General features: G+C 36.4%; 13 protein-coding genes and 2 long non-coding RNA genes across 20 annotated transcripts in view; 7 read left to right on the top strand and 8 right to left on the bottom strand.

The window, feature by feature from the left end:
- LOC148821154 (H-2 class II histocompatibility antigen gamma chain-like) overlaps positions 1-6681 on the bottom strand; it is a 7355-nt gene extending 674 nt beyond the window's left edge. The window contains exons 1-9 of one of the 4 annotated variants that reach the window (XM_088932118.1): positions 6401-6681; positions 4010-4182; positions 3731-3822; positions 3173-3229; positions 2867-2950; positions 2080-2182; positions 1536-1745; positions 507-560; positions 1-10 (exon numbers count right to left, since the gene is read on the bottom strand). The exon at positions 1-10 is cut by the window's left edge and continues 674 nt beyond it. In XM_088932118.1, coding sequence (XP_088788244.1) covers positions 3-10; positions 507-560; positions 1536-1745; positions 2080-2182; positions 2867-2950; positions 3173-3229; positions 3731-3822; positions 4010-4182; positions 6401-6489 — 870 coding nt within the window. In that variant the 5' untranslated portion in view covers positions 6490-6681 and the 3' untranslated portion in view covers positions 1-2. The remainder of the gene's footprint in view (positions 11-506; positions 561-1535; positions 1746-2079; positions 2183-2866; positions 2951-3172; positions 3230-3730; positions 3823-4009; positions 4183-6400) is intronic. The other 3 variants (XM_088932119.1, XM_088932120.1, XM_088932121.1) reach the window with 3 other exon arrangements.
- Positions 6682-16583: 9902 nt separating this feature from the next.
- On the bottom strand, positions 16584-19451 carry rps14 (ribosomal protein S14). Its single transcript, XM_088932117.1, has 5 exons — positions 19384-19451; positions 18266-18416; positions 17549-17710; positions 16979-17055; positions 16584-16697 (listed from the first exon to the last, which is right to left on the bottom strand). Exons 2-5 carry the CDS (start codon positions 18412-18414, stop codon positions 16630-16632), a joined length of 456 nt encoding a protein of 151 aa, XP_088788243.1. The 5' UTR covers positions 18415-18416; positions 19384-19451; the 3' UTR covers positions 16584-16629.
- A 5471-nt stretch (positions 19452-24922) lies between these two features.
- On the bottom strand, positions 24923-106674 carry ndst1b (N-deacetylase/N-sulfotransferase (heparan glucosaminyl) 1b). The gene is made up of 16 exons (XM_088932115.1): positions 106451-106674; positions 81437-81603; positions 56676-57557; positions 49594-50076; positions 48186-48273; positions 47380-47534; positions 46377-46562; positions 44394-44522; positions 43645-43827; positions 39808-39904; positions 38600-38723; positions 35829-36003; positions 34917-35087; positions 34316-34425; positions 33453-33555; positions 24923-31616 (listed from the first exon to the last, which is right to left on the bottom strand). The coding sequence occupies exons 3-16, from the start codon at positions 57183-57185 to the stop codon at positions 31497-31499; spliced, it is 2634 nt and encodes an 877-aa protein (XP_088788241.1). The 5' UTR covers positions 57186-57557; positions 81437-81603; positions 106451-106674; the 3' UTR covers positions 24923-31496.
- An 8399-nt stretch (positions 106675-115073) lies between these two features.
- rbm22 (RNA binding motif protein 22) lies at positions 115074-129700 on the top strand. The gene is made up of 11 exons (XM_088931615.1): positions 115074-115206; positions 117166-117219; positions 119582-119611; positions 120212-120344; positions 120458-120558; positions 121277-121449; positions 123868-124068; positions 125090-125254; positions 127302-127390; positions 127887-128018; positions 128502-129700. The coding sequence occupies exons 1-11, from the start codon at positions 115153-115155 to the stop codon at positions 128648-128650; spliced, it is 1281 nt and encodes a 426-aa protein (XP_088787741.1). The 5' UTR covers positions 115074-115152; the 3' UTR covers positions 128651-129700.
- Positions 128763-137383, bottom strand: LOC148821150 (myozenin-2). 3 transcript variants are annotated; one of them, XM_088931616.1, is made up of 6 exons: positions 137249-137383; positions 136134-136216; positions 134554-134708; positions 133072-133231; positions 131991-132171; positions 128763-131209 (listed from the first exon to the last, which is right to left on the bottom strand). In XM_088931616.1, exons 1-6 carry the CDS (start codon positions 137251-137253, stop codon positions 131026-131028), a joined length of 768 nt encoding a protein of 255 aa, XP_088787742.1. In that variant the 5' UTR covers positions 137254-137383; the 3' UTR covers positions 128763-131025. The 3 variants fall into 3 exon arrangements, with proteins under 3 accessions (XP_088787742.1, XP_088787743.1, XP_088787744.1); XM_088931618.1 differs by having other exon boundaries at positions 131026-131204; XM_088931617.1 differs by lacking the exons at positions 136134-136216; positions 137249-137383 and adding an exon at positions 134826-136115.
- A 3926-nt stretch (positions 137384-141309) lies between these two features.
- LOC148821149 (soluble guanylate cyclase 88E-like) lies at positions 141310-152602 on the top strand. Its single transcript, XM_088933429.1, has 18 exons — positions 141310-141429; positions 142036-142176; positions 142683-142822; positions 143343-143477; positions 143657-143780; positions 144822-144941; positions 145767-145851; positions 146057-146143; positions 147253-147370; positions 147768-147897; positions 148195-148341; positions 148947-149093; positions 149521-149677; positions 150174-150283; positions 150653-150742; positions 151346-151492; positions 151664-151801; positions 152444-152602. Exons 1-18 carry the CDS (start codon positions 141310-141312, stop codon positions 152600-152602), a joined length of 2295 nt encoding a protein of 764 aa, XP_088789555.1.
- Positions 152603-156216: 3614 nt separating this feature from the next.
- On the bottom strand, positions 156217-158906 carry LOC148821148 (uncharacterized). Its single transcript, XR_016094123.1, has 2 exons — positions 158511-158906; positions 156217-157346 (listed from the first exon to the last, which is right to left on the bottom strand). It is a non-coding gene; the product is annotated as an uncharacterized LOC148821148 (long non-coding RNA).
- Positions 158907-161551: 2645 nt separating this feature from the next.
- Positions 161552-161965, top strand: LOC148821147 (profilin-3-like). Its single transcript, XM_088933383.1, has one exon. It carries the CDS (start codon positions 161552-161554, stop codon positions 161963-161965), a length of 414 nt encoding a protein of 137 aa, XP_088789509.1.
- A 1322-nt stretch (positions 161966-163287) lies between these two features.
- On the bottom strand, positions 163288-175239 carry arl3l1 (ADP ribosylation factor like GTPase 3, like 1). The gene is made up of 6 exons (XM_088932488.1): positions 175144-175239; positions 171278-171421; positions 168204-168320; positions 166840-166890; positions 166323-166508; positions 163288-163628 (listed from the first exon to the last, which is right to left on the bottom strand). Exons 1-6 carry the CDS (start codon positions 175159-175161, stop codon positions 163581-163583), a joined length of 564 nt encoding a protein of 187 aa, XP_088788614.1. The 5' UTR covers positions 175162-175239; the 3' UTR covers positions 163288-163580.
- Positions 175240-179160: 3921 nt separating this feature from the next.
- Positions 179161-186081, bottom strand: LOC148821145 (uncharacterized). Its single transcript, XM_088932787.1, has 9 exons — positions 186007-186081; positions 184184-184251; positions 183761-183886; positions 182538-182612; positions 182313-182429; positions 181957-181980; positions 181002-181256; positions 180791-180889; positions 179161-180228 (listed from the first exon to the last, which is right to left on the bottom strand). Exons 2-9 carry the CDS (start codon positions 184233-184235, stop codon positions 180179-180181), a joined length of 798 nt encoding a protein of 265 aa, XP_088788913.1. The 5' UTR covers positions 184236-184251; positions 186007-186081; the 3' UTR covers positions 179161-180178.
- A 655-nt stretch (positions 186082-186736) lies between these two features.
- On the bottom strand, positions 186737-203282 carry LOC148821144 (uncharacterized). Its single transcript, XM_088932785.1, has 17 exons — positions 203180-203282; positions 201351-201529; positions 198942-199147; positions 198027-198164; positions 196788-196968; positions 196112-196202; positions 195199-195297; positions 194399-194489; positions 193842-194024; positions 193375-193516; positions 192665-192761; positions 192482-192576; positions 191393-191547; positions 188824-189007; positions 187882-187994; positions 187135-187228; positions 186737-186802 (listed from the first exon to the last, which is right to left on the bottom strand). The coding sequence occupies exons 1-17, from the start codon at positions 203280-203282 to the stop codon at positions 186737-186739; spliced, it is 2217 nt and encodes a 738-aa protein (XP_088788911.1).
- Positions 203283-217384: 14102 nt separating this feature from the next.
- On the top strand, positions 217385-237656 carry rgs14b (regulator of G protein signaling 14b). Its single transcript, XM_088933312.1, has 15 exons — positions 217385-217501; positions 226263-226284; positions 228152-228321; positions 229351-229443; positions 229676-229819; positions 230235-230414; positions 231315-231456; positions 232009-232115; positions 232694-232897; positions 233549-233622; positions 234112-234238; positions 234487-234568; positions 235063-235121; positions 235211-235322; positions 236598-237656. The coding sequence occupies exons 1-15, from the start codon at positions 217457-217459 to the stop codon at positions 237023-237025; spliced, it is 1989 nt and encodes a 662-aa protein (XP_088789438.1). The 5' UTR covers positions 217385-217456; the 3' UTR covers positions 237026-237656.
- A 4960-nt stretch (positions 237657-242616) lies between these two features.
- On the top strand, positions 242617-259240 carry LOC148821142 (uncharacterized). Its single transcript, XR_016094124.1, has 5 exons — positions 242617-242836; positions 256940-257027; positions 257925-258002; positions 258474-258530; positions 258876-259240. It is a non-coding gene; the product is annotated as an uncharacterized LOC148821142 (long non-coding RNA).
- An 11811-nt stretch (positions 259241-271051) lies between these two features.
- slc34a1b (solute carrier family 34 member 1b) lies at positions 271052-278216 on the top strand. Its single transcript, XM_088932588.1, has 12 exons — positions 271052-271112; positions 271601-271771; positions 272120-272254; positions 272838-272981; positions 273648-273759; positions 274251-274446; positions 274695-274790; positions 274880-275000; positions 275418-275585; positions 275911-276027; positions 277115-277239; positions 277647-278216. The coding sequence occupies exons 1-12, from the start codon at positions 271052-271054 to the stop codon at positions 278214-278216; spliced, it is 2016 nt and encodes a 671-aa protein (XP_088788714.1).
- Positions 278217-285633: 7417 nt separating this feature from the next.
- The window catches only part of LOC148821140 (epithelial sodium channel subunit gamma-like), a 10741-nt gene continuing 8016 nt past the window's right edge, over positions 285634-288358 (top strand). The window contains exons 1-2 of the mRNA XM_088931530.1: positions 285634-286136; positions 287708-287838. Of these exons, the coding sequence (XP_088787656.1) occupies positions 285634-286136; positions 287708-287838 (634 nt within the window). The remainder of the gene's footprint in view (positions 286137-287707; positions 287839-288358) is intronic.

Genomic DNA, 288358 nt, shown 5'->3' with positions numbered 1-288358 from the left:
ATTTACTCATCTGGAAAACAAACATTAAAGAGTTAGATATCTTGACTCTTGTGTATATATCTGACAGCAGTGTGGCACACCATTGTTTGTATTAAAACTCAAAAAGTAAATACCTATGTATTCTGTGGTAAATACTCATCTGACAGACATAATATGACTATTTCTGTTATAAGATAAGAATTAACTATATTTAATTTTTTACACATTATCTGCGTGGGATTTCAATAAGAAAGGAAACTGTGCAAGGTTGACAGTCCTTGCTTTCTACTCTCAAACCATTTTGTAAAGAAAATACCTGAAAGAAATTACTCACATCTTTTCATGTAGAAGAATTAAACAGATCTACATGTGAGGGAAATCTAGCAAATTCTGGGTGAGTCAACAAAAATCAGCAAACCCCTGTTTGTTGATTAATGTTTCTTATTTCACATTAGTGCTGTTAGTTAACTACATGTTAATTCGTTTTAAAAGAGGTTTGTATCAGGGCTTCTCTTCTTAGAACTCACCTTTCAGCTCCATCATTTTGGGAAAGCTTGGCAAAGCCATCTTACGGCCTTTTCCTGTTAATCAAAAAGATATCTGTTGTGACGGACAGGCTCATAATCATTTTTATTCTTAATTGTATTTATTGTGCATCACACATAATATTCTGAACCAATATTTGGACTTTATTTAAATCATTTTATGTGCTTAATTGGCCATTGTTCTGAAAATTCACTATAAACCAGACTGAAGTAGTAAGGGGACAGAACTGGAGGCACACAGATCGTACAGTATATAAGGCCTGATCATCAAATGATCTCAGTGTACATGGTGGGAAAATTGTTTTTCTTTTCTGAGGTTAGCAAACCATATCATGCCATTATAAGGGAAATTCAAACACCACTGGTGCTTAAAACAAAAATCCCCAAAGAGTGTGTCAAACAGGCTTGACCTACTGCATTTCACAAAATATCTACAGTATGTCGCTGGCCCCTGTGACATCTGAGAGAAAGAGAAGACTACTGCCAGATAGACTGTAGACATTTATCCTCTTGACTTGGAGGACACAATGTAATGGGTGTAAGGTTACAGTGATGGTAACCTGGTATAGGGGTCTTGTCTTAGGCATCGGGAGTTGAATTCTAGGTCTGGTTTCACTGAGAACATTCAGTGTGATGCCTATCAGTCACTATAGACACTGCAGAGTTTGGAGTTGGGGTTTTGAGGAGAATAGAGTAACATGTCTCATAGTATAAGATAACACTAATGACAACGACAGCATTCAATGTCTCCCAAGAGCATTCATGATCCTCACAGTGAAGCCTACATAAATGCTTGGATAGTGAATGGAATCCGGGGTCTGACCATGCACACCATGTTAACATGCATCCTGTTAAACACACCATCTATTAAGCTGTTAGGTAAGGAGAGGGGGGTGGGTAAGGGGAAGGAGTTTTTTTTTGTTGTTGTAACCAGATCTGTTCAATCTAGCACTTCCATCTTTGGAAGGACATGCAAATCTCAATTTAGATTTAAGGAAATCTCTGGCCTACCTTCCCCACTATCACACTGAGGTCTTCCGAATCGGACTCTGGTGCCTGGGAGCTCATCCCCATTCTTGTCCACACACCAGCAGTAGCCTGTGCTGGACCAGCATTGCATGGGCAGATAGTTGCCCTGTTCATCACACTTGGGGCGGAAGACCCCAGGATGCACAGACTTGGCATTGGCCTCCAGCTGGCATTTTGTCTGGATACCAGACTCTGCAAATAGGAATAAGAATATCTGAGAATATATGTCTGTAAACAAGTATGGCAAATCTTTGGAATTTTTCTGTATTGCATGCTTCCAAATAATTATACATCCATTCCAACTACAAATGTGGACAATTCTCCTTCTACTCAATATTTCAGTAACAGAGAACCTCAGGACAAAAAGCATGCAGCTCATTTACTGGTCAGGAATGCAGCCAGGGTTGTCACCTTAGCATAACTACCTAGTTATGGGGAAGGTCATGACCATTTGGACCATTGTAATGATTTTATTTCTTTTTTTATAAAATCCCCGTCTGTCACTCTTACCAACCCTGTTTCTCACCTGCCATGGGGGTGTTTTTTTCCTCAGGAACAGGGGTGGGCTTTGGTGGTTGCTGCTGGGCCATCTGGAAGATGAGCCAGCTGCGCATCCAGGACTCAAAGCTCTGTAAGGCAAGCATGGGAAAAGCACGGTGACCCTACAGTCCTACAATCTTCAGCTCCTGTAAGATAGTGCAAATAATGGTCACGCGGTATCTAAAGAACATTCCTTGCTACCTTGATGCTCTACTTGTGTACTGTCTACACAAGCCCAGAAGCAGCAAATTCTTACAAAGCAATTCATTGCTGACTGCATTATTTGGTTTGTGATAGAAACACATACCAAAACTCTTCTGAGCTGTAAAACTTAAACTGTATGCTTAAAATGCATATGTGTTGCTTATGCAGCACATTCATTAACATTGCTGTTTCACAGCTCAGGGTCTCTGGATTTGATTCCCGACCTGAGGTGCTGTCTGTGTGGATGTTATATGTTTTCCTGTGTTCATGTGGGTTTCCTCTGAGTGTTCCAGTTTCCTCCCACAGTCCAAAGACTTACTGGTAGGTTATTTGGGCTACTGGGAAAAACTGGCCCTGGTGTGAGTATTCTGAGATTCTTTGGGTCAGCCCTGAGATGAACTAGTGTCCCATCCAGGGTGCCCCCTGCCCTTCACATTTAGCTTGCTGGGTTAGGCTCCTGCCCCCCATGACCCTGATTCTGAAGAATAGTTTAGATGCTCAGCTCATGTATGTGTAGTTCTGACTGGAAGGATTGTTATTAACTACTTCCATCAGCTACTGTGACTTACCTTCCACTCACTGTCCTCCATCTGACTCTTCATTCCCTGCAGGTTACCCAGGAAAGTCTCGTTGAACTGAGGAAGATTCTCATCCTACATAGAAATAATTAATACAGAATCAACAGAATCATCAAGAATCATCATTCTTGTGATAATCAGTCTGAGATAATAATGAATCACCTCTTTTAGATGGTTAAAATCATCTGTTGATGATAACAATGTTTCATTTTCTCCTCTGTCATTTTAATCTTGACAAAGCAATTTCATTTAAAAAAACAACAACCTGCAAAGGAACAGAACATCATTTGCTTTTACCTGCAGAAGGTCCTTCACTTGCTTCTCCAGGCTGACAGTGGCAGTGTCCTCAATTTTCTGTCATAAGCAGGAATAACAGCAATTAATCTAATCCTCACAGCATTAACTATGAATCACAGTCATTAGTCATTTTTATTTCTGAGTCATTGCAGAATGCTATAAATCATTAATACTGTGATAATGGGGCTTGATTAACACAAACACCACCTAATAACATTTAGAATACATTATGAAGACTTGTTCGTGCATAGTACTTATGAGCACTGCAGTAATCTTTGTAATTTTATTTATAGTTGTGATTTGTACTTTCACTGTGCAGCTGTATTACCAAAAGTAACTAGAATGAGTGCAGGAATAAAGCCAAGTTACAACATTTCTTAAACTGAGGAAATGGTTGTTCCCGCACTGTAAGGAGACTTACAGTGCCGTTGTGCAGGCAAGAAGACTTTTCCATAATAATCACAAATTGAATTGATGTCATCAATGCACAAGTTGCCTATGTCTTTCTGGGGTTAAAAGGGGTTAAAGTCTTTGAAGCAGCAGCGGAGGTGATCTTACTTTCATGGGGACCTTCTTGGAGTCCTCACTGTAATCCATCAGCAGAGGCATGTTAAACATGGGCATGTGCAGCATCTTGGGAGCAGATGGCGCTGAGGTGCAAAGGAAAGAGAGGGGCTGCCATAAGTTTCAATGAGACAAGACCCCTTCAACCCCCCCCACCCCCATTTCAAAAGGTGGGGACCCCTGGTTGTTTTTCAGGGTGTGACTCCAGGGATGAGTGTGTGCTTGTGGGTCAAGGCAGTGTCATGTGAAGGAACGCCGTTCCTGTGGACTTACGGGCTGGTTTGCGGGTGTTGAGCTGCTTCTTCAGGTTTTCGGTGTGCTGCTCCAAAGTGGTGATCTGGCCCTTCTGGGACATCACGAAATACACCGTGACCGCCTGGCCTGCGATCAGGAGGCATGCCAGCAGTGTAAAGCCGGCAATCTTATACCCCCGGTTGGATGAGCTGCTGTGGAAACAGGAGGGGAAGAAACTTATTGGAATGAAATGAGGGACAATGTGAAGCCCGAAAACAAATAAGAATGATCTCACTGTAGGGAAGAAGTTTATCTCGACACAGTGGATTTATTTTAACTATTTGCAGATCTGATAACAATTCAGTAGTTATGCTGCCTGTTTTGCCTTTAGAAAACTAAGGTTTATGCTAAAAACTGATCATTTTGTCATTATAAAAAATCTTTAGTATTTGTGATATGCCATAGCAATGAGACAATAAAATAAAATAATCTGTTTTAGCACCAAGTACACACATATTTAACCTCTGAAGAGTTGGTCGTCCCTGTTTTCATCTTAATTACTGAAATCATAGGGGCCGGAGGTTGTACACTCCAGAGCAATATTTGTTCCCCCATTTGCTGAAAATAAAAGACTTAAATCACTATGATTCCAATCTTAGTAAAGATACGTAAACATTTTCTGTTTCTTTTGTTTTTTAGGTTACAGTAGTTACCTTTACTGAGGTTTATTTTGATTTCTAAAAAATGTAGTACTAGACCATATGACTTTGAAAATCACCTTATTGTATAGTTTTGTTAGTAGTAAAATAGCACTTCAGCATAAATGCTGAACGACAGCAAAGGGAAGCTCGGTAGAGCTTGATTCAATTTTTGGGACTAAACATAAAATCTTAATTTTGAGTGTTCATCAGCAGCTCCGCATGTAAATTAGTAAGCAAGAGATTAATGAGTTTAAGAATGTGCTCAGCTCTAGTCTTAAAAAAAACATTTAGTTTTGCTCTCTTTGTTCTTTCTTTTCAGGATCTGTGCACTTTGTAGTCCAAACATTTGAACCCATATATGGCATCAATGATGTGGCACCCGTAGCATCAGTTGTTGCTAGGCAAGAGGTGCTCTTGAGTTTTCGAGAAAGTCTCAAGTTTGAAAGACACCAAGATATCCAACAAAAAAGAGAAGTGAAAAACCACAGAGCTGAGATGGAAAATAGCCATCTGTTTGTTATTTAACCCATTATTGGCCACCTAATGTTTTATTATATATTATTGATATCAAGAATTAACTGAGATGGGGAGGCATGTTCATGTTACTGAAACTGTGCTTTGAGAATTATTGTACATCCAACACAAAATATATTTCTTTGTAAAACAAAAGGCTATCCTTCCTGGAACCAAAACTTTTTACTGTTAAAAGGTGTTCAGGCATCGGCAGGAACATATTCAAGGTGATAAAATAATAAGACTATTTAAACTAAGGTTTGTAAGTTTTGCTTCTGCTTTTTATTATTTCACAAAAACAATCATATTTGGGCCTATTTTATTTTCCCATTTATGTGACTATGGAGTACAATTTACCCCTCCCAGCAGCAAAACAAAACCAATACTTTTAAAAGGAAAGGACCTTCAAAAGCTGTTAAGGGTGTGCTAAACTATGTTGTCTTTTACATTATATGTACACGTTGAGATATGCACAAATAATCATGTAAATCAAAAAGCATAAATAAAATAAGCCAACGAGTGTGGTGGCAGCTTATCATAGCTCAAAAGAGGGGATTTCTTAAAACCGCCTTCTGGAATCTTTTCTGGCCATTACAAACATAGGGGATGTACAAATGAATGGATTTTTTAATGAAATTATTTAAAAAGTTAATTGACTGCAGAATACTGCAATCGCAAAGCCAAGAAATATTTTTTCTTATCCTATCTAGTAGTCGAGTGGTTTCATTACAATTTAAATTTGTAAAACGTTTATTACAAACTCCTGTCCAAACCTAGTTAGCACTCCACATTTCTCCGGCAACAAGTGACGTAACACCAAAACACTTAACTTGATTTAAAGAGAAAATATTTTTTTAGAATGTTTTTTTCCACTTATAATAAAGTCACCTGTCAATAATTGTGCAAAAAAACATACACAGTTTATTATAATAGCCTATACATACTGTAACTAGCGGTTGATAAAACAAAGACCAAATATCTTTATGTAATATTCAACCGAATAGCAACAAAGCAATAAATTATATATAATGAAGATATACAATAAATTATTTGAAAAATATTTTTGTAATGCAATCACTTTTAGGGTGATTATTTTTTTCTTCTTTCACAGATGTGAAAAACAGAGCAAGAAACGACACTAACAAGAATATAGGTTCATTACAGTTTACACGAGCGTTTTATTTGCTTTTATGTTTCTTATTGACAGATTCCCTACCTTCTCTGCCCGTTCTGAACATTAACAACCGTCTCCTCGCTGGGAGGCACTTCGTTCCTCAAGAGCGCATCATGCTGTTCCTCCGCCATCCTGCCCTGCTTGCTTCGCACTTTGAAGTCCTCGCTAGGCGCTGTACCAGTGGTAATAAACGCGCTGGCCAGCCTGCGCACAGTTTTAAGACTCTTCAGAAAAAGGAAGAGCCTGTCCTTGCACTAACCGCTAAACAGGAGAGGGTGAGCAGAAGTGAAAGCACTCTTTCTATTGGAAACCCCCCAATTCTAGAGGTGAGGGGGGCTGAAATAGGCCGTCTAGTTTCAGTGCTACTTGAGTTTCCAATTGGCTGCTGAGGGAATCATCATCAGTTGATAGACAGACTTTACCTGAGAACAAACCTAAGGAGTAGCTGACTTATTGGAGCCATTTAGAATTTATATAAGACTGACAGTTTTAAATAAGTAAAAAGGGGATCGTGTTGCATTTCCCCTGTTTCTTGTTATATCTCTTGCACCTAAAAATCAAAATACTGTATTTTGCAATTAAAGTCTTAAACATTTTTAGCCAGGACCTGCTGTCTTTACACCCCATCGACGAGGAAACAAATGTTTTGCTTCCTGTCGTGGAAGTGAGATTCTCCAAAATATCATTAATTTAAACAAAACACACATTCAACGTGTTGAACACAGCAATACTGTTAAGTACAAATAAACTGCTGTGTTGCTTTGTTGTCCTGAAATATGAAATCCAACCATTGGGCCACACCAAATAATCTATTGTTTAGTTTAAATTAATGCATATTGAAAAGTGATGTTTTGAAATGATCATTTTTGAGTTTTGTCATTTAATGATTAGGTATCTTGAATAAGCATATTAAAATTAATATATGAACATCAGGGCGGCACAGTGATTAGTATTGCTGTATGCAGCACTAGGGCCCTGCGTTTAATTCTGGACCTTGGGTACTATCTGTGTGGAGATTGCATGTTCTCCCTTTATTCTTGTGGGTTTCCTCCCACAGTCAAAAAACAAGCTGGTAAGTTTTCATTTTCTTCTGGGGAAACTGGCCCTGGTGTGTAAGTGTTGATAATTGCCATGTGATGGACTGGTGCCCCGACTGAGGTGTACCCTACCTTGGGCCTGTTGCTTGCCAGGGTAGGCTCCAGCACACATGTGACCCTGAATTGAAATAAGCAGTCCGAAAATAAATGGGATGTTTGGGTATGAACATCAAGAAATTAACTTTTAGACTGAAGATTAGATTGACTTTTTAGTGTGATAGTGTTTTTTTTCATATATTTTAAAAGTAATAGAACTCTAATGTTTAAAATAACTTTGCTAAAAAGTGAAATTTGTGGTTATTTCCTATTTTTAATAGGAAAGACGGCATATGAAAATATATGTTTTACATAATGAAAGCTCTACAATTGTCGGATGCTACTGTGAAAGTGGCCTTCCCTAGCAACATATGTGTAAGTACTGTTAAAATTTTGGATTGGCTGATTTTCTTTTCAGCCTGCTCCAGCTGAGAGTACTCCTATAAAATGTAACTAATGGTAATCCCCTTTCCCAATAAAAAATAAGGATATGCATAATTATCCCAATGGTGGTGAACTTACATTATTCAGTGCTGAAATTATATTTCAGATGTACTCAATTAAGATGCTATTAATTCTGTAGTCTAAATCCAGTGCTATGCTGTATACAGTAGATGTTTGTGAAAAAAAATATTCCTTCATTTTGGGTATGTGATATGTTTAACAGATCTTTATTTAGTATATAGCACAGTTTAAAAATGATGATTAAAGATCTTTATATGAATTCTACTGTTGCTGCTCCTTATATTAAGTAAAATGTATTTGTTAACCAGGTTTAAATTTGAAGGAAAGGTAGGAGCTTTAATATGTCTAGAACAGACTAAGCAGTATTATTGTTAAGGTTTTGCAGTGCCTTGGTCATCAAACTCAATTAAAAAAAAAGAGTAAATGATGGACCTGATTTTGCTAACGTGAGCTTACTGTTATTATTTTAGCCCGTGCTCATATCATTATCATGTTGACATCTGCTGTTTTTGAAGGTTTCGGTGGACGATTAAAAAGTAGAACCATTTGATGTTATTTCTTTCAATACAACCATAATTATTTTCTTAAATACAACGAGAGTAAATTATATTTGAAGACCTTGTATAACATCAGTTGCGTAATTTAACGCAAATAACATCAATTTTGTGTAACTGAAAAGAGGCTTGGCCCTTTCCTTTCACAAAAATGTCTTTGGCGTGACATGGCGCTGGAACTCCTTAAAAAAAAGGAACAGAAAATTACACGATTCTGTCATGATATCACAGATTTACATTTTACCTGCTGAATTTCCCCTTTCTCACAAATAATGCTTTCTTAAAACAGTAGACAGTCAGCATTGTGGAAACTTTTTACCTCCCACTATGATTATTTTTCATTTTTCACTGTTCAAAAAGGTTTAAAAGTGCAAGATGTCAAGGGCAGAGAATAGGGACAGCTGAAATTAGAAAGGTTAGCCAAAGAGATTTTGACTTTGATTTTCTATCCACTAAATATCAAAACAGCAGAGCATGTCTGTTATTTTCAAAACTCACATCATAAATTGCAATCTGTATATGTGGCCCTGATAGCCGGTTAAATAAACAGTACCGCAGTATTGAAAGCTGTTCAGCTGTTATGCAAATAAATATTTAACCCTGATGATGTAACTGCTATTCTTTTATGTAGTCAGGTAGATCATTAGTCATGATGTGTATTTTTGTGAGGTTCCAAGGACAAACAGAACACAAAGGAGTATCATGGACTAAACAGCCACCTCTTATACTGTATATGTAAAATGATTAATACCCTCAAAATATTACTTAAGAAAATAATGAAATGGTCTCTGTAGAAAAGTTCTGCACTTCAAAAAGGACATCGGCAACACAGCAACCCCTAACCTGAAGTGATACCAAAACAGTAACACTTTATATTAGGGCTTGCAAATGTTATTTCTAAACATTTTATAAATGGAATATTGATGGGTGACAAATGTGATACCTGCTATGTATTCAACCATTTACTATATCTTAAATGGAGGATAGGCCAAACATCCACTCCAGGGTATCCATACGGGTCCATAGGCCTCTTCTCTCAATGGTAAACAATCAGTGGTGACACTTGTGAATTACTGTATGTACAAACCCCAGCACAGCACACTAGAACTGGAAGCATTTGTCTACCCAGAATCCTCTGAAAGTCAGGGAGGTGAATACGATGGATTAAAATAGAGAAAGCTACCCTTAGTACACCATTTTACAAATGATGTTCCAAAAATGAATAGATTTTGGTAAAGTGTACTGTACATACTAGTCTGTGTAATGTTTTATTTCAGATTACAGTTCACTATCTTTGATCAATCAAAAGGCAAGTGGTAAACAGAATAAACGTTCATGTGCTAATGCATTCCCAAGAGAAATGGTGCCCAAAGTACTATTGCACTGCATGTAAATATGGTGAGAAGGAGCAGACATTCCAGTCCTGCCAGTTTTACAAGTATTAATAATCCGCATAGCAAAATCTGTATAACAAAGAAACAGTCCTGATTGGCCTGTGTAATAAAACTGGAAATAAACTCCTGTCAATTTCAACCATTCAAAAACATATGAAATAATTGCTACACAGTTACTAGTTTGCCAGTTTTTTAGTGCATTTGTCTTATTCTGTTAGATCTAAAATTGAAAAGGTGACTCACTGATTTTTAAATCAAGGAGAAGACACCTCAGCAGAGGAAGGATGTGTTTCTGGAAAACCCCAGACAGACAGCCTGTCTGAGTTTAACAAACTGTTAATAATAATTAGGGAAGGTAAACTTTTCAGAAATTGATGGTTTATGTCCATTAAACAACAATTTCAGAACATTTTACACTTTGGGGTAACTCTGTCTAATCAGTCTCTGGAGTCCTCGTAGAAAACGTGGTGTGTATAGATCTTTTTTTTACAGCACACAGGCTAACATGCATAGGTTTATCACCATGTTAGGCCAGATATCGTCAATGCATATTCAATTGTATTTCACCCCCAGCAATATATTATATAACATTTCTATCTTCAACCCTCACTCCAGAAAAATACTTTCTTGGCTGGCCTTCACAATATCAATATCTACAATGGTAATGCTCTTTTATGAGTGCCAACACAAAAAAGAACAGAAATTAAAAGACCTCTCTTTAAATTTGGTTCACAGGAAGCAGAATGTACTTTTTATGAAAAGGCTCACTCCAACACATTGAATTGCATCATGTGCCCTTACCACACTGAACAATCACATGACAAGGGAGCTGATTATCAGTGCCTTGGGAATTAACACATACAGATTGAGGAGAGTAGAACTGAGGTCATGCTCTTGGAGATCCATTTCATAATAGTTTGAAAACGGTGTTTGGACACATTCCAGAACTTTTACTGTCAAAACTGTTCAGAGAGACACTATTTTCTTGCTTGCGTATCAACTGAAAAGCAAAAGAGCAAGGAGTTACGCTTCAGTGAAAGACAGATTGGTACTCACTCCCTCTTTCCAGTCACTTGCTCTCTGAATCAAGCCTCACATGTTCACGCTCTGTGGTGGAGTCCCCAAGCCCACAGAGTTTTGTATGTCTGTATAGAGTACATGAACAAAACTCAACATGTTGAGCCTTAGTGTGAGTGAGAATTCTCAATGCTCTTTCTTATAGCATTTTACTTTTAAATACATTTTGTAATTGAATTTTAAACCACAGTAAAACATTTGGGGACCTTTTTTTTCTTCAGATGATATTCCCATGGTGTCTTAATGTCTCCATGTGTTTTGACTTGTCAAGACTGCTGTCAGTCGGAAGGCAACAAATAATGTTGAAAATGTATCTGCGGGGATGCCCTGAAATTTTTTCACTTAATAGTAGAACACGACTTCAATTTGCTACAAATTAAGACTGAGAGTAACTGTACTCCAATATTTGTAAAATTGGTATTAATATGGGGCAGCAGGTTGGTGCAGTGGTTAACAATGCTGCCTCACAGCACTGGGGGATCTGGGTTCAATTCCTGGGGTGCTGTCTGTGTGGAGTTTGTATGGTTCTCCTCATGTTCACGTGGGTTTCCTGGCATAGTCCAAAGACGTGATTAATGATTAAATTAAATGGCTTTGATAAAATTGGCCCCGGTATAAGTGTGTGTTTGTGCCCCTTTGTACCCTGTGATGGACAAGCACCCTGTCCGGTGCGTTTACTGCCTTACAACCGTTGCTTCCCAGGTTAGTCACTGGCTCCCATGTCACCCTGTATTGGATACTGGGATTAGAAAGTGGATGGATCCTCAGATACATTCTGATCATGCTTCAATATTACCTGCTGGAGACAAAAGCTAACAGTCACAAGAATTTCTCTGGACACTCTTTGTAAATCATAACTGTGGCAAACTGTGTTCATGCATAACAATGTATCACTAGAAAGTCTTATCAAATTGTTATTTTATGATGAAAACCAATTATTTAAAAATGTTTCAAATGTACAGAGTTCTGTGCACCACCAAAGTCATATAAAGGTTTTGGCCTATTTACCTTGTTCAACACAAACCATGGTTTGAGGAAAAAATGCAGTTTTTGTGTAGAAAAAGAAATTATAATTTCTTAAGTTTCTGAAAACTTATTGTTCACCTTACTATGCTTCAGTGAAAACGTTTTCAAAGGTCTAACGTGAAATCAAAGTTTCAATTAGCACTTTTCCAGACTATTGAATTTATTTCCCTGTTTATTTTTTCTGTTCCCCAATTGCACTCTTATCTCAGATTATAAATTTTTTACTTAATTTCTAAAATGTGACATTTGAGTGAAATGCTGTTTCTCGTGTATTAGTTATCCAGATCAACCCAACAGCTGAAGCTTTCGTCTGAAGAAATACAGTATGTATTGTTTTTGCTTTGTTCTCAAAGAATGGTTTACATTTCTGAAAATGCTCACTAGCCCTTTTGTCTCTACTTGTATACAGGCAGTGCAGTCACCAATGAAACCAAGGGCTGTGTGTTGACATTATATTGTGTTGGGAATGCTACCTTGGTTATATAAGAAAATGATTAAAATGATTAAAGCTATATTTCAGAACTCCAGCTTCAAGAACAGTCAAAACATTACACTTAGTTGAATTTAGCATTACTCTTTTCTTGGCACCATCTCTCTTCTAAGTATTTACAAACATTTGTTCAGTCATTAATGATCAAGACGAATATGATTTATGATGAAAAGAAAAGAAAGGAAACACAAAGTTTTAGCTGTGGAGCCTTCTTCGGGTGTGAGTAGTGATAAAGGGAAGATGATGTGGAGCTGTTAGCCATAAAGATTCCTTAGCTTCTTTGATGTTGTTGTCAGGAAGGGTAATCTGTGGTTTGAGGGAGAAAATGGTAGAAAGCATTAGTTTCTGCAAACATTGTTGTAGAAGTCTCTGAGTGTTACTCTGGGTGGTGTCAGAGTAAAAGGAAAAAGTGTTAAATTTCAGGTCAAATCCTTTGGTAATGTTATTATAACGACGACATCTGTAAAGGAATAGGAGGTGGTTAGAAAGCCTGGTCTTGGAACAGATCGCTGGGAAGAGATGGAATGCTGGTTAAGTGAGAGAGGGGGGCAAGTAGCCCAGGAAGGAAGAGAAGGAACGACGAAGAGATCTAGAAAAAGATTTAGAGGAAGGCAGCAGCAGAAGTAGCTCAGGTGGGCGTAGAAGGGTTCACCCACCTGAAGAAGGCTCCACAGCTGAAACGTTGTTTCCTTTCTTCTCTTTTCAGCATGTAATAAACCTTTACTTGTTCCTTTGCAGCCTATGCATGCTGATGCACCTGACCTACTATGATTAATGATTACTTAATAACCAATTGGTTGCTGCTTCCTGCCCAAACCTCCACCTTTTTCACTGTCTTCCTGCTCACAGTACATCGCTCACTGCTGCTGAAAGGGCAGGGCAGCCTCAAAGGAAAGGGTTAATGGCCAATAATACACGATTGAAACCCTTTTCATGTGCAAGAAACATTTACTTTCATGAGTCTTCCAGACTGAAAGTACTTTGAGAAATGTGATCAAGTAACCAAAATGCAGAGGGGTCTTCACAAAATGCATAAAAGTCAATTTCTTAAAATAAGTTTTTCAATACAGGCAAGGAACATTAAAATGATTTTAAAATGAAGTAAATTGGGAAAAGGACAACCAGGAAAGTGAACCTGATTAAAATTCCCTGACTCATTTGGCTTCCATGTCATTGTAACAAAGAAAATGAGAGCAAAATAAATCTAAAATAGCTGTTGCCTTAACATGTTAGTTCAAGTTACGGGAAATCACACCAGGTTTGCACTTTTTCACAGAAATAATATACAGTCCGCTTGTTTGCTCATTAAAGTTAAAACATCAAAAGCTTTCTTTAGCACTGAATCACATACAGGATGTCTGCAACACTGCACAGTGTTTTTTTACTCAAGGGATATGTATTTATTTGAACAGTTGGCCACCAATACAAGTAGCACAAAATAATCACTGAAATGTAACCAATTTCCCCTTTAGGTGCAAGATTAAAAAAGATTAAAGAGAGTATGACATTTTGTTACCTGTGATTTACGATATATATGTGAATAAAGACATTTTAAATGCCCAAAAGGTGTTTTATGCTGTGGTGTCTGTTGCATGTTATAGTGTAGAAGTGAAAACAAGGAAAAAAAAGTTTGGAATTGCAGTAAATTTCCACCACTTTGAATCATTATAGACTCCCATATTCTCATAATGAAGCACACAGGGGGAATCTACAAAACCACTCCCCAGCAACATGTTATGTCACTACTGATAAAGCTATCGGATTTGTGAATAGAGGTGTAAGTCACACACTAGAACACACTTTTCTTGACTAAAATTCTTAACTATGAAGAGTTTTAATGTACATATGAAATATGGATTAGGAAGATTTTATATTTTTGTACATTACTCATTTTTGTGAATTATGTTGACAATAGATTTTGATGTAAGAACTAAGAAAAATGAATTATCCATCCCAATATATTTTACTATTTTTTGCTCCTTTTTTTAGAGGCAATTCAGTTCCGGACTGAGCCATGTCTTAAAGAATACATACGGGAGAGCTGCAAATGTATAGATGGCAACATTAATAAACATTTTATAGGATGTTTATACAGAGGATCATACAGCTGTGACTGAAACTGAAACCATGGCATTTTTCCATAAATTGTGATTCCTGTAAGTAGAGTCCTTTTATTCTGGAGAGGTACTTTCCCAAATATAACGTGTTTGTCATTATGAACAAGGAAAGTTTCTAAGGGAACTTAAGCTCTGCTGCTCATGCATATCTTAAAAGTGCAAAGAGAACTGAAAACTAGGAGATTAAAACCTTACATCTCTTTTTCAGTCTATTTTTTTATTAAGATTAAATAGCTGAGATTACCATTACAAACAATGGAAACTATAAAAGAGTGAGGATTTTTTTTGCACTATTAGCAGTTACAAAATTTAATGATTTAAAATGTTTATGACCAATTTGTCAGTAATAAGGAGACAAAAAAAGTACTAAAAATTAAAACTTCTTTTCGCAATGCCACTGTAGAAGAAAAACATTAGCTCCACCTAGTGACATTCAACCGGAAATATCTCTAATTGCAAAACCGTTGACCACTACCAAAGAATGTTCCATTCCTGTCTATTATAGATAAATGTTAAAGAACCGCTGGAAAAATAGCTTGCCAACGGCATATTTTGGCAAGTGTAGTGCTACAAAACCAGTCAGAGACTAATGCCCATCAAAGCATGAGAGTGCAGTTGGTGAGAAACGTAGAGGGCAAGAGGCTGATTCATGGCCAGATGCGCTAATATATTGTCCCTGCTGAAGCACTATGTAACTACATCATGACACAAGAACAACACAAGAGATGCAATTACTCCTGAATCATGGCAAGTAACAAATGACCTAAACCTTAAAATAAAAAAATAACACTTTTCAATCACAGGTCTAGGTTTATTTTTATGAGAAGGGGTTTGTGCAATTAAATAAATGAAAAAGTCTTCTGAAGAGTTTCACTTAACATTAACAACATTAACTATGAAAAATGAGATCTGTGGCATTAACAGTTTTAGCCACAAGGGATTCTGAACCTCTTTTTCATTTGGTCATGAAAACATGACACTATGGGAACAAATATTATTTGGGTAGAATCTCACGTATTTGAAAAACAGCATCACAATGAAGCTGAACTTCAAAATACCTGACACCTTAATAGCAGCAATACTGTACTTATTCAGGGCCTTTTAGTTTCAATGGTAAAAGTACAAATCATATCTTAATCAGGGGTTCCCAGTCCAGTAGATTTTATTTGGTAACTGTTAAATTATTTTTAAAGAACTTCGTATATAACAAAACTTACTGGACTGGGTTGAAGAGAACAGAACCAGTCCTGGAGACACCTGGGTTAAATCCATTATGCCAAGTTATTCCATTTGTGATTCCTGAATGGAATACAGATGTAAGAGTGCCACCTGCTGGACTACAAATGTCAAGGAAAAATATGCTTAAATACCTCCACTCCAAGTGATAGTGAGGCTTTGCCTTAAGTCATGTTGATGCCTTTACAAAGGTTTATATTTGGACTTTATAACTAATGATTTTAGCACAGCTTAAGGCAAAGTTATAAGGTTTATTCCATGCTGAAAAGAGTCAATGTTTCGGCTGTAGAGCTTTCTTCCCCACCTAAAGAAGGCTCCACAGCAAAACCGAGTTCTTTTCTTTACAGCATGGAATAAACTTTCACTTGTTCCTTTGCAGTCTATGCATGCTAACACAGCTACCTACCTGAACTTAAAGCCAAGTTAGACAACTGTACTTCACTTTGCAATATCTCCTTTCCTTGTTCTGTCATTCTATTACTTGAAATTAAATAATTTTCTTTTTATCTTTACTAATCATTATGACTATCAGAGTTCCAACTATGAACTTTAGCTCACTGCCTGGTTTCAGATACACAATTTGCTACAATTTTTCATTTTCAAAAACCCACATAGTGAAGGTAAGCTTCGAAAGAGAACACCACCTGATCCATAAATTAATATTTTCCTTGAAATGCAGCTGAAAATCTAGAGTAAACTGTGCAAAAACAAAGGCATGAAAAGCGGAGCAAAGTGGATTTGACGTTTTTATTGAGTGATACAGAAAAAAAATGAACAGTTTACAGACGTCGTCCACGGCGTCCACCCTTTCGGCGGGTGCTGTCTGATGGAATTGGGGTGACATCCTCTGAAAGGCACAAATACCAAAAATTACTTCAGTATTTCTTGCAATTAAATAATTCTGCATGCACAACTACTACAGTCTGCATGAAGCCTTATCACCTTGGATCATTTTAACTAAATCCTAACCTATTACCAGTAAAATGTAACTTCTTGTATTCTAATACCCCTTTAGGAACAAAACCTTCAAATCAGCCTCAGAAACCCTGAGAATAAAAATAGCCTTGCATGCATTGCGAAAAATGTAAGCATTTTTGCTAAGGTCATTTAAATAATTCAGCGTCTTACCGATACGGCCGATCTTCATGCCAGAACGAGCCAGAGCTCTGAGGGCAGACTGTGCACCAGGTCCTGGAGTCTTAGTTCTGCAACAGTAAGAACAATTTCACTCAGTTAACTCTGTTATGCACAAAGCTCCCTGGGATCACAGGGTAATTTCCGTTTTAAAAGTCTAAAGCTGTATCTTCATGTATAGATCTATGTATTCATACATCCACAAACCAAGAAATTGTCAGGGGAACTGGAAGCAGCTGGTGGACCCTGTGAATTCTGCTTCAGACAGTACACCAGACCTTAGTGACAGTGCATTCCAATAGTAAGACCAGGATGGCATCCTCACTAATGTTAGCACGTCTCATTGGCATAAGACAAGTCTCAGCTTATGTATGTCTGCAACCATATTTTTGGTGGACAAGGAGCACAGTTCCTGCCAACAAAAGTCAAACTACTAAATAAGATTAAAACTCTGGACTAATCAGTAAGAAAGTGCCTCTTCTGCTTAATAGGTATTTGATGAGGGAAAAACAATATGCAGATATACAAATGGAAAGGGCACACAGATCATGCACGCCAACTTGCCTGTTCCCTCCAGTGGCACGCAGCTTGATGTGCAGGGCAGTGATCCCCAGCTCCTTGCACCTCTGGGCCACATCCTGAGCTGCCAGCATAGCAGCATAGGGAGAAGACTCGTCTCTGTCGGCCTTCACCTTCATCCCACCGGTCACACGGCAGATCGTCTCCCTGGAAGAACAGTGCAGTGTCAGTGAACAGATCCAACACTGATGGGGGGGGATGAGGCCTGCTGAAGTTATTCCTGCACTGTTCTCAAAGAAAATCTTATTTTGCCTTTGTTTCAGCAGCTCGCTGGCAACATAAACTCTCAATACTAAGAATTAATAATTCCTTACACTTATGTAGCGCTTTTCAGGACACTCCACTCAATGCACTTTACAGGTAATGGGGACTCATCTCCACCACCATCAGTGTGCAGCCTCACCTGGATGATGCGACAGCAGCCATAGTGTGCCAGTACACTCCCCACACATCAGCTATCAGTGTGGAGGAGAATAGAGTGATAAACCCAGTTCATAGAAGGGATTAGGAGGCCATGATTGGTAAAGGCCAATAGGAAATTAGGCCAGGACACCGGAGTAACACCCCTACTTTTTTGAAGAAACACCCTGGGATTTTTAATGACCACAGAGAGTCAGGACGTCAGTTTCACGTCTCATCGGGAGGACGGCAACTTTTTGAGGTCTCGTCTCAGAAGAGGTAACATCCGTGCAAAACACTTACTTGCCCGACAGGTCGGTGACATGAACGAAGGTATCGTTGAAGGAAGCGAAAATGTGGCAGACTCCAAAGACATTTTCACCCTCGGCGACCTGAGGTCCCAGGCTGATCACCTGCTCTTCCTTCTTTTCCTTACCCTTACGAGGAGCCATTGCTGAGGAAAAGGTACAAAACCATGGCATCAGTCTAAGCTATTAACCAGTGAAAATGTTTAACGTCCTCAGCTCTAAGCGGTACTGAGCATTCGCAGCCAAGACTTGAACTTTGTAGGAGCATTTCTAAGACACACGACTAATGTCACTCGATTTCAGAAGAATCCCCCAAAAGACGAGTGGTGCGTGACTAGGATTTACTAGGATTTACCAAAGCAGATGCGAATTATTACTTATTATTTATTATAGGAGTAATCCTAGCAAATAAAAAGGCCAAACGCAGGCGATCTGTCAACTATCAGACATCACTGAGTGTAATTTTTGGAAGTTTCCCCTTGTTTGCCCAAGCATGTAGTTTAAAATGTTTTCGAATCATAAACAATCCACCAGCCTCTCTACAGACCACCCAGTCTGCTGAAAACGCACTTCCCTCATAAGCAACTAACCGGAATCAAGCTGTTTCACACAAAAAACTACTGCTGCAGACTAGTCAAAACTGACTCAAGTGCTCACACTTGCAATGACTGGGATTTAACCATTGCGATTTAATGTTATTAGCTACGTTTAATTCCGACACGCTGAAGCAAGCGACAGCTACAAAGATTTGAGTCAGGACTGGACACTAAGCAGCACCAAACCGAATGAGCGGGACAGCTTCAGAAGGAAAGTGCAGAAAATACTTATATATTGTAAACACATATATATTCAACCAACACTACAAAACTGATAACTGCATTTTCGTTTACCGCTGGAAGGTCTAACACTTTATAACGGATTCTCAAGTAGAAGGGAGGCCTACACCCAACTTTACATCAAGTACATAATATACCGTTTCTGGTGTAAAGCCCCAACACATATCGCGCTATGTTATTAGATAACCGTGCGTATATTCAAACTATGAAGATATTTTCTACATTTCAACAACAACAATGATGGATTTATTTGGATAAAATTAAGGAGATACCCTACCTATGTGTGCCTGTGTACAGAGCCGAAACAGGAAAGGAAGGGGAAAGAACAACCGGTGTGAAAGGTCAAGGATGTCTTCCGGAAGTGATTCTCTTCATTTGTGATACTTTTAACAAACATTTGTTTTAAGAAAGTGTATATTGAATATTTTATTTGTAGCATTTTAATATTTTTAAAAACAAAATCGAATTAAATTAACGATATAAAATTGTAGTAATATTAACCAAAATACAGTCCTTTTTAATGCCCCACACAAATATGGCGCGTTGTTCCTCTACCTTTTTTTAACGACCCTTGATAGTTACATTGCGCTTGTTTGGGAGGGAATGTGCTTAATCAATTGATATAGATTTGATTAGTTTTTATGTTTTTGTAGTACATTAAAATAGCGTATTCAATATTGCTAATATACCCAAGATGGGTAGAAAAAACGTAAGTTTGGGCAACATTAGTTGATATCGTGTTGTTTAAATATAGCGATATATAATAATAATAATAATAATAATAATAATAATAATAATAATAATGTCAGAACCTGCATCAAAATATTATTTTAAATTAATATATTTTATATGAAAAAATGGTCGTAATGTTTCACTTTACTATTGTTGATGCATTGAGACGTGTTACTAAGGAAGCCTTAAATGTATCTGCGTTGCGTTATTTATAAAGCGTTTTTATCATTTTGAATAAAGTTAATTAACATTTCTACTACTAGTGACCCATAACAGCTTTTAATAAAAGTGATCAAAATATGTAATAAACATTTTAAAACTGCCTCTTCTGCTGAACAAGTATTTGACGAGAAAACTATGTGCGTAATCAATGTTTCCATTGTGACGATTTTTTCATTTTTGTATTTTTTTTCAAGAAACAGTTCAATATAGCAACATGACAGAAACAATCCAATTTTCCGCCTCTGCAAGTGGTAGATTTAATATAGGAGTCTCTCAATAGTGTCATCTGCCATTTCCCAGTGCTGTACAGTCCAACCCCCCCACCTCCTGACAGTGGACCCCAGTAATAGATTCATAAGAACAGCATCTTGAAAGACATATTAGTGCCAAGAAACTGACTGTAGTAGCTGCCACGTTAATAATGATTTAAATTGTCAAAGCTGCACAGCACAGCAGTCCTTTTTTGAAAGGAAATAGCATTTACATCCCAGATGAGCAGTGATTGAAGTATTTGTATAATAAAGCACCATATCTTTAAAGAAATTATGCACACATCAGCACTTATTAAGCCAAATATGTCAAGAGAAGACATTTTACTCCTTTGAACTCTGCTATGTAAATTCTAAAATCCTAAAACTTGGAGACCGCTAAAGTAGTCTTTTATCTACCCTGCGTCTCCTGTAATTGAGCGTAAATTCAGATTCCGCGACTAAAGCACAGAGGATAGGCTGCACAGGGTCTTCAAAGGAGAAGGAATTAATGCCATGCTTTTCAAGTTAAATCATGTGCTTGGATTTTTTGATTAATGAACCATAAATTAGAATTTGTGATGTGTCACATGAACCATTTAAGTATATGTCAAACATAAATTACTCTGTTGATTACATAAAATAGTTACTGAGGATGCTTTAAAAATGTCATTTCAAAATTCAGAAATATAAGAGAAAAAGATATGCCTTGCTATGCCTGGGTCCTGGGTTCAATTCCTGGGGTGCTATCTGTGTGGAGTTTGCATTTTCTCCCTGTTTTCACATGGATTTCCTCTGGATGCTTTGATAGCCTCCCAAAGGCCATACAGCTAGGTTAACCGGCTTCTGGGAAAACTGGCCATCATATGAGTGTGTACTTGTCTGTTTAACCCCCACACACAATGTGGTACAATACAGAATGCATGTTGACTGTAATTATAAAGTGTTACTCATATAAATTATTTTGCTAATTAGCAAAATATTAAGTCCAAAATATGTTGACAATGACACCCATGATCTGGGACATTTTAAGTCTTTACTGTTCTTTTACTGCTATGATATTGAAAAAAATGTATTCATTTTTGCTTTCATTGAAATATGTTTTCTATCAATTACATTTCTGTAATATTCTATCTATCCCAGCTCTACTAAAATGCTTTTTAACTGGGCTTGCAGTTAATTAAACAACGTTTTATTAACTGTATCCTTGTATTTGTAGTCACTTTATTAAGTGCTTTCTTTCTCCTTATAAATTTCTAAAATTTGTTAGGATAGAAAAGTCAATTTAGAAAATCGTCTCTTCAGGTCTGCTTTCCAGAAATTGTACACCTTTGTTTGCACCAGTACGGTGTCATAAGTTAATTAAAAGCATGATTATGATATTGTGATATATTTGGTGATATCATGACCAAAGTTGCATTATGGTTTTCTGACTCTTTTTCTTACTGTACTGTACCAGAGGCCTTCCCCCCACCAGGTGCTCTCCCTGGTTAGACCTATTAGCCAAGTTTACCATTTTATTTTCAGCTGCTGACATATAGTACAGTACCTGATTGTTTTTCCCAGTCTATGGGAGGCAAGTCTACATATTTTGTGTTCAGCACTTTGTCCTATACACATCTGAGGGATTGGAGTTTATCTTTTATATATAATAATTGTAATTAGAACATTACTAACAGGCCTATGTCCTCTGTTAACTAGAAGCATGGGTGACCTTATACCTAAAAAAGTTGCTTACACTTAACTTTTTTGTGCTATCGTTAAAAAACATCTTTGTAATTCTGATATAACTAATATGTAGACTGCTGACAATTAGAAATTAGGAGTATCTGACAAGCGGAGAAAGGGGGGTGGAAGGCACTCCATCTTCTTTTCAATCGATGGATGAGGACATGCATCGAGATGAGGAAGCAGCCATGGTATTGTGGTTTGGACTAAGACTTGTTTATATCTGGCTATAAAAGGAACCTAGCTGGGGGACAGGGCAGAGAAAACTTTTTCTCACATGCTGCCACGTCACGCCCAAAGTTCAGCAGAAACAAAGGCCTGATGATCGCTTCACCTCTGTAGTCTGGTCTCCAATTCTTTTTCTGGTCTCCTGACGAAGGTCAAGCTTACCCCTCAGACTTCCTGATTTCATTATGTAAGACTCCTGAAATGAACAATTATACATGACACCATACTGCACAATTGTCTGAATCTGGTGGCCTGTAGTATACTCCTAACACTTTGCTGTTTCAATGCGTTTTATATCGAGTCAGCTCATTCCTTGAGATTAAATTCTTGTTCCAGAAAGCTCTTTTTTAGTGTAGAGCTACACCTACACCTCTTCCATCTTTCCCAACTCTCCTGAATGTTTCCTATCTACTAATGTTACAGTCTTCCCCAGCTAGTCATTTCATTACCATCTGTTAGCATTAAACAGACATGGCTAAATCTCAAAGGAGATGATTTTACTGTCAGTCATCCACAGCATGACATATGACACTGATCATTGCCTTTTCTGCCGGCGATGTAGATGCATGACACTGATTATTGCCTTTTCTGTCACTGCTGTAGATAGTGTTTAAAGCAATGGTATCATCTTCATGTTTTACAGTAATTTGTCATTTGTCTGCTTTCCGTGTTGCATGTGATTATTTGGTTTCGCATTATATTTCTGTTCCAGCAGCAAAGGGCTCCTGAACATGTCAGACAAGATGAAGTGTAAAAGGGAAAGTAGATTACTACTAGACAGGTACTTCACAGGTCTTTGTATCATAGAGCAACACCAATTTGTACACTTCCTCTCATCATTTTAAAAGAGCTTTCTGGAGCTATTGTTTCTTCTGCAGTTACCTAGAAGAACATCTGCCAGAAATGGTAAAGAATCACACTGAATTCACACAACAACATATTCAAGCTATAAATGACATGAGCAAGACTGACAGAAAATGCAGTACACACTGTCCTTTTAAAAATACAAACAAGAGGTGAACTATAATATATGATTTTTTCAGTTTTCTCTTGCATTCATAGTGTGGTGTTTGGGTCATAAGAAGCAAGTGGAAATAATTGATCCTGTTATTAAAAACCCTTCTGGCAAAAAGGGGATTGCTTTTTTCGCAAAAGCATACATGACCATTTCATTTAGAAAGGAAAAGAACAATTAAGCTTGCATGACATTAAAAGAGTAGGGACCAGGAAGTGTTACGGAGAGAAAAATGGTGCGTTTGTTCCACACGCAGCAGGAGCTGTTTCAAGTGTAGAAATGGTTTATTCATTTTGTGTGAAGGCATTAGGACATTTTGTTATCTATGCAAACAAGCCATCAATTCACCAAAGCATGAAAATGATGAAATGCACAAAGAAATTTAAAATGACATGCCGTATTATTTAATGGATAAAAAAGTATTTGCGTAAGCAATGAGGAAAAAATTGGCGATGGCCTTTCAAAACATAAGCCATGCATTTTGAAGATGAATTAAATATTGTCTGCATCAGTATTTCTTAGGCATTCTAATTTATCAATCTTTCACAACACATTCATCCACTGAGGACAATGTGCTTTTCCTTTCTGGATTGTACTGTTTTGGAAGCAATGCTTTCAGGGTGGAAGAAATTTCCATTTATCACCAATACAAAAATGTCTGAAAAAATATTTTTAATGCACCCTAAAGTAACAAATCTAAACCTGTGGCAACAGGAGTCCTGACCCCAAGTGGAGCAAAAACTGAAAATCAGATCAGATCACGCATGGAAAAACTAGCAGTTAAAAAGAACTGCATGCCCAAAACATGACAAATTAAGCTCTTCACACTTCATCTGGGATTTGCACAAACCAGACTAGTCTTCTATGTAAGCACTGCAGCCTTGCTTTTCGCATGATTATTTTAAATCTGGTTGGAATCCTAATGAATTCCCCTCACTCACTTGATTAATTAAGTCTGATTTGGGCAAGAAGTTGGTTTTATTTTGTTTGGAACTTGTGGCAGGACGTTGATGCTATCAATTTCAAGTACTTGGTATTCCAATCACAAAGGTAAACTGGTAAGCTCAGAGACAAACTTCCACAAGAAAAGCCCTGCACTCAATGCTCCAGCACAGATGAATGTATTGAAATGGGTAAGCAGACTGTATTTTAACATCTTGGAAAGATCACAGAGTAAATGATCACAAACGTGGACCTTTTCTTCTTTTGCAGGTAGTCGTCGTCTGTGTCATTTATGCACTTGATAAAGTCCGCCTTGTCCTGCTTTTTATTTTCTTAATCCAACAACCTCCACCAACATGGAATATCATTCCTTCATCTTCAGTTCTTCCCACTCAGCCAGCCCCCTTACACACACCTGCATGCATGTCAAAGGAAATATCACTAGATGTTTTGAACTACGAATGTGATATGTTGAGAAGCCTGTAACTGTCTGTTGTCACCATGCTGTTGCACTTGTTAAGTGAAAGCCCATCTTTGGGATCTTTGTTTGAAACTGTTGTATTTAGGTTAAAACAATTTAATCTCTAAAGAGATTGAATGGCATAGAATTTAAATAAGGGAAGAAAGAAAAAAAACGGCAGCCAGTTTTGCTCCATTGTCTCTTTAGTCGATTCTTAGTCTTTCAGAAAACAAGGAAAAAATAAAGACAGTGGTGTTTTTATTTGCAAATTAAAATCACAAAAATATTAGTTACACAATAAAAAATATTAACAACAATTACAGTCTTTGATTGTACAGTCCAGGTGATTATTACCACCATTATTTATTATAATTATTAATACTCAACATTAAAATACAGGACCTTTGAAACACAAAGTCGGCAGTGTGCAGATTAATGGGACTATCAGTGGGCATAGGGAATGTGAACTCAAAGATGGGGACAGAAAGCAGTCTGTTCCAGCAGCCAGAATGAATTCCATCTCGTTTTTCCTCCGAAACCCCCTCTGTCCCCTTATCCTTGAGAGTCTGGCACTCCCCTTGGACCTCTCATTGGTAGAGCTGCTGCATAAATGTACCTAATCTTTTGTGATGCATAATAAGAATCGTCTCACCACTGTCCTAAGGTGGAGGAGCCTATAACCTCTTGCATACTTCACTTTGTTTTGAAGTAACACAAAGTGCAAAAAGTAAAGCACACTCTAGTGCACTGATAAGGAGGACAGTTTTGAAGGCTTGTTCTAGTGATTTTGTACTAAACTTTCCCCCTTGATGAAAGAGAATAGGCATTTGTGTTTAGTGGGCTAACCCAGATGTATGTGGGTTTTAGAAGAATATAAACTCTTCATTAAGTTCATGGTTGCTCCAGTATCTATGATCTGGAAATTGTATTTACACCTGTCCTGATATTGTCGCTAAACTACGGCAAAACTGCCACTGCAGTACCAGTACGCATATCTTAGTCTCCCTTCCCTGCTTAACAGTACCATTTATTATAAGCAATGAACGATTTAAAAAAAAATCATAGGCATAAAAAAGGTTGCCCTGCTAGTTTCCTATGTGTCACTCTTTCATAACTTGACAGACTGCAGGAATTTGGCATAGCTTATTTTTCTTTAATCCAGTAACCCAGAGACAAAATGTTTTTAAGGGTCCTAGCACATAAAGCATCACTATGCCACATCTTGTTGCTTTTAATAAATTAAAGATTACACCAAAGACAGGAAGAAAGGTGTTTCTGACATGGTTTATAACATAAAAATAATAAAGTCCTACCAAAACAAGCAGCTTTTTACGAGGAGTGATGTTGAAATGTAGTGGTAACACCGTAATCTCAGGCTGGACTTTCCAACAGAGAAAGAATGCATCAAAGTCTATCACATCAATGAAATTAGTAACTTTATACATAGTGAAAATATTTTTATCTTTAGTAAGGACCCTGCTAAAACAAGTGAAATGTGATGGTGCCCAAAGTTTGACTCTGAAATAACCGTTTCCCCAACAAGAACTGGGGAATCAGCAAACCATCCTTGATGAAATGCTAAACCCCGCACAAGACCTGGCTGAAACATTTTATGTTAAACAATTAGCACAAGAAAAAGAAAGGAACATGAGTGTCTTTTAGAGATATTCAATTACCAACAGCCCTTGCTACTGCATTTGAAATTTGATGAGCGACAGCAATGTTGTATTTCAGGCTCCTAACAAATCTTTTTTTCAGAACTCTTGGATGTGTTATTTTCAACTCATGAAGAGCAGAGGAAAGAGGGGAATGCCTGTCAGACTCTGGGCAGCACAAGAACGCACGTACAGATTAGGCCGGTAATACAGCAAAGAGAGGTTTAACTTCCAGGCACTTTCAAACTGGTTATCAGGTGCCAAGTTGCCCGAGAAAGGCCTTGAAAACACTTCTTCTCATTTTCGGCCATTAACTAGAGAAAAAGGAAAAATTGCTCCTCTCAACTAAGCAGCCAAACACATGCTTAGAATCCTTTGTAGAAAGATTAACTTTTTTGAACTTCTTACAGCTTGAAATCCAATTAGACCTCCTTTCATTTTCAAACATCTTTGTAGAACAAGCAGGATTTTTCATAAATGTACTCTTTGAGCAAAGCTGGGCCACATGGTAAGATAATGAATTCTTCATTTTAAAAATGAGGGCATAGAGTAGAAGATTTAAGCTTACGGATGTAATTTTAAATTTCTGTAGGGGGTTCTATAATACATACATAGCCTTATATTATATAAACCATATATACCTATATGTATACTTGATCAAATTCTTCCATAAAAAAAACATTAAAAATAATGCACACAGTATTATTTTACTATAGTATAGTGGTTGTCAAAGGCAATGCTGTGCAATACCTTTTACTGGGTTCTGATAATAACAATAAGCTGTTATTTCTATTCCACTAAAATACATTACACCCAAAGTAAAAACACTTAAAAGCATTAATGTTGCAGAACTTTCAGATGATTACAAATAAGATTTGAGGGTTTATGTTTGGATTTCCTTTCATGCAGTTTAAATAAAGGAGGTATTGCATTCTACAATGGAAGCCATTAAGTGATGACAAAAGAAATAATCTACATTATCAAACTGGATGAATTTGTGAATGAAGGAAGAGTATAAACAAGCCCACACGTTTCGACAGCACACTAATGAACTTTCCACAAAAGAACTTGTGAGATGGTTGGTGAATTACAGGATGTAAAAATCAGCCATATTATCGAGCAGAATGAAACTTAAAGGGCAGTGAAGGTGGGATGGTATAAAAACTCAAAAGAAACCCTTAATTTAATTTACTACATGCTCTTTCAATTTTTAAAAAGCCAGAGGGTTTGTTTTAAAAATCAAGCCTTAAATTTCCCAGTTTTCTTGGCAAGGAAACAGCTGCCATATTTTATATCTGAAGGTGCAAAAACGTACACAAAGAGCTCAAAAAACGCAGGGCTATAATCTGGATAAACGTTCAAACATCCCATTAACATTCCCCGGGTTTCCATTTTTCTGAAGCAACTGTATTGTATAAAACTATTATCTCTCACCCATAAAGATCAGGCACTATTGCAGTAAAAAACCTCTATTGTTCTATTCATACACATTAATTACAATGACAAAAATCGTGTTTCAGTACAAACCGAACCTTTCCTAGTATATGAAGCAGCCAGTTGTGTCCAGTTTGTTCTGGTTGCAGACTTATATTGCAGTTAGTGGTTAAGTTAGCCAAAATATACAGGCTGAACAATCACATTTTGTCTGCATAATCTACTTTCTTCCTGGCAGAACTCTACTTAGTGGATTCAAAATGGAGCCAAACAGGGCAGTCTTTCAGCTAGAGATATTAACTCTGAAATGTATCATCATCACAAATGAAATGATAACAATAAAACAAATCTTTGCATGTTAAAATATTAAGTCTGTTTTCTGCAAAATGATATTACTTAAGATTTAAAAGAAAAGCAGTTCTCCATTGTGGATTATTTTAATAATTACCTTAAGTGCTCATTCAGTGACTTTCATTCACAAATCCTGGCCATTCAAGGCACTTCAGCTACATTTACATTCGTAAGTCACACTTAATGGAAGCAAGGCCGAATCAATGTGAACAGAACAATGGGATTATGGGGTGAGCAGAATGAATACCCTCCTTCAGTCAAAAAACTAACGTCTACTATAGACTGCCTAGTTTCTTTTTCCAGATCTGTCACTTCATAGTGCATCACAACTGTTACTCCAAGGAGTACATTACTGTGAGTGGCATAGCAATCTGCAATGCAATTTACTCTTAACTGCAGGAAACCAATTACCTAAATTAGCCCGGCTAAGTGCTGCCAAGTTTATTCTCACTGTGAGGCGACAGAAATGAGTGAAATTAAGAAAGGAAAACACTTGAGTGGTTCTGTGGAAGCACATTCTGCAAAACATCTCTCTGCTAATTGTCATGAAGGCAACTTGAGACAAGACGTACAGTAGCACTGCAGGCTTACATGCGAGCTAGAATTATCTTGGTGAATGAATGAGAAAACCATTCTGAAATGCACAAAACTGGGCTTGTAGAAGCTGGTCATTAGGCTAATGTGCTTTATTCAGCACAGTTTCCTTTTCTGCTATAATTTAAGGTATAACTGCCTTTGGTGGGCATATTACACATAACCCATCAGGCCTTTGTGTTCTCCATGTCTGACATCAGTGACATCAGCCCTCTAGAAATCGCAATCACGGCTAATTAACTGAACCTCAAAGAGAGTATACTGTACATTAGCAGTTCTGTTTAAAGAAAAACAACCACTGGATGGGTGAGAGGGTACTGAGTGGAGTGGGGGAAATATGTTCTTGATTGGGGAGATTGTGTTTGAAGCAAATAAGCAATTTGCACAAAAAGGAAAACTGCAACAGAATAAAAATTGATAATTATAGAAAGTAATAAATAAACTTGTAATACTGATCCGACTTTGGCAAGATGGGCCGATTTTAAATTCCAGTACTGAATACATAGGACCTCATTCTTAAAGACTGTATAGATAAATGTCTATGGTAAGAATCCCTGAAATCGTTCTTAAAGTTACACTTTATGCTGGTCTTGGCAGTGACTGTAGTGAACTGAGTGTCACAGCTAGCGCAGACAGAGTCTGTCAGAATCTATGGCACAAATCATATAAAATACTCAATTTTTTATAATGTCAGTTGTGTGATTCATGTATTCAAGGTCCCGCAGATAGGCCTGATGAGCTACTGTTTCTTTTTTGATTTTTGGATTATAACCAAATCCCTGAATAAACTTTTGGTTCGTATAGGAACAGTTTTAACGAATAGCTCTGAACTCAAGGATCATCTCGGAAATCTCTAGATGGCTCCCCCAAAAGAAAAGTTTTAAGCCCTCACTTTGTTGCTAAAAAGTAAAGATGTAAGAAACCCTTGCTGAGATAATTTTCTGTATTCTGATGTCAACTCTATTATGAGATGGCACAGAGCAATACTTTTTATTTTAAATTTTGGCCAATAAACTGCATGCATTTTCCTCATTGAATATAATTACAAGGCAAATCATTTATTTAAGCTTGAGAATACTGTGTGAGGTCTGTTTTATGAGGCTAAATGAAGATGCATGTTCATCTTGAAAGACCCCTGATTACATAGGTTAGACAATATATAACCTAAGACTATATATATATTCACACACAGAGCTAACAATTCTAGATAAGGGGTTGCAATTGGCATTCTGTCATTTTATAAATTATTAATAGAATGGCATGAGTGTGATGATAACCAGCCTGCATTGTAGGTTAGCAATATGTTACCTGACCTGAACCTGGGATTTAATAAAGGTTTATAAAATCATTAATAATTTTATTAGTTTACAGACAGTAATAAAAGATATCTGCAGCATGATCTACACATATGTATATGTAGCAGCTAAGAAAAACAGGCAGATGCTAAAGTGTGCAATGCCAGTACAGAGATGATTACACCTATCAAATGTAACTAGCCAGTTACTGGATATCCTTGACTTTTAATTTAAATTCACTGAGGTAGTAATTTATTTTTCAAAGATCTTAACTGGGACTCCTTTCCTATTATTATACCAACATTACAGAGAATGAAACTTGGGTAACTTTACTACTTTTGTTTTGTGGCCCAGTAGAACTGAAATCAGGAGGCTGACAAAGGAAGATATGGTTTTGTTTTTGGTCTCCAGCTACAAAAAAAAATTGGACTCCTATCATGGCACTTGTATCTTGAAGACAATCTATGAGTACTGCACCCGACTTTCACTGGAGGCATATTAATATCTCTATATATTTACAGTTCAGTGCCCACAATGACTCTATAGTCCATTTTGTGCCTTCAGACTGGGGCAGTCCCAAATATCAGTGGCTCAATAACAAAATCCAATAATCCATTACAAAAAATCACTGTCAAAAATTGATTATTTTGTTGTTTCATTATCCAGTCTGCCCAGTCTGTCTCTCCTTGCAGTATCACCGTTCTGGATTACTTTAAGACATGCAGCTTTGTTTTCCTTTTTTAATACTCTGTAATAAAAAATATTTTCATTTTTAAAAACCCAAATTTTTGAATATCCCATTTCACATTGTGCTGATCGTTGCTATACATTGTTTAAAAAAGCCAGTTTATTTTTTTTAAATAACCTAACCACCTTTGTTCTCCAGTTACCTGAATACTCTTAAGGTACTGTACCTGTAGCCTATTAAGGCTATACCAGTTTAAAAAACAATGGTTTAAAGTAAAAATAAAAGAAATTTAAAAAATAAGAACAACTCATGTAGTCAACATTAACAGGGAATGAATTTCCATCCTGGCACTTGTAGATCCTTAATGGCTAGTGTATTTGCTAGGCTGGCACTCCAGGGATGAAGACTCAGTCGCTCTGCTGACCGAAAAAGAGCAAAGTGGAGAATTCAGATTGGAAGATGTAACCTTGTCCGCCCACCTTTGTCTCGCCGGTTCCTGCGCTGTACAGTTTGTTAGTACGTGTGCCTTGTCCACCACTCCTACTTCACGAGCTGAGGAAGAGGAGGAGGAGGGTCGCAGCTCTACAATGGTAGAAGTACGACCGAGTTCTCAGGCTGTTCGCCGGTTGCTCTCTCTCCCCCTCGTTGCTCCTCCTGCGGCCCACAGTGTGGACACCAAGCTGGAGCCTCTGGCCAGTCCTCGGCGTTGCCTCGTCGTCTTGCTTCGTTCCCGTCTAGTCAGGCAGATCAGCACGCGAGTTCACTACCCACCCTTCTGAGCTTCTGTCACCATCCTTGCTACCTGGTGTTCACCAGCTCCTCCCGAAGCCAGCTGGGCAGAGACTGTCCCATCTTGTACAGCAGCTTTGATAGCTCAACATTGTGCTCCTGGTAGTAGCCTCGCAGGAAATCTCGAGACTGAGGGAAAGAAAAAATGGAGTAATGTAAAAATTAAGCAACTTACACTTGTGTAACAACTTCACATTCAAGCTGCAGCTGAAATATGCACTAAAGTGATGGCACTTTATCAGTGAAAAGTGGTGGTTTTAGTGACTAAATATACTGTAAATTCTGAGCTATTGCCTGAAGACTGTAACACTGGGTGCTTTAAGAGAGGAGGGCTTTATGCAACCTGTTTCAGATAAAGTGATAATATGGGACTTAAACCTGAGTTTTAGAAAACAATGTTTACCTGCGATACCTAAAACAACACAATAGCTTTCTTCTGGATGAGCTTATCTTTGTGCTCAAAGATTGTGCTAGAAGATTTGCATCAAGATAAAAATTCAATAATGGAAAAGCTTTACAAGATAGAAATTCATATCAAATCATATTGATAAAGACAATACTAACTGAATCCCCTTGAATAGTTGTTGACTGTTAAATATATTGTGTATTCTTTTGGCTTTTAGCTGGACTCTTTTTTGGATGTGCAATTTTTCAGTTATCTTTTTAGTCCTCAAGTTTACCTCCCTTTCTTTAAAAAAGTGAATTGAATTTCTGATGACGTCGCCAGTTTGAGCCTGGATCCGAGCTGACTTGACTGGAGTTCCTCAAGCAGCGGTAGTTAATTCGCAGACCACCACAGGGTAGCTCGGATGTTAGGTAGGAAATAAGTCCCATCTGCTTGTGGTGACACAGCAGCTGCTGTGTCTTCTGACAAATCAGGAGAGACATGCTTCTCCTCCAGTTCTCTGTCACAGGGTGCTGCCTCAGACGATCACTACTCCATGCAAGTCCTCATTCTTAAATATCATTTAATTAAAAAAACTGGTGTATATGACCAGAAAATAATTACCGACTTACAAACTGCGTTTGTATTTGACACAAAAAAATTGTTGAGTCCACATTTCATTTATAAAATAAGATCTCTCAGCTTCGCAGACTGACATCCACTGACTGACTGAGAAGTAGTACCATGAGCACTGTTTTCTAAAGAAGGCCTTCAGAACAAAAAGAGAAAACTTCTCTTTTTGTCAGACCTCCCTGTCAGAGCAATAGTTTTCAGGTCTGGTGAGGATGCAGTGCGGTCCCTGGCTTTGACTGAATGTATGGACCTCTGATCTCTTGAGCTGAGAGGCAAGAGTCCACATGGAAGCCCACATGAAAAGTCCAAACGTACAGACCTCCCCGATGGGGCTGGGGTGTAGGGTGGGGGGCTAAGTCAGTAGAGGATGACTTAAGGATAATACTGAGGCACTTTAGTCTCTGAAAAACCCAAATGACGAAAAGCAGCGTATCAGTTCACATCTTCCTTATCCATATGCTTTGTAGTCTTTGTACATGTTATTCATTGTGGGTTTTTTTTAGATTATGTCCCAAGACACTGAACTAATCCAATAACACCATCTTCTGAGAAAATTTCTGAAACCTTATTGCCAGAAAAAGAATACAAATCTAACACTGCACCATGAGTTTCTGCCCAAGGGTAAAAACAAATTGATGTACTACATGAAAGATTCAGGAAAAACTCTCAAGTTCCATATTTCTGTATTCTGCTTCTTATTTTGCTTTTATCAAAATATTTGCTAAAAAAGACTCAGGTGAAATATGCATTGAAGATAAATGATGGGTTGTTCACTTTTCAAAATGTTTTAATATAAACATGTTTCAATTTGTGTGTGCAGTATACTAGATACCATGTTTAAAATCCCTTAGATCACACCTGCTGGTTTAAAGAATCTCTGCACCAATATGGCTTGCTTTAAAAGAGCTCAGCTGTTACAGTGAATATAAACAGAAACACACACGTACATCAGTGTCCATCTCAGGGTACTTCCTTCCTTTGCTCTTTCCAAGACATTTTGTCTTTCCTCCTTCTAGAAGTTGACACCAAAATCCTTTCTTGGGATCAAACCTAAACACAAAAACTAAATAAATGTAAAAAGCAACCTGGAAATGCTGTCAGATATTATTTCCTTAAAAATTGGATTTAGCAGGGACTGAAGGTATGAAAGGCAGATTTTAATTGCATTTTAGCAGATGTTCTTGTATTGTAAAGGCATGGTTGAACTCTTCATGGAAGGTTGCTGCTCACAAAACAAGAAGGAAAACAACCAGACTACAAAAGAAATTAAGTGTTTTTACCCAGTTCAAATCCTCAGGGATGTCGATGAAACTAATGTTTCACTGTTAAATATTTAAGTAAAAATGTCTGTTATCATTTTGGCAAAAAGAAAAACTCCAGTTTTGCACTTTGTGGTGTTTAGTTCATCAAAAAAAATTCCTGCCAAAATGGGATTAAAAAATACAAATGCTACATTATTTTTTTACATTCTGTAGCCAGAATAAACGTCTGGTTAATGCCCCCAGGAACTGACTTTATGTGAAGGATTGCCAATGCATTTATCACAAAATATAACTAGGAAGACACTCCTAATAATACTAAGGAGCCTTCTTAAAACAGAAAGGCAGTAAGTCTTTATTGAAATTTTGTGCTGGAATGGTATGTGAAAATGCTGATTCCTACAGGATCTAAGGGAAATCATTTGTACTACACTAGGAATATTATTAAAATAATACATTTCTTAACCCTGCAGTGGCACTAATGGTAGTTATATCTTATTAGTTGTGCTTGCAAATAAACATGAAATCTCCTGAGACATATAGCTACTTACGCCAGAATTTTGTGGTAATTAATGATATTCACTAGCCCAAGAAATTTCTGTATTTTTTCCATAACTAGCGCTGGCTCAGTCCTCAACATCTGTCCATCAAGAACCAGGATCTAGAAGGACAAAAACACTTCCTTGTGAACTGAAATAACCCAATCATATTACTTCAACAACTAGCATGAAGCTGCCTACTGCCAAGGTAAAGGCTTCAGGATACAAATTTTATGTAGTCCATTTTTTCTGTTTTGTTTTTAGCTTCCATCATTTAAAAAAAATATATTTACATTATAAAGAAGATATATGGACCCAAATAACCAATGAGTCTGTAGATCAGTTTGGAGTATTCCATCAAAATACCAAATAGAAACTGCGACAGCTTTTATAGCGAGGACTTTTAGTCTTTTGTTATAATAAGCAAATTTCAGCTCTGGTCTCAAGACGCAAAATGTAATCTGTTAAAAAACAATGAAGCAGATAAGAAATGTTAAAATTTTACAAGGCACTAGTAACACTAGTAGATGTGTTATGGCAACAGTGAGTGGTGAAATTCCTTAAACTTTAGATTAAAACTATAACTCCTGCATCATAGAGCACTAACACGTACCTGGTTAGAGTGGTAATAGTTTAACCAGCGCTCAAGGTGGATGGCATACCAGCCTGGTACCAAGCAGCGATTCTGCAAGATGCGGAGTTTGAGGGGGGCATCGTCCCCAGCAGTGATCACCTCATGAAACGTGTACTTCAGCGCTACAGGATCATCATGGGCGCGCTGGTGCTGCAGACAGAAAGGAAACAGAACATTTAAGTGCGAGCTGGACAGCCCTAGCAAAGGGAAAGAGTGTGGTGGGCTACCAGGGATAGCCGAACCCCCATCCGTGCACAAAGCAAGGTCCAGCAGAGCAATGAATGAAAAAACCGCAGCGCATCCCTGCAGATGAAGTATTTTCCTGCATATTTACCAAGTTTCTTTTAGCTTGATCCTTACATCCATTTTCTAACTGCTTCCTCCAATTCAGGGCTGGAGCCACAGCAAGGAAGAGGCCCAAACACAGACATGCACACACAATTTCCCCCCAGAAGCCAATTAACCTGCCAGTATGTCTTTGGACTGTGGGAAGGAACCCATATGAACACACAAACTCCCTGCAGGTACAGTAGCACACCAGGTCTGGAATTGAACCCAGGGCCCCAGCACTACGGTAGCCACTGCACCACTGTGCCACCCCCATTGACTTGATCTGTCAGATTTTGCAGGTATGAAATTCACTCATGATGGTGGTTCTTACACTGGGATTAATATAGAACTGCAGTATGAAACACATACACACACTAGAACACACACACACATAACACACTAGAAACTGTCTGCCATTAACATTTCACTTATTCAACAACTTTTGCAATTTTACGTTTATCTCCAATTTAAGTTAAATAAGTAATTCCACCCCATAACAATAATGCATTCATTACATTCACAGTAACTGACCATGTCTTTATGGCTTCGAGAGGGTTTTACCTGGTACCAGGAATAGGCTCTGTCTGCAGGGTTGATGAGTATTGTGATTATCTTGGCCTTAGGGAGGAGAGCAGCTGCCCTCTTTGGTGCCATCTCCGAGTCAAAATAATTGGCACTTTTTTCAAAGTAGAAATCTGAACTGGTGTTTGAAGGAAGGGGGAAATATTCCATATACCTAGGAGCATAAAAATGGGAAAAGAAGAGATTACTTTCCGTTATGTAACTTGTTTGGTAATTGATTTTCTTCCTTCTAACTCCTGTTAAAAAAGACAGGTTTTGTGGGAATGGCCACGTTATAGAGCATGAAGAGTTCACATGTTTGAAATTATGAAAACGTTTAAGAAGTTGTACCACGTGCACAGCATATCAATACTACAAATAAATATCACAAAGACTGACTATGAAAGGCTAAGAGTGCAGGATCGGGTGTTTGGCACACAAAGTGGCCAAACAAGACCACTCTACTAGAAATATAAGTCACAAAAAAAACTTCAGACTCAGCCTGTAATTATTCATCATACAGGAAAAGCTTTATAAACATGTCTAAATCTAGCCCACACCTGCACTACACTAAAGCTCTTTCATCTGAAATTACATTTAATCAACTCAGACCTTCCTACCACAAGCTAATTTACATTTCTGGGGAAGCATTCCTCTCCCTTGGAGATAACTACATCCAAACAGATGCAACAGATGCATCCAGCACAGCATACAGAGGCACATTCTCTTCTGTTTTACATCTACACAAGATGCCGTGCTGTCAGTGAGGGACACACCCCTCCTCCAGTCCGAATTGGCCTGAATCTACAGTATGGGTCTGACTGTAATGCTTTAAAAGCCAAGTAACTTGAAGGTTGGAATTCTAGAGAAATCATTCTCTACTTCCTAAATCTGTCCTCTGTGAAGTGGTGTTGTTTGTAGCCATGAGTCATGACATAAAACACATAACTGTGGTAATTCCAAATAGTATTCAGGCTCCTTACAAAGGTAAATGAAGATCCAGTTGTTGATAATGTTCAGACATTAACAAGTGAATTATTTACTAGTTCATTCCCTGAGGCCATCAGCCTGGTCAATACACCCCACCACGGGACAATCAACTATCAAGACCTCATTTAGAGTACTGTGTACAATTCTGGTTGGCATGTTCCAAATAAATACTACTCTTGAAAACAGTCCAGTGAAGAATGACCAGATACAGTCCGGTACATAAGGCTAAAAGAACTGGTATTTTTTAGCCTTGAACAGAGGAGAATACAAGAGTACCAGATTCAAGTGTTTAAAACCCTCAAAGGCACTTACATAATCAACCAATGGGCTTTCTCAGAATCAACAGTGAAATATGAACCAGGGGATACAAGTGGAAACTATGGGGAAGCACATTTAGAAGTGAGAACAGGAGGTACTTTACAAAAATTGTTGTGAGAGTCTGGAACAAGCTACCCACTCATGTTGTCGCAGTCGATACCCATGTTCTTTAAAGAAACAGCTGAACGAATTAGACAGGCCACAGTGAATTAGCTACTAGTAACGAAATGAGCTAGACGGGCAGAATGTCCTCCTCTTATTTGTAACATAAGTTCACATTTTTAACAAATATTGTTAAACCTAAACACCTTACTAGAAATTTAATTACAAGAAGAAATGTGTGTTTTTAAAATTCATGAACCATTTGCTGCTGACACTGATACACATGGCATAACCTCTTGATGTTAGAAGAATAACCTTCCAATGATTGGATGTATAGTAGTTACTTTAAATATTTACTAAATGGAAGGTCCTGAACTGCACAGATAAAATTTGTCAGCACAGTAAAATTATTCTGCTCAGTGAAGCAAATCAAACATTTTAAATCATGAGGTTGTTTAATTATAATTTAGATTTTACAACACTGTTATAATGATTACAGTAAGCCTGTATAAATGTGATCATATTCTCATTTAATATTTTTAATAGAATCCATTACTGCATTGAGATGTACAGTATACATATATATAGTTAAACTTTTTTGGTGTGAAGCTGAAACAAGACATTTCTGTGTTACGTGATGTAATGTAAAATACAAACAATTAGGCATAATTCATATTATAATTAAATAGTTCAAACATACAACTGAACTGTTTTCAGTTTTTATTTTTTTAACACTCAATATTATTTAGCATCCATAATAAAAATGAATAAAAAAAGACTGATCCTCATTGTGCACTGTGAAGAACAAAAACCACAGGCACACCCTGGTTATGTTAAAGTGACATCAAATCTAACAGACCGGCTTTAGTAATGGTATTTATTTTAATGGTTTCATGACAATTTTATATCTTCACCTCTCTGAAGAGCTGGCAGAATAGTAATAAGAGATGCATGCTCTGTCAAACTGTCAAACTACAGTGTACTGTTTTTGGGAACATTTTAGTGTTTAGTGTTTAGTGGGGAGTTAAAACAATATTTTTCATGTACAGTTATTTCATATCAGTACAGTGTTTCACTTTTATGTTACGGTTATTCAAAGTGGGTGAAGGTTTTTGTTTTGGGATAAGTTTAAGATAAGATAACTTTATGTTATATATTTAGACATTTATTAAATTATGGGCATCTGTAATAAAACAGCTTTAAAAACAAAACACAGAGAGAAAACTGTAACATAACCTCAATAAGTAAATGGTGAAATACAACAAAAAAGGTTAATTGTGAGGTATGGAAAGTATGATTGATTTAATTAATTTGCTTCTTTACACCATAGTCATTAGTCATCGTCAGTATTGAGACATTACCAGTCTATTCCCTTGTGGTAGTTGTGCCCATTAAAGAACTGGATCTCTTCGAAAGTTTCTTTGCTTGGGTAGTTACTGGTGAGATCTGGATGCATACCCAAGAAGAGATAGAGTGCTGTGGTACCTTCATAAAAAAAATAAAAACTTTCTGAATACATCAGAAGTCTACACATAAGGAAGGAATGCAGAAAGTCAAAAACAGCAAATTATACCAAACAACAGTTTTCACTGAGCATGCAGAACTGTTTTCAGAACACACATAATTGCACATTTTTAAAGATTTGTTAAGAGATGAGTTTTGAGGGAACATTCCTCATAATCACACCCTGTATTGATGTGCCAGTTTGAATGTCTAGGTTCAAATATTAGCTGCCCTTGTTAAGGCACTGTAATTGAAGACTTAAAGCACTAAACTGAATGTTACAAAATTCCACAACGTTACACAAATACATACAAGCAGCCGCAGTAATAATAGCTCTAACAAAAACAGAAGAAAAGTAAGGAGATGATGGTAGCTACAAGAATTTGAAGAACTGAACACTATTTTTTAACAGATTCATGACCCTCATGTACAAAGCTTCTTTAATCAGTAACAAACTGTTTTTATTAAAATCATGCCTGAACAGCCTCTTTCAATTGAAAATAGTCCAGTAAGACTGCTATAATTAGTTTAATTAGTATTCAACTCGTCTTACATGTTTACTGTATCAAATCAAAACAGAAAAAGGCGCTCAATGTTTTCAGCACTTCTGTAACCAGTTGTTCATACTAGATACTTAATATTTTCCATCAACCTATTAATTCTGTAACAAGCTGTGGGATTGTGGGAATTTTGAAAAGTCACTGAATAATTACCAACCAAGGTAAGAAGTAATGCAGAAGTGTAGCAGACCAGTCCTCGGGAGTTGCTGTCCAGCTGGATTTACATGACTCTTCAAATTACCAAGAGCTTAGGAGTGCAGAAAAACCTTAAACTTGCCAAGCTAAGAAAATAATTAATTGCATTAGGCAATTAAGAGCTTGGATAGAATGATAACCAGAAGACCACTGCACTAATAAGGGTATGGATTGCCCCCGAGTGCTGTGAAGGCAGGAATGAGTGGCTGGTGTTTAATAAATTACTTAAGTAATAAATCTTTAATCTTCAAGATAGCCAGCTATTTATAAAAGTTGTGCTCAGCTTGCACAGGAGATGTTCTGCATCTTACCAGTCTTCTGTGGCCCAATGATAAGCAGTTTTGGAAACCTGTCACATGTTTTCTCTTTAGACCAGATATCTTTGTGCCTCTTGTCTTCACAAGGGTCCTGAAAGACAAAGTAAAAAAGCCCATGTAAAAGACAAGAGCAGTCACAGCTTTTGAGCAAAAGTACAACTTATGCCTCTCATAACCTAATGCAGAGGTTCAATATCGACACATAAAGCCTCACAAAGATACTAAAACTATAAAGATTACCATTGGTTCAGTGAACAGTTTGATAGCAGGCTGACCTGCCGAGCACATATTATCACTGAATTGCCCTGGGTAACTGTAGTTTTCAAGTTGCCAATTGTAAAAAACAAATGATTACTGGCAATGAACGCAAACAACAATTATATCCTAGTTGAAAAAAAGTTGTCAGGGCCAGTCTTGTTTTCAGAGGAAATGCCTTAAGAAATGAACAAAGAGATTTGACCCTTTTGTAAAAGGTCACTTTTTAATTCATACATTCACCTTTTTGATATAGTGCTGCTGTTAACATCACATGGCTCCAGTAAAATCTATATAGCATGTAATTTGTCTGCAAATTGGTTATAATAAATACAATTGTAGTTCTGTATTTGAGTTTTAAACACTTTATCAGAGACATACTTTTGCTAATGCAAAATGATGTCTAATACAAAGAACACTTGGAGCAAAATCCTGCCCCAGTAATAGTGCACTCTGTCAAGACTGGTTATTTTATCACGTAATCTCCCTGAACACCTTAATCAGACAAAATAATGTAATTTAATTAATGTACACTTTGTGAAAAGCCTTGTGTAATACAAGAGATGTAGTCTGCATAATACTGCAGTGATTTACTACAGAATGAAAGTGTCAACTTCAAAGTGCTAAAATTCTGTTTCTCATATATATCTAGTATACATCAGTGATTGTTTTTTAGTCCTAGTTCCAGGCTAAGTGCGTCACTCGTTACCATCATAGATTTTTAAAAATCAATCACCTGAATGCTAACTACTGAAACCTCTGAGTGAAAATTACCTGCACTATTCAGTCTTCCATGTAATTTTTATCTGGTGTTCTTCATTTCTACCAAGTACTTGGTATTTTGTATTTACTGGATAAGACACATGCTGAAAACAATTATAGGATTTCACTTCTAATTCTCTAATGAATTAGGCACAGTACCATCGATCTACTGTTAAACTGTACAGGGGTCAACAGATTATGAAACCAACTATACTGGGATAACAATTAGCCTATATTATATAATCCTTTAAAGTGATTCTTACCAAACCTGTGATAAGTGAACCTAACAAACTGATATTTCTACAATGTGAAATTCAGTGCTATCTAAACGTGATTGGTATAGTAAAAAATCTTCTTGTATGGTAAAAAGATTTAAAAAAATTAAATCTTATTCCAAACATTTCTACACAAAGTGGAAGACAAAAAAGAAAACTCCAGATGCTAAAACTACAAAAAATAAAAGCTATTTAGTTTCTAGTCAAACGAAGATGGAAAAAAGTAATGAGGCAGTTCCTTCTGTTTTTTCCCCCCCAGAAAGCTTGCAGCTTAGAAAACAATTACAGGCCTTGTCAGGTAATGATTATTACAGCACACTGGACAGATGGAGAAAAAAGAAACAGAGCAGTGGAAGGTCAGAGACAATAGAGCACTTGCACCAGTAGAGACAAGATTTGATCCTGTTTGCCAAAAGACAGGAATGCAACAGCCAAGGATGTAGTCATATAGCATACAGCATACAGTATACTCTAATCCAAGGCCAGTGGAAAACGAGGAAAATCACCCTATGTTTTGTGGAGAGTTATTCATTTATTAAATGGAATTCAGGCATTTAAAAAACAAAATAGTCTCAATAAAAGAGGTAAATAACACTCTTCTCTACTTTTTAGAAGTAGAGAAGTTTTAGAAACTTGTCTATGCAGCTTTTTAAATTGCTGAGTTGATGGATTTCAGTTCTTTAAAATATCAGTACATTTTTCTCCGACAATGGCTACCATCAAAGCCTGACTGAGTGGTATTCTGCTGGCCAGGTCACTGGCAATGTTGTTTGCAACCTCTGTGTCACAGACACCGAACAACATTTAAGAATGTTTAAAAAAAGAAAAGCCACTGAAGCACAGTTTATTGCTGCTACGCAATAGTTACTTGATGAGGTTTTCTGGCATGAAGGAAAGATATCCATAAATAACTTGCTATTGACTCAAAAACTTAAAAAACGATTCCCATTTGAACAGACCGATTAAAACAGACAAAACTCAAATAAATACATTACTTAACTGAAAGACTGGTATCATGAATTAACACTGATAAAAGGATAAGCCTGGGACTCAATTCGTGGCTCTAGGAACTTCTGGCGACTTGAACTTGTACTCACAAATGCACAAGACTCTCATGTCTTATATTTTACTTTCCAAAAACATTTGTGACACTGAAGGAAGATCCAAGAAAAACAAACAACAACTATATAGACATATATTAGAAAGTCTTCGGAGTTTTATACATTAAATATTATGTTAATTTATATTATGATTTTTCTTCTCTACACCCATTCCCTGTGCACACTATCAATTGTTAACAACACAAATAATTTCAAGAGGTCGATTTAGTTTTAAATCAAAACTATTTTCACACACGCAAACACATCACATTTATATTAATGTGCTGTCAGAAAAATACAGGCTACCTAAATAACTTATTTAAAATGTTAATATTTTATTATTTATAATGGAAGTATTATGCATAGAGAGACATTACAACCTGGCAATGAGGAAAAAATGTATGACTTCTAACACGCTTCTTTACATTGTAATTCAATTTTGAAATGTCTTACAATACACATGGTAGTGAAACAAAAAGGAAAAAAATATATTTATGTTTTTGATTGTAATACTCTGATTCAAACCTCTTTTAAAAAAGACAACTTCCCACATCTAGAAATAAAGAGGTGTCCAGCAATTTCATTACTTTCTGACCCAACAAACAAACAGACACCTACATTTTTTACTGTCATCACTGAGATTTCTGTTCATAAATAATTTCCCCCAATCTCTGACACTCAGATTTTTTATATCAAGGACTTGTGGCTCACACTCATACCATGTTGACTGTGCTGACTAGTGACCCAAGGCAGTACCTGTCAATTCAGACTCAAGATTTGAGGACTCAACTACCAACATGCCCTTAAGTAAAAATACCTTTTTCTTTTGAAGAAAGATATTCTTTCTGCTCAAATGAAACATGTAAATGATTTTTTATACTATAATAAGATTCAATAAGCAGAGAACAAACTCAAAAAAGAGTGTCACTAATTAGAGCTACAAGGCAACAGATCCTTTGAATTATTTGTAAAAATGTAGTCAGGGCAGCTCCATTTATGAACTAAAACAGACTGTGAAAAGCGTGAAACATATGCAGACCTCCTCCAGTTTGCTCCCACCTCATTACAAGGAAAACCCCTGTCAACCTTCACGTAACAGTGTAATAAAAAAAACCATGGAAAACTTTTTAATGGGAGAGTAACTATTCGAGCTGTTAAGTGCACAGTCATAACTATTCAAGTATCAATCTCAGCAGTTCCCCATTTCAAAATCTAAAGCTGCTGAACTGAAGGCAGCGTTAAAGCAGATTGCCTTATGTTTTATTGCAATTTAGACCGGGCTACACTCCTACTTGTATCAGGGGTTAAATGGTACATACTGCAGTAGATGCTCTCCAGTTAAAAGAGCTCATTCACTTCATATCAACAGTTTCAGCTTTTTATGTCTGTGTAATCTGTATTCACTGGAAGGATACTCATCATTCAGTGTGAACGCTTACCTGCCAGACAGGGTCTCTCTCCTCAGGGAAGATCTGGAAATAGCGCTGGGCCAGCTGAATGGGGGGCAGGGTCTGCAGCTTCAAGTTGGTCCAGGACTGGATAAACTTGATGAGGTTTTTGAAGGTGTAAAGTCCTAACCGGTCATTCCCATAGTTAGACAGGTGGGTCATGAAAATGCTAATCTGAAAGGAAAAATAGGTATTCACCATTGCGTTTTTATAAAGGCCAGATTTTTTCTTTATGGTTACATGTCTTTTATAATTCTACTAAATTGTTTATAAATTCAAAAATATATGGACACAATTGATTTAAATTATCTTGTTGGTTAAGTTTGTTTTTTCTGGACAAAAGTTCATGACAGTTCAGGCTTTGTGCATACAGAAGATTTTAAAACATATAAAAGTCCTCAATTAAAAAAAAGAAAACATTTAATAGATAAAATAGAGCATGAATGCAACAGTTTTTATATTTATGGATGTTATGACAGAATACTAGACTAAGCCATGAGAAGAGCTCAGAAATTAGAGTTCATTAGAAAAAATGTACTAACGTGAAAAACGATGATATACAAATTCGAGATGCACGTAATTATTTTCAAGTCAACTGGGATACCTTTAAAACAAGTCATTTTTGTTAAAAACCTGACAAGTATATTTTATTCTAGAAACAAAAAAACTGAAAACTAATTGGTGCTGTTTGATGCCTCAATGATATAAATGTCGATTTGTTTCCTGTCTGTGTCACTTACTGGGTTCAATAGGACAGTGAGGAAGAGTTCCCCCCCATTAATCATTTTATCTAGTTCCTTGGGACTCCCTGGGTATTCATTGTAGAAGATGGTATGTGTGAACAACCCACAGGTCTGCCTTGGTAGAACCTACAGACGGAAGACAAAACCAGTATAGTATTACCTTACGTCAGCACATGCAACACCCCCGCCTGTAGTACTTATTTAACTAAGTAATAGCATCTACTGTATAGGCCACAAACAAGGAATTTATATTTTAAATAACACATTGAATTCCACAGTAAAAGGATATTTATATAAAACAACTTTTGCGCAACAGTAGGTTTAAATCACAAACTCAGTTCAACATAAAAATTTTACTTAGTCCTTGGACTGTAGCAGTTCTTAAAAAAAAACAATCTTCTAAAAGTAACAGATTAATGCACCACAAGTACCAACTGTCTATTTACCTATATAGGTACATTTGAAAGCTGAGATAAAATATGAGCAACAAAGCCACTCAGCTTCAACTCCTTACTAAATCACCTCCAACAATAGTAACACATGGACTGCAGTATACCCTTTGACACAAAAAGTATACACAAAAGGTTTCAAAACAAATCAGGTCCAAAGTCTTAATTCCTAAATTCAATCTTTTTATCCTCAATATGGTCTAGTACATTGGTATGGAATGTGTTAAGTGAAACAGTTAACTGAAAGGAAAACATGGTATGCACATACTGTAAGCTTTTTGAAAGAGGTAAGAATATGTAAAACTTTACACGGCAAAGTGGAAAGGAGAGCACCGAAATGCTGAATAAGGGCAGAGAAATCGATCTAAAAACCTTGGAGACTTTAACACTAAGTTACAGATTCAGACTTTCAATGAGAATAATTCACTGTGAAGTGTCAAGGCTGCCGTAGGTTTTTCAGATGACGCTATCAGTCTTGTGCCAAGAACTTCAAATGTCAAAATAATAAATAATGATAAATAGTACTAAAGGCCATTTTTTCAAAACGCAAACAATTTTTTACTCCATTATTTTACTCAAAAGGTAAAAATATAAAAATATTAACATACGTTTAAAATCTCAACTAATGTACATGTAGGAACTCTTAAGTAACCCATTCATATGAAGTTTTTATTGTTAAAGTGAAATTTCAGAATAGAACTAGTGTTGTGGTAAGTGCATTCTAAATGTGGCTCTATGTGCACCCAATTACTAGTTCGCCAGGGAGACCAATATCCACAGTGCCTTTTCATCCAATTTGTACGCAGCACAATTTATTTAAGAGATATAAACAGAAGCATGAGTAATACAAGACCTGTAAGAAATAACTATGAAATACCAGAGCTTTGCAACAAACTGGGTTATTTGCTTTGTTACAAAGTGTGCTTTGTTCAATGGGTACAATAGAAACATATAGAGAAGTAGTATTATGTTAGAAATAAACCATTTAGCAGCAAGTACAATTTAAGAGTATAATTATAGCTTTAACTGTGTAATTTGCAGAAGAGAAAATATACTCTCCTTGAAAATCAATTTAAACAGTGAAAACTTTCTTTGCCTACTAAGCAGCCAAACGAACTGTACTTAAACAGTCAGCTCTTCAGAACACAATAAAAAGACATCCCATCTTTAGTAGATCCTTTATATATGCTGAAGGTTCCTTTTGGTAGTTTGTTGTGAGTTCAGAGACAGAAGTTGCATTTCTTTGAAATTTGAAAGCTACATTTATTAGAGAAGTGGAATCATCCCTTTTGAGATTTTAAATTCTACTGATAAAAAATTATAATTGCGAAATTATTCTGCACCAACGATCCAAATACTTAGCGGGGGAAAAAAAAAGTGGTGCTCGGCTCTACTAACAGCTCAATAGACCAAAAATGAAGGCATTTGGCCCAGTTTGCATAGTAACCTTCAGCCTGACTGCTCTGGGCCTAGCAAGCCCGCTTGTGTACACCGCAGCGATAGGGCATCAGAGTGGCAGGGTGGCACTTACACTGATGCCACTGTGAGTGAAGCCCCGGCGGTACCGAGCAGGCTTCAGATGGGGATACTCCTCTGTGCTGGTCACTTTGATTCCCCACACCTTCTTCCAAGCTTCGTAGAGCTGCACGTGTACGGGATACACTCCAGAATGATGGGGGGCTACTGCATAGCCCATATTGGTGGGGATGCCATGCTCCTGAAAGAAATAAAATGCTTACAGTTACAGTCTTCCATGGATAAAACTACACTGTTAAAACACATCATGTGGAGATGATGAAATGCATCAATGGAAGGGTGCATTATATTACACTGTACACTTTGGTGCCAAAGGAAATCATACGTTTTATTCACATTTTTAATTATTCAGATTCCTTTATTTTCCTTGTTTCACCCTTTACTGTCTTCATTATGATTAAGAAAAAAAGACTAACCTACTGTTTCTGAATGAACACCCTTAGGAAATGCACAAATTTATCTTGATATTTTTTAGACAATTTAAACCCTAATTTTAATTATAACTTACTTAAGATCTCCTGTCGTTTTAGAACGATAACAAGATCTCGCATAACTGTAGAACTCTTTAAAGGATAAAATGATCTAGGTTTCACCTTTGTTATTATATACTCAGTGGAGACAAGAAAAGGTATTTTAGTGTTCTGATTTGAAGATAGCAAAGTCTTTGCTTATTGAAAAGTATTACTTGATACGATTACTTGTTATACAGTGACTTTTTAGTACTTTGCCAGAGATATATAGCCTATCTACAGCCATGGTAAACTATACGCAAGAATTTTGTGGGTTTTAGTGTCAAGTATTTTTTTTAAATCAATATGTCATCTTTATTCCAGCTTTGATGTTGCAAGAGACAACTCGGTAAACTTCTGTTTAATATTCCACGTATCATGCAGGGATACACAGGTTTCCCACAGATCTGCGAGCAGGATTTTCATTTCAAAGCACATGGAGCAGAAGAGTTACAAGGCATTTCTGAAGCTCTCCGGTACCAGACTTACAGTGGCAAACTTCTTGTTGAGGATCATCTGTTCAGCCAATACTGTCTGGTTATGGAAGAGATGTGGCTGCATGTGACTCCACATGTGGGGAAACCACCAGAACTCCTTTACATATGACAGTAAGAGGTCGTCCCCCTTGTCCTCCTCGTCTGTACCTTTGAACACGTTAACGGGACAAAGCAGATGAATGAGACCTCGAGGCCACACTCAAGATAAGTCTTAGTTAGGCCTACTTCAGAAAATTGCAATTAAGCTTTGGATACAAGTTATCTCCCCCCACAACACCTCCCTTGCTGTAGTGTTACAATCCATCACGCCCCCATATGCATTCGATAAGCATAATACAATAAGCAGTACAGATCTGCCACACTGTCACAGTCCTAACTGCAGCTCACACAAAGTCTCAAATTTCAGGCACAATTGGATATGCCACACATTCTGCTTTTAGCATATTTATACTCTTTATTATTGCAATCCATCTAAGTGAGATGAATTATAAAATTCTGCTCAGAACTGTAAAATCTCCTTCAGAAGACAACCTTTTAAGTAAGTCACTTAAAGTAAGTCACACATATTGAAGCTGAACTTGTATCTGTGCAAGTGGGTTAAAATGCTATTCATACTGCTTTACACACTTATTTGGAAAAAGCCAAAATATAAGACCACAAAATGAGAGTTATTAAAAATTGTGCGACCCATATGCTTGACTTTTTAAACTTAGAGGGCATGGCTTCTCCTTACCACTGTTATCAACTAATTACATTTCATTCTAGCTTTTGTCACAAACTACCACCTCAGTGAATTACCTGTGTGAAAAAACTTCCCTGAGAAGCCTAGATTGAAAGTAAAATTAGGAACGTAGGTGCGAAGCTCATTCTGCGTCTCCAGCAGAGCCTATAAAGTACAAAACATAAGATTTGAAAGGTTACATTTAGTCCACTGTTACGAAGAGCTGCAACAAAATGTGCAATCTTTTTCTTTGTTTTCTTTAAAACAAGAAAAACATATTCCCCCATTGCAAATAATGACAGCAGACATTATTAAATAAGATCAATACATTACACAGGCTCTGAATTCAGCTTTTCTTGTTTGTTTTTTTATGTCAATGAGAATACTTGCGAAACCTGCCATCTAAAGCATATTTCATTTCTGTCTTGTCAAGATGTGACTTATATATAACAATGAGAACAATTAGCTGTCAAAAGCACCACTTTGATTTTTAAAACCCGTCTTCTTTCCTGTCCTGAATACTTGTATCTGGGTGTTAAATATAAAGATGAATGATTATGAAAACACTGCTGTGTTTTTTTCACACCACATCTAAGTTTATGAACATCTTTGTACAATGCAAAAGAACAAGTAATAGGTTTATTCCATGCTGAAAAGAGAAGAAAGGAACACATTTCCGCTGTGGAGCCTTCTTCATGTGCGTTTCCTATCTTCTCTTTTCAGCTCGGAATAAACCTTTACTTGTGCCTCTGCTGCCTACGCATGCTGACGCAGCGACCTACTTGAACTATCGTTGTACAATGTTATTATCCTCTCTGTCAGCTTCAGACATTACTGGAGAAGTTTCTAAAATAATAAAGCTGCCAGAAATTCAAGAAGGGCACAGGCTGATCAACAGTATCTCTGTACTATTAGTACACATTTGTATGAAGAGCACAAAAGGTAAAATGTTTTTCATATTTCTCTTACCTACCCGGCAACAATTTAAAAGTAAGTGATGGACTCGCACCAAACACTTACATACTTTGATAAGTAGTGCAATTTAGTGTGCTGGCAATGTGTTTCTACTTTGCTGGTGATTGGAACAAAAGATGCCAGGAATATGCTTTTTGGTTTCAGGAATCTTTTCATTATGTCACTTAATTTTCTACCATTTAGAAAAGAAGACCATCAAGGAGTATTGTGGAAGAACATTTATAATACTCAGATATTTAATACACAGGGTTTTATTTAAGAACCTCTGACTGTACTTTAATAGCCTAAAAAACAGCAAGTGAAATCAAAAGTCTGCACAAAATGCTGAACTTAAGAATGCGTAACAGCATAGCTGCCCACTCTGACGAATGTTTCTAAGGATTTAGCAGAGTGCTTGTGGATTATAGACGAAAGCGGCTCTGCATCTTTTCTCACGGTGCTAAAGCCTTTCAAAAAAGTAGCACAACTCCCACAGGGCACCAGAAAAAAGAAGGGAAAAAGTCAAGAGACCTTGACATCTGGGACTTTCATGCGTGTACCCTCCTTGCCCACAAAGATGTCATCAATGTCCACCAGAAGGTAGCGGTCCAGGGACAGAGAGAGCCGCTTGCCAGTCAGGAAGGACACGGCGTCGACAAAGACCAGCTTATGGAGCCAGAAGTTGAGGTTGTTGCCGAAGAGGACACGCTGGATGCCATCGTGCAGCCCCAGGTCCTGCACCACCGAGGTGTGGAGCGCAGCGCTCACCCCCAGCTGGGGAATGCTCTCTGCGGACTTGGTTTTAGCCAGCAGCACCGGCTCGTAGGTGGAATGGTTGGACTGGAAGACGGTCCAGTCGTCACCGGGCAGCAGGCCATGCTCCACCTCGTGGGCTTTAGTGATGAAAAGAAGGGGTGACTTGGGGTTCACACTGCAGTCCTTCAGGCCCAGGTTGGAGTGCAGGAAAAGCGGGAAGCCCTTCAGCTGGGCACTAAGCAAGCTGTTCTCATTGGCCTAAGTAAAAAAAGAATAAGTATTTTAAATGGCATTTACATTTGCCAAACTGGTATTTATGAAGTTCCTGCTACCATAATAATATTGATACAAAATACATATTTCACTTCAAGATAAAAGAAAACAGTTCACGCTTATCATAATTATATTAAACATTTCTTCACCAAAGGCATAAAACAACCAAACATGATCCAATTTCAATTTAACCACATTATGTCTGATAAGGACTGAAATCTAATGTAAATTACCATTTAGAATATATTTCAAAACTTGCCATGCAATACAATCACAAATTTACTGCATTTCTCCAGCTTTTTTTTATTTTTGCAAAAAAAAATCAAGATCCACTCCCACTTTGTCCTTGAAATGATACACACAATAACAAACCTTTCAGTTCTAAAGTCACGTTAAAGGCTGAGAAATTTATAAAATGCACATGCATACCATAACAGATTTTCTTTTAGCCTCCTAGTTGGCAAAAATATCAATGGGCTATATGAAAATAAGTCTAACTGGATGGTGGACTGGATGAAGAAAGGGAATATGGGTTAACTAATGATTCCTTTAGATTTTCATTTGTTGTCTGCTCTGTACTGCTGTTAGTTTAAATCCTCAAGATCAAGGTTACTAATTCTGTAGCCATTCTGGTCCACCCTATTGTAGGATATTGCTACAACCACCTCCTTAAAAATGTAGTTCATGATTAGCAAGATCAATACAACAAGAAATAAGCTGGTTATATCAAAAGGACTGCAAGGAATGGAGATTGTGAGGGCAACAAGTAGAGTATTACTGCTCTAGATTATTTCCTAATCCTGGTCCTCTTCAATTCTGGATTTCATTTCAACTCAGATGTTGATCAATTAAGTTTACTGAACTGACTTAATTGAACTAACTCATTAATTTCTAATTGTTTTCTAAACTAGGGATAAAGCCTCACAATATACATTATGCGTGTCACTTCCAAAACAGTAAGTGGAACTCTGTCTCTCACTTCTTCCTTCTTCTTCTGCTACCTTTCTAAAATGCTTTTTTTATTAATGTTTTGCAGATACAGGTGGGAATAACACTGTTTAATATTCTCATACTCTCAGCCCATTGGTTAATTTTAGTCACTGAAACAATACAGTGTGAGGACAGCAGACATAGTATCTCCCAGAGGTTTCACACTAATTTCTAACCTTGGTCTACTATTTAAAGAACTGAAACAGTTTTCAAAATACAAGCATGCAGATACATTTAAAGTAACAAAGTTCAGTTGGAATGAGAACAAGAGGACACCTGGGTATTCCAAGATTGGGAAACTGTTCTAGAGCACAACAGGGTATCAATAACACAGACTATTCTTTAATACTAAAGTAAACATACTAGACCTCTGCATGAAAGAATGGTGTGTGCATCAACACTGGCATACTGTTGGAAAAAAACTGCTTACAAAGGCACATATTATAGGCATTAATCTCAGTCAAAAAAATGTCAACTGTACATTTTTGCCCATGACTATGAATCTGTTATCCACAGGCATCGTTTTAGATCTATTTTGATATATTTGTATTAAAAAGCAAACAACACTGCTGCTTGTTTCCCAAGTTGTTTCCGAATTAAACGACTCGGATTTTAAAAATGAGACCTATTTCAATAATTCTTCATTTTCTATCCAGAAAATAAAAACTCCCAAATCATCCAAAAATTGGTTAAGCTCGCTTAAAATGCAATTTGTTTTTTAACACAAAAAAATTAGGAACCATTCAATTGGCTTTTAATTGTGCATTTTTGTTCTTAACAAGCATCTCTCCAGATTTCCAGCTAAATATTTCTTAAAGAGAATAAATAGAATGTACAGCAACCTTTAAAGACATTTTCATTGTTGATTTAATTAATACCAATATTGGTATTAACAATACCAATTCACACCATAAGAGGCAAGATGAAATTCTGAAAACACGCAAGTAAGTTTTTATGCTGCACAGAACGTTTGAATGATTACAAAATCATTTTTCCACAGTTCTGTAGACAAAAGTAATCTTTCTGCTAGAAAAATGCAATCACAGTGCACTTAAAGTAATAATAATTAATAATTGCTTACACTTTTGTAGCGCTTTTCTGGACACTCCACTCAAAGCGCTTTACAGGTAATGGGGACTCCCCTCCACCACCACCAATGTGCAGCCCCACTTGGAGGATGTGACGGCAGCCATAGTGTGCCAGTACACTCACCACACATCAGCTATTAGTGGGGAGGAGAACAGAGTAGTGAAGCCAATTCATAGATGGGGATTATTAGGAGGCCATGATTGGTAAGGGCCAATGGGAAATTTGGCCATGATGCCGGGGTTATACCCCTACTATTTTCAAAAAACACCCTGGGATTTGTAATGACCACAGAGTCAGGACCACGGTTTTAAGTCTTATCTGAAGGACGGCACCTTTTTACAATAAAGTGTCCCCTTCACTATACTATACTATAATTGCGTAAAGTGTTGCTTAAAACTTCTGAAGATAATTCTGCCACTGTACCAGAATACAAGGTTTATTCCAATAGATTTTAAAGTTGCCAGTTTAAACATTTCTCATTCCTTCTGTTTGTGGGTAGTATTTTATTCCATACTAACACACTCCACAGCTGGAAATGTCTTCTGATTATCGCTACTGAAATGACATGCAATGCTATTAATTGTGAAAGGTATACAAAGCTTTCAAAAGGGGTCTGCTTATCGTCTTTTAGTTTCCCAATGTATTGTTGGTTGCCTTTGTAATAGCAAATGCAGTAAACTATTCCCTTAGACATACTGTACATATACAGGTTGGCTTCTGAAATCTGTACAGGGATTGTTTTTGCAGGTGCATCTTGGTCTATTACATGAATAAGTAACTTTTAAAAAAAGTGTTGAGCATTTATAGGTTCATGTCCCTTATACGATCTATGACAGAGGCGAAAGTTTTAAAACACACTGCTGTAGAATTTGTGTGCTGTAGAATTTTCCTTTGCATTGTCTCCTAAGTGTTTCTGTTGGTGGGCTGGTAATCGAGGACCAGAGGAATTGTTATCTGTGAATTCCTCACTGCTGGCTAAAGTGTTATATCCATCTATGGAAGATTCACTGGGTTAAGCTGTAAAAACAATTTCCTTCAAAAAACCCATTTTCCTCCTCACTTTTGTTTAGAAACAGTTATCGCTGCATATTAGGCTCAAAAGCTAAGAATAAGGAAGTCTCTGTAAACTGTCTGTCGAGTCTCTCAAGGGTGTGAAGAGTTGTTTTGTGGAAGAGAATGAGAGTAAATAGGTTTGTATATACTGGCTGATATGTTAACTGTGGAACTTAAAGATGATTGAAATGTGGAAGAAAATTATATTTCCATACCCATTTCAAAAATGCTCTATGTCAAAGCTGGGTGGAAATTTGCTTGTGACTGAACAAAATAATTCAGGTCCTCACACGAGTTTGTAGAAATGTCACCAATGTATTTAAGGTACAGTTAAGGTGTTTTGCTGTAAAAGGTATGTCAACAGATCCTAAAAAAGGCAGGCATTCGCCAGTCCCTTTTAGTTCCCATGCCAACACCTCTTGAGTGTAAAAATGTTAATAAAAGAAAAGTAATTGAATGTGAGGACTACTTCAGCTTATCACAAAAGGAAGTGTGTTGGAAAGCTTTTAAGTCTCCTCATTGAGGAAAGGTTTTAGTGCATTTAAATCTTCATTGTAAAGAATGATAGTGCACAGGCCTTTAATGTCCATTGTAAAGAGTACAGTAGTGTTTGTCTTTGAAATGGGCTAATATTTGCTGAAAATATGTAGAGTCCCTAACTAAATGTACAAGTCCATATGAGAGAGACACTACATTACAAAATACTAATGGAATAGCAAGAAAAGAATTGAGTATTAAATTGCTGGTCTTGTGGAAAGTAGACAAAAGGCGTTGATTTATACTGTTCATTTAAAGCTTTTTGGCAAAAACATACCAGCTAACGGAAAAGGGCTGATAAAGCAGTCAGGACAACAAGTGTCTTGTATACTTCAACAAAAGTGCATTGTAGTGTTAAACTACATATGGATTGCAGCATTAACCATTTGTTTATAATCAAACTTAAATCTTTTTTCACAGAGAAGCAAATCAGAAGCAAAGAAGCTGAGAGCTACACTATGATTTGCACTGTGGTATAAGAAACAATATCATCAGGAAAACAGATCCCCATATTTCGTTGTGTGGAGAGAACTGTACTAAACGTATATCATTTTTTTTCGTACCCTTTTTACAAGGGAAATGTTGGGGACCATAAAAATGAAATAGTAGTCATCAAAACTATAACTTTACCTACAATACAAATCCAGTCTCTCAAAACTGAAGAAACCTATATATTGGGGACTGCAGCATTACCACCCTATAGACTAATCTTGTAAGATCTCAAGACCTAAGTAAGGTTGGATCTCAGCAATACAGTATTGGGATGGGAGACCTCTAAAGAAAAGGTTTACTGCTATATGTGGTGATGGTGAATCAGCTGGAGAAAATTTTCCAGTGGACAGGAATTTACAAGTCAATGCCCCAGCAAAGAGATAAAATTCTGGAGGAAATGCAGTCATTCTGATGAAATGTTAAACTTTGATCTTGACTGTGACTGCTCATTAAAGATCCCACATCCCTGTTGATAACAGTAGGGGCATTAACCTGGGAGCCCTGGTTAAATTCTAATTTGGCCTTGCAGAACCTGACCTATGTAAATTTACCCCCTTAATTCCATTTGTGAAGGAACTGCTCACTTCTAAACCAGATCTGCTGTGTAATGAGACAGCCTGCGCATAATGGCTGTCATGTGTCACCCAGGTGGATGCTGCACATCAGTGACATGTGAAGAGTGTTCCCTCCTATGTGGAAAGTATTTGAGGATTCCTCTGGATAAAAATGCCAGCAATTATTAGCTACTAAGATTTTCAGCTTGAAGAAAAAGGCTTCATTTTTATCTGAAAGGCTAAAGGAATCACCACATGTATTGGTTTTTTAAACAAAACGTGTTCGGATGAGCCAAAGCTGATTTCTTTGAGATGCATACTCCCTGTTAAATGCATCCACACCAAGTGGATTAAATGGCTATTTTTATATAGTCATAAAATGACACTGTTAACAGCAGTCCTTAAACTGTCATCTATACATTTACTGTCTTGGCAGGCAACCAATTTCAAAACACTTTCCTATAGTCTATCATCAACTCCTTTTATTTCGTTCATTGCTAAACAGTGTCAGGGCAATCATGGAAATGATATGTTTAGAGTCAGACTCTAAGTGTGAATAAAAATGGACACTAGTTGTTGTATAAGAATATAATTGGTCAAAGGCTCATATTCAAACAGCCACATAACATTAGTTTCTTTATAATGCCTGAAAGCAATTATGCAGCGAATGAAGTGGTGGGTTGAGGATTTTATTCCAGTTACACATGAGTATGAATACGGACTAACAAAGACAAAGACAAGTAGGCTTAAACATGTTTATGCTTGCATGTGTAATTGAAGTGAAAGGGTTAGCAATAGCTTTCAGGCTGCAATATCCCTTGTGCTTCTAACAGGAATGAGACCATCGAACGTATGGAGAATTCCAACTCGATCTGAAAGTCTGGGTATAATAGACCCGGAATTACCAAACATTCAAGTGTCGTTCTAATAAAGCCAGCAGGTTTGCTTTACTACACATTTCTAGGTCCATTATCACCTACTGACGGAGCTGGAATTGGCAAAGGGATCAATGGAGTGTGAAAGTAATTTAGGTGTTTAATAGGATCCAGACATCTTCATTGTGAAGCCATGATGCCGTTTCAATACTTTCTGAAGCAGGACGTTGCACTGATCCCGAGTTTTTCCTTACCCAGATTTCTCAAAATGACACTTGATTAAACTAACCCTGACCAGATAAAAAAAGAACACACAATAATTATAGATTAGGGGCATACTGTTAAAAAAAAAACACAAGAACCCTTGTCTGAAGAACCCTCACAAGTCTTGAACCCAATCTTGGGTTTCAAAAATTTTCTAATTTAAATCCCCAAAAGAGTCAGATGTTCGGAATGCAAGCAATTACACCCTTGCTCAATTTGCTCAGAGGTAAAGGCAATCCTCTTGCCTGCATTAGTTGTTTTTTCTCCTGACTAATTAAACTCCTGCCCCTTAGTAATTATAAATAATTGGGGTTTAGAAGTCAAAGTCTGATGCAAGACTGATCAAGTCTGACAGCCCTCTACAGTTTTTGAATTTTCATATTTTGTAGCTTTGAAAACAAAACATGACACGGAATACAACAAAATATCTAGCACTGCTTTATGTGGTTTTACCTAAAAATGGCTCGGAGATGGGTTCCAAGTCAGTTTAGTATGTCAGAACAATTTAAAAAAACATCTCGCATAAAATGCGCAATGATTTTTCTTTGTTGACAGTTAACCCCAGCGGCAAAGAGAATGCACTCCACTTGGAAACTCGCACAATTGATTGACAGGAACCTAACTGCCATGGTCTTATTTAAAGTTGTGAGGGACCCAGCAGCTTCTTCACTTGACACTTGCAGCGCTCGCAAAGAGCGACCACTGAAAGGGCTAGCGCATTGGACCTTACCTTGAAGAAACCAATTATCCCCACTCCGTACTCAACACAGTATTTGTCTAGCAGCTCTCGATTCCAGGCGTCAAGGTTGACATATTTGAGGATGTTCTCGTAAATGATCAGGGTGAAGCGGCCCCGGTCTTTGTCTGTAAGGGTAGGCATGTCCCCTTTCCCCGGGGAGATTTCGGTCCTGTATTTAAAGCGGCTGGATTCCAGGATGGCCACAATCTCCTGGCCGAGTTGAGAGTACAGGCTTTCCACGAAAACCAGCACGACGGGGTCTGTGCGCGAGGTGTCCGCGGGCTTCATGGTCTTCAGAGGGAGCAGGCGGGAAGGGGTGACCTTGGGATCATCGCAGTCCTGGGGCGGCCCGTCACCAGCCGGCTCTAGATCCCGCTTGACGCCGTACAGGAAGTAAGCGGAGACGAAGACGCTCACCATGCAGAATGCAAAGAGCAGCAGTAGGCTCGTTTGGAGCGTAAGCTGCCGGAACAGCCGCCGCACTCTTCCACACAAATTCATGCTCCTGCTCTCCTGCGCGGTCTTTAAAAAGGGGTAAACCACACCCAGCAGCAGCAGCAACTTAGAAAAACATGAAGATACAGCTCACCCCACCGCATGCTTTTCATGTCACCATTGCAGACGGAAGGTGGATTTTATATCGGAATGGTAAATCATCAGCTTGGTGCAAATGTTATGTGCCTCTGTTTTTGCCCCCAACCCCCACACTTCCTAAGTTCTTGATTTCCTTGCAGATTTTTTAGACAGGCTTGTTTGATGGTTATCTGCAGTTAGATCCAAGAGGTAACTGTAGAATCCAAGCAGCCACAGGATCTTGAGGCTATTTCTGCAGGTCATCGCCAAAGCATTACAGGGTTATCATGTCCTGGTGATCTGGAAATAAAATAAGAAGAATGATCAAGGTTTAGCAAATTTTCTTCCCTACATTGCCATCCTTTAGCATTCCTTACCTGTACAAGTCACATTATTGACTTTTAATAAGACTGTGAAAAAAATAGTCTCCATCACATACACTGAACATCAAAAGAAACTTATCACTTACAACTTAAGCAAATCCACAAACTCATCGCAAAAATGACTTTAATAGCAGGTGCACTTTGAATAGATGTGACATTGTTACATTTATTCTGATGATTAACATAAGTCATCAGCTGTGAAAGTCAGAAACTAGTAGAATGCATGTCTACTGTTGGATGCAATACGTTTGCATCACACACTTTTCATCACATTTGCCATGTGCCTGTCCACAGGTCTCTAACCCCTAATGAAATGCCTACATTATACCAGGTCATAACATAAATGATCATGCTGAGTAAGGTGCTCAGCATAACTGTTACATTCTCCTCTCGCCAGAAAACCTGCTAAAACAAAAATAATGTTCTACAGAACAATTAGTGGATTGTGCTGAATATGTAAGCCACATTAATGGACAACCGGCAGGGTGGTCTAAACAACTCATCTCCTGTCCCCAGTCTACTGTCTCATTAATGAGGAGATTTGGTGCTTATGCTACAAGGTGTGTAACAACAAGTCATGAATGATCAATCAATCAAAATGATGCTAAAATATTTAATCAATACCCAAAATGCACAGATTATGCACAGATAGGGCAATACCTTTCTTTTGATGTTCAGTATACTGTAAATGATCCTTACAAAAGCACACAGGCACAGATATTCACCAGGGTCAAAGTCTATAGGTCCCAGAGGAAAACTTGTTCACTGTAAATAGCAACAGTAGCATCTACTACAATGATATCAATGCTCTTGACATAACCAGAGACCTAGAATTACAAGCCATAATATGAGTATTTTAAGAGGCACTTCAAATCAGATTTCAACAAATTCTGAAAGATGGCAATTACCCCTTTGATTTTTACTACTTTTTAAAACCTACTAAAAGCAGCAAAGTGTAAAATAAAAAAAGGTATCCTCCACAATCTCCTGATATAGCATAAGGCTAAAATGTTGCAGAATATTAAGACAAACCGTGTCATGTTTCTAAAGGCAATGTTACATTTACCCCGTAATACTAACTACTCATATTGACCAGGAAAGGTTTTAAAAAATGATCTTCATACCTGCTTATTAACTTCAAAGGTACAAAATCTTTTAATGCTTCATCTCTAAAAGTACAGCTTCATGGTGATGCGCGAGAGCAATGTGTAAAATGAAAAGGAAAAGACAAAACTATCAGGGTAAGCATAAAGAAATTGTGCTGTAACCAAAATGCAGTAATTATTTCTGTATAAAAATGTATGTATTCATGCAAGAAGAATAAATGAAGAACTGGAAGTGTATTTGAAAGGCAGGATATACATGTATCTTTGGATCTATTGAGATCTCAAAGGACAAAAGCGTTAAATCTGTCAGTAGAGAATCCCTTCCCTGAGTTGTAATGAACCTCTTTATTCATAGTGGAATAAGTTCTCTTACACTTAAACTAGGATATTCTTCTTTCTCACAACAGAAGAAAAAAGATCTGGAAATGCTGAGTGAAAAAGAGAAGAGGCAATCTAACTGCAAATTATTTTTTTCAACAAAGAAAGCAAGGTGCTGGATGCTAATGTGATACTGTGAAGGAATGCTTTAACTTGGCTGGCTGAAACACCCATATTATTCTAAATTTATCCAGCATGCTGCATGTCTAGAACCATTATTTACTGAACCCATTGTAAACTCAGTTACACTTGAATAAGATCATTAGTATCACTCATCCGTACGTACAACTTTTAATGAGCTGGACACTGTTGGGCAAAACCAGCAAAAAGTATATCCTGGAAGAAACAGCAAAAATGAAGGAACAAGCTAAACTTGTAATTCCTTGTTAACTTCTATTTAGCATGCTTACTTTCTGGCAGTAAATTTTCTTCAACCTTGTTTCAGCAGAAGGAAACCTACAACCTAAGTCATTAAACAGCCGACTGCAATCGCATAAAAAAACCTACTGTAGACCTTCAGAAATTAGGAGAGACATAGAAAGATTTAGTTTGCTTTGAGGTGTGGGTGAATGGCAAGCTATAGCAAGTCTGAAATGTAATATGAGCAGTTCCTCATAGTAATTTGATACAGACTTAAGGACACAGAGGAAAAAAAAACCAAGAGCTCCAAAGGGAAAGGGAAAAGCAAAGTAGGAAAAAAACACTACAAAGTAAATATAAAAAAGAGATGGGGGGGAAGCATTTTATCACTTCAAAAGTTTATTGCTGTAGCACGTGAAATCGATACTTCTTGGGCTGTTGCCTTTAGTTAGCTACAGTCAATGCAAGGTATCCAATATCCCCACTGGAATTTGAGGAAAAAATGTTTTATGAAGTGAAACAAAGCTAGAAAGAATTCCACAGGGGGTTGCCAGGAAGTAATACTGGATGTTAGTTGTGCTGCCCAACCCCCCCCCATTCAATACCTGTCATTTCAGTCCCATTCTGTAAAGACAAAGAGAAGGACAAAGTCTGGTTCTCACGACGTGATTGTCATCTAAAAAAAGTGATTTTTGATTTTTGGGGCAGCCTACGTCTTAATGTAAAGACAAGACAAAATTTACAAATAAAATCAGAATACCCATTCAAGATAAATTCTTCAAAGGTGTCCTCTTAACCATCACAAAACTGTATCATTATTTCTTTTGACCTCAATAAATGTGAAATACCGTTTCTAAAACAGGTTAGGGTTTAAGAGGAAAAGTGCTATACAGGTGTTACTGGTAACAAATTTGTTTATGGAATGCCATCTCAGTGGAAGTTTATTACTTCAAATGCCATATGTATGTTGCTCCATACCGTTAAATGATGTTGCTTTTTGATAAAGAAACAGCCTGAAGAATAAGACGAAAAGGATCTCAACTGGAGCTGTACAAAGCAAGCATAAAATTCTCTATGTACTTAGAACACTGTATGCAGAGAACATACCGAATTTTAATGCACAACAAAAAATAATTTCACATCACTCGATGCGTTAACTGTTCAGGTGACAACTGAAAAGGAAAGACTAGATTAGGAAATGTATCCAGTGTAGCTGTAGTCCTACAAAGACACATGGAAATTCTTTAATCGTTCAGATGACTGACAGAAGTGCAAAGTTATCGTTAACATTCTGATAGATGCACCTGAATACAGAGTCCTCTGAGGTTATATAAAAAATATTGCTGATCCATTATAGATGTGTGTGATAGCTTTACTTACAGTGTATTGCATGTGCCTTGCACTGCATTTAAAAGCTAGGCTTTAAATGATGCTTTTAGGATACAGACAGAAAAAAATGAAGAATCACTGGAGGAAAAAAAAAAGAATAGGATTCTCACGTAACACCTTGGCATTACAGTGCCTTTCAAAGGATTCACACTTCAAATTAATTTCTATCTCATTCCTTGCAGGTGCAATTTTGAGTTGGGCTTTGTCACAACATGCTAAGTGTTAGTGATATAGTATGCCCATAGGATATTACAAATGTAAGTATCTTTTTAGATGTTCTTTAACATTTGCTATTTTTTTGTAGGCGTCTTTTAGTCATTTCTTTAAAAAGGTTAAATGTGTTTAATTAATGGAACACTCATCAATTAATCATTCATCATCATCACTACAACAAGTTAGAACAATTTTGAGCCTTGAGTACCATAGTCCTACTGATTTAATAGGAAATGTTTAAATCCTCAGTGGTAACTTCACCATATCAGTCCATAAATGATTCAGTTCAGTTTATTAAGACTTAAGGTGGAACAAAAACAAGAAGAATTTGCAGCTACTGAATTATGAATTTAGCTATGAATGTGTTAAGCTGTTTCCACAATAAAATATTTTATATAATATAAAACAATTTTATATCATGCTTTGTTGGGACTAGGAAAGTCATACAGGCATGCCAAGACTCATTTGTGTATTTGCATTCAAAAGCACTTTAAAGGATTTGAATGAAGTTGCTTTGAACAATTGAACAAGAGGCATGTTTCCCCTGAAAAAGAATATGATATCGATATGTCAAAGCACATTAATAAGAAGCAGAATTCGTTATTTTGTCCACTACCTCTCCCCCCTTATCTAAAGGTAAGGTCATCTTTTTTTGTTGAAATTTTGTTTAGAAACAAAAGGTACGCAATACGTGCAGCCTCCAATTATGTGGCATTCACCAAGAAATCAAAGATTACAATTTAAACACCACAGGTAACCAAAAACATGTCCTTTTCCTTAAAATTCAATTTTCGAAGCAGAAACCTGATTATCCCTGGAGAGAGAGAGAGACAGCAACACATTGCATGCGTTTCTACAGAGCACAGAGCACAAGCACCAGGGCTACACCGTGGAGACGAGGGCCACACAATTTCAAGGCTTCCATTAACCTAGCTGGCATACTTTTGGGAGATGGCAGGAATCCTGAGCTCCAAAAGGAAACCCATACGAATACAGGGAGAACATGGAATCTCCATTCAGCAGGCACCCTGGTTGGAGCTGAGACCAGTGCCTAAGAGGTATGGCACAGAAGCACCAACAGCCACACCAGCAGGTCACCTCGTTTTCCCTCAAAATCCTTAATACAATTATTTACACACAAGGTTTAGATATAGTTAGCACAGAACAGCGGCTTGCTTTCTGCTTTGTGCTTCTGTTGAAATGCATCCCATGCCACAGACATCACCTGAGTGAAATCTGTTTGGCCAGTTAATTGCACACCTAATAGCTATTATTGACGCAAGAGAGAAAATAAAGATCGAAATGGTGTTACTTCAAATGAAATGGCTTTCCGACATTTCAGTTTCCAACTTCTGCTGTCGTAGCAACTGCAACACCAAAGGACCTGAAACTGGCCAGGTAGAAGTACACTGCTTTCAGATAAGCACCTCGTATGCTACAGCAGTGATTCCTACACCTCATAAAAAAAAAACCAAATGGCCAGCTGACTGTCTTTACTGCGTTACTGATACATGGCCTGTCCTGGAAATGGCTAGCACTCAAAACTTGCGTCTACCACATTGCTTTACTATAACATTTTGATTTTTTAGAAGGCTTCAAAACCGCATACACTTTACAGAATGAATGCTTTTTCCATCAGATACTTGTTATCCCCAAAGGTGAAATGTAATTAGATATTTGATGAGATACTGTAGGCACATTCAATTAGTTTTTACAAAAATATAAATTAATAAAAGGCTTATGGTAAGACTTACTAAAATAACTATGCTATGGGATAATTCATATCCAAGATATTCACAGAGTATTAATTTTTACAGCTGCAATAACAGAAGAGTAGACGCCTAAACCTTCAGAATTTACAAAAACAAAAGTTCTAGACAGCTCAACTGCAAGCCTTAATTTCCTGAAGCAAACCAAACGACATGCAATATTGATGATGCAAAGTGTTGCAGAGAGAAATGTTATCTACTTTAGGACCCCCACACCCCCATAACCAATGCAGGCCACATGTCTGGGAGATTAATTGTTCAGTAGCATTTTTCTGTTAGGGAATATACATTTTCTAAAAAAATACACTATGGAAACAGTAAAATCCACATTGCAATAAGATTTCCGTTACTGCTAGCACGCTGACAGTAATAAATGATGTCCTTCCATATTCTAGGCAATACCATAGCAACAACACACTCTCCATGGAGACACCATAGTAACAGTCCTTTCCATGGAAACCGCATGACAACATTGCTCACCCAGGAGCAAGACCACAGTGTTTTATAGAAGGGAGTAATTTATTATTTTGCTTAGTAAAAAGACTTAAAATAAACATTTTTGTAAATGTTCAAATGTCAAGAACGCAGAGGTTCCTCTTTGTGCCTTTCAATTAACAGGTTGTTATTTTAAAAAGGATAAGGGTAGTCTGAATTATTAAAAGTACTTAAGTATTAAAAAGTTCATAGTTGTAGCATCTAGGAAACCACTTTAAGAAACCAGTAACCATAAATCTTTAGTAGAACAGAGTAAGAAAAACAAAAACCACTGAATAAATCAATCTATTCTGAAGTACTTTACATGCTTTGAATTTCTACCACTTTTAAAAACACTGGAGAGGTTCGAGTGGGGAGCTGCGTCAGTGTGCGGGCAGCAAAGGAACAAGTACAGGTCAATTTCATGCTGAACGGTAGAAAAAACAATGTTTTGGCTGTTGCGCCTTCTTCAGCCATCAGGCTAATTTCCAAGATCAAGGCTCAACAGCCAAAACTTTTTTCCCCTGTTTTTCTGCTTTTCAGCATAGAATCAACCTCATCTTGTTCCAGAATGTACCCCACTGAGTGGGCACTGTTTGCTATGAGATGAGAGGCCTAGGGGTAAACCGCATAAGTACATCACTTCTTAAATCTATAAAAAAAGTGTTCCAAACAAACTGCACAGAATCACAACACTGGACTTCATAATTAAATCATATTTTCTTTTAGCTGTATTACATCACGACTGTTCTTCCAGTTTTTTTTGGAAGTACGGAGGATCAAAGAGTTGTTGAAGAGTTTATCGCCCGCCTGCCTTGGGAACTGCTGCACCGACTGACTGAAAACGAGGCTGGTTTCAGCAAATCAGATTCAAAATTGCACCTCAGGGGTTCCAGTAGACAATTAATAGCAGATTTGGTAGGTATCATTTCAAGTGAAAATAAATTGAGTACACACCGAAAAGGTTTTACTCTTTAAACCAAGATGGTTACCCCACTACCATTTTATTCTGTAACTAAACGTCCGCTAACTTGGGAACCAGAAACTTCAAGCTGTACTTGAATAATATGTTGTCAACAGACCAATATTCTAGTATTCTGATGAACAACTGTTCCATACAGTCTATTTTTAAAATACACTAGTCAAATGCACTCCTGATGTACAAAAAATGGTTACAACTTCTTAACTTTAATATTATGATGAATATCATTAATAATAAAGATACCTGAACCTCCCTGCTCTTGATTTGAATATATTTTAAATAAAACTGTTATATAATACAATCAAACACACAGGCCACTACCTCCTTGGCTGGTGCGGTAACTGTTCTTAAAGAAGCAGAATGACAAACAGAATTAAACTCAGAGGGAATTGAGCTGCAACTCCTACAATCTGGGAAGGTTGTGGGATTGTAATCCTAAATCCCTAATCCTGTTTATTTGGACTCTTCCAAATGTGCAAACAGCCAAGACAAACACATGACCCATTCTGACTAACTGGTGCTACTGAAAAAAGGCGTAATTTCATATTTCCAGCATCAACGTGTAAATATCTTAACACTTGCCTTCTGATTACAAACACCACAAATGCAGAAATTTACACAAGTTAACTTCTATATATTAAAGCTGAAAATGCTAGTGCTCGTAGTTTCTTTCAATTCCTTTTCTTGACACCTACTGGACCATTTATCCAATAGGCTTTGGAATGTCCCTTTTTAATAGATTTTTTTTTGCACATAATTCTTCAAAAGATACATAATAACAAAGTTGATTTAAATTCCGTTAGAAAAAAAAGTTTGCTCAACCTTTGAACAAAAGAGGGGGGGCCCAGAGTGCTAAAAGACTAATTTTGTGTGAATCTGTCCTGCAGTTGGTCTCATGGCTGGCAGCCAATGAGAGCGGAGCATTTGCATTATCTAATATCAATTTCTGTAAGGCATAATCTCCACTGCACGGAGGCCCTGCAAAGTCTGTCTGCCCCCTGCTAGGAGAGTAAGTGGATTATCGATGTTTCAGATGCAGAGGCAACTGGCCGTCTTTGGCACAGTAGGGGTGGGGGGCAGTGGGGTAAGTGCCTGGCTTTCTTGAGATAAGAGCCCCGACAGGTTCCCTACGGACTTGTACCCTGAGAAGCTAAAAAAAGGCCTGTGTCCGAACACGGCAGGGGTCAAAGTGAAATCTGTACAATGTAAATATCGAAAAAAAACGAGCACATACAAAAGAGCTCTTACAAAAAAAAACCTGGGCTTTGTGTTCCATTTGCCTTCTAAAACCTCCTTATTTATATACAGTAGCTTTCAGTTCGTCTCTGGTGTTTGTATATGAAGGTTTTATTTTGACAAGAGCCAAATAATATAGGCTACATCACAATCATACTTGACCTGGTTATGTTTAATGTTGCGACTTTAATTAGTAACATCATTTTAAACATTATTTCAGGGGCAATTGCCATAGCAACTAGACATTTCTGGATTGATCCTAAAAGGGCATTCCGAATACATGTACATGTTTTTTTGCTGTACAATCTAATAGTCTTCTAAATAAATTACACTTTAATGCCTTTAATGGTCTATAGATTGTTTTTATTAGGTTTTTTATAGCATTCTCACTAGTGTTATTATCTTGTTCAGTTTAAACTGTTTTTTTTAGACAAGTGCCTTAGACATAAAATCAGTTTAGGAATAATAAAAGCCCCTACATTTCGATTATGAGGACTAGTATTCTCTTTAAGGAGACTTCTAAATGTCTCACTTGCTGAACAGAACTGTGAATATACAGTTTTACAAGCTCAAAATGACAAAACCTACACAACCTTTGCTATTAAGCTCCAGGGGTACAGACTGTTATCCAGTAGATCTTAATGTTTCATCCTCTGTCTCCAATGTACAAAACTTAATACGGCAGCGTGTTCTTGTTCAACTTTGCAACTCAAAACAAACCAGTAAAAGAGTGTCCCATAAACCGTGGTACAATACTGACAGCCAGACAGCTCACCTCATAGACCATTGCACCAATAATGCAAAAAGGTAGCCCTTGACAGCATCACCCAAACTCACCAATCTGCCCAGCTGGCATTGTGAATCATGGACAATGCACTGATTGAGGAGTTCTGCACTCTGCAGGAGGACTGAAAATGCCTGGATTTTTACACTCCGTACTTGTTCATTATAATCAGTAATCCTTGAATGCAGAGGATTTTGTATGAGCCTTTTAACAATAAACAGCACTGAATACAAGACGGTAAGGTTTATCACCCACTTCTAATAACGCGTGCAACAATGTAAGCATTTGCTTTACTATAATGTTTCCCTACCAACATTTCAGTAAGTTTATAAATGTCTCCCACAAAACAATGCATCACAAGGCGTTCACATTTGCAAAAATTAAATTGCTACTATATAGATGTCATTCTTCACGCCTCTGAGTGCGCATTTTGTAGAAGAGGAGAAAAAAAATGCCATTGAAATGCCTGGCTCTAAAAATGTGATGCAAATTAAACATTATCACCGCTCACTGCTCCTCCATGGACTCCGAGTTGCTAATCAACTATAAAGGTTTCCACGGATTGCTAGGCAAGATTTGAAGTAATTTGCTCAGTGGGTTATTGTCAACCTGGATTATAAAACAGCGGGGTGCCCACGGCGGCAGGTTTTATAAAAAAAAACACCCCCCCCCCCCCCTTACTGCAAAACCGCATCTCCCAGAAAATGGTAACTGGTGTGAGCTTCACTTAAAACAAACACGAACAAAAACCTGATGTATTTTCTTAAAGCTGTACTGTGACAGCATGAGTGTACTGTACCGGTCAACAAGAAATTAGAATTTTAAATTGTGTTTCATGCGCCTGTTGTATCTAGCATGATTAAAAGCTTACACCGTGAAAGAGTAGAGTTCAGTCTTTTCTTTTACCCCCCCCCCAACAGAAAAGAAGATATTTATATTCATTTTCTTTTCTTCAATTGATTAAATGACTGTGAAGGACAACAGAGTCAGACAGTATTTATTGGGAGCTGATCTCCATTATAAGTGACTTTCACACTTTCAGAGTGTGACTATAGTGTCATTTTTTATTTGCACATTTTTTTTATCCAGCCAAGACTGACATAACTTGTTTCAAGGAACACTGTAAACCATTTCATTTACAGGATCATTTTTACCCACTTTCTTCCCACCTAGTTTCAAACAACCAACTGGGTAGGAGGAGAGGGGGCACCGGGTGATCGAGGATGGGCATACATGCTTCTCTGGTGCCCACTCCCCGTATTGACCCACTCTGCTTTCAACAAGCTGCAGGATTCACAGTGGCCGAGAGGTGAGTTGATACTAACTGGAGTAACAGTGTGAGCTGCTGTCGTTCCTGCAAGCCTGCTGGCTCCCAGTGACTCGCAGAAGTCGTAGTTTCTGCAAGATATTTAAAAAATCCTGGCCAGCTAATCGCAAGCCTACCACCAGTGGTGCTCTGCCAGTTATGCTTTACTGTTTGGGGAATCTCAGTCGCAGTGACATGACACAGACTCAAACATTTGACTTCTCAACCCTGTGCTCAGAGCAAGTGCCCTTAATGTTTGAGCCACACGAAAGCCTCAAAAAATATTTGTTTTTTTCCCCAGAGATGTTTGCCTATTCCCCAGTTCTGGCCTAAACAACATTTCACCTTATCACTTGTAGAGCATACGGTAATCAGTATAACAATTTCAGTATTTACAGTACACTCACACAGATATTGGGCTACAGCACAATCCTATTGATTTCCCTCTGACATCATCAGATGTGAAATAATAAAATATATACTTTCATCTCATTAGGCTATAGATGAGGCATTACATTGTAAAATGTGTTTTGTGCATTATAAAATATAGAAAAAGATAGCAAGCCACATGCTTAAGGCATTACTAGCTTCTGTCCTGCTCAAGGAATCTTACAACAACTCCAGGGAGAATTCACTGAATTACAATGCAAATACAGTGAGATGCTATAGGAACTCTGTAAGGAATTGCTGGTAATACGAAAATTGTGAACAACTGCCACAGTGTAAGAAGTGCTCATTAAAATCCCCAAACTAAGGCAGCTGTTACACTGAAATACCTTCATCGTTTTCAAGTTAATTAGGCTTTTTACTGCAATTGCTGCATGTTTATTTTTAGACTTAAAAAGCATAAAATATTACATTAGTGTCTAAGGAATTTTATTGGAAGCGGGGTGCATGTCATTCAGACTTTTTATCACACCCTTATACACTAAGCCTTTAAATCACCAACAGCAAAATGGAGAAGGAATACAAGATCAGCCTTGCAGAAAAGTCTTTAAATGGCAGATTTTAAAAATACTCAAAGGACATCTCAAAATTAGATGCTTGTATTGTTAAGTGGCTGGATTCATCTCCAATGAAAATTGATGTAAATACTCAGTAATGCACACTATTTGTTATAAAATATAAACAGGATATCATTAAAAGGTAACATACGACAATGTAAATTTATCATTTCTAGAGATTTCAGAAAATCTTATTATATAAAAAACAGCAAAACATTTGTCTTTATTGTCTAGAATTAAGTTCTGAATCATTCTGGTGTTTCTAGTTTCTTGTAGAAAATACTATCATAAGCATAAAGGTGTTGGAAAAGTTTTTTTTTAATGAATTATAAATTTTCATTTGGAGTTTGTGTTCTTCTGACAAAAATGATGCCCAAGGCTTTTATACTTTTAAAACAAACCTATCCAGATCCTTTAGATTTGCCTCAAGTCTTTTTTTTATCATAGTTAATGAACAATTAAATGAACATACCACCTTTAACAATGTTAAATTTACTTAATGATGCTTTTATCCAAAGTGACTTACATTTGCACCCATTTACCCACCCATACTGCTGGGTAAAGTAAATCCTACAGCTCCTAAGACTCGCTTGAGACTTGAACTCACAACCTACCAGTCACAGGTCCAGAACCCTAAAACACTGCTACACACAACTGCACTACGATTAATTTAACAATAAATTAACTTAGAAAAATGAAAATTATTCCACAATTTCAGGATACAGTTTTACAATGGGTGCACACTGAAATAAAGCTGGAGGTTTCCAAGTGGATACACATTTTGTAATGGCTGTATGCACATCTTTAATTTTTCTCTCGGAGGCACGGAAAAATAATCTACTGTTGTGCAATGGTGAATGCTCACTCTCCACAGTGCCCTGAGAGGTAATCATTACAGAGGCTAGGTTTACACAGCTTGATAGGGCCTTGGGGCAATGGAGAATGGCATTTTAGAAATGTGAAGCCCTACAACATTGATGACTTCCATAAAGACCAAATCAAAAACATGTTAGGTCAGGGCTGGGGCAAGTGAACTTATTATATAAAGGTGTGGATTTTTTTGAGGTAAAAATGAACATTAAATAAGAAACCCTCCAAACTGTACTGGGTATTCATCCTGAATACAAATAAGAAAAAAAAACACTGCTGCAGCAGCAGTGCTAGGTTTAGATTTGATTATACGTAATATGAGTCACACAACACAGATTTCTCCTAGTGATTGTGTGCTTTTCCACAGCCTTCCAGCAGTACACGCTAATGGGCCTAAATTTTAGGAAAGGATCTGCTGGGGTCATATTATAAGCATATTAAAAGGAAATCCATTCCACTTTGAAAAGGTCAGTTCCTTTTCTACCTCAGAGTCTATTAGGAACGTCACTGCTTATTTTTGGACAGCAGGGAACCCTCTTACCACAACTGCTCAAAATTGATCGGAGGTAGAGAACTTTTATCTATAACCCAAGGCCTGCAAGTGTATATTCGTTAAGTCTTCATACAGTAATTGCAAAGAAAAGCAAGTAAATCAGCCTTGTTGTCCAGGGAAAATATACATACAAATATGCTTCCTTTACATTTTTTAATTTCCTGTATAATGACCTGTGAGCATGCTTATATCGACACCAACTCTATAGACCATATGCTACGAAGCATTGATTACGGTCTCTAAGTTGTTCATGCAGTATTCTACCTTTATGCGTGTATGACCTGTATGTTTAGCATGGCTGCCTCACCAGTGCTAGGGCCCTGGGTTCACTTCCAGACCTGGGGAGCTCCGTGTGGAGTTTGTATGTTCTCTCCGGGTTCACGTCAGTTTCCTGCGGGTGCTCAGGTTTCACCCCACAGTCCAAAAATATACTGCATACAGTATATCAGGTTAACTGATTTATGGGAAAACAGGCCCTAAGTGTGAGTAACCACTGCAACACTGTGCCGCCCACAAGACTCTGTGAATGTACCGTAACTGCCTTAATCTATTTCCTAACCCTGGAAGAAAAGTAATTTACCCTTTTCTAGCATTTGCATGCCTCAGTGATGCTAATGACATCTTTAATCTAGATATGAACAGCAAACATGAACCCTTCTCTACTGGCTTCATCTTGTGATAAAATGAAACCAGAAGGCTAACAACCTAGCAGTGCTATTGTTTACCTTGAGCTGTATCATTTTCTTTTCCGCATTTACTTTACTTACTAAGTGGAGCACTTTTTCCATAAAAAATAGTGTATGGCAAACTCATAAGCCACATTCTTATCTTCACACTCCCAATCCTTAGCCCGCCAAGACTAAAATATCCACTGGGAACAGCAATAAAGCTTCCATGCTGAACAAGTTAATAAAAGCCTTTATGCTAATGTTTGACTGCGATATGCAGATAAAACATCAGCCTCCCTACTACATGCAAATTTCAGTCTTAATATCATATTTGTTTTACCAATATAATTCTGTAAATAATTTACCATAAATGTTTTCCTTTGTATGGGTAAAGGTTCTGGATATTCTGATAAACTGCAACATTTTTGTGACCAACTTTATAGAAAAAATAAAATGCTATTGGCAATGTTACCCTGCTAGCTCATGTGAAAGCAAACGTTGACTTGCAACAAACATGAGGGTTAGGGACTTTGAGTAGCGCTTAAAACCAGATTCGCATATAGTCAAATTTTACCCTACAACCATTGTAAAAAAAAAACTACTAACCTCTTATTTTAGGTACAAAAAAAGTAAATAAAAGTAAATAAGTCAACTGTATAGACTCACTAACTAGCTCTTGTAAGCATGCTTGACAATGTTTTCAGATAATAAAGCACTCCCCCCCCCCCAATACTGATCATTTTCTGAAGTCAACCCTGTAAAGCTGTGACTGCTTAAATTGAGAGCATGTACGTTGTGGGTCAAAATGGTATGAGTAGCATCAAATCAGCCGGATTTTTAAGAAAATAGGTTAAGAAAAAATATTTATTGTACTGTCTTTTAAGGCAAGTCATTTGTAGCCATTGATCTATTGGGTAAAAGCCCATTTTCTCCATTACTCGATGTTTAAGATAAGACCGTAACTATGCTGGCAGAACTATATTGTTTGATTGGCCAGAATGCTACAAAACAATGGTAAAGACAAAATACCAGTGTTTGAAAGATCATGTAGTTCTCATCTATCTTAGTTGTCTTTTTGCAGACAAATCAGAGATCAACCATTGTGATCTTCTAGAGTGTGAAGAAGTAATTAAAAAGGCAAACAAAATGTTAGAATATACTGTCAGAAGTTCCAAATCTAAATCTTATCTAATTTAATTTCAAATTGTACAATGGTCTCAGAAGACCTCAGAGTATTGTGTACAATTTTGTCTATCATATTACAAAAAAAATGTCTCTGAAATGATTCCAGAGTACAGCAATAAGTTAGATTTTCTGTGAATGTCTTACTCTCACAAACCAAAAAAAACAGAGCTTTTTAGTCTTCAACAAACAACTACAAGGGAACTTGATTCAAGTATTCCACTTGAATCAAAGCCACTGGCAAACAACCCATTCAATATCTTCAGAGTCAAAAGGAAAACACAAACCACAAGTAGAAACTACAAGGAAAGGAACCCAGAACTCAGAACAGGGGCCATTTCTTTACATAAATGGTTGTGAGAAGCTGGACCAAGCTATTAAGTAAAGGAGCAGCTAGATGTGATCTTTGGATCACTCAGCTAAGAGTGATCCAGCCAAATGAACCAGATGGACCTTAGAACAAATCATAACCAAATAAACAAAAAAATGACTTGAACCATATAATCTTAATTTTGTAACATTCCCTTGTGACTTGTGACAAAACTGCAAAAATGTCAAGACATTCTCCTCTTAATTGGTTGCAAATGACTCGAAACTTATTCCCCATTACCTATTTTAAATATAGCTCTTTTCTCAAAAGAGCAAATTTTTTATTCCATTTTCATTTCGGCAACCATTGAAATTTGTTGGTTTTCTTTAAACCTTTCTTTGATTTCCTGAGAGGAAATACCATTATCGGCAGTAGCTGCTGGGGTTGATAAGAGTCACCTACAATAGACCCTGCTACTCAGAGTGGAGTGCTTTGAAGGGACTCATGAAGAGAATCATTATGGAACACAAAGGCCCCCTGACCTTCAGACTTTCAGAACCTCTTGGTCTATAATCTCACTTCTTATCTTGTTTTACGGCTTATCAAGAAGTTCCACTATTTGATGTTATGGTTTCAACCACAGTTTTCACAACTCGGCTACACACAGACAAAAGTAGAATACTGCTAGGTCCCCTTACTGCAAACTAATCTAAAAGCATACAGTGTACAAAAAGGCAAAGTATTTTAAGCACCATTTCATTAATGCAAACTAGTAAACAAACTCAGGTCTCAGAAATAACAGCCTTTAGTGCTTTAATTTAATTTCTTGAGCATTTACATTAAGAAAACACTACCCCATTACCAAATTTCTGAAGTATGTTTCTACTTCCATTTGTTAAAACATAAAAAGGCTAAATTTGTGCTGAGCTGGCTACAGAAAGTAAAATATTATCATCAAGCCTTATATCATTTCAAACAAGACAATAACAAATGGGTCTGATGACATCAATTCACAAGCCTTCAAAGGTCTGAAGTCAGGTCTGGGTCAAGTTTCACACCGTCTACTAAAGGACAAAAAGCTAGCCTTTGAAGCAATCATGTTCAACAAGATGGCAGCTTGTCCATTTCTAAGTAGATCTCCAAGGAAACTCCGAGACACTAGGTATAGCAATTTCAGAATATGCATCATTAATGTTGCTCAATCTACTCCAGATTTCAAAACCTATAAAGAACCTTAAATATATTTAAAGGACAATAAACTATTAAATCAACCATTAAAAAGAAAAAAGCCCCTCTTATCTAATAACATCTAAATGATCTAGCACCATAACTTTAATAAGAACACAGAATGGTTACAAACAAGACAAGGACATTCAGCCCAGCTAACTCATTTGATAGCTAATAATTGATCTCACCCAGTTGTTTCCTTAAGGAAGGGTATTGGCTTCACTTGACTACAATAAATAAGACAAGGCACACATCTCTGAGTTCACCTAGTCTTGGGTATTTTCTATATCTTATTAAATAGAACAATATTCTATGGTATTTGCTAATCCTTCTAATTTCTTATCTGTAAATTAAGAGCAATTTGGGCCTTGCAAAGATTCCTGTGATACACCATTACATCACCCCAATTTCAGTATTTCCCCCTTACCTGTAATCTCCATTTTCTATTAACCAATTTTCAATCCAATCTATCAGTTTCCTGAATGCCTACTCCCTGCAATTTTCAAGATTAATCTTTGTGCTCTGTGTGAATCCATCATGGATGTAGCTTGTTTACAGAACTCCAAGAAGTTAGTTAAGCAACACCTACTTTTTCTAAACCCATGCGGACTATTCCCTAGGAAAACATTTCCATTTCACTCTTATGGATGGATACTACATTAGCAATTCTAAAGCTAATTGGTACTGACCCATTTCCACTGTCATTTCCCTGAGCACAAGTGGTAAGACAACATCAGGTGACTTGTGCTTCTTGAGTGCTTCTAGCATCCAAAACATTTTGATCTCTCCTGTGCTTATAGTATTTAATACTGAATTCTGTCCTTTGGCTATTGTTGTTGACTTCTTCCTTAGTGACCACCTGAATTAAAAACTTCTGTAATACATCAGACACATCCCGTCCGTTGTCTCAAAGAAATTGACAGCCCAGGTAGAACATTTTCAAAGACCGTTTTTTTTTTGGTTAATTTCTTGACTAAGCAGGAATCTGAATCACTTCAGGTGGGTATATGTAGATTTGATGGTAAAACCACATTTCCAGATATAATGAGTGCTTATAGTTTTAAAGGCTAATCTCATATCATGCTGGTCAGCAAACATCTGCTCTTCAATTCATACAGTTTGTGGAAAAAAAACACTATAGAAAGTGGGCAGAGTACACAGAATTCAACAATTTTCCTGTTCAAGTTGCTTTAGAAATTGAGGAGCATCACAAAGATATTAAACTCAAAAAGTATTTTTTTTTATTTTGTACCAAGTTAACTTATTTGACTTAAACTGATTACTAGCACAGTTAGTAATAGCACAGTTATGCAACATCTGCTTGATGGATAGAATGAGGCTCTACAAACACTAGAATGAAAAATGCCTCCTCTACTAGTAGCAGCAATATCTACTACTAAGCCATTACATATAATACATGAACATAGAGGTCTTTTTGATTCTTCTGCTCTTTGTATAAAGGTGAAGTGAGAAACTACAGGTCGATTCCATTCTGATTAAAGCTTTTTAATAATGCAGTCCTCAAAGGATTACAAAGGAGGTCAAGCTGGGTTGTTCAGACAGGATTGTTATCACAAATAATATCAGTATTTGTGAAAGCAGAAATTCTTCAACAAGGATAGTAAATGCCACGAATGAGTAGACATTTGCCATTTCACAGGAGTTTACTTCCTTATTCTGGGTAATGTCATACTATTTCTAGCCATTGACCTTTATTTTTGAAATCTAATTCAGGTGTAGTGACAAAAAGTCTTGTTTTTACAATTAAAAGCAATCATAACACACTAACCATGGGCAGCCTAACAAAGTGGCTGTATGTTGCAACACTAAATTTTGTTTGCAGCAATAAAAAGAAATAGAAACTATTTCTGATTGTTTCTTAATTCTTTTTTTAAAACCAGAGATTCGAGTGAAAGCCTACACTTGGGCTTTTTATTCACTAAAGGTACATTTTTAAGCATACAAAGTAATAGTAATGATTAACAGCCTAACAGTGTCTTCCTCCTTAGACACTTCAGAATGCTGTCAGTATGCAGTATTTATACTCAAAATTTATAGCATTACACGTTTGTGCATTTTTTCCTGACCAGACTAGGCAGATGCATCTAAGGCAACAGATTTCCTGTACCAACTCAACTGCAGCCTAGAGAATACGGTCCCTGATGCACACAGCACTTAGTGGAATCCAAATGTGTGGTAGATAAAAAAGTCTACCTAATGCGAGAAAGGGGTGATAAATGCTGTTCCTTATCTTTCAGTGGTATGTGTTGTGCACAATGCACTGCCAATGTGGAAAGGAAAAAATAACGAATGCATCCTTTGGGCTTTCAATATAGATGTAACCCCAACAATACACATGCAGACAGCAACCAGGGACCTAGGCAGGATTAAATTTATTTAAAATGTACTGTACATGTAAGCAAAGTTTCCATTATACGAACAGCACCTCATCTGGAATTGTTAAACATGTGCCTGGAAATGTGTAATGTACATTTTCACTGGAAAAAATAAAACATAGGAAAGATTTATAATTCCAAGCTTTAAGCGAGATCTGACTACTTGATACACCTGTCGTTCTGCACCCCTGCCCCCATAAATACTAGCCCTAACAGACTAACTAGTCCCCTTCTCTGTCACTAGAGAAAGCACTCTCTGAACAGCAGTCTGGCTGAAATGTTTGGGCTCAAGCTGCGACACGTCTGTTTTAATATGATTTACATATTGGACACATAATATACTAAACTTAACCCGTTTGTCATACTCTCTCAGGATTGGAACCTTGTGTTCAAATCAGGAGCATCCAATATATCTCAAACCCAGGGGTAAAGCACACTGACAGTGGAAGTTTAAATTCAGGAATCTGGTATTCATTCCCTTACTATCATGACTTTTTTGATTATATGGAGTGAAAGAATGATGAATATACACATACAAACAAAGCCAGCTGTCCTGTCTTCAGAGCACTGTGAAAGAAATTACTCATATAGTATTTCCACACTATGAGCAAATTCAGGCTTTCATGAAAGGTAACATTTTGATACAGTACTTTTTTAGATTGACCGCTGAAAAAATAAAGTCTACACTGCAACTTTTCCAACAGAAACCTGTATTCTTCATTTTCAATAGTAACATTACTTTCAAACTTTTCATTGTTTTTTGCATTTCACCCTTGAATATTGTCTATACCTTGTTTATAAAAGTAGTGAAATGCTGTCTTAATACAGACAATTATGAATGTTTTGTAACACTGTTGAGAATTCCTTAATACAATAAACTATTGCAAACTGTTCAGACAGGTCAGTCGTAACTGTGGGCAATAGCATCTTTATAAGAAGAAACCTGCAGCAGAGCAGTTATGTGATTTCTGGACTACAAACTTACAGGTTTGTGTCCTGAGTGGGCACTGCTGTTGTACTCTTGAGAAGGGTATTTCAGTTAAGATTCCTCCACTGAAATATCCATGCTGTATAAATGGCTAAAGATGTGCTGTAAGTTGTTTTGGATAAATGCTTCGGTCTAATAATTAATGCATCAAAGACTTACAGTATTCACATTCGGTCTGCAGTACTTGCATACCAGCACAACTTTAATAAATATACACATTTATCAAATTCAAGGGGTCTTGGAATTTCTTTTATGGTACTTGAAATCGAAATGAAACATATGCTATCAATTTAAAGATGTGTGGTGGAACTTGAAGCAAATAAACAGAAACAGACATAACAGAATGTCTTTGACTCATGAAACTATTTAAACAAGGACCTGTTTCCATTCCATAGACTCCAGTCTTTACAGACATTAACCAGGGCAATAAATCACACAGGAAAATCCCAGGAGCAGCGATATTAAGCAGGGTGCTGGAATTTATAGCTGCGGCTAACTATGTAGTCTTATATCAAATCAAGGGCAATCGTAAAATACATGCACTACACAGCTTTGACAAAAAGGAGAAGGAATTAAAAAGCTTAACTGTGGCCTGAGTTTTAAGGGCTAGTTCTTAATCACTGAGAGCCTCATTCACAAAAAAATGTTGTGCACCTTATCTAATGGGTTAATTTGCTCCACCCCAGCCTTTGTCTTGAAGTCAGTCACCTTGTATAAGGTACACCTTATTACATAATAACTTTTTTGTGAATGAAGACTATAGTGTCTGTATGTAAAATGCAAGTGGTCCCAGACGTGTGAGAGAATGTCTTCCATATTGTTCCACTCCTTAAGGTTTATGTATAATATAATATACTGAAATACCACTACAAGGGAATAAAGTCCATTTGTCTAAGAAGTCTACATGTTTTATGCTGATATATGGCCCACATATAATGTCCACTTAATAATTGAAAACAAGACCAAGAAAATCAAGAAAACCAGCCATAACTAGCTAACTGGCTCATGACTAAGGTGTTTTCCTTGTTCCAGATGAGGGCATTTGTATTATATAAAAAGTACCTTTAAATAAACATTATGTTAATGCATTCATTCTGAACTTGACTGACAAGGAAAGGAAGCTAATTACACACATTGGAAAAAGGAATGTCAAAGCACTGCAGATACGCTGAATGTTCATATTGTTGTCTGTTGTGCATTATGATAAGTTAAGTCTGAATTATCCTGTCATCACAATTATTTTTTTTGTCAAAAACACATGTACAGACATACCAGTTCAGAAGGAGGCAGTGTGAGTTACGCCACAAAAATGTATTCAAACACAGTATAGCACTACTTGTACATTTTTCATATGTACTAAGCCCTTTGGAATCAAGGTCACGATTTAATAACCCAAGATGGCATTTTCTCCAGCTTCTCATAACATGATTAATTTAGGACCTTTTATGCAACTGTAATACCAGCTCTGCCGGCTGCAGTTTCTTTTCTCATTTTTTCTAAAACCATTCCTGCATTTAAATGCCACCAGTCAAATAGGATTGTCACTTACAACTATATGCTGAGAAACTCAGCCTTCTATTTATAACACAGGCCTGTTCCAAAATATGGGGGCAAATAAAGGCATTAGTCTTAAGAAGTGGAAAGGCAGGTTTTATTGTCTAGACGTTTTTTTAAAGGTCAAGAATTAAAAGCAGTGTAGTCACACCGTATATTCACATCCTTCAATAACATTTTTCAAAGATGTTATTATGCTGCTTGCGAAGTTGTCTTCCCAGTTTGGACCGTTAATGACTAACATTTGTATGTTGTCAGCACAACTCAATTTGTCTTGACCTGTTAATTAACAAATTAACAATTAACAACCTGCATGCTGGCATTAGGATTAGTTTTTGCTCAAGGTCCATCAGTACAGTACAGTGACGTAACACAGATCATATTGATAGAATAAAAAGCCAGAGCTGCTTGTTTTAGTGAACTTTTCTCATTTAAAAGGCTACAGCTGTAGCCCAGAATAATGTCACCAGTTGCTGCCCTCATTACCTAAAATGGATACAATAAATCAAGTTTAACAAACTCCTTTCTAGCTTGTCACGTTTGCATTTGTACACAGTGCTTAAGGCTTTTCACTTTCCTTTGATCTTGCATAACCATGAAAATAAACACTAGCAATTAAGGCAAAAAAGGAAGTCAACTAACATTTACGTCAATGTTGACTAACGGTCGCTACACAGGAAATTAATATAAATGAGTGTGCTATATAGTATTAACTGGAGGCAGCTGTAGTTCTTAGCAAAGTACACAGAGATTATGAGAAAAATTTACCTCCTCATTGTACTCCTTAAACACTTCTTTAATGTGTGGGATAGATGGATATAATATGTATTATTTCAAATGGACTAACAGGGTGACAAAAGACTCACATTGTTTAATTTTACAGACCTGCAAATAAAAAAAAAACAGACTAACTACAGCCTTTGTAGTCTTACAGACCACTCATAATGTGGATTTTTGGGATAATGTCTTTCACATCCTTACATTTCAAATTAAACCAAATATCCTCTCTCCAAGCAATTTTAAATTTAATGGCAGCTCAAGATGCTGCAGTGTTTCTCCAATGACTTTTTAATCCAATATAAACTAACAACAGTGAGTGCTGAAATCCTACCATTCCCATTCCTAAGGTCTCCGTGTGAATTGTTTTGCAGTAAATCTAGTACAAGAACGGATATTATAAACAAATTATTTTCATACATGTTTGAAAGTGATTAGTGACTGTATGCTAAATCACTCTCAAAAGTAAGGTATGATGACATACCCTCTCTTCTACTTTGTTCATCTACAAAGAGCAATAATTGTTTTTGATATGAGCCCTCACTGAAAGAAATAAAATTAAAGAACGGATGCTGGTGACATCCAGATATGAAAAACATGATCTGGAACATCTAAATTACTTGCACAACATGCAATTTACAGGCTATGCACTTCCCCCCTCCCAATTAATCACTGTAAACTACATCTCTGCTCTCTTCTGGAGAGTGTCAAGCTCCAGTTCCACAAGGCTAATCAAGTCTGTCAGCAGAGGACACTCAAACCGGCAACTGGAAACACTAACAAACAAAAATAGCAAAAAAGAAAAACAAAGAAGTGCCATACTCTTGCATTAATAATTCAATTCTGGCTTTTCAATGGTATCAATAATAAATGTAAGTGAGAAATTATCCCCATACCAGCATCCTCACCAGAAAAAAAAAAAAAAAAGAAAAAAAGCCACAACTGGCTTGCATTTTTAACCATCATTAAGATATGAAATATTAACTTTCAATCTAATCCAGGATGGCAGGTTAACTGCGCAGCATCCGATTGCCTTGCATTATTCTCCAGCCTTTTCCAAATGTTTTCCCGGATATTACTCAGTGGTAATCTGGGAAGGGCTCCTCAGCGGTCAGCTGGTTAGTGATAGAGCATGAACGATGAGCAGAGAAATCAAATCGTCTCACATTATTGGTCAGTTACACATTTTACATAGTAATACCTGAGTGTCAGTAGAGGCCATAGATTTCATATCCTTAAAAGCAGCAAAATGTAAGCCGTGCAAAGGGAATGACATTTTTAACAGATTTGTGCGATTTGATAGAACTTTACATCTTTAAAAACACTAAAATTATCCTAAAGACAGTTTCACAAAAAGAAAAACCTAAAATAGCGTGTCACATAATGAGTTTTTATGGTAGGGGGAAAAACAATATAATTTATTTCAGGTGGGTAGCTGCGTCCGCATGCGTAGGCTGCAAAGGAACAAGTAATAGGTTTATTCCATGCTGAAAAGCTTTTCATCATGGAATAAACCTATTATTTGTTCCTATGTAAATTAATGACAGGGCTAGGTTTCATGGGTGCTACACAACATACACCTTTTTTATTCTCTTTGTGATACACACCTTAAAAGTGCAAAACTGTTCAAGGCAGGCTTTTACTTTATCAGTTTTAATGACTTTTAAAAGTCTGGTGAGACAATTGTTCACCACAAAAAAAAAACACCTTTAATGGTAACGTACCAATGTCAGCCAGATCATGTAACTACATTTCTATAGTTTTTAAAAGAGGAAAGAGCTCTCACTATGACAATGATTGCACCTACTGTATGACCACTGGACAAGGGGAAAAGGCTGCACAATAAAATATCTGGATGTCATAACACCCAAAGGGACTATTACTGTGAAGATTCCCTTAATTTCTTAAAGCAAAAGATTCAGCTAGGAAGAGATGACATTCTTTGTCAAGTTCTGAAAATTACGAAAGAAAAAAGCCAGCTGCTCGATTTTCTACAAAGACAATTCTATTTAGGCGAACCCCGTTTTCCTAGCAAAGAATTCCTCCGAATATGTGTGAAACCAGAATTCAGTCTCTGACATGAAATGAAGCATCCTCATAGTATTTAGAGAGCTGATGCCAACAGTGTCTGGAGTAAGGTACACATAAAGTGACACTACTAACAAAATAATTAAGAATATGAGGTTAAAGCATTTAATACGAAAAGTCCATCTGCAAGTCTAAGTTGTAAAGAATCATAGGCAGTTATTTCAAGCAATTTTACAACTTACCATAAGCCAGTTTATTGAGAGCTGTTCTTGATACATCATCTTCAACCTTTATAGTCAAAACATTGTTCCAGTGGCATTCCTTCCTTATTTATATGAAAGGGCATTTCCTCTCTGCAGTTAACTGGAACTTTTCCTCTCCTTACAGATTCGCACAGAACAGCCAGGCCCTGAAAACACAGAGGCATTATTCTCCTTCAGTAAGTGTTGATACACATGCAAACATATGAACAGAGATATTCTTAATTCAAACTGAAGAGAGAACGCATGGATTTCTTTCTGCTCCCCAGCACTCCACTTCCGCACAAACAAGTATTAATGTGAACTTGCCAGTGGTTGTCTACCCTATAAAGTCAAATTAAGTTTGTCCATCATTTGCCTTCTTTTATCAAGTCCTTCCTAGCATTACACTACACTGAAAACTGCCTCTTAAACCTTTAAAATCCAAAAACGTACGTTCAAGAAAGCTTTGTACAGTCTGCAAATTCAAAATTTGGATACGGTCCTATTTGTCGATCACCCAATGATTTAATGGTTTTACACATTTACAACAAAAACCTCTCATACCTTTGAATGAGAGCTAAGAAAGCATAGTGTGAGAATACTTTAATTTAATTAATCTATAGTACTGTATGTAATTATTAATGAGCAGCAATTACACTATTGCATAAAGATTTTACAAATATTCAAAAGCCAAATTAAATATTGTTCAGTATCTTACATGTGGACATTCCTAATTCTGTTTCAGATACTAAGACAGTTCTGCAAGTGAACTTGTGTGAATATATAATTTCAATGTTAAATACAGAAAAGGCAACCATTGTATTTGGTATAGAAGCATTCATAAGACGTCTGCAGTGTGGAAAGCCAGCCCTGAAATATGAAATGTCAGCATTCCTTGCTTGTCCATGTGACTGGTTTCCGACTTGAAAGAGTGCAGTGTGTGGTCAGCTCCAGCCAAGCTCCCTTCTAAAGGTGGAAATGGTAGTTATTCCGTCTACACCAAGCTAATAGGCACATGCAGTCAGATGAGGTGGTGTCCTCTGTCTGTCCACACTTGCTATTAAATGGTTTGTTGCCGAGAAGTGTTACACTTAATTTTTTTTTTGGCATACCAGTATTGTCAATATTGTTTAAAGACTGTCTGTTTCCATTGTAGTGACTAAGAGAAATGCAGTGCTGTATCCCCAGATATGAACTCTGTAAAACTCTGTAAGTTGTTATCACCTAAAAAATATTTATCAGACAGCTGAAGTCGACCTTTGATTTCCTGTTCCTGGATGTCAGGCTGTGACCGATAACTCCACTAGAGCCATGTCACCATGGTATGGAAAATGCCTTTGGTTGACTGCATTCCTCACTTAATATGCTGTAATTGATAGATAACAATGCTGTAAAGAATATCGCAAGAGCCGAAAGGACAGGAACAGGGTACAGAATGTCTTCATTTTGGGTTATTGTACAGAACAACTGCTTCAGAGGAAGACTTTCCCTAACAGCTGTCACTTCAAGAGCATGGGAATAAGGACAGGAAGGCAGAAGAATAAAACCAATGATAATAAAGATCGACTAGTTTGATGAATGTCGACAGCATGTGTCAATAACGGAAAGGGTGATCTGTTTAGAGAGTGCTGGAACAGTTGACTTCTGCCCTTTGAAGGATTAACTTTCACATTTTGTCATCATGCAAGCCAATAAATTACTCACAGTCCGAAAGCACATTTATTGGGTGTGGTTGTGCATTCATATATGTATTGCCACTGTTGTTTTTGACAGCACAGTCATTACTACACTACTCTTTGAGACCCTTGAACTTATGATTTGTTTATACATAAGTTGTTTCAAATAAAGAACAAAAGGGTGTCTTTCAAAGGTTTTATCTGATGAATAAAACTGCATTACTGGACAATATGTAACTTATTATAGATGCACCTAATTTGTCTCTAAAACTTCTTTTAATGTTTAATTATATGGCAAACATGGAGTCATAGTGAATATAGTGCATTATGTGTTCATTAAGTTCATTATGTTGTCATTAAATATTTTGGGTTAAAATTGGTGATGAATGAAATCTCAAATTCTGTCTGTCAGGTTTGCAAAATTATCAATGTGGAGATCAACCTTTTAACTTGTACCATGCTGGAAACAATTACACTTATGTCACCAGGGAAGCAGGCAAGAGCCTGTAAAAAGGAATATGCCATCAGTTGCTAAGTACAAAAGTACAATTAAGCACTATAAAGTTGTACCAAGCCTCTGCTGGTTTAGCTACACACTTGATACAACAAATTATTTTTAACACCTACAAAGCTACAGCATGAACAGATGTGACTAACCCCAGTTCAACAAAGGATCACACAAGCTTAAAAGAATGATCAACAATTTGCAAAGAAAATTCTCTTCATACCTCTACCTCTCTAAACCTACAGCATTCCAATCAGGTTAATTTCTCAGGTAACATTAACCAGGCAAGAAAAGTCTATATCTCAAATATGATACAATACGGTGCCTTGCATGGCAGAAAAAATACATAAAGTATATTATGGCTCATGTATGACAATGTGTTCATTAAATATTTCTTGTGGGTCTAAAGGAGAAGGCAATTGTGCCTCCTAATTTAACTAGGAAAAAGGTTAATTAAAACGTATCCCCACCAACAATTCACCCATTGTGAATATTTAAGAATGGATACAATGTGGGGACGTCTTAATTACACAATTTATACACAGTCCCTTTCAAATCATTCCAATCTGCATCCACATGAGATGTGTGGCCTCAGCTTGTTTCGTGTTGGTATGCAACTCCCAGAGGTTTGTAACTTAGAATTGGAATGTCACTGGAAGCTAGAATCTGACTTCCAATTCAAAATGAACTACATTAGCAAAATACTGTATATCCGAAAGCTTCATCATAAGGGAATAACTCCTCCCCTCAATTTCAAACTTTTATTCACCCACACAAACAATCTCCCAGATGGCAGATTAATTGGAACGATGAGACTTTTTTGAAATAAAGTATGCAGTGGCAATAAAAAAAAAGCATAAAATAGACATCCAATTTACACCCCCTGTTGAGACGCAATCAGACGAAGTGTGGAATGGTCAGTTACATCGACACGCAATGTTCAAAAGCTACTCCAAGGTTAACAGGTGGTCGTTGTACTAATCAAGAGGCAAGATATCTGCTCATTCCAGTTCTAACATGTTTGAATTCCACTGTGTGCGTCTATATAACCCCGTCTAAGAACTCTATAGAGTGCACACACCTGGCAGCTGTTTCTTACAAAAAAACATTACGCTGCATGCAAACTTAATCACTCAAGATGTGTTGGTTAAAATGATTTCATTTTCATGGCTTTTAAACATTACAAGCAAAACAGAAGGTTGAGAATCATGCTCCAAGTGAGCCAGATTTTTGTTCTACTAAATATCTTCATGCATTTAACTGATATAAAGAAAATGTACAGAAACCTAGCTACAGTAGGGGACTGTATACTACCTGGATGTAATGATATAGTATTCAGTACACTGTGATGATGACAAAGACTTTCAGTATAATCAGTTACAAGGTAAAATTAAGTTCCCACCCTGGAATAATTGTGCACCGCAGTATTTCAAATCTAACGTGCCAACGGTTGCTCAACTTTAAACCTTGATGTAGATAAAGTATGAAAAGCACTTTGCAGTAACAAACAGCATCACAAATCCAGCACACCTTTAAATACCCCCCACATAATACAGTCTTCGTTTCCTGTTCATTTGGCAAATGCAATAAACAGATTTTATTTCAGTTTAAATTCACTGGCTGAAATAAGCTACTCCATTGCACAACTTTTATTTTATTACGAAAAAAAACTAAAAAATGTTTCAGAAGATAATTCTGTAATAAGTTTTTTTTTACTACCAGAAAAACAAAACAGCTTTAGCAAAAATGTCTACAGTCTCCAAGAAACACCGTCTAGACACTCAAAGTGAAGACATTGTCCACTTTTCAAATAACCTACTTTCTAAGCTCCACTTTTACCCTGTAGTAACAAACTTTCCTTTTTCTGATTAAAAGGTAAGATCAGACATTTTTAATTGGCATGCTTTGGACTGCATTGCAGCAGCTTGCTTTAGTCTTGTGGCAAATGTGAATTATTGGAATAAGATTTTTTGGGAGGAGGGAGAAGCTTTAGAATTCTAGTTGGCAAATCAGCACCACACATCATCATAAATGATTGGCAATTAACCGTCTTAAAGTAGCAGTCTCAGCATTAAAGCTGCTGCATTATTGGATCAATCAATTGCAATCAACTCTGGACCCTGTGAAAACAACTGTGACAGTGACAGTGGAATTAACAGAGTTACGAGTTATGAAGGGATGTTTCTGGGAAGGGGCAGTTAGAAGGTTCTCGATAATACAGAGAATCGAACTTGGACATTCCCAGAGAGGGTCAGCAAAGACAGGCTAGATGGGTTGAATGATCACTTCCGCCTTTCTACAAATTGCCTTTCGTACTTCCCTAAGATAGCTTTCCAGCCCAATGCAAGCTCTACTGGGATATGTTGAAGTCAATGAAAAAAAATCAAATTTACAATGACATCTCAAAGAGTACTCCTTTACACAGCAAGGCATTTCCCAATGCAACTTCTGTGATGTGCCTTGCTCAAGTCAAACGACCTGAACCCATGAACCTCTGGTGCAGAATCCAGAACCTTTACCACTACTCCACCCTGCTGTGTATTAGCTGACTAAATAATGGCAGTTCCCAAAATTGGAAATGAAGTACTGAATTTTCAATAATGTACAAGCAGGAGGTAGAGTTATTACTTCCCATGAATTGACAATTCATAACGTAGTGTCATGCAGATGGATGATATGAATAAAAAAAGCATATCATGAGAGCTCTATTGTAAACAGCAGTGGACAGCAAAATCTTTCATTATACTTTCTTACACATATTTGGCTTTAAAATAATAATAGGTATGAAAAACACAGCAGCTGCCAATAAGCAGTCATGAAAGATCTTTTAAGTATTTCAGATGCAGATATAAAAGTTCAACAAGAGGACCGTCCAGGCTTGCACTAAAGAAACTATTGTAGTAGTGTAACAGTGTAAATACATGGGCTTACCTTGAAAATTCAATGCTTTAATAAGCACCTTTTTTCAAACAACCAAATTTTCAACTTGTTCTAAATAATTGAACATTGCGTGTCCAGAATCAACTTAAAATTAATTTTAAGGTCAAAGTTTTTGACTAGGGCTTCAAAAGGCTAATGTGAAAGAATTTCCAGATCAAAGAAGCACACTAATTAATAAGACACCCCTGCATTTTTTATCAAAATGTCCAAGAATGATGAAATGATGCTACGCTGTTAGTTAATATATTCCATTACAAATTCAAGAAAGTTGAGTCCAAGGGGGTCCAGTCAGTTTTAAGAGGCCTAGAAAAAAAATTAAACAAAAAATAACATTTATGCAACATAATAACATAAAAGGGCATTTCTAAGAAATAGAAATATGTAAAACTGCCTTCTCTCTAAGGGATTTTCAAGGTCTCTGCGTATAACATCCAAATAATTCAAACACTGCACACCCCCTTAAGTTTCAAATGATGTTTCTGAAGTAAAAGGTTACTGAACAATTTATATTGAGGTTACCATAATATACTCCAAATCAGCCACTGCTAATCTGTCACATGATTAAGATCAACCTCAAATTAATTTTTTCATGCATTATTCTAATAAATTCCTGGAGCACTTCTCTTCTTTCATCTCTTGCCATTCCATTTTCTCCCACATCAGGATGTCCAGAAAGGCTTAGGGGTGAATATAAATGCATAACTAAGTTAAGTGGGTTTTTTTCAACTTTCTAAGTACCATATATGATCTCCAACAAATCTTGTGGGAGAATGTGAAGTGCAATGAGAATCTTTCACTCTACTCAACCCGCCAATTAAGGTCTACGGTGTACCTTGTGATCTGATCTTCTCAGATCTCAAAAACTGAATAAAGGCCTGTAAGGAAAACCAGACTGCTACTGTAAGTAGTGTTGGTGGACCAACAGAATGGTGAGCAGGAACAATGATGTAGGAGGTGTGGTCCTACAGGTGAAACATTAAATTGAGGGTCTTACTATTTGGTCATTAAGGATCCAATGACCTTCAAATAAGTAGATCCAGGATCTACTGTTTGTAAGAGTAGGAGTGTCAACCCCCCCCAGCCTCCTAGTTAAATACTACCCTGGATTTGCACTGATGCATTAGCCTACTAAGCAGTGGTACTCGCAGTACTGAGGCCCTGGGTTCAACTCCAGCCCTGGGGTGCGAACTGTATGGAGTTTGTGCATTTTCCCCATGTCTGCACAGGTTTCCTCCAGGTGCTCTGGTTTCCTCCCACATTTCAAACACTTTCAAACTGGTAGGTTATTTGGCTTCTGGGAAAATTGCCCCTGCTGACAGTATGTGTGTCTGTGTCTGCCTGCAATGGACTGGCATCCCCTCCAGGGTGTGTATCCCACCTTGCACACATTGACTGCTGGGATAGGCTCCATCTCCTCTGCATCCCTGAATTGGATTATGCGGTTAGAAAATGGATAGATGTTAGCCTACCAAACGTTCTTCTTAATTCAATTGGTAAAGCAATTTCTCTCTCTTCACTGATTTGTTGTGCAGTGGGGCTCCTAGCATATAATGGCATCTGAGCATCACCCAAGTAGATCTTACACTTCAACCTGTATTTTCCTCTTGTATGTAAAAGTGCTTTGCGATTCTTTAAAATGGGAAACAATGTACAAATTCCAAAAAGGAACCTTAATAAAATAAATGTCTAAATGCCTTTTCTTATCTCAGAAGTTTTTCAATCTGACAAGGTTCACATAAGCTTTGCACAAATGTAAATAGGCCTATATGCCTATAGGGACAAAAAGATGGTCTTTTTACACCACTAAAATTCAGAGCTAGGCTTCGAGAGAACTTTTCCACAGAACTTCCCATAATCCCAGCTGTACTCTTTTTCTAGTGATCCAAGCCCAAGCCTTCAAACATTTCAGATGTACTCAAACACTATCTCTGGTAATAGTTAAAGTATACTTTTGAGAGTACTTTCTTTAAATTCCCTTCAGGGTGGTCCAAATTCATGACAAAAAAAACATACTTTCATGTTGTTTTCCATTGTGCACAACATTCTCAAACATACTTCCTTAAAGAGGAACAGTTGACTTTTCTGAAACAACTAATAATTATTCTAGCAGTAATACTACTAAGATGTAAATCACAGTGGTGAAGATTTACATCAAACTTCACTAGGGGATTACAACAAACAGCTTTAAAGATGAAAAAAAACTGACTCAAAATTAGAGCACCTTGATTTATCTGTGCCAAATTGCGTTAGCAACAAAAGGAATCTTTTCAAAAGTAAGAATGACCATCAAAAACAAAATCATGGATTCTCCATAGTCTACAGATTTAATCTAAAATATTTCCTGGACAATACCAATAGTATTGAGTTTAAGTAAAAAGGCTCAAAGGACTTAACATTACAAATGTTAGATTTAATTATCAACATTTGTTCACAATCATCATTCTTGCCCATATTCCTATGATGAAATAAAACATGCATAATTCTACTCTTTATTCTACATTTATTTTGGCTTTGAGGTCAATAGCATAACAATTCTATATCATAAACAGTATATTGAACAAAGATGCATAATACAACTAGCAGGAAGAATGGTCTGAAAAGACAATACATACCTAGCAATGTAATAAAACATCATACTTTCATCAAGAAAAATATAAAGAACAGAATGCAATTTGAAAAACTATCTACACTGGGCAATTTCATAATTGTTAGCCTGACATCCGAGACAACCAGTATAATCGATCTTCTAAATTCCTAACCTTTAAATGCAAAAGATGACCAATACGCTGCCTCTGATGTCACTTGTGACCTCAGGGCACCATCCAAAGACGGAGCAGGGCAGTGGAATAAATACAGGCTACTTGCTTAATAAGAAAAGAAAATTGTTCACAATGGCTAACAGTAAAAAACAACTGTCCTTACGAGATTTTTACCTCAACAGACACTGCTGAGTCAGCAAGTAACGTGCAACTCTTTTCTTCTACTTCTTTGACTTGGCACTACAGTAGAAAAGTTTAAAAAATGTCAAAGTTCATTCAGGAAGCTTTGCTGAAGCTAAAAAAAAAAAGTTGGGCTGACCTTTAAATACTAAGTGTGAATACCTACAGTAAGCACTAAAAGAATTTGAATTATTCAGATCAGTAAAAATACCCATCTTTTTGTGAAAAAAATAATAAAATAAAACACAACCACGGGTAAAAGGTATAAAAACAAAGCAATCTAATGTCAGAAAAGGGACTTAAGAAGAAGCTAACTGACGACAGGAGTACCTTCTTTCAGTTTAAGGTCAATGTTTGTAAAAAACAATCTGAGGGTTTCACAAGAGAGCAACTGTGATTCCCTTTTTAAGTCAGGTTCATATGAAGGGCTTATTTTCCCCTGTACCTGGAGCATTTCATTTCATATCATATCAGGTTACATAACATACAAGCAGGCCACATACTCTGTTCTCCAATTCCTCAATTATATTTCATAAAAAGTTAGTTTATAAAAAAAATCACCACTGTTTTCAGTTCAGCTCAATAAAATAGCAAAGTTGCTGTATATTGAGCATTTTGGTTAATCAATTTCCTTAAGAGGACAAGCTCACCTTTAAATTTCTAGCTTCAGAACACATATTGAACAAAAACTGAAGCCTAATGTTTCCAAAGCCATACACATAGCATCCCATAATACTAAATATGTAAACACAACACCACCAGATTAAAACCTTTCATTAATATAGACTGTAATTAAAACCATTACTCACTTCCATTCACAACTAAAGCACTCACTTTTACCACATATTAATTTGTCATTCATCATATTGGCAATTACAGAGAATGTTGAAAATTAATAATTTTCTGATTACTCTTTGCTTTGAAGCTCTTTTGCAGCTCTACTATAGACAGTGTGTAAATGTCACAGATATGGTACCGACACCAAATTTACCATTTGTAAATAGGACAAATGCAAATTTTCTAAATTTAATTTTAAAATCATAATTTCCTTTTAATTTAATTGGTGTACAATGCTGAAATAATTACTACCTGTACTTAATTTTGTATTCCTGTATGTCAAGAGCAGCCACACACTGTATATTCCACAGAGATTTAAGATTTAATCAAATGCATCATACAGGAACTCTCATAAGTTTCTTAACTTGGCACACAGGCAAATATTTTAACACATTGCGATTTAAATTATGTTTCTGTTATTCAGTCATTCAGAAACACTACCGCACAAACCTTCAATTGGAAGAACAGAAGTATGAAAATATGAAACAAGAGTTGCCCTAACATACCATATAACCTCTGATCTCTAGAATGTGATTCCAGCATTTGCTGCTTTACATCTTTAGATCACAGTGGATTCAGTTACATATAAAGCCATTTTTTTTTTACTGAAACTTAAGACTTTGCAGGACTCTAAACATTGGTGCTGCCTTTCACTAGTGATCCTACCACAAAGCCCTTAACAAAAGCAGTAGGCCAATGCCAGGCTTTTTAAAGGGAAAATATCATAAATACCCAGGGGAGAAATAAAAAAAGAGCAGCAGCTTATATTCTAATGACCCTTATTCAAACTAGTATTTAAGTAGCTGTTTTGAGACGAGGGTATAGCCTGACTTATCGCTGTATATTCCTCTGAATATTTTTCTAGAAGGCTGAATATGATGAATGTGCTCTTTTCCGACCTTGACTCCCTGCCTCAGGCTCTTAATATTTCGTAAGATAAAAATACATCTCTCTCGCTATAGTACCCTTTGAAGTTATTATAAGTTATTTTATGAAGGAATTTGTGAAAGCTCTGCACGCTCTTCACAAAGACCCTCTGAGCCACCTTGGGAAACTGGTGCATCAAATCTCCCACCTGGGTGCCCTGCAGGGACAGAAATTAATACAGTGGAAATGGCTTTTTCTGCATCTCTTTCAGGACCGCTCAGACAACTGAAAATTCAAATACAGAAAAGGAAATAACAGTGGCAATTGTTCTGTAGCTCCATATTATAAAATGCCAGAGATCAAATAACTTCAGGTGAGTAATATGTTCTTCAACACAACTACTATAGAAAAAGCGGACAAAAATAAACAAACTTCCATCTTGCAGACAAATGAAATGGTAAACAAAACCAAAAATGTTATTTAAATTCTGAGATATGCATTTAAATGCTTAAAAGCCTTTGTACCTGCTTCAATTTCAGTTTCTACAATTAAGCATGTGGAGACCATCAGGCTTGAAACATCTTCTGAATTATCGAGCACTGCATGGACTTTTAGATGGTCTCTAGAGGAAGGATATAACAAAAATTAGCTCAAATGCTAATTAGCAAGAAAAAAACACAACTGGGAATTGCCAATCACTACAGCCAAGGTAAAACAGAAATCATATATATATAAAAAACGCACAGCACAACAAAAAAAATCCTGATTTTTCAGAATTTCAGCACCCTGCAGTTTTCAAAGAAGCAAGATTCCAGAGAAAAATACAAAAGGTTCTTCATCACATTCAGTCAAATAACTCCACAGCTGCAACATACAGAATTTTGGTACATTCAATCAAATGCTTTGGGTTGTTTGTTTTTTTTTGAGGGGGGGGGGGGGGGGTGTTCACAACAGCTGTAAAATGCATGACATCATTCCGATTTCTCAGTTGGGTGCTAAATTTCATGGTCAATGGCTTAGAGTCGAATACAAGGCAGTAACTCAATAGCAGGGTTGGGGATGACATCATAACTGACCTCCCAAAACTGAGTGATTGGTGGATTAATGCAAAAACCCGGAGTCAAATTACGTTTTTTTATCAAGACACACTCCAGAGGATTAAGCCACACTCCATTTTTGGAGATATGATTGCAGGTTTTAGTACCAACCTTTGAACCCAATTCCTCAGTGGTAACAAATGGAAAGAGCAAAATTCAGCCTTCTTTTGTGTCAAAAAAGGTACATGAATTCAGCAGCGTATACGCAGAACTAGATCATAGAAAACAAAAACTGCCTAACTGCAACAGCTGCTGTTTAGAATGCTAGAGTCAAATACATCCTGCAGTGAACTAATGAACTAAAACTAAAATCCAGTGCCAAAGTAGACCGCCTTCACAACTTAACTTTTTTAGAGCACACTGGGTAAACTGGACTTTTTAAAAGTCCCACTTCAAAACAATCTGTCTGCTGTTGATGGTGGTTAATTTCAAAATTATTTTGTTAATTAGTATTTGAAAAATAATTAACTGTTCTACCTCAGTGTAAGAAAGTACATATTCCAAACACTGCGGGGTATACATCATAGTGGGAGTCGAGAGGGTAATTACAACACTTGAGGTGCAAGTTTAAAGTATTTTAGCGTGCTGAAACCTACCAAGTTTCAGGTCAATCTGTCTTGTGGTTATGACCCACAGAGGAAGCCTAAATTGTTAGGGGAAAAAATGGTGGTCAGCCAGTTGCAATAGACTTCCTGTAATTGCCTGGAAGCCTATTAGGTCATAGCATAATTAACCACACCTTTAAATGCATTAGTGCACATATGTAGATCTTACATTACAGAAGTAAAAGTTTTCCCCAGATTAAATGAGTATTACCAGCAATGACCAAAATAACCTAAGCACTGGAGCTCACAAATAACTGTTTTTATCAGCATTTCCCACTGCTGATCCACTAGTCTGCATAGTTAAAGCGAAGCATTCTCAGTGCACCTCGTTTTATGAAGAAGGTGACATTGCAGCCATTTCTTCCATTGTTGTTCAACAAGATAGACTGAAATACAATTCAATAAACCGAGTCAATAGCTTTTATTCGTCCTTAACAAATGCTTCGTGGGCCTACCAGTGACAGTGGGAGTGCTCAGCAGAAGCAGTGAGACTGGGCAGCAACAGAAGGTTCTGCATTGTTTCCAGCTCTGGGACCAAGCTCTGCATGCCTCTGCCAGAGACAGGCCATCCATCTTGGCACTCCGCTTAAACAGTGACAAGAGGGATGCTGATGGCACCAGGAGCAGGCTGTAATGGACCGCTCTGCCTTGGCACTAGATCAGCGCACTGACAGCGTTGTTTTTGTTGATTCAAGGGCAACAGTTGTGGAGAGTGCTTTCTGTACTGGCAAAGAAGCGCAAGATGTTAACAGAGATTTCTTTTTTCTGCTGTTTCCCCTTCAGGATTGCTCTGAAACATTTCCAGGGATAAAAAAAAATGAAATCTGAAAATACAAAACATAAAGAAGGGGGTCACAAGTCTGAGGCGGTAAGGTCTTATAATAGAGAAATCAGCAGACTGAAGAATACTGTGCTGGCTTTAACTGGAACATGTGCCTCATGTAGGCTTTAACAATAAAGCATGTGCCACTGATAGTGGACTCATGTCTGTAGTGTGAAAGAACAAACAGTGCTAAAGCAGTTGTTTTCCAAATATTGCCCATCTGTTAGGAAATATTTTGGATTCCTTTGTTGAATTATTCAACATAATTAAATACTGCCAAGTCGCTCAAGTGAAAGTCAAACCATGACATCAATAAAAAACTGTCAATTTGAGCCCTGCTTTCTGTGGCTTGCATATTTTTTTTATTAAATTCCTGCAGGAAGAAAGGGCCATTATGGAGAAGTAAGATTCAGAAACCATTTGGACCATATAAGAAGTGTACATGCTTTACGTGTTTCATAATTATTCAAGCATTGAAAGCCAAAGATACAGTCTTAAGTAAAACTGGTTTCACATAGCTTAGAAAGGCATGTTATTTCCAGATACATTAAGCTATGGCATTGAGATCATTTTAACCTAAATTATGTGAAAGCAAATATTACTCTAGCATGAAAAAATATATTTTATCTTTTATAACATGACCCGCTTCAAATCACCAAAAGTTACAGTGTCCTCAGTTTACAGCTGTCATGATTATGTCGCCAGAAACGAGCAAGGACCAGACATCTGAACAAACAAGCCTAAGTTACACCTGCCCTCAACTGGTAAATCTAAACTGCTTTCATCCCATTACTGCTTTGATAATGGATCTGCAAAACCTGTGTAATACTAATGGTACAGAACCTAAAATTACAAAGCGATGGTTAAGAAAATGAAAGCTAATCATAAAGGATCTCTGATAGCTACCCTGATAGTTCACTGATGGTACCAGATCTTGTTGTGCATAGCATTTCAGCAGATCTTAAGCTTCAAAAACAGCACAATTGATAGCCCTGGGAGAGGACGTTTGTGGCACTTGCACATCAAATATAGTGGTTTTCATTTATAACCACAAAACAAAAAATAAGGACCCAATACATCAACATCTGTTACACTTTAAAAGTACACAAGGAAATCAGAGATGACCTTAAAGGCAGTTAGACAGAACTGTTGTATCTCATTGCTCCAACATAGATTATATAAAATAGCATTTTGGTGGTTTAAAACCATCCTTGATGATGTACTGCAGCTAAATGATAAGAAAATTAGATTGAGATAAAGTTACAATTTAAAAGAAATAATGAGATGAACTCAAAGTTTCCTTGCATCTGAAAAATAAAGGGACAGCTTGTTCCGTACTGGCTCCATGAAGCAGGCAGCGAGAGGCCAAACAGACTTGGCACTGCTCACAAAGAAGACAAATTATAAAGCAATACTTTAAACTAAACCATTAAAAACAGATTAATCTGTCTTCCATGTGTGACAGACCAAAGCTAATAAAAGCCACCAGAAGTATCCTGAACTAACTTAAGGAAAACTGCCCTTAACCAAGAATATCACAAGTCTCTTTCTGCATGTGATAATAAGAAATGAGCAAAGTGACAGAACTGTATGCTGGCACAAAGATTTCCCAGTGACAGGATGTTCAGCTTTCACAGCTGGACTTCCAGTATACAGGGCACTTGCAGCTGATGACTATATTACTTCAAAGAGCTGCTTTTGCTGAAAGTGAAAGACAATAACAAATGTATTAAACGACAATGCCACTTAAATACTTGTTTACAAATAATTTAAGAGCTCTGTGCTGTAAGAAGTTGCAATTTATTTTCATCTTCCAAAGCAACATTCCTGTAATTACGTCTAACTCCAGGTTCTTGAAGCACCTAATCATTCTGCGTTTGTTGTGTATGCCTACTATTATAATACCAACATGGGTGTTAGGTGTTTATACATAACGGTAAAAGAGACCAAAGGCACAGCTGAAATATGAATACCAACTAAAACACATGATTTTACTTCTTCATACAGAATTTCAGATTTCAGATTCAGACTTCAAATGTCTATGGGTAGGCATTTCTACAGTACCAAAAGACCATAATGATCTAAAGCTTACTCAAATGAACCAGCTGTTCAAAAATCTGACTTATGTAGTGGAATGACCAAGATACATTCCTCAGGATAAAAAAGGCATGTTGAGTTGTGCACCCAGAAATCCATGTTCCACAAAATACTGAGACTATCATTTACTAAAACTACATTTTGGGAGGGGGACACAATCAGATGTGCAAATTCTTCAGGGATACACAAAGGTCAGAGAGATTACATTTTTCATTGTATTATGTCCCTTTAATGCTATTTAAGAGCTGCCCCTTACTGTAACTATAGCCAGATTACTTTGAACACTGCACCTGAAAATCACACTGCTGAAACAATGTGCAAGACTGCAGAATCTGCATTAATAGCAAGCATGTGTACAGTACTTAATCTCTGACCAAAAGCACATATGCAAATACTTAAGTCGGATAAATAATTTGATATGATTAATTTTAAGAAGTCTCTTTTCAGAATTCCTATAGAGCCAAAGGTACTGCTATCATACTATGACAATTTTATTAATGTAGCCCTAATGTATGGCCCTTTTCAAAAGATATTATAAACTAAATCGGGAACATAAAATGCATTAAAAGATTAAACTTTCAAAACATCTGTTTTTCTTTTTTTAGCGTTACATACATCAAAGAGATAATGGGTGAATAAGCAGATATTTCAGATGGTGAAACTTCACCAATCATTTCTAAAATGCTGGATTAAATGATTGGGACAGATACTTCACATTAAGAGTGATTATAAATGCATCCAAGGTGGAAACTGGAAAAGACTGAAAAGTTCAGATAATTTAGGATTCTCCCATTACAATTGTTTCTTGCCTTTTGCTTTAAATTTTACATGTTGAGATGTACAATATCACAACGAACCATTATCCTTGAAAACAGTTAATAATTCCATGCATTTAAATAAGACCTTTCATTACTGAGGATCCCAAGCCACAGATTTGGCATTTAACAGAGCCCTGCAGATTTACTCAAACTAATGAAACAGGAACAAAAAAAAAAATTTACAGATTGGATAATGTCTGCATAAAAAAAATCTACATTATTTGAATAAAGTCATATTTGTCATAAACAATTTAAATTGAAGAGAACACAAGGGCAACATTTATTCATTCTGCTGCAGTTGTTTTTTACATCCTCTTCTGGAATGGATTACACTGACAAGATGCTGCCTGTATCACGCTATGACATTCTGGCACTTCTGAAGGGGGATTTCCTGACTATTCCTCCATGCAGAATTGTCCTTCAGACTCTTTGGTTTCCATTTATGAACTGCCTTCTTGACTTCGAACCACAATCTGATCGAACGTTTGTGGTTCGGAGATGACCAGCCAAGAACATTTCGTTTTCCTGCAGCTGATTACTTTCTCGATTTAGATGAATGCTCTGGATCACTGTGATGCTGGAATGTCCATTTCAGCCAAGACTGAGCTTCCCAGGAGAGGGAACCAGGTGTTTGGCCAAATTATCCTGCCATACAAATTGAGTTAAGCAAATTCAAGTCACCTGCCTTCTGAAGCTTTTTCATTGCAACCCATCCATAATTGCCATGTTCGTGCAGATGGAACGTTCATGGAATGGTACATTCCTACCCACCGAAGAAGGCTTCACAGCCGAAACGTTGCGTTTCCTTTCTTCTCTTTTCAGCATGGAATAAACCTTTACTTGTTCCTTTGCAGCCTACGCATGCTGACGCAGCGACCTACTAATTTCTACCCACCCCATCCTGCAGATTCCCATTTCTGTTGGAGACCTCCAACAATCGCCTCCTCAACCACTTGTCTCACAGCCCTTTGTGGAAAGATACACTTACATCGTTTTTTTTTTCCTAGCAGGGTTGTCTCTATAGTAGCAGCTTTACATTTCTTACAATGGCAAGTGGTAAATTCAGCTCTTTGTGGATTATTTCATAGCCATTTTCCAGCAATTGGAGGTCAATGATTATTCACCTACTGTCTTCAGAGGGTCAATATAGGAGTACAGAGGGCGACCCATTTCATCCACTACTTAAGTGCCGCACTCTTTTGGGCGATGCATAAAAGGCCCGATACACAGCAGATGAAGCAGAAAAGTAAAGAATTACTTCACCAGCTGAATTAAGGGGGAGCTTCAGGTAGGTCATATTATGACTCAATGGCACAGAATGGAATTAAGATGGGACATTAGGTTAAAGTCTCTACTCTTAAGAACTGTGCCATCTGTTTAATATGTGGGATATTTAAACAACCAAGTCAATTAAGTATCTCAGCCAAAAGATGGCACCTTAAAGTATCCCTGGTCACCACAGTGGGGTTAATAAATTTTGGTTAAAAGAGAACAGTTCCACCTACTCATTCACAGACACCAGTTACAGTAATAATACAATTTTTCATAGGTCTTCCATCCCAGTATTGACCCAACATGATCTCAGAACAGAAGGTGGTCGTGCTGCTGCCAAGGTTAATCCAAACAATCTAAGAATCAATTTCTTTAATGATTCAGCTGCTTGACGTTATGAAATGCACAATGTACTGTAACAAAGCTCCCATGTCCCAATACAATTAATCATTCTGCAGCTATAGGATTCAAGGCATAAGAATCATCCAAAAAGCACCACCAAACAAGAGATCTAGGTTTAATCTAGATGCCTCTCCAGAAAGCCTGTAAGCCTCCATCTACTTTTGTTAACTTACCACAACAACACAGGGATATTCCACACTGTAGTACCAGCCCTAAATGCACCCATAGGAGAAATTTCTCCCTAGTGGGTGATTGTTCACAAGTTATAAATTCTACAGGTAAAAGCATATTAAAATTCAAACTGGATTACAATGGACCAGTCTTCCTCGGTCAATGCACATATGCATCCTGCAATTTCATACTGTAATACTGTAAACTGAGGTCCTGTCACAGCTCTCTGGATCTTTTCATTGTGACATCCCAGCACTGTAATAATATGATTTAAGGTCCAGACAGAAAATGTATCAAACTCTGAAGCACACACAGTAGCAGAAAGAAGGGTACTGTTTTCGATGTGCTCACTGCACATTATGCCTATGCGTGCCTTAATTTGATCAATTTTGTTAGAAATAATTACAACCATTGAAACAATTTCAACAAAAACAAAGCAGTTTTTCATACAAGTATCTACAGCCGATCTGCTTAGCTAATACTTTTATACAAGGTCATATACTCTCCAGTTGACAGATCTTTAGGACCCATAAATCATAATGTAACACTAGAGAGTAGCCAACAGCATTGCCTTTAAGATATCAACTAAAGCCAAATACATTCAAATTCCTTTAGGGGAAAATCTTGGACATATGCCAATCACCAATTAGGCCTCCATTTAAGATTTGCAATAATCTGTGCTCTACAGATATCATTACACAAACAACTACCTGAATTCGTCAATACAAGCAACAGACTATTCTTCCTCTCTTGCTTTTAAAAGCACATTTAAAACTTAAAAGTCTGCCTACTCCTGACCAGGACAATGACTGGTTGACCTGGGCCAAAGTTATCCCTAACATTAAGCAACCATTTACAAATGCTGGACGTCACCTACAGCCTACATGTGATGCATCAGAAAAAGCAATTCTAAGCTCGCCTATGTGTTGGTCAGACTAGTAAACTACAATGCACACTTCAATTCAACTACTGGGTACATACACCACTTCTCTGTAAAGAAAGGATGCACAAGTCCTTGGCACTGATTCAAAAATTCCTCAAACACATGTAACTGGGTGATTAATAATTAAAACCTTTTTTTAATTTTGCAGACTTTACATTGCCGATTACCTAAACCCACTAAAATAAGTTGGAAAAATACTCTTGAGAACCAGACATAAACCACTCGTTTAACCAGTGACCTATAAACCACACTCAAGAGGTATCAGCTATTAAAGACGGCTTTTGATCACTCACTTATTTGAAAAAGCACAGTTTAGTGGATTGTGTTGCAATTTCCAAATAAAGAGCACTGTAGATTGTTATTTTCAGACAGCGCTGGCTTTAAGTCCTCCTTGTGATTTGCATTCCACTGCGAACGCCATACAATCAGCCAGAAGAGAGTAAATGACACAGTTCAGGTTCCTAATATGTCAGCATTTATCTTTGGTATCGAGAAACCCAAATACCATTTTCTTTTTTAAAAAGCAATTTTCATATATTTCCTCACTCCAAGGGAAAAAAATCCCAATGATGGGATTTCAAACTCAGAAAAATGTTGCTCCTGCACTGTGGCTTCTCGACAGGAGGAGGTAAACTGAGACAATCCCAGGGGTGCTCGTCACACTGGAGAAGTCTACATTTCTAGAGCTGCTTTTCCAAGTCTGACTGAGCCTGTTAATCACACTACTGTGGCTCCGCAGCCAAGAACAGAATTTGAAGAACTGCGCAACAGCCTTTAATTACGTTTTCCTCAAAAACCTACAAACTACAGTGCGTTTGGTCTGAACAACGAGAGAAGAAAAAAAAATCTGTATTTTCACACATAAAAGCATTTAAGGTCCTAACATTTCATGAGAGGCATCTGTGCAGAATTAAACAGTTGAAAATACCAGAAGAGGTATTAAAACGTAGATATTACATCTTCAGCAGTGGTTTTTAAGTATTTTTTAAAGGGCTGTTCATCACAAAGAATGTTTGTAATGAATAATGTTTTCCTGTAATTTAATTATTTTAACACACTGCAGTTCTTACATACTGTAGAGTGAAGTCTGGTGGTTGGTAAAATATTGCCATTGCCATGATACAGCAGCAACCAGAGAGATAATATTTTAGAACGACTGGTGAAATGCCTAATTTCCATTCCTATAAAAATAAATAAAAGCCATTAATCCCTGTCTGGATATGTCCAATGTAAACTTAAACTGCTGAGCCTCAGGGTGTGTTTGAAACCCAGGGCAGTCGATTAAAACTGAGCAAGCAATCCTTAACCCATAAATAATAAAAAAAAAACATGATTTCACAATATCTTAATTTTAGTAGCCCAGAAAAAACGTGAAACCCTTTACATAATATGCAGACAACATTTTAATAGTATGCACATGGCTACTGGTACATCGTGACAGCTACCTGATAATATTTTCAGAATGAAATGCCCAGTCCTGTGGGATTCCTTTATTTTTAATTAAAACTAACAGAAAAATAAATGAAACTGTCAAATAAGGAAGGCACATCAAGTTTGAAGACAGCTAACAAATTCCAGTTGCGTAGTTTTTTTTTCCTGGTAGCTTTGCTGCTCAGCCACCTGAAGGAGGTGCAGGGTTGCTCTTATCCATGTTGCTATAAGCACAGACAGGCTCTTCTGCAAGTCCTTGCCTGTCTTCTTGTAAAAAGAAGAACTTTTTTTTACTGAAACTTCAACCAAGTAAAATCTGAAAACAAAACAGGCAGATACACCTAAAGTTATTTCACATCTCATGCATGACAGATAGTGCTGTAAGGGAGAAAAAAAAATACTTATGGCCATTTAGTCAGCCAAATCTGAGGTGGGAACAATTACCTAAGCACCCAACTGAAGAAACTAACCGTTTCAACAGTGGAACGGCACTTATTTCTCCATCAAAAACACCCATTTTGGTAGAGCAATCACAATTCCATTAAGGGAAAGACTTTGGCATAAAGATGTGCTGATGCCGGTTTTTAAAACACTCACACAGATCATACACACTGAAAATATGAAGTTCTCCCCTAACAGCAGTATCAATACTGAAAGTTTCATAGTATTGTTTTTATACATGACCTACGTCCCACTAAGAACATGTACTACAAATATAAATAGTCAAAAATATTAGTAGAAGTCTAGAAATAATGGTCAGTTTCAGATTATACAGTAAGTATACCAACCTGAAGAGCTTGTGCTGTTGAACCAATTTAAAACCATGGACAGATTTTAAAATAAAAATGAAACAACCATAATGGGGAAAAAAAACAAACGTTCTACAATCCAGAAGAAGAAAAACAAAACGCTGAATAAAACGTATTTAGCAATGTAACAATGATCAGTGCAGTTAGATAAAAATCAGAAGGCTAACTCATTATTAGTGACTTAATTTTAAATGATTTCAAATCTTATTTTCTGATCTCAAGTGAAAAACAAAGCCCAGACAATTCAAATAATTCTTTAAATTTGAGCTAATGTTATATACAGCAGTTCCCTAAAGTCAGCACATTATGCCAAAGCCACTCGCTTAGTCCAGTCCACGCAGCAGATGACTGAACCATAAGTCTCCTAATTACCAAATGGAAATGCCAAGTTCCAAGTTTAAAAATCAACTACAGAACCTTAATTATTCATTTCACAATAATTGGGACAAGTATAGCAAAGCAGTATTCGGTTTTGCCACTCCACTTGTCAGCAGAATAATGAAGCTTTCTGCTGGTCTTGTTAAATCTTACAGTATCTATTTCTCTCAAAACTGAGTCAATGGTATTGATTGAAGATCTGCTGAGGAGGGAGTGTTGTATAATAAGGAATTTAACAAAAATAAAATGGGATTTTAAATCACAGGGAACTGTAATATTTAGTGCATACATTTTAATTTATTTAATGCATATACTGACATAACTAAGCTTGGCTTTTGTATTCATGGACACCTGTTTTTTTCTTTACAATGACCAAATCAGCTTTGCTCTTGTGTGTACACATCACTACGGAGTACTGCATGTTTGTGCAATTTTTCCATTAAAGGTCTACAAAGGTTTCCAAAATTATGTAAAATTTGATACTTCAGAATTTCCTTACATCTCAAGTAGAGTTACCACGTTCAAGGTTAAAAGGCCTGCTCTTCTTGGGATTAGTTCTACGCATCTCCTGCTTACTAATTTTCCCCATTTTTTTTTTTCAGGACAGAGAATGACAGAGAATGTGTACTTTTTTCAAAAACGTCTGACAAACCACCTGAATATAAATGCAGTTACATTATTTAATGCCTGCATAGACACTGTTTTCCCCCCCAAGATTAAAAACAGTTAAAGATCACAGTATGTACTGTATATCCGAGTCTGACTTCTCCCTGCTCTGACCATGCTGAAAACTAAGACTGCCAGATTCCATCCTCTTTGTGGAAAAAAAAATCAGCCAGCCATATGTTTCTGCACCTTCAACAATTAAAATTTTCTAATTACTTAATTTCTGTGACAGCACATTTCCCCGCTGGCTTGCTTTAACCTAAAAATTCTGCATCTCAGCTACGTGACATCTGCTTAGATATCAGAACATTCTGGCTTTGTATAAAAAAAATTAATTTGCAAAAGACAGCAGGAATGACATTGTTATGGAGGTGCTGTAACATATTCATAACTTAATTTGCTCTGCATGGCTCTCATGTCTTATACACCCACAACTCATGAAAAAAGAAGACTTCAGTTCAGCACAGAATATTGACTATTATGGTACACAGTAGATATACTGGCACAGACTCCTCTGACATCCAAGCCATTATAAAATGAATTTGCACTCTAGCACCTTTAAATTTAGAAAATAAAATCCTTATGCTTATACATGCATCACAAAAGTAACTGTAATTAAAATAACACCCTACCATGACCTCCTGGCTAAAAACAAAGTCAAAATCCCCAGAACCTCTAGGGTCTTTAGATCAGATTTAAACCTAAGCACATTCAATTTACTTGAGTGCATCCAACAGAATTCACCCCAATATGACTAACCATTGCAGTGCAGCAGAGCCTAAGCAGGGTTAGTAAGCATCTGGATTGGAAGGTTGCCTGAGTCCAATCTCAATCTAAAGAAAGGCTTACCCTCAACAGAAAAGTGAACATCTCTTCTTGGCACCGCAATGGAAAAAAATACACAAGACTTGGCGTAAACTTCCATCACACTCCCTAAGCGTATTATCCCAATAAGGAACCCTTGACAAAAAACAAAACAAATTTCACATTTTTTTCAGGTGCACAGATTTTTTTTTTTAATGTTGATCTATGCCATAGCACCATATGAATTAGTAAGAAGAGAAATCGTATCAAGCTTTTGAATCAAGCTTTTAGACAGGAAATACTGAAGAGTCTAATCTATAGACGACTGTTACTGCATGTTCGACAAAAATACCTGAGCCTTCTGAGGGAGTCAAAAAGAAATTACAAAAAATAATGCTATTATCATTAATGAAGAGATAAACAAGAATCAAATTAGCTGTTACATCCATAAAAACAACCTATAGAAATAGCTGAGTCAGACTGGGAATTTTTGTTTATCTACTTAGCTCAATTCCTGTTGCTTACTGTGTATTTCTTTTATACCCTCAAACAAAACAAAAAACGGCAAAACAAAACTGAGTATGTTGCCTTCACAAAGCAAGACAATATAATCAGCTTTCCCCCCCCCCCCCAAAATGTAATGTGTCTATATGCCAGAATTGCACCAGGGCTCTACACAGGTAACAGTGAGAGTAGCACACCTTAGCCAGTTACATCAGCATCTACAGGGGTGTGGGAAATGTTCCAAAATCCACTCCCTCTATTCATCGTTTTCTGATAGCAGAAAACATATTGCAATACCAAGATACTGACAAAGATCTGCAAATCTGAAACATCAGTCACATCCCTACTGTCTATTTGAGAGATGTTTTAATAAATAATGTATACTATTTCTGGAAAAAAGTAAAGCCTCCTGGGCATCTGCTACTGAAAAAGACTTGCTCTGAAAATGGAATCACTGACCTTCTGTATAGGAGCTATATGATGATAATAAAAACAAGCAAAAGGTATTTCCAAACTCATACTTAGCACACAGGTAGGCTAAAGATGAAAAACTGTGAATGCTAGGCTTGTAATTAAAACGGTATTATTAATACAGTATAAGACAAAAATACATTTTGGTATACTACTTCAAGGAATCTGATGTAATGGGAGTTGTTCATTACTCATATATGACCAAGTGTCTGAGAACTTTCAAACAATCTCAGGAGATGTGCCCTGCAGAACAGTGTTAATACGGCTGTAAATCTCACCTGACCTTTTAAATATTTTAGAAGCTGTCTTTGTGGACAAGGTCCTCCAGCTACAAAAACTTTGTAACCACATCACCACCAATGAATTCATGACAGCCTCATTCTGTTTTTATGGCTGCGACTATGCCTCTGAAAAGGTTAGAGTAACATGCACCATAAAAAAAACATGGAGACATCTGTTAACTTCACATAATCTAAAACAACATCCATACTGCAAAAAACATAACATTTTGGACAGGACTCAATGAGGTGAAACACCGTTCTTATAAGTATTATACTGCTTCTATTATATGCAGATGCAGTAGTCTTCAAATGTATCTTAGTCATCACAACACATCAATCTGTATGCAAAACCAAAAATAAGAACGACCTTTTAGAAAACGCGAAAATTGCAAACTTACCGTCATCCAGTCTAAAGATCGATCCTCAGCCAACAAACACACCATCAGTAACCCACTCAATGAGCAAAGCATCGAGTGTCCCCTGCACAACAATGTGAGAGCAGACCCAGTTCAAACCGTGCAGATACCCGCTTGATTTACGGCATGAAGATCTCCTAATCTCTTGCTTGTACCCTGCATGTCAAGCAACCCTTATCTGAGAGTTTGTAATGAGTTACTGTCATGTATCACATTTTGAACTGATAGGCACAAATCCTGCCCCTGCCTCTAACGCCTTTTAATTGATCATAATCACATTACTTTCAACACGGATAAGATGAAAAGCAACACGGTGCACTGCACATGTAACTTGTAAGTTTCAAAATGTCCGGAAATACTTATTAACTGTTAAATACTTACAGTTACACACTTCTTGTAATGTAATGTACGCGGTTGTTTGTATGTAGGATGCCCATTACTATGTAGGAAAGAAACCAGAATCTGCGTTCACTACAGGCTACTTTGCAGTTCCTCAACACGAAAGTGCAACTAGCAAGAGTGAAAGCTAGTTTTATCGACCTACATTCGACTGCAAACAAAACACGTTGCACCCCACTACGCAAAACTATAGTCATGTTAAAGACGCGATTATGCTACTGTAAAATACTCAATGTTTTCAAAGAAAGAGGCGTTCCCTCTCTTTTAGTGAGGGGGAGGGGAAAATGTTGAATGTGTCTTGAAAAACATGGTGAACTTCTGTTAGCTTACCCATCTTTTATATAACAATCCCAAACTAATCGTGTCCCAGTCTACGACAGCGTGTATCCATTTTTTTTTAGCTGTGCCCCTCAGATGAGTCACTTGAAAACCGACAGAAGTCCAAAGACCCGCCTGTGCTTCGCATTTCTTCTCAGTTCTACAAAGTAAGCATGCCATTTAAAATTCTCACACCGCACATTCAAACCACAGCAGGCAGTTACAGTTGTATGCCAAGAATCCGTATGGTGCAAAGCTCTGGTTGTCCCTGACCCGTTTTCTCCATCGACTTCTGCGGGAACAGCCCTTAATGTACCCCATATGTGGGGCAACCCAAATCAGCGGAGAACCTCCACTCTAATTCCAGGCTTCCGTTTCTCTCCAGGAGTCTGTCAGGCCGAGCGGTTTCTTCTCCTCGTTCACACACTGGCCGAGTCCGGGGTGACTCGTCACACCAGCACCGAGTCACGCATACATACCGAGAGACAAGAGTGGCTTAAGAACAAAAACATTCGTACTTATTACAAGATAAGTGTAGTACTTACCCCTTAGCACCAGCTATGTCTAAAGCGGTAAAAAAAAAGAAGAAGAAACGCTTCGTTCTAGCTACGCTCGACCCGCAAGCTCCGCCGTCTGGGGGTTGGGGTGCCTGCAGATTTTTCACAGAGGCGGACGGGGCTCGCCGCTAGGTCCCGGTTTTGTGTTGCTGGCTGGTCTGGTGGGAGAAATGTGAGAAGGTCTCTTTTTATTTCTGCAGCACACAGGGAGAAAGAAACGCTCAACGGTCGCTAGAGGGCATCGGCGCAGCCAAGTTAACCATCTGTGTGCTGCGAATGAGAAAGGGAGGAGTGTTTTTTTTTTATTATTTCTGATGTTTCTTCGGATTGCCCCCTGCACGATGTGTGCGTTATCGAAGCTCTTAAATCAGCTTTGCATCAAGCATGTCATACAGCAGAAACCGGTAAAGAGTGTGTAGATTTACTGTCGTCCCAGAGAGGGTGTTTTTTTTTTCCATTTGCCCTGCACCTATTACCCACATCTGTTATAAATATTATATTTTAGCACTAGTGTTATAGCAAAATGTATATGGTGCCCTCGACGACAAAGAATAAAAACGCGTAAGCCTTTCTTTCTTTCTTATAAGTTTACACAGATCCATGTGTTTTAAATTAGATTGACTGAATGTATGCTGTGCTCCACTTCCAAATCCATACATCATCGTACTTTTCCGAGGGTTTGGCTGCTGGAGTTTCCACTCGGAATGTCTGGAAAAGGACCACATTTTTCAAAGCAAATGGGAGCAAAGCATGAAATGACATAGTTTATGGGAAAAAAAAACGGTTAAGATTACTTCTAGGTTTACAACAGTTTTATTAGGATGCACTCAAGGACTGAACTGATACAGCTATTGTAAGAGGGCAGGGTCTTTACCTGTATAGAACATTTCATTTTACAACATAATCTCAGGTTTTTGTTTTTGCTATTTCAGGACTGCTTAACAGATGGCAGGGAGTAGAGTTTAGGATGCTGGACTCATATCCAGAAGACTGGATGTTGATCCCCAGTGTTGGGGAGTTCTTGTCCTCTCAAATAAGGTATAGTACATGCTGAGGTAGATCACTTTAAGATAAAAGCCTCAGCCAAATAAAATAATAATTCTGCAGTTATGTTCAATACCTGGTAAATGTATTTCTTAGACGTTTATTCAGGATTCTACATTTGTATGCCTAATTGTTTTGAGCATACCTAAACCACTGAGCACATCTGAATTGAAAATCACTGTATGCAAAATTATTACAATAGCTTTAACAAACATCACATGAAAAAGCTGGGTAAAGGGACGCTCACAAGAGTTCTGTGTAAACATTGCTTATAATGAAAGAGAAACAGATCATGTCAGTGCACTCACACAGATGTGAGTTGAAGCACTGGAACTCATTTTCACTCTCAAGAGTTGAGCCCGCAGATTAAAAGTCAATTTTGTAGGCTTAGGTCTCTGATTTGTGACCCGTTTAAGAATGCATTCTGACACTACTGGGTCAGGACACTGACATCATACGCCAAGCCTCAAGGATTTTACCCCTCACATAATTTGCAAACCCTGTATGCATTAATTTTGCATGCAACCAATCTGGTACCCAGCCTGTTCTCCTATGGTTGTGAGCTACACTTTGCCCTACTTCGCAATAATGGCACCTATTACTGATTTGCTTTTGTCAGATCACGTAAGTGTTAAACTAGCAGTGGAGAAGTCAAACAATGTATGCCCCCCAAGACTAATGAGAGCTTCTTGTTTCTGTTACAAATTGTGTGAAGGAACAGAGCCTGACCTAGATAGCACTGTAACCCCGTGGTCCAATTAATCATCTAGTTCACCAGTCCAAGAGAAAAATCCATTTGTAGACAGCATTACAAAGAACTGCCAAAGGTCTATAGTTTCCTTATCTACACAGCCTTCTGGGTTCTGGTAAAACTTTTTCATATTGGAACGGACCATTAGTCTTTAATTGGACTTTACCACCAGAAAGTCAATGTTATTACCCTTCAGCGTAGATCCAGAAATATTAAAAGCAACTTTTTAATTAGGAGACATATTTATTTGAGCACCTGCTGTTGCATCTCTGCTTTTTTTGTTCCCCATGTTCAATGGCTGATATGTTTTTGTAGTTCTATTTTTTAATCCATTATGATACCGTTGCTTTTAGGATTTTGGTACTTATTTTTTTCTGAAGACAATGACTTTGTTTTATTTCAGACCATACGTTTGTAGCGAAAGCAAAAAGCAAAGAAATTGACTTGGTTAATATGCAGGTTGACATTTGACTTAAAAATGCTAGATAATTATCAGGAAAGAATATTGTAATATTCTTTGCAGGGAGCAAAGAACTGCAGTTTCTTTGCAGCTTTAAAATATAAAATCAAAATGTTTTGTGCCCCTTTTTTGAAAATGAATCCTATTAAATTCAATTTTATTTTCTCCTACTGTAGGTGCTGTTCATGGAAAAAAAGGCACAAAAGCAAAATATAAATATCATCCTCTCCTCACATTTTCTAAATGCCTTATAAATCAATAGTTGTAAACCACATATGTGTTTAAGGACAATACCAAAGAGAGGTTCAAGAATTGTTTTTTGCTTATCAGCTAGAAAAGTGTGTGGTAAATGCTATATTCTGTCCTGCTTTTGAATGTCAAGGAAGTTGTTTAGTACCACATGCATCACATAACCTCAAATAACATTTTTCTGAGCTGGTAGATAGGATGAGTCATTTTTATTGGCAAGCGTCTTTTATGAAAAGCTTTTACTGAGCTCAAAAAAAAACTTTTACAATTATCTAATAAGATATGCCTCATGAGAACATGGTTCACAGCACAATAGGTTTTAACTGTATTATTGGCATTATAGCTATTCTGTAACAGCTCCTTTTATATGGACTGACTGATTAACATTATGTATGGATTTCTTGGATTGATCACCAGACCTTTACAGCCATTAAGGATCCTGAAATAATTTCAAAATAGAAGCCTGCAAACGAAGAATAATATTTCTCACTCTTTGAAGAGGTGATCTTGAGGAGGTTATGATTTCAAATTATGGGTTTATAGTCATGGATTTACTGAAGGGAAGTGAATAAGAACATTATTAGACAATAGAATGTACATCAGCCAGTATATTCAACCCATTTTTTTCACATTCCAGACCTGTCTTAGGGAAAAAGCCCCCTGATTCTCTTCTTCTTCTTCTGAAGCATGCTAAGCCCTCATCACCAGATTTGGTCAAAAAATCTTTGCTCCATCGTTACAGGTACCATTTCATTTTCACCTGAACTTTTTAAACTTTTTTTTTAAATTTTGAATTTGCAGTTTAACACCCTTCCCCCCCAAAAACCCCGGACAGTGACTCACGTTGCCCACTCATAAGCCTGCACCTCTTCATGTGACAATGTCACTATTCGTGTTCTTGGTTCATTTAAAAGAAGCAATGTTTTTGAAGTAAGGCAATGAAACCTTCACTAAAGGTGCAGACATAATCATTTATGATTCTGTTACCAATGTAATTCAGTGTCGGGGTATTGCAGCAGAATAGTCAGGAGAATAGGCAACCACTATGGGCATAGACACAAAGACGTTCTTCTCCAGTTTATTATGGGGCCTAATGATATTTATAAATCATTTCTCAAAACAAGATATCTACAGATGAAGGCTTTTTTATTCAACATCCAATCTTGTACAGAAAATCAAAAAGGTTTATTAGTTCAATGATAGCACTAGAGGAAGACAATGAAGGCATTACTGAAGTATACCTGTGGACATTCCATTGTTTTACACTCTTTAAATTATAATATATAAATATGCAATGGAAACACTTGAGGGAAATGACTCTTGGAGTCAAGGGATAGACTTGATCATTACGAGTATGACAAATCATCATTTCAGCCTCAAAGGGATATTAGTAATGTGATTTAGGTGTTTGATGTTCCAAAGGGATTTGAATAAGCCATTCATTCAGCCATTTCCTGAAAATCACTGTCGAAAAAGAGATCCTGCATTATTTGAAAACTAAAAAAATGTACAACTGGGAAAAGGGTGTCCTTTTTCTGTTATGTAGTAATTGTTACAATGATATCTTGGAAGCATCACGGCCTTACTCTGATTAAGGCTATGCATTTGCATATTATGTTCCTTACCGCCTAGCCTTTTAAGTTGAAGTAAGTTGTGAATTTATATTTTTGCATGGTGACTTTTGGTGAACAAAAGTAGGAGGATCACAAGTTTATCATTTATACATGTTAAAGTTTTGAGAAAAACACTATTTTGATTGCAACTTTGGTGTTTTAAAGCGTAGACACTTTTTAATCAGTTCCAATGCTTTCACTTACAGACGCTTCATCTTTCATTGCAATAGAAGAAAGTTTCTTTCACACCGTATATAAAGATGGTCAGTCTGAATCACTGAGAAAGACGGGTTTGTACTGCTACAAAATGGGTTACCACTGTATAAAGGATTACCACTAAGTAGGCAAAGAGTGGTATGGTCATATACTTTCCTCTGACATTGATTGTCATAGGGCCTAACTGGAGTGAAGTGGCTATCATAAATGAAAACATCTGCCACAGAGCAAACTTGTGTCAGCCAAATGCTGGTGATAGACTGAGAAAGAACCTAATTGGACAAGCATGTAAACCACAACAGATGGTGGAGATTGTCCCACATGATCTTGCCTTGTGGCAGGCATGGCAAACAAAGTACAATTCACTTTAATAACTAAGTGTAGTCCAACGCTGTGTTAGGTAGGGCTCTTGATAAACTGTCTAATCACTGTAGTGGATGTTTGTCTTCAGCATCCAGTACAGTGATTAAAAAAATGATTAGTGTGACCTGTGATTCAATATAAATAATATAATATATATATAATAATCCTTATACTTACAGTATATAGCACTTTTTCTGGACACTCCAGTCAAAGCTCTTAACAGGTAATGGGGACTTCCCTCCTGTACCACCAATGTGTAGCTCCCACCTGAATAATGCAACAGCAGCCAAAGTGTACCAGTATGCTCACCACACATCAGCTTTCATTGGGGAGGAGAACAGAGTATTGAAACCAATTCATAGATTGGGATTATTAGGAAGCCGTGATTGGTAAAACCCCTACTCTTTTTTCCGAGAAATGCCCTTGGATGAGTGTGGAGAGTCAGGACCTCTGTTTTACATGAGTGCTCTCCCTACTGGTCCCACTAACACCTCTTCCAGCACCAACCTTAGCTTTCTCAAGAGGTCTCCCATGCAGGTACTAGCCAGGTTTAGTTTCAGTGGGTTGCTAGTTGTGAGTAGCGGGAAGATATAGCTGCTGACTCAGGAGAATAAAGCAAAAGATAACTTGTAGCCCTTGTCTAACACAAAAGACAAGATTACCGCAATATGTGTAAAGTTGCTAATTAGCTAAATACATTGTGTTTCCAATTAGTACCCATTTCCATAAGCGGTTTATTAGGTACACATCCACTTATTCATATGTTGTGTTTTCTTTGTTACCAAATAGCTGTCTCAAGTGGCAAAAGATGATACAATCCTGGTTTACTACGCATGAAAAAATCTTCGTGCTTCAGCAAGTTTAGAGATATGAGACTTTTCAAATGTAAAACATTTATGTAGCATAAAAGCATTTTATCTTCAAATCTTAATTCATTTCTTTCCAGGTTATGTGGTTGTGCAATGTAAAGCTTTTTTACCATTATTTTAGGCAAAATGTTTTATAAAGTATTTTGTCGAAATTTCACATTCAAGGAAGTCACCCTAGCTTTCAATTGAACTGTATTAAATAAAATAATTTCTCAGCGTTTTTGTCAGTAAATGTATTTCTTTTTAATACATGAAAGATGATTGGAATGATAAAAAGAGCAGCACATTCTTTTACTAAATGTTACTTTAAAAAAGAAGACTTGTAATTACTTTTCAAAGATATTAGACCCATTTCCAAATTCTGAACATTCACATTAATGACACTATGACACTAAAAAGAATTTTTAATTGAAATATGAAAGCAAGCCACTGTGTATAGTATTTTAATATTTTGTCCCCTAAAAGAATCTTGTTTTTGGGACCTGGATACAGTATCTGTGAGATAAATATTAATTCTTGGCAAAATAATTTCTGTAGACAATTAATAGACGTGCATTTTATAGGGTACTTTCTTCCATGTAAACAAAGCACATATTAGCTATGGCTCTGAAATAATGTTTAAAAGTGAATTGCAAATTCAGTATCTTTTTGTTGACATTTCTAGTATTATTTAGATTCATTGTGGAAATATTGTTTTTTATGCTTCTCAGTGTTTCCCAGTGGAAAGCAAACAATTTCTCTAATATGTCTAGTAATACAACATCCTGCTTGAAATCTGTATAATGCAAACAAAAACCAGATAAATCTTTCTACCAGTGTACTCTGATATATACATAATAAAAAAATTAATATAAAGAGAATTTAAAACAATTATTTAAAGGTATCTAACAAATTCTGTGACTAGATACAAAGTGTTTCTACTTTAAAATCTGAAATGTATATTTAAAATAATAATACATTATGTTTTTCTGGTGCTATGCTATACTTTTAAAAGCTAAAAACACACCTACTAAAAGTTATAATTCAAAGACGTGTGCAATCCCAAGAGCTCTCAAAAACCACTTTTACAAAACAAATTGTTACAAGTAATAATGTTATAATTAAGATGCTTGTTGATGTTATAACAGCTTTGAAAGGCATTTATTTTAATGAAATGACACTGTAATACTGTAAATATAACAATGCCTTGTACTAAACATCTTTGTAAATTCAACCTTAATGTTCAATCACAATTCATAGCACTGGCAATATATTTCTCTGTGGAATAACTGCCAAAGTTTAATTTCTGAATATCTCTGTTTAGGAGCCTGGCAGGGTCACAGGTTTATGAGTCTTGCTATTCAAGCTTTCTCCAGACATTATTTCCTATTTCTAAGTTACCAAACCCTGGAGTAATGAGACATCACATAGCAGTAACCTTCTGTAGTTTTATGAGATCATAGTATGCAGTATATTACAGACACTTCAGGGTCTGTAGTGGGAAATGATATGAAAGAAATACATAAGTAAAAAGGGTACTGTTCTTTGTGTCTCTCTACTGGGAAAAGATTATTTTTCATTGCACAGAACTGGCTGTATTTCACAGTCATTCCATTTTCAAGTACTTCACCCTTTATGTCATATGCAGTACATCTGTTTGATAAACGGATGTCTCTTGACTGCTGCAGTGATAATACCTTTCTACTGCCATTGGCCATGTCTGTGCTTTTAAATAAACAGGGGAGGCTTATGTCTCCGTTAGTGTTGATCTCTAATCTTTAACATCATCAACTTGCTAATTGTTTTTTTCTGACCAGTGCGGTTAGGAGCACCAATGCTGCTAATCACATACAATGTAAACCAAGGCAGATCCACTTAAAAGCAGAACTCTAGCGCCAACATGGACGCCGAAGGGCTATGCTAATCCTGAGCTTTTCTCTGAATGCTTCACTCTCTACGTCCACACCCCTCTCTTTTCCTCTGGGTACACAAACTTGATGCCTTCAATGGACACTTTGAGAACAACATTGTCATTGTTTGTCTCCCATTATGTACTGATTATTATTACCCAGTGGATAAACACAAGGCCCCATTCTCCAGTGGAGCTAATCCCTTGCCTCTGTGGAGTTTACAATTCAACTCAAATTTCCTACTGAACTGTAAACCAGTTCTGTGGTGCTGCCAGGTGAATTTAAAAGCAAACATAAATTTGAATGTTTTTCTGTCACTTAAATACGAAGTATCACATGGGAATGAATTATATTCTTTTAACCCTTACAGATGGGATTGATACAGAATTTAGATGCTGTACACACACATATACTGTATATAGATTATTAGAATATCTTCAAGTATAATACACATTTCTGTTAGATTTATGAGTCATTCACCAGCTCTTGTTCTCCAAATGCTTACGAGTGGGTTATCGGATCCTTTTGACTCTTGTCCTCCCTCCCCTATCCAAAATTCTCCCAAAGTTGCAGGACTTTCTGAGAAACTTGCAAATAGGTGACACTAAATTTTAAGTAAACAAAGCTTTTATGTGCTTTGTATTTAGTGATCATTCAAAATAGTGGTTTTGAGAAAACATGAGATTGAACAGGTTTAATCTTTAAAATTAAATAGAGTAATGAACAATTAAGTAAATAAGTGGTTAAATATGCCTTTGGTATGAATGTAATGTATCTTTAAAAAAGCAGTTTTGAATACTATTGCAAGTCATTTTATTAAAAAAAATACATACTGACTGGGAAAATCAGACCTTATGTGCATAATGACAATATTTTGAAATACCCCCCTTTAAATGTAGTTATGTACCATATTTTTACAGTTTTCTCCTTTTAAAATGTTTTATATATATTCCATCAGGTATAACAATAATTATTTATTTTGTCTTTCAATTCTTCTACGTTTTCATAGACATATAACGACGATTTTATTTTAGAAGTGGATCAGTATTCAAGTCACAGTTTACCACGTCATTATAGTAAATTTGTGCATCATCACTTCCGAAAAGCACTAACTCCTAATACCACTAGGGTGATTACCATAACGTTTTAATGACGTCATACACTGAGAGAACTCCGAGGCTTGTGGGATAGAGGCGGGTGGTTGGTCTTTCAGAGAATTGTGGGATATCTCCAAGAATGGCGACGTCTTTGGGAGCCAACACTTACAACAGACAAAACTGGGAAGACGCGGTATGTTTAAAATCAAACTGTGTTTTTTTTTGTAGGGTTGTATAAGAGCTTTTTGCTGGTGAAATTAATAATACGTGTTTTTAAGCGGCACGCTTTCTATGTGGACTATTGCAACAATAGTATGGAACATTTTGTGGTAACATGCAGTGGTTAGTAGTGAGCATAGCATTTTCGTGTTCAGACAAAAAAAATATTTACCAAATCTTCTGATTTCTGAACTTCGTACACAATTGACGGGCGAATAGATGTATATTGACATGGATAATGTCCCTCAGTAACGTTTTTTTATAATCATTATGTACAGAGAAAGGAAATTTACGAAAGAAGCTAGGCCTACACGATTTGGCCCCCATAGAAATATTGTAAAAAGCCTTGAACGGATGAATCGCAGGCGAAAGTTACAGACGCTAAAGGCGTTTTGTGTTGCCGTAGTAGCAGCCGGTATGTGTAGAGAGCCTGCTTTAATCGCTGATAAAGGACAAGTAGCTAGTCCGGTGGTTTGTCATTTGGTATTAAGCTGAATTCAATATAGTTTTGTATAGATAAGCAACCCGCATGCTACACATCGGTGCGGGATGTGCTGGAAAAATCCTTTTAGAAGTGTTTGTGAAGTGATGCTGTCCTGTTCGTATTTGCAGTGCGGCGATGTTCGCAAATACCTATTTAACAGCTTTCATAAAGCTGTTCTTTAGCAGTCGCAGTAAATGGGATTGCTTAATAATAACAACGACATCTGAAAATAACTGAAATATCACATAATATCAGAGAAAAAAAATAGATATTTTTTAAATACTGATGGTCAAGCAATAGCAAATTTAAGCTGTAAAATAAACTGGAATTCAATGTGAAGTGCATTACTTTACACCGTTCGGAATAGTAGGTGGTTTGTGTGTGCCTTCTAGTCACAAACATTGGTTTTCATTGGTTATACTGGAATGAATGGTGCCCCTGTGTTAACACAAGTATGTTCATATTGCTTTGTGATGCATTGCAAAGCCTTTCTTTGGGTTTATAACCGATCATTATTGTGAAGTGTGCAACAGTATATAACCTGACTAAAAAGGTGAATTGGGACAGATATGGGAAAAAAACTAATTTGGAAACATGCAGAGACATCTTAAAAAATCTTTTCTATCTTGAAGTGGCACACTTATAGTTATGTTTTATCTCCCATGTCCTGTGAAATAGCAGCATAAATGTTTCTTGACTCTTGGAAAATGCATGACTCTAATTCTGAGACTAGGCTAATGGACACCATTCAGACGGCTTTATGTGTTATGATCCACAGAGAGAAATGTCTCAATTTTTTTTTAATCATGTAATGGTATACATGTTTTACCGATTAGAATCCGCCTGTACAGGGGTTTTGATACCCTATGGAAATTTAACTAGCAGACTAGAGTATCCAGTTCCCTTGTTGCAACTGCTGTAGAGGTTAAGCATGAAAAGTCGATTCACTTCTTCCCTTTATGGGCTTTTATTTCTTTTGTCTTCTGGCTTGAAGGTTGGGATTCAATATCATAATGCATAATATCCAGTTCACTCTTGTCCCTTATATACACGTATTAATGTTTTGCTATTAAAAGAGTAGAAACGAAGGACACAATTAGATCAACTTTAACGAGAATCTTTTCTTTCCTCATTAATACCATACTATACTGTTCATTGTGCTTATGTAATAGTTTTTCTTGTGAAACAGTATTATTACTATCAGCCTTAACATTTGCTGGCTGAAAAACTGGTATTCTGTACATATTTCTAAAGGTAAAAACTAAAGTGATCTAGAATTCAAATGAATATGTGTGAGTTGATGCTTTATTTTAATTCTTGAGCTTTAAATCTTTTAAAATTTTCTTACTTTATTCATAATTTTAATATATATATACTATTTATTATAAGGTGAGCGTTTAGGGGCAGCAGAGCTTAATATAACTAATTATCTGAAACTTCTTTTTGTAGGATTTTCCCATTCTCTGCCAGACATGCCTTGGAGAAAATCCGTACATTCGCATGGTATGTGTAAAAAGGTTTGTTTTTCCCCAGATGTACAGTGCTGTGAAAAAGTGAGTACACCCCATGAAAAGGTGTGTTTTTCAACATATTTGCATGTATGGATATTTGATCTTCATTTCAAAAGTATTGATACAGTTGATCTAATTTAACAAATAACAATGAAAATTATTCTTTGCAATCATTTATTCAACAAAAAAGTCAGAAATGCATTTGTGTGCTGTGAAAAAAATAAGTTCATCACCTAGTTTCATTAGCTGGTGTTGCCCCTTTTAGCAGAAATCACTTCTTGTAGGCGTTTCTTGTAATTGTCTATCAGTCGCCTATATCGACTTGGAGAAATTTTTGCCCACTCCTCCTTGCAGAACTCCTTCAGCTGTGTGATGTTTGAGGGCTTTCTTGCATGTACTGCCTGCTTCAAGTCCCCCCACAGCATTTCTATGGGGTTAAGATCTGGGCTTTGACTTGACCATTCCATAACTCTCCATTTCTTCTTTTTGAGCCATTCTTTTGTGGATTTGCTTGAGTGTTTTGGTCATCGTCTTGTTGCAAGGTCCACTTACGGTTCAGCTTCAGCTTTTTGACAGATGGCCTCTCATTCTCCTCTCTGGTACAATGTGGAATTCATGGTTGACTATGATGGCAAGCTGGCCAGGCCCTGAGGCAGAAAAGCAGCCCCAAACCATAATACTTCCACCACCATGCTTTACAGTTGGTATGAGGTTCTTTTGGTCAAAGGCAGTTTTTGGTTTTTGCCAAACATGACATCTGGTATTGTGGCCAAACAGCTCTACCTTTGTCTCATCCATCCAGAGCACATTGTTTCAATAGTCCTGATCTTCACCTAGGTTTTCTTCACCTGGCAAACTTCAGTCGTGCATCTGTATTCTTTTTTTGAGAGCACAGGCTTCTTCCTTCTTTACCTCGCATGTAGGGCAAAGTTATGCAGTCTCTTTCAGATGGTTGACTCATGCACTTTGACATTGACTGAGGCAAGACTTGCCTGTAAATCCCTTGATGTTATCCTGGGGTTCTTGGGGGCTTACTGCAGCATCTTTCGGTCAGCTCTTGGGCTGAATTTGGTGGGACGACCTGGCCTGGATAGAATGCCAGTGGTTTGAAACTTTGTCCATTTGTAGATGATCTTTCGGACAGTTTAGTGATTGACTACAAATTGCTTGGAAATGGCTTTAAAACCCTTGCCAGACTCATAGGCATCAACAATCTTTCTTTTGAGCTCTTTTGATCTTGGAATGATGTAGCCACACACCTCAATTGCTAAGACCAAGCCAGACCACAGATTTATAATGTTTATAGAAGGCAGTGTCCTCCAAGTTACTCTCTAGTGATGTTCTAATCATTTGCACCTGTTTTGGTGCACCTGATTCTAATTTTAGGCATTTGATGCAATGATAAAGGTAGGGGTATACTAACTTTTTCCACACAAGGAAATTGCATTTCTGTTTATTGAAATAGTACAAATGAGTGCAAAATGTAATTTTTCAATGTTATTTTAAAAAAATCAATCACCTTTATCAGTATTGTTGAAATGACAATCATATATCCTTTTGTCCGAAAATGTAAAAAAAGACAAACCTTTTCATGGGGTGTACTTTTTCACACCACTGTATATGATCTGTATAAAATATTTATCACCTATGTTTTTCTCAACTTTTTTTGTATAATTGCATGTTTTTAACCTTGTATTAGAATGTGGTTATGCAGTATGCTTGTACTGTTTTGACATTCCAACAGACTGCGGAACAGCTTCTACCTCCAGGCAATAAGACTGCTAAATAGCCAACCTGCAGCTCCTTCAGCAAATCACCTGTAATGGCTACATGGACACACAGTTTTCACTGTATTCAGCATACTGCACTACTAGGACATAATACATTGCATACACCATGGACACATAGCAGCTCTATTCATATTGAGTTTTTTTCCATTTCTGTAACCTTAATTTTGTGATTCTTGTGATTTTTGTGAGCTCGCAAGAAAGACATTTCATTGCCAGCAACTACTGCTGCACGCTGTATTGTTGTGCATTTGATAAATAAACTTTGATCTGATTTATATAGTATTCTTATAACCCTGTGTCTGCACTAGACTCAGTGGTTGGAATGCTTCTGCAAACTTTATCAGAAATCTTATTCTTTTGAGTATATTTTCACTATTTGTTTTTATTAGGACTTGAAAAAGCTGTATACTCTAAAAGCTAACAAGTGTAAATGTGGATACACTGTCATTATTTATGATGCATGAAAGTCTTTTTACATTTCTTTTTGAAACAAAAACTGAAAATAATGCTAATACCTTGTATTATCCAACTATTTAAATGTGTATGCATGTTTTTGTTTTATAGACCAAAGAGAAGTATGGCAAGGAATGCAAGGTACGGTTGTGCAAATACGTTTTGTTCTGGCTACTGTAGTCTTTTGTCTAGAGACCTTTTACATTTTTTTTGCTCTGAACTTGGTGTGTCTTTACTTGTTCTCAAAGATGAAATTTTAATGACGCCTTTCAGGGTTTTTCAGCAGCTCTGAAATGACCTTTTTCGGAGTGTTTATGCACAGCTGTTATTTTTAGGTTAATAAAGATTTAGCACTTCCATAAAATCCAATGAAGCATGCTTCTTTTAAAGTGAATTATCTTTAATGTCCACTTTTCCCGTACTGTTACACAATATGCAAAGTATTGTTTGAAAAAAGGTTTAGTAGAAGATTGTACTGCTGTGGTGTCTTGAGTCTACAGGAATTGTTATACTAAACCACTTAGTGCATCTTATTAATGCCTTAGAGGCTGTACGTCTGGCTTGTCTAAATATCATTTTGCTTGACTTTAGTAATAGGGTAAGGTGGTGAAATCCTCTCAAGGGTAGTTTCTGTCCTTGTCAGGAATTAGTTTGTTCAGATCCGCTCATGAATTCAGCTTTAACTACCTGAAGCAGGCTAATCAGAATTATTTGCTTTTGTCTTTTTCTCCGCTGACCTAGATCTGTGCCAGACCCTTCACTGTGTTTCGCTGGTGCCCTGGTGTGAGAATGCGCTTCAAGAAAACAGAAGTGTGTCAGACTTGTAGCAAGCTGAAGAATGTATGCCAGACGTGTCTCTTAGACCTTGAATATGGTATATTGTAGACCTTTTTGTTCTTTGCTAGTAAACAGATTTTTTCATAGTTTCAGTTTTAAGACGGCAAGTCAGAAACTGTTAATCTGACTAATTTCTTTTAAATGTTTTAGGTTTGCCAATTCAAGTTCGTGACACTGGTTTATCAATCAAAGATGAAATGCCAAAATCGGATGTGAACAAAGAATATTATACTCAGAACATGGAACGAGAGGTAATTACTTTTTCTTCAAAGAAAAACGGTTTACTGAATGCCATCATCTTTTAACGTGCTTTTCTTCTATCAATACACATTAAAATTGTGGATACTTCCTGAATGTATATGAATGGAAAAACATTGTTAGATTGTACTTAGTTACATGAGAATTATCTGTAGAAACAAAATGTAATGCATTGTAATTTCAGGATTTGAGATTTCTACGGGTCATCAGTAAATTCATCCTAAAATTCAGAAAAGCAACATGGAATAATCTCTTTCCAAAAATCTAGGAATTTCTTGCACTTTAGTTATTTGTGTTACCTGAGTATATCTGTAAACTAACCATTTAAACTTGGAGATAACTGAATTATATTGAATGTGAGACAAGTAATTAACACAGACTGCATGGTTACAGCTATTTCTATTTATCAAAATAAGTTGTCATATGTACTTGTGTGTTGGCTCCAGGTGTACTGCTTTATGAAAAAGGATACATACAATTGTACTGTTTAAAATAAGCCTGAATATATTTTGTTTTTGAGGTTACTTTCCACTTAGTCCATAACAATATTTTTGTCTCCTATGGAAAAAACTGAATCATTCTATTTTCTACATGGTCCTAGACATAGAAATCAGTAGATTATATTGCTGACCATTTTTAGGGTAAGGTTAAAACATTCTGCTTTGCTTAGTTTTTGTTCTGATTACTTCTGCTTTTCTTTGTGTGGTACAGATTCAGAACTCGGATGGGACCAGGCCAGTAGGGATGTTAGGGAAAGCTCCAAGTTCCAGTGACATGTTGCTGAAACTGGCCAGGACCACTCCTTACTATAAGCGTAACCGTCCACACATCTGCTCTTTCTGGGTCAAGGGAGAGTGTAAGAGAGGAGAGGAGTGTCCATACAGGTAGCTATATGCTGTTTGCTTTAAATTTCTTTAGCAAGAAACAAATGGCTAGTTCAGGCCTTGGAACTTTAGATCTACAGTTATATACATTTCTTTAGTGTAGTACTAAACAATTAAGGATTATACTTTTAGTTCTGCTTTGATTATTAAGGTGTGATATACCAGTGCTTCTTAGTGAATTATTTTCAAAATACCTGGTGCTCCACCCCCTGATTTGAGAGGTGTGACTAGTTAACACTGCAAGACGAGAGGGACAAGTGGGACAAGAGATAACTCTTCTTATTGGGGTCATCTGTGTTGTTGCGGTACAGGGCTAGAATCAAATAACTGTAGGGTATTGGAGTGCAGAAAGTCAGTGTGGATATTAATTGATCTATCCACAGGTCAGTACAGCTATATGCAGTCATGCACTGGACTTTTTTTAAAAGTGGTTGTGACCAATAATATATCAATCTGCCCTTTTCGTTTGATCTTATCTGTATTATGAGTATAGATGAAAAACTTTGGGTCCACTTTTTCACATTTAATAAATCCATAATTCCCAGCTTGCAGTGATGCTGTTTGCTGTGTCTGTAAAATGGACGTGTGCAGACTTCAAAATTTTTCGTTTTGCTTTTTATTTTGTTAACTGGGGACAGCAAACATGAACATGACGTGTTTGGATGAAGGGATTCAGTTGTGACTTGAAGCAGGCGAGTGTGTACAATAGTAGTACTGAGATGACCCTGTGTGTTTATTTATCCAATGTAAGGGATTGTTTTGCAGTACCCTTGAAATTAACCCAGGTGGTGCTTTTTCACTGGTAATCATAAATTGCTGGTTATTTTGGCAGTTAACAGTAATCTTCAGATTTTTGCAGGAAGCCTTTTCATTCTTACCAAACAAGCAAGCCTGCTCCTCTGTTAATCTGCATTTTGTTTTAATGTGAATCTTTTTTTACTCGGTATAATGCTGTAGATTAACATGTAGCATTAGGTGTTGCAGTCTCGAAACAAAACCATTTTATTGTGTATAACCAGAGGCGGATTTTGTGAGATCAGGACCCCCATTTTATTTTTCTGTAAAAAGCCGACCTACAATGAAACTAAATGGTCACGGAATCATTTCCTGACAGTTGGCTACTAACAGCGCATGCATGCATAATTTGGTGTTTAATACTGACAATGTACATGGGTATAGGTGTCATACACTTGTACTAAAAATACCAAATTTATTGAGAAACCTGTTTGCAATGCAAGTCAAAATGAAGCATGGTGGAATGATGCCAACTTCACTTTTTCAAGAAATTTCTGAGAAATGTTTGTCCTGTTTGTTTTTTGTAATCTGTTTACAGAAACATATTGTAGCACAAAATATCATGGATGGAGCTTTTATGGTTAGTGCTATATATGGTTACAGCAGTGCAGAAAGTGCATATCCCCACAGAAAGGAAACCTCTGTGAGCAAAGCAGCACAATGGTGTTTCAGATGAAACCTGAAATTATGGTTCAAAATCCATGAAACACAATATATAGAAATAACTTACAATGGTAATAAAACAAACTGCATAATTATTCTTTCTAAACTACTTTCAGGTACGAAAATGTTGCGCTCTTCAAAAAAAAAAGTTAGTTTTTCACATTGTAGCTACAGGGTATCAACTTAAGATATTTTCTGGTTTCTTGGTTGGGAACAGTTTTTTTTCTTTTTCTTTGCTCTGTCTGCGTTAGAAAATGTTATCACTACATTTGCAGTTTATGGGTCTCTTATGATTCTGTAGGTAAAAGGTTTGTTTCCAGATTTTTAAAATCAAATGTGCAGATGTGTAAAACAAGCCACTGAAACAAAAAACTGAACTTTACTTTTTAAAAATAGTAATCGCATATAGCCTAAAAACAAATTTGATCTTAAACTAAAAATGTGCTGGAACAACCTGTAAGTCTTCCTTCACCCAGAACCGTGTTTATTCCTGTAGAGGAAATTCCTATTTCACCTGACCTAACCATGTTTCATTGTTTCTAAGCAGAACTTGGTCTGTAACCACAGACTTTACACTTTTGACTAAATATTGGCTTAATCTTTTAGATTTTATATTTGGGATTAGTGGTTAATGGAACTGATCTGGTAATAGAATTATCATTTTGACTGTTTTCTATCCATTAATGTATCGTAACTCATTGGGCTTTCCTCAAACAATAGCTTCTTTTACTGCCAACTGTTGAAATTGTACTGGAAGTCACTGAACTGCAGCAATTAAGTAAAAACATTTTTGGAGAGGTATGCTCCTAGATCCTCCTAGGGTCTATGTAAATATCTCAATCTTTACCCCTTATTGCTTCATGTAAGCCCCCTCTTTGCAAGAGAAGTCCACCCTTGCATACTTGATTTTAGTGTAGCATTGTGCAAGAGCAACTTGTAATATTGTCTCCAAAAATACAGACATGAGAAACCTACAGACCCAGACGATCCCCTGGCAGACCAGAACATCAAGGACCGCTACTATGGGATAAATGATCCCGTTGCAGATAAACTTTTGAAACGGGCCTCCACCATGCCACGTCTTGACCCGCCAGAGGACAAAACCATCACCACACTCTATGTGGGTGGATTGGGAGATACCATCACAGAGACTGATCTCAGGTGAGAGTCTAAAGTATTAAAAGGAGTCACAATTGCGGAGACAAAAGCAGTGTGAAAAGAAAAATTATACCAACAGACACTAGCAGTCATGGCATTGAGAAAACTGTGGTGCTGAAGTACTAGAACTAGAAAAGTATGAACTGTTGATAGTGATGTATGACTTAACATTCACACAAGAAAATATAGTGCAGGATGTTATATTTTACAGCAGACTTTCTAATCTAGCTATGTTATCTAAAAAAAACTTAAACTTGAGTGAAAGAGAACTTTTATGAGAACCTCATAATTCAGTTGATTTTTCTTAGTGCACAATAAGATCTAGAGCTGAACAAATTGTGCTTAACTTTGGTGGGAACACTTGAAGCTGTTTTTTGGAGTAGTGAATGTTTTCATCAAATAGTACATTGGATGTCACTGCTCTGGAAGTATCTGAGGGTGGAAAGAGACATGTTACAAGCTATGTATTAAAAATCAGTTGAAGTAAACAATTAAAACATGAAAATGTAATTTCCAACAGCAACGAGAAACCTTTGAGCCCACTGACCATCACTTGCATAGCATGGACTGGCTGACATGAAAATGAGCAACATCTCTCCAATTTCATTGAATTATTCTGATACTTTTTGCACTTATGAAGTCTTAAAATTCACTTGGTTAGTTTAGTTCTTCACACCCAGTTTGACAAAAACCCATTTTGTGGCACATGTGCACACATTTCATTGCTGTAGAATGTTTACTCGAAATGTGTTTAAACTTTTTGATGAAAATTTAGCCACCATAGTTACTTTTTCAGATAACATCACACACATGTATGTAGGTATTATAAATCTTAGTTATACATTATATTAAATACATTTTACATTAAACCTCAATCTTCCCTCAGAACATTTTTTTTGTTTGCAATTAACTTTCTCTCCTACATCAAACTTGTTTTAAATCATTTGTTGAGCTGAAATATGCATATATTTAGCTTTTTAGGGGGAGTTGATTCTAGTATAAATTCCCTTTTTTTTCCCCACAGGAATCACTTTTACCAGTTTGGTGAGATTCGCACCACAACAATAGTGCAGAGGCAGCAGTGTGCATTCATTCAGTTTGCTGCACGACAGGCTGCGGAACTGGCTGCTGAGAAATCTTTTAACAAGCTGATCATTAATGGCCGAAGACTTACTGTCAAGTGGGGCAGGTGAGTGACTGCCATAGTTCAGCGCTTGTTTATTGATTTATTAAAAGTGCACTAGTATGTCAAGTGTGGATTCCCTAAGGCAGAAAGAGATACACCGCCTAATTGGCTGTAGTTGCTTTTCATAGCAGAACACCCCCCCCCCCCCCCACCATTATAAAGCATTTGCTCTCTAAAGTGTTACAGCAATGGTATCAGCATTGATGAGAGACAAAAGGACCAATCCATTCACTGGAATGTACCTAATGTACCTCCTTATTTCAGCTTTTTTACCTGCTCCTTTGCTAATGTTCCTCAATTTCTGTTGCTTACTTACAGCCTTCTAATCTTCTTGACATTTTTAATATAAACGGAATTTCATTCAGTAAGGTTTTAATAAAGCTCTTGCTGTGCCTGGAAGTTTTCACACATAATGAACTGCTCGTGTTTAACAAAATAAAGGGTAAATTTTACGTGCTGTAGACATTTGTGAGAAATTTTAAAGTGTGTTGTAAAGTAGAGCACATGCATTGCATCTGCTTTTTATTAAGACTTAAAACATTATTGATGTGTGGCAGGTTGTCTTGTCAATTGAAGCTGCTCTGGAAGCTAGGCAGGATGTTTAATGGGGAGCTTTTTATGGTTTGATCCTATTTTATTCTCATGGCTGTGCAGTGATTGCTTTTCAGGATTTCAGATGATTGGCTTTGAGCTAATGGGCTAAGGGATTACTGCCTATTGACTGTAAACAGCCGTAATACTGTAAACCCAAGCATAAAATGTATGATTGTATCCAGATACCACAAGGCTTTATTGTCTTTTGAGGCTGTGTACAGAAATTCCTGTTTTTAAAGTCTGATTCTAAAATGTCATGACAAGATATGATTTTTCTTCTCTTAAAACAAAGAAATCTTGGTATGATGTTTTTTATTCACACCAACACTCCAAATACAAATACAGAGGTTGTGGGACAGCAAAGTTAACGTAAAGAAGCTTTATGGATAAGCAGTTTGTATTTGTCGTTTTGAGATTAATATGTAAAGTACAGTATACATTTTATTTTAGTTCAATCCCATGCATACATTTGATCATATTAGTGCAAGATTATACTTGTGTGTTAAACACATGGTTTTTAATTGATAAGCTAGGGGCACAGTATAAATGAATTTCAAAATTACATATCATTATAAGGCAATAACTGTCTGTTGTCTATAAACCGACTGTCATTGGTTTTGCCTTTTCTTGAGGGTGCTCAATTTTTTCTTCAGTGTGAAAAATACTTGTTCAGTTGAATTTATATCTGGACATTTGATTAAGGTTTTTCCACTTTTTTCCCCTGATAAATTCCTTGGTTGCATTGGATTATTGTCATGTTGCACATTGAAGTACCACCCAAGAAGTATGAGGGGAAACATTTTCTTCTACATAAGTTAACAGAATATTTTATGGAAACTTAAGAATTCATTTTAAAGCTGCCATCATTAGTTATGAATAAAAATAAGTGTGCCAGGTCCAGTGGCGGTTTTCTGTTTTGCTTCCTCAGGTCTTCTGTAAGCCCGTATAGTTTTTTCACAAATGCCTGAAGAAAAGTTGTGCTTGCATTTTTTTCTGGGAGCTATTCTCCAAATTACTAGTACCTTTTATGAATGGTTATGGGCATCTTGACATTAACACATTGTGTAGTTTTCATGCTCATCTAATTACATAATGACAATTTCTTTCTGCTTGAGGGCAAAATGATCCTGATTGTACAGCTTGTTTTACCGTATTTGCATAATTACAGTATTCTGGATTACCTATTAAAGTTAAATGCTGGAATTTATTCATATCTTTACAATGGTTTTTCATTCCTTATGCTTAAAGATCAATAGAAAAAGGTTGTGATACAATACCGTAGCCTTGCACACTGATTGTCATTAACTTAAATCTGTGTAAATGACTGACTCTAAAGTTCTACAGAACTGAAGGTGTCTTCAATTTAGCTCTGCCTTCCCCTTCGCTTCACACAAACACACCAGCAAGCTTTGCTACTCCAGCACAGGATGTGATGTGTTGTGTGGTGGTGTTTCAGGTCCCAGGCAGCCAGAGGGAAGGAGAAGGACAAGGATGGTGTGAGCGAGACTGGGATGAAACTGGAGCCAGTGCCTGGCCTTCCGGGAGGTAAAGAATTTGAATTGTGGCCAACATGTTTGAACTTATTAGAAAATCAAATTTTGTTAATGAAAACGATATCAATGAATGAAAATTATAAAATGAATTTATATATTACACTTTCTAGAAGCCTGTTTTGTAAAATTCATAGACATGTCATAATAAGTTGAGTTGCTTGAAATTATAAAATCTGAAAAGTTGTATTTTGGCTGCAGTAAGAATCTTTTCACACAAGCATTCAGAATTCTTTAATCAAATTACTTGAACATTTCATGAGTAGTACAAAGGGTTTTTGTGTCTCAGTTTTGTAATGAATAAATAATGTGAATAGGAATACAGCCTAGGAGGTGGTTAGCATGCTAGAATTCCTGACCTTTCATTGGAGATATCTGGGAAAAGTTTGGGGAGATCAATTTATCTAAAATATTGAGGATGGCTTTAGGGTGTAGTGCCCTTCTCCATTGGTTGTGTTGGTGACGGTTGTCCTGCTTCATATGTCTGACAGCTCTGCCCCCTCCTCCTGCATCTGAGGAAGAAGCTCCTGCAAATTATTTCAATCTGGGCCCCAGTGCGTCTCCTGCTGTCATGAACATTGCTCTGCCTCCTCCCCCGGGCATCGCACCCCCTCCTCCTCCAGGTACCCACTGCACTGCATTTACAATTCATCACTGAGGGCTGCAGACAAATTCTTGTTTATTTCTAGGAGATGTCTAATGTGTTTCAACTGAAGTGGTTCACGCTTCTCACCTCATCTTTTCTGGAGTGACAGTACAAATTAGGTTAATATGTTGTATTAAAAGCTTTTCCATTTTGTAAATGAACGTCTTGCTTTGTACTATGCCACGTTTGAAATCCTCATTGTAAAATATGTCTGACTAATAAAAGCAGGTGCTCTATAAATGTCAGTCGTAGAATAGGAGCTAGGCAAAAGCTAACTATAGTTGGACGAAGGAGTAAGACATTTATTTAATTGATTAGATCTAGAGTCTAGATGGTGTTATTTCAACTAAATAACTAAGAATGGTTGATAAATGAATGATCTTGAACAGATTTGTTTCCCCTTTTATCATTTGTTGAGCATTATTTGAGCTTGCTAAAACTATTTCTTTTTTCCTGGCAGGCTTCGGACCTCCTATGTTCCACTCCATGGGCTCCATGGGTCCTCCACCCCCTCCTCCAATGTCAATGAGAGCTCCTGGTCACATCCATTACCCTTCCCAGGATCCTCAGCGCATGGGTGCTCACGCCAGCCGCCATGGTGGCTCCTAATCTCAGTTCTTTTCAAAACATTGAGTATCAGGTTAAGAGGCAACCTTTAACAGCTGCAGTTCCTTTTCTCAAAGGTTAAAACCAAGTCCTAGTTTTAACTTTTTGAAATAAAGGGGTCCGGCCTTATTGAATAAATAAATGAATAATAAGAGAAAATACCTACATTTTTGGATTGTAATTTCAAAGAAATGTCTGAATATTGTGATAAATAGCTTCCAACATGAAAAGCCTTTTCCAGTCAGCTTCCATTTGGACATATTCTTTATGAAACTTAAGTTTTCATAAAAGATTAAGTTGCATATAAAAGTTGCAGTAACTCATTACTCAATATTTTTTGGGTGTTATTTACTGATTTGATGACCTCCTTGCCACTGGAAAAACAATATAATGATGTTGGTAAATGCTGAACTAAGATTTTCTTATTTAGTTCATAAAATATCAAAAACAGCCATTTTCCTCTGGTTCAGCTGAAACAGGAATTCTTTTGTTGTTTTAGATGAATCCATGTTATCAGTTGTAAACTATTATTGAAAATATATATATAGTTTTATACCATACAACAAGCACAGATAAGACTAATGTATCACTTTAAGGGCCAAATACAAGTGCCCTGAGCCTCAGATGTGTATGGCATGTCACTGTTAAGTATGACATGTTAATTTGCAATGTCTTACTTTCTGCCTCAAAGGTTAGATGAAATTTGGGTAGTCACTAAGTAATTGTCCATAGACTTTTAATCTAGGCAGTCTTTTTAATATCTTATTTCTTTTTACTTTTTGTTTTGTGGAGACTCATTTTCTCTTTTCATGGATGGAATAAAATCTCAAGGACTGAAAGAATTCACAAATGAAGTCTTTGTCAGTGAGATCTAGATGGTAACTTTTTTCCAGGTCTGAAACATTGTATAAATTTAATCTTTGGGGGCCTCTTTTAAACCCGTCAGATATAGATGGCTTCAGATGTATTTGTACCCTTATGTTGGTTTGAGCTAGAATAAATGTAAGTGTACATTCAGTATTTGATGCATAAATAAAATATGAAAAATCTTAACACTGAGTCATTCTTATACACTGCAAAAACAAATCTCTCATTTTAGTTAATAAAAATACAAGTACACAGTTTAAAATTATTTCAATCTTTAACAATTTCTTTTTCATTGGGTTTTGATAACGGAGTATCTGTTCCTTTTAATATGTTCTTCTGTTTCCTTTAAATATGTTCATCTACATCTTAGCATAGTTTCTGACCTTTCTTCCATGTATATTGTGGTTGTGAACTATTTTAGTTCATACCACAAATGTTCTATTGGATTTAGGTTTGAATGTTGTGGTAGCCAATCATGAATGCTGATTCTGTGCACATTTAACCATATACCCACAGAAAGACTATCTGTGACTAAGCTTCAGCTTCTAAGTGCAAGGAACTAGGATTTGGGATAAAATATCCTCACATGCATTGGAATGTCTCCATCACTCAGTTCTTGCAAGGGCAAAAGGAGTAGATACAAAGCAGCCCTGAAACAGAACAGTTCCATTTCTGTTCTTTCTAGAAATTGTTTTTAAATGTAAGCCCCACTTTTCTGTGTTAATTGTACTCTTGGGGAGATTTGCTGTCTATTTTTTATAGTACATCTTTTCCCAAGGTGACACCCTGGAGCTTTATTGCGATACGTAATCGATTAACTGTTACAGGGCGTGAGAGAACCTAAGCATTATGTATTTTGAAAGATGTACTCATTTTAACATACTAAACGTATACTAACATTTTTTTGCTCAAACCAACTTTATTTCAATGGTGTGAATGGATTTGGAGCCAACTACATATATGTAAGCTCATGTGAACTGAAGATAATTTTTTAAATTTGTTACATTGTGCAGTTGATAAGTGTTTTGTAATGTGAATGCTTCATTTAGATTCTTCACTTTGAACATTAAAAATAGTACCATATATCCGTTTCATTGTTCCTGATTTTTTAAAATCATTTAATCTCCAGAATCATGCAGTTGCTAGGAAGCACAATTCTTTTGCGTACAGTTAATGTCAGAGGCAACATTTTTCTAATCTGAGCATTTAAAAATGTGAAGCTGGCTTATGTTTAAGCAGTATACTTAAGCAGTGATTCTAAAGGAAGACTCGAGCCAGTTTTCAGAACACTGTGATCTGAAAACATTCTGAATTTTCTTTGCCATCAGTGATTAAGGACTTTGGTAAAATAAAGGTATATGTTTAAGAATAAGTATAATAACGTAGCACAAAAAATGAACTGCCAAAGGATACTTTGACACTGCAGAGTTCTGGGTTCAAATAGTGCTTTCCCTGTAATGTTTTTGATTGACTGTTTCCACTAGCTCTTGAGAGGCTCTGGTTGTGCTTTCTCACAGCTCACTAGACTCAGGGGAGTAGTTTACCCCCCAGCCTCGAGGGGCGCGGTTGAAGTTGGGGCGGTTGTTGATCCGTTCCCAGTTAAGGTTGGGTTCTGTCTGCGCCTGGGAGAGCTCAAATCCAGGTAAAGGGAATATCCTTTCACTGCCAGCTGTTCCTCCAAAAGGCATGGCTACTCTGCAAAATATGAGTGACAAGGACTGTTGTAAACGTTGAAGCAAAATTTTGAAGCTACATGTAACAGGACCATCGATTAAGTGCATTATACGTTATATTCCTCGTGCTACCCTATTTAGGTCTTCAAGTTTATTGTGTTGACAGAAAAGACATCTTTACATATGTGCAAATAAAACTTAAGTTTGTGTAAATGCAGTAAAAGACTAAAGGATTTAAAGGGAGTCTTCATTTTTATTTTGACACTTGAGGGAATGCATGTTTGTCTTGCTGGGTTATTCTACGTCCCGCAAACTGTCTGCTCTGAAAGGCAAGCGATGTTGGAAGTGTCAGATTTCTGTTCTGAGGTTTAAATAGAAGCTGGTCTCAAAGGCAGAAAATTTTGTCAATGCTGAGATGAGTTTTCGAAAGGGCTCTGGGATAGTTTAGTGCTTGCAACAAAGTTCCTTTTATTTTTTTCTAAATTTCTGGACTCATTTAGTTCAAACACAAAATGATAATACTCGCACTCTCAGTAAATGGAGGCAGTGAGACGATACTCGCACTCTCAGTAAATGGAGGTAGTGAGACATGCTGCAACAGGTTGGCTTTGTCTGGTTTCATCCGTGAGAGATTTTCTGTTCTGACCTTTTAAATGTTTGCTTTTGGCCCCGTTTTGCATGTATAGATTTTATTGCATATCACATTTCTGATTTTGTAGGTCCTTATATTGTTTTCAAATCAATCCTGAATTTACCAGAACGAGGCAGTTGGCACCCAGGCCAGAACCTTTACAGTAGCTTACCTGTTGAAACATCTAAAGGTGCTTGGGCCTGGCATTTGTGGGACCTCAGGGAGTTGAACATTTAAATTAACAAGGAGTTCATGTTCCCCCCGTCCTTTCTGCCATGGTGAATGATATGATTTTGGGATGACAGTGATGTTGAACTTCTCATGGGGGATTTCTTTCAGGGGACCAGCATAACCTGAAGAAATACATACATCTTGACAGCAGGTTTTCGCATACAAATGACTAAAACAAGCACAGAAACATTGTTCTTGAAGGGTGGCACGTTGATATGTGTCAGAGCTATAGGGTCCTGGGTTTGTCTTTGTAGCACTTGCATGTTCTTCCTCTGTGTGGGTATCTCTAGATGCTTGGGTTTTCTTCCAGCTTTTAAATGCACGCTGACTACGGTTGTTATGAAATGGACTGGTCACTTGCACTCAGTCCCTCCTTGTGCTCTGTGCGTCTGGGATAGGCTACAGCTTGACACAAACTTCACCAGGGTAAGCAGTTTTCTGACAATGGTGGGACATGAATTTTGGGAACAGAATCTGTTCCATTGATTATTGCAAAATCAATTTAGACATATTGACACATTCAAGGCTAGTCAGATTTGCTCTGATTGGGATGTTCTGGCTATATAGTTAGGATTACAACATTCTTTTAATTGAAAGGCAACAGTTTCATTTCTTGTTTTCTTGTGTGGCAGATGGTCAGAAAAGGCTGGCACTGAAGAGGTGAAAACAATCACCACTGTTAGCAAGTCTGAACTTCAATATATCGGTTAGTTTGAGAAGTACTTTTTGTTTCTTCCTTTTAATAAAACTGGGCAATCTGCCTGGACCTTTAATGTACGTCACTGTCACAGTGATTGATATGTGACAATTCCCAAAACAGCAGTCTAAGATGGCATATTTCACAGTTGTCATGTCATACATGAGGCCTCAATGTTAGTTTTAAACTTGTTCCTGCGTGAAACTACTTAGTTTAATACACAATCATGTAATATTTTTTTCTATTTCCAAAGTTATGGCCATTCTCTGTTCAGGCAGCAACAAAAAAACAATACATACAAAACAATACAAACCAAGGACGTTACCTGGTGCAATTACACTAGGACTCCCAGGTTTTGTGGCTGCTGCATTTTTCAAAGCTGACAGAAAGTGGCCTTTCCCAGGCTGCTGAATGAAAATCTCAGAGCGGAAGTTTTCCTTTCCTCCTTCGGGGACCATCTTCTGTGTTTTGCTCCCGTTCTGCACCTTGAGAAAATTTGGAATGGTGATGGATATGTACATATTAGTCCTTTTAGCTATGTTACTAATAAGTGAAAAAATTAGATTGAGGTGTCTCGGTGTATCTTTCTATTCAGAATCATAATGTACAAGTACAAGTACTAGCATCATAAGAAGGGACCAGCTCTTCTTTAGTCTTCATAAATCACAAATGGTAAAAGCCCCTATAAATTTAATAGATATATGTGCACTTGCTTTCTAACAAGTGGCAAATGGCAGCAAGAAGAATAATGCTTCTGGTGTGCTTTGTTCTAATAAATTGCTTTAATTTAATATTACTTACATTCATACATCATAAATCCAGTTCAAGAGACTATCAACGACATAGCCCTGTGAAATGATAACTTCCTTTTTCTGACTAAATGTGCTCCCCCCAAAAAAAACTAAACATTTAAATTACTTGACAGTACTTTATTGGATATCACTCTAAGCAGAAGAATTGCAGAGTGAAATGTTTACCAAGCTCTGAAGTTTTTGAACAGTTTGAAACTTTTGTGTGCGCTATCATTGCTCATTTGACATTTTCCAAACACAATCAAGAGTAACTAGCCAAAAGAGTTTCTCATTTGTCAAATAGTTTCATCACCATTTCTCCTGTGAAACTCTTCTATCAGTTAGACAAAAGGTTTCAGGTCTTACATAGTGGGATATGCTGATAGATAGCAGTGTGCTTAATATTGGTAAAAGGCTATTAACATCTATTCTAAACTTATTCTAAAAAATTAATGTAATTTATATATGATATTTCTTTTCTTTATCACATTCTGAAGCTCAGTTTTTAATGATAAAAGTATCTGAGGCCAAGAGTCAGCAGATTTTGGCTTGCCTATTTCAGATGTCTGAGTGGCAATCTCTGGATGCTTCACATGCAACACAAAGACATATCTGCAAAAATACCTCCCATGAGATGTCCACCCAGATGATTTGAGATTATTCTCCCAGCCCTTCCCATTTCTTCTCATTTCTTACCTGCAAACCTCTCCCATGACTGACCCTTTCATATGGGTAAACCAAAAATTGCTTTCAAAATTACTAACAAAAGACGGATCTCAATAATGCAAAAATCCCAGCACATGGTATAGGATATTAGATGTGATAAGGAAAATGATTTAGTGTTAGTTTTAAGCTATGGTGCTCAGTAGTATTTTAATTATTTAAACTGGTTAAATGTTTTTGAGAGTATTATTGGCTATCTAGATCATATGTTATTTGAATATTTTTCTAGTTATTATTTTGTCTTATGTGCATGCAGAGAGGTTCTTCTTTTCATGCTGGTCTGAAGGACTTACAGTGATTCGACTCTCTCCTGTGTTCTCTAGAGTGAATCTCTGTACTCTTTTCTGTCTCTCATGAAACATCCTGGAGCCTTTATTAGAAAGCAAAGCCAGCTCTTCCATCTGGACATCCTGAGGAACACTGATCTTCTTTCCCAAGTTCAAGTGCTCTGAAAGGCCATAGATGGAAGTTACCATTTATGTTGTGTAAGAAACTCTCACGTTGATTAAATAAAGACTAAAAACCAGACCCATTAATGTGCTTCCCTGAAATGATAAAGATATACCTTAAAAGAATCCAGTGAAAACTCCAGCACCATTTGGCATGGTATCTGAAATGAGTATTTTGCCTCCTCCTCAATGTTATCAAGTCATCTTCCAAAAGACAGCAGGTTATGCAGAGGAGAACAACAATTGTGTGGCACTGAAATGGCAAAATACAGCTACAAGGCAGGTAACAATCTAAAATATTTTAAAAGGTGTGTTCACTTTAATAAATATGCAAAATCTGAAAGCACCACCTACAAAATGTGACTTCCTGCTATCTCCAACCAGCAAATAACACATGTGCAGGTAAAAATGGTGCTTTCAGTTAAGTGAACGTAGATGAGTGTGCTCCGATCACTGCTGCTGTAAACCTAAATGGGCTGACAGCCTCTGAAATGTAACAGGAAGTTGTAATAGTGGATTTATCACAAGGTGGATTTGCACATCAGTAGATTATTATACGCTTTGAAACAGTTTGGGAGTTTCCACAGGTTCTAATTATACCTTTGAAGTACTTAACATGTGTAATGGAAACCGAGATCTACCATTTCCATTAGAAACAACAGAAAATAGGATAAAAGTTGGTACAGACAAATGTTGATCTCTGTTACTAATTGTTTCCCCAGTATTTCTACAGATTGGACCTTTACTACTGCTACTCGAAAAATAGACTCAAAGATATGGCCAAGAATTTTTTTGTGTTTGTGACTGGTTGTTTAGGCAACCAGTATATAAATAGAAATTTGTAAACACACTTAGTCCACTTTAAGTATGGTAAGGATGGGTCAGTGATGATAATTTTTCTACTATGTTGCACATCTCAGGAATCGCCTGTGCAGTTGGATATAAAATTGATGTCGGGGTCACATTTTGCTGAGTGAAGTGAGCTGTCATCCAAAGGAGCATCTGACTCTTGTCAAATGAGACCTGTGTTCTTCAATCTCAAAACTGTGTGTTCAATATCTGTTTAAGAGAGCTGTAGCTCAAAAACAATGGTTAATAACAATAGTTGTCTTTTTATGCAAAGTTTTCTTTATGGGGAAACTTCTTGTATTTTAGGTTATTAAATTAAAGTTTTGTCCTGTGATATATTTTTTAGTTCCAGACTGTAAATAGAGAAAAAGGCAAACCTCAGCAATGTTTTTAATCTAAAGCTAGTATTCCTAATATAATTGTAACCAAATAACATGATCAACATTAGACCCTGAATGTCTAAAATTGCATTCTCTGTAGAATGGAAAAAAGTGTGGTTTTGCTAGAGAGTGTGCGATTGAACAAGACCACATTTTGAATTTGCTTTGTTACATGTTATCATTGGTGACTCTTACCTCCCTCAACCTCCTTGGACAGTGCTATTGCCATGTCTCGCTTCTCTTTGGCTAAACTGGAGTAAGACACTGGAATCATCTTCCTTTGAGGGAAACAATAAAATCTTACTAGAATGTAAAGTAAGTCATAACACCATTTCTGCATCTGTACTACAGTATTTCTATTTAAAATAACAGTTCTTGCTCAGGTAAAGGGTGCTGGGATGGTACGCTGTGTTTTCCCTTACTGCATGTATTAAGCCAAGAACTAAGATAGCTTTCTGGCAACTGTACCTATTTATCATAAAAGATCCCCCTTTTCCCAAAAAACACTAAACTATTCCAAAAAAATCAAAATTGAAAATAAATGTCTCTTTGTATATCATTTAGTACGTATTAAACCAAGCAATGCAAAATCTCTTCTTGTGTTTCTTCCAGCCTTGTTAATCAACTGTCCAGAGCCAGTTTATAAATGGAAAAATTTATTCACAATTTTGAAAACCACCGCCTGTGTTGTTCATGTATATTGTGTGATATTGCACTGATTGCACTAGAAATGTTATCCTATAATGCAATTGTTGACAGCTTATGAGCAAAAATCAGAAACCTGTCTTTTATTTACTTTAGTATTGAGGTTTATGGCTCACACTTTGTCCTGATCACAGTATCACTAATTCTTTATCAATTCATTGTACAACAGTATTCTGTCATTCTCTAAACAGGATGGTACAACAGGTTGTCATATCATCATTTTAAGTAATGCACATTTTTTTTGCTAGTAAATCTTTTGTCATTTATTTTGTAATGTGTGTTCAATAGCTGTACACTGTAACTGAAATATATACAGAAATGCACAGTAATAAAAACTGGAACAAGCATTAGATGGCCTGCATATGTAGCAAGAAAAAAAATCCAATACAACTTTATCAATTTCCCAGCAAAAGTAAACAAGTGACTTTTCTTTAGCATGAACCAACAAAGAGTTTCAATAACATAAGCATCAGCGAACCAAAACAACTAAAATTACAGCTCCATGGAACCCCATAAATATACTGATTTTTGTTTTCTTTTTCTAACAATAGTTTTGAGACAAGACATTAAATGCATCCGAAAATCATTTCTTTTTTCACATTTACCTCATTTTGGGAATATTTGTGTGAAAAGCCTTTTTTGTCAGAAGTTGGTCCTCAGGTCTTTTTCAAGTCCCAAGTCTTGCTGCTGTTCCTTTCTGAGCAGACTCTCTTTCGGTAAGAGAACAGCTGGGTTATGCCTACAGTCTTGGGCATCTCCGTATTACATCACTGACTTAATTTAGTTAGGCTGGGGGTTTGCCTGGAAATGTGCAGAGTGCTATAACTGGCTGTATAACCTTTATAATAAAAATATGATCTGGACACAACAGTGTGGGTCTGGTACAAGCAGCTGACAGTTGGTTAGTCACTGACATGTCAGTCAGAGAGTCACTCACAAAATATACATTAACACTCAAGCTGATGTTAACTGCTCAATTTTACTTGCTATTTATAGATCTTATCTCTCACCAATGCAAAGTCTAACCTGTACTGTATGTCCTCATTTAGTGAATGGCCTATGTAAGTCATCAAACCACAGCCTATCATGTTCAAGGTTGTCATTGATTTTTCATATGAAATCAACCTTCAGAGTTTGTGTACTCCTGTATTGACAATATTGCTGTTGTTTTTTTCAACCCACTAGGAAACATTGCAATCAATCTCTCACTCACCGCTATAAGGATCATTCCATAGTAACTGTAATTGCTAGAGCTCCTTTATCTGGACTGCGGAAAAGCAATATATTAAAAGCATTGATGGCCTCATCTTTGCATATTTACCTACAGCACTCCCATGTTTTATCATGGAATCACCACACTTCTAATAATATCTACCTGTATGTGAAAAAGCCTTTGTAAGGTGTTTGTAAAGCATTTGTAAAAATCTTACAATTTGGGCACCTAATTTTCCATGTCCAGATTTTTAACCTGTATTTTTTTCTCCATCCTAAACATGCAAAAATGAACTTCTCATTTAGTCACTAAGTGCACATTCATGTACATTGATTTTACCCAAAGGGTTGAGGGACTGGAACAAGCTTCCCAGCTACTGTATGTTGTTGAAGCTGGTACCCTGTCTTCTTTCAGGAAATGGCTAGATGAGATCAGGTAAATACTAACTACCAACTGGTCTAAATTGATTGAATGGCCTCCTCTGGTTTTAAAATTCCTTATATCCTTATGTTTTAATCTCAAGTACTCGTGGTATTTCTGTGTAAACTATTTGCGTTACCAAGCTGATTGGTATACATGTATGTATGGTGGGTCATGCATCCCTGTGTTAAGAATCATACTTTTGTTTGTGACAAATTTATCAACAGAATAAGCATTCCAACAATTTCCATTCACCATTGCTCTTCGATTACATCTTTCAGATGGAGATTTTAACATAGTTTTCTGCTTGGGCAATGTTTACAAAAGCTATGTTTTTCATATTTTGTAGATTTGATTTAAAAATGACTGCTTATCAAGTACCTCTTAACTGAATGTTCTATTAGCAGATACATTATTGGTACTCTGTGTAATACTCATTAGCTGCACAAGGCGTTGTGAAATGTTTGAATACAAACAGGATTTTAGTGTGGCTCTTTGTCAGATAATGCAGTTATACGATTAAAGCTTGCAATGATATGCTTTGAGGCTTTTTGACACAAACAGTACTTTTGATGTGTAATGCCCACTCATTGCCCTTTGCCAGTAACATCTGGGCAGATAATTTCCTGAAAGTAGGCATACTGATTGAAATCATAAAAAAACTGTTTTCCATCTGCAATCTCACCTGTCACTGTGAAACCACAGGAGGCTGGAAAACCTATAATCCAGATATTTAGAGAGGAAGTTGACTTTTAAAGGCAAAATTGTTACTTTTTTTTGGATTGAACAGACAAAAATATGGCTTTATTCCAACATTTGAATACATTTTTAAATATGCTTGCTATTTGACTTGATAGACGTTTTCAGGTAATTTTGCAGAAAGTAGATATTCTTTACACTCTCTTTGTGAATCCATAGTGAATGAATAAGAGAAGTCAGGCAAACATAGACTATTGTACTGAAGGTTACCTAATTAATACAGGATGTGAGATGAGCAATTACCTTGTTAATATATCATCAATATACAATCCCCTTACAGCATTAATGCTTACACTATTGAACTTGTACCTTAATTAACTGAGTTACTCTAGACAGGTAGCTTGAATTGAATGCAGAAATAACCTTAATGAAAAAAGCAGGCCTTAAAGGTATACTACTGTATTCCCTCAGTATTATTTGAAACTAAACTTTCAAATGTTTAGTTTGACAAGAACAGTATGCAATCTGTATGCAAACTTCTTAACTACTTCAGAATACAATGTGGAATGTGAATATGTCTCAGAGAAATCGCAGGAATCCCTTCTAGTCAGACATACTGTAGATATCGTCAATGCTTGAGAGGGACGACATCTGTATTTGAAAGCTGACTGGGAGTCTGTTTGTGGCGTACAGTGCTGTAATTGAGCAATATTCTGAGATGAAGGGGCACCAGGCAGTGACAGGTGACAATACCATCTTATCAGCTCTTAGGTGTTTATAAGTGAAATGCCTCTAAAAAGCTTCATTCTGCTTCAGTTGCGATGCACTGTCCAAACTGGTGACAAGAATTCAGCAGCTTGTCTTCCAAAGGTATTTTCTGTTTTTTTTTTAATTAGACCAAGAGATATATTTTGTGGTGGTGATTTACAGCATCAGTTTAAAATCATTTGTGGATTCAATTCTCTGAAAGATGCTGAGTATTGCTCATGGGTATTGGGCTTTAATAGTTTTTTTCTGGGAGTTTCTACATTTGTTTTCATTTTTAAAGAGTGTTCAGATGCTTAATTAATTTCAGACTACCTGACACAGCATGGTTAACAGTAAAAGTTAATTTAGCAGATTTTGACATTTTTAAAACTGTGTCAGGCTGATAGGCCCTGTTAAATAACAGCTGGACTAGAGTCACAGTTTGCAACTGGTCTCTTCTACAGCAGTCTCTGGAAGTGACACTAAGAATTGCGGATTCATTAAAAAGATGAGTATTCTCTTCCCAGGGTGGGATTGAGCAAATTGCTGGAACATATTCAGGAGTTTCATGTTGTAGCTGACTGTAGTTCATTCTATAAATACTGGTTTAAATGCAAGTATAAATAAATACAGTATACTATACTATTAATAGTCCTTGGGATGCTACCCTACCAGTTCCTTTCCATTCCTTTTTAATTTATCAAGGGGACCTATCAGTCTATGAGCCTTATTCATTGAACCTTATTTTCTCTCATATTAATTTTACCACCTGTTTTTCTAAACTTAATTTTATTAACTCCCAATGTTGTAAAATAAAAGAAAAAAGGTTTAAAATGATTGACTCTGAATTTACAGTAGAATCTTGAAAGATTTGTGCCACTTTTGTGTTTTCTTGCAAGGAAACAATATGTCTTAATTTAGCAAGATTGGCCAGGATATAGGCCCTGTAAGTTTTAGGAATAGAAGTTGATAATATAATGTCAGTTTTGTTACATTGATAAATCAGGATTATTTTAAATAAGGGGACAAAATATTTAAACTTATTCAAAGCCAACATATTGGGGATTGAGTGTAAGCTTTAAATTAATATTTCTGTTATCCATCCATTCATTATCGGAAAGCTGCTTGTTCCAGGCTGAGGTCATGACAACCTAGAGCCAATCCTGGAAGCACAGATTTCTGTTATCGAATGCTTTTTTTCACTGCCTTTTCTGTTCTTAAGAAAACATATATTCTAAAATTACAAATCTCCCTACAAGATAAAACAAATCTCAAAATCTAGACAATTTATGCTTAGTTGATATTATTTGTGAGGCTTTGCTGTGGGTTGTGGAATCTGCACACCTCAATTAAAAACTAATATTCAACTGTTACGACCTTTGAGTTATATTTTCCAAATAGTATTTATACCGCACTATCATCACCTATCATAGTACAAAACATTTTATGTACCATGAATAAAACTGGGCTAGACATGGGTATGATTCACTTTCTTTTTTTCAATCTGACCAATGCAATTTATATGTTTCTCTTGCAATAGCCTCTTTGGTCACTCTGCTCTGACATCAACACCAGCAAGCCTCAATGATGTACGGGTTGCTATGTGAGAGTCTGCACGACTTCATTAAAGAATCCTATGGGGATGATGTCTGGAAACTCGTCCGCGAGAGGGCAGATGTCAGACTGCATTCCTTCGTTACACATCAGGTGTCATTTAGGATCAATGCTTTGAGAAGTTAGATAAGAAACGTGGCAGGACCTACTCTACCATATGTGTGAAAGACCACAATAGAGGAATAAAATAGAGCAAATTAAATCCTGTTTTTGCATTCTGACTGATAAAATCACACAGTTTTCCTGGTTATTAAAAGGCAATTACCTTATCTCGCTAAATCACTGATGTTTGATGACTCCATTATATGATAGGTGCAGATTAGGAGCTAAATATGACTTTCCTTGGTTTGACTGCATTTATAGTCAGTCATTATACTATTTGTGTATTTCTGGGACTAATTGAATCTTTGTCAGAAGGAAAAAAACAACTTACAGTTGTATGTTATCAAAAGATCAAAATTTCTAAGGCTCAAATGGTAGATTATTTGGTTGATTGGTTGCAACAAGGCTAATGATTAGTCTTACCAGCATTGCTAAAGGCATCTACTGTATACCTTGCTTACCTGTAACTGATTATGGAAAAATAATATTGGCTTCCAAGGCCGGAACAAACATAACAGGTTATTTGTTTCCTGAGATATCTGGTCAGATTCCCTCAAGTGAACATCCTATTGAGAGACTGTGATCATCCTCTTTCAGGTTTACAGCGAGAGTGTCATTCCTCGCATTGCCAAAGCTGCCAGTGGAGTAACAGGAACCCCCTACAATGAGCTGATGAACTCTTGGGGCGTTTACTTTCTGGGATTTGTAGGGAAGTATGGCTATGACAGAATATTAAAGGTGGGTAGAGGACGTCCAAAGGTAAAATTAAACATAATTCATGATTTAAAAGGGGGACAAATATGCAATTCTTGGAGAATCTCCAGTAATCTTTAAAGACAGACCCCTGTTCTTTCTAATGTTTTTTCAATTTCCCTTTCACACTGACATATTTCCCTTCATGTTCATGTTCAGGAACAATGTAAGCCTGTCATTCTGAAAAAAGTTAGAATATATATTTATATAGATATACTATTTATTATATAATGTATTATATAATGATAGGCCCCACTAATAAGCTGGTGAGAAGTCACCATCAAGGGAGAAACAGCTGTCTATAGCTGCTTGTTGTGATTTTAAATATGGAATTTGAAGTTGAAAGATGGTTCCCTCTTCCTGGTGTTGTAATATGAGTTAATCAATAGTCATACCCATAAATCATAACATCAATAAGAGTCCTCCCTCAGAAATGTTTGTCAGTGTGGCATGCTGACATGGATTTGAGGTGGAACATCTTTGTGTTACAGGTTCTGGGGCGACACGTCAGAGACTTTGTCAACGGGCTGGACAACCTACACGAATACCTCCGATTCAGCTACCCGAAAGTCCAACCCCCCACCTTTTTCTGTCAGGAAGAATCAGCCACCGGAGTTACTCTGCACTACAGGTCACTGAAAAGAGGGAGAGAAGCTCTGCTTTATCACATTTTACTGTGATTTACTGTAATAAAGTTATAGATTTTACAGTAATATGACTGTGTTAAGCAAATACATTTCAAAACACTGTTTTTCTTATGAATGCTTTACATCACTGTAACACCTACGTATATGTATTATGAGTTACATGCTTAGAATTTGTCGTATTGTTTATTATGATATTGCTCTTTTAACAGTTATGAAACATTTTAATTTGCTGATTAAACGCACGGATACAAAAACTGTTTAGTTGTGAGTAGGAGGTTTCCTCTTCACAATGTTCCTACTCACCCAACAAAGATGAGCTTTCACGGGCAAAATATGCAAACTATTTGCAAATGAAAGGGTGAGGGAATATGTCCAAAATGTCATGCTCCTCAAGTAAAGAACTATGCTAGATGTTCTAGTATCACAAAATGATGTGAAATAGAGTGTCAAGCCAAGCAGGAATCTAAGAGCCTGTGCTTCTGTGTTTTACTGTGCTGACTGCAGGAGTAAGAGGAAAGGCTACCTGCATTATGCCATGGGCCAGCTGAGGCAGATGGGAAAGCAGTTCTATGACACCGACATCCATGTGGAGGTTCTGAGTGAGCAGCTTGTGGGAGATTACTCCCATGTCACCATGAGGTTCCGTGAGATTTATTTTCAGACAAGAGTGCTTGTAATTTTATAAAGCCCATTACAAGATTGCAGATGCGTCCTGGAGTGCAAATGCAGCTTTTCGTTAGTTTTGTCAACAGTTTTTAACCACATACAGAGCTCCTGTCCAATGTCCATCCTTTTTTGCTTTGCCACTTTGTCCTCAGGTTGAACTTTGATAACTCAGCCTACCGGTACATCCAGAAGGAAGATGAAGAGGAACAGGAGATACTGCCCATCACCAGTGACTTCTTCTTTGAGGTTTTCCCCTTTAACATTGTCTTCCGACAGGTTAGTGCAAGCCTTAATATAGCCAACTGATCCTTGGGTTTCATTATGAACTTCAGAGGCTGCAATTCCAATGTAATTGAAAATACAATAGAGAGTGTATTGTGTATTTCATTGTTTTGAAATGTGCAGTCCAACAACACTATGTGTATTCTATATGTAGTACATCACAGTATTTCTGCAGGTGTACATTAATGGCTTGGATTGAGATTTTGTGATTTAACAGCCTGCCTAAATGTCTTCTTTAAATGTCTATGAATACACTCAAAACACTGAACTGTTAATAATATCCAGATTGATTTGTATGGCTGGAAAAGCTTCATTTGGATTCTGCAACAAATAACGTAAAGGAAACATCAGATTATTTCTCCAAATTCATGAAGTTCATTTTCTGCACAGACCTCTAATGTATCCTCTCACTATTTTTCCTCAAACTCTCTTTCATGATTAAGATTATTCGAAAGAGCACGTCTTCATACACATCTTCTAATTTTATTGCAGTGTGTTTCATTTTCTTTCTAACCTGGTAATGTAACCAGCTATATCTGTATATAGAAGTTTGCTTTTATATTAAGTTATCTATGCTTACTTAAGAAATAAAAGCAAATAAAGCAATGTCAGTTACATCTTTAAAGGCAGGAAAAGATGACATAAATGAAAACTAAAAGCACATCTGTTCTGTGAATAGTTATAGCTTTCACCTGCTTATTAGCAACATTTTCTAATTTAGTGGGAATGTAATGTGACAGTAACACATTGATTTGTTCCAAGAAGTTAATCAATGCATTTTGTGTGATGTGCAAACTTCTAATATCTCGGTTCTGGCAACCTCATCAGTTAAGACAGATGCAGCTATATCTGTGACTTTTTATAATTAACCTGCTGCTAATGTTTACCAGCTTCTGGAAAAAAAATATCAATGATGTTTAAATCTGTAAGGGCCACTAAAATGTTAACTGAAAAATCCTCTAAAGCAGATAGGTACATAATGTATGGATTTCAGAAGCTGTTTAACCAAATTTTATCTTTTTTTTGTTTCTCTAGGATATGGTTGTTCATAATGTAGGCTCAGGCCTGGCCACTGTTTTCCCAGATTTGGATGGAAAAAAGATTAATGATGCCTTTCTGCTGGCACGGCCCTTGGTGGAGTTCACCTGGAACATGGTTTGTCAATGTCCTGAGTCTATACCTTTGAAATCTTACATCTGTTCCACATAGGCCTGATTCAAATTTGTAATGCACTATTTGAAGTTTGCATTACAATTAAATTAAATAATTCCATTTCATGTACATTATGTATATGATTCTAATAAGTCTGGTAAGGTATGAGCACAAAACAGGACATAGGATATCTGCTACTCATGGAAGCCTTTTCTCTCCATATTACAAATGAACATCAGGATGATAACAATGTAATTGTGCTGTGTTCTGCATTCAATTTTATCATATGAGTCAGAAAGTAGTTTATTTTTCAATTCAGTTTATTTTTATGTATGTAATTAAGTATTTAGGATTAAGTACAGTAGGGTAGCAAAATCACTTTATCCACATCAACTGTTAAAACTGCTTTGTATTATGACTCTTCATCACAAAAAAAGTATCAAAGTATTGTGAGCTATGACTTTGTATTATTTTTATGATTACAATGACAGAACAAAAATGCTTATCATCCTACTTTAAGCCATCTACCTTGAAACCTCTTGTAACCAGATAACCACTAGAGGGAGCTGGACTTCACAAAAATGAAAGCTAAACTAGTGAACTAGGACATCAAAATGTGAATATTTTTCTTGTATGCATATTGTTCCTTATACGTTCCCACTTTAAATATATATATTTTGTGTAAATATAGATGTTCTGTGATCATTGATGTGTAAACAATTGTCCATTTTTAGTAAACACAAGTAGCGACAAAATGTTCACTGTATGGGGACTTCTCTAAATGCTTCATACTTTCAATGAACAAATCTTCAATTCTGTGTGTTGCAGATTATTTCACACCCAAACAACCTGTTCGAGATCATGTCAAAGGAACCAGTAAAGAGAGAGAGGAACCTGCACAATCGAGTTCAGAGTAATGCCCATTTCTTCTGACAGCAGATTCCCTTCTTTCTGATTTACATTCCTTTCTCTCTGTCCTTTTCATTTCTTTCATTTGCTTTGTTATGCAACAATTTCAGATTCTCAAAGCATGTTTTATTGATTTTATAACAGAAAGGATTAGACATTCATAATGCGGTGCTGACCTGTGAGATGACATTTTTGTCTTCTTTCCACAGACTCTGATTACGAGAATGCTAATCGATCTGCTGATGTTGATGTGGAGCTTATGGCATTTCAGTCAATTATTGGAGATGATTACAAAGGTATATTGGCTTCCTCACCTAACATACTTGCAGAAGCCATTATAAAACTAAGTAGGTCTTATACAGGTCTGATCAAATGAATTTCGAAGTCATATGCCTCAGAGGTCAATGAATGATAAGTAGAGAATGTAATGTTGAAAAGTGTTAACAGTGTTTAATCCAGGTTTTAACCTTTTATGACTAAACAAGAATCTTTTCTATCAACCTCAAACTCCCAAAATGCAGTTGAGCATAGCTGACACATAAGAAAGAGTGAGCATAGAAAAAAAAATAAAGCTTGCATCTATCATAGAACAAAGAGTGTATACTTGTGGTAACTGCAATCCCAGATAAATGATGTACTCTGGACCAAGCAGATGGATAATATAAAGTTGAACCACTGATTGGCTCTGAAATGAAACTGCTCTTCTCAGTTTAGCCTATAAGTTATAGGGCTAGGGCAGCAGCAATTCATATCGCTGTCTTGCAGGTCTGGAGCCCTGGGTTCAATTTCTAGGATGCTATGTGCATGGTGTTTGTATGTTCTCCTCATGTTTGCGTGGGTTGTCTCTGGATGTTCCGGTTTCCACCCACAGCCCATAAACATGCTGGCAGGTTAATTGGCTTCTGGGAGTGTGTGTTTGTGTCTGTGTGTGCCCTGTGATGGACTGGTGTCCCCTCTCCGGTGTATCCTGCCTTGTGACTGTTGCTTGCTGGGATAGGCTCCGGCTCCCCCTTGACCCTGAATTGGATAAAGTGGTTAGAATATGGGTGGATAATAGGGCTAATATATTTTGAAGAACACCAGAAGAGTATAATTTAATTCATGGAAAGCAGAAGTGCGTTCATATTTAGTTATTCCAAAATATTGTATTGTGTATAATATATTATATGTATATAATTTCTCAGTTATATGCATAATTGAGAAGAAGAGGGGAGAGCTGCCTTCTGCAAAGACACAAACTGTTAGGCTTTAAAAAAGGGAATTGAGAAAAGAAATACCATGAGCTATCCTAGCTTTCTAGTCTGATTTGCAGCTGATGAAATAGTTCATTGATGCAGGACATGAAAGGGGCAGAGAGAAATGCTGCAGCAGTTTGATTCAGGTCTTTGTGATAATCTTCCCCCAGACGGAAACAGCTCGAACGCCATGGAGAGCTGGGGAGATGGGAGCCGCTGCTTGAAGCTGAAGGGGCAGATGAGATACATGCCTGAGTGGGAGTCCATTATCTTTCTGGGCACACCTGTGTAAGAACTAGACACTTAAGAGTCCTTTCCCGTCCCCTCTGAGAAGCCTCTGCACACCATCCAAGCCGATCAATATTGCATTGCCTTCCGGTCTTAACCTTTCCCCTAGGGACTTCCCCTGTCAACATCAGACTTGACTCTTTGCGGACGTACGGAGAAAAGAAGCTTTCGCGAATGTTTTACCTTCTGTAAATGCTGCACATTTCGGATGTAAAAATATTCAGTGGGAATGCATTTCACATAGCTTTTCTTTTCTGAACACAGACAGGAATAAGAGCACTGACATGTTGCCCCTGTCTTTATTTGTTTAGAATGTACAGTATAATTTCTTATCAGCACCCGTCGTTAGTGTAAATGTGTACCCATTTATTACCGCACGTATTTCCCACTGTTCTAGGATGGAGAGCTTGAGTGCCATGTTTAAGACCGGATTGTACATAAATGACCTGAGCATGCATGACTCCAGCCGGGATCTTGTTCTAGCAGGAACGCAACAGTCCGAAGAGCTAAAAAGAGCCCTTATACAGGTAAATTGGCCATAGACGGCAAAAGGTGTTTCAAGGTCTGACATTCCTTGAAAGCTGCTCTTTAAATTTACTAAAGAGTCAAAAGTTTTCAAATTAGTTTTAGATGCATGTGCTGATTTTAATTCCCCCAAACCATAAGTAGACAACTGCCAGACATGTGCATTGTCACATTACATTGTCCAAAGCCCAGATGTGACTTCAATGCACAGCTTTGAGCATGCTGGACGAATGCTGTTGTCTATGCTACACAAACCGTACTGTCTGGAAGTGCAACAAATGCTGTGCATTCGGCTTTAGGAGCAAAAAAAGTCCAGTAAATTGGAGGAGAGCATGAAGATGCTGGACTATGAGATGAAGAAGACGGATGATTTGCTCTACAGAATGATCCCCAAGCCAGTTGCCAAGCGGCTACGCAAAGGAGAGCCAGCTGTCAACACTTGTGAGGTCAGGCAACGCAGGGGCACCAGGTTCTGGGGTTACCCATGCAAATATTAAATTGACCAAGTTAAGAACAGGCCTGGGCCTAAGAAATGCAGCTATTTAGATCTCAGATTCAGAGAGAAAGTAAACATGCTATGGTTGCTGAGTGGAGGTGAGCACATCTTCCCTCTACATTAATCAAGGAGGAATTTGCATATATTCTGTATTATATACGCTCTTTTATTTGGGTGGAATCCATTTTTGAACACCAAAACATTATGTCTGCAAAAACATAATACAGCGTTTGTAAAAGGCAATTGGATGCAGGATGGAAAAGTGAACAAGAATAATTAGAATTTATGTAATTATAGCTGTTTGAATGAATCCTGAGTAAATCAAGTCAGTCATATGGCCCCCATTTAAGAAAAGAGTAAAATCAAAGTTGCTTTATACAACAACAATCTTGATCATTCACAATCATATTTTTTTTGAGTCACAGAATAAAAGCTTTCGATCTTCTTTCACTGTGGTTTCGACACACAAAGTCCCTTGCTACTACAACGGTGATATGAGAAAGGGAGTGAGGGACTGCTGAAAGGGTAGACACCCCTCTCTGCTGTGGCCCCCAGGTGTTTCCAGATGTGACCATCCTCTTCAGCGATGTCGTGGGCTTCACTCGCATCTGCAGCCACATTACTCCCATGCAGGTTGTGTCAATGCTGAACACCATGTACACACTCTTCGACACCCTCAGCGAGAAGCACAGGGTCTTCAAGGTGAGCGGCTGGTTTGCTCCTATTCAGGGCTACACTGTGATACAGAGAATGGAGGCTCAGCTCTCCATTCACAAAGAAACTTGAGCCTTGTAATAAACCAGCATCTGTAGACAGGGCAATTAAGCTATTTACTAATACTTAAAAAAACTGTGGGAAATAGAAGCCTGTTTAGTATTACGAAATAAATATATAGTATTGTATTTGTTTTTGGAATGTATTGTCAATCTGGATGATGGATGCCTAGAAACAATCAAAAATACCTATTAACATAATACATATTTATGCATTTGATTATAATACTAATGCATTTTTTGATACTTTTATTGAAAAATAAGAAAATTCTCAATTAAAGGAAAATGCCAACAGTATCCTCAATGCATAAAAATCTGTAAAGGCTTGAAGACTGTGCTATTGTCTCCTTCCTCAGGTAGAGACCATAGGAGATGCATACATGGTGGTGGCTGGTGCGCCTGAGAAGACCAAGTATCATGCCCATAATATCTGTGACATGGCCCTGGATATGGTGCGCTCCATTGACCACCTGAAGGACCCCTCCACTGGGAACAACATCCAGATCCGCGTTGGTGAGGGCAGAGATGCAGATTCTACACTTTACTGCAGACAATACCTCTTCCACGGTGAAAAAAACTAATATGTGCTTATGAAGCTAGGTTGCTAGATAAGAACCTAGATATATAATACAATGTTTTAGGTGTGTATTATTATCACTATATATACAGTATATATGAAGTACATTAATTTAGCATGCCACATTCCTTTTAATTTGGTGCTGACTAATTCCCATAATCAATAAATATAGTAGAGTTTACCAGGTGCACAGTCTCTCTGCTCCTTATGTTTTGGTTTCTTAATAAATAAATAATTTTGGACTAGAGAGACAGTGCGCATGATTGATTCTACTATTTTCATTGGTTTTGTTTTTACTGCACAGCACCGCTGTAAATCTTTGGGTACTGTATGTGTTGTTTTTCTCTCCTTCTATTTGCCTTTACAACCTCATGAGTAAATACTCATCAGGATTTTCATCAGGAAAATCCCAATGTTTGTTTTTCATTTTAGGAATCCATTCTGGGATGGTGGTGGCCGGAGTGGTGGGACACAAGATGCCACGCTACGGTCTCTATGGAGACACGGTCCACACAGCCTCTGCCATGGAGAGTAACGGGAAGGTATGTACAATAGCTGAAGAGTTACAGTTCTCCAAAGATACTTTACAAGAGAGGTAGAGTCTCACATTGCGTTATGTACAGTGCCATAAAGCAGAGGCAACTGTTGTAACTGCAAACATAAAATACTTATCTTAGATACATCTAAGAAAAAGGACCTTTCGCAATAAAATATTGAACTTTTTCTGATAACTGTGAATTATTGTTGTGAACCTAGCTTCTTTCATCTATTCCGCTGAGAGTCTGTGACCTCTTGTCATTAATTGATTTATTTGATGAGTATTAATATATATTCTTAGAAAAAATGTTTTTCTTAAACAATTCAACAATTGAATTGATTGTTTTGTCTTCAACCTTTTGCTCTTGGTGTAGGAAATGCATATCCAGTTAAGCAGTGCCACCTATGAACACCTCAAGGGAAGCCATTTTATTTTTGAGAGGAGAGGCACTATCACTATTAAGGTACCTTTTCATTACCATGTAGTGCCTGAGATAATAAGGTATTCTTGACTTTGATAATGAAATGTTTTTCTTTATTACAGACAATTTCCCTTTATTTAGTTTTTCTTAAGACATCAGAGTAGAACATAACAGAATATAACATTACCTACTTTGCTACTCTGGGTTTCTAGGCTCAGTTCTTGACTGAGACACCTCATCTGTAGATGATCTCTGTGTATGTTTTATACAGCTACTTTATCTTTCTTGAACCTTCTAGAGATATTCCTTCAAGGTTAATAGGTGGCTCAGACCTTATATTTGAATTGCTTTTGCAAATAAGGGATGAGTACTGTACACTATCAGTGAGAACAAATAAAGATACCATTAAATAAAAGGTTGTTTGTCATTCTATTAAAAAGTGAGAGTGGTTACAGTCTGATGGAGTCAAAGAAAGTTACAGGGAGCATTGTACTTAAGAGAAATTGTCTTAATTCTTAATGTAAATACTGTACGTGCCAAAGCCTAAAAATTCAGAATTTGAATGCAGCTTATATTGAATCGATTTGGAGGAGTTAAAAATTATTTCACTATTAACAAAGTGAATCATTCTTTCCTTCTGTTCAGGGCAATGTTGAAATTGAGACCTACTGGCTAAAGGGGAAGAGAGACAAAGATGGTAATGCCCAGGCCGCTTGCCCACAGTTTGAAACTCAGACCATCAGCAAGGCCACCATCTCCCCCCCAGACTCCCCCATCGATGAGGATGAATTGGTATGACCCTTCATGAAGTCTTTAATCAGTTACCCCCTTTTATCTTTACTACATTCTACTGTAATGACAGTGTGTAGAATCTAAAAATCTGTAATTACTGTATGTTCTATTGATCAAGTAATACTGCAACTGCACTGCAATAATAATTAAACCTTGTTATCATCACTGCAGGTCTTTCCTTCAGTGGCAGGAGATGACGAGGATGATGTGAAGTCCCTTCGATCCCATCGGATTAAAATGGAGGTCTCAGGGAACTCACTAGAAGAGTCTATAGAGGAGTGTGGTGTGGAGGAAACATCTGTGAGTAAGGTAAGGTGTGTGCCAATGGAAGACTAGAGATCTCTCAACACTCAGGGCTGGATATATTCCCATTAAGTGATAATTTGAAAATTTTTCAACAAATGTTGAATGTAATATTTTATAGGTTGTGCAATCAAAACTTCCTACATAATCACTCACTTCGGTTTTCAGATTTTATGTACCGCTGCTGTTCCTCTAGGAAAAAAAAATCACCTTGGAAAAGTTACTTGCAAGAGGTCAAGTACGAATTTGAAAATGCTGATGATAAAACCTAAATGCCATCCTACGTGTGATATTCAGTTACATTTCACAATATTTAAGACAACATCCTAGTGCTATGGGAATACTTTGTGTGGAACACAGTATATGAAATAATTGATCCTTTTATTAGTGTTATGTTGTTTCAACCATCATAGCAGCACATTTTAAAGGGTTCAGAAAAGGCATCATCTTAATTTGAAGTATTTTGTAACTTGCTTTATTACTTCTTAGTGAACATCAATTAACAAATGTTTGTGCTTCACACAAATAAAGAAAAAAAGCATAACAATCATTAACCTTTATCTTTTAATTATAATATTCATCACTAGTCCCATAAAGAAGATCAAATGATGGCCATTGCTTTTTTATGCAAATCCTTCTTTCCCACAGTCTCACTATAAGGACTCACTTCTGGATAATGGTCTTCAGGATGTACATCATGAACTGGACTCCCCAGAGTTCAACGGGAAAGATTCTATCATCGAATCTCCTGACTGCTCCTCAGACTCCCACAGGTCACAGAAGAGTGTCCTGTGCTCTGTGTGTTGATAAAAGAAACTCTGCACTGTGTCTTTCCTGTTCTATGGAGTTCAGGTCAATAAGACCTTCCCCAAAAGATGAGCTATTAATATAGGTGGTATGTAAAACCTTGTAGAAGAGTGGGTTATTTTTTAAGTACTTATCTATATATTTTCCTCCAGAAAAGAATACATTTTATATATATTCAGCTTTTGTTGTTTTCTAACATAATCTTTCATTACGTTTTTAGTCGGAGACTAGCTGCTATTTGAACCAATATAATTGTATGTTGACTTGTTCAATACTTGTTGCACGTTCTTTGAAATTAAAGATGAATTTTGGTCTGAATACTTTAGAAAATAAAAGAAATACCCAAGATAACATTCCACTGATTGGTCACAACAGTAGGTGAAAGTTGTTATTCGTGTTTTTTGTTTATTGTTCCAAGAGCCACATATTGGTGAAAAAAAATGAAGGGGTTTATTGAAAGACTTTAAAGCTTTTAACATAGATAGAGCCCATAAATCTTTGAAGATTGAATTTCCCCCCACATGTCTTGGTAATATCTCTGACTCTTGACTGAGTTTTGCAATGTGAAAAGGTTTCTGATAATATTGATGGCGTGGTAAGGGAAAAAGCTTATAGTTAGGAACATAATCACAATAAATGATTATTGATTTGTTCTTCTCAATTTTGTTTTAATTTCATCCATACTAAAATTCTCTTCAGGGTGGGTGGTCAATTTCCTAATGTGCAGTGAATAACAAGACAAAAGAATAGAGTGACCCACCAGGTTCCCAGAATAAACATAAATCTTAAGGCCAGCTCCAATCAATGTCCACACCAAATATGAAAGAATGACTCTGTAGGCTTTTCTATAGAAACAAATCCACCTCATTGGTGCTGGTAATGTAATATATTGTTACAAATAGGGAGCTAGGAAAATAGAGAAAAGCAGAAATAGACAGAGCAAGTTAATAATAATTAAAATGATGATAGCCTCAAAATGGTAAAATATATGCCAAGATTATACCTGAGCAGTTGATATAATTAGATATGTCTGAGATCTTTGTTCTCTGGCACAACGTTGGCGACGGAGTAATAAATCAAGCACACTGAGTTAAACAAATGTTTATTAACAGTGACAATAACATACACTAAGAACACACAAAACTAAATACAAGTTACCTTACTAACAGATAAGGTGTCCTAGTGGCCTCCATCCTGACCAACCCCTGACCCCTGACTGCTACTATTTAAAATCCTACTGTATGTAACACCTATACAGGCTTACAAGAGAGATAAACTTGTCTTCTAAATACAACAGAACTCAACCTACATTTAAATCTCTCTCTATAAACCTGGATGCTACAACGTGAATGGGAATCCTACTTCTCTATTTTAAAAATGTATTTATCTGAAGAAAAGCATTCTGTTTTGTTTTTGGAAGAGTCCATAGATCAAAGGCGTAATAAGGGAGTGTAGCTCAGACATGTATGAAGGAGGACAGTGTCAGGGCCAAAGTGAATTAACACTTTCCACCCTGTAATCTACTAGAATAATCACAGACAAAGGCTACTGGACTACAGAGCAAATAATTGCAGCAACCTCCCTTTAGTTGTTGTACTAAAAGTACTGATTTTTTCACTATATAGCCCATAAGGCCTCCTCTTGGTAAAATTCTGTATTGAAGTTTACTTTGCGATGTCCTCTTCTACCTCAGTCTCCCTCATTCCCTCAACTTGCTAATCACCTGGTCTTGCACGTTAAAATTTTCTTTGCTTCATTGCTTTATTTGATATGGTTATCCACTTATTTTATTGACTGCATGCAACTATATCTTGCTCTAGATCTGATAATTAAATAAGAATTAATAATAAAGCACTACTGTAATTAATTCAGGCTCTCCCAAAGAGAAGTAAGTAAAAAGTCAATAATTCTGATAAATGGTCAGAAACATTTATCAGATTATAGGGATTGTTACAGGAATTTAGATGCTTTAAGTATCTTGAATATGCAATCTTAGTCCTATCACAGTCCTAACTGGTGCTTCTTTACAGAATTATAACTACTGTCTGATATTTCAAATCCCTAAGGGACCTTTGACTACACATAGGACACTTCTACTAAAATAGCATTCATGTTGTGTAAGATAGAACTCCAATTCTACTAAATAGGAATGGACTAAAATTTCAAAGGACTTCTCTTCATCTATATAAATAGCTTTTAATAAGGCTAAGGACAATATCACAAAGTATCAGTGTAGCCGGTTTGGTATACGGTTTCAGAGTCCTAAGACATTCTTCCTAAATTTGGGAATTTATGTATGTATGCTTCCTCTGTATTTTTAATGAACATTTTTAAGTCATTTTCTGTACATTTCTTCACTGATTGAAGAAGTAGAATCTGCCAATGGATATGCATCAGAAAGTGAAGTCGATTTATGCTTTGTGTTGATTGCAACAGACATTTCAGGACACATTGTTTACACACTTTAATCCAAGACAGCAGTATCAAATGAAGAGCTAAGATGGTATCAACAGACCCCTTCCATCCTGCAAACACCTTTTTAAACTTCTCCCTTTAGGGACAAGCTTTCAAAGCACCAAATGTAGTTCTGAAATAGTACCTATCTAGAGGCCATTAGGCAGCTCAATATGCTGCATGTGAAAGTGTAATATGTGTTTTCGTGTGTTTTAATCTAGACCTACACTACAGCAAATTCCAATCATCTTTGTTGACATAGCAACAAACTATAGAATTTAACTAATGTTTCTGAGCAGTTTCAATGTAGTTTCCAAATTAGTCAAACTCATAAAAGGCACAGTGTTATGTAAAGGCATGTATTTTCATGAAATCATTGTATGGTCATGTCCCAATCCATTTATATCACCACATTTTAAGTAAATATTTTTATTAACAGGAGTTAATTGACTAAATTAATTAGTTCAAACTTTTTAGTTAATTATTCTTTGGACTTATAATGTAATTAATTAAAAAATACAGTTTTGCTTAAATCATATATTCTGGTCATATTTACAATAGCAATTCATTCAGTTTCTTGTGGCATTGAATCTGGTATTATTTGAACATATTGGGCACTGTTCATAATTTGTAATTTAGGTACGCTAACCTGAATAGACTGTGCTACATATTCCTCTTAGACTGGTGTTTTATCCATGGACATACATGGTCCTATTTCTTGAGAGTCACACTGTCTTCTGAATTTAGTTCAACCTGAGCTTTGACTTGAACATTCAGTTATGGATTTAACACTAATGCAGTAGACTGGAAGGGTAAGTTTGCCTATCAGAGCTGTATAAGATATGTAAGTGTGGGTTCCAGAATATGAGTGAAATAGAAACGTTCTGCCACATTTGTCCTGTTCACTAGCTGAATTGATTCACTTTCCAACAGAGTCTGTAGCTCCTGTCAGTGTATTCAAGAGGCATGCATCTCCCCTGAGTGAGGTCGATAGATGGCCAAGAAGGAGGGCGGACTGCTGTTGAAAACACAGTCAATATCCCTCTATCATGGCAAAGATCTGTGACCAATGCTTACCAATTGCCTAGACGGAGCACTGGAGGTGATAAATCAGGAGGTCTATGTACTATGCCATTTAATAAACACCAAGAAACACAACAGAAAAAAAAACAGATTTATTTTTTAGATGCCTTACATACTGCACATACAGTGTTGAGAAGATTTCCACTAAGTGCAGATTCAAGGTGTATTATCTTCGCTTCAGTGCAAAAACAAAGCAGAGGTTGATGGTGAATAATTCACTCCTGTATTAAAGTAAATGTTCCGGAAGCACTGCACATTCAATCTCGAACATGCCAAACTCTCCCGCAGGCATAAATCAATATATCATCAGTGTAACCAGTACAAGTCCAAAAAATAAACAGAGCCCTCTAGCGGACTATTCCATGTATTTCTGAGTATTTACAGATCCCATTAACAATCTACCACACAAGGGAAAACAATAGAGAAGATTACTAGTAAAACAAGGTACAATAATGGCGAGAACAAATATTCTATTGTAGTGAGTGTAATCCAAGTGCTACTATCAAGTGTTTCTATTAATTGATAAACAATACATAGCTCTGCTTTTGATTTGTGACAGCAATTTACAAAACACAATCCCTTTGGTCACATGTGAGCTAACCTTGAGTAATGCTTGTGAATCTCATACAAATTATGTGACAGTAAAAGATATTTATATTCCTTATAAATACAGAGCAATACAATTATTTGACAGCAAAGGAACAACTAGGTGACAGCTGCTTTGACTTCTGGTTTTCCTGTAATCTACAGTGCTTTTTTTACTACTAGGTCCTCTAATTTGAGCTTTTTTCTTATCCGTAGATGCATTATTTCAGATAGAGTTGACCACAGACGGAGAGGAGCTCCTACGATAAGTAGCATCTTCACGTTCCAAGTTGCACTTGGCCTGAGACTGACCCTCTTTTGGGACGGGAGCAATGGTGCAGTGGAAACAGAAGGCGTAGAAAAAGGCCACCAAGAGGAGAAAGCAGACGACACAGAAAATGATGACGATGATTATGGTGTGTACTCTCATGTGGGTCTCCTCCACAGGCGGGTCTAAGGAATCGATGTGAGTGGTGGTGTCAGGAGACCCTAAAGTTGCTGTGTTAAAAATGGGGAAATCAGTCATGATGAGGACTCTTTCGGAATTCCAACACACTTTTCTTGATCCAAACAGTGAGAGTGTACCATGTGACCACATACACAAGATGTACTCCTCGTTTGCCTGCAAAGGAAAAAAAAGCAATCATTAGTGTTCAGCTTTGCAAGTAGTGAAGGAGTCAAACATAATTTACTTCCTTTTTAATCACTCTTCATAATTTAATTCTGTAAATTATTGTAAACTTGCTACTTTTTTACATTGCCAATTCATTTCTAACTAATTGTAATTCAGGGTCGCAGGCAACAGGCACAAGGCGGAGTACACCCTGGATAAGACACCAGTCTATAACAGGGTAGACACACAGTTGCATCTGGGGACAATTTTCCTGGATTAATCTACCAGTGTGTTTTTGGACTGTGGGAGGAAACCCAGACAAACATGGGGAGACCATTCAGACTCCATGAAGGTAACACTCCAGGTCCAGAATTGAACCAACAGCCCCAGCACTGTGAGACAACAATGCTAACCACTGCACTACTACGTTGCCATGAATACATTGCCTTTTGTAATTTATTGACCACAGGCGATGGACATTGAAGTACATTAACACAAAAGAGTCAGTAAAATTACAAGGAAAAACGGGACAAAGTGGACTGCATTCAAAGTCTAAGATAATCCTACCCTTTCCACATTATTTCATAAACTAGGACAATTAACTAAACAACACTTACTACACTAATATTGGTAAATCACATTGAACGTATTAATCCTGTGAACAAATTGAGCAAAGTGTAGTAGGAAACATACAGTAAGTAAAGCCTCTAAGAAATAGGCCATTCAAGCAATTTAGTAACACAAACAGTTCAAATAATGAAATAAAATCGTTCTACTGTTGTTTACTTCCAATAAAATGAACTCTCAACTGTCAATCCAATGTGGTGACTTCATAAATATTTTTAAATAAGCAATTCATTTTTACATATTAACAGATATTTCTATTGTAGTCCTGTATTTGTTTTGTGAAGAATAAAATAGAAAAAGCTGTATCATCTGTTACAGCTCTTTCATTTATTTAATTTGTTATTAAAGCCCAGCCCTCGAACTAGCAGAACTTTGACTAATCTCAAACGCTGAGCTGAAATTACATTTTTCTGAAAGCCTCATTGCAAATTTTTGACAGAATCCCACAGGTCAATGTAGAATTGCAGATAATAAATTATTTCTTAATACGGCATGAAATCAATGGTTTGATGTTGATTTCTTTGAACAGGGGTTTGGTTTACTTACCTGTACTTCTCACATGTGAGTTATTTTCCTTTTGCAGCTTCAGGAAATGCTGTATCAGTTGTATTGAGAGACACACATCACTGGCTCACTTGTCTTCAGGTTGAGAGCATTCTCTCCTTCACACTAGCTTCCAGGTTTCCGAATGACAGACCCTCTTTATCGCAGCAAGTAGCCAGTATCACCGTCAGTTTCTCATCTCCAGTAGGAGTGGTAGAGAAAAAAGAAAAAAAAATGAAAAGAACTTAACCTAAAAAGGCAATGTTTCCATGACAACCACAGCAGAGAGACAGTGAAGAGAAGCACTGATTCTATGACATCAAGTCTGAGTAACATCACAGGTCAACGGGATGGGAAAAAAGAGGACATTACAAGGTCTGTTTTTCCTTTCATCTACCCAAATAAAATGTCTGAAAGGCTGTCTGTCAAAACAGGTACAACATCAAATGCTACTCAGTCTGACACTTTCCCTACACAAAGGAGATTTTTAGTGCTGACAATGCCATCTTTAATAAATGCCCTTTAACAACAAAGATTTAATCTGAAAGCGCTCTACATATTAACTTGCAGTATAATTTTTATATTGTTTTTTCATATGATCCTGGAGGAGAGATGCCCTTATAGAAATCCATAAAGAACTGATTCTACCCTGTGGTGTTCTGTGTATGTATTATGTTAACATTCTACAATGCTAAACTGAAGGTTTAGCTTCATCGTAATTTTCTGACAGAATTGCAAAGGTCAGAGAGGAGTTATTTATTTTAATGTATTTCTTGATAAGGAATGAAAACCTTTAATAATTAAAGTGTCTTAGGTTAATTCTTTTGTGTTGCCCACTATATTCATACACGGCTCTTGGGTAAAGTCTCTTACCATCTCTGGTAAAGTAAGGAACTCACTTTTTTCAGTTATTAGTGTGAAAGTTAAATAAAAATGAAGAGAAATCAATCATGCATTTTTTAACATTTTCCCTTGATTTCAAGGTACTTTCTCACATAGATGAAATTGCTGGTTTCTAAAACAGTATATATAGTAGTTTCTAATAATATCCCACTATTGTTTCTGAGTCAAACAAAACATACTTTATTTGCTTATAATTGGTCAGGTTTTTCTTTCCACTGGGTTAGTACAATCAGTATTATCAATCTAAACAAAAATATAAGCAACAATTTCTGATATATATAAAGTACATTGACAAAAAAGCCTGCAAAGTGGAAGGATATGAATGAAAGCAAGAATACCTTTATCTGTACAAAACAATATCTTCTTTGTGCATGGTGGAATTAGTTATCCAATTATCCAAAAGTATAAATAATGCAAGAGACATAATGTACTTTTCAGGATATCAATTTAACTGCAGTATGAATGTATTAATTAGAGTGTTGAATTATGCAATCCACAATGTAATTCAAATGCAATTATCCTACAATCCTACAATTAAAAAACTGTAGTACCGCAATCAAAACTCCAGCCACTGCTAGTTTAATGTAGCTGGAGCAATTAATAAACTGCAGTTTGAAAGCTGTTGGCTCCACCTACTGACGGCACTGCAAAACACACACACACACAAGACTGGAATGCCATGGACTACTAGCAAGGATTCAGAAGGAAAATGATTTCCTTAAAAAAGTGAAATTCTGGTAACTGGCCTCAAAACCCAGTTGTTAATTCTCGTGTTTTTGTGTAAGTAGTAACACTCCGCTTTATCACTAATATATTTCTTCTAGACAACCTGCGCCCACGATTCCCTCTCATTGTAGTTAGAAAATCAGGGGACATAATAACACCCTTTAAGATATTACTTTATTCATTAATGGATTGAGTATGTCTTATCAAAGCGATGTCCTAAGTCAATTACACACTCCATTGCTTTCCAAATAGAATGTATAGATATAGCCCTAATTTCTAACAACATTAATATACTGTAGGTCTACAGGATTTTAGAGATTGATGTAGCTCTGCTTTTTAGTGTTTCCACACAAAGGCTAAAAATGTGTAAACAATAAACATGAATCTTTTAAGACTGAATTGTCTTCTTAGTAAATTAACATCTATACGACTCTAGAAGTGTTTGCCTCCTTATTTAAGAACGTCCAAAAATAAGAAAATCAGTTTCGGAAAGTGGCCTAATATGGCCTAAATAGAAAAAAAACAACACTTTTTAATCAATTTAGTTGCCTTAATATTTTAAAAATTAATTCGTAGTTTGCTTTATTATGATGTTTCTAGTTGTTGTGTGATAGCGAGTAGGTCTAGCACATTTGTTTCACCAATTCGTGCAGCAGCATGTTCTTTGCAGCATCCATTTACAATAGCTACCAATTAAAAAAAAAGCCTTTAATTTGTTACTGCCAGAACACAAAACGGTGCGCTCTAGCTCCAGCGTCTTCTCACAGAAAGCTAGACACGTTCTGTTTCCACGGTGAGCTGAAATTAAAACAGTTACAGCTGTCGTGCCGGAAACGCGGAAAGGATAATGATGTTTACGCTTGAAAGCTTGCTGGAGGGCCACCACAGCGTGGTGAGAATTGATCTCGGTGTGAAAACGTTGTTTGCCTGACTTCTGATTTGAGGTTCATTCTGCGCTTTTCTCCATTCCAACAATTAATAACACAAAGGGTAAAACAAACCAGGAAGAAATGTTTGCTGTTATTAATGATTATTATTTTCTGTTCCGGTAACATTTCAATACATGGACTGTAGACTTAGTATGTACAATTGTAAGACATGAGAAACTTGTACCGAAAGCTTGGTCGTACGCGATCGTTGCTAATGATGAATTAGTTAGTAACAGTAGTTAGATATGTGTCATTTATAAACAGTCCAGTGTTTAGAACTGTAATAACTATGCACTTACAGCAGAAAAGTGTGATTCAGTAATACTGCAATTCCTACAATTAATTCACTTAATTTGTTTTCAGAGATTAGAGAAAATGTGATGGACCAGTTACAACAGTAGGATAAATGATTAGACTATTTTTCTGACTCCTCTACATCATCTTTCGACAGGAGCTCTATATTAAAAACTGAAAATAGAAAAAAAAATGGGAGAGTGGAAAGACTACGTTGCGGCTCTTCTCAAAGAGGAAACCGTGGAAGATGCCGCTGTTGTCGGCTGTTCAGAGAGCAAGGCTGTCTGGGCTTCCAGACCTGGTGGTGTTCTGGCAGCTGTCAGCCCACAAGAAGTGGAGATACTGATGGGAAATGATCGGACATCCTTCCTGAGGACTGGTATTACCATTGGAGGTAAAAAAGCCTCAGTTATCAGAGACTATCTGATGATCGATGAAGATTCAGCCATGGACATCAGGACCAAGGGCGACGAAGGGAAGTCGATAGCCGTGGGAAGGACAGCGAAGGCACTGGTGTTTCTGATGGGGAAGAGAGGGGTCCATGGGGGCTTACTGAACAAGAAAGTCCACGACATTGTGAAGTATCTCAAAGAGAGAGGGATTTAAATCTCCTGCACAGCAGTGCAAACAGGTTACAGAAACAATAATAAATCACATTCATTTTACCATTCTTATTAGTCTTTTTATTTTTATTACAAATCTGTGAACAATCATAAACAGTGGTTGATACAGAGCATATGATATGGTATGTTTAGATATTCAGATGGCTTTTAATACGTTTTCTCATAAAAGGTTGTGTGTTTAAGTCCCCACTGCAGACAGTCCTATTGTATCATGAGCAATGTACTTTACTTTTACCCCAGTTCCCCAGTCCACACGGCTATAGAAATGGGGACTAGCATTGCTTGTGAGCAATCCCTGCGATGGACCAGTGTTCTATATTGTGTGTCTTGTGCTCTCTCATCTGCTTAATGTCACAGAAACCAGGATAAGTTCTTGCCCGATGAGCCAATGTGACATGGATTTGGAAATGACCTGCCTATGGATTGGTACCAGAGTGGAGTGTTGGTACCAGAGTGCTTTTTCTAGTGTATGTCAATCATCTGAATTCTGGTATAATTAGTACACTAGTAAAATGAGCAGATCACATGAAATTAAGAGAGTTAGCAAACACTGTAGATGCTGCAAGGAAAAGTCAAAAAGATTAAGACAGTATTAAAAACAGGGTAAAAACCTGGGGGATGACAATGTAGACAAAAGCAGTGTATTGTGTACAGGTCATAAAATAATAAACAATACATGTAAGATGGGAAACCCACAGACTGAAAAAATTCTACTAGGCATTTAGAACACCAGGCATTTCACTGCTGAGAGTGAGGCAGGAAATCGCTATCCAGCTGTGTTGTTGAAGCTCATACCCTGACATCTTTCAAGGAATGGCTGGATTAGATCTTTTAGTATTATATTCTGTTAGTAGACATGGTAGGAAAGTCATCAGAGGTGAAAGCTCAAGTGCTGTATTTCATTACATTTTATTGTGGTTCTACCTTCATACTGTAACTGTAACAGTACCTTTTAGTACTTTGAAAAGATGGTTGTTATAAAAATTAGTCATGAAGTGTTCCCATTGTTATAAAGTTTTCCGAAAATTAGAAAACAGCACTTTCCTTCCTAAGGAAAATGAATTAAACTAATGTAATAGTAAAAACAATACCTACACAGAACTGATTTTTAAGCAGTGTGATCTAAGAGTACAAACAAATACATAACCCACAGTTCTTGTGCCATAAGTAGCAATCAGTCATTTGCTTTCTGAAAGTACAATACATGTAATGACTGAAATTGTCAACCTCTTTCTAGTTACAATAATTACAGGGGAATGAATGAACACAGGAAACAATAATGATCTAGTGTTTTATTTTTAAAATTGTACATTACAGCTTATCAACCAAAGAAACCATGCAGTTTTGATAGATCAATCTGCACTAGTAAACCAATCTTGACTGATAGATTTCCTTTTCTGTATATGAATATTAGCAGAAAAGGCCATTAATATCAGTCACAGATCTTGGTAATTTTATTTTCCAGCAGTTAATTTCAAATGAGATAGCTTAAAGCTGCAAACATGATTAACATAATTACTGTTAACAGCAATAACTCACTTAAAGTATAAGTGAACATTAAGGATTATTTGCTTAACAATGTACTGTAGATAATGATGTTACTTTTTCTTATTAACAATGTTGTTGCAGATCCAGTTCATCCCATCCTAAAAAATAATAAAGCAGGAATTAGTATTTTCAGAACTGAATTTGAACATCCTTGGATAGCTTGGGTTAATGAATACACTCTTTAATTTCTAAGAAACCTACTTTTTGGGTATTTCATAATTTATCTTCAGGATATCTTTTTGTGCACATGTTTATTGTTATGCCATAAAAAGCTTCTTGAACTATAGGATTTATATCATGGTTAATCATATTTTTATAAATTTCCAAAAACTGAGAAGGTGTTAAGTTGAATAAGCCACAAGCATAAAACATATAAACTAACAAAGAAATATACTTTAACAGCATATTATTATTATTTGATTATTATATGCAGACTCTGAGCTGGGTCTAGTCTTGTATTTAGACCATTTAACCACGTCTGTGTAAAGGCAAAACTGTAACTGACAACTGCATCTATATTGGAAAAAGTATCATGTTGTTGCTTTAAGGAAAATTCAATAAAACTCAATGTAGTGTATCATGTACACTTCAAGGCAATTACTGTTTCTCATCTGGTAGTGAAGAATGAAACACACCAATAGGGAAATTAATCATAAATAAACCTTCAGACAGTGAATGCAACAGAAAAATTCATAATAATGTAACGCTTACGGCCGACAGGCACTGTGTAAGAGCCGGCGTACCAGAGCAGGTGACGTCACCGCCCTTCCCTGTGATAGCACGACTACAACTACTGGGCTGTAGGGAGATCTCTCTTTGGCTCACTGGGCTGGGTCCTTGCAGAGTGACGCGGGAGTCCTGGGTTCGAGCCCCGGACGGTGCGGGGCCGACCTGATGTGGCAAGGGCGCCCGCCTGAGCCCCCGTTGCGTTACATTGGTGTCAGAAGCGGGGTGGGATAGCCCTTCGCCGGGGATGGCGATTTAAGCGGGGGAGAGTGTAACGCTTACGGCCGACAGGCACTGTGTAAGAGCCGGCGTACCAGAGCAGGTGACGTCACCGCCCTTCCCTGTGATAGCAGGACTACAGCTACTGGGCTGTAGGGAGATCTCTCTTTGGCTCACCGGGCTGGGTCCCTGCAGAGTGACGTTCGAGCCCCGGACGGTGCGGGGCCGACCTGATGCGGCAAGGGCGCCCGCCTGAGCCCCCGTTGCATTACAATAATGATAGGTTTTTATTTTGCACTGAACAGACAGTAATGTTTAATGAAGGCTTTAAATGGGGTTTATGGCTGGATTTAATTCAAAAGCTGATTTGAAATATTTTCCGTAAGATAAGACATTCATTTATGCAAACATTCATCTCCTACAGAATAGCTCTATAGGACTAATATTTTAGAAATCATTGCAGCATTTTACTTGAAAACAAAAGTATTGTTCATGATAAAAAATATGGCTGTGTGCAATTACAGTAGTTCTGTTCCATTTTGATGATTCTAAGTGCAGACTAGAGTTTTAAATATTTGTAAATCCCTCAAAAATAGATGGGATCATACGGATTTAAAATCTACCAATACAAGTACTGATAAAATACATCAATTCTATCTAGCATTTTTTTATATTTCAGTATATAAGCTTATATTTAAGTAAAGTTTGTAATAACAATACCAGACATGTATGTATAAGTAGCACAGAAATTATTCAGAAAGCTAATTGCCTTGGTGAGGAATAGATACAAATGAAAATTTACAGATACAGATACAAAATCTATGAACCACAGAATGTAAGATGTGTACTGTGTACTGATGTTTACAAAAGGTAAATGTTAGAATTTTGATATGCGGTTTGTGTTATGAATTTCCAAATTTCTTAAATTAAAATTTAAAATTCTTAAATTAACAAATTAAAAAATCTAGACTAAAAAAGCCTTCTGTTTGAACCTATTGCAGTAACTGATTGTTTGTCTTGACCTGACAAAAGTCACATCTGATACAAATTGCCACTGTTCAGAGCAACAGCCAATCACATTTTGAGGACTACAACATGGGGACATATAAAGCACTAAGCTGCCAGAGGAATAATAATTGCTTTTGTTCTTTTATTTCCCTTTATCTTAGCAAGTCATAGCAATTAATAAAAGACTGAGTCATGTAATATTGTACATACTGTACCAGTGTGTTGATTGGACATTCCCTGAAACTCGTCACCTGGAATAATTGCTGTGCACTCAGAGAAATTGCAATGCTAGGATTTTGATATTAACTTCTGGTTGCTAGAGGTATTACAAAGAACAATCTATGCAGGATATGACCAAAAGAGACAAAAGGTACCTACGGTTTTCCTCATGTAACCTGGGACATAGATGTTATGGTGATATGTTATGAAAGTGAACAGGCATCATTCACTTGACACACAGGGCCTCAATTACAGCATTTCCTTTTTAAAAACCCACGATTCACTTTCCAGTCCCTACCATTAATTTCAAGATTGAGAAGTATTACATAAAACATCACTAATTCTTTTGGAAATGTTTTCTGGGTTGGTAAGTGCTAAACGTTTGGATTGCGCTCATGTGTGATTGAAGAGATTCAGTCATTTAAACTTCAATTATTTCAACCCATTTAAAAAATGCCGACTGGAATATATAGATTTCTCTTCTGCCAGAGGGCAGTCAGTGTTGGACTCGCCATGTTTGTCTGAATCCCAAGCAAGAACATGTTACAGCATGGTGTATTCTCTTCTGGACATCATCTTTGTCAGGCCACTGCTTCAAGGCTACCAGATGATGCTTTTACCTGCACGCCTTCCCCTGACAGTGCTGAGCAGGCCTGAATTTGCCACTCCCTGTCCCGGTATGTGTGAAGGTTGAGCCCCTCTGCAATTTCACTTGCTGGAGCTGATGACACCAGGTCCTGCTTGTTAGCGAAGATGAGCACAGGGACACCTTTCAGGTTCTCCTCCTCTATGAGTTCAGAAAGTTCCTGAAACAGGTGAGATACAGTACGAACACAACAAATAAAACCATGAGGACATATAGAATATCTCCAAGATGTGGTGAGGAGAATCGGGTTTTTAAAGTCGATTGCCTTCTCATTAATTTGTTTCTGCATATTTTAAAAAGGTATGGGATTTTAACATTTGTATTTTAACTTGCTTATAGTGCTACTTAATACCAAGGCAAAGTGATAACTGTAGAAGCATTGTGCAACAGTCTGGAAATTGTCCCAGAATTCTCATGGTAAGAATATAAAGTTCTCAGTAGTAAAAAATGATGCAGGGTTTTGGCATGACCTACAGTAAAAAATACATTACCTGGCCTGTTTCTTCAAACCGTTTCTTGTCTGCACTGTCTATGACATAGATCTGTAAAAAAGAAAGCTGACTTATTTACAAGGCTTACATGAAAGTATGTGCTCTACATCAAAGTCATAGTCAGACAGAAAGAAGCATTGTTAGAATGTAAAATGACCCTGTACTGGCAGACTGCCACATTGCCACACTGCGCCTTTATCATCTATTAACTGTTGACCAATCATCCAGAAATCTATCAGTGCAAGAACAACTGATAAAGTCATGAAATATGTAGGGGGAAAATCATTTCTTCTTTTTGAAGAAAGAAGCATAAAACTATCTTAAATTCTAAACAAGACAAAAAACACAACACTAATTATTCCTCTGTGGCAATTTATAAAGGAGTTATAAATAGGTTTTTATTATTTTGACACATTTTCTTTTATACTCACCCAATCTCTATTTTCCAGTTTCTTTAAGACTCCTGCACCCACACAGACAGAGACCACAAATGTGCTCCTCAGACGTTCCCACCTGCTAAACCATCTGACATGCTGCAGGCTCCATGGCCCCTAACTTGCTCTGTCTCTCATTGACATGTGTGCAAGCCTGCAAGTGCCAGGCAGGCTGCAGGAGTCTCTGTTTGGTAGGCAGCTGAGAAAGCCCCAACAGGTTCATCCCAGCACTATCCTGGCAACTCAACCAACTATGTGACACTTCTTGGGGAAACCCAGTCACAGTTGGCAAGCAACCTGACCCAGGCTCGAATTAGCAAAAGAACCTGTGCCTCAGCCAAAGGCTTTACTTGTTGAGTCAATTGATAGCCCCCATTTTTTACATATATTTCTTATTGACATACCTTCAGTCTTTTTGAACATTGTTAACAAAGAAGAAAATGCAATAATAAGGTGAATAAGTAATAAAGGTATGAAAATAAAGTAATAAGTAGAACTTTCTTGTAAATTGTATTTGGCAAGTACTCCTAAATTTAAAAAACCTCCAATATGTCCAATCTGTTATACTGTATGTTATCTTTACATCTTCTAAATATTCATAGAATGTTAAAATAACATTTATAAGCAGCACCATAGTATAAAGTGTTACTAAGTAAAACAAGTTATAGTAAAGTTGAAACTCATATTAATATTAGAAAGACATATGGAGGTTTAGTATTTATTTGTTTCTGAGGAAAGAGTGTGATTGAATTATACAAAAACATAATTAACAAAGACAGAGAAACTTTGGAGATTTTTTCCTTATGTTTTTTTTTCTTAAAAAAGGAGACAAGATTCAGATTTACTACCTAGTCCTTCAGCGCTGAGTATCATACCCTGATGGAAGGCTGAGTTTTAAAAAGTGGGAGAAAATAATTTCAGATTGCTCACCAACAAGTCTGTGTTCTCTAAATACTTCTTCCAGAAAGGGCGAATTTTCCGTTGGCCTCCAATATCCCAGACATTCAGTTTCATACCATTGGAAGCCACACTTTTAATATTGAAACCCTGCAGTAGAGGAAATTAAAATGATAAAAGAACGTAGGCTCGGTGCATTTAAAAGCATAATTTTACATTTCTGAACACTGAAAATATACTGTGTATCTGATTGCATAAAAAGTTGCTGAATACTTGAACGTTTGTTAAAACTTTCTTTAAAAGTGCACTATGGACTTTTTATTTTGACAGAGACTAGTTACCACGTAAATCAGTAAATTTGCTCAGTTTCAATTTGCTGAACATTTGCTGAACAATTCTTAATATTTCCTACTAGTGATAGCATACTATTGTTTTTTTTATTTGCAAATTTAATTTGACCACTTTGGTCAATTTATGTGAGTGGACTTGACACAATCAGACGTATTAGCAATATAACCTTTTCTTATCTCATAAAACAACCATATCGCATATTTTGTAACAAATTATTTGTAACTTGTCAACCTAGTGTTTGTCACTCTTTTCCTTTTTTGTAGAAACGGGGAGCCTCTTTAAAGCATTCTGCAATGTTTGCTGCCAGCCTGCAACTTTTTTTTTCTACATAACTTAGGATAACAATGAATAATATGCTATGGAGTGTTTTGCATTAGATAAACAACCTTTGCAATACTTTAAAATCTTTAGTCCCATGGGAAAGTCTAACAGTCTGTTAGATTAGAAGGATTCATTTGCACCAATTACAGTAGGGCCTGCACAAGTTACAGTAGATGATCCAGAAGAGATCAAATCCAAGGGAGTGACAGGGATTAAGTGCTACTATAATAGACAGAGCACTGTGGCAGAGTGTCCAGTTTATATTGGTGCCAATGAGGATGAGTGAAGCTGTATGAAGTGAGAGCAGAGAAAGTTTACTCAGCAATTGTTTGTGGCAAAACTGAAACACCATAATAGTATGAAAGTGCAATTTCTAACAACCTTGGATGTTTTAGGTCACTATTTAGTATTAAATAGAGGAATTGCAATGTTGCAGCCATTGTTTCCAAATTGTTTTAGACTGCGGGACTAGTCAACTGAACAGCAATTAATAAGGTATAACAACTGTCAAAGAGATGATGATGGTCCATCCAAATGTCCTTGTAGTGCAGGAACTTACTTTGAAGGATGTCGCTGGCATAGTATTGACTCCATTAATCCAAAACCTTTTTACTGTATCGAAAAGAACAATTAAATCTATGTAAAAGGTCAGGTGTTCTGGAATACACAGTTGTCTGGCTATCTTATATGAAAAAGAAATGGTGATAAAAAAGAGACATATCATTGATAATATAGCTAATTATGTAGGCTAAATTTCTTAATCAGCAAAGGTTATTATGCTTGTGAAAACATCTTAATTGCAGCTTAATATTAGAAAATAATCCATGTATCATGTCTGGCACATTTTTTAGGCTATTCACCATTGGCACCCACAACATATAATACTTGTGCCTTTAAAAAATACAGAACTACTGACCAACAGCAATCCTTCATGTGAAGCAAGCATACCATGGACTCATTGCTCCAGGAAACAAAAAATTATCTAGGAGAACTCCTGCCCCCCAGAATGAGAAAAGTAATAAAGTGAGTCCTCCAAAGACAGTAAAAAGTGATAAGCTTTAATATAAGCTTACAAGAGCCTCAGGCTCTTCAAACACAGATTGCTTTTTAATCTCATTTAAAAACAATACTGCAGAACTAATTATTCTTTGGTGAATAAAGAAATTGCCAATTCCAAGCACCATGTGCAGACATTTCTACTAGCACCTGGAACTATTGAACATTGAAACTCTAGTGTTTATCTTATTATCTTATTTTATCATAACTATAGAGAATTAGTGTTTCTCTGCATTATCCATGTATTATATGTGATTGTATATTTCAGTCTGATTTTTAGAAATCATGTTTAATTCTTTAAATAAATAAAGGTTGTATTTATTTCCACGCTAGATTAGTGATGCAACTTCTCAGGCTATTTTCTTCTTTAGTTGACCAGTATTCACACCCCAGCAACATTATCCAATTCAGAGGCAGATTAACTTGATTTTCTCTGCCAATCTGTTACACAATTTACTTTGGTGGATCAATCTCATTTGAGGACTTGGCTCAATTTAAGGAATTTCACCTTCAGGGAAAACTAATCTGGTCCTGTATCAGGGTTCAAAACAGTTTAGGAGCAGAAAAGAGCAACACAAGGTGCCTATATGTTGAGTACAAGAGGAGCTCTAGCGCACTTATCAAGATTTACTGCTTTAGTAGGGAGTCACTACTGCTGGTTTTGTCTGACCTCTGCCTTACACACAAGATCTATTGCATCCATTTGAGTCTGCTTGTAAGGAGTAATTTAGCTGGTTGTATTGAATTACAGCCAATTACAACTGGAGTACAAGAGGAGTACAATACTTTTTCATGATTTTAGACAGGATGTATCAGTAACATAAAATAAAATGGTGAATGAAGTTTGAGAATGTACCTATCTACAAGACATTACCCCCACTAGCTCAAGTTGTTCAACTTAGCTGTTAGTATTAGAGTTTTGCCTTGCTGTGATGGCAAGGCTTAAATTCAGAACAAGAAAACAATAAGGAAAGGCATCTGTCCTAATTCCAACCATAATAATTCTGCTCTTCATGTTTTATCAATAAGAAACCCTTACAGCTTTTCCACATTTACTCCATGGGTTCAGCCACACGAGTGGAGTGACCTGGGAGCCCAACTAACGTCAAATGCTCAAAATTGCTGAAACTAATCGTACAGTAATCTGAAAATAATCAAGAGAAAGGATCAGCATTACAATGCAGAAATATAACAGGAATGCGTTTTCATAAATATTGTCAACAATGCATATTATCTTACAGTACACCTGTATCCACAAATTTCACATTTTTATTTTTTCATGATAGTACTTTAATTACAAGTAGGAAGAATTATATAATGTTGCATAGCCTCATTATCCATTGTCCCCATTACGGTCAAATTCCATTCCTGTTTCTTACCTGTGTTGGAGTGATTGTGTTCACATCTTCTGAAGCAAGCTTCTTCAGTAATGTCGTTTTCCCAGCATTGTCCAATCCCAGAAGAACTATCCTCAACTCCTGCTCAGTGGAACCTTTCAGTTTCTGAATGACAGAAAATAAACCCTAAAATAGAGTCAAAAGAGGTTACAATATTATTTTTTTAAACTGATGTGAGCAGGTTGTGTAGCAGTGACCAGAATGCGACAGGAGTCTGTCAAAGAAGTATGGTGTTCGTAACCTGCTTCTAAGCCGAAAAGGATTTGGCACAAGAAAACAACGCTACCCTAATGACTGACCTTGTCTGCCTGATATAACAAAATTAGATCCGTCCGAAGTAGAGGACAGATTTGTTTAGAAATTTGAGAGTCCTCCATGCAAACAATCTTTAACAAATGCAAAATCCATGAAGAACTTCACCTAACAGTTTTTGAAAAAGTAAATTCTCTCTTTATGTGATGTATGAAATATAATATATTCTGCAGTATATTCTAATGAAATATAAATATACTTTAATGATGAACATAAAAGAAAGCAACGCTATGTTCTGGTTATAAAAGGCTTGTGATAAAACATTTTGTAACATTCATTTAAAAAAATAGAAGGTAAAAATGGAACACATATGAAGCAAAGCTGTTTTTGTGTGTCCATTTGTTTATTTATAATGATGGAAATATTTGTTTTAAAAGGACTGGTGCAAACTGTACAGCATTACGTTTATTATTTCATCAAATAGCCTTTCCTTTCATCACTACTCCTTTCTGTTGCTTCCATAGTTATTCCTATTGCCAGAAAAGAAACCTTCACTATGGGCAGAATCAGACATGAAGCAGCCAGACAATTGAATTTAAAGACTTGAGTAAAAGTTAGTTTGTAACACAAGTTTAAGGACATTTTAGTACATATTTTAAGGACATTTCATAGATCCTTTATTACATATTAAAGAAACCTATGTAAAAATCATGTTCTGTAGGTTTACTGGATCACTGTTCATTTGAGATCAAAATACAAGGACTACAGCTGCCCCCCCAGGTAAGTCCTTATGGATTCAAGAGCTAAGGTTCCACAGTCCAGGGTGAATTTTCAGATCACTGCACCTCGGGTGCAAGACAAGCTGACACAAAGCAAGCATGAGGTAAAACTGTCCGCAGAAGTCAAGGTCCAGAAGCAAGTGATTTGGACACATCAGGTTCAGTCCAGAATCCTGCAGCTGGGCTGGAGAAAGGGCTGTGCGGGGTGCGGGCAGGTGGACTGAGTGACTGAAACGTAGGAGAAGAAGAGGGAAGTCCAGGGAAGGCTGGTGTAGAACAGGGACGAGCCACCAAGGTCCAGAGCTGTGTTTCATTCCAGGACGCCGTGGAGGGCTGAGGGGTTTGCCACTGAAACCAGGCAGGAGACTCCCAGTCAGGGCGGTCATCCACTAGACAAGTCTGTCTCCGGGCTGGAATGGGCATGTGTTCATCAGGGGGTCATCTCCGGAGACCAGGCCGGTGTGTGCCATCAGGGTGGAATAAGGAGATGGACTTGTGGCCCGGCTGAGGCAGTCGACAGCTGGGGTTCGGGTCTGAACCTGGTCCCACCTGGACAGCACAGCCATGGGTAGAGATCCCAGATGGAGCCCAAGAGGACTGGAAATCAGGAACAGGAAGGGCTCTGCTGAGATGCTGGAAGGTGGCTCAGGAGTGAAGTGGTGAAAATGTCAATGCTGGATCACCAAGGAGAGACTGAGCAGGGTTAAAATACTCTCAGAGCACTGCTCTTCTCCAGCTCGTTAGATTCCACTCAGAGCAGTGATTTCAACGTCTTTTCTCTATAGTTCCCAGGCCACAAATGTCATTGTCTGGATGTTTGAAGTGCCAAATTGTGTTTTTTTTAAGTGTAGAATGGTAACAATTCTGGACATGGCTATCCAGTTAACAGTGTTGAGGCAGACTATGTTTAGGTCATCTTTTTTCCCTTCCCAAATGTTGCTGCTGAGCAAATGTTACAGCTGCCTTTGTGCTTGATCATTACATTGAGCTTCCAGGCATCAGTATCTTACTCCTGTCACTATCAATTTGTTTGCAAAGGATTTGGAGAACATCTTTTACTGTGGAGACACCCTTGTACACCAGTGTACACATATGTCTAGACAGAATATGACCTTGATCCAACAGAATGGAGACCAAGACAGTTGAAAGTGTAATTTGTGGTACAATTGTGTTAACCTCCATAATCCTGTTTGCCGAACACATAGGACACAGGAAACTAACAAGCCTTCGAGGTTACTAAAAGTGAATCCAGCATGAAAGGAGTCCTTATATATTTAAGCCTGTCGATGCTGCCCCTATTTTGCTTATTGAACAGATTAAGTAGAAAAGGCAAGAGGCTGGACTTTAGAAACCCTCATATTGCATACACTCCACGTACAGTACTGACCAAAATTATTCATACAACTGATGAAATAGGGGTGTTTCATATATTAATATATGACATAAACACCAAATAACAGAAACACGTACAGATTGGATAGTGCGTCTTGCTAAAGCCCTCGTTTTTCTGGAATTTGACAAACATGACTTTGCTCTGTGCTTCCTCTGTACTTTATGATCTGTAGACTACTGTTATGATTATAATAGAACATTGTTGTACTTTATTAAGTGAGACACATTATCCAATCCATAAATCATTCTGCTATATGATGTTGATCTATTTCATCAGGGGTATAAATCTAGAGGGCACTGTATTATCCAGAATAATTTGTACTTGTCTATTTCAATAAAAAAATACTTCTGTGTATGGGAAAGACTACTGTTTTATGTGGTGAAAAAATCAGTCAAATAAATAAAAAATACAACAACAACAACCAGAATAATAATAATAATCATCAACATCATCATCATCATCATCATCATCTCCCTAATTTCCTTATAACAATACAATGGATCTTACAGTATATGATGTCAGGGAAAATAGTGAAAAAGTATTTTAAGCATCAACTACAAGGAATGGATTAACTATGTATGACTGACACACTAGTACTTAACATATCATAGATATATTGTGGCCTTGTACAAAGTCCTTTGTCAGTAATAAAGGAGTAATACTGGTCTTTATATAATAATAAGACATGCATGACACATTAACTCAGCATTCTGTGATTCAGTAATAAAATACAAAATAAATGCTTATAGATCATAAATATTCTTGAGTGCTGTCTAAGTGCATATGTTAACAGCAATCTGAAATTGTAGCTACAAGTGTGTGGGTTTGCATTTGGATCTTGCTGTTGTGCCCTTTCTCCTTATACCTCAAATTGCTTCCACAAACTATACAGCAAGTTGCTTTAGATAAAAGTGTCAGCCAAGTAATATATAGTATCTTTTGTTTGGATATGAGATACTCCTTGGAAATTACAGAAAATTATACTGAAATTTTATTTAATGAATTACTTTGATTAATCATTGAAATCCCATTAAGAATCAGTGAAAACTGTTGCTCAGTTCAATGTTTTTTTTTTGTGTAAATATAGAGCATGCAAAATAGAAAGGATAAATAGTCCCTAATATGGACAATCATAATCAGTAGTAAGGAGTAGTAGTATTAAATTAGAATTTCAAATAATTCAGATTATTTGAAAGTTCGAAAGATCAAAACTATTGCTGGGCCCACGAGGCAGCCTTTTAGATTAGATTTCAGTTTTATGAAGTTGAGAATCTGTTAAGCTGTCAAGCTTTTTAACCATTTCATCAAATCCCAACCCATATCCCTTCTAAAAGAGTATTACTCACAGGTACCCACCTACCTTGAAAATACCAGGATCATACTAAATCACATAGAAAGAGACAAAACAATATTCCAAACCGCACCTTTTGCACTTCTCCCATTGTAGGTTGTTTTTGTTTTCAGCAACAGAAATGAAACGTAGCTACATTCTATTGAGGTGCCCTGGTCATCTGAATGGATTCTCTATTCCTCTGGTTACACTTGTGCAATATGCTAAGTCTGCTGGGATTGTCTTCTCTCTTCTTGGCTCTGTGGGGGCAGGGAAGGATTAGAACTCCAGAATTAGCTGCAGTCTTCCACGTATACCTCCCTCTCTTCGGCACTAAATAATTACCTGGATTATCCCTGTGCCACCTGCTGCTCTGGAAGTCATGTGGACTACCTGACATTCATGGATTTGAAAACATGTATCTCTTCTTCTTCCTTACCTTTTATCATCCCAACAGGATTGAATTTTAGTGTTATTTTCAAAAATGAGAAATGTTTATGTTTTGATGTAATCGTGCACCGGACTGGTCTTTTAGTGCTAATACGGCAAATATTTTGGAGCTGTGGTAGCCCAGACAGCAAGGGCATCCCAGGTAGGGGCAAGTGATGTAGCTTACTCTAATTTCTACCAGACTGCTCCCAGGTCCACTCAGCCTGCTTTCCAAATGAGGACCAGGGGCTAATCCTTCCAGGGGTAATAGGCCAGCCAGAGTGTGATGCTGACCACATCACCTCCAGTGTTGGATGGTTGAGAAAAATGGTGGCCCTTGCCCTGCATTCCCCATGGGCCTATATGGCCTGAAAAGGGGACCTCACCTATGGTAAATATTTCACTGTTATAAACAGAGAAATTTTATTGATATTTTCCCCCCTTTGTAATGTCTACCTGTAGCAGTCAAAACAAACCTCTGTATAGGTGGCCTGAGTTTGATTGTAAAATAATCTGTAGAATGACTTGTAGGTGTCACCTTAATGTGAAGAGAGATTTAATACTGATGACCTGTCACTGATGCTTGTGGATAAGTGTTATTCGCAGAAGAGAAACAACTATATTTAGCAGGATAAATATCCAAATCACGCAGATTTATTAAAAAAAAAGTTGTGTCCCTCTACTATTAAATAAACAGATTTTTTTTTCCGAAATCACAAATCCTTCCTAAATAAATACTAAAATTGTAATAGCATAATTAAAATTAAAATTAAGATAAATTAAAATTAGTATAATATTGCTTTGTCTTTGTTAAGAAACTAAGAAATAAACCCTAATACGAGAGCTGGAAAATGATCCTGTAAAAGATCTTTTCTGCAATTCAAAAAAACGTCAAAAGGGGAAGCCAGTAATCCTAAATCGAGAGAGCGTGATTGCCGAGTCAAAGCCGTAACTCAAGAGCCGTAGTTAAGAGGAGAAAGCCAGAAATCCAAAACCGGGAGGGGTACTTGCCAAACCCAAGTCATAATCCAGAAGCCATAGTTCAAAGGAGAAAGCCAGGAGTCCAAAAACAAGGAAAATACTTTCCAGAGCCAAGCCGTAAGCCAAAAGCCATAGGTCCAACAAACAAAAAGCAGTTCCAAGCCGAAAAGGTGTAAACGAGAAAAAAGCGTAAAGCAGTAATGAAGCTCACATGGAAAACCAATACTAAACGAGGAGGTTAGGGAAGACTGCTTAAGTATATAATGAGATGGAGGTGTGGTGGTGAATAAGTGATCCGATAGGTTGCCTAATTCATCGTGGTCTACGTCTTCTTCTGCTGACCGAACTCCGTTGCTGGGAAGCGGGGATCATAACATTACCCCCCCTTGAGGGGCAGCTCCTGACGCCATAGCGGGACAATTAGGGACGTTGTGATGGAAGTCCCAGATCAGGGTTGGATCCAGTATATCCTTCTCCGGTACCCACGATCGTTTCTCTGGACCGTAGCCTTCCCAATCAACGAGATACTGCAGGGACCCACGAGACTAACGGGAGTCCAGAATCTTATTTACAGTAAAGGCAGGAAGTCCGTCAATTACCCGAGGCAGTTGGGGTTTTGGGTTGGGGTTTCGACAAAGTGGATCTGTAAAAGGGCTTAAGGAGGGAAATATGGCATGTAGGGTGAATCCTAAGGGTAGGAGGCAAGGCCAGTCGATAAGTTACTGGAGTGATGTGCGCGAGGATGCGAAAAGGGCCGATGTACCTGGGGGCAAGCTTGTGAGATGGTTGCTTTAGTGGAAGGTTGCAGGTAGACAACCAGACAAATCGTCCACATCGAAGTCTGGGTAGAGTTCGATGGTGCCGGTCCGCCATGTTCTTTTGCCGAGCTGAGGTGCGAAGCAGGGTGGCTTTTGCATTTTTCCAGTAGTTTGGCAGATTTGTGACATATTCCTGAACAGATGGAATCTCCATGTCTGGAGGGGAATCTGGGAAAAGAGAAGGCTGGTAACCCAAGGCACATTTGAAGGGTGACATGCCTGTAGAGGAAGTTGACAAAGAATTATGGGCATATTCTGCCCAAGGATGCAATGACACCCAGTTCTCATGAGTAGAGGAAATATATGCCCGTAAGAAGGTTTACAGCTCTTGATTTATGCGCTGACCGTTAGCTTTGGGGTGGGTGGCTAACATTAGTGAGACTGAAGCCCCCAGTGACATACAGAAAGCCTTCCAAAATTGGGATACAAACTGGGGGCCCCTATCCGAAACAATGTCTTTAGGGATGCCATGAAGATGGAAGATATGCACCACAAATAAGTCTGCCAGTTCCTGTGCTGTAGGCAAGGAAGGCAGGGGAATAAAATGAGCAGATTTTGAAAAGCGATCCACTACTACCATGACTGTGGAGTATCCTTTGCTGGGTGAAAGGTCAGTAATAAAATCGACAGAGAGCTGGGTCCAAGGATGGTCGGGGATGTGTAGGGGTTGAAGAGGACATGCCGTCCTCATCCGAGACGACTTATATTGGGAACCGATAGAACAGGCCTGGACATACTCCCTGACATCTTTAGCAATTGTTGGCCACCAGAAGTCTCTGGAGATAAAATCCAATGTACGTTGGATTCCAGGGTGTCCGGCGAAATTGGACTCATGTCCTCATTGAAGAACCTAAGATCTAACTAGGGTTGAGACGAATAATTTATCCAGGGAGCACTGAGGAGGTACAGTCTGACCAGCCAAGGCGCGTCTAACTATTACTTCGATGTCCCATCTTACGGCTGCCAGGAACTTACCAGTTGGAATGAAGAGCTCAGTATTCTGTTACGAGTCTGGCTAATAAAACCAAAACTAAGAAATAAACCCTAATGCGGGAGCAGGAAAATAATCCTGTAAAAGATCTTATCCGCAATTCGAAAAAACTAAGTCAAAAGGGGAAGCCAGTTATCCTAAATCGAGAGAGCGTGATTGCCGAGTCAAAGCCATAATCCGAGAGCCGTAGTCAAGAGGAGAAAGCCAGAAATCCAAAACCGGGAGGGGTACTTGCCAAAACCGAGTCTTAATCCGGAAGCCGTAGTTCAAAGAAGAAAGCCAGGAGTCCGAAACCAAGGAGAGTACTTTCCTAAGCCAAGCCATAAGCCAAAAGCCATTGGTCCAACAGAGAAAAGCAGTTCCAAGCCGAAAAGGTGTAAACGAGAAAAAAGCGTAAAGCAGTAATGAAGCTCACACGGAAAACCAATACTGAGCGAGGAGGTTAGGGAAGACTGTGCTTAAGTATATAATGAGATGGAGGTGTGGTGGTGAAAAAGTGATCTGATAGGTTGCCTAATTCAGCGTGATCTATGTCTTCTTCTGAAGCAGGGATCGTAACAGTCTTCTCTTGAGTTAGGAACCTCATTTTAAAATGCGTGAAGACCAAAGCCAATATTAAAACATATTACAATTGTTTGTAACTCATGAACAATGACCACTACCTGTCCAGATCTGCTCAAAACTTCAAAGCGTTACAAGTACGTTTATGTGTAAGTTTAAGATAAACGTGTACTATATTAAAAATACTGTACATTCTATACAGTATGTAAATGTAATTTAGTTCAAACTATATTCAGTCCATATAAAATGACCACCCATGTTTCACTTACCCCTTCACTCCTTATAAAATAATATATTTAATTTCAAAATAAAAAAACAGAGATACACATTCTACATGTTATATAATTATTTATTATAGTATACAGTATAAGTGTACAATGTCTTCTATATACAACAAAATTTAATCATCCAGATACAAGCTGTCTTAGGTAAACAGTATTAATTAGTGCATATGTTCTACTGAAGTATAATTTAGAGGTAGGAACGTAAAAACACTTACAAATGAGATGTGAAATTATTCACTGATCTGGTCCGTTCATGAAAGAACATGACTTGAGTGGCTTGTGTAATGTTACTGGTTAGATTGTTCCACACACCCATAACTCTTTGCATACATAAGTGCTTCCTGTTCTCAGTTTTAAAGTTGCACCCAGTTTGGTACACTTTTGGAATTAGCAGGAAACAAATGCTGTCATCATTCCATTTTGCAAAAACAAATTTCTAAATAAGGAGTCTTAAGTACAAAATAGAGGGGGAACAAAATATATAATTTTAATTTGTCAACAAATCAAAAATAATGAAAACAATAAGCAACACTAGATTTTACATGATTTCATTACATTTCCAGAGTCCATGTTTGAATTTCCAAGCAGTCTCCTGGTTTTCCTTTTGCTATATAATATACGTTTATCTTGAAGATAAGATTATAATCAGGCCCCATATCAAGCAAATTCAAATATGTGATAAAAAGTAGCATTTAACTTCTAAACGAAAAATCAGGTAATATTTTAATGGAAGCTGTTTGTAAAGTCTTCCTTTTCTATATTGAATAGCCTGGTATACCATACTGTGTAGCATGCGTAATGACTTTGGTTCAACAAATGTACAGGCAATTCTTTTACAATAGAAATAGTGTTTTGGAAACACTTTCTTGACTTTACCCAGTAAATGAAAAAAATAACATTGCCTTTTATAACAGTAGTAGACTGTCCATTTTTTTAAAGAGGCCCTCCACAAACATTGCTGAACATTTCCTCCACAGTAGATCTAAAGATTGAGCTGCACCCAGAATTTTGCAAAAGGCCATTATAGGTCATACACTGTATAGAATGTTATAGAATTATAGAAATTTAAGTAGCGTTGGAGTAGATATGCATCTCATTTCTTTTTGTGTTTTGGGCTGTGAAGAAATACAACAGAAAATTAAAAGGTGAAGATGAAAATAAAAAAAAAGCTGTTAAGTATAATGTTACAGGCAGATACACAAATGTGTACTTGTTAATGCGAAAGCAAAGGTATTTGGCAAATGATCATGGATAGGTGATATTGTTTTTAAACATGGACGTGAAAATTTTAAAATATGTTTTAAATGTCCATCCGATTGATCAATTGTCAGCTTGTGGCTGCATGGAGAAAAATAAGAGTGAGGGCACATGTTGAGACCTCTCATAGTCTTTTGGCATGCTGCAAGTGCCCAACAGCACAGTTGGCACCAGCTGGAGGAGTGCTGTGTGTCTCTCATTGGCATCACTGTAAGCCTGCAGGCACCTGGCAAGTCATGGTTTTGGCAAACTACAGACAACGGTTTCTTGCTTTTCTAAAAGTCTGTAAATATTTAGTTCTGATATTACTAGTATACAGTAGGTCAAATTTATCTGTGCACTGCTACAGTATACCTTATTAATGGTGCTACATTTAGAGGGAGAGCTACTTCAAAGTAGAGCAGGAACACAAAACCTTACCTCTTGATTTTTTAAGTATGCATCTCATCATGACAGCCAAGCCAAAGACAAATATCCCAGCAGCCATGCCACACAGAAGAATTAGTATAAAACCATCACCTGGTTGTATAATCACAGACAAAACCATAAACCATTATATTCTGTTTCTCTGTAAATACTATAGAACATGTTGAAAAATGTTTTTAAAAAATATAAGTGAAGATGTACTTACTATTAACAGTAATATGAAGTTTATTTGAAGTCAGATTTAGACATGGTGTTTTCCAAGTACAGTGGTACATTCCAGTGTAGTTTTGCAACACATTTCTTAATGTCAGATCACTTGAATTAGTAAGTTTCAAGAACTGGTCATCTTTGAACCAATAAAACAATTGAGTCACTTTAGGAACATAATTGGCACAGGACAATGTTAGGTCATTGCCTTCAGGAACTTCTTTGCAATTTGCTTTTATGGGAACAGTGTAAGCTGCAATCAGAGGTACAAAAAACACATAATAATTAGATCGATTACTTCTGTGATATGTGTACATTAAATAAAAAATTAAAGACAAATGGATTAAAATCAAGTTAAAGCATGCCTTCTGAGGGTGAAAATGTTCAAGAAATGTCTAGCTAAAAATACAGAAAATGTGTGCTTAAACTAATTGATGAATTGTGAAAGGGATGAGTAAAAGGATTTAGTTTTAACTTTATAAAGTTCAAAATAGTGTGAGTCTGTGGAAAGCCATTTGTAATCAATCATTCTATTGATGAATACAGTATGCATTCAGGACAGAGGTTGAATGTATTTCCTGCCAATCACTACTCACTAGATATAGATACATTTCCAGCTTTTATTGCAAAAATACACCACCACCAACCCTATTATCACGGCCATTGCTGCAACCCAGTGGAACATTTCATAGAGGTTCTGACTGTATGTCCTTCAATACTTATTTTATAAACTCTCTCCTCTTACATACTAAAATATTTCATATTCTACAGTTATCTGTTATTTGACTTACAACTTAAATCTTTTACAATCATTTTCAGATAATTGCAGGCTGATTATATACTGCAGAGAAGTAATCTTTAGAAATATCCCTGTAATATCTTAATTAGTATTATTTGGGTCCATATACAATAGAAAGCATGTGTCTTAGGAATGAACACTGAGAAAAAAATACCTTTCAGGCAGTCCTTGACTATTACTGAAAAATGGAAGGAGAATATAGTTATAATACTGAAATATATTGACATTAAAAATGATCTTGTTATAAAAGGCCTGATGTTAATAATAAATCTAACTTTAGAAGGATAAAAAATCTGAAAACCCAGCTGCTCAAACTGGGTCATTAATAAGCCAGGAAACAACTGAGTAATACTGTACATACTGTAGATTGAGAACTAGATAGGTAAAACATAAGTTAAATTAATAGATCAAAGTACTTTTCCTGGTGTTTTAGAAGTATGGACTACAAAAATAAAGAAAATAATAAAACAACTTTTTAATAAGGCATGCATTATCTGCTGAAGTGCTTACCACAAAACATGTGATCTGTAAAATTCTGGCTGGGTTGTGAAACTGCAGCATCACACGTACTGTTATCTGCTTTACACAATACATTAGTAATGTTTTCCGCCAGGGATTTGCAGGCAGCTGGAGAAACCAAATATTAAATAAATATAACACAATACAATTAAGGAACTTGAAAACATTCCATAATCTATGAAAATTTTATAAAGTGTAAAAAACAACAGCACTTACAGGAAGTTATGCCTTCAGAAATGTTTAAAGACACGTTGACGCAGCACTGATTTGTTGCCTTCGAATCAGTTTCAGCTGTCAGGTATAGGAGAAAATAAAAGAAAATATTCAAAACACACAATTTGCCGTCATATTTTTCTTTAACAGCTTTACGACGAACTCTTTAGATGAGATATACAGTATGATCATTGGTTCCTTGCATACTGTCACGCAGTGTTAATCAGGACCCTATGCGGATGATAGAATCTGGAAGGGAGTGTAACAAACATGGGGGAAAGAAGACTAGGAGTGGGGCTGGTAGAAGAACAAGGGGGCATGTCGACGGTGCACTGGTGCTCGGGGGGGGCGTAGTCCATGCGACAGCCCAGAGGGAGCAAAAGTCCAGAGCCGGGTAATCCATCCAAGACAGACAAGACAAAAGTTAAAAGCCGGAGCGGGATCCGGCGAAGGGTCGGGGGAATAAAAAGGTGTAACAGGGCCAGGCGCTCCAAGCCCCAGACCCAGATGGTCAGGACGCTGTTGCAAAGCCTATGCCGTTGAGCCTCTCCTGGACTCACTGGTAGGTGGGTTTCCAGGCATCCATCTTCCAATGTTGAGCCCAGAGTGGTAGGAGCATCTGGCTTTTGTAGGGAGGGGCTGGATAGGAGTCAGGTGCAGGACAATCAAGCAAACAAGAAAGAGCCGGTGCCCTTAAGAGGAGGGACTTATGATCGTAGCACATACTTTAAGTACTTAAAAATGAGTGGTCAGATATCAGACTACACTGATGAAAATCCATCATTACTCCATTATAAAACTCATAGATTAATTATCCAGATTCAATTCTGGTTGTAACACTATGAAATATAGTTTATTGGTGGTAATGAGTAGGGCAGGTTGTTGTAAGGTATGAACTGAACTAGAGTGGCAAAGGGACCAGATAGATAATTGCACGGACAAAATTCATCTAAGCATAACCTGATATAGGTAATAATAAATTCAAATTTGTTCCAAGGCCTTCCTAGTAGTAAAGGAGAAAATGAGGTGTTTACTAGAACAGAACTGAGAGTTAACTGCTCAGATTAAAAAGGAGTTACACACCACTGTCAATATTTTAGAGATGCAGAATAATAGTCTCCTTGCTTTTAATTTTAAACAGAATCAGTAATTTCCTTCAGAGAGAATGAAGAATCTTTCATCGTTTCAGATTCCAGGAACTATCATCTAAAAATAGGCAAGCTTACCAACATGGAAAGACCATCCAATACTCTGTTGGTAAAAATTGTTAATAGTAGATGGTATGCAGCAGTTGCTGTTTACATTGCACTGTTTGCAGAGATTTAACATATCAATGATGTCCATTTGGATACCTAAGGCAAAAAAATCACAAACATAAAATATTTCACACAGGCTAAGTTGATATTTTAAAATACAGCCTTCAAATGTGATATTGTATAAACAGAAACTTTTGAAAATCAGCCCTCATGAATTCTCAAGGAAAATGTACTGTATATTATGTACATATACTGTATGTCCACCATATGTGGTGCCTTATTGGTAAATGGCTTGATTTATGTGGGGTTTGGACCTCTACACTGCAAACACAGTAATAATACCATTTAAAAATAAAAATATATAAAAGAGAAAAACAGTGACAAACCACTTACTAGAAATAAAAATCAAAACCAGCATACAAGGAAGAAGTCCACAGGGTTTCATTTTCAAAGTACAGAAGCTGCAATTAAAAAAAAACAGCATTTATACGGTACTCTTTTAAAAAGCAATCAGTGGAAGCAGGATTAAATTTTTAGATATTACTGTATATTTCATTGTGTTGTTAACCATGTACTGTGCCTTCATTAGCTTTTGAACCAAATAAAAAATAAACTGTATGCCATGTATGATCCATCCTTTATCAAAAAGCTGCTTAGTTCTCATAAGAATCTGAGGTCTGTCCTAGAAGGACAGGGGTGCAAAGTGAAATTATATAGCCATATCACCCTGTAACTCACAACTGACAGCCCACTGAAGCTAAGCAGGTGTGAGCCTGGTCAGTACCTGGATGGGAACCTCCTGGGAAAAACCACTGGAAGAGGTGTTAGTGGGGCTGGCTTTTGCCCTTTCAATACTGAAACCTTATTGCAGATACAGTCCTTTAACTTGAATTTTATTTTGCATACAGGCTTCATTTTTTGCTTACTTTTGTTAATCTCCTGACAGAAATACATACTGGAGAAGGTATGTATTAGTAGGATACTATAACCCTAAAATGCAAATCTGAATAGATGATCATCAGGTCTAAAACTTGTTGTCTCTAAAGCCCAAAATGAAAAGAAAATAATTCTAAAAATGAATTATTTTACAATAGGGCAACAGTACCAATTTAGCTAAGGTGCAATGTTAAATTTAAAAACTTAAAGTAAGTCTCTTAAAAGATATATTTAAAACTTAATCTGGTCTCAAAGTGTCTCAGTGGGGGGGTATACAGTGATGTGGAAAAGAAAGTAACCCCCCCCTATGATTTTATGGTTTTGCATATTAAAACAAATCAGACCTTCATCTAGTCATCACCAAGTCCTTACAGTACTAATTACTTGAAGTAAACTGAGTTATCAGTTTCTTACATCACCTGGGAGGAATTCTGGCCCGTTCCTACGTACAAAACTGCTTCAGCTCAGTGATATTTAAGGGGCATTCATTCATAAACTGCTTTCTTGATTTCCCACCACAGCATTTCAATGGTGTTGAGGTGTGGACTTTGACCCGGGCATTCCATAATCCTGATTCTTTTCTGTTTCATCTATTCAGTTGTAGATTTACTGGTGTGTGTTTTTGATCATTGTCTCGTTAGCTGATCCATTTTTGGCTAAGCTTTAGCTGTTGGACAGATGGTCTCAAAATACCTCTAGAATGCGCTGGTATAGAGCAGACTCAATGATAGTAAAGCTTTCAGGTCCTATACAAAGATTTATATAAATACAACCATATTAATATTTATTCAGATCTTTACCTCAAATGGGAAAAGTGTAAACTGTAGTAAAGTCGGGAAAGAAATTCATTGTAAACAAGAACATACATTACCCAATTTCAGATTTAATTATACATTTACAGGGGGTATAATCCATTAAGCATTAAGTAAATTTGCATTTTGTTTCACTTGAAAAAATAAATTAAGTTTCCACAAGTTGTAAACATGAAATACAGTAAGCATTAACCAACATCATTTATACATTGTCAGAAAGGCCATTTTATATTTACAGTAGTAATAGATAAATAATACCAGTACATACAATGGTTATCAAATCAAAACAAAGGAAAAACATCTAAAAGATGAAGTGAGACAGTTACTGTACATATCTTGAAGACAGAATTCATTATATGCTTCAAATAGATTTCCTACTGAAAAATTCTATTAAAAATATTTCTAAAGGCAGAAAAAAATGTTTCAAAATGTAGTTATAATCATTTTAAAAGGAAATGTTGTTCTTACCTAATTTCTTTAACCTTCTCTGCTTAACATTTGGCTTCTGTGAAAGAGCAATGACTATTGAGTGCAGTGAATTATTGCTCTCAAAGAGCAGATCATGACTTGTGCAATGACTTTTGCATGATTTTCTCTCTAAAAATGTAGAGAGATAATAATGCAAATACTTAATATTATGCGCAGTGCATAATAACATTCATACACTCCATGATGCAAATCAGTTTTTTTCCTTCAGGTATAGTCTAACTAAGATCACTTTGTTTAGTTTTTTTTTATGTTATGTCACAAAATCCACTTTGAAACTCACTGCCATGTGTGGTTTTTTGGGAGGGTGAAGGGGATATACACTATTAAGCTTTAAGATTTGAAAAACCAGTGAGTTCAAGCAATTCCAGTTCAGTGAATGGAATGACCTGTGACATTTAAGAAAATGTCTTCCAAAGGAAATTTGGAATTGCAAATGCTTAATTAGGACACATTTGGTTCTTTTATGGGTTTATTTTTACTTTTCTTTTTTGATGAGTGCCTTCTATCTCAAGTCTGGGGAAGCTAGATCACCGCTATCCTTGTGTTTGATATCTGAAATTAACATCACAAATATGGCTGTAAGGGTAAAATAAAGCTCACAAAATCAAAAGGGTTAAAATGCCATTTAACGTGTAAAATTCTGAATAATTCAAGTAATTGAAGAAGGTGCAAGGAATTCACACTGCTTGCTGCTTTGTTTAGTTGCACTTCAAGGAGGAGACTTGCTGTAGGTGTTCCACATCTGTATTGTTTTGTCTGAAGAGCCTGTGATGTACTAAAGAACAGAAGATAAAATATAATAAGTGTATTGTCTGACTCTTCCTAGATATAAGCAAGAAGATAATTTGTAAGAAACTGTTTAAATTCACTTTGTGAATTAAGCACAATCATAAGCAAATGTATTTGATCTTTAAGGCACTTAAAGCATACCTTTAATAAGTGTCATCTCTGCATCACATTAATAAGGATTTGACTGAACTACTGAAATAGAAATCACAATATGTAGAAAGGTTATGAGTTCTAAAGTTTAACCAGTATTTGAAAACCACATTGAAGTGTTTATCCTAATAGGTATTCTAATGTTGGCATCTTTAGTTGTTAATTCACCTGATTCCTTTCTGGGATATGTAAAACAGCACGAATGGTATCTGTGTGCCCATGACGAGACTGCACTTGTAAACATGAATCCAGGTCATACACCCTGAAAAGAAAAAAAGTAAAATTACTACATTAAAAAATAATACGAGCTGAACAAAGATTAAAATTAATATTACAACTGCGTAAGGCTTATTCCTTTTATTTAGTTCTAGTCTCACTTGGGGAGGAGAAATTATCTCAGAACGGCTGTTTGTACTGAATGAGAATTTTCACTACTGAAAGTCTTTGTACTGAGTCTTTGCTTAGGATCTGAAAGATCCTAAAAGATTCTTACATCCCTGATGAAGACTCCACAGCCGAAATGTTGTCTTTTCTTTTCCTTTCCGTTTTTTCAATAAACCTTTACCTCTTCCTTTGCAGCTTATGCATACTGATGCAGCTATCTGCTTCAACTTCCATATATATATTTATTCTTTCATTTTACCAGGTAAATTATTTGCAAACAATTTATGATTTACAATAATGATGACCTGTAGACACATTTTAAGTGTAATACCCCGTTTAAGGCTACAACAGCATCATCCCAATTCGATGTCTCTATCTCAGAGATTTGTGAGTTAAAATGATTGTGCTCCATATTCAGCTGTTCAACATCTTAAAGAAGGTTTAGAGAAGATCCTCTAGCAACAGTGAAAACTCCGGCTCCAGTCACTACAGTGCACCTTTTTTATATATCAGGTGTAGCCTATAAGTTACCTTAACACGTTTAGAACTCCAGCCAAGATACAGCCATTGAAATGGTCAAAGGCAAGGCAGCCTACAGCTCCATTTGTGAATAAGATGTTTTCACATTGCATGCCATTTTCACTCTGAAAGAAAAAAACACTCTGAAAGATCCCAATAACTATGGGTAAATATTTTTAAAGTGTCTTTAAGTTCTGTTATACACATAATTTTCATCTTACATGTTGCAGATGCAACACAAATAGGAAGTCTAGTTCTTGATTATGATTTTTTTTTCCTATCTGCGGAATATGTTGTTAATAACAGATCATGAAACTCCTTAAACTTAGCTAGGATGCATTAATACTGTCTGTATATTTGCCCTTGTGCTGAAATGGAAACTTTGTTGAACTAAAGAGAGTGAGAATCAAATTCAAACAAATTAGCTCGGAGAACAGTTGCTCTGCATGTTTTTGTAATGCTATGTGTTGAACTGTGGTATAACAGATGACTTTCCACACAGAACAATGGCAGTTCTGTGTAAAGAAAGTTCTGTGATAGGTGAATGGATACATTCAGTCATATTTTGAAATAATCATACCATAACTTTGGAGAATCAAGTCCTTTAACTGTTTGATTTCAGAAGGGAGTGTTAGTGCCAAAATATTATTGATATTACTGGCACAGCATAAAATGCTTTCAATGTCATCTGGGTTTTCAGAAATTGAATAAGACTTATACTGTAAATCTGCCATGTAGTTTAAAATGAAATTAGAGTGAAAATATATGTTCATCTTTTAACTGAAGGAAAAGCTATTGGAGTAAAATGATCTAAAAGGGAAAAAACACTTCACTCATCAACTTGTATACCTATTGTGAGACTGACATACTGTATGCACTCAGTAATTCTGACCAGTTCTCAAACACATTTGCTTTTCTTCAGTATCTATAGAGTAGCAACATCCCATCTCGTACCCATATACGTATGGTGCTGTCCTCTGAGCCGCTGATCCACTGACTTCGACGGTGGTGCCATATGACAGCAGTGACATCACTCTCGTGCCCCCGCATCACATTGATTAGCTTCATCTCTCTGCCCACAGGGCTGAACTGGCGCAAGTAGATAACCCCATCGCTGGAGGAGTAAGCAAACTCATTCCTGAAAAATACAAGGAACAATGAAGAGGCAGTACAGGTATTTGCTTTTACATCTTAATGAGTTTCATGATTTAAGACTTTTTCGACAAGCTTATTATCTTATTAGCATTTCTTTTCCCGCAGTATGGAAAAATAATGACTTATTCACTCTTACTCATTTTGCATGCTCTTTGTCATCCTGCATGATCATGGTGCCCACAATGATACATTTCAGTATTTTTAATTAGAAATTTGCATTCCATGGTTTATTTAAAATGTATTTTTTAAATCTGATTATTTTTCTGAATTATAATCATATATTTAATTAAAGTAGGTAGCTGTGTCAGCAGGAAGGCTGAAGAAGGCTCCACAGCTGAAACGGTGTGTTTCTTTTCTTCTTTTCAGATTGGAATAAACCATTACATTTTCCTTATTAAATTAAATTCTTCAAACTGTGTAATATATCCACTAAAAAATTGTCTAAGCTAAAATGCTCTTTGTTGCCTATATACAGTATACTGAATCTATTCGTCTGCTGAAGAATGAATCACAGTTGAAATGTTCCATGGGTAATGAGAGTTGTGCCTATTATCATGGAATTTAGTATTTTGAAGTTGGCAAGCTGAAAGAGGACCTTTTACGTGGAAAGCTTTCCAGAATTATTTTTGTTAAAAATGAACAACACAGTGCAATTACAAAAATCATTAATAGTGATATTAAAACAGGTGAGCATCCAGGCAACTTTGTAAATATATATGGTATGTTAATACTGTATACAGTAAATTAAGAAATGTTTCATATCAGCTTTAGATGAGGTCTATAATACATTATTGTGATAACCACAGAAATTCATAAATTCCTCCATGTCTTTTCTGTGAAGATGTGGGGGCATGTGATTTCAGTATTTAACAACCGTGTTAGTCAAATATTTCAGGCTAGCGCACATTTCCTGCATTTTTATAAAGTAATTAGCTGAGGGGAATTTCCAGCTCCCCATCACAAGGAGATTGCTGAGAGGTCCATTGCTATCCTTTCTGTTTGTGGAAGCACTGAGCATACACTAAACCCCCTAGGACTTTCAGAGAAAAAAACAAAACAAAACAATACAGTCTTTTTTAAAACCTTACTTTATTGTGTTGTCATAAAGGGTGCTAATATACATATTCAAAGGCATTATGTAAATAGGGACCAGGGACTAAACATATTTTTCCTGATATGTCTTTACTTGTTACCAGAAAACGGTGAAAGTTATCAATTTTATGATAAACAAAAAGGAAGACAAAACTAATGCAAGCACAGCACATTCTTAAAAGACACCCTCTTAATATATCTCTTGAAGTTAAAAAAATCAAGTGACTTACTGTACTTTATAAGTGAACGTTAAAGACAAAAGGAGGCTATACACCCATTTTAGATCATTAAATAAGGATTCATTTTAAGACATGCATTTTCTTTCAAGACATGTTTCATTAAACTTTTTCTTGAATAATCCTGGTGAAATTCCACCTGTTGCAATCTGCAACATACATGTAATTTATTATGTTTATTTCATCTCCTTGGAAATTTCATTTCCATTTATGCACCCTGATCCCTATTAGCAACAGCTCAGCATGTTATTGTCATTTTGAACAGGGTCCAGATCAAGTCTTTTCAGCTTTTCTCTAAGCTAATCATGGCAGACTACAGTAAAAACAAAACATTTCTATAAAAAAGTGCAGCTGTTTTCCATTTTTTAGCAGTACACGTGATCCTTATTTCTTTTGTTATTTAATTTTTTCACTGCTCAGCACTGCTTTAAAATTATTTGGTGAGTGGTCTCTTGGATCCTAACATTCTAGAATTTCTGCAACACTGACATGAGGTTTGTCAAAGAACTAACATATTAAACAATGTAAAACACAGGTGTGCACTGATCCATTTGTTTTACTCTTTTTTACGCCAGAGAGACTAAATGTGATACTATTGTCCTAACAAAATTCCTAACATTTGGCTTTCCATTTCTCCATTTTCTTTACATTCAGTCATACTAGAAAAACTGATATTTAATAATAATAATAATAACAATAATAATAATAATAATAATAATAATAATAACGTCAATTTATTAACCCTTTACAATTTCTTGCATTAGGAATTTGTTTTTTCGCATACCCCAGCTTGCTCTCCATGAGACACACAGATACACAGATTTAACACTTGTACAAAGATTCTTGGTGAATTTTAATCTATCTAGAAATTATCTTCCCAATGAAAGAGAGAAGGAAACCAGGGGGCAAAACCATATTTAATTTCATTAACTTGTTATGTAAACTTCATTAATGAAAAGAAAATAAATGACAATGCAACAGTTAAGGCCTAATCTTGGTGTTTGCTGTTTTCAATACAAAACAAAAGTGATATACTGTACCTCTTTGGGGAATAGGCCAGGTCTAAAATGGCTCCATCACATGCCACCTCCTTAAACTCATGCCAGTTCTCTAAGTCAGCATTGCTGAAGGTGTCCTGTAGAACACCTTTCTTTAAATCCCAGACACAGAGTCTTCTGTCCCAGCCTCCGCTGATCTGCCAGGAGATTAACTTTAGTGTGAAAGGCAGGGAAATCAGAGTTACACCAATAGTGTTCCTGTTATGTTGCAGCTCCTGAAATAACAGATCCTTGGTGTGTGACAGGCCGACTCTAAGTGCAGGATTTCAGAGAAGAAAAAACGTGGGTGTTAGTTGCAGTGGAGAGGCTGGAGATCAGGCCCTTAGTGAGTGTGAAAAAATCAGGTAGTGGAAAATGCTGGGGGGCAGAAGCTTTGGAGATGATAATGATTCAAAAGAAGCGAGAAAAACAATTCCGCCAGAAGAGAATACAGAAAGGATGGCGTGACCCTGGTCATCCAGGGCCTAAAGATTTAGAAAGTGGAAAGAGCAATGTCAGAGCACTGAATAAGTGGTGGAAAAAAAACTTTAATATCCTGCTGAATTGCCTGATTGATTGTAAGATAACCATCTGATTGAAAGACAGGAAGTCTTTGAGAACTGCATCCCGACCACATTCGCAGGGGTCAGAAGGAGGCTGAGAGCACATGCAAATGTTCTGGTTTCCCAGGGTTATGTTGGGAAGCGAGCCACCCCAGCCCCAGTTCCTACTACTACAATTGCATTCCTAGAATTGCTCTACTATAAATGCTACCACTATCGTAATAATGAAAATCAACCCAATTCAAATGTCAGACAGAAATCATACCCAACTGTAGTTTAAAAATATATTAGGTTATTGGATCATATGATCCAAATCATTTTTGTAGTGCCAATCTGTAAACCAATTCTTTCAGTGCAGCTTTCTGAACCAGCATAGGATAAAGAGTACATATACTATGACTATTTAATGATTATTAACTTTGCAAATGTAGTTTTATGTGCTTAATTTTATTTGGACCAAATATCCCCTTTTGCGCTTTCTTTGGGAAACAGAATTCATCATGTAATACTTATTCAAAATCAGTCTTACCAAGAATACAGTGTTATAAGGACTTCCTTTGCCAACCACTGCAAGTGCAGAGACAGACTGAGAGTGTCCAAGCAAAACCTTCTTACAGCTAAATCCTGCAACAATCATAGGGAAAAAAAACTGTCTTACTATCACATACTGCATGCAGATGCCCACCAGACCACCCACAATGGTAATTCTTGCCTGAGACTCGGTTAGTTGCAGCATCAGGATTATCCTCCTCCCCTGAAGAGTCTTTGCTCTGTGACTCACTGGCTTGGTCCAGCAGGAAATGGAACTTCTGTGAAGAGAGCAGGCACAGTAAGAAAGGAAAGAGACAGCAGCACACTTCCCACAAAACCTAGGGTAGTTATGAACTCCAAGTATAATTTCTGCAATTTTCCTTTTTATTACATTGAACAGTTGAGACATTGTTTTTGTGTCAGTATTTTAAACTGCGAGTTTCTGAAGCTAACTGTCTTTAAAACCCATACTTAAATATGTTTTGCATCTCACATTGAAAGCAAAGCAGTTATCAATTTTTAAGCAAATTCATAATTTAAAAGCACATAAACTGCACCTCCCATCCTTCTCTAACCACTTCTTCCAATTCAGGTTGCAGGGGAGCAGCAAGTAATGAGCGCAACCCAGGGTACACTTTCAACATCATAATGTAGTTATTGAATTTCACTTCCTTGCATCATCATTATTCACTATGTTTCTTTCTCATTACTGACAAGTGGTGGCACAATGCAAATGTAATATTATATAAAAAAGCCAGTTGGGGACTTTCAAGTAAAAATAAACATTGTTGGCATGATGATAAGTTTCATAATGGTGTGCTCATCCACTGTTGCTGAATCAAAATCTTATCATAAGATCTTATCACAAGGAGAAGAAAAGCAAAGTCATGCCTTTCTTGTTTCTGGGCAGACACTGGACTGATTTGGCATCAGCTTGACAATGCTGGAGAGGGAGTCATCAAAGCCCCAGAGATAAACTCTACCATTCTCAGAGGACAGAGCCAGCAGATCCAACTCTTCAACAAATACACTCCTTTAATAAAGCAAAAACAAATGAGTGACTGACAGACAACTTCATTTGTGGAATACTGCAACAAAACAGCAAAATACAAATTGTTGGAATGGTTTTTATCTCAATCATTTGTGATAAGTAATTGCAAAATGAAAGAACAAACAAAAAATATATAAAGTACCAATATATTAAATTAATTGAAAAAGAATAAATTTAGGTATGACACAACAGTTGATCTGTTTGAACTGTATTTCAAACTGTATCAACAGTAGAGTTATATTTTATACTATACATATTAGGTTCTAATTATCAGTACTTCTGTTTTAAAGAAGAGTTACCAAAGAACCTTGTAAAACTTGATGGCTCATTCTGCTCGTCTTGAACCATGGTGCCATCTGATGATTTGCTTCTCCTCAACAATTTTGCTCCAGGACTTTTTTCACCAGCATTTGTATTCTTCTTTGGTTTTAAACTGTGTGACTGGCTTCTAGATTTCTGGACGTGTTCACATATCTTGAAGGACTCTTTACTGAAATAAAATGGAGAAGCAGCTTGATTTAGAAATGATGGGAACTTGTAAACTGAAGCATAACAGCAGGTTCTGTGTCAAAAGGTCCGATAGTAGCAATGACATGATGCATTAAGAAGTTTATTTACAGAATGATGTTTCTTTTGAAAATTATAATATTTCTTGATAGTATCGTATAGTTTATACACAGGGTTCACCCATAAAACCCAAAGTAAAGAAACATAACATTAACATTTAGCATTAGCATTAAACTCCACAATAAGCCATAAAAACTTTAACTATACTTTGATAGTAGTTTCTAAAATTGTGTTTAGCACTGATGCAAATGAGTGGAATAATTGTCTCACAGCATTCAATACGTATTCATTAATAACCTGTAAATATAATGAGAGGAATTCATCCTTTCCCATTTTGTCACACTCCCATCACTGTGGCCACTGAAGAGCAGAATGGGCTTTTTCATTGCTGTATAAATGAATTAAAAAAGAGTGTTTATGTAAAATAATTAGAAATAGAAACTGAAAAAAGTATTATTAATGTCTAGTATCTGCAGGCTTTACATCTCCACAGATTTAAAATGTTTGCATATATTGAGGTCAAGATAATCAACTACATCAGATTTCAGAAGATATTTAGAAACCTCTTCTGGTTAAAGGCATATTCAAATACAAGCATGTGAATAAAGTTTTTTTTATCATTTGAAGATCTTCTCAAATGAATGTGCCCTCTAATGAAATGACCAAGCCTTTCTTCTGAGGGTTAATTTAACTTATGAACAATAATTCGATTTTTTTTACTCCGATGATGTTTTCGTGATTAAAACACTGGTTGTGAAGCTTTCCTTTTTATTTGTGAATATAATAACATCATAAAAATTAAAAAAGAAAGTAAACTGATATCCACTCAGGTTATTAAAATGTTTGTTATAGAATGTCATCATTGTATTGGCCCCATTGCATAAAAGAAAGTATTACTGCAAGAAAGACATTTTTTTTCTTCTATCCATGTTCATTCATGACTTTCAGAGTATTTTGATTTCTTTTGAGACCTCTGGAGTGTTAAGAACAATTTTTAACTTAATCGAGATGTAGCACTGCTGTTCAACTGTGGATTTCTTTAGTTTTTTGTTTCATAATCAGCAGGCATGACACATTTAGACTTGGCAAATACTTACTGTAAGCCAGACAATCCACAGACTGTCTGTTCTGAAGGACAGTGGTGCTCCTGGCTTTTTTCCATTTCCATACTATCACATGGTTGTGGCCTGCAGTGCCTAAGAAACACAGGGTACTGTAAGAGCTTAGAATGTCCACTATCCAGCTAACCAAGCACAGGATTGTAGAACTGGTGGACCAGTGGACTCACAACTGCCCATGTACCTAATGTGGACTCATATTTAATCATGAAATGCAGTGATTGCTGTTAGTACTACATAATACACAACATACTAACTCTAAAACTAGTATATACAATTTAGGATATTATAACACAGTGATAAATAACTTTGATATTAGTTAATCACCTACTCTCGTGGCTTGACAGACAAGATGATGATAGCTCAACTGCCATGTACTGTGTACCCATACCTATACTTATACCCTGGTCTGCATTTTATGCAGGGTCCACATAATGTTTTATTCAATAAGGTCTCTCGACTGACGAACTATATTGGGAGAAAATGACACTGCTGCTGTGTCTTAAATCTCTGCCTCTTCAAAAGTGTTTCTTCCTCTTCTATCTCTGTCTCTGTAAGTTCACTGTCTACTTTTTGAAATGGCTGCTTTCATCAAGAAAGTGAAACCTGCTTGTCATATGAATCATCTATCCCCACCCCTTCCATCTTCTTGTGTGCCTTTAACAATTTGTTTAGTTCAAAAACATTTTGATTTCAATATAAAAATAGCATTAAAATATCCTCTATTTGTTCAGCACAGCAGCTCAAGTTTTTATTTGATATAGTATACTCTACACATTGACTCTCCACACTGGTTAGATCAGTTTGTGGAGATGATTTCATTTGCTTTCCTAGCAAGACACCAAATATTAAAAGTTTCTCCTTATGCGATGGCATACAGTAATTCCCTTACCAACAACAGAGTTATTGTCTGCTAAGTATAAAAGTCGTTCAAGCCTGGGCCCAGTTTCTATCTTTTGGAAGGTATCAATAAAATCAGATGCCTTAAGCACAAGAGAAAAAGAGAACAGGTTTAATTATTAGCTGAACTTTAAAAGGCATACTGTAGACACTTATAAATAATAGATTTTAAATGGTAAGTGCAAGTTATGAATTGAGTTTTGTTCCATAAGCTTTTTTAAAACGAGCTAATAAATTAGAAAAATAACTACCAGAAGCTGTAGAAACATTTTCTACCTGGAAACTGGCAGAAGATAATTGTATTTACTGTAGATTTATATTACCACATTAACTCTCTCAATCATTAACATTATCAATCATTCAAACATTCTCAATATCTTAATCAAACATTTTGTAAATAATGACAATACATGCCTTAAAGCTGACTTTGCTCTTTATATGTATGTAATTCATAAATGCAATTGGAACCCAATTGATGTTTTTGCCTGTTTTACTTGGGTTACATAGAAGCATGATGTGGGGAAGGTAATAGGTAAGACTCTATGCAGCTTTATGAATGCAGACCAGAAAATCATAATGCTTGTGTTTTGTTACGTGAAACTAGACAAAAATGACTGACAACTTTATCATCGTCTTGCAATGGCTGTTTCTTTTTTTTTCCCACTTACAATCTCTCCAGATTTGGGTTCCAGCAGGGTGGCGAATGGTGACCTACAGGCTATCCACACAAGGTCAACGCAGGATGCGTAACACAGCCCTGTGATCACTCCAGAGAAGCTCAGCTTCTGAATGAGCTGCCCGTCCTGGGACCATATACACACGGCATTGTCAAAGGAACCTGTCAGCAGGCTGAAGTGCACAGTGGAGCACAGCATTTAGGAGAGGCCTTTCTAGAGGGAGCAAACTTTCATTTGACATATTAAAATTTGTAAGAATATTTCCAGAAGGTAAGGCAGTTTATATAGGTAGATGTGCAGTTTAGGAGACTTTAACAGGGCAGTGGTAGAGGTGAAGAGAGCTTGCATGGTTGAGGCTAATGAGCAATATGAAAGGGTTAATAGGTTAATAAAGTAATTAGTGAGATTGGTGCAAATGTGTGCACATATAGTTGGTTAAGTGCATACATTTGCACATGCAGCTACATTGTTCTGTTCCTCAGCGCACATTTTTACCTACTGTATATCTCTCGTTACTTTATTATTACTATCAGCATTGTTTATACTACTACTTATATTATTATTAATATTACTAATATAATATTTTATCATATAAAAATGAGTTATATTTGCATTATTACTACTACTACAGCCCAGCAGCTACTGTATATCACCCTGCAGCTCTCAACTGGCTACTCACTGAAGGTAAACAGGGTTGAGCCTGGTCAGATGGATGGGAGACCTCCTGGGAAGCTATGGTCGTCTTTTGGATGAGACATTAAACCGAGGTCCTGTCTCAGTGGTCATTAAAGATGCCTGGGCAGTTCTCGATGAAAGTAGGGAGTTATCCTGGTGTCTGGGCCACATTTTTTACTGTGGCCTCCAAATTGTCCCCATGTGTGATTGGCTTGCACTTGCCCTGCGATGGACTGGTGCCCTGTCCAGGGTATACCCTGCCTTGCGCTCGCTGCTTGTTGGGTAGGCTCCGGCTTCCCATGACACCGTATGGTATAAAGCAGTTTGGCAAATGACATGACTATTACTATAACTAAGCTCCCCTTGCCACTACTTCTGCTATGTTACAGAGACATACTATCATGTCAAGTACATCAAAGTATAGCAAATGTATTTCTACATTTGTGCTTATGTGAAATGCATAAAAAATGGGGGTAACATGCACGCAGTTTAATTAAAACTCTGGCCTTCTGAAATCAACCTGTGTGTTTCACCTCTGTGTTGAGTATCTCTCACCGCGTGTTCTCGCTCTCCTTTACCAGCAGCAAAGCTGTGATGCCAGCCTCATGGGCGCTGGAGTTACACTGCACTGCTGTCAGCCCGTTCGCTTTGGGGTAGGAGCTGGTGTCAAAGACGATAAACCTTCTGTCATAGCTGTCGAAACAGAATGGGGGGTTGGTGGTTTCAATCAGCGGCTTCCCGATAGAAATGTTCTTGGATCATTATGCAAGTCTGTGTTCTGCCTAGACAAAGCCACTTCACACAGAGGAATGTGAAAATATTTTCAATGCTAATTGTGTTCACTGAAAGCACTAGGCAGATGGTAGGGTTTGTTGGTGTCATGGAGTCACAACAAACAAGTGATCTCCTGCACACCAAAACCTGCATAACCCTTTCAAATGAACTTTTTACAGTATACTATACTATGGTTTCAGCACTTATCTGTTTGAATTCTCATTTTTGTTAATGAAAAAAGTGATACTTGTGTCTCAGAGGTATGTACAGTATATACAGTACAGTATGTATTTTAATCCATTCATTCTGGGATCAGTACCTTTACAAAAAAGTCAAAGTCAAGTACTCTCCAGAAGCCAGTGGCATAGCACTTTGTGCTGCTTTTTCATGTTAACATTAAAGCCCAAAGCAACATTAGTATCCAGATTCCAGATTCCATCAAAGCTAATGAAGTCCTTATAGTGGAAATACCATTGTTTTTTCATATTTAAGTCCTGTACTTTGAGACAATAATATAAATGACATTTTTAATGCAAAGTAAATATTTCTTGCTCATCTTTTTCTCATCCATTTTGTTCTCTCCTTTCTTTTTTTCAAAATAACAGTTTTTTATTAACATATACCAATGATAAAGAAGTGCAGCATCAGTCTATAGGGTTATATACCTCAACTGGACATCCATATCCTTGTACGTACCCGCCCGTGTAAATCTGAGCATCATGGCACACTATGCAGGACACGATATCCTTGTGTCTGCGGTCAGTGGAGCTCTCTGACATCCTAATGATATGGCCAGAAGTCCTGTTCTCATCCAAAGGGTAGACGACGATCCTGCTCTTAAAACCGCACACCAGCTGATGTCGACGGAGATTAATAGCCATGGAGAAAACAGGCCTGCCCATCTAAAGGAAGTGTCAGATTGAAGTGCAAAAGATACACATGGGCGAACAGGAATAGTTAACAACAGTATCTCAGACACTGCAGGACTCTGCAGCTTCATTGGGAAAAAACAATGTTTCTAAATACTTTCATGATTACGTTGATGAAACTAAGACAAAATCAGGGTTTAAAACTGTTTAAAGCTTAACGGTCATTGTGCAATAAGTATACCTGCTCATCTGCTGTATAGTTTCCTGAGACATTCTCAACAGCTCAGCAGTGAAATATCCCTGTATTATCCTCTTCCTCCTCATCTTAAAAAAATAATAATGAACACACTGGAGCACTACGTGGAATTGTAGAACAATAACGCATTCCCTGCTCAAAACAAAGACATGTGCTCTCATCTTACCTTCAGCTCAGGTGGGTAAAGTTTAAATTAAAAAAAAAATCTAATGTTTTTAAAAAACCTATAAATTGATTTTGATTCTAAATTATTACAAGTTTACATTCTCTGTGGTATATTTATAATCAGATTTCTACTGTACTCATCAAATGGGTAATTTATTTACATAAAACCAGGACGAGAAACAGCAACAAGAGTGACTAAAAGATCTCAATTGTTTTAGCCTGGAACAAAGTTCTTGTCTTGTTTGTAACACATATTGTCACTTTCTAAGTAGTGTACAGTGAAAACAGTGAATAGCGGGCAAGACATTTTCTGTGAATCCTGATTTTCTTGCAATTCTGAAGAAATTATTTTACATACATTAGCCACTTGATGGCAGCATCTGCTTTTGTGCTTTGGTAAGCAGACGAATGAAAAAAAGTTATGCCTAAGTGATAAATAAATAGACATCTAATTACTGCTGATGTCTGATCAATGTTTGGAGTTGTACACATTGTTCCTGGATTTAGATAGTAAAATAGACCAATTCCAGACTTAACTATGTCTGCTATGAGCAGACTTTACAGTAATATCATCTCTATCTGAAGGAAACTGTGTGAGAGAATAGTGAGGCTTAACATTAAAATTAGTATTAGATTAATCATAGGTCCTGAAATATTGATCTAATTTTTCTCTGGGACTCACTAAAAGCAAAGGTACAAGATCAAATACTTATAGATTTTTCTGTCCTGTTACAATAACAAGTAACTATTTAAAATGCATGCCATTTTAAAGCTTTCAGGCACCTTTTCTTCAGTGCCCATGTTAAATCTAATCTGTTCAGGAAATCTAATTTTTTTTAATAGCTGCTATAAAAGACTGATAGTGTTTAATTCCTTCCACCAAGCTCGGAAATAAAATAACAAATCTAACATATAAACTCTTGCCCTTTGTACAATAAACAGACAAAAGAGCCAGATTTTCAACAGGAAACAGAGATCTTGCAGAATTTTACACATAGGGCACATGTGTATTTCCTGTCAATTTGATTATGTCTAAAGCCTTTGATTAAAATTATGTCTTGAATGTCAGAATGACAACTGACAAAATAACTTAAGATGTCAAGAAATAATTGTGCCATCAGTGGAAAACACACACATAGATTAACTTTAATATATTTAAATATTTTTCAGTTCTATTTTGTGTGGTATCTAATGCTTAAATATCGGCTCTTCTGATTGAAATTATTCATTTATGTATTTTTTATCTAGCATTGTAGTCCTATAAGCTACAATTCCGATAATATTAATCCTCCCAAGCTGTTGCTATACCGTTTTTTCCAAGACAGAGGAGTTGGTCCTGCTTTGCCACTCCTCTGAGCTTTGGCTGTATATTAGCCCTCCCCAGTGAGCTCTCCACTGCACTGAGGAAGAGCTCCAACAAAACAAACAGTGATTTAGAAAGATGGTAGTACAGTAATCATTTATAGGCAATGTAAGAGAGACTTAAATGATTATCTTATTTGATTTTGTCAATCTTGGAAATTAAAAGTTTTGGAAATAAAAAAAAGAAATATATTGCAGATAAATAAAACTGACAGCTTTTGTAGCACAGGTTCTTTTATCTTTTTTTTAGAAAATTATTTTTTTTATTTTTTACTGCTAGAGATACATGTTCATTCCAGGCTCAAAAAGCAATATACTGTAACGCACTGAAAGAAGAAAGAAAAGGATTGTATTTGGTATCACATTGTGTTTGACAACCAATTTCTTTAAACAAATCAGCACTGGTACTTTTTGTGTCATAAAGTGAGTTGGAAAGTGATAACATGTTCCTACCTCTATCTTGTCATATATGGTGGCACCTGTGGTCCATGCAAGTACAGTTCCATCATTTGATGCAGAAAGGAGGAGCTTTGCATCTTCCCAGTATAGGAAACTGGTGACCATTCCAGAATGCTTGGAAGCTTTGATGGATAGTTTTCCACTTTCTATATCCCACCATTTAATAACTCCATCTCAACAGAAGGACACAAAACCCAATATCAGATGAGATATGACTCTTAATTCATTGCCAGCAAATATGTTATGGTATCAGTATATAGGTCTAAAGAATGGAAAAGTGTTCTTGCTCTGCATGTTCACACTGCAAACCAGCCCAGCACAAGGTGAAACTCTTGATGGACCAGACCATTCCGAGCTTTTAGAGCTGAGCAAGTACATTTTCTTATTTTTGCCTTTGTCTTCCTCTGCAATTATTATCCAACTATTCTTTAACACCTCATGAAAGGGGAACTGCAACACTATTTTTATTTTTATGGGTGCATTTCAAACCACAATAAAAAATAAAAATATAAAATGCTCTCGACTTGGAGTTTGTTTGTTTTTTTCTTCTTTTTCTAACCCACCTCCACCCTTCCAACTTTGGAGGACTTCTTTATTGTTATTTTTCTTCTTCTTTCTCTTTTTCTAACTCTCTATTTTTTTCTTTTCTTTTTTTCTTATTTGACAAAAATATAAAAACTTACTTTCACAAATAATAATAATACATAATTAAGAAAAAAAAGATAAATTAAAAAACTTCCTACTGATATTCTTAACATCCAATGCCATTCATGTATCTCTCTTAACGGCCCCCAAACATTCTTATACTCATTAAGTTACCCCTGTAAATTATACGAAATCTTCTCGAATTTAACTTGTGATACAGCCTCTTTAATCCATTCTTTGTACGACAGTCCTGTACTGTCCACCCATTTTAGCAATATTAATTTTTTAGCAATAATACAGAGAGTCAAGAAAGTATTTTTATATTGAATTGCTGCTTTAACCTTTGGTAAATCACCAAGGATACAAATAATGGGACTAAGTGGAATTGAGGTATTTAGGTATCTGAGTGCTTTCCCTGCTGTGGAGGTCTAGAATGACTGTATGTGCTGACAATACCATAATAAGTGCAATAGTGATCCTTTATGTGTGTTACATTTTGAACACATTTCTGTATTATACCACTTCATCTTTTTTAATTTTTCTGGGGTATAATAAAGTCTTTTTAAAATTTTGTACGGAAGCAGTTTGTATTATTAAACAGCTTTCTGGTATTATCTGAATATCTATTTTTCATAAGTCCTGTTTGATCCTGATGCATGATTTTTGGTAGCAGTTTACCTAACTGATTAGCAAGTATTTTAGCTAGAATTTTATTGTCCAAATTCATTACGCTAATGGGGCGGTAACTACTGCACAATGATGGATCTTTACCCTTCTTATATACAAGGGTTATTAGAGACTCCCTAAATGATAGTGAAGTCATAGCTGTTAACCAAATATTATTAAATGCTTGCAGTAAGATTGGATTAAGTATGGGCTGAAATATCTGGTAGAACTCAGCTGTATACCCATTGGGTCCAGGTGATTTATTGTGTGAAAAGGAGGCAATAGCTTCTTTAACTTCTTTAAGTTACTGATATGGAGCTAGCAGCTTTGCTTTATAAATATAAAAATATGTTTTCTTCCTCGAACTGTAAGGCTAAGAGTTAACGTCTAAATCTTTTGCGTGCATTCATGGAAAATACAAATGTACCATCATGAGCCGTAATATTTAGACAACAGGGAACATCACTGATAAACTGCCATGGTGCTTTGACACTGTGGACCACATCGCTTACCAGCACAGCCGGTGATGACCTCTCTCCTTGAGGGGTGGTACCCCAGAGCTGTGATGGGGCGACAGGCACCATCCCTGATCGACAGTTGTTTCTGCATGGACATCACTGATGAGATGTTATGAGGTGTTCACACTAGGATCTATCCTCAGGTACTAGAATTCAAATAGGAATAACAATGACAGTGACACTACTGATCTATCTCTACTGCCACTACCAAACAAATAATAAAATTGTAAAATTGGTATTTTCACATTATAAACCACATACAGATAAAGAAGCCTATCCTGCATGCAGTAAGAAAATACAAATTTAAAATGCAAGTGTGTAGTCTTATAGTTTTATATAGTTATTATTTGGCATATTTCAAAATAGAAATGCAATACATTGTCTTTCTGATGTTCCCCAAATTAATTGAAGTCTGCCAATTTGTTTCTACTGTAATTGTTGTCAACGTCTCCTTCCTCTTAAGTAAGAAACAAACAACAGTAAGAAAGTTCCTGACACCTGTAATTATTCTCCTTAATATCTTGTTTGGTTATGCTTTCCAGGAAAACCTAAATGGTGTCTGAATTAGATACTGTACATTCAAATGCCATCTGTCTGGATTATTTGTACAAGACAGGTAGATAGCTATGAAACCTGTAAGAGGTTAAACATTATGGACTTCACAGTGATGCAATCTCTTGTTTTTGTTTAAACTAGTCATCCATTCAAGCTACTTTTTAAGTTTCCTAATCTGAAAATATTGTCCCCCCTAAGATAGACACAGAGTGGAAACAAGGCAGGTAATTTAATATTATATTATTACTGCAGTGGCTATATTCAGTAAACATTACACTTGCCATGTTGCCCCTAACAACCACAACACCATTTATTTTGATTACTTCTTTAACAGCTTGAACAGAAGGAGTGTAAATGAAGTTTTTGGTGGGTGGAATGACTGCTAGAAGAAAAATGCTGTACTCCACTACTAACACAGTTCGTTTCTCAGCAATGCAAAGTATAACAAAGCATTCAGCAACTTACAAGAGTCTTTTGTTATTCTCTTTAGTAATTATAAACTGCTCAAAAAATAACACCAATTATAAACATCAAAGTTCATCTCAACCAGTCATCTTTAAAGCAGAGTGGACATTGCTGAACACCGAAGCAACTGTTGCTTTTTTTCCTCTCTTAAAGAGTTCGTGCAAAAAAAAAATCAAAACAATTTCACGCTGATCTGCAGTACTGTCAAAAATATTGTTTAATGATGAAAAAATGTTTTTGTACAAAACAAATTGAAACCTTGTCATCCCGTAAGTAACCACAGCTGCATGAGGCTCCACTTAGCAATCAAATACCACAAAGTGGATCAATGGACAGCGACCCCCCCAGGGCACACAGGCTGAGAATGGATGGCTGAATGGGTCGATGAATGGCGGAATCTAAGGATTCAAATGATAGGCCCGTGTCCACATCGTGGGCTTGTACATAGGTCCTTGTTGCTATAAGTATGATCTGAGATATTTGTCAGGCCAACTTGACAGCCCATGACTCACTGGTGCTGTGTGTTGTAACACAGCTAACTATAAAAACACAAGGATGTGGGTTTCTGGCCACAAGAAAAACACAAGCATGACTAATGAAGCTTTTTAAACTTTGTAAGGGTTATGTGTAATGCAAATAATAATAATTATGCTATTCATTTGTAAATGGTTTCTTTTTTAATATGATATGATTTTAGATTATCTTTTTCATATGTAATTGAATATTCTTTTAATTTATAAGAGGAAATAAAACTTTCCTTTATAATATTTTCATACAAATTATTTTTGCTTCATAAACAGGTTTCAGAGAACCAATGTATTTCAATATTAATAATGCTTTAATGCTTAAATGCTTTAGCCAGGGCATTATAATTATGTTATACATTATATACATTATTCATGTGAGAGTCAATTGTTAGCACGCAAACTCAAGAACATACTATATGTTCTATGAATCATTTCCTGAGACTGGCATTTTTTAGATGACTTTTTAGCAGTATGTTTCTACTATTCAATTTATACCTTTAATGTGGCTGATTACTGAAGCATTTCATGCTGGTGTTGATGATGACAGTATTTTGTGATCTGTAGGCGTTGTGTTGAAACTCTTCTAAAAAGGAACATTTGCAAGACCAACTTCACAACAATCAAGTGACACTTAAATTCTCAAAGCTGTTTGTGTGAATCTATAACCATGTCACTAGGGCAAGATCCTTGATCTAATTCTAGAGCAGCAAAGTTTAAAAATAATTGTTTTTTGTTAACTAAGGCCCCTTTAATATGCTGATGATACAGCAAACACTCTTTACCAAGTGCTCCTATTTATTGTGGATTGCAGAATTTAGCACCGTGCATGAAAAGCAAGATATTAACTCAAGTTCAGGAGGAATAATGACAAGTCAATCTCACACAGCTATACCAGCTACACCAAACTAGCTACTGTACATAAACTGAATGATCGGATGGCTCCCTTTGCATTTGTCTCAAGCATCCTCCTCCAACCCATTTCCATCTTGCTACTACCACTTGGTTCTTTTAGTTTGAATGGGGATCGAGCCTCCTCACCCTAAGGCCTGGAGGCTACCCAGTAACCAAGCAGGTTAAGCCAAACTTATCTCACCAGTATTCTAAGCATTCAGAAGCATTCAATTCTTAGATGCTGTTGTCCATAATGAAACCCTGTTAAGGTCAGTTTATCATATTACATGTACTGTAGGCTCATTGTACCCATGTAAGCTGCAATGCTGGAGACACAAGTTGTTACCCTGCACGTGCTGTCTGTTTGTTTCCCTGGTGCTCTCGATTACAGTAGTATTTCTGGGCTGACCAGAACTATAATTGAACTCTGTTGCGAAAGTCTGTCAATGGTATTTGCTCCTGGTCTTCAGCATTCACTCTCTCTTTTTTCATTCTTCTTAGCACACACATTGTTCAACTTAAACAAATCAAAATGTCATGTTTCCTTACTTGATTACCTTCATAACCTGGTATAATGCAAAACAGTCAGCATGCTTATGTACACGGCTAAGCATTCTACCATCCAATTAAAACACAGTTTCAATATAACATATTATTTTCTAATTGTCTCTTATTGTTACTCAATTAACAGATTCCTCATTTTGTTTGGTTATGTCCATTACATTAAATGTTTATAATTTATTACATAAATGTATTTTAGAAATCTTTAACCTTCGAGTCTTTGCCCTTCACCAATTCATTAATATGAGGCAAAAGGGCAGACAAGACTTCATAATAAATCTCTATCTTAATTGGATCTTATCTAAAGTTAAATGTGTACTTGGTATAATAATAATAATTCCTTGCATTTACTGCGAAGAGCACTTTTCATTCCAAAAGATCCCAGATAGATTAATGCAGTATATAGGAGGGAACTCACATCATCACTAGTGAAGAGCAACACCCATCAGGATGCAACCACAACTGCACATTATTTTACACATGAAACATTACAGCTTTACAGGAAATACAGGAATAATGAACAAATATGTTTATTGAACAATTTTTAAATAAAAAAAAACATACATAAACTGGCAAAGGCTTAGAGGCAAGGAGCACCATTGATAGACTGAACTGAACCTTATTGCTTTATAGATCACACCAGGCAGATTGCTACAGTAATTGTCTTAAAATAACTTTGCCAGTCCTTTACCTCTCTTTTAATACAGCAGACACTACTGGTGAGGTAAGACAGCAGTAACAGCTCTTTTTTTTTTAAATGCTGTGTAATATTAACAGAGGAGCAAATATTGTAGCACAGCTTCAGCCTCACCCAGCCAATAAGCAGAGCAATCAAGCCTGAGTCCGGGTCTCCATCTGTCAGTGTCATCCCATTCCGTTCCTGATGATTAACTCACAAGACGATGAAATGCACACAGTCAACTTTTCCCGTCTCTCCTTTTAGTCACTGCACTGCTTCTCTCCATTCATTTGTTGTCTTTGTTAACAGCTTTCCCTGGAAGGTAGCCATAGCAACATGAGTACACCAAGTCACTCAAAAGTATTAGACAATATATAGACTGGCTGACAGACAGACTCTGGGTCCTAAAGCCTCTTCATTGTATGTTAAGGAAGCACCTTTTATATTGACATCTCTCATAACATCTTATGGTGATTCAAATATAAATATATATAACACAAATGCAAAACCGACTCCGAAGAAACAGTCTAAAACACTAATACAGTATTCAGCAGGCAATTATTACATGGTACTAAAACTAGGTTTATTTAGCTCTACAATTCCAGAAAGGATTTGTGTACAACTGGGCAGAATTCTCAACAGAAAACTACTCAGTTTTGTATTGTAAGTATTGGCCAATAAGTGAGTACTTTTTGACTACAGTAAAGAATTGTTGTGTGTGAGGATTTTTTTGTGTGTGAGTTGTTAAATGGCTTTTACTATACAGTATGATTTAGAATGCAATCAGGATCTAGAGAAAAAACTCAGATATTTGAAAGAGATGGAAAGGAAACAGTGCTGTAGATACTGAAGGGAGACCGCATAATTTTTTGTAAGCTTTGTTGCAGTTCCTTTTTCAACATGATACCTTTTTAATTTGAAGCAGTTCCTGTTCCTGATGTAATTTTGTTCCTTTAATGTGTTTATTTCAGATAACCGTCCACTAGCCGTCCACTGGAAAGGCTACGATTACTTTCTTTGTTATAAATACAATTTTTGTTTGCTATTCTTTTTGTTGATAATTACTCAAACACAAAGCATGAATAAATTGTAGTACACTTCACTCACATCATCTTACAAAACCTCTCTGTCTAAGCTTGTATAACACAACATTATTACCAAATTTGAAAAATAAGTAATTGTTTTCATAAAAATAAAAACTCATTAAGTATTAATATGTCAGGAAATTACTCCAGTTAAAATTAATAGCCAACAATGAAATAAACCAAGTTGAGATATTCTCAAGATAAGTGTAAGTAAGAAGAAGAAATAAAACTGTTAGTGAATGTCACAGCTATTGTAACACATAGAACGCAATAAAGTAATAAAGTAACAAAAACAGTGATATAAGTTCCTAACAGTTTCTTTTCAAAATTTATCTCATTCTAAAATGGTGTATGCTCTCAGCACACACTTATCTCAGTGATCAGGGCAACTGCTGATAGAAGAGATGTATTATGAGCTATATATGCATTGATTAAATTTCCTGTATTTAACCAACATGGTACAATGTGGCTATATAATACTTTTGAGTCTGCATACTTCCTTTTTTGTAGATATACCATGGTACCCTTTAGGTCATTTAAAGTTAAATAACTTAAATAACTTAGAAATAAAATAGAAAAGAAAATAGAAAAATAAACTTTCTTACCCAAATTGTACTTAAATGTTTTACTCATATTTGTGGTTTTCATCTTTTGATAAAATCACAGTAAATTAAAAATAATTATTATATTTATTTTGTGTATGGTTTCCATTTTACATTATAGATTGCTGGTAGTAGGTATTCAAGGAAACACATATATTTGGATAAAGAACTGTTTAATGGATAGAAATTAGAGTATGGCTATGGGGCAAACGCAGTTTGTGGTGATGTAATTAGCAGAGTACTACAGGGATCTGTATTAGGAACATTATTTTTTGTAATACAGTATATACCAAGGATCAGGATGGTTCTAGAATTTGACATACATATTAAACCAGATACGTTGACAAATTTTGCCAAAATAGCAGTATTAAAAAACAAAGTAGAAGCTGCAAGGGAAATTTAAAAGCATTTAGACAAGATTGAAGACTGAGCAAACACCTGTCAGATATCACATACTGTGTAATGTAGACCATTTCAGAGTTTTGTATACAGGTAGACTATATATCTGCTGTAAGCAAATCAGTGTAAAATACTGATTTTTTCTGTTTAATTCTCCTTACGAAACAGACAGAAAATCTGTTGTGTTTACACCAAACATTTTGATATGCCACCTCACTATCCTTAAAATTGTTTAGCACATTACTTGTTTTAAGAATGCCATTTTGCAATATTCTTCTATAAAGATATGGATCAAATATTTTCTTACAACTGGCAACAAATAAGAATATGCAAAATCCTTCATTTAGGAGACTACAGTACAGTATATTCCAGCAGAGATTCATGTGCAGATCAGTTTATGTTTAATAATCACCTAAAGACAAAGAAAGAAACAGGTCCTGAAGCAAAGTAGGTTTATAAAGCCTGCATTTGTTCGCCCATCTGCTCTGTAAATGCTGATGAAAGACTCCCTCTGTGGTTTCCAGGCTCTGTGGGCAATGTTTGCTAATCCAATTGCTTTTATTTTCAGGAGGTCTGAGATTTATTAGCCTAATGTGTTTGCTCTTTGATCACCCATCACTATTCCCTGGATCCTGCACCAACGTCACCTTTTCCTTTATTTGCTTAATGCTACCTTTCACCACAGACAGGCACAGCCCTGAAGCACACACCCCAGATGGTCACTCTTCTTCCCAGACCTGACATCGTCCACCTCCAAAGATGCTTTGTGAATCCAAGGAGAAGGTATCTTTGTACCTCTATTTCATTCACTTGTTTGTATATATACTGTATATGTGTGTCATTTTTCGGCAGAGCAGGTTATTTTTCTGTGTGAACATGTGTGGTTGACAATGGTGTACGCTAGAGCCTACAAACAATGAAACAAGTAATAAAAGCCTTTTGCTTGCAGCAAGAAGGCTTTTGAAATCAAATGCCGTGGGCTGTCCTTGTCCCTTTGGTATTTCCTTCCTTGTTTTGCAGGATAAGCTTAAAGTACTAAATTATAGGCCTCTCAGTGGCTTAGTGTCTGTTAAATAAAACGGTTTAATAAAATGAAAAGTTCACACATGCTTTTCAGCATTTACAGTAGCTTCTTATCCATCAGATACTCAATGCAAGCATCATTTACACTCAAATTAGGTGCTGATATTAGGTCCCAAAAAAGTCCTGATAATTAGCCCCAGACAAAAATGCACCTCATTATAAGATGCCTTATATCTTTTATTTTTCCCTCTAAATAATAGTTTTTCTTCTGCTACTGCATTTGTGATACTGTTGCGTACTGTTCCAATACAACAAAATAAATTTCAGTTTACGTGAAAAATTCATTCATTCAATTAATACTTTTTACAGAGTATTTTTGAATCACACATTCATTACATGAGAAATACACCTCTTACGCTGTTCACGAGTGATATACCCAAGTATGATATTAAATCAACACAGCTTGAATACTTTTTAAGATGTCTGTTGAGTTTTTAATGGTTCATGTGTTGCAATGTTGAGATACACACAGCACTTTCTTTCTTCTAAGTGATTTAGTCTATGGTTCAGTTAGCTTAATCCCTGGCCAATTTAAAAGACAGCAGAGGAGCACATTTTTACCAACAGAGAAATGAAACAGAATTTGAAGGATGCTCAAAGGGACAGTGATCCATGCATTACCTAGTCAGCACACAGAGATTTTATTAAGTATAGCTTTAGATAGGTGGAGTGTTATATAATTTGTATCATTTTATTAGATTTAGAGGTTAATCGTGAGTGTTTCCTTTATTCTTGTATTTATGGATTTTATTGGATTATTTATTGGATTTGATTTATAAAATGATAACATGTTTGATAGTACAATTAAATTAAACATAATACCCCTGTTCACAAGGAAATATCATGTCATGTCATTTGCCAAACTGCTTTATACCATACAGTGTTGCGAGAAGCCGGAGCCTACCCGGCAAGCAACAAGCGCAAGGCAGGGTACACCCTGGAGGGGACACCAGTCCATCACAGGGCAAGTGAGAGCCAATCATACATGGGGACAATTCGGAGGCCACGGTAAAAGCCGAGGGGGAAATTTGGCTGGGACACCAGGATAACTCCCTACTTTTATCGAGAAATGCCCGGGGATCTTTAATGACCACTGATAGTCCCAGGAGGTCTCCCATCCAGGTACTGACAAGAATGAACCCTGCTTAGCCTCAGTGGGTAGCCAGTTAAGAGCTGCATGGTGATATAGCTGGTGGCGGCAAGGCAATGTATTATTTGGAAGCTTGAAACCCAACAATATAAATATCAGTCAGGACATCTCATTAATTTACCTCTTTATAGGTGCATGGATATTCTACTTACATTTATTACTTTACGTTATTACTGCACGTAATTTACATTACATTTCTATGTCTTACCCTTCAGAGATTAGTTCATAAAATTATCTATTATCTTGGCTAATCTGTGGCTACAGGTAGTGTGGGGGTATCATACAGACTAAGTCAGAAAGCAAGTAAAAGCTGTGAAATAGGAAGTTTGCTCAAACAGTTCGAAATGTACTGGTATTAGGTACCATTTGCAAATCCTTTACATGCCATTCATCGGGTATGGTGGTTTCTGATTATCAAATAGGCTACAAAGTGGCCAAAATGCTGTGAATACTGAAAGTATTATGTGGGTTTTAGTGTGTCTAGTGTATAGGCATTGAGGTGCCTCTTTGCATTTCTGTAAGAATGAGTGAATTATTACATTAGTTTTTTTTTCTTTTTAACTGTCTTAGTATCTTTGGTTTCTCTGTAAATGTTTTAAAGCAAAACCCTTTGAACTGCATATTGTTTGACATTCAGTAAATTGTTTAAGCTATTGTAATACAGCAGATTTCCCATGAAAACTCATTCTAAATCAACATAGTCTTACAGCATATAACATATTACAATAGCTTGGCTGAGGTCACTACCATCAATCCAGTTCTACCAAAAATAGGTCTGTCACACAGATTGCATCTGTGGGAAGCACTCAAACATGCCAATTACAGAGGATCCACCAAAACAAGAAACTGTAAATATGTTTGTTTCATTTCAGCAGTCATAGCTTTGAAATTAACATGTGGGGGACTTACACGTTTAATAGTTTATAATTAGAAACCAATGAATTCTTTGGAGTGGGCACCACCTCACTGAACAGAATTTAGTAAATGTAAGATATTTAAATCCACTTGAATCAGTTTCTAAGAATGTTTGACAAATAAATTAATAGTAATCACTATCAGTGGTGCTGCAATATAAATGTGAATATGAATTAATAATGTCAATTGAGGAGGAAAAAAAACTTGGATCAGTTTCCTGCATTGCACAGATAGACACAAGGATTCAACATAGTCAACAACAGGGGCTTTACATGGGAGAAAAGTGGTTACCAAGGTAACAGCCTTATGCAAACATTAAACATTTGATTTGTCCTTAACATCCTTTGTGAAACGATGTGCACAAATAGCCTTAATGTCTGGAAGAGTTGCCTTGATTATTCTGGATTGAAAGTCAAGGACATAAATTATTCTTGAAAAAGTATACTAATATCTCAAGAAAAAAATATTCATGAACCAACTGCAGTTTGTTTGGTTATGTGTTTATTTTTGAGGGAAAATTAAATATTGTAATCAACAGCTGATAACGATTATAATCAAATTAAGATGTATTTATATAACAATTTCTACAGCAAAAGGTACATATTGCATGTTTATATCAATGAAAACCTGATATCTTTGTGTAGTGGTAGTAGGTTAATTGTAAATAAAAACTGAGGTGTAATAATGTGTTTCAGATTTATTTTTACCATATAAACAAAAATATAGACATAGAATATTTAAGGAGTTATCCAAACAGTCTCAAAGAGGGATTCCCTGAAGTTACTTTGTTTAGGAATACATAGTTGTCTCATTGCTGTCCTCTTCACACAAAGCAGGGATGCCAGCTTTGTCTGCTCAATGTTGTAGGATGATTAGCACATCACAGATAGCTGAGAAATGAAGGCTATTGAATTTCATTTTTCATACACAGATGATGTGGGAAGTTGATAGCATTTGATATTTATATGGCATGTAATTCATTACAGCAAATTAAATAAGAACTTCATAATAAGCAGCCACACTGTAAGCACAAAAGACAAACAAGAACCAGTTTATCATCATTTTAGAGATAATGTGACCTAGAACGTGCAGGATGAAGTCACTCACTAGTAATAGCTGCTCTGAGATACATTTATTGAAAAGTGATAAATCTGACATATTTATAAGGCTTTTTGAGGATATAGTTTTATGAGCAGAAATGTGCAATCATACTTCTTTTTCACTCCTCAAGTATTAATAGTTTCAATGTTAACAAGGTTTTTCACCTATCTTTCAAATGCCTGTAAAAGTGGCTTTGTTCTGTTTCTTGTTTGCTGTCTATTAGGCATCACATACTGTCATAGGTAAGTTTAGAATTAGTATTTCATTTTTTTACTTCATTTTCATGAAATATATATTATTATCAACTTATGAAATAGGTATGTCACCTCAAGTCAACATTAAGCCACAATGGGAATATGAAATTCCATTTGTTTATTGACATTGGGCAAGAAAACAGGTAATTAATTTCTACTATGGCTAGCCATAAGACATGGACTACTTTACATATGTTATTTCCTCACTATACTGTACTTTCACTTCATTGGTCCTTTAGTCCATTCACCTACCCATTATCAGAATGTAATGAAACCCAGATACAATCCTGTAAGCAAATGCTGGATGCTGGAATATGAATTAATTCCTTTTCCAAGATTGCTACATAAACAGATGGACAAATTTGTGATGTCTATCCTGCTCATATAAATTCCAGTTTATGGCAAATGGTGTTTTTTGCTCTGATGTTGCTTGATAATTCAAAATAGTGAGTTATGAGAATATGCAATATGAGAAATCAATGATGTCTTGCTTTGTACCACAGTGGTATAAAAAGTAAATAGGTATTTACTGACGCAGCTACCCACCTGAACTACTTCAACCTACATCTGCTGTGACCCACTATGCATTCCTCTAAATCTTTTTCTATGTCTCTTCGTCATTCCTTCTCTTCCTCCCTGGGTCACTTTCCCCCCTCTCATACTAAACCAGCATTCCGTCTCTTCACAGCGATCTGTTCCAAGACCAGACTTTCTATCCACTTTCTATTCCTTTACAGATGTCATCGACATAATATCATTCCTAAAGGATTTCGCCTAAAATTTTATACTTTTTCTTTTGACTCTGATACCACCCAGAGTAACACATTTAGAGACTTCTACAACAATTTTCTAGGAAACTAATGCTTTCTACCATTTTCTCCCTCAAAAAACAGATTATCCTTTCCGACAACAACAACAAAGAGGCTAAGGAATTTCTACGGCTCGTGTATAGCTCATTTCACCCCAAACACACTAAAAACTCTCTCCCTTTTTCACAGTTCCTTCGGCTACGATGACATCGATTTCCAGAACCAAGCCCTCAAAATGTACTCTTTTTTCATCAACAGAGGATACCCTAGCAGTATTATTGACAGGGCTCTTGCCAAAGCCAAAAACACCTCTTGGACCATAAACTTGAGCAGGAACTCTCGCTGTAACAACCACATTCCTTTGGTACTTCTCCAACACCCCAACACACTTTCCATCCCCAGTTCTATTAACGACAACTTTTCCATCCTACAGGATGATCCCTCCATTGGGGCCCTCTTTTCAGACCACCCCATCATCTCATATCACCGACCACCTAATCTGAGTAACCTTCTTGTTCACAGCTCTCTTGACCGCTCTCAGCAACCGCCCACACCAGGCACTTTCCCTTGCAACAGAGCTCGCTGTATCACCTGCAAGTACACATCTAACACCACACTCATCCAAGGCCCCTCAGGACAATTCTGGATCACTCAGATGACATATTGTACCTCCAGCAACCTTATTTACTGTATCTCTTGCAGTAAATGCCCATCCATTTACATTGGGGAAACAGGAAGGAGACTCGGAGACCGCTTCAGAGAACAAGTTGAAGATTAAAGATTTCTCCAAGCCCGTTGTTTCTCATTTCCCCTCTGATGGCCATGATCACACTAACCTCTCCGTCTGTGTTCTCAAAGCTGGTTTTCCTAACTCCAACATCAGAAAGACTACAGAAACTAAAATTATCCTGCAGCTAGGATCACACCTTTCCCCTTCTCTCAATGACAGACTAATTTTCTTCTAAATTCTCTCTATTCATTGTAGGTTTCATTTCACACCTCTCTTCATATATCCTGACTTCACATACCTGATTGACCACTCTGTCTGTCCCCTGCTCCCGCCTCCTGCTCCTTCTCTCTCCCAGCTTTTATTCTCCTATGCTACATTACCTTTGCTTACTGCCCTGTCTTTCTCACACCTGAAGAAGGCTCCACAGCCAAAACATTGCTTTCTTTTTCTCTTTTCAGCATGGAATAAACCTATTGTCCTTTTTCAAATTATAAAGCAACTATTGCATTTTCAAAATAGATTTTTTTTACATCTTTCTGTAATCAATTAAGGCATGAAAGGGTTAAGAAAAAGTGGGTGTAAAATACTAATGTAGAATCCAGATTAACAGGCACTGGTCAGCCTTGAGTGACTAGATATGCACCGCATGTTGGAAGCTTCACATTGTTTCTAGTTGACAAGTTGAATGTGTTTGCAGGACTCACTGTACATCGCTTTTCTGCTCCACAGAGGATGATAATGTTCCACGAGCTGTCAAAGGGATTCAGCTCCTTCACTCCACGAGCTTCTCTGCGAAGGAAGTTTGGGCGATACAACACATTCATCATTAATCGTCCCTTGAATTACACAAAAGTAAGTTAATTTAATTGGCTAGTGCTCAAGGGAAATAAATTAAAGTGGGATTGTAGCATCTTCTTTATTTGGGAGGGGAAACTGTGTCACATTCATGTGCTTTAACGTTTCAAGATGAACACCTGACAATTTGCACTTAAACTAGAGGTGTCCATTTGCAATATCCTGTGATATTCACTGGTCATTGTTTTTTCTTTGTTTAAACTGAGGGATTGAGATGATCTTTGCCTTTTCAACTCAGAGGAGGAGTAAGATCGTTTTAGAAATGTAGAAATGCAGCAAGTGTGTTAGGTATTTTAACAGCTTTATATCTTTAGTGACGGTGTTTTAGGACAGTAAATAAATGAATTGTAGTCTTGTTAAGAATTGTACTGTACATCAGTGTGTTTAATGGTGTTATTTCTCAGTTTCATATAGGTCGTTTGCTGTGAAAATGACACTTGAAAAACGTATGCAATTAGATATTTTTAATGCTTAAAATGTTATATGTGAAATGGATTATAAAGGGCCCAAAACCTGTTTCCAAAATACATTCCACAAATTAGAATGCCAGGCCATAGATCAAATTATAAATCGGTCTTCTGTCTTATTGGTCAAACATTTACATAGTGGCTTCTTACAGTTGCTCTGGCAGTGACTAATGAAGAGCAAAGCAGTATAGTCAAAAGCAAGAAGAAGAAAGCCTTTGCAATGATAAATGGTCACACAAATGTGAGAATTTAACCTATTCAAAGATCCCAAACACATTCTCAAATATCAACAGAACAGGACATTTTCACACACTATACAGTGCATTGTCTTACATTGCACTTATCAGTATATGGTTTGGTACCTCATCATGAAGGCACGACTTTGCTCAAACATGCAACCTTGTCATGTGTTCAACTTTGAGGAAGTGGGTTCTGAAACAAATTGTTTAGATGATTTTAAGTATTCCCCGCAAAGAGCCTTGTTTGCTTAGTAGTTTTAATTAGCTGATTAAAAATTAAATCTGTTACTTTGCATGACTGATTTAATATGGGGTTTTAAAATGCCGGGATTAACAATATATACTAGATTGTAAAATGTCTTTCACTAGACCATATCACAGACAGTTCTTAGACTTTCTAGACCATCAAATCAGAATATTTCGCATAATTCATAGACAATAGCTGTATTCAGAGGTTTAGTTGCCCCCTTGACTGGATGATGTAGTTTGAATATATGTTGGAGGTTAAAAGTTATGTGCGCACCAATTGTTTAATAAAGGGGGTAGTGTACCTAAAATTGAATAGAAAAAGAAGCACAGGAAGTAATGTTTTTTATTTACTTTAACATAGCATGGATGACAACCAATTGAGTCCTTTTCATGACCGCTCTTCAGAAAAAAAGACCTTTAAGGAAAGAAAAAAGAGAAAAACTTAAAAAAAAGCTCACTTAAACTGCACTTCCCTTTTGCGGCCTGTTGCTATGGTAAAACTTCCTGTGGCAACAGGAAACGTTAGTGACTGTAAAATAAGGATGTCAAATGAGTGTCTGCTTAAAAAAAAGAAGCACATCATTCTACACACTTCTTGCACACCCATCTTTCTTGTTTGGGATTTCGGATTCGACGGATGTTCTAAACTTTGGATATGTCAAAGAAAATGAAACAACTTGGAATTCCAAATGGGCACTTGGTGAGTTTTGAGGATCAATTGTTTTTATACAGATATGCAGATATATTAAAGCAAAAAAAAACAACCCAGAAAAGATGTATTTAATTCACATTGGTAAGATAAATAAAGTTTAGATTCAATCATCTCAATGAAGAGTTCAACGGAAATTATATTTGGCATTGTTCTGGCTTATTTGTTAAAAATAAGTGTATAATAAAGGTATTTTTTATATAATACATAGGTGTATGTGCTGTGTTGTCACAGTGCAATCAATGTAGATTAATATTAGGTATACCTAATGCTGTAAATACGCTCCTTTTACAATGTTTATAGTACAAATACACATTAGATGGACTACACAGAGCTTGGGTTACCTTTAAGGAACCCAGAGCTTGGGTTATCAACGATGAGCTTTGTAGGAGTAAAGACCCTGTTGGTTTAAAAAAATGATGCTGGTTTAAATAAAACTGCAAACATTTGTATGACATCTTTAATTGTAAATAAATACTACAACACAATCATGAGAAATGCTGCAACGATGGTGGTTTCCAGTCCTTGAGGATTAGTAAGTTCTCATGTTTTCATTCACCTCAGAACGTAATTACACAATTTAACTAATTATCTGGTTGAAAAGTCAAATGATGTGTTTTCTTTAGCTCTTAATTGTTGGTTCATGGAAAATACCTGAAAACCAGGATTCTGGGCTGCAGGAGTTCCAGGAGTACAGCATCCTTGATGTATGAAAACTCAGATATACATTTTATTCTAGGATTTTGTTTATCTGGTTTGCAAGTGCTTAACAATGAGGTTTCTGAGAGTTGATGATTATGAGAGTTCAGGGCACCATGTGGTCCAGCAATCAAGCAGTGAGTTTCCTCACTTGTGCCCCATCCAAAGACTAACCAGACACAGTCTTGGCTAACATCTGACGCCTGATGGAATGAAATTCCAATATGACATGGGTAGCTCATTCTAATTGTGGGCAAATAATGCACATAGTATAGCAAATCTTTAAAATATATGCAAAATATATTTCAGAATTATATTACAGATAAAACATTAGCAATAATACATTGTTAATCTGATTTGCTACACCATTACTGATGGCTGGTGTTTAGTTGTTTGTTCTTAAAAACACTTTCAGATGAAGAATTGCTAAACCATGTAGTCTGTTGAAATCTAAATCAGCTATCGATATAGTTCACATTTAAAATCAATGATAAAATTAAATTGTTTGAATTATTGTGGTTTATTGTATCAAAATAAGAACAATTCAGATTATTTTTTCTTTGTGGTTTCTTAGAATTTTGCCGTTAACTGCAGTTCTGGGGTGTGTTCACTTCTGCTGCTGTTGTGTTTCCGTTTTTCAGATACTTGGTTTGATTCCACATTGGGGTAGCTTCTGTGAGGATTTTACAAGTGCTTGCTGTGTTTGTGGCAGATTTTATGGGATTGTGTGGGATTGCTGGTTAGGATAATTAGTGTCTCCTCCAAATTTTTCGTCTCAATTGTTTGTGTGCCCTGAGATGAAAAAAAAAGTCTCACTTAGGGTGTGGTTCTACCGTCTCCCCTTTAGTTCTGGGATGATCTCAGGAGTTGCCTCAATACTGAGCAGGAATACTTACCTTTCAGATAATGAAAGGACGGTTGGAACATCTCTGAAGTGAGAAGGTTTTTACAAAGATTTAGACGTTGAATTTTATAGACTTATTTTTCAGGGTTTTTTTTCTGCTGGGTCCTGTAATGGAAACGGCTCTCCACTGTATTATATTTGAGCAGACAGTGGGCTGGGTTTTGGTGTAGAAATGAGTTGTCAGGTTTATTATTATAGCTTTGGGATGCCCCTATAGGGGAGGCCATGACTAGTGCAGTTGCACCCACTTAAGATGGAAAAGCCATAGGGCAGGGCTCTTTTGGCTTAACACAATACCTGCATTTGCTTGCTATGCTATAATGAAAGTAGAATGTTCAACTTTCCAAACTGACAACATTCATCTCTCTCATATACTGTATGTCTGTCAGAGGCTAGGAGAATGTTTTTGGACAGAGTTTCTTCATTGTAGCCCTCCTGCTCATCTTGCAATTCTCCATAGTTTTCATATCCTTTTCTCTCAAGTTTACCTTAATCTAAATGTTCGGACTGAATTTGGAAGCAAGAATTTCTCATCTGGTATTGCCAGCTCTTGATGAGCTCACTTGCATAGCCACAGAAGTAAAAATAGGCACTGTCAGCCATGTCCCCATAGTGCCGGACCCAGTGTATACCCAGCAGAATTATCGTCAGTTGGAGGAATAGAATATCTTTCACTTAAAAAAGAGGTCACTGTCATGTGGCAAGACAAGGATGGCCTAGTCATCTTAAGCTCATCCTGCACATACTGTAGGTACATCATAGTCAGTTAATGACATACTCAGACAGGATACAGTGATATCTGAACTACAGGACTCTGAATGAGAGCTTTACTTTCTGAAACACATGGAATGTTCTCTGTGTGTTTTAAGTTGACTATATATACCATTCCAAATATTGCATGTGCAATATGAGTCGTGTACTACAGTACATTCCCTGCTTTTTCTTACCTTTTCTTAGGCATACTTACCTTATAGATTATATGCTGAACACTAACAAGTTAATTCGGTTAATTATAATTTGGTATTTCTTGTTACACAGGGGCAATTGCACAAGATTTTAACAGCACTGCCTTTGTGTACTTAAGGTAGTGTTTTATAAAGCTACAGTATGTTGTATAAATTGAAATTTCATTCTGTTATTTCCATGTTTGTTTTTAATACTTAAACAGTGATATATGTTAATATGTATGATTATTATCATGTTTTTTCTTGTTCATAAGACAGTACAAGTAATTAAGCTCCATGAAATGTACTAGATCAATGATGCTCTAGCAGGGGAAACAGAGAAATGGCAGTTTGGCTGCTAGTAAAATATTAACGGCTCTTTCATTAAACTGAGGGGCTTTTAACTCAATAAAAATGACAGAATATTTATAACTAGCTCAACGTGTTAGTTCCCACTAGTTTACCAAGCCAGTAAAAGGTGGCTTGCACTAATGCAACAGAAGCAGATAATTAACCACTGAGGATTATTCCATCTTTTCACATTGTTTTATTGATCCAATTTGAAGTGAATGGCATTTTCTAGCCTTTTCTTTAATAGTTACAAGAAGAGAAAATTAATAACTTCAAATATTTTTAAAATGGCATTCAAAGACAATGAACCTTTTGGTGGTCTGATTTCCTAATATTTTTTTTTGTCAATATTGAAGATGTGGATCCTATTATCATGTTTGATCTTTATGCTTGGCTGACAATGCTTTCTTTCCCAGCCACGATTCTTTTCTAGTCAGCCTAGAATTCGATTGTGCTGTATGTACTACATTGTTATGAGGTATGGCTACTTTTCTGGAGTATCTAGTCTAATTTAATGGGCCATATACTCAATTTTATATTTGGAGCTGAGTACATAACTTAGTGGTTCATTATCACAGATTTCTGATAACAGAAAGTGATGATGCAGTATTTCTCAGTAATATTTTTGCAATAACTACAATTTCAACATTACCTTCCTGAATGGAAGGCTCTTTTAGAAAGAAAAGATTTACACTGTTCGAATAGAGTAAAGAGATTGATCTCCATTAAACATACTATTCCATGTCTTCCTGTACCAATATACTGTAAATTGTGAAAAGCAGACATTAATGATTAACAGACATTTAATAACTGCACAGATTTGTTTTCCTTATAGCAAAAAGGTGAATTCTTGACTGTTTTGATTGGTAAAAGAAAGAGTTAATTGCTCTGAAAGAACGACAAGACATCCAGCTTTGTCCTTGTGCATGTTTAGGATGTTTTCAGCACATTTGTATGCCGTGTGCTGAAGAAACAAGGCTTTATGTGTGTTAATGAACATGTTAATCCTATCCCTGAAGGAGGCACAACAGGCATGCGTAATGCCTCTAACCTTTAAGATACGATTATCATGTTAATCCAAACCCTAGGAGTTGCCTTCAATGTCCTTGGCAACATTTGAAACAATACAATGTTTTTTTGTGCATCTTTTTGAGTATGACAATATGCTGCTATCGCCAAATGCTACTGAAAAAAATAGTTCTTAGAAACTGAATAGTAAAAAGGATGGCCTTGAACTACAGCAGCATAAAAAAGACAAAACAAAGTTAGATTTTTTTCAGGGTGACAATTTGTTTGCATAATGATATCCTTTGCATAGTGCTATCCTTTTAGTTTATTTATTTAGTTTTAAACCTCATCCCATCCAAAAAAGTATTTCAAAATAGGTTAAAGTAACATGCTATTACCTTTGAAAGGATGTAACATTATTTCCTTTCCGAGTTTCACATTACCACTTCCACACCTACAGAATATGCGTCAAGCCTTAGAGGTTCCGTTTTAGAATTTTTGCTCATGCTGGTGATATTCAACCAATTCTTTGACCGCCATTAAGGTTTTTTCTATGCCTTTGTCAAGCACACTAATTTTAACCCCAGGGTGGAACTCCTAAACATCTTCTTTTCCTTTTGAGATAAACTTGTTTTTGCTTTTGCAATACACAATGCAGAAATAGAAGGAAGATTTCTAGCTTCCTGTTTTTCTAGGCATTTTATTGCCTACAGACATGATTTTTCTTCAGTGAGAAGCAAAGTGAAAGCTATTTGCTAAAACAATCAGTTAATTGATTCATTTAAATTAAAACAGTTATTATTCATGGTCCTTTTTTCTTTAAAATTATAACAGAAAATTTGCAATCGTGGTTGTGATATGCTGTACGGTACTTTACACAATTACCACACTAGTAGAGCAGGCTGACCCATGTGATTTCACCAAGTTGTTAGAAAGCTTTCTCACTTTTTTTTAAAACCTTGAGCAGTGAATGCTATTGTAAGTATTTTAGATAAGGAGAGATGTGATCACTTTAAATAGTGTAATATAAACTTAGTGCGCAGATTTGCAGAGGTTTGGGGTTAGTTTTTTTTTTACAAATATGAGCTGATTGAAAAGCAAACACAGCAAGAAACACACCCATATCCTGTTTGAAAACAGTCTTGCTTCATTGCAATCTAGAAAATGAAAGCTATTTTGATATTTTCTTTTGTTGTATGACTGCACTTACAGTAGTTACCTTGAGACAATGCAATAACATATACAGTATATATATAACATACACATATACAGTATACCAAATAATGATTTTGTGTAGCAGCTTACTGTATGTTGAACAAAAGAATTACTTGATAGCCAAAACTAGGAACAATTGCATTAATGCTTTTATAGGTTTTACATTTTTTAACCATCAAAACCTCTTTGAAGATTAAGGCATTGGTACAGTATTTCTTTTGAAGAAAGTTGTGAAGGACACAGCTAAATTCTTCAGCTAGAAATGAACTTTCAACAGGCAGCCATAATACTGTCAAGTTTACAGACAGCAGACAAACTTTTTGTTTCTTTGCTCTGTCTATTTGCTTCTTGTTTACACAGTCCACATTAACCTTCACCACATCATCACTTTCAATAACTGCTTATCCAGTTCAGAGTTACAGTGTCCTGCAGTCTAGCCGGGGAAACGCTCATGGGACACCAGCTCATTGCAGGACAGACACACAGGCACAAACATGCACATATTCACACCAGGGCCAATTTTCCCTGAAGCTAATAAACCTATCAGCATGTCTTTGGACTGTGGAAGTAAACCAGATCATCTGCAGGAACCCCACGCAAACACAGGGAGAATACGCAAACTCGTCACAGAAAGCACTCCAGGAGATGAACCCAGGGTCTCAGTGCAGCACGGCAGTGATGCTAAACACTAGCCACCATGCCACCCAGCATCCATTTTATACAACACAAATCTTCACTGTAACAAATAACCCATTTCTCTGCTAATTTAGCCAATAAGAAGTGAAATGCATGCAATGACAGTAACACTAGAATTAAAACCTGTCACTTGTAGTTTTTTTAATTAATATCTGTTAAGACACAGAGAAATACAGTGACAGAACAGCACAAGAGAAATGAAAGGATTTGATAATATTTGATTCTGTTTACTGTTATCGTGAATGCATGGTCTTCTCAAAGCTTGTACAAAACTGCTTCTGTTCACTTTAGACAACTTTTTTTTTTCTCTAAAGCGTTTTTGATTGTAGTACAAATAGGGATTATTAAGTAAATTACAGGAGGTCACAGAAGACTGTAATGAGCTCCTCTCATACATGTATTTAGTTGAAGGTGTTTATATCTATGTCTGTATAATTCATGTGTATGTGTGTGTGTAGAATTTGAAATGTTGATGTTATGAAAAAACATGCTTTTTCACACTATCCATGCACCTGGGGACTTGAGCATGGTACTTACAATTGCAATACCCAGAGTTTGTACACTATGAAACCATCAAGTAACTTTTTACAGTTTGTATACTGTATGTTTAGCTTTTTAGCTGTGCAACACCACTATCTTCTTTTTTGAACGTTTACAAATTGATAATTCTGCTTACTTGTCCTGAGTTTCAAAGAACATGTTGTACTTCCTAGTTAAAATGATTATACAGTATAAACATTTTTAATAATTGACTGTCTTAAGTGATGGGTGAATCTAGTAGCTAATTAAGCTGGTTTTCCATTTTCCAAAAAGTTTTTTTTATTACTTGTTGTGTCCCTCAGGTGTCTATTCTTGGTCCAGTTTTATTCTCCTTCTACAGTACATGTACCCTATAGGTACATGTACTGTAGAAGGTTATATCAGGTTATATCATTTACAAATGTGATGTTAAATTTCCCTGCTGTGTCAATGACACATACAGTAGTTACACATATCTGTGAAACCTATTGACATTACCATAACTTCGGCCTCACTTGAATGGATTGTTGTTATCAATTTTTATAACCATTGAGAAAAATAATGTTTGTTTTATTTTCCTTAAAACAATAAAATGCAGTTGTAGAATACTGTAGAGATATAAGAACTACCATTCCCCATCCCACATACTGTATACCCTCTTCACCCATCCTCTTTAGTTGTACTCTCCTCCAACCATTTCTACTTGAGGTCCTCTATAATATTGGTCAAGCAGCTGCAATTTTAGAACTAAATTCTGAGGAGCCGGAAAACCTGATTGTATGTTGTCAACAACAACTGGACTTGTGAAATAGTCGCTGGTGTCACTTAATGCCAAATGACACTTAATGATACATGAAGTGAGAAATCTGGGCATTATTCTTGACTCTATTTTAAGTTCTGAGTCTAACTATAAATGTTTACAAAATATGTTTTATCATTAAAAAAATAGTGCCAACAATGAAAAATAAACAACTTTGCTCTCTTTATCCAGTGCTAAATGTATTAAGTGGAATGGCACCAAAGTCAATCTCATAGCTGTCTAGCTATCACAATCAGTGTGCTTTAGTTTAGTCTGTGTGCTCCAAAAAGGGGTTTTTCACACACATTTTTTTTCTGGAGGTAAATAGCCCCCAGGGCTGCCCTACCTCGTGAACAGTGTTTTAGAGTTAGCTTTATCCCTACGGTTGTGTAAGGCAACTGTTATAATGTGTAACTCGTCTCTCCTGGCAACTCCTTATCTTTTTATACTGGGGTCAAAATTTTGATTTGATTTTTTGTTCAGGTTGCTGTTGTGAAGCTATGAAACAACTTCATAGCGTAAGCTGAACTGACATTCACACCCTGGAGTTTATTATACAGGCTGATGCAGAAAATGAGACAAACCAAGAGGTCTGTGTCAGAAACAAGCAAGTTCTTAATTAAAGATATTTTCTTTTCGTATTTATTGCGAACTTCCACCACCAGTTTTCTCGTTCATTTTTTTTAAGGCTTCACACAACTTTAAGTTGATATTTATTACCACCCTGTCAACAAATACGTCATTTGACCCATTGCTGCCGCAGCCACAATCACATCTCCTAGCAACCTTACTTCCCCCTCAGAAAAAGTCATGGTGAACCTGAGGACAATGAGATGGAACCCATGGAGAATCAAATGGAGAGGGTTCTGCCACTAAAAACTAAAAGAAGACTTTAGGAGGAAAAGAGAAGTTTTTTTTTGTAGGGTCTCTGGATTATAGAGTTCTCTGGCTCTGGTTCTTTTATGTAGCTCCTTTTTATTGCTAACTTTCTGATTTTCTATGGCTTTTTATAGCTCTTATAAAAATTTTATATAGGTTATAATTTTATAGGGTTATGCATTTTTTAACATTTGCAAGTGTTTAATGTACTTTTTATCTTCATAATCTGAAAATTTAATCTTTTAATATACAGTGCATATTTTTTAAATGTTGTAACTGTGTCTGCATTTGAACTTTGTGTGAAATGCCTTGCACCTTGAAAAGCACTATATACAGTAAAAAATATCTGTAATTTCATATTGTGTTGCCATGGTAATATTGTTTTAAACACCTTTGAACAGTCTGATGCCCGAACACTGGAACCTGTGTTGTCTCTGTGTAAAACATAGAACAAACTTGAACATATCTTTTGTACTGCATTTTAAGTAAAAAGTCAAGTTTTATATGTGTCTAAAGTCATTAAATATGAGATGAAGTCAAGTTCCTCAGGTCATTTAAAATCATGCAGTATTCCACTGCTATTACAGTCCTTTCTGATTTAGATTAAGAAGAATGTTTTTGAAGTTACTCTCTGTACTATTCATCACAGTTTTAGAATTTGGATTTAGTTCTGGGTTTTTATGTTCATAGAAAATTTACTTGTATTTGACTAATTGCTCCACTCTTTTCATTTTGCAGACACTGGCAGTGTCGGATGGAGGTAAGCTATAAAGCACTTTCTACATTGGAAGAATAAAGACAAGTTCGTCTTTTCCAAACTGTGGCCCAGCATTAATGGCATATTTTATTATGCTGTAACATAAATTAAATTGGGCAGCACGGTGGTTCAGTGGTCAGTCAGCATTACTGCCTTACAATGCTGGGGCCCCAGGTTCAGTCTCAGTAGAGTTAGTATGTTCTTCCCATCTTCGCATGGGGCTCCTCGGTTTCCACCCAGAGTCCAGAAAAAATGCCAGTAGTTTAATTGGCTTCTGGGACTATTGGTCCTAGGTGTGCCCTGTGTGTGTGTGTGCCTTGTGATGGACTGGTGTCCCATCCAGTGTGTATCCTGCCTTGTCCCCCTTGCTTATCGTGATAGACTCTGGCTCCCATGCAACCCTGAACTGGATAAAGTGGTTATGAAATGAATGGATGGATGTTTTGCTATTACCTTAAACAAAGGTTAGCCATTGTTGGTATTGTGTGTTCTAAGAATTCTGTTATAATTTCCTCAAAATTAAATTACTGCTGGGTGAATATTCAATTCAATTCATGCTATATTGTCCCTTTTGGGGAAATTCGTTTTACAACACACTTCCAACATAGCGACAAGGTATACTGTATATGCACTTATTTCTTATGTTTATTATCCCTAACCTCTTTTTTGGTAACTGCCCTTTAAAAGTCTGAATTAGTGTATTTTTCTTAAATCTCTGAAACATGTTCTGTTTCAGACCCGGTTTGTTTTAATGCCTTATGTATGCTTTTATCTCATAAAGACTCTGTTTTCGAGCGTTTCTAGTATGCTCCTGCAGGGCCTGCAGTATATTCAAAACAGTGCTGTACAGTTTCTAACAAGGTCAAGAAAATATGATTAGATATCTAAAGTTTCAAAACTTCTTCACTAGCTATCTGTTGGATTTCATGTTTATTATAACATGATTTTAACTTTCAAGGCCTTAAATGGCCATGGCCACGCTTACATTTAAAATCTGTTTTCGTCAGGAACTTATGCTCTGACAAAAACGACATCTCTGTATGTATCTTGTACAAAGCTGTGCACAATGGGAGACCAAACCTCTGGAGCTGTCACACCAATCACAATCAAAATATGTGTTTAGGAATTTTACACATTGATGTAGTGGTCATGTGTAGTTTCTTTGCTCTGTTTATGCTTTTACATAAGTCTATGAGGTCATTTAGAATATCTTTAATGAACATATTTATATAAAATAAGAAATAATGCATATATTATTTCAGGTTTAGGCTATCCTCAGGTGTCACCTGTTTGGTAAATTAAGCTTCCCCTAATTTGAAATAACTTCCTGTTCTAAGCATTTTGGTTTTTAATGTAAAGAGGAAAGTAGTTGTGCATCGGTGTTTGTCCCTATTATCAGAGATGTTCTGCTCTGCTGCATTTTTATCCTTGTTCTCAAATGGTTGTGGATTTTACAAATTTCAAAGAGATCCTGGTGAGTCTGAGGAAAGTTTGTGCTCAAAACGTTCATGTTTCACTTGGTTTCTTTTTCCTGAAGGGGTGGAGGGGCATGTCGCTGGATCTGCTTAAATTGACAAGAGTTGTGACCGTCATGAATGAACAATGAAAGGCTTTGATTATAGAATCAATTATTTAGATCGCTTACTATTATCTCTTTTGGGCAACAAACCCAAGACTAGAGCAGTTTTTAGATCTTTCAGGAGAAATTTTTTGTTCCTGATGATTTTGGGAATTCTGCTAATTATCCAGAACTTGTCTTGAAACTAGGAAATATTAAAACAAACTGCAAGCCAGCAGGATGTGGGATTCGTGCAGTAGCAGAGTTCAGTATTTGGATCTGCATGATGAGCAGCTCTTTGTCATCATTTAGAATTGAATGTCACCGAGGGAGATGGGCACGGCAGCACTCACAGCCTGAATAGCAACACCAGCTTGCCCAGTGTCCAGAGTGGCAGCCGTCGTGTGGAAAAGTCTGTGGCCAGCTGGGCAGTCTCATTCGAGAGGCTCCTGGAGGACCCCACAGGTGTCCGCTATTTCACGGTAAGGCTCCGACATAAGCCCACAAGCAGTAAGATTAATGCTGAAATTAGTAGGTTGGTTACTGGTATTTAATGCTTTTTTTTCACTACCAAAGATTATGAAAATCATCTTATTTGATCATTAGAGGCTAGAAATCTCTAGTTAAAAGCAAATTACACAGGTTTTAGAGATACTTTTGAGAGTAGAGGGTTTACTTAAAAATGTGACTAGTTTATAGACTAGATTGTTACTGTTGTGAGGCTACCTTTGTTACCTCATTTGGAATAGTTTTTCACAGATTCTAAGTAGATTATACTTAGATTAAATACATGAAAACTTAAGGATGATGTGATTAAGTAATTAAAATGTGGATTGTGTCTAGTAGCTATTATTCATTCATCCATTCTACAGTATGCTGTGACTTGTGTATTACAGAATACTATTATGAATGAACAAAAATTGAACTTTATACATGTTGAAATGTTTTGTTTTACATTTCCTCATCCTCTTTGTTCAACTTCGGTCTGAAAACCCGTGAAGGTATTGTTTTGCAGCCATTAAAACAACCCCAATATCAGTAATTTCTGATTAAAATTTAACCTGCTCCATAAATAAATTTACAGCAGTTGGAGAGGAGGCTGGTATGTCTGTAAAGAATTATATCACTTCAGTAGTTTATCCAAATCTCAATACAACAAGGAGATTAAACATATGGAATGTCTGAAAAGTATTAAAAGTTAATCTGGCATAACTCATGTGGTGGAGGGAAGGGCGGCCTCCCTGTGGGGATGAGGTTGTCAGGACCCTTCCTCTCTCTTAACGAGGAATGAGCCAGGGAGCTGCTGTAAGGGTGAAGATGGGATGGAAAGAGTACAAGAAAGAATAGAAAAGGAGGCACTTAGGGGGTGAGATATATATACATAGGAGAGCTGAAATATTATCTCCTGAGCACATCTTTTGGCTGTGGCTTTTTCTTATGTTCAATAAATTCCACAATTCCACAATAGTTGTACTGGTGTAACATGAGCTTTGCTTTTTTGTATATTGCAGGCTTTTCTGAAATCAGAAGTCAGCGCAGAGAATATCCTATTCTGGCAGGCTTGCGAGAAGTTCAGGCAGATTCCTCCCAGTCAGAAAGATGAGGTACTGTAGACTCACACGTTTTACTTTTTTCAAAACACAGATATGTAGTGCTAGATACTCTATGTATTTCTATCCTGAATTCTGCACTGAAATTATTATCTATCTTGGGCAACAAGCCCAAGACTAGAACCATTAACAATCATGAAGATTCAATATTTGCTTTTGAATAAATTGGGATTCAAAAGAAGGACTCTTTAGTCCTATTCCAAGACTAATCATTTTGACTGTACAGCTGTTACGTGAGGCCAGAGAGATCTATGTCAACTACCTATCAAGCAACGCGCTACATGCCATTAACATTGATGACACAGCCAGGATAGAGGAGAGCCTGCTGGACAACCCCACACCGGACATGTTCCAGAAAGCCCAACAGCAGGTAGTACACCAAGGCCAATTGCGTTTGTTATGGAATGCTGGTCAAGTCTGCTGAGAACATGTCTGTTGCATCTGATCTGATGTATAATGCATAATCATTAAAATTTTATAGTATAGTTTCTAAAAGTGATCAGAAAAAACGTTTCAACCCTATGTATTGCAGACTGAAGACACTTTTATTACCTGTGATTGCAAAAGATTTCAGTTTAGTCCAGTCTATATTCATATATCTTTAGCATATCTTTTGCTTTAGTGTTCGTTTATGCCATGTGGTCATTCCTATTTTATAACTGAACAGGTGAATTGATTGGCACATTAATGTAATTTATATTTACAAAATAATATTCCCAAATATACACTCGTTGACCAGCAATGTATTTACTTTTCATTTCGCTTTCCCCTCCTCTCTGATGCAGATATTCAAGCTGATGAAATTTGACAGCTATACCCGCTTTGTTAGGTCCCAGCTCTACCAGAAATGTATGCTGGCCAATGTGGCAGGACAGCCCTTGCCTGACCTTTGTCCTGGTTCCAAGAGCCCAGGTTCTAGGAAGAGCATGATCAATGATAGTCCCTCTTTGACTGACTCCAAAAAGGTAAAACATTTGCACTCGCATCTGAATCTGGTAACACTTTTCTCTAATGAAGCTAAAAAACACTGTCATGACACCTTCAGAAACACTCCCCCACACGATACTGTAAAACAACATCTATAAAAGCCACATGGCAAAATAAAACTTCACGTAAACACACCAGGACCTCTGTTACTGAATGGATCAGTAGAAAGTCTTTGTCAGCTCACAGTTACTTCACATAATTTTCACTTTTCTCTACCTAGATTTAGCTTTCAGCTGTATTAATGTCTTATTATATCTTTACAAATAATTGCATCCCATGTCATTTGGATAAATTGCTTTTGATTGAGGATTATGTGTGGTGTGTTATTTTGTGTTACTCTAATAGCTATGAAGATGTTTCTTCGCCTCATTCAAGCAAAAGTGTTACTGAAGTTCAAGAATTCTTCAACTGAGAGGGAGAAAAATTAGTAATATAATTTATAAATTAATTGCTAAAGAGCATACAAAATCATGTGATGTAGAGTAAATTAATTATCTTACACTTTATTTTTTCTGACAAAAGATCCAAAATCTAGACAGCTTTTAAAAGAAGCCTTATGTTTCTTTTCAGTCTAAATTCACTTATATTGAATGCAAACCACACTGTGGTGCTTTTTATGATTAAACTCAGTGTCTAATACCAGGGAGATTTTGTTTCTGAGTAATAATGGCAAGGCAGGGTCTAACAGAGGAGTACCAGATAGTTCCCAACAGACTTTATTCTATCACTGACTAAATTTATGAAACACCAAGAAGATTTTTTTAAATCACATTTTTACTTCATTTCAAATTGTAATGTATGGATTGCTGTTTTAAACAGAGGTAGTCTTTGACGGTATTTAGTTTAGAACTAAATGCCTCAGATATGGTGTTTTTCAGAAGAAGAAGCTGAAGGCTGGAAAGTCCTTACCTTTTGATGTGGAGGACAGCTCAGAGAGAAAGAGAGCTACATTGGATGGCCGGCCCAGTCAGGACAAATCAAAGAGGGACAAGCGTCGTGAGATGAGAGGCTCATGGGGAGGTATGGTTATTAGCAAGATAAAAAATGATGCTAAATACAATTCCAAATTAATAATTAAAAAAGGCATTGGATTTTGTTTGAAGGCTTAAGACAGCTTATCATCACAATCCAATGTAAGGACAAACCAAGTTCTATCAAGAAATGACGGGATTCTGATTTATTCAACTGAAATCACAAAATTTCTTTAAATGTAGAATATACATTATGCATTTTACTGTTTTACTCCAGGTTTGACTTGCATTAACATTTGTGCTTTTGGAACATTTTCAACATTTTGGAACATTCTGAATGACCTGGATTGTGGGAATGGCCAAATCTTAGATAACTCCTTTAACCTAAATTCCTAAGTTTCAATTTATTTAACAGGTTCATTTTGAAACTTTGTTGTTGAGGGCAAGCTGTTAAGCTAAAAGAACCAGTTTACCTAATGGGCTTTTACTGCTAAAATGTCACACTGCTGTTTCTGAAACTCACTTAGCCTGTCTCTTTCTCACAACACCTCTGTAACCAAGCCTCAGTTTCCTCTAAATTATTATAAACATGTTTCAACAGCAGAGCTGTCTGACCAGCGATCAATATCAGTTTCCCGCCGTGAGTCCCAGAGCTCTGTCACCTCATCCACCAGTGTGGAACTGGGGTCTTTCTGCAATAAAGGAGAGGTACAGTATGTGCTCACTGTCTTAATGCCTCTTTCATGTTGTTTAAAACTTCAAATATCCAGAAACAACATGGCTTCCACTTTGTGACTTGTAATCTAAACATGCCAAACAAAACTAGGGTGCTTTATAATTTACTACATAAAACTTAGATGTTTTCATACCTTTATTAATAGGTAAAATGCAGCAATGCAGCAATGTTAATAATGTAGAAACGATGATAACAATAAACAATAAAACCCTTCTTCCTAAACAGATTAATCAGCGTGTGTCTAAAGTGACTGTTGATTACAGAAAGGAAGTGCTTTTTAATAGTTCACAAAGAACACTTCCCTTTTTTATTGATGCGGAATATGCTTTATCAGATCTATCTGTTTATGTCATCAACACCAGGCAAAAAAAGTATGTATTGAAATGCCTATAACAAGATACTCATGCTTTGTCATTCAATAAATATATTCCCGGAAACTCGGTCACTAAAGCCACAGCATCTCACCGAACAAAGTATAAGCTGTTTTACTTCTGTGTTATTTTTTTAAATTAGATTGTTTGTCTTGAATCTCTCACTCTTGTCGTGACAGAATGGAAGCTCCTGTCCTCGTGTTACTGACCAAGATAAAGAAAGCCGTGCTGTGAAGTACTGCTGTGTCTACCTGCCTGATGGGACAGCTTCCCTCGCCCCCGTGCGCGCTGACCTCACCATACGAGACATGCTTTCTGGGATCTGCGAGAAGAGGGGAATCCTGCTAAAAGACGTCAAAATCTACTTAAAGGGGAATGATAAAGTGGGTCTCAGTGCCTTGTGAAGTTGCAACAAAACGTTGATATAACTGAGCTGTTACTCCACTAAGACCTGAACTTACGAAACCTTAAAAGCTTTTGAACATGTTGTAACACCTATTAAATTATTTGTATTTTATTTTTATATTTTTCATTACATGATTATTTTATTCTTATAGCCTGATTAGAAACTTTGAGCAATCTTATTAAATCATCTATTATAACGTACATCTAGTTTAAGTCATCAACATTCATCTCATCTTCATATGGAAGATTCTTTTCCCGGTGTGGTTAGAATCTTTCCACCAAACGATGGTGTTAATTGGCAAGGGGTTAACGGGGGTAGGACTGGGATAAGTTGGCCAATGGCCAGAACCAAGGAGTGTATTCTCCAGTCAGTACAAACAAACAAAGGCGAGATGTAGCTTTCAGTGTGTCACAGGACAAGCCTGTCTGCCCTACCTCATTCTGCTCACGTGGGTACAGGAATTGTTGCTGGATGTAGAGACACAATAAGCTAATCTGCAATTAGCAATTCCAGATTGGATGGGCATAAAAAAACTATTAGAGAATCCCCATCTATCATCATCAATCATGTACCTGCCTTTTTTGTGCCACTGTTTGACAGAAACTCTCATCTCTCCTCTTCCCAACAGCCTCTTTCTCTTGACCAGGAAAGCCTTGTCCTAACAGATCAACAGGTCCTTCTGGAGACCATGATAACATTTACGTGAGTGGTTTTGGTGCACCTGTTAATCAGTGGTACTCAATCAACTATATTACTTTTTTTGGTATCATACCTTTTTTCCCCTGTTAATAATTATATTGACTTTTAATGCTTAAAACTATAAGATAACTCCTGCAGTAAAAGTACTTTGTAGTAGCACGGTATACAATATCATCTTTATATTATTTGCTTTTTAATTATGCTTTTCTTCTGCAAATGATTCAAAATTGGGAAACCAATGTTCGTTTTGCTACAATGCATCATTGTTTTTTCATAATGTTAGACTTGGGCTTCCTTTATTTTCAATCTTTACAGCTACTGTAGATGTACTGGATGTACACTATGTGCCCCCTTTTGTTATAGTTTAATTTAATTGCAAGCTAATTACACAGTACTTCACCATTCAGTGAGTAGTTACTCAACTGGCACCGTAATATTGCTGTAGTAAGGACTGATGTTTATTTCCATTAAACTCTCTTTTATTTCATATAGATTGGAGGTGGTGTTTCTTGGTAAAACTGTAGGAATTGTTGCGAAATCCAGCAAGGTTCTCTCTGAAGCTCTCGCCCCTGTCCTGAGGAAAAATGAACTCAGACCCGAAGAGGTGGTGGCTACTATTGTAAGTACTGCATTGGAAACATGCAGTAACTGGAATGAGCTTAACTGTTTATTAACAGTAGTTCTGGCTTGTCAAAAAGACAAAACTGCTTTTCCCAAGAGGTGTGTATATATATTCTGTATGTATAACTGTGGAGGTAATAAACACTTTGCTTTTTTGAAGATATCTTATCATTTCCCCCAGAGATGAAGAAATTGCTCTGACTTGTGTTAGTGAAAGTGTCCTTGAATCTAAATGTTGTTTTTCAGAGTGGAAGCCAGGAGCCTTTAAACATGAGCATACCTGTCATGTCATTATCCAAAAAGAAAGTACTTCTGGACAGAATAAAAGGTAGAAACACACATTTTATTTTTTCATGCATTTTTTAAAATTCCTTAAATTCATTCACTGAGAAATAAATATTAAGTTTTAATGTTTAATGTCTGAAGTTTTAATACCAGAATGAATGTACAGTATATGCTTCCTATTAGATCAAATATTAAGATATATATGACTGGTGTAGAAATGGGATTTTCTTTTAACATACCACTTACAGTACAATGGATTATGTATATCATGATAGAGATTAAGTACCTTATAGGTTTTTATGTTTATATGTGCTTTTAGAACTTGTTTAGAGTGTGGTCAAGCCACAGGGAAAATGAATGTTTTTTTTGCTTTTTGTGTACGTAAATCATTTTAAAACAACAATATAAGATACTATGGTGGAAAAATACTATATATTTTTATTTATTTTTAAAACACAACTGGACTAAGCTGTATTTGTGTACCAGACCAAATCAAATAAGATATTAAGGTCAAACTTTTATTTCTTATTTTCTCAGGTAAAGAACAGAATAGCAACACAAAAACACCTATCTCCCCTCCAGAGATTCAAGTGATTGTAAGTACTGTGTGTCACTACATACTTTGAAAAAGAATTAAAATATGCGCTCATTATGTTAATTCTCATACTGATTTCATTTTTAATAGGAAAGTTCAATACAAGAAGAAAGGAGTGAGACTCCCTACACTGGAAGAAACCAAACCAGAACAAACTCCAGAGTGAGAAACCCCATGCAGAGGAGAACATACGACATGGATGGTATTGAATTTTTCAGGTTTTAAAACATAGTCTAAAGGATCTAAGCGGGGCAATAAACTGATGTGGGATTTTAGTGACAGATATTTGTTGATCAACCTTTAACATACAAAACAGATTTCACATGTCAGAAATCCCAGAAATACACAGTGAAACTTCTTTTGTTCATCAGGGAATGTCTATGAACCTATTATCATCAGCTTTAAAATATTTTTTTTCAGTGATAATGTAAGGATGGGATATTTTCATCAGAAGGGGGACTAGTGTGTACTGTAAATCCAACCTAAGATATCATCTTTCTGCCCAGAAAAAGCTGTCCTTATTTTAAGATTAATGTCACCAAGGCTTTATAACCTTTGACCCCTCACACACCTCTGCAGGGTACAGACAACTGACAAAGACCCAATATTTTGTCAGATTACTGAGGAGGTGGTGGGAGGTATAAAATGGTTAAACATTTTTGTGGTTTCCAGCCACATTTTCTGCACATTATCACACAATTATCTCTCCATGACAGGTATTGGAATTAAATTGTCTTTGAGTCTTAATGTATTTCATGAAAACAATATAAAGAAAATCAGAAATATTCAAATGAAGCCATACTGTTATTTTGAAATACCCCAAACTAAATGGTAACTTACCCAACAATATGAGCTGGAATGTTTTCTAGGGGTAAGATACTTTGTGTTCTTTTGTCCCAGTGGCACTCTATTACAAAGACTTTGATACATTTGGTTCTATGTATTGTGGTTCATGAGGTATGAGGCCTTAATAGAAAAAGCACCCTATGAAAACACTTTGAATGCATTTAAAAAAGTTCCTTTTATGAAGAAACCACTTCAACAAAATAAAAAAAATATGTTTATTGCTCCATGTTGGGCAAGCTAGAGACATTTGTAAGTGGTTAAGTGAATTCAGTGTTTGTGTTTTTGCCTTTTATTTATAATCATGTCAAAGGATCACAAAATTCAAAACTGATTTTTTTTTACTCCAGACATCCGGACTGTTGGAAATGAAAATGTAGTATCACATATAATAATACTGTATACTGAATTGCATAGATATAAAAGAAAGCAAGTTGGAATATTGTTGTTCAAACTGAAAATTGAGACATTGGACCTGCAGTCCTAATTGTGTGGAAAATGGTACAGTCCTCCATAAATCTCACAGGGACACCTGTAGGATGAACATGCTGCTTTCCAATAGTTATACATCATATTGTGGTTGAAAGTCTTTTTTTAGATTATGCATTAAAAGCTGCTTCCCTTTCCTCCAAAGGGCTGATCGATCTTCTCTCCAAAGTGCAGAACTCCAGAGTGAATGACCAACGAGGCCTCCTGTGTAAAGAGAACCTGGTAATTCCCCACTTCTTGCAGCAGCCTCTGAGGGAGGAAGAAAGCGAGGAAGATGAGGACAAACGTGAGAAGCTGAAAGAAAGTCAGCTTGCGTCCAACCCTTCCCCTCCCCTGGCCCAATTGGACAGTGGTGGACAGGATATCGAGAAGCAGCCTGCAAGCACCACCACACTTCCAGAATCCAACAAGCCAGTGAGTTCAGAGGACAGTGATACAGGACTAACTAATGACTCAGACCAAAGTGAATGTCAATCCAAACAGTCCAGCCAAGTGACAGACAGCAATGCACCTTCATTGCAGATGAAAATGCCCATTGTGCACACAGACTCCAGTCGCGAAACAACAGTATGATTTCCTGGCAGCAACAAATTTTCTACTTACCAAATGGGTTTTGCATTTTCCCCTCACTGTTTTTGTGAGAAGTCCTTTTTCAAGTTGGAAGAGTTCCGCTTTTCTCACTGCAAACTGTAGATAAAGTGAGCTGAAAGTGGTTCAGTAAAAGAGCAGTGTTCTTTCTGTTATCTGAGTTATACTGTGCACTATAGACTTTAAGGTAATGTGTGTGAAGCGGAGGGGTCAGATGGTTTATTGGGATTATTTTTGTGTATTTGGACTAGAAAGAGAAACTACATTTCAAGCTTTCAAAAACCTTTTCCCTCTAATTGTATATATATATTGTAGTATAGTTGTCTGCTTTAACTTATTTTAAATGGTGATTAAACTTATGCAGGCTTCGGATACTGTAGATTGGAAGAATGAGTTGTATAATAACATACAAAAAATGCTAATAAGGAAGATCTACACCTTTGTGCCTTTTCTAATTTAACTTATACTTTGTTTTTCCATTTTGCACATTTTAAAGTAGAAACAATTGTCCATGCACTTTTTGCACTGTTCAGTAGTTCTTGTAAAATGTTGTGGTTTTCGGCTGTTAGTAAAAAGTATTAGATGCATCCAATAAAAAGAAAATCTCTCAAATGGCCTTGCTTTCCCTTTCAGCTGTCTGATTTTTTCCACTTTTAGAATTGCACTTTTGATTCTCTTAGCACCAGTGAGGCACCTTGTTGAGAAAGACTGTTTATATTGTGCTACAGCAGAGCAGTAATCGGTCATGTATTTTTCAACATTTTTGAAAAAGTTTTATCCCAACACTGAAATTTGTGGATTATTGAATGAAAAACTTTAAGGGTAAGTTATTGTTATTTATTTTGTCTAGGTATTTTGCACTCCTATATTTTAATTTATTTTTTTTCCCCTTTTCACATTGTTTTTAGTTTGTATATGGGTATGTGTAATTATATTTCTTTGCTTTTGACTTCCTTATTCTTTGTTATGATGTTAATAATTCTTTACCAGCTTAATATGTATTCATTTGGAATGCATACAGACCAAAAATAATTATTCCAAACTGCTTTGTCCATGTTATAGTACAGAATAAATTGAATATGAAATGGAAAGTAACTGCTGGAGGCCTCTGATTTTTCACTTTGGAATGTTGCTGTAGCAAGTTAATCATGCATTAAGCATTTCCTAGTTTTCATTTAAGAAAGCTGATCTAGGTGTCATGGTTTTGCAATGGTTACCATTGCTGCCTTACAGTAATGGGGACCTTGGGTTCAGTTCCTGGGGTGTTATCTTCATGGAGTTTGTAACTTTCAATGTCAATAGTTGAAATGTGAAGAATTCAGTTTACCTTCGTTCTCTAGGGCCTGACTGGTAAAATACAGTATGTGTTTTGTATTTAAAACATTGGCCTTCTGTCACACAACTGACATTTTAATTTAATTTTAAAATTCGATATCCCCAACCAAAGTGTATTTGCTCATCACAGGTGCCTTTTTAGCTTTCAATTTTTCGTCTTAATCTCATTCCTTGCAAAGGTGTGAGAGGTGTTAACATAGCCACACTAAATAATGCATAACAGTTTTAGCATCATCAGGAAATGATTTTTCAAAAACCTGTCGCTGTCTGCCAAGCTGTCAGACACTACTGGATGTGGGTATGAAAAATGTTAACCATACCTAAATTATTTCTTGCGTTTCATGTGTGCTTAAAAATGTTCATGGCTCTTAAAATATAAAGATCATTGTAGATTAAAATACAAAGAACTAGATTTTAATGTAATTTAAATGTGACAAAGGAAACCGAAGTCTACTGGTTTGAAATCACCCAGTTTACTTCTGGTTCTATTTGCATTGGACAGGATTTGGAGTATGAAATGCCTCTATATACAGTACAGGAACAAGTAATAGGTTTATTCCATGCTGAAAAAAAGAAGAAAGAGAACACAACGTTTCGGCCTGTGTGAGAGAGGCAAGGCAGTAGGCAAAGGTAATGTAGCTGGAGAACAAAGGCTGGGAGAGAGGGGGTATATATACTATATACTCTATATACAGTACTGAAATCAACTTCCCTTTAAATTGTTAAGTGAAGGCAAGATGCCAATGTTTTTATTTATGTGGGGGTGGCAACATATTGACTTTAACCTTGATTGTTTTCACTGACAATTTTAAGTCTAGACACCCCTAGGTGAGTCTGGCAATAAGTGTCTCCAAAACAGCAGGGGTTTGTTTTCTACATTTAGTGAGCTCTGGGAGATGTTTGATGCCTGGAGCAAAGAGCTGGAATCACACCATTAATGCACTGACAGTTGTTGTACTTCTGAGTCTGAGGCAATTTCTGTGTTCAGAGAAATTGGATGAACACAGTTGTTTCCCTGTCAGTTGCTCTCTCTACAACACAGTAATATCACAAGGGAGAGCTGAACTCTCATATTCCCTCAAATTACTGGTTTTGATTGGAGTAGGTCATATTGAGCTCTGGAACCTAGCTAAAGGTATTTTTTTTTCTAAAATCACCTTTCAAGTTGGGCAAACGATTGCCATTTAGAGTAAATGCAGACCTCAAAATGTTTGCCACCGTACATGATACACATATAAAAAAATCAATGAAGAAGATCTTGCAGTCTCTCTGTTTCAAAAGTTTAATCAAAAACAATCTCCAAGCAGGACAAGGATTAAGCATTGTTTTTGGCACTCACTAGACAAGCTACAGAAGATTCAGTTCCTGCATAATAAATATCAAGAAGAGTGATAATTGATTTCTTCCCCCTTTTAGGTTTTACCTTTAAGTGCTCATAAATTCTTTAGTGAAACATTAAGAATTAATGCATCTATGTCCCCTGGGATGAAAAACAGTTTGTAGTTTTCATTGAAGTTCTGTATCAGATTAAAACTGCTCAAATGATGTTGTCAGTAATTAGAAGGGTTGATCTGTTATTTGATTGCATTTTTCTCCACTTCACAGTCTAGACCATTCTTCTTTGCACTAGGGCAAGTGAGTTTAGATAAAATACCCACATGCCATAGTTATGTAATTGTATGTAACTTGCAATGGCTGGCTAGCATACTGTACCATTGCACAGTGTGCAATGATCTCATTTTCAGTGCTTTTTCATGGGTAATGAACTAAGAAAAAAGGGTTACGTAGCTCATTTAACATCTACAAAGCTGCCTTTTTTTGCTAGGGATTACTGAGAATCAATCAAAAAGCATGTCTACCTGACTGTTAGAAGATTCATAATTTTAGAAATAATATAAATGTTACGACATTATGATTCAGTGTTTATTGCAAGTCTAGGCATGATGAGTTCTTGTTTAACCTGCTTGGGTAAGGGTCAACCACCTGCCTGTGGGACATATGGACCTGCAAGTTAATGGAGGGATACAGAAGAAAACCTTATGTGAAGAGATTTGCTTCCTTTATAGCTTTTCAGAAAGTGGCTTTGTGAAAGATTGTAAGAGCAAAAGAGGTGAAAGGAAAAAGGAATTGTCATTCCTGTAATATGCATATGACCACATAGTGAATATAGCTACAGTAAGTGCCATTGGCTGACGTCATTGACCACATGACGTTCCATGTTGATTGGTGTGTGTGGGAATGGGATTCATACAAGTTAAGGAACACAGGGTGAAGTACACATGGGTTAACATGTTTGGAGTTATATTACGGAATAAAGTGTTTTTGTTCTTGAGCAGCACATTGTTGACCTGGATCATTTCTTCACACACAAAGTGCACGAACAAGACAATTCCTCAGTCACTTTTAGTTAAAGACTCAATTCATTTACCTTTTAATTTAATTAATTCCATTGCAGCTCTAAGAATGTACAATATATGGGACAGTTAATGTGTTTTAAAAATAGTAAAATGGTCAGCCACCTTTATTGATTTTTTAATTTGGCAGAATAGCAGTCTGCTAAGAATCACAGATATCCCCACCCATAAAAGAAAAACAGTCTGCATGTCAATGAGATAGTCCTAAGTTAATGACATAGATGCATCGATGGGGCAATGACCTGGCTGTGTGGAATAAAGTCAAAACTTGCAAAAGCATGTTATGTATATAGAAGTTTTCAAGACAACTTTCTGTAGCCATCTTTAATCAGTGTCATCAAATAGGTGTCAGCTTATTATCCAAAGTAACTGCGGTGAACCAAATAAATAAATTGTTTGTCAATGAATGTGTACTTGGTACTGTTCATTGAATTCTCAGTCCCCCTACAAAGCTGCAAAAGGTATTTTCTACCTCACTCTGGGCTCTCTTGTTATTGTAGACATGTTGTGTATTACCGTACCGTATATTATGTCGGACTGGGATAATTGTGTTAGGAGATTGGCAATGTGTGGAGATGATTTGTATTTATTGAACTAAGCCTCACTGCTGTGCAGATGGACAGAGCTTGTCAGGCAGCTAGCAGGCATGCCAGTCAAATACCCTTTGGAACAGCTAATAGCTTGACATTTTTCTAAATGTAGATTAAAATAAATCACAGCACACAACCGTGGAAGATAACTTCAAAGTCTCTGTTAAAGTGCAAGAAATCTCAGGATGTTTTAAACATGAAGCACTTATTGTAAACTTACAGTTTTAGATATTTCTTAAATGTGGAGTTTATCAGCTGTTTCAATTGATAATAAGGCAGGGACTTGATAATAAGGCAGGGCTTCCCTTTCATTCTAGAATTTGAACTTTTGGAGATGGAGTGAGCAATCAATATTATCTGAGTCATTCCTAGCTTGATTCACATTCTTGTTAAAAATAACTTTTCAGTTAGTAAAAGTAAACACAGTCATCCAAAGCACTTGTTACACAGAGTAGGCAGCCAGGGAATCTGTCTCTCTTTTGACAAACTGAAGTGATGACCCTGTCATCTCGTAGACTAATTTAATAACTCTGTGTACATGCCTCGGAGCAAAGAGAAAATTCAAGAGCAGCAGAAGTCCATGAGAATTTGACATCTGAATGATACTGGAAAACATAGTTAGATTTTTTCCTTTTCTTAAATTGCATTCATGGCAGTTAGATATAGATAATTTTATTCAGACTTCAGTTACTCATTTAGCCTTTCAGTGCTTTGAAATTAAATATACTGAATATATCAGCATAAAAGACTTGACAATAATTATAAATGTCAACTCAAAGAGATGGCGACAACAAAAGTGTGCTATTACTAAGACACGAAGGTGAAAGTGTTACATAGATGACTATCTACTGTATATTCAGCAAATCTTAATTCAGGCAGTAGTGTGTATTTCTTAGCTAAAGATTGTTTTTCTTGCAGTTCTGGGGGAATAATCCCAAAGTAAAAATCATTCCAAAATATTTTAATGATCTAAAACCTCCCCATTTATAGTAGTGTAAAAGAGACTTGACCACCTTTGTTATTAAAACATGTAAACACATTTATTTTTACAGCATGCAGTTTCCGTGCATTTGGCAAAAGATTTCAGTTTCTCTGAATTCTCTTCCAAGGATAACATAGAGGGAATGAAATGAAGAAACGTTAGTTGAAGAAGCAGTCCTTTTGCATTCGCAACGCGTTGGTAGGTGGATAATGAGTCTGCCTGCTGAAGCTGCATGCACACTCACAGACCCTAAACAGAGTCTCAGTGGCTAGGATTGGTGCAAGACTAAGCACCTGACATTCTCTGACAGGGCTGGGAGACTCAGAGGAGGGATGCTGCTTGGTATGTCACAGAAATTATGAATGGGCAGCAAAGAGTGCTTCAGGAAAGACAAGAATTCATCAGCAGAATGAGGAGTGCAAACCTGTGAGCTTCATTGCTTCCTCTTGGTGGAGAGACACAGAGCGAAAAAAAGGTAATAGAATTCTCATTTTCATTAGCTTTTCGTTAGCTGTCTCTGCCTTATTTAAAATACTGTTTCCCAATACTGGAAAGAATAAGAATCTCTGAGGGTGTTCTTTAACTGACAGCATGTAGAAGTGCTGGGATCGCTTTTTATTATCATCTTTTGACAATAAACTAGGGAGAAGAATGCTTTTGCTAGGCTGTAACAGTTTGTATATTAGGTCCATCAGACAGCTAATTCAAAACAGTATGCCATCTTGGTAATTTGTCTTGCTTTCTTTTACTACATGTATTAACAAGTAATAAAATAAGCAATCCAGAAGTAAACAGATATACAGTAGTGATCTGGACAGAAAAGCAGTAAACCGTTTGGAGGATAAATAAGGTTTGATATATGTATTTGCTAGAAGAGCGTGTTCATATTTAAAGGTCCTTGACTGGTATGTTCTGCATTTATAACAGTCTACAGGTGATAATAATTGTTTATATTAATTCTAGACATGAAACCTTATATCTTATACCTTATATAAGGTATACTGTATGTCTCATACCTGCTGCAAATATCAGCTACAGCTGCAGACAGTTTCAAACACTATTAATGTTTATAATGATACATATATATTATTATGATAGATATCATTATAATGACATATACATGTGTATACAATATATAGTAACATATATTGTATCTGAATTTACTGATGAGCACAGAAATAAACATACTTATTGTTTATATTATAACAACACATTGTTAGACATTTATAAAATGATAGTGAGTATCCAAACTGACAAGGAGAGGAATGTAAAGAAGTCATTTTATTAAACATTGATATCTGTGTTCAATGTTTTACTGTGTGTTTTCAAAATGGCTTTATCTTCGTACAACCAGTTGAAGATGAGAATGTGCTGTTTTCTCTGGAGGTTGAAATGGTTGCATGTGGAGCAAGTAAAATAAAACATTTCCTTTCAAGAAGAAATTACAGGCAAAGCTTCTTGTTCTTTGAATGATGCAAATTCAAAGCTCTGGTACCTCTGTCAGGTACCTCTGACAGAATATGGAAAGACGTGTATGGAAGGGTGTGTCTGCGCTTCTGCAGTTATGTTCAGAGCATTCATGGATCGATGCAAGAGAGAGGGAGGACAAGGTTGTCCAGTGAAGGAATGCTGCAGTTCAATGTTGAGTTTATTTCTTATCATCTTAAGGAATTCTGGGTTTTCAAAGATTTTAATTCATTATATACACAGGTGAAGCAATGTGTTTCTTTACTGAAGTCATTTCAATTTCCAGCTCTCCATATAAAAAGGATCCCTAAATTCCAATGGGCTCGAAATCAAATTGTGGACTTCTGGATTAGATTTCAATTTTTATTACAAGTGACCCATATCATTAGGGTAAGAGGAAAAACCACACCATGCACCACACATAGTTCCTGGTTCCTTCTCATGTCCACATACTACTGAATGTGCAGCTGTGCACAGCTGTGTAAAATGGTCACTTATTCAGTATTGTTTGTTTAGAGACACTTGCCTGATCTGTTTTTTTCATATTATTGTTGGTTTACCAGGTGCTTATGCAATAGGACTAGGATCACTGCCTTCTGCATGGTCTCTTGTTTATTGACCTACTGTATCTGTACTTTAGTTTGAGGGGCAATTTTTGGAGGTAAAACAGATTAATAGGATTCATGCTGTAAAATGGCTAGCTGTTCATTCAGTAACCAAGATGTAAAAACAACTGTATAATTTAGTCAATCTGTAAGAGAAAAGGATTTTGCAGTGGCGGTGCATCTCTTAACATTACTGTCTACACAGTGTATTAGTATTATGCTGCATTTTATTTTAGTAGCATGTATTTTGACCATACATTGAAAGTTATGTTTTTTTTTAATTACCAGCTGTGTAATATCCCATAGGGAGGAATGAATCATTGTCTTCAGGAAGAGTTTAAGCGTCTGGAAATATGTTATAGATTGAAGAATCACAGATCCCAGTTTTGGTTTTGTTAATGAGACAAGGAGTCAGTATCTATTGGTTTTGATCAAACTGATCTGGAAAAAAAAATTAAACACCTGTCCTGATTTAGGCTTCATTTTGAAAGGGTAATTGTCACAGCACACTAAAGGTATGAATAATGCTTTTGTGCAGAGAAAACCAATATAAATGTTTTAAATTGTAAAAAAAAGTAACATCCAGAAATACGTTATGTAGTTTACTTTATACCACATACAGTAATTATTTACTGAGATAATGCCTGCCTGCTTATTTCAGTATGCACATTGCAATTACTTTTGTATTTTCCCAAGTCTCTTGATATATATGCAATTTTTTACTCTCCTGATGAAATTTTAGATAAAAATGTGAGATGGAGACTTATTGTTCCAGATGCAGCACTGTTTAACTTCCAGACTTGGATCTTCCATGACACATCTGGATCTCAGCTCACTAATAGAGGGCTATGGCAAATGTCTGTGCCAAACATCTCTACAGATTGGACAGAATAGATAGACTGCAGTAGAAGTGCCATTCTGGAGGTGGAAATCTGAGGCATAGATGCAGCTTCTGCTGAAGCCTTTCATCCTAAGAGGTCTCTGTTATGCTGGAAACCAATATGATTCTCCTACTGACTCTCTTCCACTCATTTTTTCAGTACTTGAAGAGTTGTACATGTCTTCTAAGGAAACTAATTTAAAGTCAGCAAGAAAATGAATGTATTCAGACTTGACATGTGATCACCACTGGGTCTTTAATAAAATTGGCATCTTAGGTGCTCCATGTTTTTTAATGTAAAGGCTTTTTTGAGCACTGGATCAAATATGAAGTTTTAATCAATTATTCAATGGCAGTGGAGGTATCTTTATCCAGCTCTGGTAACTACTCAACCTGTATCAAAGCCAAAAATACAAAAAAGGAGTTATTGAATACATTTACAGGAACACAGGAACTCAACATTTAACTTTTAACCATAAATCAATACAGTATATATATACTGTAATTATTTTCCTTTCTGGGTATTTTTGGGTTTCCTTGTAGTCATTGTCTGCTTGTTCTAAAGTAATTCTTCTTGTTCAGTTACATAGAGAATTAGCTTCTCTTGTTCATTATTGGTCAATTGTCATTTTTATCGTTTGTCAAAATTGAAAGATCGCCTGTTTTATAGAAAGAGATTAAAAAGGGCCAGAACTAGGGGAATGATCACAAATTCTGGTAGGTTCTGGATTAAGAAATTAAGATACTGTAAATAATAGTATTGGAGTTGGCTTGTTGCTCAGAGTGATATTACAGCATTGAAGATGTGCCTTGCCACCCATTTAGGAACACAGATAAGAATTTGCATTTAAATGAAAACTCTGAAAACCATCACCAAAACTCTGGGAAGCCTATAATTTCTATTGCTTTTGACAGTGAAGGTACTGAAAACTTCTCATAATATCAAATCACGTAAAACCGAACTACTGTACATTTCATTGGTTTGTCTTGATGAAAAGTACATTCATAGGTTTGCGTATTATGAAGGAAACAAGGTTTAGCACGTTGATAAATAAACAAAAAAGAAAAGCAGTTGTTTTACTAAATGCATACAGTCGTTTAAATAACCTTCTGGGTTATTTAAAAGGGTTAACATTAAACAAAATGCATAAGATGTTTAATGCTATTCAGTCTCCTACTGTAAAATGGCTTAATGGTAGCTTCATTTGTGAAGATTTAATTTTATTATTCAAAATAATTTGTGTTTTTAAGCTTTTAAATTACATTTAAAGAGTGATGGGAGCCTCATATTTTCCAGTAGAGCTCATTGTTTAACGGCATGAAAGCGAGAAGCAAATTCAATTTGAACTTGAAGCGAGAAACACACACATCAGCCAAGATAATTGTGGAACTCCCTGCCACATCATATTCCTATGAATGTCCTTTCTTTAAGTCTCAGCTGAACTTTGCCTACCTATGTGCTACTAACTGTCACATGATAGAGAATAAGTTATTTGGAGGAGTTTGTTAGGAGAAAACATTACTGTGTTAGACATGTTAGACATGCTGTTTGTTACAACAGAGAAATGAATTTTTAAGCTTTCCCCCCCAAGATTCATATTGACTGCATTTAAAGAGTGTCATATTTGGTGTACTCAATTCGTTCATGTGGATAAATTGAAGAGAAGTTCAGCTCAGGGGCCTTTGGATCTCACTAAAGTAAAGGCCAGCTCTTGGTGTTTATAAGGTTAGGCAGTTTTTCAGAAGAGCAATTAAAAGGATAAAGACATGAAAAACTAGCATATTTGACCAATTACATACACAATTTAAAACTCAATGGAAGCTTGGAGATGTGGCCACTCTAGAAGTAAAGAAAGTAAGAATTGCATGAGTCCTGGGCAGGTACTGACATTCTAGAATCTAACACCAAAGAATCTCAGCTCCAAAATCCTTCAGTTCTTCTACGATCCCTTTCAGCTAAACCACTAGATTTAGGTCAATATGTCAAAAATGTGATAAAATGCATTATTTTCTTGTTACAGGCTAGGGATAAAATTGACACGTGAGGCAACATGACCACAAATTCTACTTCTTAGCTCAATGATCAAATGGGATTTTAACTGATAATTGATTGGGGACATGAATGCTTGTGATCCAAGCTGTGATTATATGCTCAGTCGGTGTCTTAACATACCCATAACATGACAGAGATCACCTGATATAAAAAACTGCTTACAAGGACAGTTCAATGCTTCCTTGAACTTGACCTATTTGTAGATTGGCTTAGAACTGCGATCAGAGCTAATCTAGGTATTTCCAATAATAATACTTTATCCAATAATTTATCTCATAAAAAGAGGGAGAATATTTTTGCTGTTGGCTAAGCAAAGCACTTTAGTTGTGCTTTGATTTAGTATTCTGTAGCCTTTTAAGCTGCTTTTTTCCTTGGATCTGGCATTTGAAGGGCTGTACTGTACATACTGTAACTTGCATGAAAGGAAAATAATTCATTACATAAAAACCTCCTTGTATCATCTGTGACCCGAGTCCTCACTTCGGCAGATTTCATTTGCCTAAAGGAAATAAAATCATAGAAACTGATAATTGAGATTTTAAATGGATTTTTCTTGAAGGGTGTTTTTGTCAGTAAACATGTCAGTGTGTGTACTGAATGAGAGCATGAAAAAAATGGCACGTTTGCAGTTCAGAGCTTGGTGATATAGGTGGTGTCATTATAAATGAAAGGCAGATTAGATACATAATAGAAATAAATTAAAATACTACACAGGGTCACAATGATACATCTTGTCAGATAAAGAAAAAGAGAAATAACATTGATATCACTTTTCATGTAGACCCAATCTTTGGCGAAATCTAATATAGTAGCAGAGCTAATGTAAAAAGTGAATTAGTGCTATTCTTACCTTCTTGTAAAAAACATTTTAAGGAGTATCTCAATATCGTAACAAGAATAATAAATGAAAATGCTTTGCTTGATGGCAGCTGAATATATAATAGACAAATGGATAAAGAGTGTTTCCTTTAAATCAATGTATGATTTGGATTTTTTCCACACATTTTATGCTCATAATAACAAGAAGTCAAACAATATTTAGACACCTGTTCTAAATTATTGTGCACTTCAGGAGGCATGGAGGACGTCACACACCCATCACCATTCACGGGGCTCCAGTCGAAACTGTCAGCACCTTCAGGTTCCTCAGCCTCCAGACAGTGAGAGGCTGAGCTGGTCAGAGAACACTGCTGTCCTCACTAAATCCCACCAGAGCTTTCGCTTCCTGAGACAGTTAAGGAAGTGGGGGATGAGCAAGACAACACTCACCAATTTTTACCTTAATACCATTGAGAGTGTCCTGACAGGTGGTATTACGGTATGGTATGGTGGAGCCACAGTACAGGACAGAAAACCAAAAAAAGGGCTTTGAGGTCTGCGCAGAAAATCATTGGGACCAAGCTACCCTCCATTGACCAGATATATCTCGATCACTGCCACAGCCAGGCTCAAGCTATACTTTGGGACCCAATTCACCCTGGCCACGATCTGTTTTCAACCCTGGGTTCTGGTAGGAGGTATCGCAGTATCAGAAAACTGACCAATAGATTGAAAAACATTTTTTTCCCCCAAGCAGTTCGCATCATAAACAGCTCAAATTAGCACCTGCCCAAATTAGCACCTGCACTGTTTGCACTATGTCCTGTCTTGGCTGGATTATAACGTCTATTGTCTAAATTTATTGTCCATGTCTGTTTGTCATTTGTGCCTATTTTTTTCTCTACTGTTATTGGGTACACCTGTGTGAGTAAGCATTCCAATACACTTGTTGTATATGGCAAATAAAAAATCTTGAATCTTGAACTCCCCTGTATTTATATAACTTATCTTTCAGCTTAGATTTATCATCTTGTATTTGCAATGTCTGACAAAACTTTCCCTCAGAAAAGCAGAAAAACAGAAGTATGTCTCTATACAATGGACAAAATCAAACAACTGCCATATATTTAGAGTGATATATATTATAATAAGTTCTGGTGTGTTTGTTTTAATAATATAACAATAAAATTAAAATGATGTTGATATTTAAAGTACAGCCTTATACAGCCAGCAGAATGTTTCGTGCTCTGAATTTGGTCAAATGATTCTTCATAATGTAAATCTTTTTTTACATACCGTCCAGAGTAATGTAAAGTAATGCTTTTTATTAGGCTGTCTCCAGTTAGAAATCATTATAAACAATCACAAGAAGGTGAATCCTTATGATTTACCTTCCTGTATAGGAATCCATAGTTACAAACATTGAAAACAAATCTATGAAATTTCTCCAGCAATGTGAGGCAAAGTGGAAATTTCGGAGGAAAAGTGAGTCTCAGTGTTGCTATGGTGAAAATATCTTTGTGACTATTGCTTTTAGCTAGAGTGAGCAATATGAGCCATGGCCTGCAGGAGCAGATGGGATATTTGGCTTTTAAAAAAAATAAAATGGAAGCAAAATAAAAAATAAATTTTGTAAGAAAGTACATCTACCGATTCATCCTCTTTATTTTTGAACATCAATGACATTAAGAAATATTTTATTAGACAGAGAGGGTCATATTAATGGTGTAGTTCATGTGTATATCATAAGCAATGGAAAACAGAAAGGCCAATATACTGTACAGTAATTCTACTGTATGTGCAGATAGCAAATTATTCTTCTGACCAGTTTAAAAAAAATATTTAGTGATTTAATTTCTTATGAAACATGTTACATTTGCCTGCTATTTTGTTTTGAAATGCTTGTGTAACCTGTTATTTGTTCCCATGGTGATTCTTTTATTCAGTGTGCTTAGATTATCATTATGAATTAAAAAAAATGAATTTATGCAAGGTGACTAATTCAGCTTTTAAGAGGTGCTCTCCGGGATGATTATGAGAAATTAGGATGGGAAAAACTACAGGTTATCAAATGTAGACAGAATAGTCTATCAGCCCCTGGGTTCAATCAATAAATAAATAATGGGGACTAAGGCCACAATTACAATCAACTGCAATATAGTACAAACTGAATTCACGTTTCTATAGCACCTGTAAGTATGAAGATCTTGAGACAATCCATAGACAGGGATAAAATCTTTATTCTTCTTACTTTATCAGTATAACAGTAGAACACATTAATGAAAATATTAAATATGTGAGAATAATTCTAAAATGAAAACACTGAGAAGAGCTAAAGATATTAAAGTATCAGTTACATAAAAGTAGAAAAATAAGTACATGTATACTTGTTAAAATACTAACAGTGTCTGATTCTCTGACTGAAAGGTACTGTACATCCCCTAGTTAAAGAAGATTAGATAAAGAAAGCTCTAATAAAGCAAATATATTTACACAATAATACATAACATGGAATACTGTATATCTGCTTGGCAGTCTTCTCTGTGACATCCTGAATTTTGATTGTAAGAACTATGTTTTATATTTGAAAAACCTAAAGGGGAACTGCAGTCCCAATGTCTCAGACTGGTTATTAAATCTTGGTGATGTTACAGAATTAAAAAAAAAATAGAAATGTCAAACTTTATGAAAGTATTGTAAGTCACCATGTTGTCAGAAACTTGCATTCTATTTCCCATGGATTGCAATGTGATGCAGCCCTTCCTGCTCACTAGTTACTGTAATAACTAATGTAATGTGATGTAAGAGCGAATAAGTACAGGTTGTGCAGCAGACATTTCACTGCAGAAATGTTCCAACATGATTTGCATGCAGAGTTAGCAAGTAAGTAGTATTTGTTGTCAAAACCATTTTGAAATCAGGAGCAATAATTTTATTGGAGAGCCTGCTTGTTTAAAATGTAATAAGACCGCAACGCATCACCGGATGCTTTGTTGCCTTGTACTGAATCGTAAAACATGGCGCTGTGCATACACGGAAAATTAATCTATTTTGTGATGTAAATTGGAGGCTTTACAAGTTACTGTGTACATTTTACATTTATTGTTTGAAATGCACGCATCAATGCTGATTCTTTCTAATCCTGAAATGTAAAAATAATTTTGCAGCTCTCCTTTAACTCAATATGAATAATTTATTTAGAATTTCTCCTCCATTCAATTCCACTTGAAGCTACTTCAGTAGAACTGGATCTATAACTTGAAGGCCTGTGTTTAAAATACTGATCTCTGAACTCTTAATAGTTATAAGCATATTATTATTACTTTTTAAAGATTTTTTGGTTATAATCCTACTAATGATTGCTTTGCTGGTTTAAATAGAAGACCCAAGATTAATAGATAGCAATCCTAAAAAAAACTACTTATGAGACATTATACAACGCTAAAAATAATTTTACAACAAGTTTGATGTGCATACAAGGAATAATTTCAAAGTGATTTAATTTAGCAATTTTGTAGATCAAACAATCAAATATCACAATACACTATTAACTATATTTACAGTGTATTTACTGTTAATTCCTCCTTAGAAAAGACAAATACCTTTTCTATTCTTCAATTTACACATGAACAATTGAGCTGTCCATTTCTAATTAACTTTGTGAGGACCTGTTTGTGTTTTAAAATGTGCCTATTTTTCTTGTGTAATGTTGGTGCTTTGTGTTGGTGAAAGAAAATCACCTGCAGCATTAGAGTACTGGAAGTGTCGACTGTCTTTAGCAAAGATATAACCCCAATCTCTGTTTATGGCTATGGTTCTGTTATGTAGCTTTGTTCAGGTATTAATTTGCTCTTATTTGCACAAACACCAGTGAACTCACATCATTAACATGGATGAATGAACAGTTTAATGACTTTGGTTCTTCAGGACTGCTGTTTCATCGGTACTATACATGAAGAAATCTACCTGAAGTGTAGGCTTCACAATTCTCTGCTGGTTTTAGGATGTCACTGTTTTAGATAACATCTTTATCCCTCTTCCGGACATACTGCAGCAGTGCTCAACCCCATACTGTGGCTGTTGAGGTATCATTGCCTTTTCTGCCAATCCATTATTAATGGGCAAAGGAGGGGGACAGGCTGAGCTATACAGCTGGCAGGAACTTTGAGCAGGGCGTCCTTCACTCCTGCTGGCTTTTTTCCGTACCCCTCTGAGATGACCCCTTTCATTCCTACAGAGCAGCTTCATTACCTGGTGGGGCAGAAAATAAAATAGGCTTCCACAGTATGCAATTTTGCATGCTATAGCATCTGAAACCAAACTTTTAGGTTCTAAACAAGTCTAGGAGATCTAAGGAGTTTTTAAATGACAAATCTCTAAAATACAGCTACAGGTACAATAGTACTGTACATCTCCAAGGAATACAGATTGCACTGTACATCTAAAAGAAATACATTTGATTTTTTTTCTCCAAAGTGTGTTTAAAGTAGCTGTAGATCAGTATCCATATCAGTATCAGTTAGCTATATTATATAAGCGTTTCTTAACAGTAGATGGTATTCTGTCTGAAAAGGTTAAAGCTGGTACTGTAGGTGAGTGCAAAGGAACAAGTCGGTGTGTACTGGAAAGAGTGAACAGAGATGTTAGAGAAAGAGGTGAAGTGTTGCAAGCAAAAAAAGGTGAGAAGAGGTGAGAATAGTTAAGGGGGGTGAGGGTGGGTTAAAGGGGATCATTAGATGGAGGTTTGTGGCACAGATTACAAGGGAGGTGTGAAAGGCATAATCTTCATACTAGCTTCTGAAGTCTTCCTAAAACATTCATACAGTAGGCATATCAGCTAAAACTAAGTTTACCAATCTCTGCATTTGTGACTCTAAATCAGTTCTGACAATATACTGTAATGGCATTTGGGTTACGTAATGCACCTGCCACATTCCAGAGATAAGTAAACTTAGTTTTAGCTGACGTGCCTAATTGTAATGCGTATTTGGATGATTTGGTTATCTATTCGGTGAACGGGAAGGAACACGTGGCTCTGTTACGAACTGTGTTTGAGCATCTTAAGAAAGCAACATTAACACTCAACCTTGCGAAATGTGATTTTGGTAAAGCCACTGTAACCTAGGCAAAGAGGTTAGGCAGGGTCAAGCGAGACCTATAGAAGCCAAGGTATCCGCTACTGGTGGTGTAATACACAGTTTAAAATTATTAAAAATCTAAAGAGTATACAACTTAAATTCTTAATTGTAAAAAGATTGTCCCTCAGCATTAAAAGGGATTCGAAAGCGGGCGTTTTCTGGCGACAGCTCAAATGCCGCACATGAGAAGTTAAGCTTTCTTAGCTCTACATCGCGATTTTACAAGGTGCTTTCGGATACTATTATCACTTTTATTTAACATACGGTAAAATGCGGTAGATGCGTCACGCCCACCGCGTTTTAACGCAGCGTACCTCGCGCATTTTGAATAGCTGGATCTGTATAAAAGTAATGCTACATGTCTAAATAAGTAAGATCTAAAAAGATAAAAATATATGTATTTCTCCTCCAAATTGCTGGTATTTGTTGCACAGCCCCTAAGACAATGTAAAAAAATTATTTTTCATTATGCTCTGAAAAAAGACTCGGGTAAAAACTTACATTGAAGTTACATAGTATGTGAATATGTGAATTGTCTTCTCGGGAGAATAAATTGTTGTCGCAATAAGAAAGACGTGTGCTAATATCACTTTTAAAAATGCTGTCCAACTGTGATAACAGACAAGTTTAACCGGACTGAAACAATCCAGTGTGACAGTGTGGCTGGTTTGAGCTTTAGAGCCGCATGAAAATTGTTTTTCTGGCATGATGAAAGATTGCGTTAGTTAGCAACTGATTCAGAGCATGGATCACATCTCTCAAGTGAACTTATTAATATCCTGGTATTGTGCTCAGTGCCAGAAAGCAGATGAAACGATTCCCATTATCTCTTAATAGATGATTATAGAGCTCCACTTGGGAGTTAAGGCAACAAAGGCTTTAAAGCAAAGCGGAGCAAGCAAATGCAGTTATAGGAACGGTGTACAGAGATCTCTCTTCTGAACTCTAAAATTGAAAATAAAATGCATTCATTTTTTTTACTTGCAAAATTAAAATTCCAAATATTTTCTTTTTACACAGATATCCACTTATCTCTTTCTGTTCCAGAGAACTGTGCTTTTTTATGTAATCTGTGACTTTTGTTATTGTGCCTGGAAGCCTTGTTGACATCTTTATGCAACACGATTATTTTAAAGCTTAAGGCGCTTGTGACCTCCAGTATGGGAGTATGCGTTCTTATCTGGAGAAGAAGACACACAGTGTTCAATATCAGACCTACCTTTAAAAAATATTAGTGTTCTGTCAGCTTGTCTGAAATAGGCATTTTATTGCTGGGTGCCTGAGTTCTCAGACTTCACACAACAATTCTGAATTCTGACCTGTAAGAAAAAAATGAACAAGATGTTGAATACTGTGCAAAAATCTGTGGAAAAATTCTGGAGGCATTAAGAACTGCTGATTAAAGCATTATACAGTAGCTATGAGCATCATTTTCTCAGAATGTCTAGTTGATGTTTGAAGAAGGGTAAGAGAGAGAATTGCCTTAGAAAATATTTTTAGATACTATTCATGGTCTCAGAATTAATTAATAACTCACTTTCCTTACTCCAAGAGCTGAGTGAGTTCATCTTGTATGTGAGTGAGATGAAGGAGAGATCAACTAAATTCCAGAGTTGCTGTAACAATACAATTACAATTCAAGTACTAATTTCATTGCTTACTTAAATTGTCAGAAAAATCAGCCGATTTTTGTCCTTTTCTAATTAAAAAACATTTCTAAAACATAATTTGTTTTGCTGTGCAACTGTCCTATGTTGAAAACAATTGTATTTTAGTCTTAATTATTACTTAATTAAGTGTGTATCCTGTGTGTAGCATGAAACATTGAGATAGTGTTTTGGTTTTGAACCAGAACATCACTGCAGCAACAGTATGTTGTGTAATAAACATTGTATTAACTATTCTTTGTGTAATTGTACCATAATCCATTCAAAACAAAGTATAGTTTGGTGATTTGGGTTGATTAATAATGCACATTTGAACATCATTGTTCTTTGTAGCTATTACTGTGCAGTTTTCCAGTGTCTATCAGTCAGGTCTTGTCCTCACTAATTTAGGGTCTTTTGAAGTGTTTGAAGGGTGATAAATAAATGGAAATAGTGAACCTTGTTGTTTCTTGAAGCGTCTAATCTAATTCTTGCTACCTTGCTTAAAGGAGAAAGTTCAGGGGGCTAAATGCCAGACTGCATTAATCACAAATACAAATTGAAGTGAAGGACTGTCAAGCTTTCATAATCTTGTTATTTTTGGAGCATTTTACTAATTGAGTATGAGTAACCACTAACTTTTGTCACAGTGTGATGCATTATTTTCAGCTCCGTGAGTTCATGATTAGCTGTTTCACCAAAAAGTACTTTTGTTAGTTTGTCATGAAACCAGATTATTTTTTTTTTATGCGCAGATGTAAGACCTACGAGAGTCGATTAACTTGATGAGTGCTTGATTGAAATGACACAATGGGACCCACTTATATGTCCATCATCTATCCAAATGTTATTCATAGCCACTTCATTTTACAAATACATTCCAGGGGAGAAAATTGCTCATGGGCAGCACAGTGGTTAGCATTGCTGCTTCTCTGAGCTGGAACTGCAGGTTCAATTCCTGTGGTGCTGTCTATGTGTAGTTTGGACAATATGTTCTCCCTGTGTTGATGTGGGTTTTAGCCAGGTGCTTCAGTTTCCACCCACAGTGCAAAGACGTACTGGTAGATTAATTGGCTTTTGAGAAAACGGTGTATGTGTTGTTTGTGTGTGTGGCCTGTAATGGACTGGCATCCCATCCAGGGTGTATCCTGCCTTGGGCCTGTTTCTAGCTGGGATAGGTTCTGGCTTCCTGTGATTGCAAATGTTACTATTCACAATAAAGATGCTCACTTCATGGTGAAGGAGGGACAGACTGTGAGTTTTGTTGGTATAATAATAAGAATGTAAAGAATTCTGGTGCATCTGATGATTGTTAATATACTGTAGGTGGAATGTAAAGTGAATTTCAGCTTTATAACTAAGGACGATTTTGACACACTATGTCAATGAAACTACGTGTGTCTACTTCTGTGTTTACATGCTGAAGTCCACTTCATATCTACTGTATGTAGTTCAGAAACTGATCTCTTTAATATTTTAAAGAAGAGGTTATATAGACATATAATGGAAATACTGATTTTATAAAGTTTTGTTGATTGTGGTGGTCAACAGCCACAGAGGAAACAGGGAAGCCTTTTCACTTCAGTATGATGATATTTTGTGTGGGACACATTTTGATTGACAGTTGTCCAATTTGTATATAATGTATATTAGATAAAAGCTTTCCTACTTCATATAAGGAAACACAACCCTCTAGTGGAGAGCAAAACTTACTACATGACTATAACTATAGTTGAGGGATTTCAAAGAACACATTACAAATTTATAACAATGTGTTAAAATTAATTTTCAATTAAAGAAATGTATAATAATACATCAGGATAATCTGTTTTGTTTTAAGACATGGTACTTAACATTAATTATCAATTATTACAAGATTATCAACACTCATTTCTAAAGTGTTTTCGATAATCTACCTTACAACTGAGAAACAAATGTGTTACTACTGATTGCATATTTTACTTCCATAGATATCATTGTTCCAGAGGATAGAAAGTTGTGTGAATATTCCAAAGCACCATCATTCTCCAAATTGACTTTTCAGCTATGGACCCAAAGGTAAAAATCTGTTTTCATTCTGTTTCTCAGAAATAATTAAATTCAAGCCATATCTATAGTTTGATCAAAGCACTGATATATATATGGGGACAAAATGTTAATGAATTCTGACAGAACAACTCGGGAATAACACACAAATACTTTATCCTTAGAGTCCCATGTAAATTCATTTGGAATTGCCCATGGTTAGTGACAATCTAAGAAAAAAAAATATTGATAAAAGCTACAGAGCTTTTATTTTTGACATAGTTGTGTAATTGAAAAAAAAAACAACAATAATGTGTTCAACACCAAAAAGCTACTGAGCCAAAAGGACAATGTTCACAATCTGTCCAAAGGCTACAACAAATTATCCAGTGGCTGCTCGCGTCTATGCGTCAAGGCTGTTAGAATGCTGTCAACGCTCAGGGAAATTACACTCATTATTAGCTTTGTAATATTTTAATTTCTCATGTTTCATAGTGCATAAAAAGTGTTTTGATATGTATTTTCTCATATTTTATATTATTTTGTTCCATATCTATACTTTAAATTTTTTCTTAAAATCATTGTGTTTCTTCTGTACAGTGCATATACAGTACATATATTTTTATAGTTAGAATGAGAGATTCCATTCCATTAATTCTACTTATGTTCCTAGTTATGAACGTTTCTCTTGCTAAATGTAAACACGGTATTCCATTTGGCTTTGCAATGATTAAGTTTGAGTCATGTTTCACCAAAGCTGTCTGTACTTTATCATCCATATACTGTAGTTCTCTGTGTGCTAAAACACTTCACTTTGTTTTGTAAGAATTACTGTATGCAATTAAATCAAACTTCAAATGGATGGCTTGTGGCCTTAAGTAAGGACTGTTGATTTTTATATCAGTATTGATCAATTTCTTTCTCTCCTAGTGCCAATCTTCCTCTCCTCAGAAACAGACTGTGAAAAACAGGTCCAAATCCACTGAGGAGATCCAACAAGCTAAAAAGGTATCAGTGTTCTACAAAAAGTGACTGTTCTTCATTGTTCTCACCAAGACCATATATTGAAAAATAACTATTACTAATAACACTTACAACAATAACTAGAAAAATGGTAAGATACCTCAAAATTGAATGCATTCATTGTCTTTTGGTAAAATAAAACAAGAATCATTGGGATATCCTGAATATTCATTGCACAAATGTGATCTGAAAATGTATTATTGTAGAATGAATCAAATATACAGTATATAAATAATACAACTTCATAGGAAAGGTATATAGTTGCGTCTTAAGAATTAAAAAATATCATTACAAATATCAGTGAAATATTCTGAAAGATTTTAGGATTAATAAATTAGTAAGTAATGGATGTTGCCTAGCACTTGCAGAACAGTATGACATTTCCCTTTCTGTATATCCTATAATATATAGGAAGATTCACAGCAGTTTAAAAAAATAATTTCTCCCACATCACAGGCCTTTCACACTCCCCAGAAATCCCTGCCAGGGAAGACAGAACTAGAGAAACTTAAGGTACGTTTGGCTTCAAAGCAAGCTTTTCTCAACAAGAGCAACTTTGTAGTTCTCTCTGAGTCAGGTTGTTTTTTCTTCATGGTATATCTTAATGGTATTAATAGTATTAGCTTTACTACATATTGAACAAGAACAAATCAACCAACCTGTATAACTATAAAGCTATGATACAAACTTTAAGCTTATAACTATGAACTATAAGATAAACATACAGTTCAACTGCACTTTAGTTATGCAATGTTTGGAAACTGTGGAACAAAATAATGCACACTGTTTTTCTTCTTATTAACACTATTCCAAGCTCCCTTTCTGATTGTTGTTTACGGATCTTTGCTCCCATTTCAGGAGGCCTCTGATGTCTCAGAGACAACATCATCACCTGAAGTGTTAAAATGAGTGGGAGATCAAAGCCGAATGGCTAGTTGGCTAATGAGTCATCCCAAAAAAAGCATTTCTGTCATTATCCACTCAAACACACAGCAACGGGGAGCCAAAACGGTGCAGTGGTTCGGCCTTGACTTTCCCATTGTCATCACCATGCTTCAGATATAAAGCTGACGTAATGTCAATGTAATGTCAGTCCACTGTACATAAAGAACTGAATGTGCATTAACAAAAAAGCGACCTTGAAGTTCTCTTTCTCTGAATTCATTCTTCTTTCTTTATTTGGTAATCAGGGTATATCTTAATAGTACTATATAGATCTGGAAGCACTTATTTTACACTGAATGGTCTCTGTACATTTTTCATTTTATATAGTGTCATGCTTCAAGTTAACTAGTAACTCTGTAATGTGTGTGTAAAAATAAATCTAATTAAAAATAATAAAAAAACTACTGTTTACCTCAGCATGTTGTGAAATGTGGAAATCACTCAATTCTACTTCACCAGGAGCATACTTTTAAAAATTAGCCTTGGGGAAATCAGGCAGGTTAGAGTCTCTTCCTGGGGAGTCTTACATTCTGCACTTTTTTTTTTCTCTGACAGTTCTTCATCTGAAATTATTTCAGATTACTGGAGGTGTTTCTATCCTGTGTGAAATGGTTTAATAGTTTTACTCAGCATCTGTTAAACCAGGAGAATCGAAATAGTTGTCAGGGAATTCTAATACAATAAATTGATTAGGAATAAGAAAGTCAAAGGTAGAAGACTACTAAAAAAAGATCCTTGTTTAAGATATTCTTTCAAGCACCAAATACCACAACCAAGCAAGTATGACAGCCTGATGGCCTCTTTCTCATTTGTAACAGTTTCTTGTTATGGTCAGAATATCTGTTGCTTAGAGTATGTCATTAAATACTTCTAGAATATATTTGTATATCCGCATACAGCTTGTGTGTAGCAGGCACGCTGTAGAACATCAATATATTTAGTTAATTTTAAGCCCAGAGTAATAGCTATGCTAATATTGAATTTTTTAAAAAAATATTTACTAAAAATGAACAAAAAATAAATTACTTTCTGGAGCACAGAATCCTCCCTCTGGTATTGATTTTTACTCTTTCTTATTACTAAGTCTTACATGTATTATTTTTTTCCATCTCAGTAGGATTTATTACCTTTTTTATCAGTAATATCACAATACAAATAGCATTCTTGTTCCAAATTGGATCATATTCAGGAATTACAGTTTTAGAAACACCAGGGAATGCTCTGTTCTGTATATTTTAAATTGACCAGGAATGCAACATATTGCAATTAAATAATTAGTTTAAATAGTTTAGAATTTAATGACCTCTGTATTTTTCTTTCTATACAGTATATAACTTATATACCATAATTCTGACCTATTAATTTTATCGGTCAAATGCCAGATAAATACTTGATCTAAATTCTTCAATAAACATTTCTCTTTGACTAGCCAGTTTTCTGCTTCAAACATACTATTTTCATCTTCCATTTTATGGATATTTATTTCTGGGAATGTGTTCTGTGATAGTCTGTTTTTCTTATTTGAAGGTAAATTACATTTATTACAAAATGGACATACACCTGAATGAGCATTCATACAGTATATTTGAATACAAATTAGAGTAGAAACATGTAAGTATTGCTATGGTTCTAGAAAGGTTATTGTTTAAACAAGGAATGGTTGATTCAGTATATTTTGTTGCTGATATACTGTATAGTCACAAACATAACTATTTTAATGGATTAAAGATTTACCTCTAGCTTTCCTGTGTTATTTGTATTTTATTTCTCTTTCTAGCTTAATGCAACATTGTCCCTTCATTTACACACTTTACTCATTACTCAATAAAATAGTAACTGAGAAAAGGAAAAGCAAACTATTGCTTGGTTTTGTATTAATGTTACTTGAAATAATTTAAAGAATCAGCATATTAGTCTTTATTAGTTTTAGTCATCTTGTCTGGTAAATATCCCATTTTCTTTACAAAGAGGGATGTCATTCATTATCATGGCTCTTATGTAAAACTTTAACTCTATTTTTAATTAATATATTTCTAGATGTAAACAATTCATGCAATGAAATTTTCTCAACTAGAAACTGTGAATATTAAAGCTGGCGTTAGAATGGGGACATATAGTAGAACAAATATAAACCTATACGAATTGAGTTTGAGTCAAAGTTTAACTAGCAAACTGTGACCTCAGACTTTTTTATTTTCTTTAAATCCTTTTGCACTGTAAAATTACTAGGTAATTTGGTACAGTGGCACAGTAATTTTACAACTCAATAAGATACTTGAGTTCTGTAGCCTATGCAAATGTAGTGAACAGTTCTGGGTCAGTAGCACTACCCAATAAAATGACTGACTAAAATAAGCCATGTTTCACACAATTAATTGCTGTTATCAGCTAAGATAGATTTTTTTTTCCTGGGACCTCTTAAGAAATAAGTGGAATCATTGTGCTGAGTCAAAGGTTCTCCCTTTCCTTACAAGCTACAGTAAGTGTTTTTCTCATTGGTCACCTAAATGGGAGTTGGTTGAAACAGCCCAAACCTGGGGATTCTTAAAAGAAACACTCACTCTGAAACCATTAGCTTTTCTGACTGAAGCATTGCTCTTGCTATTCTCTTCAAATAATACCAAATACCATTACTACTGCCATAAATACAATTTCCCAAACTGTTTTCGAAGAGCACCTTTGTGTAACACTAATAAACCATATACCACTGGTTTCACTCTTTAACAGTCACTTACATCGTTTTATTTACTTGTGAAGTGGCGATATAAATGTATTGATGTGAACCAGGACTTTGATGAATAATAAAACTTGTTTTTTCTACTTGTAAAGTGTATTTATTAATTTATTTCTTTTTGAACATACATGTGTATGCATATACAATAAGTGTGTGTATACATAAACAGTATGTACTGGAGTCAATCTGTATATGTCTGTATATTGAAGAACATCAGTCCTCACTACCCTCACTGTTTTTTTCTCATTTTAGATAGGTAGATACTTTATTTATCCCATGAGGGAAATTGCAGTGCAACAGCAGCTTAACACAGACAACACAGCCACAGTGTAACGAATGATACAATAATAATACAATACATACAATACAATCCGTACAGTGAGAAGTGCACTAAGAAGAGTTACTCACAGTCCAGAACACACAAAGAACAAACCGGAACAGAACAGTACACAAAAAAGTCATATTGCACAATATGACTATAAATATAAATGTATTACACAGGTTCCTGGCATATATTGAAAAAAAAAACGGTTGTAAATGGGAAAAGAAAAAGAAAAGATGTAACAGTTTACTGTTCAGTCCAGAAACAGGTCACTGTCAATGTTGCCTCTGCCCAGACGCAAGGTGGGCATTTCAAGGCTTCATTTTAATGAAGTTTGTAACAGCAGTGGGATGGATGATAACATACTGTAAGACTTTCACCCCAGCTTTTCTAAATCATAATCATAATCATAATCAGGACATTGAGCCTTATTTGTAAATTTATACATACTGTAGCATAACTTGTCTTTGTTTGTGTTTTGTGTTGTTTAGTGTGTGTATTGTCATTTTAAATAAATTTTTGCTTAACCAATTGTGCCTGAACTATTACTTTTTTCACCAAACCAGTGCCAGAGAACAACAATGTCATGTGCCTCCAGTTACAGTATACCAACTGCTTTGGTATATTCTTGGCAGATATCATTAACAGGTAGGGGGTTATGATTAATTATTGATTTATCCGCTCGGCTTATTCCTGATTTTCTCCATTTCCATAACCCCACGTTAGTAACAATATTGTGATGTAAACCTCTGAAGCTCAAAAAGGATTCTAAGCTGAAGAGTTTCCTGAATGGCCTTTTGTCTCTGCTGCTTGTTGTGAGCATGCATCTTCAGGTTGCTGGCAGAAAGCATTCTCTGAGAAAGGACTGTTGTTTACCAGTTTTTCACTTTTCCTTTAGTGTTCACACCACGAGGAGTTTTTGCTGGCAGTGACAAACTCTCTTCCTTTTATCTATGGAAGTGAGCACATATTTTTACACTGTCCATGAACATTGACAACTCTACAACATTTTACTTTTGCAAAGTGATAAATAGTACCAAGTGTGTCTGCAGAACCTGCACCCAGTTTGTACCCCTTCTTCCAGTCTTTCCCATTGTGCTGTCCCAATATTAGTGCAAATATATTGGTGGTGGCTACCTCCTTAAACCTTGCCACTTTAACAGAGCCATTTCAAAGTTCATTTCACATGCAAAGTCATTATTGCCTTATCCATGGTTTATTAGCAACCAAACCGTGGTTTCTCTGCCAGTACACAGCTAGCTTTGCTAAGTAGTGGAATCATGGCTTATGTATAATTTGGTAGGAATCCAGGAACTGTTGCCAGTGTTATTTATGATGTGCACCAGGGAATTCCTCAATTAGGTAAATATAGCTTAGTGTCTTAAAGTCTATGCTACAACACATCCAAAATAAAAAAAAAAATTCTATGTCTTTTAAAAACAGCAGAAAATAATTGTACTATTTCTTTGGTCAATAGTAATATCTGTTGGTACTTTTTTTCGGTACTATTTATATGGTTTATGTGTTGTACTTACAAAATAAGGGAATTGTGAGCAAGGGGGAATTATAAGATTTAAAAGGAGTACATTATTTCATTTTTCTAATCAGAATATACACATATTTTTAAATACTTGTAAACATAATCTCAAAAATGCATTGTCCATATTCTTGTGTTCTAATGTTATCAAGTCCAAAATCTTTTATTATCGTTTAAGAGGTTTTTGCATGGGTTGTTCCATCTTTATAACTGTACATACTGTAACTATTTCAGCCCAGAAGATATCTTGGGAAAGTAAGATCATTTCCATGGTTGTTTTGACACAACTGAGGAATCCACACTTTACCCTGCAGTTCCATGGCCTCATACTGTAATTGTAGACACACTGAAATTACAAACCATTTTCAGTGGACATACACATGCTTCAATAATGCATTGATCCCCACCCATCTATTATCGCAGCACATTTGTAATTATCTGGGACAAAAAGCACGATCAATAACAACCAGCACAGAGGGTTTATCATTAATGACTTTTAATGGGAGCCAGTCCAGGCTCCCATGAAGCGTAGTTCAGGACCCTATGCAAATGGTATCCAGAAGTAGGTGGAGAAGGACAACAGGGAGGAGACAAAGAGGATCAGGACGGGTTGACAGACAGGGGGGCATTATGGCAGTGATTCGGTGCTCGGGGGGCTTGGTGCAGGCAACCAAGTTCAGACAGTCCAAGGGGAAAATCCGGGGGCGCAGTCCAAAATCCAAAACCAGGTGATCCATCCAAGACTAAATAAAACACGGTTAAAATCAGGGAATAAAACCAGGGTAACGAGGCCAGGTGCTCCGAGCCCCGGACTCAGATGGTCAGGATGCCATGATGAAGCCTATGCCGTCGGGTCTCTCCTGGACTTCCAGGCATCCATCTCCCAATGCTGAGTCTGGCATAGTGGGAGCGCCCGCCCGCCTTAAATAAAGACGGACAAACAGGGGACAGGTGCACGTAATGAACTAAAGTATGAAAGGGTTGGAGCGCCCTTAAGAGGAGGGATCCCAATCGTGACATGACTCTAACTTTTCACAACATTAAGTTGATAGAGATGTGGTGAGATGTAAAGTACGAGATATTGAGCCAGCATGTGTGGTTGTGCCTTGCTAAACGTCAGACATGATAATGCCACAATAGACACAAGCTAGCTCTCAAAGTGTTTTTTGGATGTCTAACTAAAAAGGCAATTATCAGTCATTAAAAGATAGAAACTTTCCAGTGGCACACTAGCCCCAGAACACCACACCACACAACACAACAGATGAAGAACCATGAAATAAGTTCACCAATTGAATTAAGGACGAACTTTAGGTAGACAAGATTGTCCAAGCCTGGAGTGAGATTTATCCATGACTCCAGGTTTAACAACCTTACGCCTATGATCAGTGCAACAGAAACTTTAACGACAAAGTCTTATCGTTAAAGTACAGTATCTCATCTGAAAGAAAATATCATGGCTCCCCTGTAACTGTCTTGGTCCAGAGTAAGAAGTGCCACCTATTGATCCACAAACACAATGTTTCTGTAACAGTAAAAAGGCTTCCCACCCTCTACTGACAAAGCTCAGCCTTGCTTAACACTGTATTGGGTTTAGAACTTCTTTTTAGCAAGTGGACATGTGTAAATCTATGCTTAAGCAGACCTACAGTATATCATACTTATTAAATTTAAAACAACAACGTTTTTATCCAAATGTTAATTTTTGCTTGCTTTAATAAAGTATTTGGTCACAGAACACCTTTTCTTTTGAAGGTGTGCACTGGGCAGAACATTTCCTGGCCAGTGGTTTTTGTAGTGGTGCCAGCAGTTCATCATCAACTGAAAGGGTCATTAATTTGTCTCTACTAGGTAACTAGAGAAAAACATTAAGCAGCTGCTACATGGCACAGAAGTGCAGTACTGGCTTTGCAACAAAAATGTCTGGAAATGCTGACATTGCGGGAGGGTGCTCAAATAATGATTGACTGACTATTTAAGATGAATCATCGAAACATGTCTTAATAAGCATTGTTTGTCAACTAATAAGAAGATTATTAAGCTATAATTTTAAGTTTTTTCAAAATTAACCAGTTCACCAGTTTACCAATGTGTCAGCATTCTTGACACACTCTCATCTCTTCATGTCTTTTTATTTTCTCCTATTAATAACTTAGGGAAAATGTCCAGTCTTTGTCTGTTATACTTATCTACTTACACCTTGGTTAGGGTATCTGGACTCCTTGCAAAACTCAGACAAAGATGAAAAGCAAAGTAAGTCCATTAAAGCACAAAAATGTCCTTAGAACTGATTGCTGCTGCACCTTTGGTCCTTTGTCTTTGAAGTTGTACAGAAAGCCTGGATTGTTATATCATGTTTTTTTGTGAACGCATTCTCCTACTGTACCTATATGAATTCTCTAATAGTCGCCTGGAATGTTACCGTAGTCTGTGTTGATTGTCACCTACTGTATGTGATGAAGGGATTGTCGACTAATATTAATTATATAGGTATCATCTCAGTTATGAGATATACAGAATGTTTGTTTAATTACTCTGTTAATTCTGGAGTTTAATATGATATTATTTCAAGGCAAAATAGTGAGACAAATATATGCACCAGAGCTAATTATTATTAATTCTTGGTTATCTGTGTGTTGAGCGTAAAATGTTTGGAATTTATAGTTTTCTAAAGACTTACTCCCCACAACTGTGGAAAGAAAAACCACATGCAACTGGATTTTATTTGACTGACTTTTTAAAAAGTTTTAAAAGAAAAAATGTACATGGTATACCTACTGTACATGGTATACATGGTGTGTATTGGCATTACTAGAAACCAACTGATTTTTTTACTCATCAATATAAATGATCTATTGTAAAGATTTACATACTTGTAAAATGCAAGCTACATCATTCAGACAACACTTGAAGTGTAACTTATGAATATTGCATTATCTCAAATTTTAAAGTAATACTATACCAGGATGTACAGTATGTGCCAGCGGATTCTAGCATTTATAATCTTGTTGAGTCTAGGTCATCTTCTAAAAGTGCTCAAGGACATACTACATATTGTGGTGAATCCTTGATAGTTACAGACATCCAAACATTTAATTCATATTAACCTTCTATTTTCGTATGTATCACGATTTAAGCGAGACTTCTGTTTTTTTTTCCTACAGTGTTAAAACAATCTGTGATGTAAGAAAAGAATAAAGATGACATGTTTTGAACTTATAATAATTCATATGTCATGATACCTGAACTGAGAAATATCCTTATTTAAATAGGTAAAAGATGACCTACAGATTTTTATAGGGAGTTCGGACATTTCTGCGGATTTCTATCCCACTCGGTGTACAACAGTAATGCCAAAGTGCTAAATGACAAATACTGTGTAAGAAAGTATAACTCCTCACCTTCTTAGCTTTCATCTCAATAAACTACTGTATTGATTCCCACAAGTTAAAGTATTGGTGGTTTCGTGTAATAGTTGAATTGTTCATACAGTCACTTTTTCCTGTATTTCTATTTCCCTCAAGGAAAAGCATGGGGGACCAGTCTGTTTTTAAAGGCCACTTGGCACGAGCAATTCTCTGCTTCAGGGAGCGTGAAATAGGTCTGGAGATCACATCAAGTGGAGCTGCTTTAATTTTCAACACAAAAACAGTGAACTGGTTCAACTCTGAGGAACCTGGCCGGACTCTGGTCTGTAAATTTTGTTTTCCCAGTTCAAAAACAAAAGCCAGAAAAAGCGATGCCATTAGACACACTGTTATAACCACTTTAAAAACACCACCAACTATTGAAAGGTGAGAGGTAAAGACAATACACTCTTAATAGCAATAAAATATTGTTTTATAGTTATGCTATAACAACAAAAAGACAATCACAATACTGTTGTTGTTTTTGTTGTTGTGACTGTGTGTTTTAATCCTATTGTGAAGTATGTTTTTTTCCATACAATATGCTCAAAAGAATTGACTTCTACTGTACTTCTACTGCATATAAATCATATAATCATAGTCATATAATCATATAAAACAATGTAATTGAATGTATCAGATTTTATTTAGATTACAGGTGTGCATTTCTACACTACCATAGTAACAGAAATAAAACAGAAATAAATAAAGAATTTAATCAAATCATTTCCAGCTTGATAGATCACAACAGATAAAGCTGTTATTTTTATTTAAAACAGCGCAGTAATGCAAAATTGCTTTGCATGCTATTAGAGATCACCAGATGTTGCTTTCAAATTATTTCATAAGACTGACCACTAGGTGTCATGTTTCACTAATTAAATTTAACAGTATATACATGATATTTGAATATATTCTATTTTATTATTATATTATTTTATTTTATTATTATCAAAGATGTGCTCTGCGTTCAGTTTTACTTGCCTTTGAATTAAATTCTCGGAATCTTTGCAGTACATTTGAGTGTATGTGTGGTGTCCTATTTTCTATCATGACTCACACAGTTTGTTGAATGTAAATAAAATTATAAAATCATTTTTTTTTGTGTTTTAAAAATACATCCTTCAGAGAAAAAACAGTCAAACAATCAATCACTATACAGTATGTACAGTAAATAAACTATGGCAAATTGGTCCACATTTGAGGATTTCTTACATTTGTCACAGTTCAAAATAAAGATTTAACACCAAAAGCATTAAAATTATGAGGTATTTTACTGTACTTAAAGTCGTAGTTTCCTGGACCTGAATAGCATTAATATTTGATTTTTTGGCCTAAATTAGTTTATGAAGCTAGTACAAAAAGTTGTTTGTTTTACTACCAACCAGCAATGGTCTAAATGTTCTTTGCTATTAGGAAGAAATGAGGAGCAGGTTCCAAGTTCTGAACATTTCTGACAGAATTGCCTGTTATGGAAAGGTTCATTGATTATAAATTAACAGCCTGGAATTTGATGAAGAGAGCTAGTTAATTAGTGAGACATACTGCATAATGCTCCTAGACTTTAGACCTCGAGCCTAGGAGTATAAAATATCCACAGCTTCTTTCCCATAATTAATTGTGCAAGGGACCATGTGTGGAAAACAACAGTGAAATTAATATTTGAAGACGGTAAGATTGATGAATTAATCTCAGTTTTCTGTACTATTTTCCCTTTTTTCTATTTCACATAGAGTTTAATAACATAACAAATCAAAGTTTAATATATTTATTAATACAGGTATATGAAAATGTTCTTAAAAAGTTATAAAATCATTTTTGCGAGTATTCTGATATTGGACGTCAAATTTTAGCACTTGTTATTCTGGGTGGATTTGAAATAAAGGCTGAAAAAACTGCTGTTAATTAGTTATCTAATTTTGACTAATTTTAATTTGATTGCATATTAATAATTTAAAGAGTAATAGGTTTGATTAACCTTTTCTAGGAAAATTTACCTGAAAATTCACTTGGTTTCCAATACAAGATGCTCTCTTGCTGAGGTGCTAAATTCAATGAATTCTTTGGGGTAGATTATAATGTAATACAATTCAGTAACATTTATCATTACTGTGTTTTTGATAGTCAAAAAAATGAAATATTTGTGTTTAAATATTAAAATTAAATATATGTTTGGTTGTGTGTGTTCTATGTTATGGTACTTGGCTTATTTCTTAGTATCACCGCACTTAAATACATACAGTATACTGTTCCTATCAATATATACAATCAATATACAGTAAGTCGCATACACATCAGTAAAATAGGAGAAAATCCACTTTTTTCAATATGTTCAAATTAAATCTTGATATTAATTCTTAGCTGCAATTGAGGTGTGCACGACAAAACTAGTCCACAAATGAAATTCTTATTCTAGGTTAGATGACTACCACAGTATTTGATTTCTCCAACCTAGTTCAACACAATGAGAACTCAACTGAAGACAATGGAAGATCTACACACATCTATATAATGCAACAAATACCTAACTGCTAAGTCAAGTCAAGTCAAGTCAAAGTTTATTTATCAAATGCACAACAATACGGCGTGCAGCAATGACATGTCTTTTTCTGCGAGCTCACAAAAATCACAATCACATATTGAAAATAAACTATATTTTCAATAATTGCTTTGGGAAGTGTATTTCATAATTTGAATGAGGTAATTTCAAGTTGCCAAGTAAAATAATAAAAAGAGCACCAGGTACCTAAGAAATCCATTTTACTTAGTTTTTGTTAAGTATAGGATTTTCCATTCAGTCAGCTCCTTCAGCTATTTATGTTTGCTTGGTCTCTGGTTGGCTTCGTGTTCCATCTGGCAGGGAGGAACTATCACAACACAGACTGCAGAGCTCAGCCATGGACAAATAAGCACCAGGCTGTCAAGGCTTGTCTAATTTGGTTAATATTTTCTACTCAGATGATACCTTCTCTGCACTTTACAGTTTTTAGATAGACAGATCTGCAGCTCATTTAAAAATTGAAATACATGGAAAAGAACCCACAGAGATAGTGTATTGAATGTACTGTATTAAACAAAACACCCCCAGCACGTTTACTTACGTTTTTTAAACATTCAGCTCAGGTAAGGAATATTTAATTTGGTAAGTCTGTTGATTTATAGGAAAAATCAAGCAGGACTTATTTGAAAGTCTGATAAAAATACTCTTGTCAGTAAGTTTTTGTTTTTTAAACCCGAGCTTGTTGTCTTCACCATGCATTTCTAGAACAGGGGTACAGTATGTAACTCCAGTCCTAAATTGTTGATTTCATGTAGGCTTAAGAGGTAACTTTCAAATAGCTTTTAATAAATTCCTGGAAATCACAGATGATTTCACTTCCTATGCAATATTATCCTATGAAATTAATTCAATGAAGTCAAAGACTAAAAATCAAAAACAAATATAGGCATTTTAGGACTGGAACTGCTCTCTCTTCTTGCAGAACAGTGGTACAGTACACAGACCTGGTCCAGAAGGAGCCTTGTATATTTTCATTCCAAATGCCCGTGATGTCCCTGAAGTTAACAGATCTCTTTAAATTAATATCTTGCTTGATTAGGACTATTCAACTTATTTCTGCAGTTTAAAAAAATCCCTGCTGTTGTGCTCTCTAACAAACATATCTTCAGTTTGCTTGTTAAGTGGTTTCTGCTCTATTTCTTCTTAACCTCTCTTAATTAGTGACCAATTAATGGTGTCCAGATGCAGGTGGGAATGGGGTATATAATATTCCCACCACCAGTAAGTGACTCTTTTCTACAGAGGTCCAATTACTAACTGTACATTCATTGCATCCGAAAGAGGATAGGTGTGTAACTTGGTCAGGGTTGATAGTAGTTAATCCTGTGAAAGTTGAAAGAGCTGAGAAATCTTAAAAATTCACATCAAAGCCAGAAGTTTCTCCTTAGAGCCTCTTACAATCACTGTATTATTATAAATAATTCTAAATGAAATGTGCACAGAATTCAGATTACATGAAATGCACCTTGATTTGAGTACTAACAATATACTGTAATGGATCTTTCTCTAGTTCTCTTTCTGAATGGGTTATGGCCTCCGGTCCTGTAGGGGCAACCTGCCCGTGTGCTGGTCCAGTTGGCAGCTGCAATGGTAATAAACCACAGATAAGTATACCCGTTAAACAGTTATTTCCATAACACTGCAACACTGTGAACTACAATTTCAACTTAACAAAGCAGCACTTAAAATAAAAGTTTCAGTATTGTTTCCTGTTAAGGCAAATCATTGATGACAAAAGTATATTATTCATTCTGGGGCAGAATGGGTGTTTTCCACAAGAAATCACGATGTTACTGGGCATAGGTCAACTCCACTTTGTATGTGCTATTGCTACTCTCAAGTCATAGAGATATTCTGAGAACAAATGTGCTGAAAAGAGAAAATAGATGTAAAGTCAGATCACATTTTTACATACATATTACATTAAAAATGACGTGTGTTGTACTAGATTCTGTTTTAACCTGATGTTTTCAGCTGTCCAGAATTAGAATGAATGATTTGATGTAATATTTTTAAGTAAAAAATACTGATGCTCCTAGGGGCTCCGTCTGTTTAAGGGAAAACACTGTCGCTTTCAGGTGCGAAGCTTCAAAGCACAAAGCCCTACCACCTTCCGGGAGCGGATAATGTAGAACATGGCTTCCTCTGTGTGGGGTCTACTGTGGATTTGGTCAGTGGTTCTGACTGCTATGAAGTGGATCCTCATTACTCAAAACCATGGGCATCCCAGAGACTCCCCAAAGTTCAAGGTGGGTGGTAGATGGAGGTAATATGGAAACCCAATCTGGTGAACTGGAACTAGAAGACCGAAAATGTATTTTAAGGATGACAGTATAGAAATATTAAAATGTTGTGATTTTGAAATATGTAAAATTCAAGTTCAAGTACAGCTACCATCTTCGAATTATTTTTTATTGATGGTCTCAGCATTCATTGGAAGCATTTGTACTTGGGATCCATAGTAAAGCTGATGAACAAGGGTAATGTACTGTATTATTTAATTGTAAGGCAGCTATTTAATATTCCTAAAAGAGCCATGTTCAGTTACCTTTTTCTAGGCCACAGAAATGTAACATGTCACACACTTTTATTTTCAGAGCCAAGAAAAGAAGAGACAGGGAAAGCAAAGTCTTTGTTCATATCTGTAATGAAAATCCCTCTGCTGTTCCTCTTCCTCTATATGTTCGTCTGCTCCCTGGATATTCTGAGCTCGGCTTTTCAGTTGGCAGGGGGTAACTATCACATCACTGTCCTATCAGACTTCTGCCATGGGCAGTTAAGAAGCAGCTGAGCATTGATTCCAGCTGATTGCATGACGTTTGTAAATATATTTTCAAAAAAGGAAGTCTTTTTTAACATTAACTTCACTGGGGACTAGTGAACCACAGAAAAATTGAACAACTTGTTCCCAACAACTAGTTGACTTCTCAACAAAACCCTGAGTTTTTTGAAGGTCAGATATTAATTAATTTTTTGCAAGTGTTCATTCTCTGGAGTTTAGCTTTCAAAATAAACCTTCTCCAAACAGGAGGTGTTGGTCTGCAGTTTTTTTCTTGAACTGTGCATGGCCCTGTATTTTCTTTTATTTGTATTTGTTTTGTATTTGTCTTCACATTGAATTTTAATATGCATGTTGTTCAGTTATGTATTGATTGTCAACAAAACTCAATGTATTTGACAAAAAATGTATTGCAACAAACCTGGGAGAATAATCTTTTTGCTTATGGAATTCTAAAGAGTAGCACTTTTTCTCTGAATTGTATCACTCTTCAAAAAGATAGTGAAGAATTAATGCATTCTGTCTTTTCCGGACAGGTAAGGTTGCAGGAGACATCTTCAAGGATAATGTCATTCTCTCTAACCCAGTAGCTGGACTGGTGGTGGGCATTCTTGTAACAGTCCTTGTTCAGAGCTCCAGCACCTCCACATCTATCATCGTCAGCATGGTGTCTTCTGGTTGTAAGTCTTACTGTAGACACCATAGATCTTTGATTTACATAAAGTGCTTTTGATTTGCATAAAATGCCTTTTGCTTTTCCTTAATGATCAACATCTATAACAGCAGTTATAGCTCATGCAGCTGCAGTACCTACCAAGATAATGTGTGTAAAGAAGAGAATGAACATCTCATTAGAAACATAACTATATATTCTGTTAATTGCAAAAGGATCATGAGAATGAGTCAGCATTGCAAAGAAAAGTGCCAAAGCCGGTGATCAGCAGTACAGATTTAATCTTCTTTCATAATCCCTTCCTTTCACACTAAGGCACATTTCAGCTCTTATTGCATAAATAAAAACTTCAGCCAACTTACTGTATGAAGATTATCATTCCATCTGCATTATAGCCATGAGCCATGCAGTTATAAAAATGTCTTCATAGCAGGTCAGTCTCATTTGGAAAAAGTACTGTATATAGAAATCATTCAGTAATGAGTTCAGAATCATTCAACGCCAATTGAGAAAACACTCTACCGTATCAAACTCCATGCATTGTGTCTGTGTAAAAATACACATAGTACAAAACAACATGTTTGCAACAAACTGACCAAGTATGCTTTTTATTATACAAAAACATGCTATACAGTGCATGTGTCAATTCATGTTAACCTGTTTTTCCATGCAGTGCTTGAAGTGAGGTCTGCCATTCCTATTATTATGGGGTCAAACATAGGAACATCGGTCACCAACACCATTGTTGCACTAATGCAAGCTGGGGAGAGGAATGAATTCAAGAGGTAAGCAGAAAAACTGAGGCACTATAAGAAAGATAAGTTTAACCTGCTATGTTTTTGATACAAAATAACTTTTTTTAGGTGTTTAATCTCAAGAAGAACACAGCAAAGTAATTATTAATTGTAACTTCATATATACTGTAATTTCCTTTTTTGTTTTTCTTGGTTTATTAAACCTTTGCATTTGTTTATGGGTATTATGACCCTTGGCATATCATATTATAAGTAGGACTTAATTCAACCACATCTTTAAAGAATATAGCTTCTCTTACTGTATGTGCAACAAATAATCTCACTCGCAATAATTTATGAATTATTTTACATAATGTAAACAATGCCTATATGAGAAAATCATTAGAGGAAATAAGCAGTTCAAACTAAGGAAAGTTTAAATAGAAAAGAGCTGTGAGGGTTAAATTGATTCAACATTGTGAACTTTGATTCTTAAACTCAGACACCACTAAGATGTGTTCTATATTGTGGTAATTTTACAGGGCATTTGCTGGTGCCACAGTTCATGACTGCTTTAACTGGTTGTCAGTTCTGGTGTTGCTACCCCTGGAGGTGATCAGTGGCCTCTTGAATCGCCTCAGTAAAATGGTGGTGAAGAGTTTTCAAATCCAAAGTGGAAAAGACGCTCCAGATATCCTGAAAATCATTACTGAACCATTCACAAAGCTTATCATTCAGGTAAATGTCTCCACATTCAAAGTGCTTTCCAGGATCTTTAAACAATGGTGACATACTGTAAGTGAGGCTTTCTTTGAATCTGTCTGAGTCTCACTACCTTAATTAAATAATTCATATATTGTCATTATTTTCACTGCAGGTTCTGCCTATCTTAATTTTAAGTAGACATGCCTTACTTCTGTAAGTCCATGGTCTTCCATTTGGTCGAGACCATGAGAAATTCTGCTTTATTTTTCCTCCAATTCTAGCTGGATAAATCTGTAATCACAGGCATTGCCACAGGAGATGAGAGCCTCAGAAATAAAAGTCTGGTGAAGGTGTGGTGCAAGACCAGCCATGCTGTGGTAAGAGAGATTGAAACGTTTGATTTTATTTGTCTAACACAAGCACATAAAAATGCTTTGTTTGATATGAAACATTGTCTTTTCCTCAGTCCTTTGTGAATGTGTCTGTGAACAGTCCAGTCAACTGCACTTCCGCCCATCATTGTGGGAATAAAGGAAATACAACCTGGACCACTGTGAACCAGACAATGGAAGTCAATATCCATAAATGTAGGTCTATTTTGTACATGAAATTTCTACTGCCGACTTAATTTTCATTTATGACGTTTATTTTGACACTGTTTTTTTATGCTAGATAGCATCTGCCGGGTTTTCTAGTATGAACTGCTCATGTACAAAATAATTTGCCTTTTTTATATTTTAAAGTTGTAATAAATAACTTCTGAGTTCCTTTTTTTCTTTAACATACTCATAAGTATTGTATGACACGTTTGAAAAAACACAAGTCCTTTTTGTGTGGATGACTAGAACTGCCATGCTCTACTTTCGACAAAAACTCTGGATAAAGCCCTTAATAAGTAATGGACTTCAGGCACCCAAGAAACAGAGTAGGAACAGTATATTAAATTTCTATTAAAATCTTTAGTTTTATTAGTTAAATGAACAAACTTTTGTTGTCTTTTCCAGGTAATCACCTGTTTGTCAACTCCTCCATTCCAGACCTGGTTATTGGGCTTATCCTCTTGGCAGCATCCTTAGTAGTTCTGTGTACATGTCTTGTGCTTCTTGTGAAACTGCTCAACTCTGTCCTGAAGGGACACGTTGCAAAAGTTATTCAGAAAATCATCAACACAGGTAAAGAAAGATCTGTTCGAAATCTGCCCATTTATTGGGTAGAGGAACAGTTATGTTATTGGATGGCAGGCATTCTGTGTCTATTTTCTGTGGTTTTATATAACTAAGGTCTTAAATGTCTGAAATATATATATTTTTAAAGCAAAGTTCTCAGGTCCTTAACTGAGCAAATTATTAATTCAAATTAAATGAATTACTTGCAAGGTTTCTTTCTGCAGCTGGGCCCTTTAAAAGATGATTCAGCTTCTTTAGAAATTCAGGATTTGGGCTGCAGATCTGTTTTGTAAGAAACTAAGGTGTGCTCCTTAATATTTCCTCTCCACAGATTTTCCCTATCCATTTGGGTGGCTGACAGGATACCTAGCAATGGTTGTAGGGGCAGGGATGACTTTTGTAGTTCAAAGCAGTTCTGTGTTCACTTCTGCTATCACTCCCCTGATTGGTGAGTCTCCATCTGTGTATGCTGAAAGTTTTTATCATAATTGGATTTTTATTTTGTGAAACAATGAAAATATTTTGGCCAAACTCTGTTTTTAGGAGTGCAAATGTTGTTCTTGCCTACTAAATATATAAGAAGCACAACTGTTAACACTGAATTAGCTATTAATGGATTATTACACATACAGTACCTTCAGTGCAGCTTCAGTTATTAACCATACATCATACAGTAACTAGTAAGAGTCACTTACCAAGCTATTGACACTGTATTAATATTCTCTTCATGTACTACAGATTCTGAAGTAATTATACATGAATTTGCAGCTCTTATACCAAAGTGTTGTTAATCGTTTTATCAAGGGGGTGGAGAGTGAGGAGGCATGGAATGTTTTTAATGTAAATTTAAACTCAGAGTGAGTGGGTTCATACAATTAATCACTAATCTGTAATGATTCAGAGTCCTTTTCCCTCCATGTTCCAATTCTCATCGGTCCAAATTAGTAATGCCCTGGTGATTTTGTGTTATGAATAATTAACTGTAAAGCCTTAAGACTCATCAATGTTCTTAATAATCATTGTTTCTTGGAAGCCATCATTAACCTTAGGGGAAAGAATCACCTGTGCAGTATTATGGTATGATTGTCTGTTTTTTTAATAGGTGACAAAAAACAGATTATTGTCAATCTGTTTTATTGATTACTGTCAGAGTACAATATGTATTTTTCCTTTCTATATGGATCTGTATTATTTTCTTTAATACTTTAACTGAAACACATTTTTGTGTATAATTATAAGTTGTTGTCTAGGGTTTCTGCAGATATATATAGATACATACTAAAATCGTCATTCTAATTTTTTTTTCTCTTTTAGAAAGGTTCCTTTATAAGTAAAAAAATGGGATTAAATTTAACTTGACATTGTGAATGTCTTGCAAGTACCACCACACAATACATACCTTATAACTTTGTGAAACTGAGTTCCTTAGCATTTGAGAGAAGGCTTCATTGCAGTGATACGTGACATTATATAGTACTAAATGCTGCTGTGTTAATGGAATTTTTCTTTAGACATTCTGTCCTTTGTGCTTTAAGGCATTGGTGTTATCAGCATAGAACGTGCATATCCCCTCACACTTGGCTCCAATATTGGCACCACAACCACTGCAATTCTCGCAGCTCTGGCCAGCCCTGGGGACAAACTAGCAGCTGCGTTTCAGGTAAAGAGGCCCTTTCTTTATATTGTTTTCCTTCAAACTGATGAAAGCTAAAGAGAATATAATGGTCTTATTGTTATAAACAGCCATCCCTTATCATTATAATTTAAATTGAGCCAGACAATCTCTGCACAAGTTACTGAATAGCTCACAATTTGAAATTTATATCAATAGATATTTTACTGTATGTTACAAATCAAGATGAATTGATTGTTGATATTGCTATAAATACTGTAAATATTAATTTGCTTTTAGTTGTGCAAGCATCCACAAATCTGAATTTACAGCCTCCAAGTCTGCACAGCAAGCAATGTATTACATATCTCAAAGTGTTTCAAAACTAGTCATACTGTATGGTGATTACGTCTGTTTCAGCCTTACTTGACAGAGTTGTTTTTGGTTTGCTTCAGATTGCCCTCTGCCATTTCTTCTTCAACATCTTTGGTATAATCCTGTGGTACCCCATCCCAATCACGCGCTTTCCTATCCGTATGGCCAAGACGCTGGGGGAGCGCACTGCCAAGTACCGCTGGTTTGCTGTGCTCTATCTCATCATCTGCTTCCTCCTCTTGCCTTCCCTTGTCTTTGGGCTCTCCATGGCTGGTTGGCAGGTCATGGTGGGCGTGGGTGCGCCTTTTGCGGGAATCATGCTGTTCATCTTCATCATCAATTTTCTTCAGTCCAGGAGCCCCCATCACTTGCCAAAGAAGCTCCAGAGCTGGGACTTTCTCCCAGGATGGATGCATTCATTGAAACCCATGGATGCTTTCATCACCAATGCCACCCTGTGCTGCACTGTCCACTGCAGCACCAAGAACAATGATGTTCAGGGTCAGCCTGTTTTCTCTGACAGCCTTGCAGAGAAAAAAGCCAAAATGGCCTATGAAAATCCAGCTATTACCTACATAGATGAGACCCCACTGGACACCCCTATTGTCAAACTTCGTGGTCTGGAAAGGTGCAGTAGTACCCCACTGTAGTACATAAGAATATGTTGTTGAAAAAGAACAGTAATACATGATAAAATAATATTTGCATTTTAGATGCCTCTACAGGGAGCATGGATAACTGCAGATCAGCAGCCTTTATAGCCAAGCAATTCTTCTTCAAAATAGCTGTATGGTTGATGAAAATTGAGAAAGATTCTATATTATATTTTTATAAAAGATGTGATATTTTATATAAGCATGGTGTCAGTGCACAAATAATGTCTATAGAGCTTACCAAAACACTAACCTCACCTCAAAAGTTAATGGAAACTGGTTATGGTTCAATATGCATAAATTCCTCTTTCATGTACAGTAGATGCTGCAGAACAGTACTGGCCATGAGCAATTGCAAAGATTTCTGATTAAATGGTCTAGGCAATGCTCTTTTAGCTTTCAGAGCATCCACTGTTTTGCAAGTTATACATGCTCTTAGCTGCTTGTCAGCTTCTGTAAAAATTTGCACTTTGCACATTAAGATGTATTGTAACATTTAAAACATTGAGGTGTTGGCACTATGAGGTGTTAAATTCCAGCATCTGACAACTGTAACAATCCAATGACACAGATACGTGTTAAGACTTTTTCTGCTTTCACACCTTCTATTCTTTAATATAAGAGCAAAACATACCCTCAAATATATTCAATTAACTTTGCCATGGCATTGTGGAAGAAAATACCATGTATGTCTAACTGTACAGTTTTTTTCTGGGGAGTATAAGAAAAATTAACAACATTTTGCTTGCACTCTTTCTCTCAATAATATCTTAGAATATAATGGAAAATTAACAATGAACCACTAATAAACATGTCTGCACACGCATCCAGTACTATACTGTTTATCTTTTGTTTAATGCAGGTAAAATAATAAGAGAAACATCAGAGCAGAGATGTCAGCCTTAAGCAATCATGTAATTAACCTTCAGTTTAGGGCTAATATAGCTTTAGTTAATATGTTTTATGGATTATCCAGAGGCTTTGAATAGCATTCTAATTATAATGCTTAACCTGTTTAGAGGAATAAGAAAAAAAATACTACACTGAAGATACTTCAAAAAAGATCATACCCATTTTATAAACAATAATTCAATACTTTGTATGATGTGCAGAATTATTGAAAAACATTTTTGCCTGACAGACTTTCATAAACAACAATAAATAAAAATAAGATCTTTATGTTGGATTGTGTTTTTAGTTCTTTCTTGGCTGTAAGAAATACAGATGTCATGGATGGTGACTCCTCAATGCTGGATAATTTTAGCTTTTAAAAGTTTCCTTTGTAGCTGACTATGTCACCTAGCAATTTTAAAGGGATTAGTATCCTTTTTCCTCGCAAGAAATTCTTTTTTTCTCCAAAAATCAGATGCAGATCGGACAAGATACTCATCCTACATAATTGTCCTTTTTATTACCTATCAGTTAAAATATCTATCATGGCTTACCCAACACAAAACACATCCATGTAGAATGGATATAAAACAGTATATCCAAGAGACACACATTCCAGACCAGCACAATAACCTTATGGACTTCAGTTACTAAAATCTAATGTCCCAAAGAGGCAGTCCAGCAGTGAGTTCTCTAAAAACCCAGACCTGGCATACCTCCTTTCACCGCAGAAAAGAAATTCTATGTTGTCTTAGTTATTCTCTAAGTCCACATATGTGGAGGATTTGAGAACACGCCGGGACAGGATCAAGGTGGCGCAAGAAAAGGTATCGGGCATTTCTGAAGGACATAAGTCCTGGCTGTCCCTAACAACATGGTCCTTGATGCTCCTTGCCTACCATGATTTCTCCAATGTGAGGGAGGAGGGAAGAAAAATGATGCCAGAGCCTTCCTCCCCTGCTCTCTATGGAATCCCTGGTGTCCAAGTCCTCTCCTGGGTCCAACACTGCATTCTGTATCCCTCTCATTTCTCCCCTCTCAAACCATCTACTGAATCCTTTTGCCTGGGACTTAGGAAGCTCCCTTAACCAGGGCTCACAACGTCTTGGGGGGAGAAAAAGTGTCTCTTTGTTGTCTTGGATGTGGGCAGTGCTAACTGCTTAGGGCTCATTGATGAAATGGCTGTATGCAGGTGTTGTAACGATGCATCATTTATTCTGACCCTGTTGTAGAGTCCCCTCTCTCAGTGTGGGACACAGTTGGGTATATTTCACAATCCCGCAGGTCACAGCTGAACTATGTGGTAATTAACAATTGCCTGAGCAAGGAAGACCTTTGATGGGAAGAAGCTCACAAGACAGGTAGAGAAACACATCAACAGTTAGGGAGACACCGACCATTCCATGCCAACTTAATGTCAATATAGTCCCTTGCGCCTGTCTCCCCACACCCATTTTTTCACTCTGTGACACAAACTACACCAGTTTACTACAAAATTAAATACTGGATATTTTAACTTTTTGGTATCATTATTATCACAAATAATATCACAAAACTCCATGCAGTACATATGTGAGTAGTTACTTCAGTTGGACCCTGGGATATTGTACATGCTCTTTTTAACATTGTTTTTTACCAGTTTCTGCTCTTTTTTGGCTTTGATCCTTTTGTGGAGTCTGAAATCACTTCTATATTTGCAAAACTGACTCAGTCAGGGTAATATTGTGCACTATTTTAGGTTGTTGGCTCACAAATATAGTTTCTCAAACAAATGTCTAAAGCTGGTGCATTTTAGTCCACTCTTAATCAACAGCACCCCCCATGGCATCTGTTTATAAATAATTAACTGCAGAAACGCATAATTTTCCCTGCCTTCTTTCTAATCATCTCCCCTGAGGTTCTATTATTAACCCAAAGGCTTAGAGTTTGCACTGCACAATTACAGCAGTTGTACAGTCATCTATGTTAATGGCAGAACATTAAAATAGCAAATGGGTACGTAGTTCAGCATTTGAGTCACAAGGGACCATCGGATCAGATCTTATCTGTGTTTTCGTGGAATTAAGCAAACAGAGAACTCAAGATTCCCTCCCCGAAATGGGAAGTCTGTTCATTGTAGAATCTATGCACAGAAAAATCTGTTCCCTATTCACAGAGCTGGGTGTACTGGAGTAACTGGGGTAATCTACTGTAACTCACTGAAAGTAAAACAGCTGTATCTGTAGCAGGGACCTGAACCTTGTATTATGGGTATGTTTTTTTATTAAGGCGGATTTTAATAGCCTCTCAGATATTGTATATAGGCTGTATTAGTTTCTTTTAAACTATGAAGAGTTTAGCCTCCACTTAACTTTTTAATAGCTTTTTGAGAATCTAGAGACTTTCTCATTCTGCTACATGACCTCCATCAAATAGACCCCTCAAAAATAGAAATTAAATATTCATATTTTTAGATTGGGCTTTTAATCACTCTTACCATTAGGAAATCTACTGTCTGTCTGAGAAACCAGCTCAACGTGATTCACTGCTGTCTTACCAAGGATTGTTAAACACAGACGTGATAGTGATAAAGATCTGCAAGGTCATTAGAACTAGAATTTTATCACATTTGAAAAGTGTGTAAATGTTTGTCAGATTACAGAATTTGTGCATTTTCTGCCCGTTCAATAAATTCAACAAAATGTTTCTAATTATCACATAATGTAAGTGTTGCTGATGTTTTCAGAGATTGTCATACAGCACTACATCAACACTTCAGGTACTGTTACATTGTTGTCAATGTGCCTACTGCATAATCCTGGAATTCAACATGACAGGTGACACAGATTCTGGCAACAAGACATCAATGGCAATTAAAAAAGTGAGACCACCATCTTTGGATACTAAAATAAACATAAATTTGAACATCTTTTGTTTTTCAAAACCATTACATTGTTATGGAGGCAATTGTGTTGTAGAATACTCCTGTGCTTGTAAACGTACTTTCCAGTTGGTTGTTATTTTGTTTCCAAGATAAACATGGGGACCAAGATGGCTGCCTGTTATCAAGCAAATCAGAGTCTTATGAAGTCCAATATCTGTGGCAGCTAGGTTTTAAAGTGGAACTGCAATCCCAATTTCTCAGACTGGTTAATAAATCTTGGTAACAAAATAAATAGAAACATTTTATAAATTTTGAATTAAGCACAAAATCATGAACTTTGGGAAAGTACTGTAAGTCGCCATACTGTCGCAAACTCGCATTTGAGTTTCCACGAATTGCAACGTGAGGCGGCCCTTCCTACTCATTAGTCACTGTAATAGCTAATGTAATGTGATGTATGAGCAAATAAGTACAGGTTGTGCTGCGGACATTTAACCGCAGGAATGTTCCAACATGATCTGCATGCCAGAGTTGACCACTAGTATTTATAGGCAAAACCGTCTTCTGATTGAAAGCGATATTTCTGCTGGATTAAGAGGTGTAATCACAAGCGTGCTTGTTTACAATGTAGTAGGGCTGCTTCACATCACCGGAAGTTTTGTTGCCTCATTCTGAATTGCAGAACACAGAGCTGAGCATCTCTGGAAATTTCATTTTATTATGTAAATTGGAGGTTTTGCAAGTCACTGTGTACATTTGACTTTATTGTGGTTTGAAAAGCACTCATCGATGCTGATTCTTGAACCCCAAAGTATAAAACTTGCATTGCATTTTCTCTTTAACAGTTTAGAGATCCACATGACATGATTTGTGATCTGTAATCTGTGCATTGAGGGCAGGCGATCAAATAGTGAATGTGAAACTGTGAAGTTTCTTATTATTTAGAGGAAGAATTGTCTAACTGTCTTTTACCAAGGAAGAGATTTAACCTTTATGTTTGTTTTGTACTATAAAAGTCTTGTAGGGAAGATAACTCTCACGACACAGGAATACAGAAAATCTTTAGCTTTATTTGCTGACGTTGTCATAGTGGCAGTTTAACTGGCTAAAAACTTCATAAACTTTGTTTGGAGAGATACCCAGTAAACTAACACAAAACCTAAAAGCCTTACAAAGCATTATAGCTACCATAAAACACAAATTCTCTGTGGCTTATATGCATTACTTGTGTACCAACATTCCATCTTAAGCTGTTTTTCTTAAGGTGGGAATGAGGTCCATATTTTATAATCTTCCTGCTTCTCTGACCTGACCAATGACCTTTTCTGGCCAATGTTTTGACACCCAGGAATGTTTGTTTCAGTTATATGTCTGGGTCTCACAGTCCTCCTTCATTCTTTATCTTCAGTTATAAATCTGAACCATACGGTTGAATTTAACTCATTACATCTTGTGCCGTCTGAAATGTCAATATACTGTACTCAACAAAGTTTCAGCTGGTATACTGTATACTGATGACCAGTACCTTCCAGTACAAAATGTTTCAAAACCCAGAAGAGACCAACTTCTTACAGCTTTACTTTTAATTAACTGTAGAAGTTAACTCACAATGGGTTTAAATGCTATCAATAAATATCACTTTTGACTGTTAGAAACCAGTTGCTCATTTGCACTAGAATTACTGGAATTATGGCTGTGAAAGGATACTGTATGTGGTTATTTGTTGTCCTGTAATATTATCTGAGCTGGCTTTTGTGAAATAATCTTTATAAAGGTTACTTTTTAGACAGGATGTTCTTGCGTTTTTCCTCCTCTTTTCTGTACTCAATTATCTTAATTGTGTAGATTTCATATAACTAAAGGGTCATGGACTCAAGCAAGTGAATAAACATAATTAAACTTGAATTAAATTGAGTACTGCACAAAGCAACTGAGCAATTAAAGCATGTTAATGCAGAAGTAAAAATGTTTTGATTTTCTTTTGCTATGGTTTGCAATGAATCAATATCACCTTTGTGAATGCGAAAATACTGACCTCAGGCACAAATTTTAGCTAATCTTACACCAGAACTGTTCGCGTCTCAGTAATTCATTGTACAGGGAAACTAAGGTAAAAGCTAAAATGCTTTAATTTAGTTTTAACTAGGCAATTTCATAAAAAAGTGTCTGTTTTATGATGTACATATACTCTCTTTTTCTGAGATTTATTTAGTCTCTATAAAATAAGAAATAGAAGGTACAGTAATCTGCCTTTTTTGCTTCTGATGTGCATTACTTTACCTATTTGATAACTTATCTTTTATATGTGTGTGTGGTATATTACTGGATTTACAGAAGTACATTTGAATTCAAATATCTCTTTTTATTTTGTAAAAAATTAGTAACCTATTTCACAATAAGCACTTTTTACATTATTTCTATTTCTCACTCATATATGCTTATTACAGTGTGCATGCACTAACTGGAAGTTTTCCTTTCATGTCTTTTCACAATTGCAAAGTTGCAGGTTCCTCCTATAGCAAATGTGTACTAGTTTTGCAACCTGCTCCTTTGCCAATTATTGCAAAATGCTAGATACTACTGAAGCACAACTGCATTTTCTAATGACTTAAAAGCCAAACTTGAGTGATGTATTAAAATTTGTTCTGCACAAATAATTACTCTGGTGTCTTGTAATCAATGAATAAAAGCCAAGGACTGCATAGTGTACAGTGAACAAGTCAATCTGGGAGAAACATGGGAAAGAAGCTATCTCACTATACTGGAAGAATTAATATGCAAATACATTTCCTCTACCATTGTGTTATTTGAAAACTACATTTATAAATATGGGGATTTCTTTAATTAATAGAAGACTTTCCCAAGATAGCTATCGTGAAATTGAAAATTCTGGTTAAACCAGAGCATGTGGTATTCTTATTTTTATACATGGTTTCTGTTAAATCCAGAATATTTTGTGGAAAATGAAATTCTACAACTATTATGAAACACAACAGTTAACGAAATTTGGAAACTACGGAATTCTGCAATTTTTTAAAAACAGATGTAGCATAAGAAAGGACTTTAGCCTTACTTATGCTACATTGGCTGTTAAAGTCTTACAGAATTTTTCAATTCTTTAAACTACAGAAAATAAGGTTTGGAATTCTCTATTTCTTTCCAAATGCTGTATGTAATAGGTACAAAAAGATGATTTTACAGAAAATGTCTACATAATTATTTGATCTTGAGCTCATTAAGGTGATTTAAGAGGTGTTTTTAATCAATCTTTGTATTCAATTTTTTAAGTCACTTAAATACAATGCATCTCTCTCTGGGCCTAATTAAGGGTGCTTTAGACTTAATGAGTCTATAAGATTTAGAAGAAACAGGAAATCAATAGAATGCTCTTGTGTAAGATATAAAGTCAAAGGATCATGTGGATAGGTTGCTTATAAAACATCCTACACATACAGCAAGATTGGAAGAATGTTGACTTTCTTGTAGCAAGCAATGACAGACAATTCAGCAGTGGGAGTTATTTTCATATTCTGATATGTTGACCATACAGTAGAATGCACTACTAGAAAGAGATAAAGGTTCTGTCAACTAAAGTTTCATAACAGTGTGAAATGACCACTGTGGACTGTTGATGTGATAGCAATCTAGACTGTGGTCAAGATGGTGATTTCTAAGAAGGCAACATTGCAGTCAATTTGCAGGGAGACTCTGATTCACACTTCAGCCCATGGCGTCTCCTCCATTTTGCGCTCCAGATCTAACCATCAGAAGAACTGCTGGATCATCTTTGTGGTGGTAGTGGTGGGTTGCATGTTGTGGCAATGCAGTGAACTCATAAATACTTTCTTCCACTATCCTTCGCAGGAGAAAGTCACTCTGGTCAATAGCGCCAGACTTAAGTTCCCAGCTGTGACGTTCTGTAACCTAAACCAAGTTCGCAAATCCCTCATGCTGTCCAAGTTTAGCTTCCTGAAGGGTGGGCTATACTTTCTGAATACGGACTATGCTAATTCCACACAAAGCCAGAAAGCCTACATCGAGGACAGCAATCAGCTGGGTTTTCTATTGTCCAAACTGAACCCGGACCAGCAGGCTGAAGCAGGACATCAGCTGGAAGACATGTTGATCTCCTGCCACTTCCATGGTGAGAAGTGTGACAAGAGGTAAGACTCTCTCGAGCTGTTTCACAACAGGACTTTTTAATACAGGTTCTCACATATCCTCAGTACCTGTTGCTTTTCTTACCGAAAGAATCAAACTAATACACGATTTCAAGCTTTTCACCTAAGTTTTTCTTAACTACATACAGTAAAAAATGTAATAGTTAACAGGAATCATGAACTGAAAAAGAACTTGAAAATAATTTTTCAAATGAATAATGTTTGTCATTCAGATAGGGGTTTGATTATGTAGCTGAGAGCTCTGCAGGAACAGAACCCTACAGGTGCTGGCGTTACAGAGCCAAGTCCAGAAAGCCCTGATTTACAATAGGGAGAACACAATCAATCCTTTGCTTAATGATTATGGAATGCCTTCCTAACAATGTCACCTATGAGATACACGAGATTTATGTTTACATTATAATGTAGATAATACTCATATCATATTCCTACTTTATTCATCAATAGTTCTTGTTTCTAACAGTGGATTTACATTTTCATCTTACAAAAAATGTAACATTAAGAAGATGGTAAAATCCTGTACTAAAACTGAAAAAATGGTAATGCCATGTTAGTATATATTATGCCTATACTACTAAAGTTATGGAAATTAAAGTTCTGCTCTATGGCATGTTTAAATGGTCTCATGAAAGTTAATTTAAAATTTCTAATATTTTCTATGCTGTAATAAATAACAAAAGCTATTATTTCCAGTACTCATTTGCTGTGTTTTAATGCCTTTTAATATATTTAATACCATACATAGGAATTCACAAGCTATTTAATACAGTGATTTAATACTTTTCACATTTCTACTGAAGTTTTCACTTCATTCATTACAATGTGGATCATAAGTAAAAGAAAAATCGGACTTTAATTTCTTTTTAATGAAGAAATGCATTGAACTCATAAAAATTATTATTAAGGGTACAGATACATAGTTTTAGAGATGCAGCTCAGTGAGAGTAGAACATAACAGTAAATACACATATTTTAAAAAGTGAAACAAATAGAACAAAAGTGAAACAAAAGAGAACATAGGGAGTTCTTTTTGTCTTATGAGAGTTTTCAATATAAAAAATCACGGTGAAGAAAAACAGGTGTAAAGTAAACCCCTGATATACTGTAAAAGCTCAAGTTGTTGATGCTTTCTTAATTTGCCAGAGCTGCTCTTCGATTGTGATATGTTTACACTTTTATGTGATTTTATTTGGTGTTGGTGTGTAATGTGTAAGATACTGTATAATATTTGGTTAAATCCATTAAAAAGGAATCTTTTCTGCTACAATATGCGATTGAAACGATGATGATAAACCATTTCTCACTCCTAATTTATTAATCATATTAAAGACTATCATATTAAACGTATTAATACTTATTAACCTTTATTTAATTAGAAAACTTAAATTAGCGCTTTTTAACACATTGAAGTTCAGACATCTTTGTCTGATGTGCAACTTGCCATTGTATGGTTTTCTTAGTGTTCCTATAAACTTATTTGAGTTTCTGATGTTTTAGAGCTGTGTAATTTTTGTGCTATTAATACATATTTAAAATCCTGGATGGTTTTACAGCTTTTTCAATGCCTTCTTCAACCACAAGTTTGGAAACTGTTACACATTCAATAGCCTAACAAAAATGGAGAATCGTGGAAGACTGATGAGAAGGGATGTTCTCAATGCTACAAAAGCTGGATTTAGTTATGGTAAGTTCAAAGATGGGTCTAGTGCCTTAAAATATTTAATTGTAATATCTAGGAGAAGAATGCTGGCTAGATATGTTTATTTATTTAAACAAAAAATGTGCTAACTGTAGCATAGCTTTTGTATTGTTTGCATACATATTGTACACTCACAAGCAATTTGGTATTGAAATCATGTATATATTTGTCAGGGGTAATTACATTTGAATTCTTTTCCAGATATAGGAAAACACACCTGAATTTTTTAAAGTTGAATAAAATAAAAAGTTCAGATCATTTTACAACTCCTCTGGTTGACACATCTAGACTCATCTTATTACACGGTGGCAAAAAATAGGAACTTTAAGGCAAGTAAGGAAAGAAAGACACAGAAATAAGCCACAGCTACTGTATAAGGTACAAACCAAATGCAGTTTGTTTACAGTGAGTTGGAATAGAAAACCAAACACCAAGACAACAAAACAAAAGCCTAAGCCTCTTTTATGAGCTATTAGCTAACTTTTTCAGGTCCTTAAGTATTGTG

This window comes from Atractosteus spatula, chromosome 14 (assembly GCF_055471065.1).
Source record: "Atractosteus spatula isolate fAtrSpa1 chromosome 14, fAtrSpa1.hap1, whole genome shotgun sequence".
NCBI lineage: Eukaryota > Metazoa > Chordata > Actinopteri > Semionotiformes > Lepisosteidae > Atractosteus > Atractosteus spatula.
Note: the sequence above shows the minus strand (reverse complement) of the source record. Positions and strands in the feature narration are given on the sequence as shown.

Bases quoted from the DNA above. Each gene is read 5' to 3' on its own strand.
- rps14 (XM_088932117.1), bottom strand. From the start codon at position 18,414: ATGGCTCCTCGTAAGGGTAAGGAAAAGAAGGAAGAGCAGGTGATCAGC. The intron at 17,056-17,548 runs GCAAGTTGGCGT...TTACTGTTGCAG, and splicing joins CGTGCCACTGGAGGGAACAG to AACTAAGACTCCAGGACCTG. The intron at 16,698-16,978 runs GTAAGACGCTGA...TGTGCCTTTCAG, and splicing joins CATGAAGATCGGCCGTATCG to AGGATGTCACCCCAATTCCA.
- ndst1b (XM_088932115.1), bottom strand. From the start codon at position 57,185: ATGAATTTGTGTGGAAGAGTGCGGCGGCTGTTCCGGCAGCTTACGCTC. The intron at 46,563-47,379 runs GTAAGTCTGGTA...TATTTCTTTCAG, and splicing joins TCAACAAGAAGTTTGCCACT to GAGCATGGCATCCCCACCAA. The intron at 36,004-38,599 runs GTAATGTCTCAA...TTATGCTCCTAG, and splicing joins TACCACAAGGGAATAGACTG to GTATATGGAATATTTCCCCC.
- rbm22 (XM_088931615.1), top strand. From the start codon at position 115,153: ATGGCGACGTCTTTGGGAGCCAACACTTACAACAGACAAAACTGGGAA. The intron at 115,207-117,165 runs GTATGTTTAAAA...TTCTTTTTGTAG, and splicing joins GACAAAACTGGGAAGACGCG to GATTTTCCCATTCTCTGCCA. The intron at 119,612-120,211 runs GTACGGTTGTGC...CCGCTGACCTAG, and splicing joins AGTATGGCAAGGAATGCAAG to ATCTGTGCCAGACCCTTCAC.
- LOC148821150 (XM_088931616.1), bottom strand. The intron at 132,172-133,071 runs GTAACGTCCTTG...GTATTTCTTCAG, and splicing joins TCCTAGTGTAATTGCACCAG to GTTATGCTGGTCCCCTGAAA. The intron at 131,210-131,990 runs GTAAGCTACTGT...CATATTTTGCAG, and splicing joins ACCTTTAGATGTTTCAACAG to AGTAGCCATGCCTTTTGGAG.
- LOC148821149 (XM_088933429.1), top strand. From the start codon at position 141,310: ATGTACGGGTTGCTATGTGAGAGTCTGCACGACTTCATTAAAGAATCC. The intron at 148,342-148,946 runs GTCAGGCAACGC...TGTGGCCCCCAG, and splicing joins CAGCTGTCAACACTTGTGAG to GTGTTTCCAGATGTGACCAT. The intron at 151,493-151,663 runs GTATGACCCTTC...TCATCACTGCAG, and splicing joins CCATCGATGAGGATGAATTG to GTCTTTCCTTCAGTGGCAGG.
- LOC148821147 (XM_088933383.1), top strand. From the start codon at position 161,552: ATGGGAGAGTGGAAAGACTACGTTGCGGCTCTTCTCAAAGAGGAAACC.
- arl3l1 (XM_088932488.1), bottom strand. The intron at 166,509-166,839 runs GTAATGTATTTT...CACCTGTTTCAG, and splicing joins GGTTTGAAGAAACAGGCCAG to GAACTTTCTGAACTCATAGA. The intron at 163,629-166,322 runs GTAAAAGCATCA...ATTATTTTTTAG, and splicing joins TGTCAGGGGAAGGCGTGCAG to GATGGGATGAACTGGATCTG.
- LOC148821145 (XM_088932787.1), bottom strand. From the start codon at position 184,235: ATGAAACCCTGTGGACTTCTTCCTTGTATGCTGGTTTTGATTTTTATT. The intron at 183,887-184,183 runs GTAAGTGGTTTG...TTTTTGCCTTAG, and splicing joins GGTTTTGATTTTTATTTCTA to GTATCCAAATGGACATCATT. The intron at 181,981-182,312 runs GTAAGCACTTCA...TCCATTTTTCAG, and splicing joins TACAGATCACATGTTTTGTG to TAATAGTCAAGGACTGCCTG.
- LOC148821144 (XM_088932785.1), bottom strand. From the start codon at position 203,282: ATGTCCATGCAGAAACAACTGTCGATCAGGGATGGTGCCTGTCGCCCC. The intron at 195,298-196,111 runs GTAAGGGAATTA...TGTGTTTCTTAG, and splicing joins AGACAATAACTCTGTTGTTG to GCACTGCAGGCCACAACCAT. The intron at 189,008-191,392 runs GTACAGTATATC...TGTATTTTTCAG, and splicing joins CTGGCCTATTCCCCAAAGAG to GAATGAGTTTGCTTACTCCT.
- rgs14b (XM_088933312.1), top strand. From the start codon at position 217,457: ATGTCAAAGAAAATGAAACAACTTGGAATTCCAAATGGGCACTTG. The intron at 234,569-235,062 runs GTAGAAACACAC...TTATTTTCTCAG, and splicing joins ACTTCTGGACAGAATAAAAG to GTAAAGAACAGAATAGCAAC. The intron at 235,323-236,597 runs GTATTGAATTTT...TTTCCTCCAAAG, and splicing joins GAGAACATACGACATGGATG to GGCTGATCGATCTTCTCTCC.
- slc34a1b (XM_088932588.1), top strand. From the start codon at position 271,052: ATGGCCTCCGGTCCTGTAGGGGCAACCTGCCCGTGTGCTGGTCCAGTT. The intron at 274,447-274,694 runs GTAAATGTCTCC...CTCCAATTCTAG, and splicing joins TCACAAAGCTTATCATTCAG to CTGGATAAATCTGTAATCAC. The intron at 276,028-277,114 runs GTGAGTCTCCAT...TTGTGCTTTAAG, and splicing joins TGCTATCACTCCCCTGATTG to GCATTGGTGTTATCAGCATA.